A 250,304-nucleotide genomic window follows, 5' to 3' on the forward strand; every position below is an offset into this window, starting at 1 on the left:
ATAACGATCTTTAGTTCCGTGATGAGGTCTGGTTCCACTATGCCTTCCCTTCGCACGTCTTGCCGACCAATCTTTCACTTGGAACATGAATCGAATGCCGGTGTTTGGATCGGTCGGTGAGTGATACGGCTTCAACGATACTGTAAGCTTACTGCTAGGTGGACACCTGCGGCAACTATTGTCTATTTCCTTGCATCAAAATAATAGCTCAAAAAACACGAAGGTTTTGGCATTGTTGCATTCAGAAAACATTGATTTCCCCATTCGTTGTTGTTTGTTGTTTTGTTTTGCTTTTGTTGTTGATGTTGTTTTTGTTGTTGTTATTTGAGATCTATAAAGATACTTGATAGACACTTGCTGCAGGAATAAAGTTCGCCTTAAATAACAGAAACTGGACATTAAAATTTGATTTAAAAAATATAGAAATAACGGGCGACGCGCTGACCATTAACGTTTATTTATAAGCAAGGCCGAGAGGAAAGCCAAACATTAATGGGCGAGGCTTGCCTAGCCATTAATTTTGGCTTTCCTCTCGCCCGCGCCCATAAATAAACGTTAATGGTGAGCGCGGAGTCTGTTATTTCCGTTATATTATCAACGAACCCCCAAAACCGTCAAAATTTAAGAAAATTTTCCATGCGAACGAGGGGTCCAGAATTTGTCAGTGAGTAGTGCGCACGCTGTAAAAGTTTGCAAATCTGGAGATTTTTTGAAAAAGTGTCTAAACATGGCCCACAAATGCTCCATTTAAAGTGGCACTCCCACTTTGTAACATTTTTAAAAACACATTTTTTTACTGCCAACGGGCTATATTTGACGTGGCGACTGCGCGCGGATCGCGAAATATCGATAAAAACATGTCCTCAAAAAGTAAATGTTTGAATTCCGGTGGCCCACCTAAATTCGGCTTCCGAATATCGAACGTTCGGCACTGGGGTCATTGTCAACTAAGCTATGGAGTACGAGTCTACGCTAACACTGCTGTACGCCACGGTACCACCCGCGTCGGTGATCGGTCATGCCCCGTGGGAGAAAGCTGAGTCTTACTGAATAGGAGAAAAAACGGAAAACAAAGTTTGCTGATTCCACCAGAATTCGCATAGGTAACTAGCACAGATACGTGCGGTTGATACATAGCGGCCGCCGCATGTTATGCACGCATACCACGCGGCGGCCGCTTTGTATCGAACCACGCGCAACTGTGTGGCAGACGACAAAATGTAGTCATCAGAGGCTGCTAATATTTTACACGTAAAAACTGATATCTATGTGGTATTGGTTAAAAATATAATAGAACTGATTGAGAATAATGAAAACGACAAAAACTAAGGAGAAGTTTTAAAGTGAAGGCATAATGCTGTATATAGGCCTAAAGTCTTCGCAGTGGGAGGTAAAATTGCGTCGTTCGAACTTATTATGGACTCCCTAGAATATCGTCAATCAGCACAACAACAAACCTTCGGGGATTTCGGGTCATAATCAGAAACGATCGTAAAACTTCGGGATGTGAAAAATACGCTCGGGAAATGACATGTTTTTATCGATATCTCGCGATCCGCGCGCAGTCGCCACCTCAAATTTCGACCGTCGGCATTAGAAAACATGTGTTTTAAAAATGTTACCAAGTGGGAGTGCCTCTTTAAGTTTGTAATTGATTATGATCTTTGTACAAATTACAATTTTACGTTTTAGCTGTACAGTTACGATGTTTACGATATTATTCATATCCACGGGCACATAAACAGACCATTACTGTGTATTTGTGGCCAGTCACGTGGTTCAGCTCAACCAATTAAAAAACGACGGACATGGCATGGTAATATAATAAAATTTAATGTCGCTGTCTTCGTGATTTATTGTCTTCACGATTCGAAAAATCTATTTGCACCTTATTTGTGTAAATAAAGTGGAAATTATTGTATCAACTAAACAATTTTGTTCCACTATTGACTCATGAGCGTTGTTTTTGACTCACCAGAACTGATACCATCTTTGAGACATAAGGTCATCTAGGGGTCATTATATCGGTCCGGTGAGCATGAAACTTCAAATCCTTGAAAACCTGGAAGCACTATGGAAATTGAATAATAGCATAGAAGCCTTGATTATGTCGTCAAGTTATATTCGACACCAAAATTGAGAAACGTAGAAACAACATACATGAACAGATCAAACACTTATTGTTTGAGAGAACACTGCAAAAACTATAAAAACATCTTCATGATATATTTCATGACACTGAAAGAAAAACAGTACAAAGTCTCGTTCGTAACGTTTAATGCCGTAGAAATTCATTGCAATTATCATTTGAAATACCACAATTGTCAGTCTCGCCTTCGTAGCGGAAATTTGACCGATTTCCTCAATTAACAGTGTTACTATTAAGTTACAGGAGCTAATTTCAACTGAGTATACAACCTGTTTTTCATTGGACCAATTTTTCCGACCTCGTTTCATAATTAAAGCGAACACAACATGCCCAATGAAGCGAAAACAATAGCAGCTTCCAATCATTGGCACTCTGAACGAGCGAGGTACTCTTTGGGAAGGAGCTATCAAATGTCATCGAACGAAGTGTCCATATCAAGATTTACAATATATCCCTATTCACGCCCCTGCCCCCCCCCCCCCCCCCCCGGCTAGCGTTCTGTAACCCAAATACCATCTTTGCAAAAGGCATGTCCCAACACGATTCAAGAAGATGACTCATCTCGTCGGGTCCACCATGTCGTAACGCGAGTCATATTAGTTTGAAATTATAATAACTGGGAACGTCAATGTCCACAAAAGTGTGGTGTAATTGGTGCAAGTGATCATTTCGCAGTGGAGTACTGAATAGGCCAAGGTGCCATTTCAGTAATAGACATACGTTCGACGGTCTAGGAACGTCACCATTATGAAAACATTTGTTGCGCACTTTCTCGCCACTCTGTTGTGGATGAACTTGGCGACCACGGCTCAGAGTCACTTTCAGGTATTTGAAATTTCATTTTAATGTCATGCAGCCTCCTTGTTTGTTTGTTTACCATGTTTCGGGGCCGGTGGCTTCACAGTGTCGGCAGAAATGTTACCCGAAAGGCTATAAAACCGGGGTTACGCTGGACTGTACGCATACGAGTGAGTGAAAGAAATATCGTTCAACATCGAGGTCAAAGTCTATAGTTGTGTTTCATACATGTAAATATGAATATCGTACGGTTGTTTCAAGTGATTTATGTGTTCTAATGCTACAGTACTCTAGTCCTCTTAAACTTTGCACTGTACTTAAACATGCTTAAATGTGTCTGACAGCAGAAATACGACGCCATACAAGAAAATCACGTCAGGCAAACGAGATCGAGCGATACGAGAGGTGAGTTCCTTAACCTTCATGATTTACTGCCATGATTCATAACGTAGACTATACTTTCCTGTGAGTTTTTAAACAACATACTAGACGTTTGTACACACTCATTTAGCTTTTTTACACCAGAAACATGAAGATTCATTTGATAACATCAGCAAAAACATAGAAATGGGACAGTAAAGTTGTTTAACCCTTTGAGCACTGTAATTTTTCCACAAAAATTATCAGGGCAACATTTTACCAATTTCAATGATTTGTTCTGTAATTTTTTCCAAGATTTTGAACCAAATGGACATAAATTTTTATAGGCTACACTTTTAGAACAAAATTTTGCTGAAAATCAGAAAAAATTATCTAGATCTGAAAGAAATTGTTTGGTATTTTATTGTATGAGGCAACAAAAATCGACTTTGGCACTCAAAGGGTTAATAAGTACATTGTTTTTTACTTCAAGAGCATTTCAGAGACGTATTCAAAGCGGTTACTATAAATTAGCATATTCTGATGAGTCGTTTATTGCAGCGCTGCACTGCGTATATGGTATAAGTCCCTCGTACATTTAGTCACAGTCTATAACGTTTTGATAGTATTACATGATTTATGATCATCCTACAGAATAAATACATTCTCTGATTCTTCTCCTTTAAATCTGCTGAAATACGAAAAGTTAGCCGTGCCAACTTAGTGCACTGTGCACATAAATATAAATTTACCATTGTTTACTTTGGTCTAGCCGTCTGCGTATATCACAGTGCAGTGCTGATACAACAAATGAATACGAAGTCTTGCCATTGTGCTTCAGCTATTTATTTTTCCGGTGGCAGTTTGTGGGAAATTTTGACAGTTCTTTAGGGCAGATTTCTATCAGCTCTTGTTATGTAGATAGGCATTTTAAGTGGGAAAAGAAACAAATCAAGAACAACGTTTTGTAAACATCCTAGCAATGTGCAGCGTTAGCGGCTCGGAAGGTTATATCTGTTTGGCATGATGTCATCATTTACAAATTATGCAGTCTGATACTAGGGCTATTCACTACTATGCCTGATTGGCTATTTGGGAAATAATTCAATAGGACAATAATTTTCAGCCAACCAATTGGCTAAACGCTTCAGAGACTATGCACATAAGCCCTGGATAATCATAAGTGAACTAGGACCTGGAAACTTCAGACTTACAGGATAAAGGATAGAACCTTACAAGAGCTGCAATACTGTATCTCCGCTAACTATTGTGAAATACCCTCTGCAGAAAATGATGAAGAGCTTCATGAAATTGTAAACAGTGTACAAAAAACCCGAACACGGCATTCCAAATCTTGTAGGAAACAGCTTTTAGGTTCTGATTGAGATTCATATGAAGCCAATATCGGTCAGCAAAATATGTATTTGTTGAAAGTATTATAAGCAAAATGTTTTTGATAGTTTGCCAACAACGATTTTTTTCGAAAAACCCGTCTAATATCAAACGATCAATCCATTATCTCGTGTGATTTTGTTTCCAAGAAATGAAATGCTCTGACGATGAATATCTGTATAAAGGCGACAGCTTGACTCTTGTCTCCAACGGTTACCCTGACAACTACGCCAACCTTGAAGACTGCTCCACATCTATAAAAACTTCTCAGAGGTCCGCCCTCATGGTCATCTTCCGTCATTTCCAAGTTGATCGTTCCGACAACGTGACCTTTAACCCGGATTACCAGTTCACGCGATTTTGCGTGAGATCGGGGCCTGTTGTGTACAGCGGCACATACCTTCCCGGTTACTTTGTCGTGTTCAGGACCGAAACCCTCGGCATACGTTTGCAAAGTGACCAGTCTTTGGTGGCATCTGGATTTCATTTCGATATAGGTCAGTAATGTCATTCGAGGAGTACTCAAATAAAATATATTTATATTTCAATTTCCTCTGAATTAAGAAGTTGAATTAAGAAATTTATTTGGATGATTTTGCGATGCTAATTTTCTGTAGGTATTTCTGCCTGCGTACTCGCTTTCATTTGAATGTTGAATGAAGGGAAAATATCCTGTGCACTAGTTTTCACATATTATTATAAAAGAGGAGCCCTGGTCACTATACATGGAGAAAGGACTAGAGCTGTGAAATCAAGAACCTCCATGAGAGAAACTGTCTGATCAATCTGCAATGAAGTACGAGAGACTTTTTGTCAGCAAATGCATCTAGAAAAATGTTTCGGTATCAATCAAAGATCTTGTACAAGTAACAGATTCTGAACAATAACAGTTTTCATACCAATTATTTTATTATCTTGGGTGAATCTTGCAGCTATGGTCTCCATGGATGCGACTTAATGTACAAATAATTCTTCTTACAGTTTCAACAAGGGCACTTATTTGTGGCGAGATTTACAACGAGATTCTTACTGGCGGTACCTCTGTCCTGGTTGAATCACCAGGTTACCCGAAGTCGTATGGACCAAACATAACCTGTTCTACAACCATCGGGGCTCTTCCCGGTTTAGGAATTCGCATCCAGGTTATAGACTTCGATCTCGACTGTGGCTGCTGTGACTTTTTCACCGTGAACGAGGATGTCAAATACAATTGTAACAGAAGTTCTGTTCCGCGTGTGATGTACTTGAACGAAAACAGCGTCACCCTTGGATTACAAACAGACGGAGCAGCTGAAAGAAGCGGGTTTCAGATTTTAGTTTCTGCAGGTAGAGTCACATAGTGATTTGTAAAATGGTATTTTTGACTTGACTCAGCGAGGTTCATACGTAAACGCGCTCGCATTTGATAATATCACGCGCAGCAGTACATCAGCTTATGTGCTGATGTTCACGCTCGGCTGCGTATCTTGGCAGTGAAGTTTTACCCCTGGGCTTGACACGGGCATATCTCTGAAAGTGATATATTTTTTGACCACGATTGAAGGATAGAGTGAATGTCAAGTAACCATAGAATGTAGGCCTAATAATTCTGACTTCAAACTCCCCGTCAGTCTAATGATGCGAAGTTTTGCGTTTTCTTTGTTTACCAAGAGGCACACGTTTCTTAATCTATGGTAGCCGTACATTGAAAGAGATGCTGTTAATTCTAATCTTCTTTATTATCATTTTTTCTCTAGGAAATTACGGATCTCTCCCAGGTAAATCTTTTTACTTGGTATTTTGCATTTGAATGATACATACCCTGAGAAATGTTTTCTCGTCATTTTTACCAGTGTGTCTTATGCAGGCAACATAAGGCACAAACCAAATACTTGATATTTTACCATAATTTGAAGCGAGTAATTTGTTTACCAAAGCGTCCGATGACTGATTTGCAGAGGGAAAATCAATCGAATTTGTCAAAGGTTGCAGTAAATGGCCGATAACGAGATTATTATTTACGTCAAACAGTACACAGTTTTGTGGCTGCTTATTCGCTGTCAGAGAGAAATGCCAAACTTATAACAGTGAAATTCCATAATTTTAAGCATATTCTATCAAAGTTTTTGACAACCACCTCAGTTTATTACCTTTTGCAATCATCTTATAACAACTGCAGAACATTGTTGAAAGAGATTTGGTAGTTCGCAGAATCTGCCGTGTCCCGTCAATGAGGTGTAACAAAACATAATATGTAACTCCGAACAGATCGCCGAGAGGCCGCTATTTGCGAGGGCGTCTATGTGCTTGGGGTTGAAGAAGAGCTAGTAATGACGTCACCGAATTACACAGAGACAGATCGAGTGCCCAGAGACTGTTCAACAGTCATCTATTCTGCAGATGGTTTCCAGATGTATTATGAACTGCTTGACATCGAGGCGGTATGTAGCGATGGCGACATCCGGGTCAACGACGTCAACCTATCGTGTGAAGACAACTATGTTGGAAGGTCCAAAGTGGCTTCAGACACGCTCTCGATACTTTTCTCAGGTTTTAAACATTTTCAAGGAGAAGGCTTCATAATTCGTGTTTGGCAAGGTAAAGCCTTTCTCCAATCATATGGTGTACTTTCAGAGACACCTTGTACACTTTTCAAAGTGGAATGCGCTTCGGAAAGCAAATATTCGGACTCTAAAGTGCCTGTTATATTTAAGTAGACTGCTGCTTGTTTTTGCTCATTTTTAAGCTTGTTTGGTTTATGAAGTTTCGCCATCATTTTGTGAAAATCGAAAAATTATTATCTTCCGCCAGAGTTAACACAGGGAATGGCGACCATTAATATATAGATACATTCTGGGACATTTGTATCTGTGTTCTCAAACTTAGCGTGTTGAACCATGATTTTCATTATTGATTATAAACAAGAATGGTTAAAGTTTCTTGAGGAATGTTTAAGCAAAGGTTCGGAAGTTTGGTTTTTTTTTCCGGGGTGTGTATCACCATAAAGAATAAAAACGTAAAATACATCCAAACTGGAAACTCCAAATGGATGCTGCAGATATATATGGTGAATAAGCAAGATCTATTACTGATAAAGAAACTATTTTTCTTAACTTAGGATATCGGAAAATTACTGCTTTACAGTCAGGTTTCATTGTAACTTTTGATGTTAGTATTTAGTCGCATGTTACGGAAAAATTGGTATGTATAACTGTTCGTGAAGTAAACATTTTTGTTTCTTCTCCACACAGAAGTGGTGGAAACCTCATCGCTATTTTGTGAAGATAACTACTTTCGCCTGGCGCCCGGTGAAGAAATGATTGTTACTTCCCCTAATTACCCCGACAACTATGGTCCTAATCTGGAATGTTTCACAACCGTCTTCGTCGATTATGGTACCACGGTGTATTATAAATTGATCACTCTCGATAAAGAGTGCTGCTGTGACCATTTCTATATGAACGCCAAGTCAGTTTCCTGCCTGTCTGCGATGAGCACAATCGGCAAGACTCAATCTGCGAAAAATTTCTTCCAACTGGCTTTCTACTCCCACAATTATGTCTCTCATGGTGGCTACAGCGTCCTCGTTTGGGCAGGTATGAACTACAACCACGTTATTTATTTGCGGTTCCGTTTTGGTTATCACAAACAGACACGTAATTATATATGCATTAGCACCGTGCTATCATTGCCTTCTGCAATTTTTCTCGAATAGTTTGCTAAATTTTCGAATGTGCACTTTTTCATATATCAATAATAGAAGTGTTATTTTAGGATACATAAGTGATAGAAAGTAGCTTGCAGTTCGTGGAGTATATTATGAAAGATATTTGGTTGCTCCTGAACAACAAAAATACACCACAGACTTGTGGCTTGTTGAAGGAAATATTTTGTTATCATTATCATGCTTATTTTGAGTAACTAATGACGCATTCGTTATATACTGCCTCATCGCACTACGTAAGCTTCTTACGTCGTCGAATAAACGAATGGGCTCTCTCCTGACAACATTCGCATAGTAAAACCAATCCCAGAATGCATTGGGAATCCACTTATTTATGTTCAACCTGTTTGCAAACACGCACGCACTCACACTGTAATTTGCAATTCTTGCAAATGTTTTTCACACATCAAAAAAACCGCTTCTAACGGGTTTGAAGTATATAGCGTAGCATGCCATCATATCTTTGTGGAAATGTGAGTGTGTCGCTCTTACTCATTATGTAGTTCTACAATGCCTAAGATCTTCTTTAATGTAAAGTACATGTAAAAAAAATTCTTTGGAGACGCTAAGTTGCCGTCTCAATGGCCCGAGGTCAAACTTGATATAACTTGTGAAGGACCAGACGAACACCAGTATTGCCACTTCTATTGCACTTTAAACATTTCATCATTTCCCTTTTTTGATTTGTGGCGTATCATTGGTATTTCAATAAACTTTTTCACAGCATTTGTTAAGATTAAGATAAAACATTTCTTAAATATGGACATTCAAAGAATGTTAATGATTGAAACCGAGGAAAGAAAACTGCAAATTGATGACTTTAACTTCCTAACGCTTCCATGATAGACGGTGGAACCCAGACATGCGACGACGAGTTTGTCCAGATGCCGTTTCAGGCAATGGTGATCACCTCTCCAAACTACCCAAGCAACTACAACTCTGACCAAGAATGTGTTACAAGAGTCACCGCCCTCGGCAACGCCACCATAAGTGTGAAGATCCTCGACTTCAAAGTTCAGTGTTGCTGTGATATCCTCACCATCAACGGTGTTCGCCAGAGGTGCAAGGATCACTACAGCGAGAAAACAGACCTGTCTTCGGATCAGCTGGTCGTCGTTTTCTCCACAAATCACTTTGTGGAGAAGAGAGGCTATAAAATACATGTTTTTGCAGGTAGGGTGCTATTCGTTGCAGACAAATTCAAACATTTAATCGAACCAGGCATGCATCGTTCACCGTGTGTAGTACGTGTATTTCCAGTATATATGCACTGGCATGCACAAACCTCTTCTCAGGCCGTTAAGATGTTGTATTCTTTCCGCTACAGCGAAAAAGAATAAACATTATTCAGTTCAAGGTGTTAGAAAAGATGATCTCACACATGTAACGTTACAGTATCAAAATGCGTACGGTTCTCCCCCCCCCCTTTTTTTTTCATTTCTGTATAGAGGTGAACTATGAGTTTTTCTGAACACACGGACAAAACGCCACTGAGGCAATTAATTAAGACAGAAAATCAACAAACAACGAGCGTTTATTTGATATTAAGGATAATAATGGTAGTTCATTCTATCCTTAGTTGATTTTGAACTTCATTTTATGAGATATATTATTTTGTCTTCGATTTTAATGAGAAAAAACTCACTTTACTGTGTAAAGTAGAGCACAACGTGATTTCTTCAGTTGTTTTGATGTTTATGATTGAATGTATTCGTTCATTTTAAAATCACACTTTTCCAAACGCATTGTTCATAGTCACACCTGTAAAATATGGAGATACATATTCCACACCATCTCAGCATCCTTTGTTTAATGAATGAATATGTATGTCTAAAGAGTTTCCAGAAAGCTTTCTCACGCTCCAATTATCATTATATCATATGAGTATATTAAAATATATGTGCTATATGAAGCACAGTTTAGAACACCTGCGAACTCTCAGTTCGAGAAAAAAACCCTCTTAACGTTTCACGTCAGAATTTCAACATACATGTACTGTCATGATATAACAGCAATGAACCATCTCTATGGGTATACCGATTGGTTTTGACAAGCTTACTCTTACATGTGCACTCACTATTGCTCATGCATACGTGTCTTGAACTGATCAACACCCCATGGTATACCCGACGTTGGGTGTGGTTTATTGCTGAAGTATTATCGGTTGCCCGAAAAAAGCTGAGCTTAGTAGATCGACGTTAAAATTTCGAAAAAATATTGTTACTGCCGAGTGCACATTGTCTTTTATCGAAAATCAACTACATATTTTTTTTTGTTTTTAGAGGGCATCTCTAACTCTCTGATAATATATGAATTTCTAATATTCTCACATAATTATTTTTCAGAGTCTCACCAGGAACAGTACAGCGAAGAACCTTATGATTTCAACGCATGCGCCGACGATGCTGGTCCCGAAAATTAGTCATGACATGCGCGCAACTCAAAATACTCTGGCACGTAGAAGATCGCAATATCTTATTATGTGTTCATTTGATTATTGAATTGATTGATCATTTGTATTCATTTGATTATTTTATTATATCTGTAAACAATTTTTGGACAATATAACCCCTTGCACGTTTATGTTAATCAGTAAAAAGATGGACCTTTGGTAGCTGACATGTGATGTTACGAACGTGATTTTCCAGTATTGCTTAACTTTGATATTTGTTAACCAAAGGAATCAAAGTAAATGCATTCACTATTCTCAAAGTAAGAAATATAGATTGTTATATACTTTTTTACTGTCATGATACACTAGTTTTTAGATGTATTCGAATAAAGTTTGTGATTAGCGTTTTCTAGTACAGTAATTTCTTCTTCAGATCATCATTGCGCCTGTGAGCTATGTCGTTTAATCAGAAGGGTCTTCAGATCTAGTCAGGGGGCAAATAAGGCTATGTTTGAGGGGTTTCTGCCGTCACAAGAAGGAGTATGGCATATTCTTCATACAATTACCACTGTGTTAGTTATGTTATGTCGTTAGTTACTTAGCATGGAAAATAAATATTTGAATAAATTTGAGATTTATAGATGGATAGATATCATCTTGGACTGTACCCGAAAATATGAATGCCTATGTAAAATTCATATACAAATTTACTTATGCATTCATGCCAAGTGAAAATAAAATAATATAATCAACTGGCCTTTGGTGTTCATTTACCGCCCACCGACGGATATGCCACTAGACTAGTCTACGACATAATTATATGCACTCGCCCTCGCTCGTGCATACATGGAGCGACCTGTTCAAAACCGAGTAGTATGCCCGTTACTGGGGTGCTTTATTGCTATTATGTTATAGAGGCATTTGGAAATTCCGGTGGGGAAAGTTAAAAGGGGATTTGCTCTAACTGAGAGCTCGTGCATTTCAACTGTGCTATGTCATGAATATGGCAATGTCATTTTCATGTCTCAACCAATAAGATCGCGGTATTTTCACCATAAATATAGTAACCAACACTGCGCTTACGTTTATAGAAAACTATTTCGTAATGACAATCTGTTAGTTCTGATATAGAGTACTTAGAGTATTGTTACAATTTCAATGAAACGTTACAATTTCACTTTGCTGCATGTCTTCTACAGCGCGATAGTATACAGGATATAGTGTTACCGGCACAGCTTATAGTGCTATATGGTTTAATTTCGAGGCAGTGAGTGAAAAACTGAGTGGTACCTGCAAGAGGAAATTATGACATAAAACTGCGCCACCAAGACTTTTAATTTCCCAATGGAAACTCTATCATGATAGACGACACGATACATCAAGAGATAAACACGTTTTCTTGACAAACCAACCAGACTAGAGTTCTGAGTATTTCCACATGCCATGGGACTAGATTTGAAACTCATACAATAACAAATATTGAAATAAATGATATGCGGTTACTAGACTTGAATTGACAATAATTGTAATACATTTGAAAACGTCCGAAAATATTTCGAATGTAATATAGCCCTCCAATGTCTCTATATGAAATATGTGAACCATTATAGAGCTCCGTTAATTGGTTTCTTTTTTTTAATTTTGTTTTTAGTTTGTTTTTGTTTGTTTTTTAGTTTGTTTTGTTTTTGAAAAATTCACAGATTTCTCCTTTCAGATTGGTTACAGCTGATACAGGCTGGTATTCCTGTAGCGGTGGTAGATTGATGTATTTGAGTAAGTCAGATGACCACAGAATTACTAAATGTGTATGATGTTTGATTGTACTTAAAACTGTAATACTTTGTCAACAGAACCTTGCCAAAGTTTGGCATTATTTTAATACCAAAAATGCCAAAAGGTCTTTTCCGATATTAACATTGATGTGGTTTAGGAGACCTAATTTTGAAAACTTGCCGTACATGCTACAAAGTGTTTGTCATAAGCGGCAGCTGAGCACTTAAGTTAAATTTAAGAGACAATACAAAAGTTGAAAAAATATGTTGTGCTTACTTTTAGTCTTACACTAAGTTCATTAATCTCTGAGTTACATATGGGAATTCTACCACTTCGTGTTGATACAGGTAAATTTAGAGGTAACTCAGTAAATGAACGACTTTGTACATTTGTAATGGCAATGTTATTGAAGAATATCATTTGTTAGAATGTTCTTATTATTTTTAATTGCAACAAAATTATCTTGGTTCTATTCAAGAGGCTCTTTGAGCAATGTCAGACGAAATAAGCTTACTACCTTTTACTGGACCCGTTGAATTCAAGTACAACTGTGCCTATTTCCTCACGTGTTCTTTATGGAGGCTATGATGACTTGTAGATCTATGGGGAATGTCAACTCAGGGAGTTACATGTATGATAAATAATTTGCTACTGCAATGTCCTTGAGGTTTGTCTGAGACGAGAATAAGCCATGACCTATCGCCAATAATTAACGTTCGCTGGATGAAGAGAGTACAATTAGTCTTCTAAATGTTCCTAAGTCAACACATAGTTAGCCTAACTTCCTGTATTCGGTCGAGTATAAAGCAATTGATTGCAAAGTCTATATGTACCATAAAAAGCTGGCTCTGCTACTGTGGATTTCGGCCGACTTTTCTGTGTTGCTAGTGCCGATGGGACTTGTCTTCTGATATTGTTTTACAGACAGACTACAATGGTGTTCCTCCACTGAAGAGACCTCCAATGGTATTTATTTTGAAGTCTACACATGTTAACATCTCATTTTAGCTTAGTCATGCATGTATTCCCTTCATGACAAACAAATTTTGTAAAGACTATGCATTACTATTCAATTCGACAGAACAAAAAGTAGACAACGGAATAAGGATGCTGTGCGTTTCCAATACTATACGGTGGTAAGGAAGTTACAATGTATATATACTTTGTAGGAAGGCCTTCCATAATACCCTATGTAACTCGGACAGGTCTTCTGCAACACGGCTGCGAAATAGACTTGACTAGAATTATCTGTGCGATATCACATTAAATCAACCTCTTCCCGTCCATTTCTTAATTATAACATAGAAACCAATCGTTAATAATTGAGGATGGGTAATTTTCTATAATTTCTGAGTCTGTTCAATATGTCATTAAGAGTACACTCAAACCAAAATGACTTAATTACTCTTTCAGGAAATTAACCGCTGGTTTTATTTGCAGCTCTTTCAAGTGACAAGCCTTATCACAATATTGATTGCAGCCATTGCCCAACTCTTTCCGTTGACAATTATACGGCTAGGCTTAAAAACAGACACATTTCGTCGGCTAGAATAAGTGGCACTTCTGCTGACAAGTCCACCACATCTCAGACGCGATAAAGAGTTGAAAGCATGCAAACCAAACTTGCTGCATATTTTATTTTGTCAATATGGATGAGTTCAACCTGCATCGTTTCCGGTAAATTACAGGTAAGTGATTTTCCGAATATTTCAGATCACTAACATCCTTGTTTTTTAAAACTTGAAGTCTGAACAGTAGTACCGAAACTTTAAATACTCGTCCCGTTTCTCTGTATCAAAACTTATCAAAATCACCTTACAACAATGCAGTTCTTGGGTTCACATTGGTTGCCGACATCTTTCAATTGACGACCAAATGGCAGACTAAAATTGTATTTTTACAATTTGAGAGTCCGAATATCTGCCCCGGGGCGCAATCTTTCTGATGAGTAGCTTTCTTTCCATGGTGAAAGCACATCAACTCCAACCTGTACGCGGTTTAGAGTTAGTGTTTAGGTTGGCGTTAATTGGACAGGGAGCCTCCGGATGTTCCGAGGGATAGAATTCACAGTGACAAATCCTATGCTGCTGTGCGTGCAAAAAACTGTACCTAGTCTTTTCAAAAGAGTGTCACTTCTCGTTGTTTGTAAATTAATAAGAGCAAATTTGCTGTTTCAATATCTAACCTCCAGTTGGTCTTTATTACATGTTGAACGCTGCTCACCATTTATTTGATAGGACATCTACAGCAATAGAGAAGTTGATGTTCGACACAAAAGGTGGCTTTACATCGATACATATGTCTCCGGAGGTAAGTTCGGGCGAAATATTTGGTGGCTATAGCCAACGATAGGATTAGTAGTATTTGCCCAGTGATACTGCATACATACATTGTATTGCAAATCACAACTTTTTCCGCCCTCTCCTGCCGACCTCTCTCTACCAGCTACATCCATTAGAGTTTGGGGTAGTAATGAATTTTAATGAAACGCTATATCAATATTTTGAAGAAGAACATTTAGACCTTTGGTGTAAAGGAGTAAATGTCTGGTGACTGTAGCCGACAAGAAACTTTGCAATATGGCGTGCAGGGTCAACCACCTAACCTACGTCACGCCGCAAGTCATTGACTTTGTACCGTGGTGCTGCCCATTCTCCATGATGAAAGACTGTTAGATTTGAGTAAAGTAATAAGTGTGAAAATGAGTTGATATTTATGTTTTGAAGAGAAATACTAAAAGATAACTTACAAAACCTATACATAAATCCAAATATGATCTCTCACTTTCTATGTTTTCAAGCCACAGAAAACTATATTCTGTGCATTTTACATAGTTAAATTTTCATACCCCCTCCCTAAAATAGAACAGTCCATTATAAGTCCCCTATAACTTCAAAGAAATGTAATACAACATTGCGAGATACTTTTGCACAGTAGCATGCCCTATTGTTCTCGATGGAATATCATTTATGTGGAATAATTGCAGAAAAGGGCACTTCCGAAATACATAATTACTTAGATCACGAATTAAATTTGCCGAATTAAATTTAATAATTGCCCTTCGACGGGAACTTCTATACCTAATACACTAAATTGTCATCTACTAAAATGCCATGATAAAATGAGTGAAAACAGGCTTACATTTCATTAGCTTTAAAGAGTGACGTCACGCCGATCCCGTTACTTCAAAGAACAAACATCCCATTACCAAAAATGGATTAATCTTTTGTTTCGCACTGCCTAAATTTCCGACCGTTTTGAATCGTTTCCGATGTAGTGTAGTTAGCTTACTTTATGCGCATCATTATCTCAAATGTGACGTCATGCCGATATGATTATAATGCCAACTTTAGAGTAAAAACTTAATGATCATTGCTGAACTTTTACACATTCGCCACTCAGGAATTTGTCAACTTTGGAAACTTTCGGAAGTTTTGCAATTTATCTGCTTCTCCACCGCCTTTTTCATATTGCTGGAAACCTATAAAGGCGTGTTTGATGTCTTCATAAATTTTCATGTTACTTGAAAGGCATACTTGTCTTTCCATGTGTAATGATATTGGTTTATGTGTTTCCATCATTTTGTATGACTTTCTGTGACTGTGATTTGTTAAACGTCACCCTTCATCGAATTCAGATTTCCCGTAGGATCTTACTAAGCTCGCAAACAATCAATTTCTAATTATTTTTGAGCTGTCATTCAACTTTCTATGACAATCAAAATGTTCACAAATGATGAATATACGCGGTGAAATACCACATGTAATGGAATAAAGGGAGGTGATATTCAATGTATATGAGACGATATACAAATAAATGCAAGAGAATGTATTATCTGAAATTATGTCACACTCTGCTTCAATATTTTGTCCTATCAGCCCTCGAATGCCCAAGCGATGAATTTATCTACGAAGGTGGCAGTGTGTCCGTAGTTTCTCCTGGTTACCCAGGCCATTCCGTCATTGATGGAGACTGTGTGACGACTGTGAGAACGACCTACGGCTCTACGTTCCTGGTAATTTTCCAGAAATTTGAGGTTTTCTGGGGCGACTACGTGACTTTCGAGCCACTCGCAATAGTTCCCCAAGACTGGGGTCTGGGAGAAGAGGACGGTTACTATGGCTTCGGATCTGGATCGGGCTCCGGCTCCGGCTCCGGGGATGGGGATTTGGAATGGGGTTCGGGTGAGGAAGAGACGGACGAGGGCCCAGAGCCGAAGCAGTACAGTCTGCATTACCTCCCCGGTTACCTACTGGCCTTCAAGACTCCTGAACTGAAGATACGTTTTGTCGAGGGGCAGTTTGGAGAGTACAGCAGCTTCCATTTCAGCATAGGTAAGATACGAATTTCCAAATGCCTTGGTTCTGTTCAAAGACTTTATTTTATAGCAAATCAATTATTATGATCCATTTATTCTTTGTCAAGAAAAGTTATTTACAACAGATAGGTTGAAGATGAAAATGACAAATGACAGAGTAATTGTGTCGCGTCATTGAGATGACATCTGTTTACTTTCATGCAAAATGAGTTAAAACGTAGTTTTCATATTTTATGCACAAATTTAATATTTTCATGGACCATTTTTCTAGAGTCTATAAATGTTTTCGCCAAGTTTCTCCCAATAACGACGAAATTCTGCATTTGCACGATACCTGCTCTTTCAGTTTCTGTACCCACTGTCCCATGTGGCGTGAACAATTATGAAGATCTCCAGGAAGGTGACGGCGTTATTGTTGAATCATACGGCTACCCATACCCATATCCGCGACACACAGACTGTTCCACCAAAGTAAAAGCACGACCAGGCCTTACACTTCGAGTGCAGGTCCTAGATTTCGACCTTGAGTGTGGATGTTGTGACTTCCTTTCAATCGACGAGTATAGCTACATGTGTGACAAAACATCTCTTCCAAATGTGATGTATCTTACCTCTGACGAGGTTACTTTTCGACTGAGAACAGATGGAACTGGTCAGCGAAGGGGATTTCAACTTTTGGTTACTGCAGGTATTTAACAATGCTCTTTTAAGGCTAAGGCCATCGTCTGGGCTAATGTCGGTCAAAATGCTCAAAAAATCTAATTTTATTTTTTTCCTTCATTGTCACCCTCGACATGTATACTTTCAAATAAGCTATATCATTCTTCAAAAATATTAACTAAAATCGAGAAAAATCGCGTTTTTTCCAACTGACCCCTGGTCAAATTTTATTTAGTCTAATTATATATTCAAAACAGGTAAATCGCTATTTTTGGTTGCCTAAAAACTTTGTTGAGTTATGGCATCATGTATGAAGTAGTGACCATTTGCTTGCTTATTGAAGCAGCTTTTTCAGAGGTAAAAATATGGCGTTGTGGAAATTGTGAGTTTGAGACTAATTGCAGTCTAAAAAAGCCAGATCAATGAGTAATCGGGAAGAAATTTGCAACAAATGATTCTGTTTATATTTTGTGTGGATATTACTGTAAGGCATATGAAGATTTTCATTCGGTATAGCAATTAAACCAGAAAACAAACCATATTAGACGTTATGGTGTCCATATACATAACAAGTAAAGAATCTCACATGAATTTCATTATCATGCTGATTATAAAATCAATGTTTTTTTGATAATTAACAGTTCATTTTTCACTTAGAAAGCAATTACAACCAGGCTTTTAAATAGAATTCTAACTGACAATTTAAACTTGTCCAATACCCTATTTTGAGGTCGTAAACTTTGCATGAAGTATGAGTATCACCTTTATGTTGTAAACATTTCAATCCAATACTCCTAACAATTGTGTTTTGTACTGCATTCGTTTCTTGTGGCAGTAATAACTCTTGAAAGAATGGTTGGAATGCAATGAAAATCAGCCAACATATGTGAAATTAAATACTTTACAAAATAACTTCAAAAAACAAGGTCATCCAATCATGTCATAGTAGAAACTTGACGGAAAGTTGTGAAATTTATTAATTTTTCAATCTTACCGAGATGACTATGATTTAATTTATATGACATCTTAAACAGTCATAGATTTAGGTTCACATTGTAATACATATACATCTGAATGCTACAGAAAAAATTCGGTGTTGTATGACTTTTCGTTCAATAGATATCTTTGCCACAAATTTCCTCATATTTTAACCCTGAAATTGTCACCACGGCAACCGAATATCCGGTTTTCCCCCTGCACTGCATTTTACCATCTACTGCAACAAAAAGATGACAAACTCTGAAAACAAGGTACTACACGGTTAGTGTTTTAAAATAGCCCAGACAATAGCTTGCTGTTAGATACTTTCAGCTTTATTCGATGAGGATTTTTGCATGGGTATATGCATAAATACACATAATCATGTAAACTCTTCTGTATCCGAGGAGAATATGCTTGTGCGTGCACGCGTATTTTGCATTTGTCTGTTAGCACTTCGCTTTTAGTTTTCTCGCGATTCTGAAGTATTTGATGACTTGAGATTCTAAAACAATCATTCCTTGTCCAGAGAAACAAACAGGCAAGATTACCCACGCTGGACTAAGTTTACATATCTACCACTATTACTTGTACTTTATCATTTCAAATTCAGTCGTTCAAAAGTATCTTAATCCGACTTTTTACATTTTTTCTTCCTTTCATTTTTTCCTCAAGGATATTACACTCCGCCGTCAGGTAAGACATAGACACTTTAATCACATCAAGTGTACGCTATCTGTGTTCGCTGAGTGTGTCCAAGAATAGTAAATAGACCAGTTAAGTGTTTCATCGAAGCAAAAATCCCTTTGCACACTTTGCGTACAACATGTCACATGCATGCCAAATGTGAGATTTAATAAATCGATGCGGCTTCATTTGGAACTTCATTTTGTTCAACGCAGAAGGGCAGAATAGCTGTAAGCTTATACAGAGGATCGTCTTTGCGTTTTATGGCACAAGTCGACATTTGCAATTCCATTGTAAAGCAGTACTCCTCAGATGTCTTGACTTGATTTCTTTTATTTCCAATGAAATCTTCTCGAAATTAGTGCATTCTACTTGAGACAGACTAGGTAATTGTTAAGGTATTCTTAATTTAAATTTTGAAACTGAAAGACTCTTAAATACATGTTTTTCAAAAAAGGTAGCCGTCATTATTCACAGCCTGGGGTCGGAGGAATGTGAGAGGGGTCACACAAAATACATCTTCCGCTCTCACTTTTCCCAGCTGCCCGGACAAGAGACATTGGCAAGCGAAGATGCTCAAAATATTGAAAACTTCAAGGGGGTTGCTCAAAATGTGGAGAGGAAGACGGGGGATTACTCAATTTTTTTGTGCTAAATAAATTAAAACACCTCTCAGATTGCACCATTCCACACATCAATTTCTCAAAATTTTCGATGCCCCCTTAAGGTGTTCTAACAGTTTTACTAGTAAAAAACAAATTAAAACACCTCTCAGATCGCACCAGACTGCACCGTTTCACATACCAATTTCTAAAAATTTTACATGTAAGATAGGGGACAGTCCCCCTGACGCTTTCCCCCTCAGCCTCTCGCGTGTTCTCCCCCTTGCACTTTCAAATTCTGCCCAGTTAGAATACCGATCCAAATTAATCAATACGCGTGAGCTTTTGTATCTGTATTTGTTGTCACTTTGAATTTCATTTTGATGTTTTCACCTTTTTCACCTTTTTCAACCCTCATGAGATAACCGCTGAAAATCGAGCAGTGTACATTAGGATTTGAGAGTTTGTTACTATGGCCGTATTTTTATAATTTTACAAAGAAATGTATTGAAGTGGAGGAGGGGGTCAGTCGAAATTTCTGAGTTCGAGAGGGGGTACTCAAATTCATCATGGTCGACAGGAGGTACTCGAAATGAAATTCCTCCCCCCGGGCCGTAAATAATGACGGCTCCCGAAAGATAGCAAGTAGTCCTGTACGCTTCAATTTGAATTTCTCCATGCAGAGCGATCTGGTAAAACACAATTTTGTGATCACTCACTATGATGAATTGAGTGACGTAAGAATACTTATTTTTATGATATGCAGTTCCACTTCTTTAAAACATAATTTATTGACTTTCCTTAATGGGAGAAGCTACTACAAAGGTGGACATCTGTGACGGTGAATTCACGGTGGAACCTGGACGAGAACTAGCCATAGCACTACCCGAATACGCTTCACAACAGGGGCAGCCGATTACGTGTTCCGCTTCAGTCCTTACACAAGCCGGTGCTAAGCTGCACTACGAAATCGTCGACTTTGGATTAACATGTTGCTGTGGAGAAGTGGAAGTCGACGGCGCTATACTCGAATGCGGGGAGAACTATTTCGAAAGAGCTGAGGTGTCGACAGACTCGCTGTCTTTGTCTGTGACAACTGAGGGGACCGTTGAGGGCAATGGTTTTGTGATTCGTGTCTGGGCAGGTAAAAAACACTGCTCATTAATCATTTAATGTATCAGCAACATGGCTAGCTTCTATCGACTCCCTCTCTCTCTCTCTCTCTCTCTCTCTCTCTCTCTCTCGTACAAAGGATCAGTATATAATATGCGCACTCTGCACAAGCTTACGTTGAGTATTAGACCTTTGTTATTTGAATTTGTGAGCTTTGAAAATAAATTATGATTTCTTTTTGATTTCATTCACTTTCAAGGCAAAGAAACAAACATATAAAACTTCCATCATGGTGTTTGTTTCTCCGCTATGAATGCATTGTATTTAGTACCTGTCCGGCAGATCAACATTAAGAATATCACTGCATCAAAACACAATAATACAGATAAAGTCACACTAATGAGTTGACTGTATTATAGCATTGCACGGATATTGCCAGTTTTTTATTTAATAAAATATTCATAGTTTTCACCATACCAATCCGAATCAAATTCCTTGTGCACAATTGCCCTCTCAGTCATTCTATATTCTATTAAAGTACATTCATATTAGGTTCTAGATACACAAATGCACAGATTTTACCAGATTTATTTCAGAAAAAAATGGTCAGTTTGTTCCATATGCAACAATGTATAGTGACATGACGCTTTGGACGAAATTCCCAAATCGAATGTCTTGTTCACATATACACTTCTAGTCACCATATCCTGGTGGAGTAAATTTACATCAATTGTCAAACATATGTAAATCCGTAGATAAATCTATATTTGTCTGGGGACAACATTGTTCACAGTTTGCACCATAGACAACCACACACAATGAAATGACACTTGTAGGTGAAATTCAGTGATCACGTTTGTTGTGCGCAAATACCCTTCCATTCATCGTACTCTTGGAAGTAGATTTGTGTTTGAATAAAATATACATACATCGAAAAGTGTATTAGGACTGATGCATTTTCCTATGTCAACAGAAGACAATCCAATCCAGATATGCGGGGGAGAGTTCATGCTTATGCCCAATGAAGAAATTGTCATAACATCACCAAATTATCCAAGCAACTATGATGCTGGTGAAAATTGCGTTACAACAGTTACAGCTCCAGAGGGCGCTTTGATTAACGTCCAGGTCACACATTTTGATGTCGAATGCTGCTGTGACCATCTCACCCTGAACGACGTTGAACAGACATGTGATGATTACTTCAGAGAAAGAACGACCCTGTCTTCAAATCAACTGGTGGTGTCCTTTATAAGCGATTCAAGCGCCCAGTACAGCGGTTATACTATCACTGTTTCAGCTGGTAAGATGTTTATCCTGATAAAATGTTGCGGAACTGGAGCACAGATTCGCTCTGAAAACTGATTTTTTTCCTGATAATATATTATTATCATCGTTAATATTAACAAACTCTCCACTGACGTGTAAAACAATGTACAGGTCATCATTATGATTATCATACATTAGCTCTTTGACATTGAACCATTTTCATCGCAAATGAATGTTCCTACCCACAGAGATACCGGACACGACTTCATGTGCTGCGTCTTACACACTTGAGATCGGCGAAGAATTGGTCATCAGCTCTCCAAATTATCCTTCGGCTTACAACGCCGACGAAGAATGCGTCACGACGGTAGATCTCCCAGAGTTGACAGATGGTATCGTGGCATACATCCAGGTTCTTCATTTCGTCATTGAATGCTGCTGCGATCATCTGGAGATAAATGATGTTCCTCAGGACTGTGATAATTACTACAACGAAAGAACAGCTGTGACAACTGATCAGGTTGTGATTAGATTTACATCGGATGGCTCTATGCAGTTCAGCGGTTTCAGTTTGAAACTATGGACAGGTTGGGTGTTTACATATTAGTACCCTCTCTGCCTTTCAAACGAATTTCACAATGTCGTTTTTGAATGCAATATCAAACGAAAACCAATATTACAGTTACTTCGATATATTCCTATGTTTGAATTCTTTTGTTTGAGTAGTTTTGAAAAAGAAATTGTGAAAGACTAAATCGCTACCTCTCTCTTTCATCACAGAAACACCAGACACGGATTCATGTGCTGCCTCTTACACACTTGAGATCGGCGAAGAATTGGTCATCAGTTCTCCAAACTATCCTTCCGAATACAATGCCGACGAAGAATGCGTCACGACGGTAGATCTGCCAGAGTTGAGAGAGGGCAACGTGGCATACGTCCAGATTCTTCATTTCGACATTGAATGCTGTTGCGACCATCTGGAGATAAATGATGTTCTACAGACCTGTGATAATTACTACAACGAAAGATCAGCTGTGACAACTGATCAGGTTGTGATTAGATTTACATCGGATAGCTCTATGCAGTTCAGCGGTTTCAGTTTGAAACTATGGACAGGTAGGATGTTTACATATTAGTACCCTTTCTGACTTTCAAACGAATTTCACAATGTCGTTTTTGAATGCAATATCAAACGAAAACCAATATTACAGTTACTTCGATATATTCCTATGTTTAAATTCTTTCGTTTGAGTAGTTTTGAAAAAGACTAAGACTTTGTGAAAGACTAAATCGCTACCTCTCTCTTTCATCACAGAAATACCAGACGAGGATTCATGTGCTACATCACACACACTTGACATCGGCGAAGAATTGGTCGTCAGTTCTCCAAACTATCCTTCCGAATACAACGCTGGCGAAGAATGTGTCACCACTGTAAATCTCCCAGAATTGACAGAGGGCATCGAGGCGTATGTCCAGGTTCTGCACTTCGACGTCGAATGCTGCTGCGATCATCTGGAGATTAATGGTGACACCCAGTACTGTGATAACTACGACAGCGAAAGAACAGCAGTGACAACTGATCAAGTTGTGATTAGATTTATATCTGATGGCTCTGTGCAGTACAGCGGTTTCAGTTTGAAAGTATGGACAGGTAGGATGTCTAATTCTAGTCCTCTTTCTAATTTACAAATTACTTTGACAGTGTCACTTTTTTTTAATTTTCATAATCAACAACAACAAATCAACACCAAAATTACTGTTACTTCAAAGTCCTCTTTGTTTGAATTCTACAGTATGAGTAATTTAAATTTGAAAAAGAAATTGTAAAAGACAGAATCGTCACCTTTCTTTTACCACAGAAATACCAGACACGGGTTCATGCAGTGCATCACACACACTTATGATCGGCGAAGAATTGGTCATCAGTTCTCCAAACTATCCTTCCGAATACAACGCCGACGAAGAATGTGTCACGACGGTAGATCTCCCGGATTTGACAGAGGACATCAAGGCGTATGTCCAGGTTCTGTATTTGAACATCGAATGCTGCTGCGATGTATTGGAGATAAACGATGTTTTACAGAACTGTGATAATTACTACAGCGAAAAAACTGAAGTGACAACTGATCAGGTTGTGATTCGATTTACATCTGATGGCTCTGTGCAGTACAGCGGTTTCAGTTTGAAAGTATGGACAGGTAGGAAATCTACTTGACTGTGGTCTTTCTAATTTACACATTACTTTGACATTGTCACTTTTTAATTTTAATAATCAACAATAACAAATCAAGACCACTAGCAGCAGGGTGGTGAACAGACCCTATTTACCTCTCAAAAAATGTCCCAGTACCATTTTCGGGATGGCAAAATGCAAGCATACTGAAAGCCCCAGGGAAGGCCCACTATTCTTGCCGGCCCGTCGCCAAAAGTGTACCATTTATCTTATCTGAGAAACATGTTTTCATTTCAATTGTTTAGGCGGTCATTTCCTTATGATCTCCAAATGACTTTGGATATGTAGTATTGAACATTATACCCTCTCTTTTTTCAATAACTTGTCAAAAGCCACAGTGTCGATAAACTGCTGACCCTGTATGGAACAGGGTCAGGCATTTCTTTAACAATCTTTTCAGTCAGGTCATCAACAGTGGCCATGTTGTTAGTTTGGAGTAAATCAGTAGCACACATTTTTCTCTAAATGGGTATTTGGACTACAAGAGAAGTTACGGATATCTCTAAATACGAGTGTCTGGACTGCGAGAACTCTCAGTTGTGTATAGCATTTGTACGAATTTCCCAGAATGAGTATTCGGACTACGAGAAGCTAAGTCAATACCAGACTAAACTGCTTTTGACAGCTTTCTCCGAAGCTATATGCTTGTTATACGAACTTTATCTCGACCACTGGTCCGGCCTAGGTGTATTATGCTCTGAGCCAGCTTCGCAAAAGACTTACACGGCACTGGAACTGTACTTTCTTTACTAATCTTACAATAATTTTGTAGCAGCCATTCCCGCAAACCTGGACCTCCTCCATTTTCAACCACTCACACATCTTATGGCCCCGCATATTGCAACACACTTACCTTACATATACTTTACATGACAGCTAGGTCCCCCTATATGTAAAAGAGGAGCCAGGGCTAGCGAGGATGGTGGGCCTTTCCCGGGGCTCTCTCTATGCTAATAAAGAAACTGTAAACGAATGAATCGTCACCTCTCTCTTTCATCATAGAAACGCAAAACACGAGATCATGTGCTACATCACACACACTTGAGATCGGCGAAGAATTGATCATCAGCTCTCCTAACTATCCTTCCGAATACAACGCCAACGAAGAATGTGTCACGACGGTAGATCTCCCAGAGTTGACAGAGGGCTTAGAGGCGTACATCCAAGTTGTCAATTTGAACATCGAATGCTGCTGCGATGTATTGGAGATAAACGATGTTCCCCAGAACTGTGATAGTTACTACAGCGAAAGGACTGAATTGACAACAGATCAGGTTGTGATTCGATTTACATCGGATGGCTCTGTGCAGTACAGCGGTTTCAGTTTGAAAGTCTGGACAGGTAGGGTTAGACCACTCTGATAATGTCACTTTTTGATTTTAAGAACAAACAACAACAGTACTTCAATGTCCTCTTAGAGAGCCGTCATTATTTATGGCCGGGGGCCTTGAGGAATCTGAGGGGGTCATTCAGAAAATTGAAAGCTACGAAGGCGTTGCTTACAATATTCAGAGAAAGCAGGGGTGTTACTCAATTTTGGGTGCAAAATAAATAGAAACACCCGTCAGATTGCACCATTTCACACATCAATTTTTCAAAATTTTCGATGCGAGAGTGGGGACACCCCCTCTTGTGCTCTCCCCGTTTGGGTGTTCTGACAGTTTTACTTAGTGAAAAACAAATTTAAAAACTCTCAGATTGCACCAGACTGCACCATTGCACACATCAATTTCTCAAATTTTCCATGCAAGACAGGGGACACCCCTTCTGATACTTCCCCCTCACCCTCTCGTTTGCACTCTAGTTGTACTTTCGAATTCTGCCCTTTCAGATATCATAGTGAAAACCCTGTCATGATACCCATCCAAATTAAACAATACTATATTGTTGGATACTGATTATAGCATGCGCTTATATATCTAAACTTTGATGTGACTTTAAATTTCATTTTCTTGGTTTCACCTTTTTTAATCGTTATGAGGTAACCGACATAATCTGGCAGGGTAAGCTTATACCAGGATTTGAAAGATCTTTACTATCACTGTATTTTTGTTAATTTTACAAAATATTTGTTTTGGTGTTTAACTTTTCTATGTGTGTTTGGGGGGGGTCAGTCAAATTTCTGTGTTAGAGATGGGGTACTAAAATTCATCATGGTTGGCAGGGGTTACTCGAAATTTCAGTTTCCTCGGACCCCCCCCCCCGGCCGTAAATAATGACGGCTCCCTTAGTTTGAATTTAATGGTCAAGTATTTTTGAAAATAAATTGTAAAAGATTGAATCGCTATCTCATTCTTTTATCACAGAAATGCCAGACACGACTTCATGTACCACATCACACAAACTTGAGATCGGCGAAGAATTGGTCATCAGTTCTCCAAACTATCCTTCCGAATACAACGCCGATGAAAAATGTGTAACAACGGTAGATCTTCCAGACGTGACAGAGGGCTTGGAGGCGTACATCCAAGTTGTTGATTTCAACATCGAATGCTGCTGCGATGTATTAGAGATAAACGATGTTCTACAGAATTGTGATAATTACTACAGCGAAAGGACTAAAGTGACAGGTGATCAGGTTGTAATTCAATTTACATCGGATGGCTCTGTGCAGTACAGCGGTTTCAGTTTGAAAGTCTGGACAGGTAAGATATTTACATGATAGTACTCTGTTGAGTTTCAAATTAATTTCACAATGTCATTTTTTTAATTTGAACTATCAACAACAGCAAATCAACGCCGATATTACAGTTACTTCGATGTCATCTTTGTTTGAATTTTATAGTATGTTTAGTAATTTTGAAAATAAATTGTAAAATACTGAATCGTCACCTCTCTCTCTTCATGATATAAATGCCAGGCAATACTTCATGTGCCGCATCACAAACACTAGAGATAGGCGAAGAATTGGTCATCAGTTCTCCAAACTATCCTTCCGAATACAACGCCGGCGAAGAATGTGTCACGACAGTAGATCTCCCAGAGTTGACGGAGGGCTTTGTGGCGTACATCCAGGTCCTTGATTTCACCATCGAATGCTGCTGCGATCAATTGGAGATAAACGATGTTTTACTGAACTGCGATAATTACTACAACGAAAAAACTGAAGTGACAACTGATCAGGTTGTGATTCGATTTACATCGGATGGCTCTGTGCAGTTCAGCGGTTTCAGTTTGAAAGTCTGGACAGGTTGGACGTCTACTTGACAGTATTTTTTTTATTTTCCAACCACTAAATTGATAATGGCACTTTTTCATTTTCAGAGCATATAACAACAAAGAAACACTACAATACTGGATATTTCAATGTCTTCTTAGTTTAAATTTTATTGTCTAGTAGTTTTGAAAATAAATTTTAAAAGACTGAATCGCTACCTCTCTCTTTTATCACAGAAATACCAAACACGACTTCATGTGCCGCATCACACACACTTGAGATCGGCGAAGAACTGGTCATCAGTTCTCCAAACTATCCTTCCGAATACAACGCCGACGAAGAATGTGTCACGACCGTAGATCTCCCGGAATTGCCAGAGGGCATCGAGGTATACGTCCAGGTTCTGTATTTGAACATCGAATGCTGTTGTGATCATCTGGAGATAAATGATATTGCCCAAGAATGTAATAATTACTACAGCGAAAGGACTGAATTGACAACTGATCAGGTTGTGATTCGATTTACATCGGATGGCTCTGCGCAGTACAGCGGTTTCAATTTGAAAATCTGGACAGGTAGGATGTCTATTCAACAATTGTCTTTCAGATTTACCTTCAGTTAAATGGACCACAGAGTATCATAGACAGAGTGGCAACACCTATTGTTTAAGGCGTGAAGCGGTTACGTAAGCAATCCGTGTTTGCCTCGCCTCACGAAGCTCTTGGCTCTCTTTCCGAAGAGTGCCGACCATGCACCCTTCGGTAATTTTCGGATTTTCACCAATTGTTAAGCGAAAGTATGTTCGACAAAGTTTGTGTTGTTGTTGTCGTGTGGTGCTGATCGGAATTGATGTGCTGGCAAAAACGGGAGTGTTTGAGCTTCAGGAAAGTGGGTTTTACCGTTTTAAAAATTCCTCTCATATTTTTATGAATATATAATGAGTGTGTTTGAACCAAATTTGAAAGTCTTTTATCGATACTGTCTGGTTTTACTCAATGGTTTACGGTCAGTCATACCGTCTTTTACACGTGCGTCAAGAAAGGACATGTTTATGAAACTGCTGGCGTGTTATGTTTTGATTGGCGTGAGGCAGTGTTTCTGGCCTGAGAGCTCACAAAGTAACTATGGTTGCTACGCGACTGGCAGTACGATGCCATCTCGTCGTATGTTTCGCATAATCTCGTGTAATTATCAACCACAAACAAAGCCTCCAAAAAGTTTAACACCTTTGAAGCTCATTTTATATGAAAAGCCAATAGTCTACCGGACGACCATGGAACAAAAGCATGCAAGTGTTGCAACTCTGTTTATGATACTCAGTAAATGGACGAAGCTCTTGTTTCAATCTTTTTTCGTGACACTACGAAAACATGGAATACTTTCATAAGTCACTCAGTGTACATTACGGAGACGATACAAAACTGCTAAGGTGTCAGAAATTACTCCTTTGTTGAATGCATACAAAGGATTTCGTTTGTTACCTTTTGACAAAATAGATTTTCCGACGCCGACTTGCTTTCCTGTGACAAGTACACATTACCACTATGTATGGTACCGCCAATATTTAAGATTTCATTACAAAAATTTGTGTGGGGTTAAAAACTTAATGCAACAGTATAAATTAAGCCATGCATGATTGCCAGTAATTTAGCTTGTGTCAAGAAGTTAACCCCCAAAAAAGTACAAACAAAATTCACGAAAGAATCTCAAAAATGAGCGATTTCGTCCATTTCACAAAGACTTCACCAGATCAACAATAAACAAATCAAAAGTACTGGTAACTTTCTGTACTTATTTCATATCGACTTTCGTTCAAGATAGTTAGCATCTTTGGCGAACAAATTTGATCATCACCTTAAATCTTATCATGTAAATTATACGTGCGTGTCTTTGAGGCAAGCTATTGACCTCTGCCTTTGGTAATTGTCATTTGACGAACAGATGACAAGATTCTAAAATGGCAATATCCTTCTTATGAAATTTTCGTCAACCTTGCTGGATTTGTATCAAAGGTGCTTTCTCATCTTTGAGTGCACGTCGTTCTTCTTTTCAATCGATTATCAATCTTCTCTGAAATTCTCGCATGAAAGGACCTTTTCCAATCTTTCTTGATGGGTGGAACTCAGAATTTTAATCTGTGTTAACGATTTGCTGTCTGAGCAGGCTAAATATACTGATAAATTTGAATCAGTCTTTCCGGATCTGTCCAACAAGACGAAGACACAAAACTTTCTTTTTATGTTGCTGGTATCTAATCCTGTCGAGGCAACTGATCCGAGGAAGATATATCTCAAAAGCTGCATGCAAATTGATCAAACTGCTGAGAATAAAAACAATGTTTTCCAGAAATGAAGACAGAGGGCAAGCCTGGCTGTGGTGAACATGTGTCTCTTGAAGCCGGTCATGAAGTGCTTCTCACCTCTCCAAACTATCCAGAACACTACAATGAATATGCGCACTGCGAGAGAACAGTCGTGGCACCACCAGGTTCCAAGCTGTACTACCAGATCACCGATTTCGACACCGAATGCTGCTGTGACCCTCTCACTATAAACGGGGTCACGGTGGAGTGTGAGGGCGCTATGTCTGATCCCGCAGAAGAGCCCTCGAATCGCCTAGAGGTGATATTTACATCGGATGGCTCGGTTGCAGGTACTGGTTTCAGCATGAGAGTCTGGGCAGGTAAATCTTGCTGATATGTTTCAAACAGTAAATATTAGACCTCGTAGATTTTCCAAAAAGAAACTCAAGATATTGATAAAATTGATCCATTCGTTTGATAATTATCAAAAACAGAATTTTTTATTTTTTATTTTATTTTATTTTACTAGGAACAACGAGCTTGCGCCCAATTACAGTTCCAGCAACAAAATAAACAAATAGATATACAGAACGAAAATAAGCTTACAACCAGGAAGCAAGTAAATAACAAACAAGTGACAAACAACTGGAAAAAAAAGTTGCAAGATTAAGACGAATAAATCGAGTTAAATAAAAAACTGCGGAATTTACCATAGCTACAATTAAAAATATCAAAAGTCTGATTCGGTAAAATTGTATTTAAAAATTTCATTGGTCGGAGTAGGAAAGCAAACGAGTGTACATTATTCTTAGAAACCGTTGGTTTAAAAAGCTGTACAGAGCGTAATGAACGGGAAGGCACATTAAAAAAAATATTCTCTAAAATTTCAGGACAATCGTAAGAAGAAAACATACACTTATAAAAGAAAGTCATATCTAAAAAAGTCTACGCTCCTGTAAAAGCGGAAGTTTAAAAGAATATACAAAGTGACGTAGTTATTTGATGAGTATACTATTCCTACTCTGTCACACAAGTATTTTACAAATTTACACTAAACCCTTTCAAGTCGATTGATAAGGTAATGTTGGTGTGGAGACCAAACCTGGCTGGCGTACTCAAGTTGGCTCCTTACAAGCGTTATGTATAAAGTCTTAAGGGTGTTAACATTGTGAAACTTGCTAGGAGTACGTTTAATAAAGCCAAATAATTTAAAAGCTTTGAGAGTGATCGCATTTATGTGAGCGGAAAAATTGAGATTGTGAGTAATATACACACCGAGATCTTTAACTGATGTCACTCTATCTACAATCTCATCATTAAGTGTGTAGTTATAAGAAATAGGTACTTTTTTGTTGGTAAAAGAAATTATCATGCACTTTTTACAATTAAGTTTCAATTTCCATACCGCACACCACCTCTCTATGTGTTTGAGATCTTGTTGTAATGACCTACAATCCTCAGTATCAAGAACTTGCTTGTGTAATTTTGAATCATCTGCATACAGTGACATGTAGTTGGCAACAGATGAGGTAATGTCATTTAATATCTCAAGGTTATATTATATAATTTGGGATCAGAAAATATTTGATATTAAGGATATACCATATGTGTCTATCAAATCTACGTTAATTGCCTTCATCCGCTATCTATTATTTGAGATGTGTAGCATTTATTGACCATCCAAAAGGTCATCCACATGTAAGATGTCCATATTTTTTATCCTTAGATGAAGCTTTGGATGTAACAACTCTGCCGAGTCCCACTGAACCAACTGTTGATCCTGCACTTGTAGAAGCATTGGGCAGATATGGCCTCGCAAGTGAGTTTACTGTACACCCTATACACACGTCATTGACACATTACTACTTCACGTACAATCAATGATATCGCTAACAATGTAATGGATTGCATTGGCGAAGAGCTGCCTGGCCTTTCTGTCATAGACGAGAAACGCAGTTATATGAAGGGAGTATATTGATAAAAAACTGTCCCCGTCCTTTGTTAGTAATCACGTTTGTATTCAAAATATCAAGTTTTCTGCAGAATCAAAGTACTAAACGTGCAGTCAAAGGTATATTTTGCCCTAATTGCTATACGTTCTTGGTCAGCTATTGATGCGTTCGATGGGCGCATAAACTCCTTTCACACAAGATTTTGAAACAGCTCCATTACTTTATGCGAAAGAATTTGATCGTTGCATGATTCCGGCGCGGTTAAAATATAACTGTCACTTGTAATGGCAGCTTGCATTTTCCTTCCCTTTTAGTCTGCCTTGATCATGGCACAATTGGTATTCGGTGTGCAGAGTCACTGACCAATTGTATAACTGCTGAAAACCTGTGTGATGGTCACAGAGATTGTACATGGGACCACCCTCTGCTCTTTAACGATGAAGATCCGGAACTCTGTCAAGAACCGACAAGTAAGTAGCGTGTAATCTGACCAGACGAAATTTGTCGTCTTGGTCTTGAATTTAAAGTTTCTTTAGCTGTAAATTATGACATGATTTTGCCAATTAGCCAAAGTTCTTTTCCTTTCTACACCAAATACAGTATCGAAAATCCCTATAGTGTTCAACTTGTTAAGACATCCGGCATGTGTATAACGCCGACTGGATTCGTTTGTCAAAAAAACCCTTTATGATTGCTTGTGCTATATTGCAAGGCTAGTAGCCAGTATTTTAAGTTGACGTAGTTGCAGGAGAAACAAGAACTTGGAAGGAAGTGAACCTGTCTTCGAGAACAAAACTAATACAAGCAGGTTGCAGAGATAAGCACACTGTGCAAAAATGTGTCAAATTGTAATAAAATTTGAATTTGATATTACAGATGAAATTTCACTCAGACGATCAGTACTTCCCGCCAATCCGGGAGAGGAAGTCCTCGTACAAGTCTTGAAGTATTTGGATGACCATGTCATAGACAACTTTGATGAAGACGAACCTTAGTCCCAAAGTGTTGGCATAATTATTTAACTACTCTTTTCAAATTAATATCGATATTGTACTAAGTGGATGAATGGATTAATAAAGTAGAGTAATAAAGTTAGAAAATGAGTGTCAATATTTGTGTGTTCATCGGTTAAAATGTTTGGTTGAATTTGGTTCAGTTTCTGTATCCTTTTTCGTTTAGCTTAACGAATTTTAACCCTTTCACCCCCAGTTCCCTGTATACAGGTCCAACTTTACCATAGAAAACAATGGATTTGGGACAAACCATGGTGGTGAAAGGGTTAAGGAGATCTTGCATGTTCGCATGAGATTATTGCGCTACATTGACTATGCTGAATATCATGTATATACGGTCTAGGCGACTCATCGTCACCTTGTCCATACAATGCCAGGTACTCCTCTCTGAATGCTAAGTTTGCTTCGCGCGACTTGCAAACGACTGAATAAATGTTATATTTGTGCAAATGAGGATTGCTTGAGTATGCATATTAGATATCAATGACTGATTTTTGATTGACGATATCTATTTATCCTAAATCGTGTACTATTGAATGGTTTATTGAATACTTGCTCGCGAGATCTCTCTAGAATTGGAAAACAGTCTGATAATAAAATATTTTTGCGCCCATTGCAAGATCTTAAGAACGTTATATTAAATGAATCATGTCACAAAACTCAAGCTTTATATGATTGACAGGAATATTTTATCACGTTTATAACTGAAACGGAATCAGTGATGTTTTGCATTTCAAGACATGTGTAATATAAATATCCTGACTGTCATTGCGTACTGTTACACCTAAAGACTATTCGCCCTAGACAGTATTCACGATATCAACTTGTCCTTTTTATATTTCTTAAGTTAAGAGCACTGGTCTTTGCGACCAGGATGATTCAGTCGTCAAACAACTTATATGAAATTCTATAGCAAGTTATACTAAGACTAACGAGAATTTAAAATATACTGGAGTGTCCTCCAGTATATTTTTCGAAAAACAAAAAACAAAAGACTTTGCGAGAACACTAAGAGCTTCTTTAAGAAATTCATTTTTGTGAAGGGTCAATAAAGTAGCAACAACACTCTCTCTAACTATTTGGGGAACAGCTTATTTCACTTATTTATTATACAAGAGGACGAAGAATTTTGTTGATATGTATATATTACTTTTTACTGCGCTCAGACTAACTTTAAAAGTAAAAGGGGCAAGCTAGGCAGTATTTGGCTACAGTTTATTGATTTAGAAATGTTGTACATTGTAGATAAATTGAAAAGGCATTGTCTATTTACGTAGATAACATGACATCGAAGAAAGTAACGTATGTACGCCACTAGAGCTGATAAAAACAAAGGCAATAGACTTATCCAGGAATGAGGGCGGCGCTCTCTGGAGAGGCAACTGATAAGTGAATGTTGAAATTTTATCGCTCATTCAAGAAGAATTGTCAGATTTGATTAGTCTTGTCGTTACTTGATTAGGTTTCATTTTATATAAGATTATCACACGTTCGTATCCGACAAAATGCAGAATTAAACAATTTTGCACATAAAAATTTTACTGGAGTAAAGATAACCAACAAACACAAGCGCCATATTTGAAATACCCGGAAAGGCTAGTAGGACTACTACATGCTACATTGGTACTTTGTTATGTGATTTTAGCTCTTTCTTGAACCGAAATTTGATTTCAACCACCGAGACGTTCAATTAGTAATTAGTTTTTCCATGGTTGTAAGTAGTAATTTTACTAGCTTGACGTCAGTTGTATTGGCGAGAAGATTTAGAACGATCGTGCCCAGGATCTTGTCAGAACTTGCGTTGGAGAGCAACGGCAGTTTGTTTGTCTATCCAGGCTTTAACCTATCTGGAAGTATGATGTGATGTGGAAAACAGGCTACAGTTTATAATTGATAAGGACAAAGGGTAGGTGAGTGTCCTGTCATTTTGGCTATGGTCCCCAAGTCTCTGATCCACTCAGTAACGTTGCTCTCCTGTTATGTAATTTTAAAATGTATTCTCTGCTTACAAGTTCAATTCTGTTTATATAATCCGAACGGTCACACGGAATGGGTCCTACTAATTACTGCCCGTCACTGCCCGTCAGGAAATTAGCCTTCCAATTACTGTAATCAGTCGATATTTCAATACCAAAGACCACTACTCTTTGTAAAAACGAACGAAATAATATTCCAAGATCCGAAAAATGTTGATTTTCGAACGAGTAGCAACGCTAATCGTGTGATCGTACATGCATCACCATTGGCCATACATACTGCCCGTCGACGTCCGACCACTGCCCGTCACTGCCGTCGGGAAATTTACCTTTCAACGACTGTAATCAGTTGATATCTCATATCAAAATCATTACTTTCTATACAACCAAACAAAATTGTCGTCCCAGACCCCAACAACGTTGATTTGCGAACGAGTGGCAACGCTGATCGTAATCGATGTCCGAACACTGCCTATCATCACTGCCCCTCGAGTAGAGAGAACTTAGCGCTCCAATATTCACGTTAGTTCTGAGACAGGACTCGGGCATTTGGAGTAAAACAGACTCTTATTTTGTAGCTTTCTATTATATAAGTGGTCTTTGGTATTGATATATCGACAGATTACAGTAATTGGAAGGTTAATTTCCTGACGGGCAGTGACGGGCAGCGACGGGCAGTAATTAGTAGGACCGCACGGAATAAGTGCAGATGGGTAGAGGGTTAATTATGTAAACTGTTCCGGGTTATTATCTTGTAAAGCTCAGTTACCAACTGCGGCCATCGCCGTGGGTTCCCAGACACTTCGCACCAAAACCATTTCGCACCATACCATCTCGCCCCATATCGTTTCGCACCAAAACAACCTCGTAAGGTACCAAAACCTCTTCGCCCCAAAAGTCACATCGCCCAAAACCATTTCTTCCCTAAAACAACACCAATTCACCCTAAACTTATCGCCAACCGGCAAAGCTGAAAATAACCAACCACTGCCATCGAAGTTTTCATCACCTTTCTATCATCGTAGGTTTAAAATTTTGAAAGTGTACACATTCCGAGAAAATGACATCGTGCAATTCCACTCATGGCACCTGAGATGTAGCATTTAGTAGTTTGCATGTTTCTTTTTCTAGTACCAAGTTTCAATTCCAGTTCCATGTCATAGGATTGGTAAAACCGTGGACGTACATGTTGCTTCTTATACCTCCATCCATGTTAAAACTTTGAAAAAATGTTCTATCATCAGCATCACTATCTGAAGATAGGACATTCGGAAATATAATGTGCCTATTCTAGCGTTTATACTCTAGTCTCATTGTTTTTGCTAATGGTTGGAAAGATGAGTACATGATATGGGAGGAGGGGACCCAGATAACATGCCCTGGAACCATGGAGCTACCAAAAGATGCCGGGACCCAGTTCAATTTACATAGGTACCGGCCTTAACTAAAACACTAACCATGACACTTGTTATAGAGATTCAGGTTTCTGTTATCTTCTACAGGTTTTCAGAATGTCTGGCAAAAATTTGAGAGTCAAGTTGACTGGAATGTCTGATGATGTGTTGGCATTGGAGTCTCCACATGAAGTTGTACTTATCGACGCCAATGTGAACAGTTTACTCACAGTGCCTTTGAAGGGACACGTACAAACTTTGAACCTCCACTGCAATAACATTTCACGGATTGAAAATCTTCTACATCTCAGGAGTTTGAGGCATTTAGACCTTTCTTCAAATGCTATTGGCAAAATGGAAGGATTAGAGGGCCTTGTGTCGTTGAAGACACTGAACTTGTCATGCAATAGAATTAGTGTGATCGAAGGACTTACAGGACTTGTGTAAGTATGCAGTATGCTTGCTGCCATGGAAGGTGTAAGAAAGACCTGTCTTCCCATGATGTTAAGGCCAAATATTTTACAGGATGTTGTATTTCTGCTTCAGCAGCAGTTGTGAGAACTTACAGTTTTTGAAACTTCACTGTACAAAGTGTGTTAGGCTACCAATCAAAAGTTCTGTTAGTGATCAACCATCTTTCTTTCAAAAAGAGTTACAGTTCACAAGCACCAGACTAAAATTAGTTCAAAGTATGCTCAATTTCCATGAACTTGCAAATTACACCATCTTCAACACACTGTCCTTTATTTGAATATATCATCTTTCCAATGCCCACCAATCAGTATAAACCCAATATGGATATTTACTTTTGGAGTGTCAAAATCATACAAGAAACTGGTAGCTGTTTTTTATTTTGAACTTGTCATATATTTTGAAATGACATTAGGTAAAATGAAGATTGCCACAAACTTTATCTTGGTGAAAGAAAGTACCGGTAATACTCCCAGGACAGGGTTGAATTTGTTTGATCATCTGTTTAAAATTCAAAGAAATCAAAAGGAAGGAAATATGCATGACCATCCATAATGATACTGTGTTCAGAGTAATGGTTCATATTAAACAGAACATATATCATATCAAATGGAACTTCAACGCTATAAATTACAAGCCAAATTAAGTAATAGGCTTAGTTTGTTTCAACGAATTTTATTGGTTAATATGAACTGTATATTAAGCTAGAACATGCCTCGGGGACAGATGTACAGAACATTTTTGGTCTACCACTTGTTGGGGATCAAATTAAATGCTCATTGAGTAACTAAAGTGTTTGCCAGCTTGTTTTGTGAAAATCAAAAATTTAATTTTTCCCCTTAGAGTTAACACAGCGATAGCAGCCACTGTGAATTGTGGGCATCAGTAAATTGTTTCTCTGCCACCTAATTTTGCATAGTGACCTCTGATTTTTATTCTTGATTTCAAAATGGAATGGTGTCAAGTCTGCTTCTAATATCAAGGTGGTGTACTAGAGATTGACAAACATACACACCCTATCATATCTTGCAGGTCTTTAACCAAATTAAATTTGTCTTACAACAACATCGTTGACTTGAGTGGCCTCATAGAACTGCATGGACCAGACTACCAGCTGAATAAACTAGAACTCCATGGTAACCAGATCAGTTCTGTCAATCATATTGTGGAGTGTCTAATTGGCTGCATTCATCTGAGTAATGTCACACTGATGCATGATGGGAGTGAAAATCCAATATGTCAGCTACCTGGTAGGTAAACCAATGGGTTACAGGCTTAAAAAATATATCACGAGTTAGTTTCCATGTCCTATAAGATTGCAAGTACTTTAAAAGCTAATGGCTTCTAAAGTCAAGGTGTGTACTAACTTTTGATAATTTTATCACCATTTTTGTTTTCAATGTGATCCATAATTTCCTGTTCTACTCCCGAAAGTATGTTGATATACACAGTATTAAGCTTGTCGACTCGGCCTGTACATGTGTAGATTGCACTTTTATTGTTGAAAAGTGACTTCTGGTCCAGACTAGAATTCAAATGTAAATAATAACAGTGCATTTTACACGTATATTATATTATACTTTATAAACAGACATCATTCCATGGCAGGGGTGAAAAGGGTTACAACAACTCAGAAAAGAAAAAAAAAATGCAGTGTCTCAGAAATCACACTGAAAATACAAGGAACAAAGTCCTAAGGAAGACACTACATAAATATCACAAAAAAAAAAGATAAAGAATACATTCAGTGACTATAGTTATAATGTTGTTGCCGTAACTCCCTACAAGATAATTTCTATTTTGCCAAATTGATTCCCATGGTCTCCTTTTCCATGATAAATTTAAACTCATTTATCACAAACTTGAAAGTTGTGCAGAGATTTTCCACTGCCGTTAATAAATGGATCCTTTGTTCCTTGTAAGCAGGGCATGTAATAAAAAAGTGATATTCATCTTCAGTTTCATTATTTCGACACAAATCACAGGTTCATTTAAATAGAAGCTAAGTTTACCAACTAAATAGTGGGTGTTTCAACATTCTTTGGGGAGTAGAAAAAGAAGTTGCAATTGATATAAAACCGTCAAAAGTTAGCATTACAGGCCCTTTAACCGTGAAGGTACATCAACTATTTTTAGATGAAAATCTAAGAAGTCAAACAACAACATGGCACTGAACATGAAGTTTACTCTGCCGTTTTGTCTGACCCGTGGTTCATCGTATTCGTAACGGTGGTTTCCGATTTCTTGAAATATCGTTCATTCACCAACTGAAGGAAGTTTTTGAAGGGTATGTAATTCGGTCGAATTAATAGGGATTGAGAAAGTCCCAGTTTCCGTCGGTGGTCGAATTGAAAGGGGCCAAATAAAATTATGTTTTGTGAAAAAATAGGGTGGTTTGAAAGTTGCAGTTGTGGCAAAATACTCTCCTGTCAACCCACTCCAATTTTCTTTACAGGCTATCGTTCTGGTCTAGTACATTCCCTTCCACAGTTAGAAGTCCTTGATGGTATCAACAGAAGTGGTCAAGAAGTTGAGAAAGATAACGGGCTATCTGATATACCAGGTACCAGCTGTTTATATCCAGAAATATCTTGAAAAGGCACTCTTTAAATGTAACATTTATTTTTCAGCATTTAAAAATCTCTCTGTCACAAGTGATTTTAAAGAATGTTCAATGAGGATTTTTAGAATTGGTCACTCTGAACCCTTTCAACAGTATGGTTTTGCCCAAACCCATTGTAATCAAAGGTGATATATGGGCCAGTTTACAAAAATGGGGGCGCTCAGTTTAAAATTGTATTGCTTTTCTGTGTCAGCGAGACTGCAGAACACTTGGTTGTCACTAAACTGTATCTTGATTCATTGGTACCCCCAAAGGTCCAAATGGTGTTACTGATTATTTCTCATGTAAAGCATCATGAGGCAAATTGGTTACTTCTATTTTCCAGGAATGCTAATCATCTTTTCCCATTGTCGCCTTTTGTTTCACTAAAATAGTAATTTATGGACAGACACCATTCCAACCTGTTGTGATCTAATACCAACAGTGCTTGGATAGCACGAAAGATGAGACCAACATTAGGTTATCATGCCTCCAACTTGAAAACTCAAATATACTGATTCACAGCTATGGAAGAACACCAAGACAAATGTCAGGTCTAGTCAGTGTCAGTGTGGGAAACCTAGAAAATGCATTTGCCGTCACCTGTTACTGTATCTAAGTATGACAAGTGAATTTTCTTGACTCGATTTATGCATTTTTTGACCTCTGAACAGGTCTTGAAGACTACCTGGATTATCTGATGTCCTCTGCTCCTCCAAGCGGAGAGCCACCACAGGTGAATATTTCAATAAAATTGACTGTTTCTGTAAAGTTCAGTCCATTGAAAGAATTTTACCAAAACACATGGACATCACAATAATTGTAGCAGATATGAAAATAAAAATTGGTCTTTTTTGTTCAGGTCAATTAAATGCAAGCACTGGTTTCATATTTTTTGAACAATGAAAACATACAGTGATTTGTAATTGTCTAACCTTGTTTGGGTGATAAGCTTGACTTACTTTTGTGGGTATTGTAAAGAGTGAATAAGGAATAGAGAGAGAATACTCAGTGTTTTTCATCACAATTTCAGGAAAACCCAATTCACCTTGCATTTCCAAGAATTGAGCATGCATTAGAAAAATTCCGACAGCGAGGTGTTGGAACATCTACAGAACAAACGACCACAACAACGGATCAAGACAGTTCTCCGGATGTGAGGATAACCGCTGCAAGACTGCCCTCACCCAGGAGTAAGGTAATAATCATCAGCTGTGGTGGCCACAAGAGGGCTCTGTACTGTAGTAATTTGGAAAGATGACACGTGGTTGCTGGGAATTGAAATTTGTGAAATCATAACACAGATCATCTTGTTGATGAGCAATTAATCACAGCCAGGCCAGTTTTCTGTTTCTAATAGTTCTTTCTCTTGACTGAATGATTTTACCTCAAACACAACACAAATGTGGTCCAGTTGAGGGTTTACAATCTACAGCAAATTGTAGATAATATCATTACTACAGGCAATGTAGTTATCATGTAGCATTGATAAAGTGTATGTGTACAACCAGAAATCTACCAGCCTCACCTAGTTGTGTGTACAATATAGTCAACACTTATCCTACTATGCCTATTACATCTCCATCTGCCGAGTCAGCAAAAAAGGGGTATTGAGCCAAAACCCACTTTCACCGTCTTGGCATGGTATATTGTAGCAGGTTGATTAAGTAAAAATCACATTTACAGTATCTCTGTTTTTAAAATGCAACATATGAGACATGTTATGCCTCGCTGGATTTAAACAACTTGACCTGATGGTAACATGAACTTGGTAGGATGAAGGTTTAAGCAGAAATTACTGTGGCACACTACTTTGATGTCTTGTATATTGTAATGACTACTAAATTGTCCACAGCTGTCAGAGATTTTGCACCAGCTGCAATAATTTTGCGGCAAATATCTTTCCTTCCACTTATGATTCTAAGTGTGACAGTGTTTCATTTTCATTCCTCAGGGCAAATTTCCAGCCAGCAGGAAACTGCCAGCTGACCATGAGATAAGATTGGAAAAACTAGAACACCAGTTGGCAGATCTCATGCACAGAAGACAGGTATAATGACTTGATAAATTTTTACCTCAGCTTTTTCCCATTAGTAAACCTGACTGGAGTTGCTTTTACTGGATGTTTTAAAAATAAACATCCACTTTTGTCAAGTGGCCCACAGTGCTGGTAGCATATTGGCACAAAGTCAATGACTTCGTTGTTTCACAGAAGTTCCAAAAAGTAGTCATGTAAGGGAGTAGCAGAAACATTACAGTAGTTGACAACTGCCTTACCTTTGTACCCAAACCATTATGTAAGCACTGCACAGTAAGTGATGTTACCCACAATGCTCCTTGATCTGTAGACACTGAGATCACTCATTGAACTGAAGCAAATTTCTTTTGTATACAGAACAGCTTGGTCTGTATTTCGAAATTCCGACAGCATTGTTTCAATGATCATGTCTTTCTGATCTCTCATTTTGTAATCGATGAAGATCAACCCCTTTTCCACAGAGAAGATAGCAACTTTGTAATTTTGTCAACAGATACTTTTGACAGCCATACACAATGTTTCAAAGAAACTAAGGGGAAAAGTTGCATCTGTGTTGTCAAAAGAAAGGACATTGATATTTTTGAATGCTCATGACAAAGGAAATTTGCATGTCTGACAGGTGGTATGATGAGACCATCTTAGTTGCTGATAACTTTACCTTAAGGATGTACCGGTACAATTTAGCTCCTACAAAAACATTAGCTTCTTTTCAATTTATGCTTTAATTTAATCATAATCAATAATTTTGGAACATACCTTCAACAAGTAATCCTGACATTAAATTCTAAGTTTCAAATTGTTCTGAACTTAATGAAATTGAATAAGCCTTTGGCAAACAATGTCTGAGTGCACAAAGCAAGGCGCATTGTGGGCAACCTCACTTACTGTCCACTGTTAGCATTTTGATGTCATCACAATGGTTACTCTTTTCAGGGAGGAAACTATGAAGATTCAATGGAAACAGGTTCATCCACTGATGGGATAAAGAGACGAAGTTCTTCTGAAGAGAGAAAACACAAGAAATATCCAGGGAAGAGAGGTATAGCAAAAAAGTTTATCACATAAATGTTTGTGTCCTCAACTTTACCTCTTATAGCTGCAGAATGCAATGAAGAAAGTATACAGTCTTCGGACTGAGCGGGATTTCTATTATCACAATACCGCAAAGCATGCTGGGAAATTCCTGCTCCAACGACGTAGTGTCATGGTGGCCAAGAATCATTTGTACGTGTGAAAATTTTTGTTTTATTTTTCAACTTGTTTGGAGAGCCGATAACGGTTTCTGTTAATACTGTGAAGATCACTTAAATATATCAATAAAAGAAAAACAGAAACGAATTCGAAGGGTCACCCTACAAATGGAAAACATGGAATTATCTTGACCCCTCAATTTAAGCATTCTGAGGCATATAAAGACTTTGATTTTTTGAGCATTTTCATCCAAAGAACACCGCCAGAACTACATGGGAAATAGCCATATTCGGTGACACACATTTCACTGTTATTACCCTGCGTGACACATCAGATGTTTGTAGGTTTGTGAATTACGATAAACTTCACTGGAAACTTTCACTGAAATGTGACTCAAAATTAGTCGAAATGAGGTCAAAACTGAGTGAAATGATAAATCTTGTACGAAAATGTAAATATACTTGCTTGTATTTTAGAAGACATTCGCGAGTAGACATTAGAGCTGCTGCGAATGACACCCAGATTTGTCCATGTGGATTATGATGACCGAGTCATGCTTAATGATTCAGTGTTTATTCAGTGTGCTGCACTTGCACTGGAAGAATGTGAACAAGTCATGCAGAGTGCAAGATATATACATGTATATCAACATCAGATTAAGGAAAAATGTACAAAATTTCTAGATGAACACGGTGAAAAGGATCAAAGCTCTGTCTTTCTCTTCAGATATTTCAATGGTTATATGTACATCAAAGGATATGAAAGTATCACACTTAATAGAAAGCTGGGGAAGATGATATTTAATAAAACTATCATATCACCCATAGCATCAGATCACATTTATAAGCTGCAAACATCTTGCAACACCTTAGAAGATAATTTCAAGGATGCAGTTAACAATGCAACCTCATTTTCAAAAAGTTCATCAAATGATAAGACAGCAACGCAAACAATTTCCAAATGCAAAATCATTTGATTTCAGAACAACATTTGGTTCAGATTCACATTGTGATGTGGATTACCTATGTAGCGAACATCTGCATCCCCATTGATAGATTTTGTGAAAAACTGATAAATATGAAAGATAGTAGATTTTCTGCAGCGGTTGAAAGCAATAATGTCAAACAATCAAACTGTGAACTCCCTTGGCACGTAAAACGCCTTAAAATAGTTATGATGATAGCTTTACTGTGTAATGCATGGGACAGAGAGTCTCTTTGTAGTACAAACTTTTTTGGGGTTGTTTGCTTTCACAAATGGACTGCATGATCAGGGGTTCAATATATTCAATAAATTTGGTGTGCTTTGCAGTGTAAGAAATCTACGCAGACATGGGAAATTATGGACTGAGCGGAGAACAGCAGTTTCTGAATTGACTAAAAGCACATTCTGAAGAGTTTGATTTGACAACTTAAACTTTTATGAAGTATACCAAAACCCTGACTTGCAGTAGTGGCCAGTTAAACACAATGCTTAATGTTTTAGCATCTCAGGTATCACACAGAACTGCCTCTCTTGCACCTGCCACTGATCAAATTTCACAGTGCAGAGATAGGTTGATGTCTGACCTTTGTACTGATAGTTAGGGTATTGACAATACAGCCAACAAGACTTCTGATGTGAATGTTTGTGTTCCTGTTCTTTCTGATGAAACTTCACTAAATGCTTAGAATTCTGAAAGTGAAAATACAGAAATGGAAGTGCAAATTAGATATGAAGACTATGTACACCTTGATACTGATTTCCATCCTTAGTCCCTAACTTTCAAGATTTCAGATTTGGGTATCATGTACATGAAAACAAACACTTTAACACCTTGTTATCAGCAATTGATACAACAATTACATAACGAAAGTGTAAAAGTCCATGTGAACTCGGTTCCATAACACACTGGACACCCATAAAAGGAGACAACATAGTCTACACAACTGTGAAGGAAGCAAGTTCATCCAGTGTCCTATCAACACTGCATGATGGTAGATTTTATAATTAAGTGTGGGGTGGTTGAAGTCCCTTGGAGTTGTTGTAGTGTCTCCACGTTAATGTGTGTGTTTTGCTCGTCATGACTGCCAATCTATAATTGATAAATCAGCCATATAAGGGTGGGTGGGTGGCTGCTTGGTGTATCAGCCCGCCACAAGATGTCACCAGGTGTACTACTTTCTCTTTATTTATAGGCTTATATATGCATATTCATGATTCCTTTAATATTAATGTTATGTTCAACCAATCATAACACAGTGCAGATAGTTTCCTATCAACACTGCGTAATGGTAGGTTTTATGATGAAGTGTGGGGTGGTCGGAGTCCCCTGTACCCTTTCTGTTCGTCTCTTTTGCCCTCTCCCCATTCTGTTCTCCATATCTTATCAAACTAATTCCTCGCCACATTTCATACCAGTACACACCCTATGTGATGTTGCACTGGTTTATTATTATCTCAACAGGAATATTTTGTTAATATACATTTTTGTTTGTTTGTTTTCAGTCTCTCCCAGATCTTAAAATTGTCAAGCATATGTCTCATCTTCATCATGGTTAGAGGTTTCCTTGCAAATCTTGTGTGCTCCTGAAAATGAGTTAATATTCTCGTATATTTTCTGTGCTTCAGATATAGCCCTTTCCTTTAGTTTCATAGCTGGTGCTAGCGGTAACAGAACTTTTGATAACTGCAAGTAGTGTGACGCCGTAGACTCAGTTTTCCATCCAATGTGCTGCATTATCTCTGGCATTGTCGACCCAGATAGAGCCAGTGCTATGGCACACGCACTTCGGAAGCTACATGGATTGTCTCCCCGTCAAAAATCTGTAACTTAGTCAAATGTTCTTTCAATCTAGCATTTGCTGCATTAGTTGACAAAGGTGTATTGGTAACCTTTCCTTCTTTTGTGGTAGAACGAAAGAAGACACCTGGATCAAGACTGATGTTTACTAAACTTTGAATGTTACCGGCTCATAATGTCTTACCCCATACATGGTTTAGTAATAAACCTCCATTTGCAAGGCTTGTTATATTTTTCGTTTGAATATTCAACAGATCACTAGCTCTATCGCCAGTAAATGCCAAACAGAGAAATAACGCCTTGTCCCTGGCCAGGATAAACAGTTGAAGAGGGTTAATATTTGGAAATTCACCTAACTTGGTATCTATTTAATTATACTTCTGATTAGAATGGTTGACATATCGCCGACAAATTTTATTATTAGGGAGATATACACTTGGTGAAAATTCCATATTGTAGTTTTTTCCCATGAACACTCCTTTGAATGGAATCATAAAATCAAAGACTGAAACGCCGTGTTTTATCCAATTTCCAACCATTTTCTCGTTTTCCTGATCCCCAAGGAAGTTTTGCCATTGCTCTTAGTGTTTGTGAAGCCCGCCAGCAATAAAACATTTTGGATTTCTGAAATGCAAGTCTATACAGCTGATGCTTATTACCAATCCATTCACAACCATTTCTGGGTATGGCGGTACTGTAGTTTGAGTAGTATCTCCTCTCCAGTCAACCCACTCCACTTTTCGACCCAGATGATCACAATATGCCATGGTTGGGTTTAGAGATACTTTCCTTTCCCGTTCCGGTATTGTATGGATTTTCAATCTGAAAAGGACCAAGAGTGCGGTTTTAAACTCCGATTTTTTAAATCAAAAGTGTCCAAAAACAGCCCAGTTAACAGGAGTGATTGGTTATGTAGTACCCAGGCGCTTTGTTTTTTGTTTGTTTGTTTGTTTTTGCACTCCCAATTTAACATCTCTACAGTATCAGTTTAATAATAATAATAATAACAAGGAAGTATTGCTGAAGGCAATGAGTACTTGGGCCGTGATAGAGTAATTTTGAGGACAGTATATACTACTATTCAAATATGGTCTTGCATTTCCTCCTGTCAATTAGGCATTTGATTAACTGGTTATTAAACGAAGCAATGGCATGACAACGGCAAAATATGTCTAGCAACTTTTGTGGAGTGTGAGGCAGGGGTTCTTTATTTATAGTGGAAATTGCTTAAACTCCTTAAATATTCAAATTACAGCAAATTTCTTTTGTTCTCGATGGTAGATGTACTGACTTGTGGACAAATATGTATATTTGAGGTCAAAGGTCATTGAGGTCACGTAACGTTTTGTCAAACAAATTATATTGCTAAGTTATCCCTATATACCAAAAATCAGACCTCCAGCTCTATTGGCTCGCTCAAAATAAGATATGTGCATAATTAATGGGGTACAATATGTGGCGTCATAAGGTGTCCCATCATACCAAATATGAAAGGTTTAGCACTTGTGGTTACTGAGTTATGGACAATAATGTATATTTGAGGTCAAAGGTCACCAAGGTCACATGATATTTTGTCAAAATGTCTGAGATATCTGCGTGAACCGATGGACTCACTGATGGACTCACGGACGGATATGACCCAATCTATAAGCCCCCTGGACTTTATCCATGGGGACAAAAAACTGTGTCACTGCATCCTTTAGGCAATATGAATACGATGAGAAACTAAATTTTTATTTTTCTTGGCCTTATACATGGGACATTGGGAGTCTATGGAGGTGTAAACTAAAAAGTCCTCTAACACGGCCAAATTCGATCGCATTGTGAAACAAATCGACGTGCATCTGTATGGGGTTGGGTACTATTCTTGTGCAAAGTTTGAAAGACATTGACCAGGGCATGTCTGAGATATCTGCGTGAACGGACGGACGGACGGACGGCCGACGGACTGACATGACCAAACCTATAACTCCCCCAGGACTTCGTCCGTGGCACTAAAAACAACGCAACAGTTGTTACAGTTACACTGGCGGTAGGTTCATATCCAGAGCCCCGTACGGTCTGCCGCCGTCGCTTGAAAACAATCTCATAAACCTGGCCATATGGGCAACTGTGTATGTGCAGCTGGATGCTTGACTTCCTGGAGAAGGCGAGCTGTCACGTTCAAGCTCAGGATTATTTGTCGATCAAATTTCAGTAAATTTACCTTACCTGGATGAAATTTTGTCTATAGGCTGAAATTTCGCCGAAGTTTGACAAAATTGCATCGATTTTTCAGGTTCATATCCGACATTTTTGAGTTTTGAGTGCAGACAGAAATAAGTTTTGAGGCAACATGGCTGCGACCCCATGTTGACCCCTAGCCTGCGTACGATGCTATGTGCTACAGCTAACACACAGCATCGTACGCAGGGCTAGCGAGAGAGTTGCCGACATCGACGGTTATTTACGAGAAGTGAATAAAAGACTGTTGTTTTTGGAAGCGATCGAGTAGCTGAGGTAGGGTGGGATACGACTTGAGCCCAAGAACGCTGAATTTCGGCAGTAATTTGGCTTTAACGTCAAGTCCCAAAATGGATTGAAGTCACCGACCCTACGTACGGGTCTTTGCAGGGCTGTGGTGAGCGGGGCGATTAGCTGTAGCGGAACACACAGCATCGTACGCAGGGCTAGTTGACCCCAACGTGAAAATGTGTTCGCGATCAAATTTTCATATATTTTTTTCAGAATTTTCGACAAAATCATTGCTTCTTAAATCTTTTGTAAAATATAAAATACTAAAATAAAAATGCGATGTGCCATGTCTCCAGATTTCTAAAATATCGTTCGTTGACCGTTCGACGGAATACTCATTTCGCAAACTTGTGACGCAGTTGAAATTCAATACTGACCGCTAAATAATCTTAATGAGACGAGATCATTCTAGACATCCTCCAAATTATCCAACCATTCGCGTTAGAGTTCAGCTCGCTTCGAGTATCATAACATTCTTCGGCCTTCGTTTAGATCGACCCTAATCTCTCCCATTTAGGAAATAAATACACAAGCCACCTTGACAAAACTTCGTGCACCATCCAGGACCAAACGCACTACAAATCTGTCTTGACGTCATCATCTCCTTACATGGCAATCGGCATACCGTATTTTTTAGCAAAGGAGACACAGAATACGTCGGAGTATTCAGTTTCAAAACGTATTACATTGTGTGATGTTGTCAAAAAAAGGTAATGTTACTGCAGTGGTATAAATTACAAAACACAAAAGTTCAAATCAGTTTATTTTGGACTGGCTTTACCCAACATTTCATATTCTTTCTTATGCCAGATTTGACCACGTGCTTACTGGCGACCCCTTTACATGCAAATTTTGTGTCAAATGGTGTGTTCTCCTGGAAAAACAAACGTACGATTTCTATATGAAGGAGGCGAAATTTGCCCTCAAAACTCGAAACCACCCCATATATGGGGTGTACCTAGCTATTTTGAACGAGCTTCTCGAATCTGCAGCTCTATTTCGAAATGATGGTCTGGTTTTCTCAGCTCAAGGATAAGTGTTCTCCATCGCTGTGGGCATTACTATTCTTAAGTTGGGGTACAGTTTCCAGTCGTAATGTTTTTCATTGTGTCCGGGATATAAAACCTTTCTTTTTCACACTTAATACTTTGATTAAGACTAGTCCACATCTTGTCAGCGATTAAACATGTTTCAAGTTTAAATGTTAAATTCTGGTCTCGAGCCCTCCTGTTCAACCAAACTGAAATTACCCCTCCCACTTTGGCTCGTCCAGTGGGTGTAGCAAGGGTCGTGCCATCGCCTATGAAACGGAGGGTGCATTAATTGTTGCATTTCGATGCACAGTTTGATTATATTCAGAAGATTTTGTGGCAAAAACTCAGATAGAGAAGCATTAATATTCACATCTCACTTATTCAAGACTGGCTGAGAGCAGCACTTCCATTCAGTTAACATCATTACGCCATTTATTATGCCAAGAAAGATGAAGCCAAGACATTTTGCCCTCCCTGGTCTCAGCCAGAAATGGTTATACCTTACAGAGTTTTTTCCCACGGAATGAAAACAAATGTACTTGGGCTGAGGCCCAAGTACAATAATAATTTATTGTTTAAAGACCACTACACACCTTGTCTCAGTGGTCTGTACATTACAGAAAATTACTGGAAAAAATATCAATTAAAATAGTAAAATGAAAGTGTAACAATCAAATTAAACGATTCAGAAAGAAATTAATAATAAAAAAATTAAATTTAAGATCATAAGAAAAAAATGTGAACTGGCATAAAAGACTAAAACCATACACTTTAAAAATCACACAGTCTAGTATAAGCAGTAGCAGTCGCGAAAAATAAAAGTTTTCAAAGATTTCTTAAATAAAACAAATTCCTTGACGATCCGGAGCTCAATTGGCAGACTATTCCAAAGTTTAGGTGCGTAAACGCTAAAAGCCCTGTCACCATATATTTTTGAAGGTTGCTTTCCATGATCTTTGATTGAAAACGGACAGAGTCTAACACCTGCACTGTTTCTTGTATTACGAACTGGACATTCAATACTTAAAAGTTCTGCTAGGTATGATGGCGCTGATTTACAATGAATTACTTTAAAAATAAGACACAAGATTTTAAAACGTACACGGTGTTCATTGGAAGCCAGTGTAATTCCTTTAGTATGGGTGTAATATGACTGCTGAACTTCCGCCTGGTTACCAACCGAGCAGCAGAATTCTGGATGTGTTGAAGTTTGCTTAATTTGTATGCAGGTACACCATAAAATAAGCTATTACAGTAATCTAACTTTGATGAAACAAATGCATGTACCAACTTTTCAGTAGAAGACTGGTCTAAATATTTGCGAATCTTGCTTATCCTCCAAAGTGAATTAGATGCGACTTTACAAACATGACGAATATGTTCATCCATGAGTCCGAAAGAGTCTAGCATCACACCAAGATCACGCACAGTAGTTGATGGTGAAATCATGGCCTCACCTACACGTACATTCATGGAAGTGGACTGTAATCTAGCTGTACTACTAGTAGTACGAGGTCTAAACCAAACCACCTCGGTTTTTCCATCATTCAGAGCTAACTTGTTAGCCATCATCCAATTACGAATTTCATCCACACAAGCCTCTACACGTGCAACAACGACAGAGCTGGCGAGGATGTCGCACGCAATATACAACCCTGAATCGTCTGCATATATTACAGTATTTAGGCCATGACGTGTGATGATGTCTTCAATCGGAGTCATGTACAAAGCAAACAACACGGGACCAAGTACTGATCCCTGTGGTACCCCATACTTCAAAATACATTTATCCGACACTAGAGATTTTACAGACACTTGTTGCGTTCTACCTTTTATAAATGATTCAAACCAATTTAAAAACAGTCCCTTGTATACCAAACCTAGAACGCAACCTGCCTAAAAGGATGTCATGATCAATAGTGTCAAAAGCGGCTGACAAATCCAACAAAACTAAAATAACAGTGGTGTTTATCAAGAGATAGCATTACATCATTGAGCATACGTACAAGAGCGGTTTCGGTGCCATGCCCCTCTCGATAAGCAGACTGAAAACGACCGTACAAAGAGTTGTCAGATAAATATTGATTTAGACACAAAAATGCACATTTCTCCAAAAACTTGTCTAGGAAACTGCAGTTGGATACAGGACGATAATTCTTCATTACATTGCAATCAAGACCAATTCTTTTAATGAGTGGGCGAACTATAGCTGTTTTGCAGATATTAGGAAAAGCACCAGAGGAAAATGAAGAATTTACAATACGAAGTAAAACTTGGGCTAATTCATCCTTGCATGCTTAACCAGATGTGTTGGAAGTGGATCTAACTGACATGATTTAGCAGGCATTTTACTAACAATAGATATTACATCATCAATACACAAAGGATCAAAGATACAAAGTGAATTCCGAGATGTGGTCGATTCAACAGTAGAGGGAACATTAATCTGTAATCTTTCACGTAAATGTACTATTTTCTGTTCGAAAAACCTTGAAAAAGCAACAGGTAATTTACTGCTGAAATCACTGATGTGTTCAAAACGTCAAAACAAAGGCCCAGCCGCCAGCGCGTCTTACCGCAAGATATTCCCAGCTGTCACTCAACTTGTCAAGTGAAAACATCGACCCGCCAAACTCAAAAGATCGTGGCGCGAAATAGAAAAGTTCTACCCGCCAGAGCAAATCTGTTAAACCACGCCTCCAATTTTGACCTCAAATTTCACGATCAACAACTTTCTCAGACGTTGTTCAGACATCGTGGTCCTGTCGACTGGCGCGGCCGGCGGACTTCTGTCGTTCATCTTTGGAAAATTGAAAAAATTGTGAGATGATGAACAGGATTTACCCGAACAGAACATCGACACGCCGCGGGAGAAACAACTAGAAGCATGGCTCGTAATCATGGACTATAGGACTTTGTGAAATATGCAAGAACTGGAAATCAAAGAACTGGATTTTGTTTGAGTGTTGTTCAGAAACAAATTCACATATTCATCACAGTTAGCAATATTCTCATCGGTGAATTTCTCATAGGCTACTGGCGTCAGTTTTTTAAAAGTCCATTCCCAAACTGACCATCGGCTTCTCACACATCGTGCGACGGCACTGGTTGAAACATCTTCTGCACTATTGCCATATTCGTCATTTTCTTTTGCTTTGTTTTTCTTTGAGAGATATCTAACACTTGACACGATACAAGCGTTGCCATTAATTCGTAACCCACGATCGCTGAAACGGAACTTTTTGCCACCTCTCTGCATGACGAGAAAATCGCCAGTAACTTTATCCCCACCACGCAGTAAGATTTCCATTACAATCCTGCAACTTGGGCAAGATTGCCTTTCCACTCCTATATCTCCGTTTGAGCCATTAGGGTGTCATAGGACGAAGGTAAATAAAACCACAGAGAATTGGTTCAAGTCGGTGAATTTTCGAAAAATAAAATGATCTGTAAAAGTTCATCGTGTAAAATTTGGCAGCCCAGGTCAGGTTTACGTAGCGATCAAACGCGTTTTTATTTAGTCTGTGCAGCTACAGTGAGTGCCGGGTGAAACTTCCCTGTATCGCGTTCACCCACTCAATGCGTTCATAATCATATCCTACTCACACGTTTCACTTGAAAACAGAACACAAATCATTGCATTCCAAGCGATCACCCAACTCACACGATCACAAATCATGAACTTGAACCAAGTCTAGTAAACCAGTAAGCAAATTAAGAGAAAAGCTGTGCACAAACACGCTTCAAACACAGGGTAAGTGTGCGGTGGTCGGCGTTTGGAAGGTGGGCGTGGTTTTATGTTTTTGGTCTGCGCAGTCAAACTTTTCTGTTTCGCGCGTCGATGTTTTGAATGTGGCGGGTTCATGTTTTCGGTTGACATGTCTTTCTGACAGCCGGAAAAAGTTGCGGTCAGACGTGCGTGGCGGCAGTGTCTTTGTTTTTACGTTTTGAACACATTAGTGATTTCAGCAGTAGATGATTCTAAATTAGTCGGAAGAATGTCCGATGCAGATTTCTTTGAACCGGAAATGTCATCGACAACTCTGAAAAGTTCCTTGGTGTTCGCATTTTCAATTTACTACGATGAAATGCTGCTCTCTTCAGATCCAACTTTCTATTGTACTCGCCACGAGCAGTGATGAAAATCTGCCGGTTAATTTCAAGCTTAGAATTAAGCCACTTCCGTTCAAAGGACGAAGAATCCGGCGCTCGGCCAATAGACCGTCCGTAAACATTGGGCACGAGCCTTTCGCACGATAGTTCGCTGTTTAGATGGAGCTTGCAAATCAAGTTGAGTCGCCAACGTAGAATTGTAAAGTTCCGATAGTTCATTTGTACTATGGGTCGACTCAGAAAGTTGATATATACTTCTAATAGAGTGTTTAAGTTCCAATAAATTAATGTTCTTGATGTCGCGTTGTTCCCTTGTAACCTTAATAGGAAGGGGACGAGTGACTACCGACGTGAAGTGAATTGCAGAATGATCCGATGGCAATGAATTATCAGTCGTGAAGTTTCCTAGCCATGATTCAGAGGTTCGGGTTAATACAAGGTCTAAAGTGTGACCGTTTTGATGTGTACTCCCAACCACGTGTTGAGTAAGACCAAGAGATTGAACTAGATCATTAAAATGGCATGCGTCATTGTCATTGGTGTCGTCCACATGAATATTAAAGTCCCCTGCAATCAATAAACGACCAGGTGCGAGAAGCAGGCTTTCCATTAATGTGCCAAATTCCGATGTGAAAAATTTCACAGTGAATTTGTGTTTTGTTGAATGTGGAGGACGGTAAATAATGACGACGCGAAGGACAGAACTCCCTGTAGAAATGTTCACATCCATCACTGAACTTGTCGCACTTATTCTTCTTAGTTTCAAGATTAGATCTTGTGATAAGACTTATACCACCACCTTCCGATGACATCGTGGTGTATGCAATATATTGTAGCCAGTGATCGATGATGAAAAGTTGGCTTCAACCAAAGTACAATTTTTATCTGTTATCCAGGATTCACTGATTAACATGATGTCTGTATTATTGGAAATGATCGAACCACATAATGCGCTAACTTTACCATCCATCGATCTTGCATTCCATAAAGTGAAATTCAAACAGTCACGTAAATGATACGAAGAAATTCTATTGACTGGAGTAAGAAAAGTACCTGTGATACGAGTTGAAATGAACTTGGGGTGAGAATTTCTGGTAAATACACCAATAACTGTAGAAATCTTCCGCGGTGAAGGATGGTAATTCACATAGCCTCCTCTCTTTCCACGAGGTCTATTCCTTCTATTTGAAATCCAGCTTCTAGCCGCAAAAGCTATCTCATGAAAATTACCATCCAAGGTGTTAATAGCCGGGGCGTATCTTCGCATAGCGAGAAGTTCACTACGGCCATATTGAATTGTCATGACTTCGTCACTGACACGACTGCCCGATGAGAAATACAGTAGAAGCTCGAATAGTAATGCCAATATCACAACTCCGGACATCCACACTCGCTCATGCATAGTTGTCATACACGATAAAATAGTGATTAAGGCTCAGAGTCAACGAAAACTCGAAAAAACAGAATACTTTGAAGAGCAACAACATAGGCGAGGCTGCTACCGCGAGCGCCACCAACCAAACAGATTATTAATCATAATTGCCAAGGATTAGCGGACAGAAATATTCGCTCACTTAAACATTCACTTCTTATTCAAGAAAAAGTACGAGGCTTCATCATTTAATCGATGCCAATTAATTCACTCCTCAAGCACATACAATGGGCCCATTCTAGGACTTGTCCATTTCAACAGTACTCTTGGTTTCATACAAAAGACTAAGTTGTTCCAGTACGTTCTGTCATTTTTTTCTTCTGTCAGATCTATAATCTCTATCGCTGTCGCCTGTACTATAGCAATTCCATGCAATATGCCCTAGTTTTCCACACCGGAAACCACCTCTTATCTTGCCCCCGGCCTTTCGCTCATCTTTTCCTTCACTTGCTTTCTTTATCTTAGCAATCTTTTCTATAACTTCGGCATGCTCTTTTGAACCCACAAGTGCTAGCAACATAGTCGCCATTGTCGGAGACTGTCTCTCTTTTCTGAGGGCTCTCAACATCGCAATATATTTGGAGTATTCTGGATGACGTATCTCGAGGGCTGAATCGACCACCAGCTGAAGTCTGGCCAGGGCTTCTTCTGCATTAAAGATGGATTCCTCTCTCTCCGCATACAATCTCAGTTCAGCCAATGCCCTCTCGAATCTGTCTTTAGCTTCTCTCTGCTGAGCCCAATCATTCGCGTATGCCACCTGTGTTACCTGCGACAATAACCACAAGAATAACGTCGCATTATTCACTCAATCTCATTTGCATTTCCAGCCCATAATTATTCGTCACACCGGCACACCTGCTCAGGCAGATATATCTACATTTTATCCGGTTTCTTCCACAAATTACGTCAAAACCTGATTACTACAGGGACGTCTCACTTCTCATTACTCCTATACAGTTATCTTAGTAATATAGTGCCATCGCGTCACCCGTCATGCACGGGGCGCCTACTCGTCAGACCCACTGGAGTCGGGGCGACGCTTTCAGTAATTATTTCCTCGTTTTCCTTCTTGCGTCAACCAAAATGAACTGGGACGACTACCAAATTCATCTGTCTTTTCCCAATCTGTTGTACTCAAAATTGTAGTGTGTCACCCATGCTCTAGGACACCTAAACATGCGCGGTTTACTTAAACAGAGATGTTTTCGAAGGTAACAGTGCATTCCAACTTCTCAAATTGTACTTACCTTCAGTTTTTCTAGAACCCCTTACTAATAAAGGGCCATATGCCAATTACAATTCTACCCTATGTACAAGACACGAGTGACTTTTCACAAATCAAATACCATTACTTGTCAAATATTACAAAGACATGAATGGAGAAAAAAGAAGAATGCAATGTACCCTATGATGGACATATTGGAATCTAAGAAAACATGCATTTCTCTATTATTGGACACTCACTGACCAGCGCATTGGTCACTGTTGCCATGTTTGCCGTCACACTCTGACTTGCACTTGTCCTGAAACTCTGGGTAGCTGCACCAGTGCTTGTGGTTGTTCTGGTGGCCGCTGTAGCATACAGTACCGGGTTAATAACTGGGCTCTGCAAAGCAGTGGTGGCCTGGGTGGTGGCACGCCCTGTGGCAGTCATGAGATTGGCATATCATGAAAACTGCTTCAGAGGTGCTGAAAAATCTGCTTTGGATGGTGGATTAAAAGAAGTTTTAAAAGTGTGCGGTCATAAAAATCCTGATACAGTCCATCAGTGGCAGGATATCCACAATGTCTTGTGTGCATTTTTGGAAAGTTTGCTTCACCATGGTGCACAGATATCAAACAAAACATCAGTAACCTCTTGGTTATCTTCTCAAGCCAAACCAGACAATAAAGATGAAGTAAGCAGATTCTGGAGCAGTATTTGTACTTACCTAACAGCGTATGTGGGATTCTACCTGTCCATCAGGAGTGGTAATTGGTCCCTGAGGAATGGGTGCCGGAAAATCCTCTGTGAATTATTCAGTGTCTATGGGAGAAATAAATATGAAGCATTGTCATTACAATGTATCTTTGATACCTTTAGCTTTCCAGTATCAGTGATAGAGAGATTCAAACAGGGAGACTGGACTGTCAGTGTGAAGGGAAGGCCTTTTGAAAACCAGGCGATAGATGAAGCACAAGAAAGTATCATAAACAAAAAGTTAAAACAACTAACAACAAGACCCTCACACTTCAGGACAGTCGAGCTTGCTGATTTCATGGCATACATGGAAAGAGTGGTGACAACTTCACAGGAATTTTTCTGTAAATTCTCTAAAGTACCCAAAGCAATTACAAACAGAGGCAAAACATCAAACAAAAGAGTGCAAAAAATATGTGATCACATCAGTGACAAGGCTATTTTTGCACTGAACGATGAGACTAGAAAACTCATAAACATATTAACAACAAAAAACATTGAAATTGATGGTGTATGATGAAGGGATTCACTAGCTATTTCTGTTGATTGCAAAGAGAGAATGAAAAAAATATACCCAAGAAAATCTGCTCAATACAGAAAAACAAACAAAAAACCACAAAAAGATGAACATACATTCTCCACAAAAACTTCCAAAAAGCACGCCTTTGACAAACTGAAATACTACTTAAATGTGCCTATAAAGAACTGGACAAGTCAAGTTTGGATGTCCTTCAAACAGTACACCTGCCACTGGCTCTAGGTGATGAAAATGGCAATCTACGAACTAGAAACAAGAGCAGTTTCAAAGATGCCATTTTGTCAATAGATGGACTTGGCTGTGTGTTTAGTGGCCAGTGTTCGGCATGAGAGGGGTCGACAGGAAATGATGTAGAAGTTGATGTGTTAAGATTTCTTCATAAAGGCCCGCCACCTGATGAAAATATCAACAACATGGGAGCATATAGATTTTTCTACCAGAGAGTAGTTCAGAAGCTTGGCTTTAAATGTGGTGCAGCTACGGTCACTCTTGTTGTTGACAAGCCAAACTTCCTTCCTTCCCCTCGTGATGTAACTCATGAAGAAAGAGGTACATCAACATCAAGTCTGGAATCATTTGGTCCCTCCTCAATTTTTGACCCATTAGAAATCTTTACAAGACAAGAGTTTCATACTTACTGAAAGATCCTCTCAAGAAAATGGGGATAATTGGACTGTTGTGCATTGAGGTCATATAGCTGGATGAAAATGATCTAACTGATGGCAGGCAGTTGATCATGGATTCCCCAACCCTGAACCCTTTCTCAACAATAATTGTGAAGGGTGGTGATTGCACACTAATGTACTTACGTGAAAACAGCCATGGTGAAGCAGATTATACCATGTGGTTTCATGCCATTCAATCAGACCACACAAATGTCATCTGTGCAAATGACACTGATACCAGGGTGTATGGGAATGGTTTGAAAGGTGCTGGCTGATTAGCAAAGAAGAATGTGTTGATAGAGCAGCAGGAAAACAGCATTTGTAACATCAATGAGGCACAACAGAAAATGAATAGTCATTCAGCATTCAGTGGCATGTAATTTCAAACACTGTCAATTGTGGCTCTGTATATTTTGTCTGGTGCTGACTATACAAGCAGTCTTTATAAAACAACATCACGAGCAGTGCTGACCACTTTTCTGGAAGAAAGCGAAAACATGTCTGATACAGTCCCTGACTGGTGACAGTGGAAGAAACTGGTGATCAGGTCATGTTCAAGTCACTGAACACTAGTGCCTGTATTAAATTAATAACCTACACATACCCAGTACATGTATAAACACAGATCTGTCTTTCATGGTCAACATGCAAATAAAGTCCATCAATTACTCAGCGTTGAAATATGGAAGTGATATTCCATTCTGAGCAGCTGGATTTACATTCACATGACACGAGTTGGATGTTCATCATACTTTTCTGTTTGACTCCATGGTGTCCATTTCTTTCAACTTGCCTCCTATGAAATCATTTCAACCTATGGGAGAACATCTCATTGTAATAGTGCTTATGTCAATCAACTTTACCCATAATGTGATTTCAGATATAGAAACTGATGAGAGTGAAGTTGAGAAGTCCAAGGCCAGCACTGAGGGCAAGGGCAAGAAACTGAAGAGTGTGACAAAAGGTGGTCCTCAACATAAGAAATCAGTTCATGGCAAAACTGAGAAAGTGAAAACAGCGAAAACAAAAGACAGGTAATCAGCAGATAAAGTTCATTTCGTCAAGAGAGAAGACAATATTGTCTATGGTAAATCAAAAATGCCATGTTTGTTGTATAGTATTTTCAATAAATAAGCCAGTCAGTTCAAGCTATGAGTTGCAGTTGTGGCAAAATACTCATCTGTATGGTAAGCTAACAGTGAGAACTGAACACATACAGGGATGATTATCCATGCTGGACAGTTGCCTATATGTTACTTTTACTATTTGTACAGCACACACACTTTCTGTAGAAAACATAGTAGAATAAAGAGAACCCAGTCTTTTGACAACACTCCAGGTACAAAATTAAATGCAGATGTATGCAGACAGATGCCAATAAGTTTTCTATGAGACACACAGATAAACAGTGAATGGAATGAATGGATGCTGTCACTCAGACATTTGTGACAGACGGAACTTTAACTTTTATCGACAATGTTATCTGCATAGAGTGTGTTTGCTTCACAAAAAAGTAAATGTTACCTATAGGCAACTCTCCAGTTTGAATGATCGTCCCTCTATCAGAGTAGTGAGGTACGTTTGTTCTCTCAAAGGGTCATGTATGGTAGGATAGGTCTATCTCCCAATCTGAATTTCAGGGGTGTATGAATGATGTAGAAAAGATCAGTTTTGATAAGACAATTGTTATCCTTCTGCTTTGCATGCCTATTTCATCCAGTAGTGGTGCTCAAGACAAAGTTAGCCAGAGAGGGCCAAGTTCAAGTTCACCAACCAGTGGCACTGAACATCAATTCAGAGAGAGAGTTGTGCCTACCAGTGTTGAACAGGATGCTGATAAGCTGGTAATCATAATCACATTTACCTCATTTGACGTGTTTTTTTCATCACAATATTGCCGTATTGTTCACTATGGTCTGATTTATCCTATCTTATGTTTGATTTTAGAGTGGAACAGTGTATGTATGAAGTGATTACATGAAAATGTGCAGCAGGGACCATAGCTTAAATATAAAATCTGTAAATTTAGATAGCTATTATCTTGAAAATTGAACATTGTTGAGCTTCAACTTAGCCTTGATGATGATGTAACTCTGTCTCTCTCTCTGTCTCTCTCTCTCCCCATCCAAACAGGCATTGATGCAAGAGCTGGACAGTGAAAGAGAAAGAAGATGGAAAGCAGAGCAAGCAGCCAGAAAATTAGTTGATCACATAAAGAATTACAAGCTAAAGGTAGGACTTGATCTAGAAGACGCTCTGTACAGATAACAAGCCTAACAGTATTTTTGACCACGAAACAGCAAGTTGTCTGCGCGAGATTGCTGAATTTAGAGAGTGTGCACGTCTTTGAAACATTTTAATTTTTAGGATGACGTTAAAATTTGATGGATGAATGGATGAATCTGTTAATAGATTTTCGATCGGATTTGAACTCACAACATATGGCACCCAGTCACTTAGCGAAGACATCACATTAAAAACTGCTTGGCCAAAAATCCCACCTTTAAAAAAGAGTGGCTCAATAACGAGCAAAGTTCTTACAATATTTTGACTGCGACCGCTCCACACGGTGTAGAGTTTATGAAGCACTCACACTCACATACTCACTATCACACATCACCCACTAACTACTGGTATATCAAAGCAATGAACCATTGCTTCACTGGGCAAAAGACAGCCTTAGGGACAATTCTGTCCACCAGCAGAGCTTTCAACTCAGGGTAGAAAACACAGTAGATTTTCGATCAAATTCAAACTCACAACGTACGACACCCAGTCACCTATTTGAAGGTCCAGGAGTAGAAATATTTAGTGTTTTTGTTATTTGTAGCTACTGAAGAGCGTGATCTGCAGGGTGTTGCCATAGAAGCCACAACCAGACTCAAACATGCACTGATGAATGAGAAAGAAGCCAAGACAAAGTTAGAGAATAAAGTGGAAGAATTAGAGGTGAAATATCTTGAATTTCTTCGTTGCATCACAGCAGTTTTCCTTTTTAGAGCTTGATATTTTGTTAACAAGATGATTTAAAATAATAATGATCTGAAATATTTCTAATTTTATAATAGAGTTTTTATGGTAGTTTTAGTTCAAAAATTCCAACCCTTCTCATTGACTTATGTATCTAGTTAAACACCTCAATGTTAGAAAGATCATGAGATTAGTCTGCTTGGCTCTAACAGATAAGTACAGTACATGTATGTTAGTTTGCTTGTAGACCCATGAGGGTCTATAGTTTGCTGAAAAGAGTTTGCATCGAAGAGACTAATAGTCTGATGGAAAGTTGGAGACACACAAGAATGCAAATAACGTTAGAAGTCAATATAAAGCAAAAAGCTCAGTGTTTTCTTTGGGGCTGATAAGCCATGAAATGTTGCTTTGGTCACTTCATTCATGTAACCAGTGATCAACTAGATGTACCAAAGCGTCTTTATATGGAGAAGTTCGCCAACCACCCATGTTCTACAAGTAAAGTGTAACATGGAAGATATTTCCAATTTAACTGTAACCACCTATAATCATTTAATTACAGACACACCTGGTAGAATTGACAGAGAAGTATGAAGCCTGCCAGCAATCTGAGGAAGACCAGAGACGAGCTCTGAGAGCAATGGAAACCACTGCTGCCAAAGCTGAGACTGAGAGAATTCAACAACAAGCACATGAGGTATAATCATGTCTTGTTTACCGGTACATCTTTTTCACAACATAGAAGATATCTTTGAACTCCTGTATTTGGAAAGATCAGGTTCCATCCTATGTTTGGTACTTTTGGAGCAACCTTCAATTATTTACTGAAGAACAAGTTTTGATATAATAATTATTCACTTCTTTGGTTCCTCAGTGAAAGTGATTTTGGTACAGCTGTGTATTTATATCCCATATATTCATACATATATATATATATATATATATATATATATATATATATATATATATATATATATATATATATATATATATATATATATATATATATATATATATATAATATATATATATATATATATGTACCATATGGTTGCCTGGATAATACTGCTGGTGACAATCAGCCTACACATATCTATGAAGAGTTCGGGACAAATGTCACTGTGAAAATACTGTTTATTGAGATCATTTTCTGAAAACTTCCATGTCAGGTTAAGAAAAGCCAGGAATATCAAATGAGAGCAGCAGCTGCCAACAGAGAAGTGGAATTACTGAGAAATATGGTGAAAAGACACGAAGATAAAATACAACAACTGCAAGAATTACTGGCCATAAGAGAACAAGAACACAGGTAAGCATTATCATAAAATTTACTGTTATAGTCAGGTCAAAGGTCAGGAGTCATCACAGATCAAATGTTACCTTTGAAGTAAACAGTATTCACATATATTGACTATCCATTAGGGTAACAGCATACGTCTGCACCCTGAGGGACTGTGAGTCCGCCCAAAAAAACAGACTGTTGCCTGAGGCCTGAGGCCTCAGGGAAACAGTCTATTTTTGGGGGGTGCCTCAAAGGCCCGAGGGGTTACAGAAGCATTCGGTTACCCACATGGCCAGTCAATATGTGTTTTATAACACACCTCATTCGCAGTCATGCATAATATCATACCATACATTACACAGTAAGGCACATAACTCTTAGCATTAAGGGTTCGGCAAGAACAAAGTTTTTCCGGACAGCGTAGCAGTACGTCTGCTGGGATGATTTCTAGAATGGATCACAGTAGTACAGTAATATCTCACCATCATGAAGACATAAAAACTTTTCTTTCATTTTCTCTTATGACTTTCTGACACACAGAGATGTTCATGTACGATTAGTTATATAACAACATTTCATAACTGATATTCACCCATAACACACTGCATTGTACATGTTAATGGAGACAAATCCTGCACCAGTGTACCATCGTGTTCAATGTGATATTGACCTCATCTGTGCATTCTGATGTTGACAGAGAAAGTCAGCAGAACAGGTACAGCTTGGACAGCAAGGAAATCCAAGACGTCATGATCAAAGCTGTGGAGAAAGAGAAGGAAAGACATGAAGTAGATGTCAAGTTGTACCAAGAAAGGTTAGTAAATACATGTAGTCACTGATCTTCCCAGAAAGGTCCTGATTTCCAATGATGACATTGTGGTGATTTTTTTGTTATGAAGAGGTGGCACTTACTACAATCTTGAAAGAAGAAAGAATTTGATCAGAATTATAACTGTCTGTCAAGACCTTGTCAAGGATAATTAGAATTTTCACTCACTACTTTGTGTGGTCAGAATTTCTAAAATTTTGCAACTCAAGGGAGTATGCATCTCGAAAGTGATAGACTTTAACTTTTGCTCAAACTTTTCCGAATGAAACTTTCAACCATTCTCTTACCAAATCAAACAATAAAATCAGGGGTCACTGTGCAAAGTTTTGAACTAGGGAAACAAATGACCCAACATTTTGCGATATTTGCAATTCAAAATGGCCACCATTCCTGTGTTAAGTCTATGGGGAAAATTGAATTTTGCATTTTCGAAAAAAAAGATGGTAAAAGTTTGTCTTACTCCAAAATCTTTAAAATGAGCCCCCACAAGTACTAGATCAGAAAGGAATTGTAGAAATTTGAGAGTCCAAGTATCTGTCACTGAGATGCGTTCTACCTTAAGAGAGTTACAAGTATTTGTGTTCTACACATATGTTATCAACATTTTTATGGTTTGGTTAGAACACAACTGCAAGAAGTAAAGCATACCAAGGGAAGAGAAAGAATCAACAAAGTCTTGGCAACATATCATGTGACACTGTGTCATATCCTGCCACTCAGTAGGACACTGTGTGACACACCTCTTCATTTCTGTCATGATGACATCACTGTCTTTTGTTTCTGCCTCACAAAGAATCAATGTTTTAACCAAACAATACGAAGACCTAGAGGATGAGTTCAGAATGGCCTTACAGATTGAAGCCAACAGATTCAGAGAGGTAAGGCAGTACAGTGACTGCATTCACATTCACTGTCCACATCTGCAATGCATTTGCTGATTTTTACCAAATAATTACTTTTTGAATCATGACAGACAATATGGTTGCTTCACAAAATACCTGTCATACCAGAAGCTTCATACATACTTGTATATTGAGAGAGATATGATATTACAGTGGACCCTCGCTAAGTCGCTGGTGACGGGGTCCATTGCCAAAATTGTGACTTAGCTAGCGGCATTGCAAAAGGTAGGAACTACTGTCTCCCATTGTGTCTATGACAACAATAGAAACATACATTTCTCCGTTTAATTTTATTTTGTTAAATTGCAAATATAAGTGACAATTAACACACATCTCATTGAGTAGTGTCAACAAATTTTACAAGCTCAAATTAATTGAAAAATAAAGAATCTCAGTAAATTATGTTCATCGCATGTGTCCATGTTCATTCTCTCAAAATAATTGTCACAATGCTTAAAGGTCAACGGGATAGGAAAAACTTGGTGTTACTCGTCTGATGCTGTTTCTTCTTCTATTGAGGCGCAACTTAGCGAGGGTCCACTGTATATTGCCAAACCAATAAATCAATATCGCATTCCCATGAGATTCACAGTATGCTTGCTATATGATATTATTCTTAAACAGGACATGTACAATATCTGCCTACAATAAAATATTTGACAAAAGAATTTTCTAATTTGCGGTTTGTACATGGGAAAGAATGTAACTTACTGATGAGTATTACATTGTAACTAGAGGCAGTGATAGACTGAAAGATCTGTCATCAGGGGCATGGCACTGGAGCATAGAGAGCGCCCTCTAGTGACAGATCTTTCAATCTAAGCCAGTGACTGAATCTCTTCAAAACATGCCTTCATTCTAACCATTTTTACATCACAGGTACAGGAAGCGTTTGAGAGAACATCACAGGAAGCAGCGACGCACAAACAGTCACTCGTCATGGCAACAGAGAAGGAGAAAAAGGCAACAAATCTGGTGACTGAGCTCACGGCTGTAAGTCATGTGTTAAAACATCAATTTCACTGAAAGCGAAGTATTAAATTAAAAAACAACAGAACCAATTGAAAGAATGAATTCTTCAACTACTTCAAAAAACTTTTGTAAGATGCAAATCATGTTGCCATGCCAACTATAACAACATCTGAGATGAGATGAAATGTCAGTTTTAAAGTGAAAAAGCTATCTCTTAATCTTCTGATCCTAAATGACATACTAAAAACATATACCTTTGCAAAGGGTAGTCTTTTCCAAAATCATGGACAAGAATTATTTCGTCTTTTCTTCATGACAATACTGTTCCCATCTCAAATTTAATTCTGTTTTCAACTTGTGCCTGTTCACACAGTAGTGTTTCAACAATACAGTCAGATCTGTTGAAGTGACCTTTTCATTTAGTATTGAAAGGTGTTCTGTTTTTGCTTTTTTCTTTCAGATGGTCAAAGAGCAGAAAGGCAGACTAACTGAGTTGTCCAAGTCTAAACAGGAAGCATTGACAGAGGCAAAGGTTGGTGTATTCAAATTCTCTTCAGGGTTTACACATTTCTCAAATATTAGGTATTTTCACACAACATTAACTTACACTCACTTTCTGAATAAAAATATGTCTTCGTTTGTCTGTTTTGAGATGGCAAAAACCAGATTTCAAAGTAACATGACACCATGTACACTGTATGTGGTTAGTTCAAATCAAAATTCCCAATTTGAGAATCTTTATTATGTGTAATACCGGTATATGACATGTAGTTCAGTGAGACACTGTGATACAAAAATGCTCTATGAGTAATCTATAACTTGACGAAATTTTATTAGTGTTAATCTTTGTTAACCGTAGGACTAATCTGTTACTACTGTCATCTTCTAACAAAGTGCATGTGTAGTTCTGATGTCAATGTCAGTTTGTGAAGGTCTATATTAAAATTTTTCAAGTGACACAGCAAATCATATACATCGGGCAATCAATGGACAGAACCAGCCTCTATAGTTTCAGTGTTTGGTAGAAAGAAAACATATCTATCAAATGTCTTCAAGCATAGGCCGTATGTCAACTTCATCTGCCGCTGCTCAAAGCTTCCATTTATACACTTTGTTGTTCACCTCTCTTCAGGAACGTCTTCAAACCGTGGAAGCTCACTTGGACGAGGCAAGGAGGAGAATGGTTCAAATGGAGATGTTGAAACAAGACAAAAGCAAACTCCAGTCACAGATCACAGCTCAGGAATCACTCATTGAAGGTCTGAGAGCTGAGAAGAGATTATGGAGTCAGGAATTAGCAAATCAAGGTGCGAAAAAATGCTATGTTTATCTTACTTTTTAGCTTTAGTGATCATGCAATTTCTTGGTATTTTGATTCCATCTAAATAATTCAATGTAATTTGTGAAGTGATTTACTATGAGAAGTTGCTATTAATCTTTCTTGTCCATGATAAGTCTGATAGCATATGTTATCGATGTGTTTTGTGAAAGGGTAAAATTGTGAATGGTGTCCATATTTCATTACTGTAACAGCATTACAGTACTGCTGCATCTCTTAGCACAGTACTAGTCAGTGTAAAGATCCTTTGAGTTGAGCAAAGAAGCCAGGTACATGAGAATATTGTCTAAAATGTGCCAATATCAGCAACACTTGACGTACTGCACCCGTACATTAATAATCTCTAAATCTGCTCCCTTTCGCTACTCTCTGTATTCTTGCATGCGCACGTCCTCTCCATCCCTTTCCTCTTCCCAACCTGATTGCTTTCCCCCTCCCATGTTTGTCCACCTCCATAAGAAATAAAAGTTTATTTATTTTTGCCCATTGCGTATAGGTGCTAACCTGGCTCAAGACAGAGGTCGTCTTGAAGCCAGAATAGACGCCCTTACTGCGGAGGTTGCTGCTTTGAAGAAACAGGAAGAGAGAGATCAGGATGCTTTGAGAATCAAGAGCAAAATGATTGAAGATCAGACTGATACCATCAGGAACTTGAAAGAGGTAAGTGGTGTATGCTAACCACACATATCTCAGGGAAAGATAGACTTTTCGTAATACTTACCATCAGTAACAAAACTCATGTACCACTCGCTCAACAAGCTGTTTTCCTTATTTATCCTCTGCCATTGAGTATTTCACTTACAGGTCAATTTATCATCATTTAGTCAAGTTTGTGAAAAATATAGTAAAACGTACATGCCCCGTATAGTGTATTTTAATAGATGATGTGAAGAATAAATGGAAAACACACCTATGTCTCATTTTCACTAACTTGTCTGGCTAATATATAAACACAGTGACTTGTAGTGACTTAGCCTAATAGTGAAAGTGTATTTCACAGCAGTGTCACAGAGATCTTATGAATGCTCCGACTTTTTATGCTAATTTTGAATGACTTCACCTATTATAAGGTTTTAGCAGGGATAGTATGAGCAAAAGATACCAATACAGTGAAAGAAATGAAATGATATACAAGTAGTATACCCCTTCCCTGTGATGATTTCACAAGTTCATGTAGAATGTTGTTCTCTATGAAAAAAAGAGACTGTCTGCTGCAGTAGGGATGTTCTTGTAAAATATATCAAATAAGAGCATGAAATTTGAACTGCCTAGTTAGGTGTAATCTCATGTTTGATTCTGCCAGTTGTCACAAAATCAAAACAAGACATTTTCAGTCGCCTTTCTTTAATCTTTAGGGTCTTGTAGAAAGAGACAGTGAAGTCCGAGATGCCCGGGAAGAATCCCTGAAGATACAGAAGACTCTGGAAGAACAACTTGGAGATGAGAAAACAGCCAATCAGGAACTGCAGGATGGAATTGAGAGACTGACAGAGAGAAAGGAACAGTTGAAACAACAAGTATCTGAGTTACAGTCAGAACTGGATGATAGCAGACAGGCTCACAAGTGAGAAAACAAGTTCTGTAGGGGAATGTTTTGTATCAAGATTACAGGGAAACAGGGAAGCTAATTTGACATTTGAACCTAAAAATGATATAGATTCAGTGTTATCAGGAAATGAATGGTAGAAAATATTGAGCTGATAAAGGAGAGTTTAATCCTGTGAAATGAAAGCTGCTCCTTTCACAATCCCTCAGGTTTCATTTCAGTCTCAGAAATATACCTCTAACCTTGTGAACAAATCTACATGAACCATTCATAACAATGGGTTTGGGCTAAACCATTGGGTGAAAGGGTTAAAGGTATACTGTCACCTGTTCCAATTTTGCCACAGTTACCATTGAAAGAGAAAATCTAACCAATCACAGATTGTAAGCGGGTGGCCGCTTTTTAAAACCAGCGCCCTCACATAGACATTTTGAATACAAAGGAACGCCCCTTTGACCATATAGGGCATATTTAGATCACAGGTGACTGTATACCTTTAAAAGTCATGTCGGTTGCACCTTTTATTTTCGTCATTGTTTTCCAATGGTTTTTTCAGGGCATTGGACAAGAAGTGGAAAGAGAGAGCTGAGCTGATTGGAACTCTGGAAACTCAGGTGAAGAAAGTCAAGGAGAATTACGAATCAAAAGAGAGGACACTGAAAGAGGAGAGAGATAAAGCCATTGCTGATGAGAAGTGAGTTTCTCCAAATACTGGTGACATCAACAGCCCTATCACATTGCTTTATATCGATGTTAATAAATCTGAACTGATCTGCCAATACTTTGTGAAGGATTGCAGTAAATCTAAGCCAACAAGATTCGTCTAATCAATTTCTGACAACAAAAAGAATGTATCAATTGTCGCTTCATAATCTGTCAAACATGTGTAGGTTATTCAGTTAAGTATTGCAACATGATATATTCAATCTGTTGAGCAGCTGACATTTTATCCAGTGCAGTAATGTAAGGCCAAAAAAAATTGATTTGTTTCTGGTCACCGCCCGCATCACTTCAAAGTGTGCGCATCAACTCTTTTTTCCCGTTTTTCGTTTAGCCCTATGGAAAAAAGGGAAAAATGTATCAAATTCCACCAAAAATTAAAAAATTGAAAAAAATTGCGTCGCTGCATCATTTTTGCCACGTGTCAATGACCAGAAACAAACCTATTATTTTTTGGCCTAACATCCCTTTTTGAAGAAATTACCAATTCTTTCCCATTTGTTAGATGTATGCCATTTTGGCTACTTTGCAATCTAATTCATGTCGGTAATGAATTTTGATTGAAAAAAATACATTGCAGTGCATGATTGTTTTGAGACATTAAAAAAGTTTACAGAACCCGCCCCCAAAAATATTTCCACATTTATTATGTTTACAGAACGTCTGCAGAAAGGTTGCAGTCCATTGACAATGCATTCCGTAAACAATTGGAAGCAGCACAGAGAAGCCATGAAGACCAAATGGAGCAGTTACATCGGGAAAAGCAACAGGAAATTGAAGACGCAAACCAGAGGGTAAGTGTCAGAGATTTTTATAAGTTACCCATACATGAATCATGAAAAAAAATACTATTTGGTCGCCAATGTGCAGTTTTATGGTTGAAAACCACAAATTGTAAAGCAAACTATTATATATTGGTGTTCACTGTCTGCTTGCAGAGCAAGAAAACTGCCTTGCCTGTGAATGTTATAGTAAGTCTGAAGTCACTTTTCCAAACTTTAGTATTCTGCTTATCTCCAGAATTTACGTTTAGGTTTTGCATATTATTGTTTACTTTCAGCTTTGCAGCAATGAACAATATCCAAGACACTTGACACATGTGGTTTTAGCATTGTTGAACTGTTTTCAGACATTTGACAATTTCCCATACCATGACTTACAGGTACTAGAAGTTGAAGAGGAAATGAGACAGTTACTGGTGGAGACGGCAAACAGTAAGAGAGCGATGGAGGAAAAGATAAACCGTGTTACTAAGGCATTCACAGACCTTCAAGAAGATTTGAAACACTGAGCCATGACTCTCCCTGTGATAGTACTCATCCATGTTCCACATGTACCAGAACTGATGTCATTTTAAAAGATATGGACCACTTGCATGCACATATTCTGTGATCACGAAAAAGATTATTTACTTGCCTTGTCATATTTCTCTGATCGCTTGCACTTGTATGCATGTTTGGACTATTTTCTTGCCAGTGTCCTGTCGATTTGTTGTGAAACTCATTTTTATTTATGACATCATCAAGGGCAAAAGGAAAGTCACAGAACCGGTACAGACCCTGTTGTGCTCTGAAACAGGTCCAACGTTGCCAAAGAAAACAATGGGGACTGTACCAAATTTTTATGACAAAACTGTCAACGCACCACTACAGTTGACAGTGTGGCCATCAGAACACCATTTCTTGAACGTATAAAAAAATTAGTGAATTGAAGGTATGTTCGTCCATTCAATAGCATGGGTAAATGAAAGATTACTTTGATCAGCAAAGGTTGGGCTGTTATGAAGTATTGGTATAGTAGTATGTAACAGTAGTATCTCCATTACTATTCCCAATCACTCTGATGTAATCTTTGTAAATATCACATACTTTGTAAATATTGCAACATGGCTAATTATTAATTGCACTTATCAAAAACTTAGGTCAATAAAAACACAAATCACTAACTTGGCTGTTTTGTATAAGTTCTATCATTTTCTATTGTATGACTTTGTGCATTAATCTCCTTTTTATATTGTTTACACTATTTGGTACAAATTTTGTCAGAAATAATAAATTATTTATTAAATATAACTATTGTGTAAATGCATAATGTGATTAGTAGATTGTAATTACATTATTCATTGATTGAACAATAAATGTATAGTATTTGTATATTAGTCAAAATAAAATGACATTTTTATAGAGGTTGGGTTTATTTTTAATCAGTGACATGGCAGCTGTAATTGAACAAGTCTGCATGAAGTGTGTGATGCATGATGAAGTGGGACATTTTTGTTGTAGACTAAGTGAACCGTCATATGGCACACGAGCAAGACTATCCTCAATACAGCTTGTAATGTTTACTCCACAGGCTGTTTCATGTGCTAGGCAATCTTCGGATGTAAATAAATGCTGAAATGGTGGGCATGCAAATGGGTGAAAATGGGGTCAGTCGTTAATGAGGAGGAATCTGCTCCTGTGTCTGCACTTGGAGAGGAGTTCCGTACATTTCGGGTCGATCTACCGTCTGATACTTGTAAATACAATGGCAATATTTTACCAGGATTTGGTACTGGTTTATCATGCATGCTCTGTATTGATATCATGGGAAGATATTTATTGAGAGGCTGTCTTTTACACTTGGACTTGGCATGGATGTAACATTTTACATTCATTCCCTAACGATACCACACACCATCGCCGACCAGTTCTTGTCAGCAGGTGACTCACTTATTCCTAGACACATACGGAAGGAGACTTGTGCTATAATTCTATCAGCTGTCTGATTTTTGGTGAACAGGATGATTATTTGAGCAAAGTTTTCTGTAAAAATGTCACGTGACCAGATGACCTTTCACCTCGATTTTACAAATACCAGTATGCTTTTAAATCAGTAACTACGAGATCTACAGCCTTCATATTTGGTAGGATGAAGCTGCTAATAGTGTCGCATCCTGAACCTTGTTAATTATATATCAAATAAAATATTATTGATATTGGCTGTGACACGCAGGGGGAGGGTTACTGTTTTTTGCCCATGGAAATTAGGGAGGGTCACGTTTTTCTTGCGAATATTTTTGAAGGGTCACTGTTTTACGTGCAGCGTCATTTTCCAAAACACCGGCCCTCCCTTCTTGTAATTTCTATCAAATCCCTTAGTATAATAACCTAGGCTGCTGCATTTAAAATTCGTAAACACACATATCGCAGGTCACCACTTCATTCATATAGAAGGCGCTGTATAATACTTAAAGGTGATTTATCAGTGTAGTAATATGTAAAGTAAATTGGAGTGAAAAAAGCACTGATGATCTGTTTCTAGCTTAAACTGCAGAACGTGAATCGTGAAATTTGGCACGCGGCGCTTGAAATATGCTTTAAAGCACGTAGGATTTATTTTTAACATTTCAATAGTCTGTTATATAAATTGAAGTTAATCATGATTTTTATCTCTCATTCATCAAAGTTCCATGGTACAACATAATCCTATGCCACGATTTGTCTGGGTACAGACATTCCCCTTTCCTCATTTGATCAGATCTAGATCAAATGATATGCGAAAAGATTTTCGAAGTCTTAAGGGTAAGGTTGCAAAAATAGTTACTTCTGGCTCGCTGAGTATTCTTAACTTTAGTCATAAAAATAAGTCCCAACCGTTTTTGTTCGCATTCCATGAAACAATCCCTCGAACTCCATCACCTAGTGGTGGAGGGACTGTGATGGAACTAAACATGACAAAGGCACGTTATTCGTTCATGGATTCCATATGTTTTAGAGACTGGACAGTTTCTTCGGCCGGAGGGAGTGGATTCATCGGGGGTGTCACAATGTTTTTGAAATGCCAAATAGGGGGATCAGTGTGGTTTGGAATTTCGACACGGGCTCATACTTGCCTAAAATGCATCATAACAGCCACTAGTTTCATCATTCGGTTGCATTTTTCATTATTAAACATTCGTACTATTCCGTCTGGGGCTCGAAGATGTCGTCATATATTTTGCTATTTATTCTCGAAAGGTAGGTGCGATGCCCTGGTGCTTGAACTATCAGCCCATAGAGAGTTAAGTAGTATTTGCTCTGATGCCCAAACAAAATTTTGGCAAAATTCAATATTCAACAGTTCATCAGAGGTAAATGGAGTGTGCATGTCCATTGCTAAATAAAATGTGAATATAAGTAATGTTTTTTATGTACACTGCCATTCAGCACAATTATGAGCGTCTAAATCTCTGAATTAAATTTAAATACGACATGCAGGAGTAGAAATCGCTATCCGTATATCTGTCTAAGTGTAGCCGGCCTGGCCAGGTTTGAAAAAGACTCTCCCCATTCCCAGTCACACCTGTAATTGCTGACGCATCCCTTGTGAAAAGCAATGATCCTAGAGTCATGGGACTGGCTAGCTATTTGAGTGGGAGGTGATGTAAACGAAGAATAACATGTGAAGAATAAAACATTGATCATAATGCATAAAAAAGTAGAGAAGCAATCATGATATCTAATGGTGTGACTTACAGTCTAGATCAATTCTAACGACAACCTTTGGTTATTTTGTTTTTCGCAAGTCACAAGAGTGACTATTTTATTTCATTTGCTCTTTGTGTTTATATTTTTGTTAACTTTATTTTTATTTTTCCAAGGACATACTTTATATATGAGCCAATTGTGCTTGTGTGCAGTTATTTCTGACTGTAGAGGATTCAATCGACGCTCGGTCCTCACAAAAATACATTTCAAATTATTAATCTTTCGAGAACAGATGAAATAAAACGATTGGCACAATTGATAGTGTCTAGCGCATTATGAAAATGGAAAGGTGACAGTAGGTGATCTTGTTCAGAAGATTTACTTTGCTTTGGTGTCGTGATCTTTGAAAAGAAAAACGTAGTTTCACTGCACAGTACATACAGTGAAACATTTGAAAGTGTCAGTTGAAGGTGTTAATTAATTCGGTGTTAAGTATGCTGTGCGTAAGGTCTTGGCTAAATTTGGCCCTAATTGTCCATGCAGATTTATGCAAAAGTTCAATGTTGATGTCGAATGCTAAATGTCAAAGAAACTGATGATAGAGTTTAGCTGTTCACATGATGATTGAAATACAGATGAGCAAGAAAGTGTTTATTGTGCAATAGTCAGGCGTTTCCCAGGCGCGTCTGACGGTCTCGTGCTGGGGCTACCAGGCTTTAACCTGGAGATGGGGTTTGGCATTTGACTAGGAGCAGCCTTTCCCCTCCCTGCCGGCGGTAACACCCTCATGGGGTGCGAGATTTCGGTGTAATATCACATCCGATGTTGCAATTTTGTCGTTTGTCTGACAAACATTTGTTTTTTGCTTACGAAAGGCAAACTAGTGTATAATAAAACTATAAGAAGAAGATTGAATAATACTATAAGAAGAAAATTAAAGACACATATTTTCTTAACCGTCTACAGTAAAGTTGATTTGTAGGCTTTTTGCTATACATATGAATAAAATATAATATCAACATAAAATAATCTAAACTTATGATATAAACAAATTAGATGCCTATCACTTCGTATAGCATTGTCGATGCATTGACACTGAAATTAAAACACGACCAAACCTTTGATATCCTGCCACATTCTACTCAAGACCTCTTCTAAAAACTAAATTGTATTGCTGCCATCTTCTAGCCAGGCCAACAGCTCGAAAAAACTCCGGGAATAACCAGCAAGGGAAGAAGGGTTGCTGATCTTTATACTTTGAAAAATGTGGGTTGTCTTGGAACTGTATATTTGTTGCCGATAAACGTAGGACACCTAGATTAGTAGTTGTAAATCTGATATCTCCAACGGACGATACTAAATGTCGTCTGAACGACATGTCAAATACTATTTGGTAATAGACTATGGAAGTTGTGACGTGTTGTGTGTAAAGACTCAGAGGTCAAGAAAGGACTGTACGATATCGTCTACCAACAGTATATGGCAAGGTTAAGGCTGCGTTCACAATAAATTGTGAGGGGAGCTGGGGAATTCGGGGGATTCGAAATTTCTCGGGGTAGTAGAGGAAGACTTGAAAGTTTTGCTCTGCCAATGGGTAGGGGTCTGAAGATATTTTGGTTCCAAACATTTTGATGTCATCCAATTTTTCTAATGTAAGTAACAATTGAACAAAATCTAGAACCATTTTGTCGATTTTCGTAGAAACAACAAGTTGGCCTTGTAACGGGGCACAAGTTACAACTGTTGATATTCTTTACAATATTTCTATCCAATGTATCAAATACAGGTTCTTGCTGTCTCTCTGCAGCATACTGAAACACACAATCTTCAGTTTGTCAACAAAGCCTGTATAAATATTGGTGATAATTGCATTATAGACAAGATTTAAAGTCATTTGTCAATTATATAAGCGCATGGTACACCTATACAGGCTGTGTTTGCAGGCTGAATACTGGACAGCTCATTATGGTGAAGGGAATATAGTACAAGAACGCAGTTGTATAAACTAGACAAAAATATTGTCAAAATTATCAAAGTTAATACTGTAACAGCTACTCCCCTGCTACTGCCTACGGGCATTGTCACTGCATACCGGCAGTGACAGTGATAGCTCTGACTCTGATGTAGTTGAAGACACTTATGTGACAGTGAAACATACCGGTACACAAGATCAGGCCAGAGAGCAACACATGGAAGACCTGGAGACTTAACAGTTACCAGGGATTTTTGAATTCTGGCATATGAGAATAATCAAATATTGGAGAAAAAAGATGGGGTTACCATGCTTTATTTTCTTCAAATGTACGATGAAAAGTCACAGTTTTTCACGAAAATCACTTAGAATCAATATATAATACCATTCAAGTTTCAAGTGAAATTTTTCTCATCTCATCGCACAATAACACAAAAGTAAAACTTTGAACAGTAAAGACTCTAAATTCATGACAAATGTGTGACTAAATGGAATTATTTATTTTTGCTCAAATTTGCCACAATTACCAGCAAAGTTTCTGAAATTAAAACGTTTATTGGTGTAATTCTTTGACCTTTCAGTATTGTCATTTTGTAAAAATAAGTAGCATCTAAGTCTTGTACTTTTGAAGAAAAAAAAATTCGGTAGGTCTCTGTGCTCAGTTTTTCACAATTTTGGAAGGAATTCACCAGGAATTCACAATTTGCACACTCTCTCATGATTGTCACTTTGTGTGCTTTTCAGCAGGTGCCATTGACCTGCCCAGAGCTGGAAATCAGCTTAGACTGGTAAATCCGAAAAGTCCGCTGATGCATTTAAAAATGAATCATGTTAAGAATTTGCCCTAGGAATATGGCTATACAAACTGCTGATAAGAGGTAGTGTCGAACATCTGCGAGCAGAACTACGCATACATGTTTATTTTTCTATGCGTGCATTCTCAATAAATATGCGGCTATATGATAATTTGGGGGACTTGAAAATTTTTTATCATACAGACGGGGAGGCTTGAAAATTTTTAGAAGGTATGGAGGGGATCTGGAAAAAATAAGATTTCAATTGCGATTCCTCCCCCCCCCCTTCCCCCACCATTTTTTTGTGAACGCAGCCTAATATTTTAATATTTTGAAGCCTCGGGAGACAGCAATGTTTGAATATTCATTTCATCCATTTTCAGAAAATGTAGAATGCCACCGGAAATGTCCGCAAATACCGGAGTTTGCTCACGACTTTCGGGAGACGTGCAGGTACGAAAACTAACCAGTGTCTCGTTATAATAGAAACTGGCTGCTCTTTATTCAAAATGTCGTTCAGTAATATTGAAGGTCTTCTAATATTGTGAGCGACAAAGTTGGTTATTAAGATCGTATCAAGCATATTTTACTGTAATTTCTCAATTTTTTAGATTCTTTATGTCTTCATTTCGCTATTTCGTCATTTCGTCCATTATAGTTAACCCACACAGTGCTACTCCCGTACATTTGCGTAGCTGGCGCCCTCTTGCGATCGCTACAATCATACAACTGATTCCGAGCAAGGACACATAAAGCTCCAAAAACGGTCGAAAAAACGTCAATTATAAACTTTATTATCACCTAATCTCCAAAGCAAGTTAAATATTTGAATTTCGAGAGAGAAACGGGAAAATTCGTCCATTGTGGCAACTTTTGACCGCTCCGGCGGACATTTTTTGTGGGGACAACGATAACTACTTATTTTATTTTATTTTTTTTGAAAAAGATAAATTTATTTCAACATAGTCACAAATAAAACAAAGCTACATAACTGTGCATGTATTAAAATAACTATGCGTCTTGTCTAAAACAACAAATAATTAGCTGTTTAATTACAAAGATCATCATATGAATGCATTCAGGATGCATTCTTCTCCTTCAAGTCTTACAAGGCTTGAAAACTTTGCGATAAAATCCTCAGCTTTGTTCATCATCTTATAAGTGAAATATAATGTATTCATCCATGAGGAGAGACAACATTTTAATTGCATGACATAGGATTGAAGGGAAACTTTAATCCCGAATGTCGAATATTCCAAACTGTATATTTTACAAAGGAAGTAATACAGTAAATAATGTCAGATGTTACATTATTATCATTTTCAATTCCTGCGATTGCTAATCTTTTGACATTGATATTATTATCAAAGTTGTGTTTTCTGACAAAGAAAGAAATACATTTCTGCCAGATTTCTTTTACATATTTACACTCAAATAAGATGTGTTCCAGTGTTTCTTCTTGGCCACAAATATGGCATTTCCCATCACTTAAATTGAAAGTTTTGGCCAAGCTTCCTGTGACTAGGCCTCTGTGGAAAATCTTCCATTTACTGAATTGCTGACAATTCCTGTTGAATTAAGACGACTGAATAAAGTACCTTTGTAACTGTCAGTGAGACTTAGATTCTCAGCCCATTTTTGACCAATTTGACCTTTGCATGCATGCCATTTCATATCAACTAATTTCCAATAAAGTGACTTGGTTTTGACATCACTTTTTGTCAGACCATAATTCTCTAAGTCTAAAGTATCATAGTTTTCTTCATTGTGGATGTTTGAAGTGATGATTTGTTCCGGGAATCTGGAACGCATTGAGGAGTGTTTCATACTCTGTCTTAATTTCTCTTGTACATGTCTATTTGTACCTCCTCTAATTTTTGCAATTATTTCCCATTGTTGAAGCCAGTCATTTCTGTCATCATTCCAGATGTCCTTAAGCCTTAAAATTCCACTCTTAGACCACTTTTCATAAAAGAGGACACTTCCTTCATTCTTAATATTGTCATTATACCACAGAACTTCTTTAAGAAGATTCCGTTTTGATGTTGGTAAATTCACTCTTGTAAGTCTAAGTGACTTCCAGGTATTTGACGTATCCCATACACCATCGGGGTTCGTTTGTTGTTGACTTTGAAATTGAGATGGAGGTAGTGATAATCACTATTCAGTTTATTGTCATAATTCGCTATGAAATATTTTGATAGGCTGGCCCATTTAGGGGTCCCTTTATCTGGATTTTTCTCAAATAATTTCATATGCCACTTTAATTGAAGTGCATTAATTCTTTCTTCAATGTCAACAACTTTTTTGCCACAGTCATCATATCTTTGAATGAAAATGCCCCTTTTTATAACTTCTCGTTTGCCTCTCCAAATAAAATTCCATAATTTACTATTTGCTTCATTAATAATTTCCTTAGGTACGTGATCAAATGATGCCAGGTACCATAATTTTGATGCAGCCAGCATATTAGCTACTAATCAGTGCGGTTTTTAAACTCCAAGCCCATAAACCTTTGGATTTCTTTTTGTTCAGCTTTGCACCTGTTGCTTTTTCATATTTGTTGAACATTCTCAACGACTGTGTAATGCTTTTCAAATTTCTCAAGTAAAGAGTTGTATCATCTGCAAAACTTTTCCTCTTGTTTGTCTGGTATTATGAATCCCGATATGCTGTCATCTTTACGAATATTTTTGGCTAGCACTCCTGCTGCCATAATATACAGTAACGGTGATAAGGGGCACCCTTGTCTCACACCCTTATGAAGTTGAATACTGCGGGGAAGAAAGCCATTGCACTTAATTTTGCATGTAGTATTATTATAAAGAATTTTTATCCACTTGATAAAATTAGTGCCAAAGTTGAATTTGTCAAGGACTTGAAAAAGGAAATCTCTGTTTAACCTGTCCAAAGCTTTTGTTTGGTCAAGACTTATGACAATAAGAGGTTTATCAGCAAAATTAGCATATTCAATAATATCTCTAGTAAAGACAATATTATCACCTATCTCCCGCCCGGGGATGTATCCACACTGATCTGGGCTGCATATTTTGCCAATTACCTTCCGCACCCTATTAGCAATTACTTTTGCAAGAATCTTATAGTCTACATTGAGGAGACTTATTGGTCTCCAATTATTTAAGTCTGCCTTATCTCCCTTTTTATAGAGCAAAGAAACTAAACCAAGTTTAAACTACTTATTTTTTGGATGGGGTAGCCAAAAACGCCCTCACACGGTCTAGTACTCGCCTCTGCCTCCTTGAGTACGGACAGCAGTTTCTGACACTAACTCCTCAGATCATCTCACTTTACACATCCGTAGGAGCATGAAGAGGTTTTTTATCACGTGTCTTTCACATGTTAATGTAAAAGTACAGCAAATGAGAAAATTATAGAAATATGACACTTTCTTCGGGCTAGCCAAAAACGCCCTCACACGGTCGAAGTACTCCCCCTGCTTCCTTCAGAGGGATAATGATTTTCTGACCATAACCTCACTTTATACATGAAACGGTTTTAATCACGTATCTTTCACATGTCAATCTCACGTTTAAAAAGAATTTCTGCATGTTGGAAAACTCAAACTCAGGTTCAACTTTCCTTGCGAAGAATAGATTACTAAAGCACTCCGCATGACAGTTAACTAACTCATCTCTACAAAGGATCGGAAAAAGTTCAGACAGGGCACAAGAGCAAAGCAACAAAACAAAAATTTTCTGCACTTTAGATCGACATTGGGTCATTCAAAGTCATTGACCCTACAAGTAAACGGGAGTAAAATATTTTTAGGCATGCAAGGCTTTGCTCTTTTTTGGTGCAGATTAATTTGAGGATGTGAGATTGTTTTGTAGCATAATGTCTTCTAAAAGAATGTAACACTCATAGATTTTTGACTGGATTAAAGGTTACCTACCTGTACAGGCTTTTCACCCAAAAATTGACCTGCTAATTAGTTTTATGTCGGCAAAAGGTCAATTATATGCTTGAATATCAGCTTAATCTCCAAAACAAGTTTACTAATATGAATTCCAGAGGAAAAAAAACGGGCAAATTCGGCCATTTTGGCAACTTTTGACCGCTCCGGCTGACGTTTTTTCTTTAGGGTAGCCAAAAACGCCCTCGCACGGTCGAGTACTCGACTCTGCATCCTTCAGAGGGACAATGATTTTCTGACGATAACTATTCACCTCACTTTACACATCCGTAGGAGGGTTTTTATCGCGTCACGGTATGTTTCACATGTCTATCTCACATTTAACAAGAATTTCTGCAAGTCGGAAAACTCAAACTCTGGTAAAACTTTCCTTGCGGACTAGAGATAACCACAGTACTCCGCATTACAGTTAACTAACTAATCTCCATAGAGTTTCCACCGACATTAGATAACATATTGGGAGTTAAAACTTATTTCCCACAAAACTTTCAAATCGGAGGTTCAACTGAGCTAGGCATTGCTTAGGTTATATAACTCAAAATCAGCCACTACTCTTTACGGAATCTCTTCGTTTGTAACCAAAGCACGCTATATGACAGTGAACTAACTCATCTCCATAAAGGATCCGCCGATATTGGGAAAAGTTCAGACAGAAAAAGCCGAAGCAACAAAACAAACAATTTTCTGCATTTTGGATCGACATGGGGTCACTCAGGGCCATTGACCTTACAAGTACACTGGAGTAAAAGATGTTAGGCATCCAAGGCTTTGCTCATTTTGATCCCGATTGATTAGGGAAGATGGCCGATTGTTTCGTTGCTTAATGACTGGACTAAAGCGTACCTACCTGTGCAGGCTTTTCACACAAAAATTGACCTGCTAACAGGCTATATGTAAAAAAAATAGCTTGAATATCAGCTAAATCGTCAAAGCAAGTTTATTTATTTGAATTTTGGGCGGAAAAAATCCGGGAAAATTCGGCCATTCTGGCAACTTTTGACCGCTCCGACTGACCTTTTTTTCTTCGGGGTAGTCAAATAATATTTGGTTATAGACTATAGACGTTGTGACGTGTGGCTATGTCGATACTCAGAGGTCAAGAAAGGACGATACGGTATCGTCTCAATTGAAAATGTGAGACAATTTGAGACGATTCTACCGACAGTATCTGGCAAAGGCTAATATTTTAATATTTGGAAGCCTCGAGAGACAGCAATGTATGAATATTCGTTTCATCTGGTTTAGAAAATATGTAGGATGCCTTCTCCAATATCCACAAATACTGGAGTTTGTTCACGACTTTCTAGGGAGACATGCAAGTGTGAAACTATCCAGTGTCTCGTTTAAATAGTATCTGTAAAATCTCTACCAGTCAAGGTGCTCTATATTTAAGATGGCATTCAATAATTATACTAATATTGTAAGTGACGAAGTTGATTATTGACATCGCATCAAGCATATTTTACAGTAATTTCTCAATTTCTCTGATTCTTTTTTTCTTCATTTCGGTATTTCGCCATTTCGCTATTATAGGTAACCCACACGGATCTACAACCTCTGCATAGCTGGCACCCTCTTGCGATCGCTACAACTATGCAACTGATTCCAAGCAAGGACACGTACAGCTCCAAAGGAAAGCAAACGTGGAATTGACATTGATGCAGTAAAAGACAGGGGCAGCGGAACAACTGTTGATTGGCATCGGGCAAGCTATCGATGTGACTGCCGTTAATAAAAACCCAATGCAGCCATGCTGAGGGCGTTGCAAAGGAAAGCACACTTTTTACCACTTTGCTTATGGACAAAGCCTCCTCTCATAAATTAGGTCTGCTTTTTAATGCGGGTTTCGATGTGTTAGATTCTCATTGTCACACAGATATTGACGCTTGAATTTTAATCAGATATTTTAGGAACATCCTACATCTGGGAGTTGCGATGGCTTTTCATCCAAAAATTGACTTGCTAGGTGGCTGTATGTCGGCAAAAGGTCAATTATATGCTTGAATATCAGCTAAATCTCTGAATCAAATTTACTAATTCGAAAGAAAAAAGAGGAAATTAGACCATTTTTGGCAAATTTTGACCGCTCCGGCTGACGTTTTTTTTCTTTGGGGTAGCAAAATACGCCCTCACACGGTCGAGTACTTTACTCTGCTTCCTGTAGACGGACAATGATTTTCTGACAATAACTACTCAATCACTTTACACATCCGTTGGAGTATAAACCGCATTATGAAATTGGAAAGGAGACAGTACGGTGATCTTGTTCAGAAGATTTACTTTCCTTAGATGTCGTGATCTTTGAAAAGAAAAATGTATCGCATCAGTACACTGTGCATACAGTACATTTGAAAGTGTCAATTCAAGGTGTTAATTAATTCAGTGTTGGGTATGCTGTTTGTAAGGTCTTGGCTAAATTTGGCACGAATTGTCCATGCAGATTTATGCAAAATTTCAACGTTGATGTCGAATGCTAAATGTGAAAGAAACTGATGATAGAGTTTAGCTGTTCACATGGTGATTTAAATACAGAGGAGCAACAGCGTGTTTAGTGTGCAATAGTCAGGCGTTTCCCAGGCGCGTCTGACGGTCTCGTGCTGGGGCTACCAGGCTTTGACCTGGAGATAGGGTTTGGCATTTGACTAGGAGCAGCCTTTCCCCTCCCTGCCGGCGGTAACACCCTCATGGGGTGCGAGATTTCGGTGTCATATCAAATCCGATGTTGCCATTTTGTCGTTTATCTGACAAACATTTTTTTTCCTTATACGAAAGGCAAACTAGTCTATAATAATACTATAAGAAGAAAACTAAAGATACATATTTTCTTAACCGTCAACAGTACAGTTTATTTAAAGGCATTTTTTGCTATACAAATGAATAAAATATAATATCAACATAAAATAATCTAAACGTATGATATAAACAAATTAGATGCCTACCACTTCGCATAGCATTGCTGATGCATTGACACTGAAATTAAAACACGACCAAACCTTTGATATCCTGCCACATTCTACACAAGACGTCTTCTAAAAACTAAGCTGTATTGCTGCCATCTTGTAGCCAGGCCAAGAGCTCGAAGGAACTCTGGGAATAACCGGAAAGGAGAGAAGGGTTCCTGATCTTCATACTTTGAAAAATGTGGAATAGAAGTAACCTGTAGTGCAGTAGTAAAGATTACTTCTGGAAGTCATGGCGATTGCAAAAGAAGCTATGTTTACTCTGTCTGAGAAATAAGGCCAAAGTAATTAAATTCTTTGTTTTGCGTCCCCATCCGCTTAGGTTTTTAGCTTTTCATGAAAAACACACACGGTGTATTTGAATAGGAAATTTTGGGACATAACCGCTTAGCTTTTCTGAATTAAAAATTTTGTTACATTTTCAATTTGCTGCAATCAAATTACATTGTGTTAATTTTCTTGTGTGTGTTTTTCAGCCGCTTAGACGCGTACCTTTTCCCCTTTTGAGTCACGTTGGACACAAAACAAAGAATTAAAGAATTAAAGAAATAAGATGCTAGAACTGAACTATTATTGGCAAAATTCCAAGTAAACTCACCTTGGTTTTCATCACTGCACAATGCAAGTGCACTGCGATGACACAATCCAACTGCTTAGGGAGGTCAGGAAGGAATGCGATCCCCACTGACACAGACTAAATGGCGTCATTTCGTGGTCATTTTGGAGTGTTTGAAACGTTCAGTTTTCAGAAAAAGACTCGTTCAATATATTAGACACAAAATGATTCCACAGTATTTCCTAAACGATTCTGATTGCATTCCATGGACATTTCTAATTCTCGGTATTGAAACACAATCCCTCAAACTACAATCGCCAGGTGGTGGAGGGACTGTTTTAAACATGGCAGAGGAACGCTAATTTTTCATTATTTCTCTGTTTTGTGAAAAACATTTTAAGATTCAGATCCTAGTTATCCGACATCAAAGTTGTAATAATCACATGTATTTGTAACTATGTCTGAGTGGGAATTTTCACGATCCAGTTATTTCAATTTTCATTATTGAACATTCGTACCATTCCATCTGAGACTCGAAGATGTCGTCATATCACCTATCTTGAACATGTTAAACTCAAATTAGCGAGAATCTCTGTATGTCGGAAACTCAAAATCAGGTACTACTTTCCTTGCAGACTACGGACTTTGGGAAAGATGTCCGCTTTTTCGTTGCATAATGTCTTCTACAAAGAACGTAACACTCTAAGAGTTTTGACTGGATTAAAGTTTGTACCTACCTGTGCAGGCTTTTCATCCAAAATTACCTCAGGCCTGCTAGGTGGCTGTATGTCGATAAAGAGGTCAATTATATGATTGAATATCACCTAATCTCCAAAACAAGTTTAATCATTCGAATTTAGAAAGAAAATTCGTCCATTGTGGCAACTTTTGACCGCTACGGCGGACGTTTTTTTTCTTGAGTGTAGCCAAAAACGCCCCCACACGACCGAGTACTCGCCTCTGCTTCCATGAGCGGGACAATGATTTTCTGACGCTAGCTACTCACCTCACCTTACACATCCGTAGGATTATGAGATTGATTTTATCACATATCTTTTTAATGCTAATCTCACGTTAAACAAGAATTTCTGCATATCGGAAAACTCAAACACAGGTTCAACTTTCCTTGCGAACGAACTATGATTACCAAAGCACTCCGCATGACAGTGAACTAACTCATCTCCATAAAGTTTCCACAGACATTAGATAACAAATTGGGAGCTAAAACTGATTTTTCACGAACCTTTCAAATCGGAGGCTAAACTTAGCCAAGCATTGCTCAGATTAGAAAACTCAAAAGAGTCAGCTACTGCTTTCTTTACGCAATCTCTTCGTTTGTAACCAAAACACTCTGAATGGCAGTGAACTAACTCATCTCAACAAAGGATCCACCGATATTGGAAAAAAAGTTCAGACAGAAAAGGCAAAGGAAGAAAACAAACAATTTTTTGCACTTTAGATTTACATGAGGTCATTTAGAGTCATTGACCTTACAATTACACTGTAGTAAAATATATTTAGGCGTGCAAGGCTTTGCTATTTTTGGTCCAGATTTATTTGTTGGGATGCGAGATTGTTTCGTAGCATAATGTCTTCTACAAAGAATATAACACTCGTAGATTTTTGACTGGATTAAAGGTTAAATACCTTTGCAGGCTTTTCATCCAAAAATTGATCTGCTAAGTGGTTTTATGTCGGCAAAAGTCCAAAACAAGTATACTAATTTGAATTCGAGAGAAAAAACGGGAAAATTCGGCCATTTTAGCAACTTTTGACCGCTCCGGCGAACGTTTTTCTTTCTTGGGCTAGCCAAAAACGCCCTCACACAGTCGAGTACTCCCCCTGCTTCCTTCAGAGGGACAATGATTTTCTGACGATAACCACTCACCCGGTCACTTTACACATCCGTAGGAGTATGAAACGGTTTTTATCACGTACCTTTCACATGTCAATCTCACGTTTAACAAGAATTTCTGCATGTCGAAAAACTCAAACTCAGGTACAATAACCACAGTACTCCGCACTACAGTGAACTAAACTAATCTCCATAAAGTTTCCACATTGGATAACATTGGATAACATACTGGGAGCTAAAACTGATTTCTAACAAACCTTTCAAATCGGAAGCTCAACTGAGCCAAGCATTGCTCCCCGAGCATTGCTCAGGGTAGAAAACTGAAAATCAACTACTGCGCTCTTTACGGAATCTCTCCTTTTGTAACCAAAGTACGCTACATGACAGTGAACTAACTTATCTCCACAAAGGATCATCCGATATCGGAAAAAGAGAAAAAGCAAAGCAACAAAACAAACCATTTTCTGCACTTTGGATCTACATTGGGTCACTCAGGGCCATTGACCTTACGAGTGCACTGGAGTAAAATAGTTTTAGGCATTCAAGGCTTTGCTCTTTTTAGATCCTGATTACTTTGAGGAAGATGGCCGGTTTTTCGTGGCTTAACTGGATCAAAGCGTACCTACCTGTGGAGACTTTTCATCCAAAAATTGACCTGCTGAGTGGCTATATGTGGAAATAATAGCTTGAATATCAGCTAAATCGTCAAAGCAAGTTTATTATTTGAATTTCGAAAGAAAAACCGGGAAAATTCGGCCATTGGTAACTTTTGACCGCTCCGGCAGGCGTTTTTTTTTTTCGGGGGTAGCCAAGAAAACGCCCTCACACGGCCGAGTACTCGACCCTGCTTCCTACAGAGAATACAATGCAGCCATGCTTAGGGCCACGGTCCCTCCACAAAAGGAGGGACCGTGTTAGGGCGTTGCACAGGAAAGCACAGTTTTTCCCACTTTCCTTGTGGAAAAAGCCGCCTCTCATAAATTAGGTCATTTTTACAGAGATTGACGTTTGAATTTTAATGAACAGGTTGGGAACAGATTATTGGACTCTCAAATTTCTACAATTCTTTTCAGATTTACCACTTGTGGGGGCTCATTTTCAATCTCTTAGAGAAAGAAAAAGAATGCAACAAAATGAAAAATAAAATAACGAAGGCAACTATGGGTGCATTTGTTTATATCTGCTTTCAATAGTTTTGTTTTTCCTGTCATGTGTGGCTACTTTTTTTAAAGCCCACTTCTTAGAATGATTTTGCCCCAAAATCTTCAAAGCCCCCAAGATATCAAGTGGTCCACCTGACCACAGTCCCTGAAGGGGAGGGACTGTGCCCCCTGAGTCTGCACCCACGAGAAGCCATTTCTGATTGTGGGCTATTTCACAACTCGACATTCCAGAATGCTAGAAACCATTTTTTCGAGGGAACCACATCGGCCTATTGAGTTACACTTATTTACAAGTAGTTGTCCAGAGGCAAACTGAAATTCTGTTGATGGACCACACATGATGAAAAATAATAATCATAGTATGGTCTCTCATCATGTTGATGTCTCCTGGTGTTCCACTGATTAGCGTTGAAATTGTCCATAAAAAATTGCAAACTACTTCAGCCTTAATCCTGAAAAACAATGGATATATTTACTATTGTTGTCTGCTTGGGAGATACATCATTGCATATAATTTAGTCATTGTTAGTAGTCTGAGTAAGTATGGTCTCATCCTACGGTGACACAGCAAACCATAGACAGTAGAGGGTTCCTCTCTACTGTCTATGTGCAGACTGAGCATGTGTAATATATGTCTAGCTAGTTCTGAGAGCTCACCAATTAAATTGCTGACTGCAATGTACACTTTTCAGTAGGCAACTCAAATGTGTGGAACGGTTCTACTCCAGAGAAAGACACGCTGAATTGTTTTGCAGACTCCGTACACCTTAGAAATCACATGACGCCGGTTCAAACAATCCAAGTGTACAAAGGTGTATGGAAAAACACATGCATGTGTTTCTATGTGCATTTGTGCAGGGGTTTTGTTTGTACTGTGGTCCATGCGAATTCAGGGTTGGATCCATTAGCTCTACTTAGATTATACAAAGAAGCTATTCCAACATTCCACAAAATGATAGCATGTGCACCCTTGCTTTCACAAATATAAACGTATGTAATATTTCTCAATGAGAACCAACAATGATAGCACAGATTTTGAATTTCAGTATGGATAGATTTTAATTCACTTCTCTTTCCTACAAGAATTTACAAGTTTTCTCATCCCTTCAACATTTTATAAGTATTCTGTAAATGTTTTGTGATCAAAACAGCAAAACTCCTCCGCAGAGATGGCAGTGTTTCAATTTTGTTAAAATCTTCCAAGTTTCAATGATTTCTATGGGAAGAGATGTGAACAGCAAACTTGTATGTTTTTTACTCTTGATGATTTAACAGTGATAAAATTAAAGACAATTAGAATTGCAAAGTGATTCATTACTTTGAACAAACAGAACAGAAAGAAATGTATCAAGAGTTTGTTTCTGACAGAAATGACCACACACAAAGACTGTATTGTACTAAAGCTTACACTGAGACAAAAGTTCAAAAGTTACTTAAATTTGCCATATATTCCAGAAAATGCCTCTATGGGAAAGAAAAATCGACAGCTTCACCATAACATGGTTCTCAACAGGTGTATTTCAAGTATCGATGTTTTTCAACCAATCAAGTCAAATGTCAATAATCAAATAAAAGCACAGTATGACTGAGATGATGAAAAAAGAATACAATGTAATAAAATAGGATTTTTTACTGGAACCATAATCAGTCCATGGCATCTAAAGAATCGAATGTAAAAAGAATTGAAATCGGTATATCTTGGCTTTTTAACTGAAAATAAGAAAGTATTGACCAAATATCAACATCATTCACATAAAACAGAAAGCAGTCAGTCCTAGGAACTTATGAGCTAAATTTGAAAGCTGTTGTTTGAAAAAATGTTCTGTAAAAAGAAGAGAAAATTGTCCTAAAAATTTACATATGTAAATTTCATAATAACTTTCACGTGTCACCATTAATCACTCCTAGGAGCATATCAATACCTGTGAAAGCTACAACACCAACAGTTCTGGAAAGTTTTTGACATATTTACAAATCTAAATTTCATCATCATATGGACATATGTCAAAAAAGTTATAATAAAAGACCTAAAATCAAAATAGACCTATTGGACAGTCATTGCTGATATAAAATTATCAAACAAATACAAATATGAAAATTTTATGCTAGTTTGAACAAATATCAAATGCACTGTCCCTACAAACATGTATACAAATTATCAAAGTAATAACTTTATTAATGGAAATTCGTGAAAAATCATAATTATGTAATTTTTTTCTTTACTCTGCAAGAGATATCTACAAGATTCCACTCAGTTCGAGATAATCATCCAAGCTATCAACATGTACGAAAGTTGGTCAATTTGGTGCAATAATGTTTGAGCTGTAAGCTCCGTAAATTTGGTCTGCTTAAGACAGACGGATGGACTGACAGATATAAACTGACAAAGTGATGACATTCTCCTCCCAGTGTGCCTCCAGCACAAGTTGGAAGGGGGTATCAAGCATTTTCACAACAAAAGAATATGCTAAGTATATACGGTAAAGTTATGTAAATTGACCCTACTTTTACTCAAAGATGTGGAGGACAATGCATTGTGTCATTAAAAATGGAAAACTCAGTATGCATGATAAACAAACATGTTCATGTAGGCTGTTTTAAAACATTTAAAGCAAATGAAGGTTGTCAGTTGAGCATGCGCACAAGGTGACTTCAATAGAGTCATCTGTATCTGTAATAATGATAGCAAGATCTCATTTAAAGTTTACATCAGGTAAAATGTCAAAAAGACAATTTCTTGTATATAGGCAAATAATTTACTTCACACAGAATATTTATGAATTAGGAAGATTTGCAGACTGGTTATTGTCCTTGATAATCTTCAATAACAACTACGTCATCTTCATCAGGAGTTGAATTCTGCACATCATTTTGCTTTCCTCTATCATTCTGTGAGCTATCCTGTTATAGTGTTGACAAGGAACTGCCTTCCTTCCTGGTCCAGGATTTGACTATCATGATCATTCCCTGGAATGTCTAACCACATTTACAAATGCTGAAAATTTCCAGCCACAGAGAGGACATACCTGACTTGGAAGCCCATGTTTATGCTGAACATTGTTGGTGCAAATCTACTAATATTTTCTGCAAAAAACTTTTGTCCACATTTTTTCCAAGTGAAAGGATATATACCGGGCGGAATCTGGGAAGCTCCTACATTTTTGAATGGACTGATTTTACATTGGTTCTTATCAATGCTTGTACTTGGACCTTGGAAATTTGAATAGAGTGGGGGACCTGAAGAACTGGTCACAATCTTTGCAGTTCTCTGTTTTGGTTATTTCGGTGCTCTACATTGAACTTGTTCACTGAACACATTTACACCATGTGTCATTGTTGGCATGCCCCCCATCATCTTTTGAACCATTTTGTTCTCCAGAACATTGTGACTGAGCATCAATGTCACATGCACTGTGGCGATGGGCTTTTCTGTAGCTTTTGACCACACTTTGGTAACTTGAAAATTTGGTGTAACAGAGTGGGCATATGTCCTTGGACAAACCTAAGTGATGCTGTTTCTGGTGAAACTTGAACAATGAGAAAGACATGAATTGCTGTCCACGGTCCTTGCAGCTGACACTGCATGTATCTTTGCAATCTGGCCTGTTATGAAAGTCTTTATGAACTTTCCAAAACTTTATAGTGCACATGAACTCAATATTACAAGATGACAAACTTTGTGTGTTTCATTTCCTGATGCTTGCTCTTCACATTCATTTGGGTGTAGGTTCAACTTTATGAGGCACTTCCATTGTCTTTTCCTTATCTATTCCTGTAGAAACTCCTTGGGTTGGCTCCGTGTCTGCCATACATGATCTTGATGTAAAAGTAGCTGCTTGAGTGTTACTGGGGTGGTCTGCTCTGTTGTAACTAGGGTAGACACACGTAAATCCTGTAACTGGATAGCCAGTACTTGATGAAGTGTTACTGAAATGTGACGCAGTATCTGACTCTGCTTCACGTCCACTTTCATGAAGTTTCCTTGTGTTGTCATTGCCATTATTTCCTCCATGCCCAGCGGCAATCAACCCCGTTGCCATGGAGGACAGTTCTGTACTTCCTCTTCTCTCTCCCTGAAATGAATCGCCTGTTGCCATGGCATCATCGTTCAGCTCTGTTGCTATGTAGAACTGCTGGCTGTCATCATTACTTGCATCCTCTGGATCCTGGTTTGTATCAGCAGACGATTGATGTGTTGCTGATATACCACTCGCAGAGTAAAGATCTCTATCACCATTTTGATAACTACGTGAGTGCCAGTGTTCAGGTTCATCAAGAAGAGCAGGTTCTGTTTTCACTGATATAGTTTTCTGATGGAACACTGGGTCATCAAGAAGAACGGGTTCTGTTTTCACTGATATGGTTTCCTCATGAGCTGTCTTTGCACCATAAGTATCTGACCTTTCACCTTGAAAAGACTGACATTGACCTTGATTTCCAATATCACTACCACTAGTTGACTGACACTGTGTTGAGGCAGAGTTGCTCGCATTGTTGCCATGACAACCTGATTCCCAATCCATGACTTCATGGCCAATTCCCTTATTCCTGGAAATTCTGTCTCCAATCTCTGGGTATGTGCATTCCTTTTTCACTTTCACCCTCTCCACTGTCTGAGGTTGAGTACCTAAATCAGTTACTGGCATTTCGTGTACGACGAAAAACTTTTCTGCAGTCTGCTGTCCCCCAGCCTCAACATCATCACTTCCAACAGAGTCCAACACAGGCTCTTCTCTGGAGATTCCTAGAAATCTTTCACACAATTTGCTCAGTCTGGTAACTCCAAAATGTTTTGATGCTGTATGGAGCTTCTCCAACTCGCTCCTTTGGACTTCAGTTGTCCCCTTATACACAAAATTGATGATTTTTCTCATTGTATCTGCAGAGGCAATGCTTGTGTGTATTCTTTGAGTTGTGTTGTTTGTACTTGTAGAGAACATCCGACAGAATACATCACTACAGCTGGACAGCACTACCTTGTGGCAGTGAATCTCTTGATCTTCAGCACAAATTATCGCATCAGTCAAGACAGCTTGTTCACGTAACCTATTTAGGGCATTCAATACCCCGTCTGAAAATCCCATATCTGTCAACTGGATGGAGGAAGTGCTGACAAGACAGCCATCTGTGGTTGGGTCCAGCCTGTCACTCGAAGCAATGCCTGTCATGTCTGTAAAATAAATAAATATAAATATGCATATACCAAATGCGAGCTAAAAAAATAACAAACAATTACGTGTGTTATCTTGCAAAGACAGCTGCTTTGTACAAACACAGCGTCAATGACACTCTAATTGGCTCACATTTGGTTTGATGTGGCAGGCCACAGAGAGTATACTTAACTATGTTTACCCCTGGGAACATGCATACCATGTCTCAAAGCAATCAGATAAGCAATTTTAGCATATTTTGCATATTTTTCGCACTGACATGTTCATTTGAACAAATTCACATTTCCACCACTGAGTGCACCAGTACGCCAAATACTAAGACAGTAGGAGCTGCTGGGAGACAAAGCTACGAAGGAGTCAGTCAGTGAACAAATAAAATTGTCAATTCTTTTATTTGACAGGTACATGCTGAAATCAATAACAGTGTACTGATCTGAATAAAAATTAATGGCACACTTGCCAGGGTTGAGAGTTAGAGCTTCTATAAGGCTGTCCAATGTACCGGTAAAACAGAACACATGTAGTTACTGAATAACCAAGACAGCCTATCTTAAACATGTTGTTACATGAATGAGTCTTTTCAGTAAAGGCTGAAAATTTCCAGTTGAAGGTATGACACCTGTGCTGGAAATTCAAATATGGATAATTTTCCAGTTTTGAATTTCAAAAATTAGGAACCTTTCAAAAATGGAATTTCCCATTTGGAATCATTCAATTATATTCCTGGTTTCATATACATTACAATTGTAGAAGAAAAACTGGGACTAGGTTTCAAAAGTCAGTAGTATACAATTAGGCCAAAGTAATCAAATTCTTTGTTTTGCGTCCCCACCCGCGTAGGTTTTTAAGGTTTTCATGAAAAACACACATAATGTATTTGAATAGGAAATTTTAGGACATGACCGCTCAGCTTTTCTGAACTAAAATTTTGTTACAATTTTTTATTTCCTGCAATCAAATTACATTGTGTTAATTTTCTTGTGTGTGTTTTTCAGCTGCTTAGACGCGTACCTTTTCCCATTTAGAGTGGATGCAAAACAAAGAATTTAATTACTTTGGCCTTATGTATTTAAGACTTTAAAAAAGTTTCATCATTCACAAAGGAGTTTTGACCAGTATCCCAGCCATGGCCTTGCAACTTGATAAAAAGCCTGTGTAAGGCATCAGATTGTCTTACACTGGAACAACTTAATTCCCGTGGATCGTGTCTCCTACCTTTAAGGGAAGATGTACCAGTACAGTTGACACTGTGCACAAGTTCTGACTGTTGCAGATGTGTGGAAACCTGAACTTTATGGAATGTTGACTGGATGGGTTGGTTTACACGATGTAGTTGTTCACTGGGGACCGTGTTGTTACACACACTGTCATGCGCTTGTCTGTTACTGATTTTGTCTGGCAATGTCTCATCACATGTGTTGCCACCTGCATGCACATTTTTGATATTTGTCTGGCTCTGTGATGTAATCGTAGAAGACACAGTACGGGGTACTACCCGTGAGTTGGACTGATCTGAAGCACCACCAGAAGAATGGCATTCAGGTTGTTGGTCATTGCCACTGCATAAATCAACATCTGAACTGATAAAGACATCTTGAAAGACTGTACTGTCATCCTGTTGGTTTCCTCTCTGTCCCCTCCTTTCACATGCCCTTTTTTGCAGTTTTTTATAATAATGCTTCTTACGCTGACCGATGCCAAGCTTGTAAGGCATGTTAATATCCTGTATAAAAAGGCAGAAAAAGCATTGACATTCAACACGTTTTCATAGAATGATATAATGAAATCTTTAATAATCACAGTAGTATTAGGGTAAGGAAAACTGCGTAAATGAAACTTGGATTACATTTGGTTTGATATGGCACACTAGATTGAGTGTACATGTACAGTACAAACATACACCGTTAGTAGCTTCCATAGGCCTAAGCTGGTAATAATCATAATGTCAAGTGCATTTGAACACATTGTGATACATGTTCATTCAAACACCAAGGAGAAGTATTTAGGATTGGCAACTGCTGCAATGAACATACACATATGCAATGCCATGCAACCTGGTACCAAACAATCTACAGTACCACGCTAAAGATGTCTTCTTCTGATATTGTACTACATGGGTCAATGTAAACAATATTTGGTAATTCATTAAACAGTAATATTTAAGAAAACAACTCATTATCGGCTTGGAGGCCTTTTGGTTTGTGTTTCTGTAAAAATATCACAAAAGATGTAAAATTCTGACTCACAGTTACTGACATTTTCATAAATTTACATTACACTTTTGCAGCTCATTAATTTTTGTTTGGCATACTTTTTGCCAATGATAACTTCATTTAAACTAATTCCCATTCACAGTTAAGCAAGCACCCACACACCAAATACCAAGGTGTTGTGCGCAGCGGTTCTGACGTTTTCACAATTCAACCAGAGAATCAAAGAATGTGATATTTGGCATTTTTTTACAAAAAACAGCAAAAATTGTCAAAAAATACAATATGGCATATTAAACAAGCCCAACAAAGTTAACCCTTGGGAACATGCATACCAAGTTTCCAAGAAATCGGACCAGTTATTTCAGAGAAAATGATTTTTGATCAAAAACGAGAAAATTACCCAAAAAGTACAAATGTGAAAATTTCATGACAATTTGAAGACACTCAACTAAGGTTACCCCTATGTAAACCAGTTTAAAGACAATCAGAATAGTAGATTCAGATAATCAGAGAAAATAATTTTTTTGCCTAAAATGTGAAAAATTGCCTTAAAAATATAACTATGAAAATTTCTCCACAATTTTACAAATCTGACAGAGGTTAGCCCTTTAGATAAGTATATCAAGTTTCAAAGCAATCTAAAAAGAACTTTGGGAGAAAATGATTTCTTGATCAAAACTTTGAGTAGAAGATTTATATAACATCCCTGGGGACTTTTATACCAAATTACAAAGCTATCAGACAATTAGTTTTTGAGAACGAGTTTTCTTGGGCAAAAACAACAAAATTGTCTTAGAAATACAAATTTGTATATTTCAGGACGATATCTAACTATTGTCATCCCTGGGCATCTGTATACCAAATATAAAAGCTGTCTCTCCAGCGTTTTAAAAGAAAAAAGATTTTTAAGATTGTTGACCAAAAATGACAAAAATCGCCCCAAAATGGTAATTTTGCCAATTTTGTCGTAATTTCAACAAACTAGAAGGGTAATACCCTTGCAAACATCCAACCAAAATTAAGAGCAATGGGCCGGTAGTTTCAAAGAAGAATAATTTTTACTTAAATTCAGCAAAACTAAAAAATTAAAGATGTCTTAACGATATACATAAAATTGTATAGGGTCCACCTCAGGTACTTGCATACTAATTTTCAAAGCGTTCAAAATAGCGGTTCTTGAGCTAGTAATTTTTATTTATTTATTTATTTATTTATTTCAAACTCCAACAAAGATATGATACAGTTAACAAGTCATCGTTGATGACACAGTCCCCACTTGTTAATGCGTGCTTTGATTACAGGTCCTCAGAGAGGATAGAGTCCTCTTCATTAGGTCTGTGATAAAAATACTTTTGAATAAATTCGCTTGATACATGTCTGAGTTGTAGTTCAGGACATGAAAAAATTGTAATAAAATGGCCACATGGTGGCCATATTGGATCGAATCACAAAACAAATCAATGTGCATATGTATGACATAGGTCAATGTCCTTGTACCAACTTTGATTAAAATCGGTTGAAATATGCCTGAGTTATGGCTTTGTACATGAAAAAATCATAACAAAATGGCCGCACAGCAGCCATATTGGATCGTATCACAAAACAAATTAACATGCATATGTATGACATTGGTCAATCTCCTTGTACGAACTTTGAATAAACTTGCTTGATAAATGTCTGAGTTGTGGTTCTGGACATGATAAAACGTAATAAAATGGCCACACGGCGGCCATATTGGATTGTATCACATAACAAGCGACCTAGCGGCCGATATAGCTCCGCTGTGTTTATGTAGAGAATAACTATATTTGACACATGTTGATGAAGAAGGTGGAAATCTTTGATAGCTCAATGCAGTGGCCAGAGAAAAGTGGCTAAAATAAGCTGCAAAAATACACATTGAAGATTTCATCATACTTTGAATATATCACATTGGATCATCCCTAAGAACATGTCAACCAAAGCTATCTGATGAGTAGGTTTTTGAGAATAAAATGTTCTCACCAAAAATGGCAACAATTGCCCAAAAAATAAAAATTGCAGATTTCATCATCATTTCAATAAATATCATTTAGTTAATCTATAGAAACCTGTATACCAAATTTCAAAGCTATCTGATGAGTAGTTTTGGAAATACACATTTTTTGACCAAAAATGGCAAAAATTTCCCCAAAACTACAAAATTGCAGATTTCATCATAATTTTAATAAATATCATTAAAGTGATCTGTAGGAACTTGTATACCAAATTGCAAAGCTATCAAATGAGTAGTTTTGGAAATACACATTTTTTAACCAAAAATGGCAAAAATTGCCCCAAAAAATACAAAATTACAGATGTCACCATAATTTCAATATATATAACTTAGCTCATCTGTAGAAACCTGTATACCAAATTTCAAAACTATCAGACCAGCACCTTTTGAGAAATACATTTTTTGACCAAAAATGGCAAAAATTGCCTTAAAAATGCAAATTTGCATATTTCTGCACAATTTGAACAAATCTGAAATAGATCATCCCTAAGGACATATGTACCAGTAGTTTTGAAGAAGATTTTTAAAGATTTTTTTACCAAAAATGACAAAAATTGCCTTAAAAATACAAATATGCAAATTTCACCAAGATTTGAACAAATCTAAATGAGGTCACCCTAAGTAAACTGCATATCAAATTTCAAAGAAATCGGACAAGCGGTTTCAGAGAAGATCTTTTTACCAAAAACAGCAAAAAATGCCCCAAAAATACAAATATGCAAATTTCACTACGATTTGAACAAACTTAAGTGAGGTCACCCCAAGTGAACTGCATATAAAATTTCAAAGCAATTGGACTTGCGGTTTCAGAGGAGAAGGCAATTGTTGACGGACGACGACGACGGACGACGACGACGGACGACGACGGACAACGACGGAAAATCAACCTATTTGATAAGCTCCGCGTCGCTGACAGCGGAGCTAACAAGTCAATGTGCATGTGTATGACATAGGTCGATGTCCTTGTACCAAGTTTGAATAAAATTGGTTGAGATATGCCTGAGTTATGGTTCTGTACATGAAAAAATCGTAACGTGCGGCCATATTGGATCCAGTGTTCTCCCCAGGCCATTTTAGCGTAGCGGTCCCGCTACGCTTTCGACTCTCCCCGCTACGCTTTAAAATATTCCCGCCATCCTTTGGTTCACACGCTCTGCGTAGCTACCAGCTGTTGCATGCATTGTCTACTCATTAGCGCTCACTGCAACTTTCAACCTGGTGAAAGAGTGGAAGGTGTGAAGTATGGTATGCGTCCGATAAGTTGTCCGTAAGTGCTGAGAGGAACGTTAAAACAATAGAAGAATCGGCTGGGTTGTTCACAAGTTTTCATTCTACAACGACTATTACGACCAACAAAGACCTTTAGTCGGTATACATCGAGGACAAGTATTCACAGAGTTAGGCGGTGTAGCACTAGCGGGGCCTTTGATCACATTCCCATGCTTTGATCAACGAAATGGACCGCAAAAGAAACAAAAGAAGCAGTTGACTAGTGAGGTTGATTATGATTTTGCAACGATGATCTTTTTTTTTGTCCGAGTACGATCACGATCGCGATCGCGTTCACATTGCATAAATTCCAATATGGCGGCGGCCATGTTGGCCGACGTGTTTATAACGTGTTGACATTGATCCTGGCGTCGCGTGTGGTTCCACTCTGACACGTTCTCTGAAAGATTTTACACCTGATTTTCGAGTGATTCTAGTCGTACTTAGTTCATGTCTTGTGATCATCTTGGTGGTATTTTTAAAATGAAGAATCGAACGACGATGTTCAGTGGCAGTGGTAGTTATGCGGGGGCGCTGGTTGAAATTGATCCCTGTGATGACACAGGCGCTCCTTAGCTGGGTAGTCTGCTAAGTAGATCGATTTTCGGATCGATCTATTGATCCCGCAGTCGATATGCCCGCCACTGCAACCTAAATACTCACAAGGTGTGCAACACAATCACTCCAAAAACACACCACCTGATTTGTCAACTGGCCGTGCGCTCGCACAAAACATTCAGAACTACACTCCCATATACCTAGTTGGATCACAAATTTAACCATCTCCTCAAAAATCACGCCGATGAATGTGTTACTCGCGTCATCTTGAAGAAATCGGCCATGTTTTGAGACCAAGCGCAGTGAAATGTGGCCTGCAGAATGATTCTACCATATGATGTAATTTATTCCACTACTGATTGGCTAATCAACGGCCAAAACAAAGGTCATGGCAAGACGTCACTGGTTAAGTATAGTTGAACCAATCAGCAGTGGAAAAAATGACGTCATATGGTAGAATCGTTCTGCAGGCCACATTTCACTGCGCTTGGTCTCAAAACACGGCCGATTTCTTCAAGATGACGCGAGTAACACATTCATCGGCGTGATTTTTGAGGAGATGGTTAAATTTGTGATCCAACTAGGTATATGGGAGTGTAGTTCTGAATGTTTTGTGCGAGCGCACGGCCAGTTGACAAATCGGGTGGTGTGTTTTTGGAGTGATTGTGTTGCACACCTTGTGAGTATTTAGGTTGCAGTGGCGGGCATATGCATATTGACTGCGGGATCAATAGATCGATCCGAAAATCGAGCTAAGGAGCGCCTGTGCGTGATGAACATTATTCGCGGTGTTTGTTGTTCAAAAATGATATAAAACTCAATTACTTTTGAATTGTATAAAGCTTAAACTTGTGAATTTTCCTCTTTGTTGGCAATTTTTGACAATTTTATTAGCAGTATATGTATTAATGATACTCAAATCAGACGAACCACTTCTTGCTTTCAATCTGAACTTGCTGTTACTGTTTGAATCTTCTATTTTAATTGCAATTCTACTATACTGTGATGATTTATTTAAGTGTAATACAGAGTTTCCATGATGTTCAAATTGCATACTTGTGTGTTACCATTGCATTTTGTTGTGAGTGTATATAAATGCGTGGGTGCATGTGCAAGCTTATATCCATATGCAAATATAAATTAATGATATGCAAATAATTATGCAAATTAGCCACTACGCTTTTGCTTGATCCTGGGGAGAACACTGGGATCGTATCACAAAGCAAATTGATGTGCATAGCTATGACATTGGTCAATGTCCTTGTACCAACTTTGAATAAAATCTGTAGAAACATGCCTGAGTAATGGCTCTGTACATGAAAAAATCGTAATAACATCACTGTTCGCTCCCATATAGTTATCAAAACAAGTCAACAATTGTATGAAACATGGACATACATACAGACAGACTGACATACACAGACTGGCACAGAGTGATGACATTGACCCCAAGTGTGCCTTGGCCCATGGAGAGTGATAAAGATACAACAAACAGCTGAATGTAATGATAAAATAGTTAAGTATAGGCCTATACAGGCACTGAGAGTGAATACGTTACAGCAATTTGATTAGTTTCTTTTCCTTATCTACTTCTGTGATAATCTTTAAGACAATCAATCTGCAAGGCAGTTTATGTATTGACAAATATGTTATCTTTTACAAGCACACAGCAAACTGTTCTTGATTTTTCATTTACAATATTTGACATAGACTGAAATACATAACATGCAACCAATGTTTACACTTTGCCCATACATCAGATACATGGAGAAATTTCAACATACAATCATCAACTCAGAAACTCTACACGGAAAAGTAAACATTGTTTTCTTCCAGAACAGCTGGTGCATCCACATCTGGAACAACTTACAAACTTAACCAATTACACAAGGATGATGACACAATTCAAGAGATAAAGTTAAACTGTGGTGAACTTGACTATTCCGTTCAAATCCTTACCGACTTGACATCTTAAACTAAAATACACTGCATGGTTAATTGTGCACAAAAATACATTGGGGTGGACCATTTGATAAGGGGTGTCTGGAAGATCGATGAGGTATATTATCTATTTTATTAAATCCATTGTACATTCTTTTTTCCCCACTTTCCCACCTTTTCTTTTTGTCAAACCTTCTCTGGCTGAATTTTTTATTGGCATTTGTTTGGAATGTTTTCAAAATCTGCCAGGATTGTTTTACCGCATTTCAACACCAAATACAGTTTAACACATCAAATGCTTACTAAATCACCACATTATATTCTCTTAGTTCCAGTAGGTATAAAATTACCCAAAAAAATCTTAAAAATACAGAATGAAAGATATCCCAGTAAAACAGAGAGTTTCACAAAGTTGCCCCCAAATTTCAAAATTCCGGATTTTAACTTAATTTCAATATATCTTATTAACAAAAACCCTAAGAACCAGTTTACTAAATATCAAAGCAATCAGACTGGTAAATTTTGAGAAACAAATTTTTTGACCAAAAATGAGAAAAATTGCCCCCAAATTACAAAATTGCAGATTTCATCCTAATTTTAAATATATCTAATTAACATAAACCCTAGGAACCTGTACACTAGATATCAAAGCTACCAGATCAGAAGTTTTAGGAGAAAAAAATTTTGACCAAAATAGGCAAAAATTGCCCCAAAATAAAAAAAAAATTGCCAGTTTCAACATACCTTCAATAAATTATATTGAGATTAATCTTAAATACCTGTATACCAAATATCAAAGCTATCAAATCAGTAGTTTTTGGATAAAAAAAATTTTATCAAAAATTGGGAAAATTGCCCTAAAATTACAAATATGACAATATCAATACAATTTGTACAAGCATGACTGAGTTCATCCTGAGGAACATGAATATCAAGTTTCATAGCAATCAGACAAGTCATTTCAGAGAACAGGAGTTTTTGACTAAAAAACGGAAAAAATACCCCTAAAATACAAACATGCAAATTTCATCCAAATTTTTGCACACATAATTTAGAATACCTAAAGAAATCTGCATACCAAGTTTCAACCAAATCTGATCAATGCTTACTGAGTTTTAGCCATTTGCAGGATTATTCCTTTTTTCCCCTCATTTGCATATTTTTGGCACTGACATGTTCATTTGAACAAATTCACATCTCCACCCCTAGTCGCACCTGTACACCAAATACTAAGACAGTAGGTGCTACAGTTTAAGAGTTTTTGACGTGGACGGACATACATACATACATACATACATACATACATACGTACATACATACATACATACAGACGACATTTTTCCACCTTATAAGAATACCTCCCATTTGCATATATACATATGCATATATGGGAGCTAAAAATCGTAATAAAATGGCCGCCTGGCGGCCATATTGGATCGTATCACAAAACAAATTGACGTGCATATGTATGACATAGGTCAATGTCCTTGTACCAACTTTGAATAAAATCCAGTGTTCTCACCAGAAAAAAAAATTTGTGGGACATTTTGTCCCGCTGACCAAAAAAAAGCGGGACAATGGATGATTTTTGTGAGACAATATATAAATATGTTAAAAAAGTCAAACTGCAAATACGAACCTTATTCTATGCATGGAAAAAATAAAGGACTCAACAACTCATTCAACTTAACAACTTTTTTGTAAACATTCGGTGAAAATATCAACTGATATTGAATATCAGTGCCTTTTAATGAAAAGTCTATGGGACTTTCGTTCTTTCCAGTGTGAAAGTCCATTTCGGGGCCCTCTACAATAACAGTAGTTGCTAGAGTGTCCAGCCGTTCAGCTCCCAGTTGATTCCTGTCATTAGTTACTTTTTTTCGCACACTAAACCCCCTTTCACAACCAGCAGAAGGAACAGGCCAAGTCAGCATCTATTTAGATCAGGAAACATATCCCTATGATGTTTGTAAACAATCATCAACTTTTGACGTGAAATTTTGGTCGCCAGCCAAGGCTACAAATTTTGTCAATTGATTGAAGCATGGAAAAAAGACGTCCATGTTCTTACGTATAAGTTCGCCTGGAATAATATACTTATCACATGCGCAAGCCAAGAATTGATAATTTTTTGCATAATAAGAGAACTTTCCTCCAACTATTCCACATTTAAACCTCGGAACTACTTTTGGAATAATATTATCAATCGGCAGTGGGCCAGTTGTCGATCATTTCCAGTCGTAGGTACTAGGTCGCGTGGGCGAGGAACGGAGCAAATGCCTTATAACATCACACAACACGTATCTCCCGCGAAGTTTATACATGATTCCAAACATAGCAAAGACCTAAAAATTATCTCAGACAAAGTTGCGTTATTTTTCGAGAACAAAAATTCACTGAATCTCAACGGCACGAACACTATAACGTCGTTCCCTTCAAGACCCTGGTTGCCATGCGGAACTCACAGTATAATGCTACCAGCTTCGAGTTCGTTGTTTTCGAAAAATGTTCATGTAATTCCTTAGGGATATACAAGCTTTACATTCTTGTGTTTTCGTAGTTCGGATTATCATTGTCGTAGCCTATTAAAATATTTATCGTGCCCATGACGCCTCCAGCTTCCGCGAATTCCGTGGACATGTAACGGTATGCATGCAAGGCGAACACGTCCAGTGCGTCAGACTACCACAGTCTCGTGTGGTTCAATACACGACGGCCGCTGTGTGGTATACATAATGATAATGCATCCACACATCGGCCATCATGTATCGAATCACAAGTGACTGTGGCTTAAGTACGCCCTCTGACGGGTATTGCCTCCAGATTGCCTCGGTTTCAACCAGGAAGTGTAATTACTCGCGTCAATCATTTACGTCCATGGTGAGAAGTATTGGCTGTATGATACGGCTGGCCGCGCCGTACGGCTGGCACCACGAAAGTTTATAATTTCAAAGGCGCGCCACTATTGGCGCGCACGCCCAAGAAATCCGCGACAAAACAGAAAAATACGCGAGAATGTCGCGGAATCGCGGCCTGGTGAGAACGCTGAATAAAATCAGTTGAAACATGCCTGAGTTATGGCTCTGTACATGAAACAAGTCATCGTTGATGACACAGTCCCCACTTGTTAATGGGTGCTTTGATTACAGGTCCTCAGAGAGGATAGAGTCCTCTTCATTAGGTCTGTGATAAAAATACTTTTGAATAAATTCGCTTGATACATGTCTGAGTTGTAGTTCAGGACATGAAAAAATCGTAATAAAATGGCCACATGGTGGCCATATTGGATTGAATCACAAAACAAATCAATATGCATATGTATGACATAGGTCAATGTCCTTGTACCAACTTTGATTAAAATCGGTTGAAATATGCCTGAGTTACTGCTTTGTACATGAAAAAATCATAACAAAATGGCCTCACAGCAGCCATATTGGATCGTATCACAAAACAAATTAACATACATATGTATGACATTGGTCAATCTCTTTGTACCAACTTTGAATAAATTTGCTTGATACATGTCTTGAGTTAATTATGTTTCTGGACATGAAAAAACGTAATAAAATGGCCACACGGCAGCCATATTGGATCGTATCACAAAACAAGTCAATATGCATATGTATGACGTAGGTCGATGTCCTTGTACCAAGTTTGAATAAAATTGGTTGAGATATGCCTGAGTTATGGCTCATGTACATGAAAAAATCGTAACAAAATGGCCGCACGGTGGCCATATTGGATCGTATCACAAAACAAATTGATGTGCATAGCTATGACATTGGTCAATGTCCTTGTACCAACTTTGAATAAAATCTGTAGAAACATGCCTGAGTAATGGCTCTGTACATGAAAAAATCGTAATAAAATGGCCGCCTGGCGGCCATATTGGATCGTATCACAAAACAAATTGACGTGCATTTGTATGACATAGGTCAATGTCCTTGTACCAACTTTGATTAAAATCGGTTGAAATATGCCTGAGTTATGGCTTTGTACATGAAAAAATTGTAACAAAATGGCCGCACGGCGGCCATATTGGATCGTATCACAAAAAGAATTGACAAGCATATCTATGACATTGGTCAATGTCCTTGTACCAACTTTGAATAAAATCAGTTGAAACATGCCTGAATTATGGCTCTGTACATGAAAAAATCGTAATAAAATGGCTGCCTGGCAGCCATATTGGATCGTATCACAAAACAAATCGATGTGCATCTGTATGACATATGAAGTAATCCTTGTACCAAGTTTGAATGAAATCGCTTCAGGCATCTCTGAGATATCTGCGTGAACGGACGGACGGACGCACGCACGCACGCACGCACGCACGGACATGACCAAACCTATAAGTCCCCCCGGACGGTGTCCGTGGGGACTAAAAATCGTAACAAAATGGCCGCACGGCGGCCATATTGGATTGTATCACAAAAAGAATTGACGTGCATATCTATGACATTGGTCAATGTCCTTGTACCAACTTTGAATAAAATCAGTTGAAACATGCCTGAATTATGGCTCTGTATATGAAAAAATCGTAATAAAATGGCCGCCTGGCAGCCATATTGGATCGTATCACAAAACAAATCGACGTGCATCTGTATGACATATGAAGTAATCCTTGTACCAAGTTTGAATGAATTCGCTTCAGGCATCTCTGAGATATCTGCGTGAACGGACGGACGGACGGACGCACAGACGCATGCACGCACGCACGCACGCACACACGCACGGACATGACCAAACCTATAAGTCCCCCCGGACGGTGTCCGTGGGGACTAAAAACCATATACATCTGCACTTACAGGAGGATTTTAGTAAAAAAACAAATAACATGATGTTACAGGACAAGAAAGCTACTTTAGACAAATGACAAGCACAACGAGGACAAAGTAAAAAATCAAAAACAAACGCTTTTAGCTTTTCTTTTAAAACTCGATACTTACAAATTCCGAAAAAGTAGCCGGCGAAATCGTGAGAGTAACCGGTCAATTTTGCCGGCTGCCAGCTCTTAATGCAACCCCTGAGTATTAGGCAAAAAAATAAGAAATGTTTCTAATCAAGTCTTTCTTTAAAAAAATGGTGCGGCAACGCGATTTTTTTTTTCCCCTCAAGGGAGATGCTGAGCCTCGGAAGGTTACATGTAGTTTTATAGTTTTATCAATATAGTCATATATATACTGTTCATGCAGTCACTGATCACGCACCCCAAAGAATTTTCTCTTTCTCTTCAGCCGTTTTGGTTTGGTGTCATAGCAATCAGTACGTAGTTTGCCGCGGCCACCGGCCACAAAACTGGAAAAAAAAGGGTGACGCGCTGTTGTTCAGGTGACGCGCATGCTAACCGGAAACATTTTTTCTTTTTTTTTTTGCCTTAGATTTAAAGCCCCAATAGCTGCAAATGTTTAATAAACCGATCTCAAAATATCCTTAGTTTTCCAAGAGGTTTCTTTGAATAAGACCCATTAGAGACTGAAAAAGTGTATAACGCTGCAATGAGTGTCGTGAGTGGCATGTAAATTCAAAGGTTTTAACGTCATTTTAGATTTCTCGCCATTTCCAAAAACTAGACATATGACAGAGAAAATAAAGATTACGACAACAAAATGTTAGCCATCTTGTGTTGCATTTAAGTAAATGGCATCATACTTGTTTCTGTTATGATCACTATGTCTATGTGCAGGAAAATACTGGTTTTTTTTGTATTTTCCCTTGGGGCGCCATTTTATGGGTGCGGCACCCGTTTATTATTAAACCTATTAAAACGTGTAGGCATGGTTCAATCAGCGAGCAGTGATACTTCAATACACGTTCTTCAGGAAGTACATTTAAACGAACCATCTTTGGTTTGAAAATAAAATCATGAAAATAACGCATAAAATTAGCAGCCATTGAGGCTTTAAAGCCCCAATAGCTGCAAATGTGCAATAAACTGATCTCAAAATATCCCGTTTTCTTAGAGTTCTTTTTAAATAAGACCCTTAAAAGACTGAATAAGTGTTAACACTGTCATAAGTGTTGAAAGTGGCATGTAAATTCAAACGCCATTTTCAAACCAGATATGAACTGAAAATGCTCACGTGTTTCATTATATATTGAAGTTATGTGTAAATTTGAACCTTTGCCACATGTTTGCAACTTCATGATCAACATAATGAACAATAATCACCGCCGATTAATTCTAAAAGGTCATGAAGTATACAAATATGTAATTAGCTGAAATAAAAATATTAAAGTTATTTGACTGCTCTTATTGTATCACCACTTTATATAGCAAGTGTAATTACCGTTGGTCAAGTCCTTCAAGCCATATATGCTGAGCTGTGAAAGCTCATTAGATATGCAAATTATAAATTAGCTGACATGAAAATGTGAAATGACTTTTGATATTGTTTTAACCTAGTACCTGGTATAATCATCAATGTAAATAGCATGTTTTGCCAACTTTGATCAAGTATATATCCCTAATAAGTAAAGTTCATTATATAAATATGTAAATGAAGAATTGGCTTAAGTAAAAATGCTTAATGATTGTCAATAATGTTGTATCATGGTATCTGCAATATGTGTAGCAAATTTTGTCAACTTTGGTCAAGTCAATTCAGATGTATATCTCTAATTAGGAAAGATCATTAAATATGCAAATTAGGAATTGGCTGAAGAGAAAATGCTTAATGACTTTCAATAATATTGTATTATAGTGACTTTAATGTACATAGCAAGTTTCATCAATTTTGATCAAGTCAATTCAGATAAATATCCCTAATTATGAAAATTCATTTAATATTCAAATTAGGTTTTGGCTGAAGTAAAAATGTCTTTTGACTTTCAATAATGTTATATCACAGTATCTTTGATGTATATAGCAAGTTTCAACAACTACAATCAAGTTAATTCAGATATATATCCCTAATTGGGAAAGTTCATTAAATATGCAAATTCGGAATTGGCTGAAGTAAAAATGCTTAATGACTTTCAAAAATGTTGTATCATAGTGGCTTCAATACATGTAGCAAGTTTCATCAACTTTGGTCCAGTCATTTCAAATATATATCCCAAATTAACAAAGTTCATGAAATATGCAAATTAGGAATTGGCTGAAGTTAAGGTGGTTGGAAAGGCTATTTTAGCACCAATTCATTTCTCAGTGTTAATGTCAAGTTTCAAGTGTTAGAATCAAGATATTTAGTTCAAATTTTCAGGATAACTCCCTTAGTTAATATTATCTCCAAAGAATATAAAAATTGTATATTTGCACCCATGATTTTGAAATATGACACCAGTAAATATTAAAATTTAATTTTTCATATTTTTTTTACATATTTGAATTTAATAGTAATTGGATAGTATTTATATTACCAAATTAGTTATAAATATGTTGACACTATTTATTGTAAGATTTATACGGCAGGATTTGTAAATAAATTTGTTTTTATGATTTTACATGGGTTTATATATCAAAAAAATATTAAAAATTCTTTCAAATTTCAAAATGTGATTTTTCAAAAAGTACTTCAAATACAGGAAAATTGTGCCATACAAATCTTATCTGTAACCTTGTTAATAGGCTGTAAAAATTCCATGTCCATATCTCATTTCAAAGTTGGATTAAATTGGTATACAATTATGTAGGAAAACTGTTATTCTGTCAAAAATGTTGAAAACAAGCCATATTTGCACCCCTCTTTTGAAGTCATAGAGCAGTTTTTTTTGGTTAATCTCACTTTTGACACCTCTTTGACACTCAAAGAATCTAAAAATGCACTTACAATAGTAGTCACTCACTCTGAATGCCAGCACCACCTTGTCAAACTTTCCTGAAAAACAGCAAATAATGACTTTCCCTTTTTAAACATTTGATTAACGGCTAGGGGACCTCTACCATAGTTAATACACTAAGGACTCCCCAACTTCTTCTTATTTGGTCAGTTTTTCAGAAGTTTTAACAGGCTATAACTCTGCAATGCCTTTGTGCCCAAATGTCTAGTTTTTTTTATTCCACAAAGAATGTTGACTACTTTTTATAGTTTTGTTGAAATTTATAACTGACGCTCTAGCCTTTCCAACCACCTTAAAATTAATGACTTTCAATAATGTTAGATCATAGTATCTTTAATGTACATACCAAGTTTGGTTGATTTTGATCAAGTCAAATCAGACATATATCCCTAGTTAGGAAAGTTCATTAAATATGCAAATTAGCATTTATCTTTCATGTCACCCCTTAATGGTTCCCACTGCTGATATATCTTAGTGTGATCAACATTTGTAGCAAATCTCATCAAATAGTGTGTAGTCGGTTTTAATGTATATCCGTTTTTTCTAAAATCATTAATTATGCAAATTAGCAAAAAGTATGCAGGCCACACCCACCAAAAACTAATCAGTTCTTGCCATTTGCTAACTGAATATATGTACCAGATTTGATTCTGATCTGATAAGCCGTTTTTGAGATATTGGACCAACAGACAGACAGACACACAGACACACAGACGGACAGACAGACGGACAGACAGACAGACAGACAGACATCGCTGCGACATATGCTCACGTGTGTAAACACGTGAGCAAAAAACTAATCATGTGACAAAGAAAATAAAGATTACTACAACAAAATGTTGACCACTGTGTGCTGTGCATTCAAGTAAATGGCATCTGCATGCTTGTTCCTTTTATGATCACAACATGTATGTACAGGAAATACTGCTTTTTTGTACTTTTCTGTGGGGGTGCCATTTATGAGTGCGGCACCCGTTTATTATTTAATCCGTTAAAACATGTAGGCATGGTCCAAATCAGCGAGCAGTGATACTTCTATCCAAGTCCCTCAGTAAGCACATTAACACACTTTGGTTTGAAAATAAAATCAAGAAAATTATACTTAAAATTTGCACATATTGGGGCTTTAAATTTTGTGCTGCATACCTGGCCTAGAAATATGCACAGTGTCAGTGATGCTTGGCTCACTAGCTGTTTGTACGATCACCTCACTAACTCGCTCTGTCCATCTCGTGTAGCCACTGTACAGGCATTTACTTCATGATAAGGTATGGGGTCGTGCTGACGGTCCGATTGGAAGAATTTCGGATAACCACTCCTGTAAATTTGCTCGTCATACGTTAATCTGTTAACTACGCCACAGTCCCTCTATCCACAAAGCAAAACTTAAATATTCATGATGCCACTCACAAATATTGTGATATATTTATTCCATGGTAGTATTTAAAGTATACGAAGACATTATATAGGTGCTGGAGGCAATATTTTTAGTTAAATTGTTAGTATTACTTTTTCCATTCCCTGTAATACACATCTTGCAATCAACCATCAATATGATTAATTACATTGGCACTTCAGATTCTTACCTCTTGTAAAACTGTGTTAGTTTTGTCTCCAGAGAGTGCAGACTGCTTAGAACCAATGTTGCATTCCCTTCTAGATTTGGTGAGATCTTTCATTCTTTTGAAAAAACCTTTTTTACGGGTAAAGTACTTCAGTAACTTACGAGGCATGTTGATTCTTTTAGAGCTTCAAGTTCACGACTGTCGTCTGTTACTTCTAGGAAAATATATACATATGCATATATGGGAGCGTAAAAATACATCAGGTAATGAAAACAATGGAAATAAAAACAAATCTATTATATTATTTGTGTAAAGCTGAGTTTGCTGTTCCACAACTTGAAAACAAAAATAATTATTAGCCTGTGTAGTGACGCCTAGTTTAACCATTTACTTGAAACGTTCACTGACACTGTTCAACGGGCCGTTATATCAATGTCGCTACCCGACGATCCTATGACAGCCGCCATATTATTGTCTCTCATTGTAAATTGAGATCGTTCAAAAACATAACGTTTGCGGGTTGTTATTGTAAGAATATCACAAAAAATACCGCAATTATACGGTGTCGCTCAAATTTGATCAGAATTGGTACATACCAGTATGGGTACCAAAGATCAACAATAAATGTTGTTTATCTGTTCAGTGCAGGAAAATTCTACGTTGATGTTATGACAATGATTTCTGCACAGTACAACCTGAAAAACAACAAGAAATATTTAAACCAGAAAAACAAGAATAACAAAAGTAATTAAGGTCTGAAACTTTAGGTACTGAAGGTCAACTTTAGCAACATGATATGCATAGCAGCTAGCCCTCCTTAGTTTGACCATAGACGGTCTTCCTCCCCTCTACTGACGGTCTTCCTCCCCTCTATTGTCTATGGTTTGAGTAGGTCTGTTAATATGTAACAGTTCATAAACAATGACAGGAAATGACTCAAGTCAGTGGAGTAAGATTGTTTCAAGCCTGTTTCAGAATTTCGCTTTGTCTTACCTCATTTGCACATTTTTGACACAGATGTGTTCATTTGAACAAATTCACATCTGAACCCCTACATCTACCTGTACACCAAATACTAAGACAGTAGCTTTGGCGGTATGGGAGCCTTTGTGTGTGACGGACATACATCCGCACATACCCACAAATATACAGACACTTAGACTCATCATATAAGCTCTTTTTGGTATTTATATATAAAACCAAATATGAGCTAAAAAAAACAATTTCTTCCCTTGAGAAACACTCAAAACTTTACTTTTTCATTAAATGGGGAATGTTGCTCCTCGAGATAACGTTTGAAAGGGGTGACACTTGAACATCGCATTATTTTCACAATCGAAAAACAAAATGACAACGTACTGTTCGCAAGTGTCATGACTGTCGCCCAAAATCATGTAAGACACGCCAAATCAGCCGAGTATTAACTTCGAGAGGGGAGTTGTTCACTTCCAAACCTGTTATTGAGTCGACATATAGTATTTGGGGTGATATATTTCCACATTTATGCACTGTTACTGTATTTACTGTCCCTAAGCGTACGTGTCGAGAGCTCGCATTATCGATGCTGTTTGGGAAAATATGCGACTAAAATCTAGACGCATTTCTACACTCGACTTTCCTATTCTACTCAGTTAACATACATGATTCTCAAGAATATAACATGGAAAACATAATTAGATCATATTTGGGGGAGCTGACTGGTACATTGCAAGAACCAGATATGAACTGAAAATGCTCACGTGTTTCATTATATATTGCAGTTATGCGTAAATTTTAACCTTTGCCACATGTTTGCAACTTCATTGAAAGTATTATGATCAACATAATGAACAATAATCACCGCCGATTAGTTCATGAAGTATACAAACATGTAATTAGCTGAAATAAAAATATTAAAGTTCTTTTACTGCTGTCATTGTATCACCACTTTATATAGCAAGTGTAATTACCATTGGCCAAGTCCTTCAAGCCATACCACATATGCCGAGCTGTGAAAGCTCATTAGATATGCAAATTATAAATTAGCTGACATGAAAATGTGAAATGACTTTTGATATTGTTTTAACCTGGCATAATCATCAATGTACATAGCATGTTTTGCCAACTTTGATCAAGTAAATCCCAGTACATATCCCTAATAAGCAAAGTTCATTAAATATGTAAATTAAGAATTGGCTGAAGTAAAAATGCTTAATGATTTTCAATAATGTTGTATCATGGTATCTGCAATATATGTAGCAAGTTTTGTCAACTTTGGTCAAGTTGATTCAGATTTAAATACGCAAATTAGGAATTGGCTGAAGAGAAAATGCTTAATGACTTTCAATAAAATTGTATTATAGTGTGTCTTTAATGTACATAGCAAGTTTCATCAATTTTGAGCAAGTCAATTCAGATAAATATCCCTAATTATGAAAATTCATTTTATATGAAAATTAAGAATTGGCTGAAGAGAAAATGCTTAATGACTTTCTATAATGTTAAATCATAGTATCTTTAATATATATACAAAGTTTGGTCAATTTTGATAGAGTCAAATCAGACATATATCCCTAATTAGGAAAGTTCATTAAATATGCAAATAAGCAACTATCTTTCATGTCACCCCTTAATGGTTCACACTGCTGATATATGTTGGTGTGATCAACATTTGTATCAAATCTCATCAAATTGTGTGTAGTCGTTTTTAATGTATATCCGTTTTTTCTAAAATCATCAATTATGCAAATGAACAAAAAGTATTCAAGCCACACCAACCAAAAACTAATCAGTTCTTGCCATTTGCGAACTGAATCTATGTACCAGATTTGATTCTGATCTGATAAGCCGTTTTTGAGATATCGGACCAACAGACAGACAGACAGACAGACAGACAGACATCGCTGCGACATATGCTCACGTGTGTAAACACGTGAGCAAAAAAGGGACGACAGATTTTCTGATAGTGCATTCAAGCCCTTGCTCGTTTTGTAAAACACACCTAGCGATCAACCCAAGAATTTATTACGCTCACTATCATCATTTACGATGCATGGGAGAAGGATCACGAAAAACACTTACCGGTTTCAGGATATGGTAATTTCTGTCTTCGTGTCGTAGATAGACGCAGAGAACACTTTATAGAGCCACAACAGCGAAAATTCGAGAAAAGCGTACACACAATTCGTACTGCGGCATACAGGACAAGCTACGCATTATCACGTGACTGCCCCTCGTGTTGCGGTTCGGCTGTGCGGTCTAGGTGATTGACACGTTTTACAATACGCGTTTCCAGACCAGACCGGTACGGTGGATATAATTGAGGGACAGCTCACGCGTGGGACAGCTGGAAAGTTGCCCTACACGCCACCAACGGTGACCCCTTGCACTCTCCAGTCTGGTTCTCTGTGTTGGATTGTTGCGGTATTTTCCCTCGTCTATCAATAAAAATATTTAAAAAGGCGCAAAACGAATAAAACGGTCTCGTGCTGGGGCTACCAGGCTTTGACCTGGAGATGGGGTTTGGCATTTGACCAGGGGCAGCCTTTCCCCTCCCTGCCGGCGGTACACCCTCATGGGGTGCGAGATTTCGGTGTAGGCCTAATATCAAACCCGATGTTGCCATTTTTTCGTTTGCTGACAAACATTTTTTTTCTTATGAAAGGCGAACTAGTCTGTAATAATACTATAAGAAGAAAATTAAAGAAACATATATTCTTAACCGTCTACAGTACAGTTAATTTGTAGGCTTTTTTGCTATACATATGAACAAAATATAGGCCTAATATCAACATAAAATAATCTAAACATGATATATTAATTAGATGCCTATCACTTCGCATAGCATTGCCGATGCATTGACACTGAAATTAAAACACGACCAAACCTTTGATATCCTGCCACATTCTACACAAGACCTCTTCTAAAAACTAAACTGTATTGCTGCCATCTTCCAGCCAGACCAACAGCTCGAAGGAACCCTAGGAATAACCGGAAAGGGAAGAAGGGTTCCTGATCTTTGAACTTTTTTCAGTTTTCTGAAAAAGACACGTTCAATACTGTATTAGACTCAAAATACGGTATTTCCAAAACGATTTTGTTCGCATTCCATGGACATCCCTTATTCTTTGTAACAAAACACAATCCCTCGAACGACAATCACCAAGTGGTGGAGGAACTGTGATGGAACTAAACATGGCAAAGGAACGCTATTCGTTCATGGATTCCATATGTTTTATGAAAAACATTTTAAGATTCAGATCCTAGTTATCCGACATCAAAGTTGTTACAATGACGGCTGACTACATGTATTTGTAACTATGTCTGAGTGGGAATTTTCACGATCCAGTGATTTCGATTTTTAGCTCCCAAATATGCATATGTATGTATGCAAATGGGAGGTATTCGTATAAGGTGGAAAAATGTCGTCTGTATGTATGTATGTATGTATGTATGTATGTATGTATGTATGTATGTCCGTCCACATCAAAAACTCCTAAAGCGTAGCACCTACTGTCTTAGTATTTGGTGTACAGGTGCACCTAGTGGTGGAGATGTGAATTTGTTCAAATGAACATGTCAGTGCCAAAAATATGCAAATGAGGGGAAAAGAAGGAAAAATCCTGCAAATGGCTAAAACTCAGTAAGCATTGGTCAGATTTGGTTGAAACTTGGTATGCAGATTTCTTTAGGTATTTTAAATTATGTGTGCAAAAATTGGGATGAAATTTGCATGTTTGTATTTTAAGGGTATTTTTTCCGTTTTTAGTCAAAAAATCTTGTTCTCTGAAATCGCTCGTCTGATTGCTATGAAACTTAATATTCATGTTCCTCAGGATGACCTCAGTCATGCTTGTACAAATTGTGATATTGTCATATTTGTAATTTTGGGGCAATTTTCCCAATTTTTGATAAAAAAATTTTTATCCAAAAACTACTGATTTGATAGCTTTGATATTTGGTATACAAGTATCTAAGATTAATCTCAATATAATGTATTGAAGGTATGTTGAAATTTTTTTTATTTTGGGGGCAATTTTTGCCTTTTTTGGTCAAAAAATTTTTCTCCTAAAACTTCTGATCTGGTAGCTTTGATATCTAGTGTACAGGTTCCTAGGGTTTATGTTAATTAGATATATTCAAAATTAGGATGAAATCTGCAATTTTGTATTTTGGGGGCAATTTTTCTCATTTTTAGTCAAAAAATTTGTTTCTCAAAATTTACTCGTCTGATTGCTTTGATATTTAGTAAACCGGTTCTTAGGGTTTTTGTTAATAAGATATATTGAAATTAACTTGAAATCCGGAATTTTGAATTTTTTGGGCAACTTTACGAAACTGTCAGTTTTACCGGGATATCTTTCATTTTGTATTTTTAAGATTTTTTTGGTAATTTTATGCCTACTGGAACTAAGAGTATATAATGTGGTGATTTAGTAAGCATTTGATATGGTAAACTGTATTTGGTGTTGAAATGCGGTAAAAAAATCCTGGCAGATTTTTAAAAAATTCCAAACAAATGCCAATAAAAAATTCAGCCAGAGAAGGTTTGACAAAAAGAAAAGGTGGGAGAATGGGGAAAAAAGAATGTACAATGGATCAGATAAAAAAGATAATGTACCTCATCAATCTTCCAGACACCGTCCCTTATCAAATGGTCCACCCCGATGTATTTTTGTGCGCAATTAACCCACAGGGAATTGAGTAATCTTGTTGTTGTTGTTGTTGTTGTTGTTGTTGTTGTTGTTGTTGTTATTGTTGTTGTTGATGGTGATGATGATGATGATGATGATGACGATAATAAAAAATATTTAAAAAAAATGTGTCATTCCTTGCTGTTGTTTGTCGATGTTGTAGATAATTGTAAAAGAAAACCGTAATCGTGACCAAAAAACGACGTAGGTCGCCCAACGTCACTCCTGTCCTACTATACAACCAGTAGACAGGAGTGACGTTGGGCGACCTACGTCGTTTTTTGGTCACGATTACGGTTTTTTGCTCACGTGTGAACACGTGAGCATATGTCGCAGCGATGTCTGTCTGTCTGTCTGTCTGTCTGTCTGTGTGTCTGTCTGTCTGTGGGTCCATTTTCTCAAAAACGGCTGAACGTATTTCAGTCAAATTTGGTAGACATCTTCAGAATTCAAATGGCTAGAACTGAAAAGGTTTTGGTGGGCGTGGCTTGGATATTAATGAAGTTATGAAAGTTTTAATTTTTCTGTTACGCCGCGTATGACAAGTGAAAACAATCGACTGTTTGAGGGCGCTGTGAAAAGTGCTTGTCCAGGTTGGCTACAGCTGGATAGCTCTGGTTTCAACCACGGTCCCTCCGTGTTTCAACCTCGTATTGAACATTAAAAATATGATATTTTATTACTCATTCAACTCACTATTCAAGATAAAATATCGTTTAGCAAATTAGCTTTATCCTTGGTAATTGATTGTTTCCCTCGCTGCTCGATCGCCAGAAATGAGTACATACATTCTTAGCCCTGCGTACGATGCTGTGTGTTCCGCTACAGCTAATAGCCCCGCTCACCACAGTGAGCGGGGCTATTAGCTGTAGCGGAACACACAGCATCGTACGCAGGGCTAATACGTTCTCTACCTAGCCTCATGGCATGGAAGTGCTGATGAATAATAACTTTGGGTCAAAGGTATTGAAGTGTCCAATCAGGTTCGTGCACAGAGTCCAAGGCCATGACCTACTTCATGTACTTCTGCACTGTTTTGATTTTGCTTCGCCAAGAAACGTATTCGTCATTGTCCATAGAAGTATGTTTGCTCTCCTTTGAGGTTGTTTGTGAAACAAATTCCGGGATAGGCCTTGGAATGCATACGATCAGCATCGCGGCAGTGCATGTAGCTAGCCCTACGAGTATGGCGAGAGTGTCCGGCTTTGGCTACGCCGCCTCCCACCTCCGGCAGGCGGCGTAGCCCCGGCGTAGCCAAAGCCGGACACTGTCGCCATACTCGTAGGGCTATGCATGTAGCGTACCATGCTTGTGTAACTGCCGAGCTCAACGTGCATTCACGATTGATACTCGTGTACAATCATGATGTGTTCAATTCTGATGAAGATTCATAAGTCTTACTTTTGCAGTCTTTTTTCCGTACGATAATCCCGACAATACGTGTTACTGTTAGACGAGGTGGCCATTTATGATAAGTTTCAATACTGCACAGCTACATAGCGTCACTATCGTGTGATCGAGGTACTAGCGTTGTTGAACGGGATACAGAAACTCTGCAGAGGGAGAAACGATCGTGACATGAACAGTCAATGTACTTCAGCACGTAGTCCGCAGATAGCGGATCGAGAAAATAAACGTGTCCCAGTAAATAACGGAATATTTATGTACATTAACTCGATATTAATCAAATTTCCAGCTCATCGCAAAAAATGTATTGCAAAGATTAATTTGTCACTGACAAATACTGCACTGTATGGAATACAGTCTGTACAATAGTTCAACTTCAAGTGGTATTACCCGAGACAAACACTTGTGTTGTCAATTTTGATTTCATTTCATAAACTTCATACTTCATCGAGTATCGTGTATTTCAGCCTTTGTGAAGCCATTTTATTGATATTTTCAATTTTTGTCTTGGCTTTGTTGTGGAACATGTTGAATCGTCTCCGTGGACATGTAGGCAAAAGTGTGACGGGGTCGAAGTGACTTGGGTACCTGGGGCCGACCAAAACCAGTGTGAATTACTGGGGTCAAAGCGGACAGCGGCCGGGATGACGTGTTCCCCAAGCGAGCTACCTTCAGAAGTCTGTTTCATCGCAAAAAACGTCAACTTTTAAAACCCGTCAATTATTTACTGATGTTATTCTCAGCATCACAAACATATACGCCTCTGCTATGTATCACAGCAAATAGTTATATTTGAGCGCCCCGTAAATGGGATCCTCGTTTTTTTGCGAACCCGGAAGTGTGTCTTGCTCAATGCATTTCCTACCCATAGCGAGGGAAACGGCTTACACTATTTTGCGGAACGGAATGAGCGGAACGGAACGGAACGGAATGGAATAGCCACACCAAATAAAAAAATAGTTTCTCTTAATTAGAGTCCAATTTTTGCCCACAGATTTTTTGAGCGGAAAAGAATGAAATGAAGAGAGACATTTTGATTTAAATAAAATATATGATTTATTCAACTCTACAAGTAAGGCACCTTGGTTTTTGAAGTTTCCAAAATGAAAATTATGTCAAATACCACAGGAAATGAAGCTTGTAATTTCGATTTGAAGCTACATCTAAATTTAAATCTAACCCGTAGCCCTAGAATCACGCCTTATAGAGGGCAGTGCCATAGTGTGGAGGGGTGGGGGGTGGTCAACCCAAAAGAGGGCGTGTCTATGGCCAACATGTAGTTGTGCACTCTGTTTTGTACGATCGCAATAGCTCGACATACTTTTCAAACAATAATGGCATGTGTACGGCATACAACGACAATTAGGGGTGTAAACACTACCTGCCTTCAAAAACTGATCACAAAAGAATGACTAAAATTGCAAAACGGCCGTAATTTCATATTAACGCGTTGATCGACTGTGTATGTAAGTATGAGCGATGCCTTTTGTATGCAGGGATTACCCTGGCTCAAGAACGGCATGAGATAAAATCGCACATGAAAAAAAACAGTGGGAGAATTTCAAAGTCTGTGGGAACCGGACCTAACTTTCCCTGATTTTCTGCATATTGGTTAATTTGCATAACAATACACTCAGTGAGACAGTTTTCGGACGACCTCAGTTTTCAGACATTTAATGACATGCTGTTCGTTATACGCCCTTCGCTCCGTTTTGATAGCGTTTTACAAGTCATGCTACAGCATATTAAGCCGTCCCGTTTTGGATTTTTTTGGGGTAAAAGCTATTTCGGGCTACAAACTTGGTGAAGTTAGCCACACCGTACAATACTAGGTGTAGAACGCAACACACAGGAACAGCCCGTGTCCGATATCTAGAAGCGCTATACACGTTGAAATATAGTTGCGTCGTCCATGGATTAAACGTAACTAATTATCACGAAATATTTCCACATAGTTTTCTAAACACATCGGAATTGAAAATCGGAGTTCGAAGTTTCAAAATATCAATATTTAGCCCCTTATCACATTCAAAATACGACGTCCAATTACAGCGATAGCAGTCCGATTACATGCGCTCAACATGGGGCAAAAATTTGGCAACTTTGACCCCCCTAAATGCCACTTCTCTTGGTGTTAAAAGTTTGAGGATAAACACAATAAAATTTCGAAGGGTATGGTAATAAGATTTCGTTGTGCTCGTCATTTATGAAACGGCTTTGGGCGAAATTCACTACTAGTCCAGTCAAAATAGGGTTAGACCCACCACAAATTGCAACAGAATTTTTTTCTTCAGAATGCATTTTAGAGAGGTACCCAGAACAACATATTAAAAGTTTACTCGAATCCGCCTTGGGGAAATATGCCTAATTTGCATAAATCAAATATGGCGGCCAACCATCCAACAAAATAACATAATTGGTCATATATCACATGTTAAACAAGCTATTTCAGTGATTTCAAAGTCTAAAACTAGTTATTTGGCGCAGGGAATCATTTTGGAGGTATAATGTTTTATATAGGCATTTCATTAATTTGCATAATTCCAATATGGCTGCCAACATTTCTATAAAAGTCATTTTCGGTCATATACCACGTATTAAACCATCATATACCACGTATTAAACCATCATCAGTGATTTTAAATTTAAAGGTCTGTTTCTTTTGGCACGGACAAATATTTGTCGAGATGCTATGATTGCATTGGCACTTTGTTAATTTGCATAAATCCAATATGGTGGCCAACATTTTCAGTCATATACCAGGCATGGAACAAGCAATTTCAGTGATTTTAAAGATTTAATATTTTTCTTGGGTATAAAGAAACACTTTTAGTGGTTCAATTTCTACAAAGGCCCTTAGATAATTTGCATAAATTAAATATGGCTGCCATATAAATGGCCCGTTGCTTAATAGCTTCTGATATAAATACGGGTTTGGTATAGTTTTAAGGAATCTATCAAGAAGAAAGTGTTAAGTCCTTGGACATTTTCTATATATGACGACTGTTAATGATTGTTAGTCTTATGAATAATATATTCTCTTTATGAACATAACATCAGATTCATCTGTGTACGGCATTTTTGTAATTTGTTTGGGTGTTTAACACTGTACAGAGTCAAAATATGTAATCTGTAATGTTTAATGTCGAAAACAGACGTGTTCACAATCTTCAGTTTTTATTTTGGGCTGAACCGCCGTCTTATTTATGATTGCATCTTTATAAGATCCCCTAGATGATAGGCAAGAAGTCATCACACATATCAGCAAAATACAATAAATACAACAAAGCTAAAAAAAAACCAGAAAAAATGATATGACCGAAATAAAAAATGCCATAATACACAAAAATTAAAATTTTGATCTATTGCAAACAATGTCAGATTCATAAAAACTTTAAGGACACACAAACTTACAAAAAACTGAATACTGCATGCTTTAACAAAGTCTTACAATTAATCCAAACACAGAATCCAACTATTACACAATACAAACAAGTACATCATGAGTCATTTTTCCAAGTGTCATTTTTCCAGATGTACATGTTTGTATCGTGTAACAGTTGAATTCTGTTAGGCTGATGAGTTGTTTGAATTAATTTTTAGCCTTTGCTAAGCATGCAGTTTTCAAGTTTTGTGAGTTTGTGTGTTGATCAAGTTTTTAAGAGTCTGACAAAATTTATCTGTATTGTGGCATTTGTTATTTTGGTCGCATTATTTTTGTGTTCTACGTTGTTATTACCTTTGTTGTGTTTATTGTATTTTGCTGTTATATGTGATGACTTTTTGCCTATCAAATAAGGGATGTACCAAATTATAAGATGCACTCGTCTCTAAGAAGGGGATTCAGTCTAAAGCAAAAACTAAATATTTTGTACGCCACATTTTTAAAAAGGTAAACATTGATGATTACATGTTTTGACACTTTACAGTATAAAACACATATAAAGACGATTGGAACTAATTTTGGATAATTGGATGGCGAAGTAATGGCAATTTCATCTACAAATTTAATCTCATCTGCTTTTCGTTTTACGTTACACACTTGTTTTTATGAGTAATTTGCAATATTGCAACATTCAGCTGTACGGCACCTAACATTTTTGAGAAATTGAAAGATATGAAAATCCAATTATCCCAAATGAGTTCTTATCGTGTTTATAAAAAGCATAAGTAATGCCGTAAACATATGAATCCAATGTTATATTCAGAAAGAGGTTATTATAAGACAACTAACAATCATTAACGGTTGTCATATGTACAAAAATCACAAAATAATTAAAATTGCATGGCTTTCTTACATCTCATTAGTAAACGCACATAAACATATATGTATTTTAATCCGTTCGGAAGTCATATGTAAGTCCTTCATATTCACTTTAACACTTTTTTTAAAATACAATATATTTATGGAGTATTTTAACCAATTCAGGTATCACAGACACATATTAAAATAAACTTGCATTCTTAAATGGATCGTTATTGTTAGTAAATTTATAGTATATTTTCGACATTTAAAAGAAAATTAATTTTAAAAATTTCAAGGACTTAAGGTGAGGCTGCATATTGCCAATACAGTTTTTTCAAAGGAATATTTCCTATCTAAGATGACAAGGAAACCCATAGAAACTATTTTGTGAAGTGTAATATTTCAGAGTATATGAAGAAAAAAACGACAAGTTTATTTTTCATTATCTATCTTCATTCTAAAATGGCATGGGCTTAAAGAATGACAATTGAAACTGTTCTTAAAATCATGATAAGCAAAATAAAATCTTATTCAAAACGTAGGCATTTTATTGCAAAACAAAATAATTGTTTTGTTATATCGCATTTAAAGAACATAATGTGAAAATTTCAGAATATTTGACCCAGCCAGACTGCACTGGAGTTAAATTCTTTGAAAATCTTAAAATTGGAAAAAAAGGAAGCAGGAAATCGGGTGATTAGCATACATTTGCATACATTAACACTATATCATGCAACTTACGACTGCTTGCCAAGCTAAAAAGTGAACTTAACCAATTTTTAATCTTGGCTTAACAAATTAATCACAATTGGATAAATATTTGCAAAAAAAAATATTTTGGTCAAAATACGGTGTGTTGGGTGCAGTGTCATCTTAACAGTTTCTTCTTGATATTCCTAGCTCTTAAAACTCTACCAGAACCTTATTTATATTAGAAGCCATTCGGACATTATATGGCAGCCATATTTAATTTATGAAAATTATCAAAGTGTCTTTTAAAAAAACTGAACCGCCAAAGGTGTTTCTTCATGCTCAAGAAATATATTTAAACTTCACAATGGCTGAAACAGATTGTTTAATACATGATATAGGACAATAAATGTAGGTATATTGGCCGCCCTATTGGATTTATGCAAATTAACAAAGTGCCAACGCAAATCATTGCACCTCAAAATCGTATGTCCATACAAAAGTAATATACTTTTAACTTTAAAATCATTGAAATAGCTTGTTTAACCCTTCGACTGCTGTAATTTTTACACCAAAATTTTAATGCAATATTTTACCAATTTCTATGAACTTTTCTGTACTTTTTTTTTCATAATTTTGGACAAAATTGATATCATATTCCATCAGCAACAGTTTTTTATCAAAACTTTGGCAAAAAGCAGAAAAATTGACTGTGGAACATTTTACAAAGTTGATAAAAATAGACTTCGGAGCTCAAACGATTAATACATGGTATATGACAGAAAATGTCCTTTGTAGGTATATTGGCCACCAGATTGGATTTATGCAAATTAACGAAGTAACAATGCAAATCATTGCATCTCGAAAATCGTTTGTTCATGCCAAAGAAATATACTTTTAGTTTTGAAATCAGAGAAATAGCTTATTTAACCCTTTGACTGCTGTTATTTTTACACCAAAATTATAATGCAATATTTTACCAATTTCTGTCAACTTTTCTGTACTTTTTTCATAATTTTGGACAAAATGGATACATTTTTCATCAGCTACAGTTTTTTGTCATAATTTTGGCAAATAGCACAAAAATTGACTCTGCTACATTTTATAAAGTTGATATAAAAAATAGACTTTGGCGCTCAAAGGGTTAATACGTAGTATATGACAGAAAATGTCTTTTGCAGGTTTATTGGCCACCATATTTGATTTATGCAAATTAACGAAGTACCTATGCAAATCATTGCATCTCGAAAATCGTTTGTCCATGCCAAAGAAACATACTTTTGACTTAAAAATCAATTAAATAGCTGGTTTAATACGTTGTTTATGACCGAAAATGTATTTTGTCGGAATGTTGGCAGCCATATTGGAAATATGCAAATTAATGAAGTGCCTATATAAAACATTATACCTCCAAAATGATTCCCTGGGCCAAATAACTAGTTTCAGACTTTGAAATCACTGAAATAGCTTGTTCAACATGTAATATATGGCCAATTATGTTATTTTGTTGGATGGTTGGCCGCCATATTTGATTTATGCAAATTAGGCATATTTCCCCAAGGTGGATTCGAGTAAATTTTAATATATTGTTCTGGGTACCTCTCTAAAATGCATTCTGAAGAAAAAAATTCTGTTGCAATTTGTGGTGGGTTAGGTGCCAAAATCTCGTAGATTGACTGGACTATACCCTGTCCGAAAACTGTCATTCTGAGTGTAGTTGTAATCGGAGGCGGTCGAATCCATACTTTCCAGTGCGGGAGTAACGGAAGTACAGTAGTCCAGAATAGTGCATTTTCATTTTTTCTTCGCACTACCACTCGTACTGGACACGAATATTCCTTCGAAAGCGCCATTTTGAGCTACGACAACACACTGTACATCAGCAATGAACACTTGCTGTATCGACTCCAATGATTTGTCAATGAACGCAAAACTTCCTGTTGGAAACCAATCACAAACGCTGTTGAAACGGGTAACTGCAACAGCTTTTTTCTAGCGTAATTATAGCGCTCTCTACGGCGACACAATGAGTGGTTCTGTACTGAAAACCGGCCAAATGTTACCGATGAATTTAGATCGCGTAAAGGTATCACGTACGCTCCATTTGAATTATCGGCGCGACTTTTTTGCCCAATTGATTTTTCTGAATGCAATTTTTCTGATTTTTGAGCATAAATATCGCGTTATCGCGCCCCAAAGTGATCCCTGGTATGTATTACTGATGTCCTTTGACCTATCGATAGATTGATTTCAGCCCCATGTTTTTTACCGAGCATGCTAAGGGGAGAATCATTTGATTTCTGAAGGAGGGGCTGGAGGATTCGGGAGGGGGAATATTGTCATCCCCCCGGAGAATGATAAAATAATTTGCTGCAAAACCCCAAAGTGAGAAAAGAAATGTTACCACTTCCCTGAGATGAAGGCAAAAAATGTGATGCAAGGTGCTGGAATTACCAAAAATGAATGTTTAGAACCGACCTTAGTATTTTGATCTTTGAAATCTGGATATTTAAAAATTTTCTAACGTGAGAAGGGATTAGATGTGCAAAATTCTGTAATAAAGAGTACAGGTTGCATGAATGAACTTTGACATGCACAACATATGCACCTGCACTTCATTTTGAGAACAAATGAAATATATTGCATTGCCTTCAGTTGTGCAGAAAATAATTTGTTGCGCGAGCATGCTTTTGAAAAAAATGCTGTCATAATGCGTGAAAAAAAAAATTGTCTACACCTCCATTTTCACAATCCCCCCAAATCCCCAAAGTCTGCAGACCCTCGGCAACAAAAACAAAAGGGGGCACCGCACCAATGAACACACAGTCAGCAATGCAGTTGCAATGTATCAATTTTAGAAGTTACAATCCGTCACCGCCTCCTTCGTTTTTCACCTCCGCGCCACATGTAATTAGGCACCATGCCATCGAGGTGAAATAGTACACAGACCGCCACCTCACAGGCATTCTGTTGTGTGGGTAGTTTGTAAAAGTGTAGCTTATGCTACGTTTGGACGTTCTCTTCTGTAGCCTTAACGTCGGAACGTAGCAGAAACTAAGCAGTCTTGCCTAATTATATGTGTAATGTTTGATTTATTGTACTTATTCTACCACAGTTTCCGAAGTGTGTTTCTATGGAATAAAATTCTTATTAGTAGTCTTATTCACGATTTTCATCACGGCAAGACAAACTTCGAAAAACAGATGCATTACTTTAAGGGTTGAAAAATGATATTTTATTTAAATCCAAATTTCTGTTTTAGATCCGAAATTCCATGCTGTTCCGTTCCAAAATTCAATGGACGAATAAAATGGACTCTAATTAAGAGAAACTATTTTTCTTTTTGGTGTGGCTATTCCGTTCCGTTCCGTTCTGCTCATTCCGTTCCGCGAATCAGTGTAAGCCGAGGGAAACTGCCCGCGTTCCCATGCTCCCATGCACCCTTTTTCAATGCCAGTGCAACGCCATCTGTGCAAAATTTGTGGTGGTATGCTCCCGTGTTATGGAAAACCTCTCTTATTCTAACAATAACGTAGTTGACTTTGGACTTCGATTTCGTAAATGTGATGTCCATGCAGTGAGTTTGGGTTGGCGCGCTTATAATGCAATCTTCGCCCGCCTGCGGTCCGATATCCCGCATTTATTAGCGATCTTTATCTGTTTTGACTTGACCAAAGTTGGCAAAACTTGCTATGTACATTAAAGATACTATGATACAAGATTATTGAAAGTCATTTGACATTTTTTTCAGCCAATTCCCAATACGCATATTAATGAACCTTCCAAATTAGGGATATATACTGGCATTTACTTGATAAAATTTGGCGAAACATGCTGTGTACATTGATCATTATACCAGGTTATAACAGTATTGAAAGTCATTTTGCATTTTCATGTCAGCTAATTCATAATTTGCATAAATAGCTAACAAGCTTTCACGGTTTGGCATATAGAGCTTGAAGGACTTGACCAAAGGTAATTACACATGCTATATTGTGATACAATGACAGTACTCAAAGAAATTAATTATTTTTATTTCAGCTAATTACATATTTGAATACTTAATGACCTTTAGAATTGATCTGTGGTGAAATTCATTGTGTTGATCATAACACTTTAAATGTAGCAAAGCATGTAGCAAAGGTTCAAACTTGCACATAAATGCAATATATAATGAAACACGTGAGCATTTTCAGTTCATATCTGGTCTTTTACAATTATCTACAACATCGACAAACAACAGCAAGGAAGGACACATTGTTTTTTAATATTTTTTATTATCGTCATCATCATCATCATCATCATCACCATCAACAACAACAATAACAACAACAACAAGATTACTCAATTCCCTGTGATTAACCATGCAGTGTATTTTATTTTAAGATGTCAAGTTAGGTAAGGATTTGAAAGGAATAGTCAAGTTCACCACAGTTAAACTTTATCTCTTGTGTCATCATCCTTGTGTAATTGGTTAAGTTTGTAAGTTGTTCCAGATGTGGATGCACCAGCTGTTCTGGAAGAAAACAATGTTTACTTTTCCTGTAGGGTTTCTTAGTTGATGATTGTATGTTGATGATTGTATGTTGAAATTTCTCCATGTATCTGGTGTATGGGCAAAGTGTAAACATTGGTTGCATGTTATGTATTTCAGTCTATGTCAAATATTGTAAATGAAAATTCAAGAACAGTTTACTGTGTGCTTGTAAAAGATAACATATTTGTCAATACATATACTGCCTTGCAGATTGATTGTCTTAAAGATTATCACAGAAGTAGAAAAGGAAAAGAAACTAATCAAATTGCTGTAACATATTCACTCTCAGTGCCTGTATAGGCCTATACTTAACTATTTTATCATTACATTCAGCTGTTGTTATATCTTTATCACTCTCCATGGGCCAAGGCACACTTGGGGTCAATGTCATCACTCTGTGCCAGTCTGTGTATGTCAGTCTGTCTGTAGATGTATGTCCATGTTTCGATACAATTGTTGACTTGTTTTGATAACTATATGGGAGCGAACAGTGATGTTGTCACTATTTTTTTTATCAGTAAACATTCGAGTTGTACCATTCCATCTGAGGCTCCAAGATGTCGTCATATATTTGGCTATTTATTCTCGAAAGATGCGATGTGATGTGCTGCCATTATTTGACAAAACGTTTTTTATCACGTATCTTAAACTCAAGCTACAAAGATTTCTGCATGTCGGAAAACTCAAAACCAGGTACTTCTTTGTGACCTATGGACATTTTGGGAAGATGCCCGGTTGTTTCGTTGCATAATGTTCTCTGCAAAGAATAGTGTTTTGACCGGATTAAAGTTTACTTACCTGTGCAGGCCTTTCATCCAAAATTGATCTGCTAGGTGGCTGTATGTCGATAAAAGGTCAATTATAAACTTTAATATCACCCCATCTCCAAAGCAAATTTAATTATTTGAATTTCGAAAGAAAAAAAAAACACGGGAAAATTCGTCCATTGTGACAACTTTTTACCTCTCCGGCGGACGTTTTTGCTTTGGTATAGCCTAAAACGCCCTAACACGACCGAGTACTCGCCTCTCCTTCTACTGGAGGGACATCATTTTTTCTGACGCGAACCTCATTTTACACATCCGTAGGATTATGAGATTGTTTTTATCACATATTCTTCTCATGTTAATCTCACGTTAAACAAGAATTCCCGCATGTCGGAAAACTGAAACTCCGGTTCAACTTTCCTTGCGAAGTATAGATTACCAAAGCACTCCGCATTACTGTGAACTAACTAATCCCCTCATTGAAGTTTCCACCGATATTGGATCACAGGCGTACGGAACGTTTCGTAGATCGTCGTCGGATGGGAAGTGACTGACACACAGGCGATCCTTAGCTGAGTAGTTTGCTAAGTAGATCGATTTTCGGATCGATCTATTGATCCCGATCTCGTAGTCGATATGCCCGCTACTGCAACCTAAATACTCACAAGGTGTGGACAATCACTCAAAAAACACACCACCCGATTTGTCAACTGGCCGTGCGCTCGCTCAAAACCTTCAGAACTACACTCCAATATACCTAGTTGGATCACAAATTAACCATCTCCTCAAAAATCACGCCGATCAATGTGTTACTCGCGTCATCTTGAAGAAATCGGCCGTGTTTTGAGACAAAGCGCAGTGAAATGTGGCTTGCAGAACGATTCTTGGCATATGATGTAATTTATTCCACTACTGATTGGCTAATCAACGGCCAAAACAAAGGTCATGGCAAGACGTCACTGGTGTAGTATAGTTCTGTTAGGAACGCACACAGGGAATGCACAGCGTACACTGCGTACGTACGCAGGGCTAGCGAGAGAGTTGCCGACATCGACGGTTATTTACGAAAAGAGAATAAAAGACTGGCTTTTTTGGAAGCGATCGAGTAGCTGAGGTAGGCAGGGATACGACTTGGGCCCAAGAACGCTGAATTTCGGCAGTAATTTGGCTTTTTACGTCAAGTCCAAAAATGGATTTGAAGTCACCAACTCTACGTACGGGTCTTTGCAGGGCTGTGGTGAGCGGGGCTATTAGCTGTAGCGGAACACACAGCATCGTACGCAGGGCTAGGATTTAGTAGGAAAACTACAACTCGGGTACAACTTTCCTTGCGGACTGGAGATAACATTAGTAGCCTACTCCGCACTCACAGTGAACTAAGTAACTAATCTCCTCAAAGTTTCCACCGACATTGGATATTATATCATACCTATATATTGATGGCGCAAATACAGTGATCTGATTGGGCGAGACGCGAAAAGAACCGTGGTATATTGGTGATATACCACGACTGGCATACGCGCGAGCTCTCAGCTTGAGTAAAAATCCATTTTTGACGTTCCACGCCAGAATTTCAATATACTGTTATGATATAATAGCAGTTCACGACATATATGCACGAGCGATAGCGAGTGCACATATAAGGTGAACTGGTCAAAATCTCGTGGTATACCGTCGCTGGGTGTGCTTTATTGCTTAAACATATTGGGAGCTAAAACTAATTTCTCACGAAACTTTCAAATCGGAGTCAAGCATTGCTCAGGTTAGAAAACTCAAAATTAGCTTCTGCGTTCTTTACGCAATCTCTTCGTTTGTAACAAAGCACTCCGCATGACAGTGAACTAACTCATCTCCACAAAGGATCCACCGATATTGGAAAAAGTTCAGACAGAAAAAGCAAAGCAACAAAACAAACAATTTTCTGCATTTTGGATCGACATGCGGTCACTCAGGGTCATTGACCTTACAAGTGCACCGGAGTAATTTATTTTTTGGCATTCAAGGCTTTGCTCTTTGTGGCCCCGATTAATTTAGGGCAGATAGTCAATTGCTTCCTGGCTTAATGACTGGACGTGGACTTAAGCGTATCTACTTGTGCAGGCTTTTCACCAAAAATTGACCTGCTAAGAGGCTATATGTCAAAAAATAGCTTGAATATCAGCTGAATCGTCAAAGCAACTTTATTTATTTGAATTTTGGGAGAAAAAAAAACAGGAAAATTCGGCCATTTTGGCAACTTTTGATGTTCTGAAAGACAAAAATTAATCATTTAAGGTAGAACGCGCCTCGGGGACAGATAGTTGGACTCTCAAATTTCTACAATTCACTTCTGATTTACCACTTGTGGGGGTTCATTTTAAAGCTCTTAGAGATTAGAAAAAACTTTCACTGTCTTAGTTTTTTAAAAATCTAAAATTTATTTTTTCCCTCATAGAGTTTACACAGGCATGGCGGCCATTTTGAATTTGAAATATTGCAAAATGTTGGGTAAGGAAGAGAAACTTGTAGCAGCAGCACAATAAATAAGAATGGTACAAAAGCTGGCTACATGTGGAAAAAGAAAAATATGAGTTGCAATATTAATCATGAGGAAATTCAATGAAAAAAAATGTTATGAAGATAAGATACTCAAAGAATGCAACAAAATGAAAGATAAATGACAAAAGGCAACTATGGGTGAATTTGTTTACTTCATATCTGCTTTAAATAGTTTTGTTTTTCCTGTCATGTGTGGCTACTTTTTTTAAAGCCTACTTCTTGAAATGATTTCCCACCCAAATCTTCAAAGTCCCCAGGGACACCCATGAGAAGCCCTTTCTGATTGTGCGCTAATTAACAACTCGGCATTCCAGACTGTTAGAAACCATTTTGCCAAGGGAAGAACATTGGCACATCAAGTTACGCTTATTTACCATTACTTGTCGAAGTCCAGAGGTAAACTGAAATTCTTTTGAGGGACCATGCATGATGAAAAATAATAACCAAAGTATGGTCTCTTATCATGTTGATGTCTGCTGGTGTTCAGCTGATTGGTGTTAAAATTGTCCATTAAAAATTGCAAACTACTTCAGCCTTAATCCTGAAAAACAATGGATATATTTACTATTGTTGTCTGCTTGGGAGATACATCATTGCATATAATTTTAGTCATTGTTAGTAGTCTACGTAAGTATGGTCTAATCCTACAGCGCAGCAAACCATAGACAGTAGAGGGTTCCTCTCTACTGTCTATGTGCAGACTGAGCATGTGTAAATATATGTCTAGCTAGTTCTGAGAGCTCACCAATTAAATTGCTGGCTGCAATGTACACTTTCAGTTGGCAACTCAAACATGTGGAATGGTTCTACTCCAGAAAAGAGAACATGCTGCATTGTTCTGTAGACTCAGTACATCTTAGAGATCACAAGACGCCAGTACAAACAATCAAAGTGTACACAGGCCTATGGAAAAACACACGCATGTACTTTTATGTGCATTTGTGCAAGCGGTTTTGTTCGTACCGTGGTCCATGCGAATTCAGGGCTGGACCTATTAGCTCTACTTTGATTACACAAATGAAGCTATTCCAACTACTAATAGATAATTAACTGTGACAAAGCATTCAACAAATGATATCATGTGCACTCTTGCTTTCACAAGTATAAACGTGCGTAATAGTTCTCATTGAGAACCAAAAATGATAGCACAGATTTTGAATTTAAGTATGGATAGATTTTAATTCATTTCATTTTCCTACAAAAATTTACAAGTTTTCTCATCCCTTCAGAATTTTATAAGTATCCTGTAAATGTTTTGTGATCAAAACAGCAAAACTCCTCCGCAGAGATGGCAATGTTTCAATTTTGTTAAAATCTTCCAAGTTTCAATGATTTCTATGGGAAGAGGTGTGAAAAGTGAACTTACCTTTTTATTCTTGATGGTTTGAACAGTAATAAAATTAAAGACAATTAAAATTCAAAGTGATTCATTATTTCTAATGAACAGAACAGAAAGACGTGTATCAAGAGTTTGTTTCGGACAGAAATGACCACACACAAAGACTGTATTCCACTAAAGTTTACACTCTCAAAAAGTTCAAAAGTTACCCAAATTTGCCATGCCTCTATGGGAAATCCCAATTGACAGCTTCACCATAGCATGGTTCTCAACAAGTATATTTCAAGTATCAATGTTTTTCAACCAATCTAGTCAAATGTCAATAATCAAACAAAAGCAAAGGAAGACTTTCAGAGTCCTCCCCTATTATATGACCGTGATGATGAAACAAGAATACAATGTAGTAAAACAAGATTTTTTCTGGAACCGTAATGAGTCCATGGCGTCTATAAAATCAAATGTGAAAAGAATTGAAATCAGTATATCTGGGTATTTTTTTTACTAAAAATAAGAAAGGATTGACCAAAAATCAACATCATTCATACAAAACAGAAAGCAGTCAGTCCTAGGAACTTATAAATTAAATTTGTAAGCGGTTGTTACGAAAAAAATACGTTCCAAAAAAAGAAGAGAAACTTGACTGAAAATTTACATATGTAAATTTCACAATAACTTTCACACATCATCATTAATCACTCCTAGGAACATATCAATACCTGTGAAAGCTACAACACCAACAGTTCTGGAAATTATGTTTTAACATATGCTGACATAAAAAGACCTAAATCAATATTGGGACCTATTGGACAAGTAATTCTATGTGTAAAATTATAAAACAAATACAAATATTAACATTTTATGTTAGTTTGAAAAAATATCAAATGCATTGTCCCCACAAACATGTATACAAATTATCAAAGTAATAACTTTATTAATGGAAATTTGTGAAAAAAATCATAAGTATATAATTTTTTCATCCTGCAAGACACATCTACAAGATTCAACTCACTTCAAGATAATCATCCAAACATTCCACATACCAAAGTTGGTCAATTTGGTGAATGTTCAAGTTGTTAGCTCAACAAATTTGGTCTACCGGCATACAGATTGGTGGACAGACACACATAGACAGAGATGACATTTGCCTGCTATTGTGCCTCTAGCACTAGTTGGAAGGGGGTATCAAGCATTTTCACAACAACAGAATATGCTAATTAGATATAGTTATGTAAATTGACCCTACTGTTTCTCCAAGATGTGGAGAACGATGCATTGTGTCATTTAAAATGTAAAGTGCAGTATGCTTGATACACAAACCTGTACATTTAAACATTTAAAGCAAACGAAGGTTGTCAGTCAAGCATGTGCAAAAGGTGAGTTCAATAGAGCCATCTGTATCTGTAATAATGATAGCAAGATCTCATTTAAAGTACACATCAGGTAAAATGTCAAAAAAGAAAATGTTTTGTAAAAAAGGTAAATACGTTACTTCACACAGAATACTTAAAGATTGGAAAGATTCACAGACTGGTTATTTTTCTTGATAATTGTCAATAACAACTTAATCACCTTCATCAGGAGTTGAATTCTGCACATCATTTTGCTTTCCTACACCATTCTGTGAGCTATCCTATTAAAATGTTGACAAGTGACTTCCTTCCTTCCTGGTCCAGGATTTGACTATCATGACCTTTCCGTGAAATGTTTTATCACATTTATGAATGCTGAAAATTTCTGGCCACAGAGAGGACATATCTGACTTTGAAGCCTGTGCTTATGCTGCTGTTGGTGCAAGTCTACTAATATTTTTCTACAAAAAACTTTTGTCCACATTTTTTGCAAGTGAAAGGATATACGTGTATACCGGGCGGAATCTGGGAAGCTTCTACGTTTTTGAGTGGACTGATTTTATATTGGTTCATATATTGGTTGTACTTGGATTCCCTGCATGTTGTACCTCAATAAGTGCTTGTTCTGGGTTGATAGCAGTAGCATTTTCAAATTCATTTACCGGTACTTGTGAATTTTCATAGCGCTCCCAACTGCTCTCTTTGTCTTTGTGGACCTTTCTAAATGTTTGCATAGATAAGAAAATGTTGAGAAATTCACGTGGCAAAAAGGACGCTGCAAATTGGATTATTGGATAATGCTGTCTTTCATGCATTTTGTAAGAGGCTACCTTCATGAAGATGTGTCCACACTTTTGGCAACGGTATGGTATCTAGCTCTTTTTACATAACTTTCAGAGTGTACATACAGGTCTTATTTGAGAAACCTAATTCATGCAAACTAAACAATGAATACGTGTGAGTTGAACTGTTGTCCACATTGTTTGCAAGTGTATAAGGCACTAAAAGTACATTTATTATCTCTTGCAACTTTTTGACAGCCTGTATTTGTTACAATATCATCACTCTGATTCCCAGAATGCAGAGTTTCAAATTGCCGTTTCAAATTGCTGTTGTGGTTCTAATTTATCCTGGCCAGCATTTTCAGATTGTTGCTCTGAGTTATCCTCCATGTCATCTTCAGGTACTGGAGAATTATCAGAATTGTCACTTAGCCACATCATTCCTTTTTTGTGGTAATTTTGAAGTGTTTTCCTAAGTTATCAGATGCTGAGAAAGTCTGGAGGCATAAGGGACAGGTTTGACTTGACAGCCCCAACTCATGCTGCTTTGGATGAAGTTTGAATAGAGTGGGGGACCTGAAGTACTGGTCACAATCTTTGCAATGGAGAAGACTCACCAGTTCTCTGTTGTTGGCTATTTTAGTGCTCTGCCTTGAACTTGTGCACTGAACACATTTACACCGTGTGTCATTGTTGGCATGCTCCCCATCATCTTTTGAACCATTTTGTTCTCCAGAACATTGCGACTGAGCATCAATGTCACATGCACTGTGGCGATGGGCTTTTCTGTAGCGTTTGACCACACTTTGGTAACTTGAAAATTTGGTGTAACAGAGTGGGCATGTGTCCTTGGACAAACCTACGTGATGCTGTTTCTGGTGAAACTTGAACAATGAGAAAGACATGAATTGCTGTCCACGGTCCTTTCAGCTGACACTATCTTTGGAATCTGGCCTGTTATGAAAGTCTTAATGAAGTTTCCACAGCTTAGTGCATGTGAATTCAATATTACAAAGATGACAAACTTTGTGTGTTTCACTTCCTGATGCTTTCTTTTTCACATTTAATTGTGTGTAGGTTCATCTTTTGAGGGACGTGCATTGTCTTTTCCTTATCTATTCCTGTAGAAACACCTTGGGTTGGCTTTGTGACTGCCATACGTGATACTGATGTAAATGTAGCTGCCTGAGTGTGTCTGGGGTGGTCTGCTCTGTTGTAACTAGGGTAGACACATGTAGATCCTGTAACTTGATAGCCAGTACTTGATGAAGTGTTACTGAAATGTGACGCAGTATCGGACTCTTCTTCACGTCCACTTTCATGAAGTTTCCTTGTGTTGTCATTGCCATTATTTCCTCCATGCCCAGCGGCAATCAACCCCGTTGCCATGGAGGACAGTTCTGTACTTCCTCTTCTCTCTCCCTGAAATGAATCGCCTGTTGCCATGGCATCATCGTTCAGCTCTGTTGCTATGTAGAACTGCTGGCTGTCATCATTACTTGCATCCTCTGGATCCTGGTTTGTATCAGCAGACGATTGATGTGTTGCTGATACACCACTCACAGAGTAAAGATCTCTATCACCATTTTGATAACTACGTGAGTGCCAGTGTTCAAGTTCATCAAGAAGAGCAGGTTCTGTTTTCACTGATATTGTTTTCTGATGGAACACTGGGTTATCAAGAACAGGTTCTGTTTTCACTGATATAGTTTTCTGATGGAACACTGGGTCATCAAGAAGAACTGGTTCTGTTTTCACTGATATGGTTTTCTCATGAGATGTCTTTGTACCATAAGTATCTGACCTTTCGCCATGAAAAGACTGACATTGACCTTGATTTCCAATATCACTACCACTAGTTGATTGACACTGTGTTGAGGCAGAGTTGTTTGCATTGTTGCCATGACAAACTGATTCCCAATCCATGACTTCATGACCAATTCCATTGTTCCTGGAAATTTTGTCTCCAATCTCTGGGTATGTACGTTCCTTTTTCACTTTCACCCTTTCCCCTGTCTGAGGATGAGTACCTGAATCAATTACTGGCATTTCGTGTACGACGAAAAACCTTTCTGCAGTCTGCTGTCCCCCAGCCTCAACATCATCACTTCCAACAGAGTCTAACACAGGCTCTTCTCTGGAGATTCCTAGAAATCTTTCACACAATTTGCTCAGTCTGGTAACTCCAAAATGTTTTGATGCTGTGTGGAGCTTTTCCAACTCGCTCCTTTGGACTTCGATTGTCCCCTTATACACAAAATTGATGATTTTTCTCATTGTATCTGCAGAGGCAATGCTTGTGTGTATTCTTTGAGTTGTGTTGTTTGTACTTGTAGAGAACATCTGACAGAATACATGACTACAGCTGGACAGCACTACCTTGTGGCAGTGAAGCTCTTGATCTTCAGCACAAATTATTGCATCAGTCAAGACAGCTTGTTCACGTAACCTATTAAGGGCATTCAATACGCCATCTGAAAATCCCATATCTGTCAAATGGATGGAGGAAGTGCTGACAAGACAGCCATCTGTGGTTGGGTCCAGCCTTTCACTCAAAGCAATTCCTGTCATGTCTGTAAAATAAATGAATTAATATGAAAAACTTACAAACAATTACTGGTGTTATCTTGCAAAGATAGCTGCTTCATACAAACACAGGGTCAATGACTCTGGCTCACATCTTGTTCAATGTGGCTAGGGTGAGTACACTGAACTAAGTTTACCCCTGGGAACATGCATACCAAGTTTAAAAGCAATCAGATGAGCAATATCTGAGAAAATGATATTTTGACCAAAAAGTGGGAAAATTGCCCCAAAAATACAATATGAAAATTTCAAAAGACACTAAGGTTGCCTCAAGGTAAATGCATACCAAGTTTCAGAGCAATCAGAATCAGTATAGTTAATTCAGACTAAAATGATTTTTTGACCAAAAGTATAAGAAATTGCCCCAAAAATAAAAATAGGAAAATTTACTACAGATCTCACAAACCCAACAGAAGACAAACCTAGGATCAAGAGTATCAAGTTTCAAAGCAATCCAACGAGAACTTTGGGAGAAAATGATTTTTTGACCAAAAATGGGGGAAATTGCCTTAAAAATAGCCATGGTTGTTTTTCTGAGAGAGCCATACTGCAGCACAAAAATGCAATCACCTCTGCCCAGTATCTACCATTTCTTTATAGCTTTGAAAACATTTCTCTATGGGAGAGACAAATTGCTACAAAGGAGTCAGTCAGTGAACAGATGAAATTGATTATTCTTGTACTTGACAGGTATGTGCTGAAATCAATAACAGTGTACTGATCTGAATGAAAATTAATGGCGCTCTTGTGAAGCGTTAGAGTTAGAGCTTTTTGAAAGCTGTCCAATGTAAAACAGAACACATGCAGTTACTCAATAACTGAGAGAGAGTATCTTAAACACAATGTTACTGCATGCACATCTTTGATATTTGTCTGGCTTTGTGATGTAACAGTAGAAGACACAGTACTGGGTACTACCCATGAGTTAGACTGACCTGAAGCATCACCAGAAGAATGACATTCAGGTTGTCTGTCATTGCCACTGCATAAATCAACATCTGAACTGATAACGACGTCCTGAAAGACTGTACTGTCATCCTGTTGGTTTCCTTTCTGTCCCTTCCTTTCACATGCCCTTTTTTTCAGTTTTTTCTGATAATACTTCGTACGCCGACCGATGCCAAGCTTGTAAGGCATGTTTATGTCCTGTAGAAGAAGGCAGAAAAAGCATTGACATTCAACACGTTTTCATAGAATGATATACTGAAATATTAATCACAGTAACATTACGGTAAGGAACACTGCATCCATGGTACTTGGCTTACATTTAGCATACCAGATTGAGTGTACAATGCGTACATACACCATTAATAGCTTCTATAGGCCTAGGCTTGTAATAATCATAATGTCAAGTGCATTTGAACACATGTTGATGCATAGTCCATCAAATACCAAGGCGAAGTATTTAGGATTGGTAATTGTTGCAATGGACATACAATGCCATGCAACCTGGTACAATGTGCATTATATTACCATGCCCTGCCTGTCGCATTTTGATTGGTTGAGCTGAACCACGTGACTGACCACAAATACACAGTAATGGTCTGTTTACATGCCCGTGAATATGAATAATAAGATTAACAACTCAAAGTATCGTAACTTTACAGCTCAAATGTAAATCATAATCAATCACAAAATAAAATGGAGCACTTGTGGACCATTTCAGATCCTTTTTCTGAAAACATCTCCGGATTTGCCAATATTTTACAGCGCGCGTGACAGTGCATCTCGTTTGCTCAGTTCTGGGGCCCACTTGTCGTTTGTGTCGAAAATTTTTGCAAATTTTGACGGGTTTCTGCGGTTCGTTGATAATATAATGGAAATAGCAGACTCCGCTCTGACCATTAACGTTTATTTATGGGTGCGGGCTCGAAAAAAGCCAAATTAACAGACTCGGCAAGCCTCACCGTTAATTTTTTACTTTCCTCTCGCCCTTGCCAATAAATAAATGTTAATGGTCAGCACGTCGTCCGTTATTTCTATGATACCAAGCTATAGATGTCCTCTTGTGATATTGTACTACATGGGATCCATGTAAACAAAAATTAAGTAATTCATTAAACAGTAAGATTTAAGAAAATAACTTGGAGGTCTTTGGTTGTGTTTCTGTAAAAATATCACAAACATGTAAAATTACTGAAATTTTCACAAAGTTTAAATTACACTTTTGCAGCTCATTATTTTTTGTTTGGCATAATTTTTGCCGATTATAACTTCATTTCAACTAATTCCCATTCACAGTTAAGCAAGCACTTACACACCAAATACAAAGGTGTTGTGTGTAGCAGTTCTTAGGTATTTATAATTTGACCAGAGAATCAAAGAATGTGATATTTGGCATTTTTTTGAGCATACACAGCAAAAATTGTCAAAAATATAATATGCATGTTAAACATTTCCAACAAAGTTCACTTTTGGAAACATGCATACCAAGTTTCAAAGCAATCAGATCAGCAATTTCAGAGAAAATGATCTTTTGATCAAAAACGGGAAAATTACCAAAAAAGTACAAATATGAAAATTTCACTGCAATTTGAAGACACTCAACTAAGGATGCCCCTTTGTAAACCAAGTTTCAAGGCAATCAGAAAAGTTAATTCAGAGAAAATATTTTACCTAAAATGTGAAAAATTCGCCAAAAAATACAAATTTGAAAATTTCTCCACAATTTTACCAATCTGACAAGGTCAGCTCTTAGATAAGTATATCAAAGGAATCTAACAAGACCTTAGGGAGAAAATTATTTTTTGACCAACACTTTCAGTAGAAGTTTATCTAATAACATCCCTTGGGACTTTTATACAAAATTACAAGGCTATCACAATAAAGTTTTTGAGAACGGGTTTTCTTGACCAAAATGACAAAATTGTCTTAGAAATACAAATTTATATATTTCAGGACAATTTGCATATATCCAAATATTGCCGTCACTGGGCATCTGTTTACCAAATATAAAAGCTGTCTGTCCAGCCATTTAAAAGAAAAAAGATTTTTTAAGATTTTTGACCAAAAATGACAAAAGTTGCCCTAAAATGGTAATTCTGCCAATTGTGTCGTAATTTCAACAAACTAGAAAGGTAATACGCTCGCAAACATTCAATCCAAATTTAAGAGCAATTGGGGAGGAAAATGACCAAAAAAAATAATCACAATTAAAAAATTTAAAATGTCTTAACAACATACATACAACTGTATAGGGTACACTGAAGGTACTTGCATACTAATTTTCAAAGCGATCAACATAGGGGCTCTTGAGTTCGTAATTTTTGACCATTTTCATATTTTTAAAGCTCATCTGCATAATTTTGGGAATGCAAACTTCATTTGAAGAAAATCTCATCTATAGCCCAGGATGCATCCACATACAAAGTGCAGCTGTTCACAAGTTATTGATGTTGATGGACATTCTATAGGTACATACATACATACACATACATACTGACGCCACCGACTTTAGCTTATGCAGTAACCTGACATTCGTGTGCTAAATGTGAACTACAAATGAAAATTTCACTGCAAATTAGACAAATCTAACAGAGACCAACACTAGGACCAGAGATGCATCAAGTCTTCCACCATCCCAATAGTGTATATGCATTGAGTAGAGAATATTGAGTGGGGTCTCACTAAAAGGGCTTACCGGAAAGCCTGACCTGACCTGAGTCAACTTGAGATGAATTTCTGACAACCTAACCCGGCGCACTAAGTCAACATTTGTGAGTCCAATTTTGACACATGTCGCATTGCTCACAGTATTGTGATAGCAAGTCTCAGTGTTCTCCCCAGCGGACAAATAGCGCGGCGGTGCCGCCACGCTTACGGCCACACCCGCCACGCTTTAATCAAGGCCGCCACGCTTACCACTTGGCCCGCCACTCTGTGATCACGGCCCCGTTCTTTGTAAAATCTTTTCATTTTCACCGACATTCGTTGTTTGAACGTCCTGTTCATTGTCCTCTTTTTTGTTTACGTTCTATAGGCCCTTATTATCACGTTTACACTTCGTTTTGTCAAGTTCAATTTCAAAGAATCTTAATTTTGAAGGTGTTATAAACGCAATTTGATGGTGTAAACCGTTTACTGACGTAAGTAAAAGACGTTCAATAACAGACGTCACCGCGGCCAGCGGCAACGCTGATTACTTGGCCTGGGGGGTGACAAGGATGGCGGTAAGGGTACGGGTAAAGTACTTCAAAGACTTTTCGTTCGAGACGTGTTTTGAGTTTTATTCATTCGTCCTGTCATGGGACTAGTTGTCTTGAGATTTTTTTCGCGATTTTAATAAACTAAATGTCAGATCGGTTCGATAAATGTCTTTCGTCAAAACCTTGCGTCGTGTATTGTCAAAATTGATCGGTGTGTTTCGAGGGCGCTCGTGCCAATCCGAGCACTGTATGACTGGAGGAGAGTACTGGAGAGTACTAACTAACAGTTCAAAGTGAGAACGCAGAGATCGTTCGGTTCGGCGTGGTTTCTGATATCTCTCATCCTTTCAGGGGAACAAATGTAGGTCTCCTATTCTAGAAAGTTATTTTTAAGTTTCAAATGCCACCGTAACTTGTGAATGTTGATAATTGCTATGTCTCTCTAGAATCTATCGTGCAGGGCGGCGGCCATTTTGTTTCATGTCTGTTTACGTTTATGGCTGTAGCCTAGGGCTTCAATAACAATTTTCACTGGAACGAACGGCTACAGCGTTTTGTAAATCATCGTCGCATTCCTTCGTTTTACGTTTTATGGCAAATATTGCCACACTATCAACCGAAAATAACAACTACAAAATTATATTCGCGGTGTCATTTTTTTGTGACTGGTAAGATTACATTAACTTTTGTGTCACAACCAGACCCAAGGAGGCAAAAACTTGGGGGTAAAATCGAAGTGTCCGGGATACTTTTGTTATTGTACAAAGTGACCTTTTCGTCTTTTCTTTTAGGAATGCTATGCAGGGCATGTCAGAAGTTCAACATTAAGTTTTTGATGTCCTCTGTTTGAGAATGTTAATAAAAATACTGATCATGTAAAGCAAATGCGTCTTGTATTAAAAGTAAGATGTCTTCAGTGTAGTTGCAGTTGCAAGTAGAGATCCCATGATACATATGCAAAAATCATGCAAATGATATGTAAATATTATGCAAATTAGCCGCCACCCTATTTCAAAATCCTGGGGAGAACACTGAAGTCTTATGTAAGAGCACAGTAGAAGACCATTCACATCAAAATGTAGAAATTCATGTAAACAAATAAAAAATAAGACCCCGGCATGATCTACTGCTGTCACCAGAACTAGCTGAAAATTTCCAAGCCACTTCTACCGGGGTACGTGTGCCTTGTGTGAAATTCAAACCTACTGGGAGGCGACTCGGACACACACAGCTACCACCTCTTCAGACTACTGTAGTCAGCCAAGAGCTCTATGCATTAATGCAGGTTAATTAGCTGCAATAATTATAGCCAACAAGCCGTGAGCCGGCTTTTTCTCTAATGTTGGCTGTATAGTGCCAGCCTGTTGTGTTGGCTGTGTAGCATCTGCCAGTAGGGGCTACAAAACATGACACAAAATGCCGGTGTAAAACCTGTGGATTACAATTGTTGCAGCTATATGCATGTAGTTTCCTGGTAAGCTTTTTGAAGTGCACTGTCTGTTTGATACGGTGTTTTGAACACATTAGGTTGTATTGATGCAATACTAGGGAAAGAGTTCCTTTCAAGCCATTCCTTGGGTATAAAAGGCAGCTAAACTTCAGTGGTTCATTGTTTCGAAGGACTGACACATGGAAGCAGGGCGAGCAACTGCTCCAGAAAACTTCCACGAAGATAGATATAGCTCTGTGCCTCCACATTACCTTTCATGAATACTTTGGACATAGCATTGCGAGTGAAATACTGTCTATTTTACAGTTTCAAGTGAGCTATTGATGAAAAGTTCGTTTCTGTACACAGTCAGTAGTGTCGACAAGATAGCAGAACGCAACACAAACTTTTGGACAGTGAGGTGGGGAGGGTCCTGCTAATTACTGCCAGTGACTGCCCGTAGCTGCCCGAGGACTGCCCGAGTAAAATACTAAAAAGTTGACCAAATTTCGCCAATTTTAACATAAAGTCAATGGGTTTAACATATATCATGCCCGGCTAACCAAAAATATAATTTGGCGTTAGCCTGATGTTTTCTCTAGCGGTTTTAGAACCTGGAAGAAACTGAATTATCGACGAGAAAGACATCCCCAGCTTTCTTGTTAGATTATACCATTCAGTACAAGGGGTGTTAGGCTGTCAAGCTGCATGCGTGCGGCTATGATGTCGTACCTACTCTTGCACTGAATGGTATGATCTCACTATAAACTGGTGACATGTTGTCCTTCAAGTCCGGCATCTTCCGAGTTCAACACAGCCGGATAAAACATCAGGTTAATGCCAAATCAAAGATATTTTTGGTTTGGCATGATATATGTTGGACCTATTGGCTTTGTGTTAAAGTTGGCAAAATTTGGCCTACTTTTTACTTGGGCAGTGCTTGGGCGATTCTCGGGCAGTCCTTAGGCAGCTATGGGCAGTAATTATTAGGACCAGGTGGAGAATCTCTTTCACATTTTACTGCATCGGCACTGACTTACCGCGTCAACTATGCTGCTGCCGTCATCTAAACATATCGGGGGCATTTCTGTAAGTGGAATGACATCAGCTGCCCCTTCTGTACCCCCTCGCTTTTCAGATGATAATCTTAATGTTGGACTGGGTACAGCATTGCTTTTCAACTTAGGTCGACGGCGGTAGCCATACCGGATGGCTACAAGAGCGTTCTGTTTTCCGCCGTCGAATGACTCTTCGGGAAAGTGTTCGCTACAAACAACACTATGCGGCTTTGGACCATCCCAATCGACCCGAGTCTGTTTGACCGCCTGTGACCACCGAGTTCGTTGCCAAACATCCGATGGAAAACCATAAAACGAGATACCTGAACCGCATTTGTTAGGGCAGCCTCCAAAGGAACAACGTCTTACCATGGTGACGTGACCGCAGTAAGAGCCTGGATGAGAAGTTTCGTGCGCTGTGCCCTGGGTATACCTTCTGAGTAAAAGAAAGTTTGTGATTTAAGTTATTTCTAGGTATGAGGGGGCCTAAAAGAACTTTTGCCCAATATTAGCTAGTGCAAGGGACAAAGCCTGAACACTTTTTTCCACATGTGTTTTGTGAATATGTGAGACCGAGAGGGCACAAGTGCAAAGAGCGATTTTCCCATCGGCGCAAGGGGCTTCGGTCGTCTTGGGCCGGGTTTTCGGGTAAGCCTTGCTAAAAGCCCATTGTTACTGTTAGATATCATCATTAAAGGGGTGTTTGGCTATACAACTTCAAGGAGATATCATACTGTTAAATATCATTAAAGGGGTGTTTGGCTATCCAACTTCAAGGAGGTATCATACTGTTAAATATCATTAAAGGGGTGTTTGGCTATCCAACTTCAAGGAGGTATCATACTGTTAAATATCATTAAAGAGGTGTTTGGCTATCCATGGGCTATCCAACTTCAAGGAGATATCATACTGATCACTTCCCTGGGCTATCTAAACACACTGAACATGTTGAACGGACCCGTACAGCATGATGATTAGCCTCCCCGTACGAGGTATCATACTGATCACTTCCTTGGGCTATCTGAACACACTGAACATGTTGGACGGACCCATACAGCATGATGATTAGCCTCCCCGTATAACGCCTGTAACACACCGCCCTGCCATGCAGAGCTACATGATGACGAACTTATTAGAGTCGATCGAGTATTAGATTTTACATTTCGTGCTGCATACCTGGCCTGCAAGTAAATATGCGGTGCGCGGTGATGCTCGGTACACTAGCTGCTTGTAGGATCACCTCACTAACTCGCTCTGTCTGTCTCAGGTAGCCAATGTACCGGCATTTACTTCATGATAAGGTAAGGGGTCGTTCTCACGGTCCGATTGGGAGAATTTCGGATAACCACTCAGCTAAATTTGCTCGTCATACGTTAACCTGTCAACAACGCGTTCCACGCTAACACAGCTCAGCCCATACGCCACCAACGGTGACCTCTTGCATTCTCCGGCCTGCTAGTGTCATGGATTGTTTCTCCTGTTCAATGTTGGATTGTTGCTGTAATTTTCCTCGTTTATCAAAAAAATATTAAAAGCAGAACGAATGAATAGTAAAAATACTGTTAAGTTAAAGACAATTTATTTTTATAATTAATTCGTTTTATTGATTCACCTTTTTTGTAAAAGTTACGGTCCATGGCCTCTCCCATGGCCCTTATAGGCCTATATCAGTGGTTAAGAACATTTAAAATGATGATACATTTTGAAATAAAATCTGCCCGTAGACCAATAAAGTGTAGAATGACACACTCGAAATCTCACAACATGTCAGTTATGCAACGAGGTATTGTTTACAAAGCTATAGTACAAGGACAAAGGAAAGAATTGCAAAGTTTGAATGAATGGTCAGTGGATAACAAATTGACTTTACTTCTTGGTAAAACGGAGTCAATTCTTTTTGGTTCGAATCATTTCTTAAAAGAACAGTCTAAGCTGAAAATAGTCTGTAACGATACCAACGTCATCGCCAAGGATATCGTTAATTATTTGGGTGCCGATTTGGATCAAATACTGTCAGGAGAGAGTATGGCCACACAAATTATTCAGAAGGCAAACATTCGTCTTTAATAAGTTTTTGTTTCGCAAACGTCACTTTTTGGACAGGAACACACGTAAACTTCTTGCAAACAGTCTCATTAATTGTCTTTTTGATTATGCCTGTGCCTACTGGTATCAAGGTTTGCAGGTTGTCAGTAATAATAAATAAAATAATAAGGTTTGTTCTAGATATGCACCCCGAACACATTGGGCCAGCTCACTTTACATTCAGAGCACTGGGCAGAAATCGTATCTGAAACTGTATCTAATGAATAAAATAATAAGGGGTCAAGCTCCATCCTACCTGGCATCAAATTTTATTACCGGACAAAATGTACACAATCATAATACACATTCTGGCAACAACTCAGTTTTTATCCCAGGAGGAGATATTAAAATTATTTCAAACAAGTTTTCAGTACTCAGCCTCGCAGTTATGGAATTGCCTTCCACGTGGTATAAGAAATATTGATTCCAATTACAGTTTATAAAAAAAAGTTAAAACGGCATTTGCAAGATTCTTATGTCGATCGTATCAGGAGAGATTTCATTTAATCTTTGATGTGATTTTCAGAGGGTTTAAATCCGTTTTACTTATCTTTTGGAAGTGCTTGTTTTACTCTCTGTTGTCGGATTTCTCACTTTGTATTTTTTTCATTGTTTTGTTAGTCTATTGTCAATATGCATAATATGGACCACAAACGGTGGAAATAAGTCTTTAGACTTTTCTGTGTAATCCATGCAGAGTTTTGTTCATTTTATGGTGTTTTATGTATCATTTTGTGAAAAATAAATAAACAAAAAAAACAAGAACAAGAACAAATTGACTGCTGTCACCTAGCTTTTTTATGTTTATCAAACTGACTTTAATATTTATCAACTGACATCTGCAAAAATGATTGTCCCAAACTTTTCCTTACGTAGTAGACCTTCAAAGAGATAAGTACACAAGGCTGGCCTTGACAGCATTGGCTCACTCGACAAGACAGTTGATCAACTTGATGAGACTATTGCTCCACGGTAATCTAAATCTAAGAAGCAAGATAACACCCAGAGTGAAAACAGGAATCAAGAAATGCCAAGGAGAACATCTCACCGTGGATACAATGACAAAAAGATGTCATAGAAATCACCATGCACGAAATTCCTCTGTCTTTGGTGCAGATTTCAATATCAAACCAAAGGAGGTTTAACAGGTTTTTCAACCATGACGGCACTTAATGTATCTCCATGAAACTACACTCCTGTCCAGTCCTTGTTGATGTACTTGAGACATTTCCTATAACGATAAAACGCTTTTTTCAACGCAAAGTAGATCACCTTGGTGAAAGCTCTTGCGTAAAAAGACTAAAAATCTGACTATTTCTGATCATAAGCCTCAAACATCGTGGAATGACGTACAGTTAGTTTCTATTTAAATTTTCACTCTTCTTCAAAAGATATAGTTAATTTTTGTGTTTATGTTCAATTATTTTAATGCTAGGGGATGAGATGTATGAAAGATGCAGGCACATCTTTTGACTTTATACATCTTTTTCTTTATTTTCAAGCTCTGATCCTTTCAAACGATTAAAAAGAAGTGACACTAAAGCTTTCAAATGATGCATATCCTGATCTTAATCAGGTCTTTCATTTTTGGCCCTATAAAAAATGAGCAACACTGTATTTGCAACAGTCTCCTGATAAATTTTGTGCAATGTTTGATGTATCTGACACTGACAGATGATTTTCTCATCTTATGTAGCGACAAAGAACGACATGGTGACACTCAGTATGTGGTTACTCTCTATTCCAGTCTAAATTTTCTGAGATAAAAGATCCAACTGCTAACATGACAATAACAGGTAATGCTTATACGCAGGCTGCAACGACGGTGACGAGTTCACTTTACAGAATTCTAGATACATACAAATGTCCTGCCATGCATGGCAGAAAGTGTTGTTTCATGTATTTTTTTTAAAGCCTTTGTCTGGATTGCGCGATCGATACATGAGAATATTTGAGATACATCATCTTTCCACTTCCACGCATAACCATGGCTACTGTGTGAAGTGACTTTGATCAAACTCACTGTGCCTTACATCAATTCTTAATTACGACATGAAATGCCAATAAGATTACTCTACCATTTCTGAATATGCTCTAAAATTAGTGAAGTTTGTCGCTTTGTCAATCATGTCCTTAGGAATTTTAAGTCTTTTTATCATAGCTACATCATGCATCTTCACTGTGCAAGTGGAAAGCTGATCCAAAGCTTGTTGAAAGATGTAATACCCTTTGTGTACTGGATTAAACAGGTACTTAGGAGTACGAAAAACGGACAAGTGAGGAACCAAGTGTGTTACATGCAGACAGCTATATATGGGACTTTGCAAGACATCATGCAGTGTGTAAAATATGAGACTCAGCGGGAAACACCCCCGCATAGAGTAACATATTGGACTCTACGGGACAGGGCGCCCCGACGATATAAAAGGGAATAGGGCATAATCACGATGCCCGGGATGTACAGTGTTCTCCCCAGGATTTTGAAATAGGGTGGCGGCTAATTTGCATAATATTTACATATCATTTGCATGATTTTTGCATATGTATCATGGGATCTCTACTTGCAACTGCAACTACACTGAAGACATCTTACTTTTAATACAAGACGCATTTGCTTTACATGATCAGTATTTTTATTAACATTCTCAAACAGAGGACATCAAAAACTTAATGTTGAACTTCTGACATGCCCTGCATAGCATTCCTAAAAGAAAAGACGAAAAGGTCACTTTGTACAATAACAAAAGTATCCCGGACACTTCGATTTTATCCCCAAGTTTTTGCCTCCTTGGGTCTGGTTGTGACACAAAAGTTAATGTAATCTTACCAGCCACAAAAAAATGACACCGCGAATATAATTTTGTAGTTGTTATTTTCGGTTGATAGTGTGGCAATATTTGCCATAAAACGTAAAACGAAGGAATGCGACGATGATTTACAAAACGCTGTAGCCGTTCGTTCCAGTGAAAATTGTTATTGAAGCCAGGTACAGCCATAAACGTAAACAGACATGAAACAAAATGGCCGCCGCCCTGCACGATAGATTCTAGAGAGACATAGCAATTATCAACATTCACAAGTTACGGTGGCATTTGAAACTTAAAAATAACTTTCTAGAATAGGAGACCTACATTTGTTCCCCTGAAAGGATGAGAGATATCAGAAACCACGCCGAACCGAACGATCTCTGCGTTCTCACTTTGAACTGTTAGTTAGTACTCTCCAGTACTCTCCTCCAGTCATACAGTGCTCGGATTGGCACGAGCGCCCTCGAAACACACCGATCAATTTGACAATACACGACGCAAGGTTTTGACGAAAGACATTTATCGAACCGATCTGACATTTAGTTTATTAAAATCGCGAAAAAGTCTCAAGACAACTAGTCCCATGACAGGACGAATGAATAAAACTCAAAACACGTCTCGAACGAAAAGTCTTTGAAGTACTTTACCCGTACCCTTACCGCCATCCTTGTCACCCCCCAGGCCAAGTAATCAGCGTTGCCGCTGGCCGCGGTGACGTCTGTTATTGAACGTCTTTTACTTACGTCAGTAAACGGTTGACACCATCAAATTGCGTTTATAACACCTTCAAAATTAAGATTCTTTGAAATTGAACTTGACAAAACGAAGTGTAAACGTGATAATAAGGGCCTATAGAACGTAAACAAAAAAGAGGACAATGAACAGGCGTTCAAACAACGAATGTCGGTGAAAATGAAAAGATTTTACAAAGAACGGGGCCGTGATCACAGAGTGGCGGGCCAAGTGGTAAGCGTGGCGGCCTTGATTAAAGCGTGGCGTGTGTGGCCGTAAGCGTGGCGGCACCGCCCGCGCTATTTGTCCGCTGGGAGAACACTGGATGTACCCCGACAAGATGTCAGTATGTGCCGCCCAACGGGGTCACTTTTGCAAGAAAAAATCTTTAAACTTAGGTCGATCTTTCATTCTAAAAACTTTAAGCGTGGGTCGATAACAAAGCAAATGTCTCATGTGTCAGGGAAAACCTTCACATGCAACAGAATAAAGGTGAAAATTCCCAAAATTTGTCAAAGAAATCCCGAACAATGGGTCATGTTTTTGGAATATACATGGGTAGATGTTTTCGACTTTGGCGACACAACCCCGTGACGATAATATTGGGACTACCCCTCCTGATATCGATAAATCATGAAGTTTGAGTACAATTTAGCATCAGGGGATCGCGCTCAATTCCAGCACCATATGTGAAAAGACATCCGATCATCAAGAATGAACTGTGCAGAACTTATTTTTTCTTCTAATTATTTTGTTGAAAACGACGTATAGAATATTCGTAAACTTTCCCAACCGAACCCAAGACAACTGTAACTGGTTAGACCCAAACGCTGGTCAACCGGTCCCTTGTAAATTTAGCATACATCTCTAACTTAAGATGGTTTTGAACCAATAACATAAGCATTGTTTGTATTTTATTTAAAACTTCCAAAACTGTGCATTTTATATGTTCTCTCATCTCCTGTTTGTATATCTTTGTGCATTAATTTACTTTTTGTATTGTTTTCACTATTTGGTACGAATTTTGTCAGAAATGTAATGAAGTTATTCTCAAATATAAGCTTCATAATTGAGTAAGTAAATGCATGGAGTGATTAGTATATTGTAATTACATTATTCGTTGACTTAATAAATATATAGTATTTGTATATGAACTTGTAAACGAAGTGAGTCGTTAAGACCCATTGTAACAGTAGAGGGCGCTCGTTCATCCGCGTTCAACTATTGAGATACGGTCGGGGCAAGACTATGCAAATCTCTTTTATACCCCTTGACACTTGATTTCCTGTCTACACCAGATAACTAGAAGTCTCTTCAACGAACTCAGGAAACCAGTACAGTAGACATCCTTTGATGTTTCCTGTTAGCCACTGAGTAGACAAATAAATATGTGATTTTCGCTTCTGCGAATTACTCCGGACAGCTACATGACAGGTAACACACTGCAACATGTTCAATGAGTTTGACTTCAGGACTGCAGAATTGATAGCGTACATCTGTGCACTACATTAAATTGAAGAGAGCTGCAAAAGTTCGACTGTGACTGCTCTGTCGTTCAGCAACAACAAAAGCTCTGTTTTACAGACTCCTACATAACACATGTGACATCTTCGCCTCAGTGTACTTGAGCTTTTGTTTTTGAAAGACGTAAATACCGTCACGGATGTAGTCCTTTCAAGAACAATGCATTGCTCTACACATTTTAAGAAATAAACTGCAGCACGACTGAAATGCAATCATTTCACTTTCACGAACATTCAGCCCACAAATAGCGAGAACTTCGAAGTTACCTACAGCTCGTTGGGTCGTATATCCACCTCCGGTAGTAGGTATACGTTTCGAGTTTCGTGAGGAGGGGGATGCCTTGCTGCCACCGCCTTCTGCGCAGGAGATGACTATCTGCTTCGACCATTATATCCAGCCTAAAATTGTCTCATTTTCTATGATAAAGCATGGAAACAAACTATAAACTTTCGATTTTAAATGGATGACGTTGTCCAGAATCTCTACGTAGTTTTTGTATGATACCAGAAAATTTCCTTACCAAAATTACGTTGAGGTTCTGGACAATCGATGAAGGATAATACAAGATAACAACCAGATGGTGTCCAACTTTTGCTTGTTATTTTTTGTTTTATTTCTATTAAAGATAACTTTATTCGCGAAAAAAAAAACTTTCAAAAAAAAACTTTCATAAAAGATATGTCTACCATCAACATAAGTTATTAAGTCTAAAAAGCTACGCATGCAGTGACTATAGAAAGCGCCCTCAAAGGCGATATGAATCTAGGCTCGCATTCCCCGCTTCTCGGTAGTAGACAATCGTTTGTAAATTGTATTCGACTCTTTTTAACACATTTCTGCATATTTAATTCTCAAAATAACAGGCAAAACTTTTTGCAATAGCGTATGCACCTACTTAAGTTTTAGTCCAGTCAAAATATGAAAAGACCACCACAAATTGCAACAGAATTTATTTTTTCACTACTCACCTCAGAAAAACCCATTGAAAAACATATCAAAAGTCTTCCAAAATCCAAGGAGTGGAAAAGTGCCTAATTTGCATAAATCCAAAATGGCCGCCCGGTATTATAGGTTCAATGCTTTTGGCCACTTACTGCCCAATATCAGTCCGATTTTGGTAATTTTTTTTTATTTCCATGTACCTTGAACATTTTCATCATATTTTAGACATGTTTACAAAAATTCCATTGTTTTTATTTACAAAACAGGAACATAATTGTAAAACAATGGTGTTCTCACACACTATGTCTTCTAATCAATACTTGTTTCATGATTTTATAAGGTGCAAATGCCTGTAATGTTAAATAAATAAACAATAATAAGTAAATAAGTAAATAAATAAATACACAAGGAGTGGAACAATGCCTAATTTGCATAAATCCAAAATGGCCGCCCCGGTATTATGGAATCAACACTTATGACCACATATTGCGCGATATCAGTCCGATTTGGACAATATTTTTTTATTTTCTTATAAATTGTACATTCTCTTCTAATTTCCAACATTTTTAGGGCATTTCCAATTGTAGTTATTAATAAAACAGGCACACAAGTCTGAATTTCAGGGTAAAACAATGGTACACAAACACACTTCACCTTCCAATCAATACTGGTCTAATTTTGCAAGATGCTAACGTATATGGTGTGAAATATATAAATAAAATTGAAAGCAATCTCAGTATAACTAATACAGAATATGTATCCATTTTGTTTTTGGTTGTTAATTTGCCAATAACCTATTCCCTATTTCACATTAAAAGCCACCGGCTGAACTTACGCATTTTTTACGTCCTATAAAAAGTGGGCGGTTTATTCATATCAAACACAGTCAACCTGGTTTGAAGTCTAGTTATATCTAGTGTGTTGATATTGTGTTACCAGGGTACACTGGTTGTCACCATAGTTGTGAAACTCAACATGAGGTTCAATACTAGCTGGTAATTGTAAAATTACCAGTTTCCCAAATGCTGTTTATTTTACCCAAATTGTAGATAAACAGCCGCGCCTGAATTGACAGGGTGTGCCAGCGCGGGAGAGCCGAGCAAAGGGAGAGGGGTTTAAAGTCTCCTGGAAGGTGTACAGATCACATGGGAATTAAATAGTATTGGTAGTAAAGGGAAAGCAACTCCACACATCGTTCATATTTGGGTTGTTTGCGTTTTGTGAATGATATTGTGTATAATATAAGTGTATATCATGTTTGGCTGTTTTATGTAAAATGTTGCTTAGCCATGGCGAGACGTACCCGTAATCTACGTGTCTTGTGTTAATCCGCACTGGCGCGGAGAGATTGCTGTGACACTACGATCCTTTGGCGCTACGTTTCGAAAACAGAGTTTTCTTCATCAGCCACTTAAAATTTATTTTTGATTGGTGAGACCAATTGATTGATTGTTAGATTTTTTAATTTGGTAATATGTTGTTCCACTTACGTTTGTTGTTCAAGTAGGGAAGCTAGAATGTCTACAGTTTGATCTCGTTGTGTTTGTGTAGGTTCGTGTGACCCTGAGTTTGAGCTATTGTAGTTTTTGTAAAGTCTGGCGCTTATAAGTGTGTCACCTATATTTCTGTTCCTTCTAATAAATATATGTGATCATAGGTTGGTTTTGGAACAGTTTTTTTAGTGTTTCGTCTTTTTCAAGTTCACTCCAGTTTTCTGTCAGGGCTTGCTTGATTTTTGTCGTTTCTATGTACGGGCTATATGTTGGTATTGTTGGTGGCGTTATTTCTTTCTTCTTGTTGTTCAAGCAGTCTTTTTCTGCTTTTATGATCTGTCTCTCTGATAATGCTTTCTATTTCATTTTTTTGTATTGTCGGTCTTGTAATTTTTCACTAAATTGTGTGACTTTTTGTGTAAAATCGATTTCGTTGTTACATGTTCTGATGTATCGTAATGATTCACCTTTGATCAGACCTTTGAATGTTGCTGCCGGATGGCATAAGTTTTCTTTGTAAGGATTGAAATGTATCTGTTGGCTTTGTGTGTGTGTGTTGATGTCGAGAATATTCTCTTTGTTGTATCGACGACCTTTGTAGATAGGTCTAAATATATGATTTCTTGAGAGGAGCTTTCAAACGAAAAATTGAAAGTAGGATGCATTTTGTTGATGTTTGATATGAATTCATTGAGTTCGTGTTGTGTTCCGATGAAAATCAGAAAAACATCGTCCCTGAACCTCAGCCAGGTCGATATTTGTTGTTTGTGTTTCTGTATTATTCTCGTTTCTGTCTCATGAAATGTAATATCTGCTATTTCTGGAGAAGACGGGGACCCCATCGAGCATCCCCATATTTACCAGTAGAATTCATCGTTGAATTCGAATGTGTTGTTTTTTTTAAGATTACTTCTAGCAGAGCTATCATGTGTTTCGTTGGTGGTTGCTTGATTATGTAATTATTTGATGATCTTTCTGATTTAATGCTCTGCCGACTGATTCATTACCTCGTCATGTGGTGTATTCGTGTACATGGAAATTACATCCAGTGTTACTAGTGTCGCTTTGGCCAGAACTTTGATTGTCTCAATTTTCCGTATAAAGTCTGTTGTCTTTGATGTATGTTGGTTCTTTCTTGACGATTTTTTGAGAAAATGGTCAATGAATTCTGATATGTGAAATGTTGGACTGGAGCATCCACTTATGATTGGCCGTACTACGAACATAGCTCCTGGTGGCGGCACTTTGTGTATTTTCGGTAGAAGGTACCAAATTGGCGTTCTTATTTTTCTATCGAGTACTGGATTCAAATATTCATATGTGTGATGGTCAATGTGTTTCTCATTGTACATTTCTGTTATGAGATTGTGTACCGGTATGTCTTCTATTGTATTTTTTGTGTCATCTGTTGCCAATTTTGTGTAGTATTGTTGATCGTTAAGTTGACATTCTCTTATGTAATCATCAGTGTTTTAAAATTGCTGTACCCAGTCCTTTATCAAACGGTTTGATGGTTATCTTCTTGTTTTTTGATAGCGTTTTCAACACTATTTTGACACTATTTGTTCTGCACGTGTCATGTTGTTTTTTTGTGTTTCGAATAGGTGTGTTAACAATAGCCAATTTTGTTGCTTCCAAATAATTTTCTAGTTTTGTGTTCTCGGTTGTATGTGGGATCCATTTCGAGTTCATTTTGACTGGGTGTTGTACGGTCTGTGTCTCATGATATATCGGAGTCTCATTTTCGGAATGCATATTTTATGTCCCAGGTGGATTCTGTTAGGACGATTTGTTTGTGGGAATGAATTTTAAGCCTTTGCTAAGTACGTTGATTTCAATGTTGGTGAGTTTGTGTGTCGATAGGTTCTTAATGAATCTGAGTTGTTTGATGCAGTGCTCAATTTTGTTCTATTGTGACTTTTCGTTATTTTTGTCATTCTATGATTCTTGTTTATGTGTTTCCTTTTTTATCTTTGATCTTGGTCATACTAAGACACAATACAAAGCTGTCTCCGGCCATTCTGTCTCTCTCTAATCCGAACCTATCTCCAAGTGTGTACCCCAGAAAACTCTGTTTTCGAAACGTAGCGCCAAAGTATCGTAGTGTCACAGCAATCTCTCCGCTCCAGTGCGGATAAACACAAGACACGTAGATTACGGGTACGTCTCGCCATGGCTGAGCAACATTTTACACAAAACAGCCAAACATGATATACACTTATATTATACACAATATCACACACAAAACGCAAACAACCCAAATATGAAGTGGAGTTGCTTTCCCTTTACTAGCAAAGACGAACAACAACTGATGAATAATTTTGTCTTTCTTGTCTTTCTTTCTTTCTTATTTATTTATTTATTTATTTATGTATCTATCTATTTATCTATCTATTTATCTATTTATTTATTTATTTATTTATTTATTTCACATTACAGACATTTGTATCGTATAAAATAAAACAAGTATTGATTACAAGACATAGTGTGTGAGAATACTATTGTTTTACAGTAAAATTCGGACTCATGTTCCTGTTTTGTAAATAATAACGATGGAATTATTGTAAAAATGTCTAAAATATGAAGGGAATGTACAAGGTATATGGAAATAAAAAAAATTATTAAATTGGACCAATATTTGGCAGTAAGTGGCCAAAAACGTTGAAACTATAATACCAGGGCGGCCATTTTGGATTTATGCAAATTAGGCGGTTTTCCACTCCTCGGATTTTGGAAGACTTTTGATATGTTTTTATATGGGTTTTTCTGAGATGAATGGTGAAAAAATAAATTCTGTTGCAATTTGTGGTGGGTTACCCCCTTTTTTGGCCTAAAATGACTGGACTAAGTTTACAAAGAATAAAAAACATGCTTGCGACAATATGCCGGACGATAAAAGCAAAAACAGGACTTTGTGATCGAATATCCATCTATTCAATAATGCAGCGTGAATTTGTGGATTACTTACCTATACATGTTATATTATGTGACTCAAATTTAAGTGATGTGGACTCACATATACATGATATAAGGCTCTCATTACAAACACGGAGGCATGAAAATTCTCTCGATCACTGACGACCGGGGAAGGGCTATGCATTCTGTTTTTATCATAGACGTTCATGAGCAGAACATTCGATCTTTCAGTTGCTAAAATGAAAAACGCATTTATCGCTCAAATCAGTGAAAAAAACATAGATGTCTTTCTGTTACATAAAAACTACACGAAAATCGATGAATTAAAGAACTTCCAGCGCCATGCTTACGTAAGTACAGACATCTGGTGACTATTAGCTCCGAAGATTTTATCGACAAAAAGGTTTGAAGATAGGATCTCAGCTCCACAAATAGAGATACACAAAGCAATTAAGCACACTATGTGATGGCTGACAAGACAAGCTTCGGACAAAAACTGAAAGCAGCATGTCAGCAATGTATCATGTCTAATTCTTTACGACCAGAAAGTATCGTGAGGAGTAATAAATTACCGCTTAATTATCGATTGTGCGTAAATATTAGCATGTCTAATTCTTTACGATCAGAAAGTATCGCGGACACTAATAAATTACAGCTTAATTATCGATTGTGGGTAAATATTAGCAAACAATCCCCGACACCGCTGAGCACTGTTGGCCAATTCACGATTGATTTATTATTTTCCTGTAAAAACTGAAAGATTTCTTCTGAAAACAGTCCAAAGGCTATTTGCATTTCACAATCTGACATCTCCAAGAAGTCAAGAGGTCAAGTGATAAAAATCAGGTCAAATCCATCTGGATAATAAAATTAACGGAACTTCAGCAGACCGTGAGTGTGCTGGTGTCCGATTCACTGATTAAAACGAAAATATTTTCCCATGACAGTACTTTTATACCATAGCTTATCAAGAAGTGGTAATAATGTGAACTCACACAGAAGTAACACGAAGCCCACAGACCATGCATGATGGAGCATTTCAGATATCATCCACTCTGATCCACACTCCCAGACCCACTGTTACCAGTCATTCAACACTTTTCTATCGACGGTGTGAAAGTGTGAATCTTTTCCAAAAGTAAAGATCTTTCATCTCACGGGCAAATCCCTTGTCAATCACCACGAAAATGGGAGACCGGAACATTAATGGAGGAAGGTTTACAAAGGCTGGAAAAGTGTTTTATCCATCTTTCGTAACGAGTATGCCAGATTATTACGGTTGGGTGCACTTGTATGCAACGGTATGCATTATATCTATATAGATATGAATGTGTGATTGTTTGAGTTGCTCGGCTTGTTTTGTGCTTCGACGACGCAACAAAATTCAATAAATGAAAATAAAATAGCAAGGGATTATCTGATTGTCCTGAGGATTATAAACCGGAGATTTTCGGGCTTCATGTTGCCACACGAACCTAGAAATATTTTGGATATGCACAGAACGATAAAGGGTTTGTTTGAAGCATCCATAACTGCATTATACACTGCGTCAAGAGAAACATGTTTCGTCAAAATTAAAAAAATACTGGGTCAGGAACTGAAAAACAAATTCCAAATTTCATGAATACGGAGATTATTTTTCTTTATTAACCACTATCCAGTGTCATCAGAGATCCTGAGTCAACATAATGAGTTCTCTTTGACAAAACAAATAGCAATAATGGGGAGATGAGAAATCGGCAACCCCACAATTGTGCTCCTATGTTCTCTATTCTTGACAAAATTATGTCACTGGTCACGATGGAAAAGCTTTTATTTTTTTGGTTATTCCAAAGATTTCCTTTTGCACAGTTGCATACTACAAATTGACTAAATAGAAGAAGTTAGTATGTGTATATTCTTCAATGTACGCTGGTATATCCCTATAGGCCACGCGGGTTTTTTTGTTTGTTTGTTTGTTTGTTTGTTTGTTTTCGGGTAAGTATGTACATATGAGTGATTAAATATACAACTGGAACTCTAAAAAAATAAGACATTTGATGATCTATTTCAGAATAAAATTCAAGCAAGTGTACATGCTAACGAACACAAAGAAATATACAAATCGTCTCTTTTCAATTAAAAAAAACCATGACTTTATTCTATATCGGATAGCCTGTATCTAACATACAACGATGACATTGCGAGCGTCTTCCTGGGTCAATTTAACACAAATTGTAATCTCAATGTCATTACAAGCTATCATCAATAATGCACCACAGCAGAGTATTATCCAGTAGGTGTAGTTTTTGATATTTCCTGAGTGTTTTTCTGTTGTTCTTGTAATACTCAATCCACAACTATAATAGCGTGTCCGATTTTATCGTTGGCGGCTGAATTTTAGTTCGGAGTAAAATTTACGGTCAACAACATCGAGTATACACAATATTGAAGAGGCTACTAAATCACATTTCACCAAATTTTAGAGAAAACAAATTTCGAAAAGTACTCGTTCCGCAAAGCAAAAATATTAAAAGTTACTGTAATCGTCTACTTAAACCACAGACAAATACTTTTTTTATTAGAAGACTGTCTTTCTATTTGTCTGTGCTTAAACGGACAATACAGGTCCTGTAACTTTTTATATCATAGCAATTTTAGTCCTGGGAAACAAGATTTTCATCTTTATCGATATAGTGGCGATAAAGAGTTTAAGCTTTATAGCCATGTCATGATCTTCCAAATTAGCGCAAAGAAAAAACATCTTATGTATAATATGCAATTGTGTTGACAAAAGTAGTCCGGACTAAAATTTACCTGTCACCGATAATAAATGTATTGAAGATTACGCGCATACAGGTCGTATATGTTGACAAGTTGGGCACAAGACATTTTGACGTGATTTTGCGAGAGGAACAAGGAACTGCAATGGTCTATAAGGCATAATTAACCAGGACTAAAGTTTACATTGTGCCTCGTTTGTGGAGGGACTGTCGTTAGTATTTTCAGCAAATGTAATATTTCTGTCATCATAATAGTAGTATGATTCCAAAAATACATATAACTGCATTGAGTTCTGAAGATGTTCAGAACCTGAGCCAAAAACACTGTTCACAGACGACGAAGGCAACACTGTGAACGCTCATTGTCGTACACTTTGAATAATATATTACAACAGCGCGAATAGATTCTGAATATGGTTTAAGAGTCCTCCAGTTCAACTAGGTATTTTTGTAAGTATGCTGTGTGTTGACAAAAGTATTATACTTTTCCATCGGAGAAATCGATCATGACTAATTATGAGTTATGACCCTAAAGAAATTGTTCGTTAAAAGCAGAACAAAATACTTTAAAAGTTACAGAGACAGATATTTGAACTCTCAAATGTTTAGAGTGCTTTTCTGGTCTACCACTTGGAAGGGTCCATTTTGAAGCCCATTTTGTTAATAAAATTTTCAGTCTTACTTTCTTGAAAATGTAAAATTTGCTTTCTCCACATCGAGTTAAAATAACTACAGCGGCCATATTGAATTTCAAATATCGATAAATCTTCGGTATAAATGTATTTCTCTAGCGCTAAAATTTGCACGGTGACTCCGCCCTCTGGTTTTGAAAGAGAATGATTGAAATATTCCGTGAGGAAAGTTTGATCAAAAGTTTAAGTCTTTCACTTTCGATACTACCTTAATGGAGTTTTACATGACGTCAACTTTTCATCATCTTGTGTATACACGTAAATGACAGTTTCGGACTATTTAGAACTAGGGGAGGTGTAGACTTCATTCCTGTTTGTATTGCCCAACACTTTTTTGACAAAATAGTCCCGAATGCTGCAGACTGTTGACACTGTAATCGGAGACAACCAAATGTATCAATCCAGAGGAATGTGCACGCTCCGACATTGTTTTAAAGGATTATCTTACAACATCAAACAGAGCATGGAGGAGAAGGAATTGCGCATTGCATGGATCATTTCATCAGCTATTCAGTGGGCCCTCCACGCAATCGATCGACAAAACCACCAGGTTGCCACACTCCACAGTTGTTTTGTCTAGAAGCTGTTACTTCGTTCTGCCTGGTTTACCGCAATATGAAATGTGAACTCCAGTCATAATAGTCTACCGCTCTCACCTTTAATCTTGTTCATCAGCAGATTGACACATGTTACAACTCAAGAACTGCGGCTGCGTAAACCCCACGTTGACTTGCATGTACTTTCGTACGAAGGTTTAAAAGTCAGAAAAATAATTTACTTGACGAAATGGAAAATGTTGTCACCAAAGAAAAATGGTATTTGGATATTGTGAAATCCATTTGTTGATCTTTAAATGTGAATCCAGAACGCTAGTTTATATAATTCCCATCAAGGGTATCGTGAGGATAAAATCGTTTATAACCTAATATCTTTTGTCTACAACGTCCCCTCCATAGTTTTGTATGATACTCAAAGCTAAGTATCAGAGCAAAACTGCCGTGAGGTTCTACACAAAATATCTTTCCCTTGTTTCACACCAAAACTAATTGTGTGAGGTTGACAGTTTCACACATGTGATCAGCAAATTTTCATGTAACAAGAGAACCAATCCCAAGGTGTTTTAACATTGCAAGAACTACCAAGAACCATAGACCCTCGAGAAAAACCATATTGGATCATATCGTGAAACAAATCAAAGTGCATATGCATGACATAGGTCAATGTCCTTGTACCAACTTTGAATAAAATCAGTTGACACGTGCCCGAGTTATGGCTCCGTACATGAAAAAATACCGTAACAAATTTGCCACACGGCGGTCATATTGGATCGTATGACCCCCCCCCAAAAAAAATCGACGTGCATATGTATGACATATGAAGTAATCCTTGTTCAAGTTTGAATGAAAAACTCCAGGTATCCCTGAGATATCTGCGTGAACGGACGCACGGACGTACATACGCACGGACATGACCATACCTAGAAGTCCCCCGGACGGTGTCCGTGGGGACTAACAATATGCAAAAATAAAATATAAAATATTGTACTGATGCTTAAGGGACTAATGTTATAGGACAAAGGGGGGAGGGCTTTGTGTATAATGTGTAATATACAGGCACCACCACCATACTAAAGACGGCGCCTATAACTTTATCGAGATGAGCTGCTAGTCCATAAAGACTGAATATTTCACCATCTGTTACTTTTTTATCTTTGCGGAAAGCATAAATTGCATTTTCTACCTGTTTCAAGTCCCTCGGTCTGTCAATGGGCATCCTCTCATGAGAGGAAAACTGTCCTTTACTGCTCTGCATTTTCTTATAAATATTGATCGGCTCTCTCCCACTGTCAACTTCATTTTTTACATCGGCGATGACACTTTTCTTTACAGGAATGAATGGCCGGTTGTTAACCTTCCTACTTCCATGATCTATGTCTTTGAAAAGTGTTTCATCACCAATGTAATGCAGCAGATATAATTTTCTTTCATCTGTATCATCTGCTCTAAAACAGTAGACTAGACGTCGAAAGCCCATTAATGAATCTTTTCCTTTACCATCAGGGTCCTTAAGATAGTAGTATCTTTTTAGTAAGGTTGATTGTTGCTTTCTTCTCCGTCAGTGTTATCACCCTTAGATATCCATCGGTACTGATCATTGCGAAAATCCAGTGCCCGTTCCTCTCTTGCAGACTTTGCTTTGTACAAAAAGACATCTCCACCCTTAGGTTTCACAGGGGGTTCATGTGTGATCTTATCACGTTTTGCTTCACTGACTAGTATTTCCTCAACTTCTGACAAGGTAAATTCATTATGTTTGTCCGTCATGAATGGGTTGCATGAATCTGACATCTGAAAAAAATGGAAAAGAATTTTTAAAATACAGTTATATATAATAGCAAGTGTCCTTTGAGCAGAAATGAGTGTCTTATCATTCAATTTGACACAAAGTAGAGATACCTTGATTTTCAAAACGACTATTCTTTCTCGTAAACACTATTTTGAATCATATCAAATATGCAAATTTGTAACGACTTGATCTAAGAATGTTTAATAACTTTCAATAATGAAATAGCACATCATTTTCAATGAACATATTAAGTTTCATTAAATTTTATCAAATCCAGTAATGCAAATTACAAATTAGTTAATATAAATAATTTTATAGCATTGCATCTTCGATTTATACAGCACCTTTCAGGAACCTTTGGTAGAATTAATCCAGATACATATCCTATATTAAGAAAGTTCATCAAAGATGCAAATTAGCAATTAATTTTCATGTCATCCTCCATATATTTCACAGCTTATATATCCTAGTTTGATCATCGTTTGTAGAAAATCTCATCACATTTAGTGTAGACCTTCTCAATGTATATCCGTTTTTTGAAACTCACTAATTATGCAAATAAACATAAATATGCAAGCCATATGCAATAAACATAGGGCCAAAGTCCCTGAAGCTACTATAGACATGGATACAAAATTAAGTATTTCCTGACTGTATGAAATTATCTCACTGAAGTCATCCTAAGGACCCGTAAACCAAATATTAAAGCTGTCTGACCAGCGGTTTTGAAAAAACAAGCAACCCAACAGTGACAGAGCTCTGCTGTGTTATGTAGAGAATAACTTTTTGTGACACATGTATTGATGAAGAAGGTGGATATCTTTGATAGCCCATTTCAGAATGGCCTGACCAAAAATGGCAAAATTAGCTTCAAAAATACAAAATTGAAGATTTCATCATAATTTCAATATATTACATTAAGATAAAGCCTAGAAACCTGTATACCAAATATCAAAGCTATCAGATGAGTAACTTTTGAGAAACAAATATTTTGACCAAAAATGGCAAAAATTGACCCAAAAATACAAAAATTGAAGATTTCATCAAATTTCAATATATCAAACTAAGGCAACCCTTAGGAACCTGTATGCCAAATATCAAAGGCATCAGACCACCTAGTTTTTGAGAAACATTTTTTGACCAAAAATGGCAAAAATTGCACCAAAAATACAAAATTGCAGATTTCATCATATATTAAATACATCATATTAAGTTCATCTGTAGGAACCTGTATACCAAATATCAAAGCTGTCAGAAGAGCGGTTTTGATGAAATAAAGTTTTGACCAAAAATGACAAAAAAATTCCTTAAAAATACAGATTTGCATATTTCACCACAATTTGAACAAATCTTAGTCACTTCTTGGTCTGTTGGCCAGAGGTCCATATATCTTTCTTTCATGAATTTGACTTTGTTTGTATACCGTCTATTTACTGTCTGTTCTGTGCTGTTTTGTGTCTATGTTTACAACTATTGTCTTACGAATTCTGACCTAGTGTTATTGGATTATGGATTGGTATGATTGCCATTATTGGGTTATCCCTAGGGACCTGTATACCAAATAACAAAGCTGTCCGACCAGCGGTTATGAAGAAGTTTTTTTATCAAAAACGCCTTTTTTGGTGCCAATTTGCATATTTTCCACAATATCAACAAATTTAAAAAAAAAATTCTCATTATCACATTTTTTCATCTACACACCAAATATCAAATCAGTAAGTACTGCGGTTCTCAAGATATTCAAGTGGACGGACGCCTCCCAAACAGACATACATACATACATACATACATACATACATACATACATACATACATACATACATACGTATACAGACTGACGACGGACGCCGGAAGGATATCCATCCCAATAGCTTCTATAGACTATAGTCTATAATAGCTAAAAACTAACTTTTGTCATTCTCAAACAGACTCCATGTACCAGATTTCCTGAGAGTTATCAATCTGTATGTCTGGTTGTATGTCTGTCTGTCTGACGGCGGGACATTTAAAGAACAGCTGATATTAATATTACAGTAAAGCTATCAGGCCAGCCGTTAAGGAGATTTTTTTGTTCCAAAATAGCAAAATTAGCCTTCTACTTACAAATTTGCGTATTTCATCACAATGTGGACAATTTGATGAAGGTCAGCCCCGGGTATCTTTATCTTTACTTTAAATATTATAAAGGAATCAGACCTGCAATTTTAAAGAAGACACTTTGCATGTAAATAATTGACGGGTGCTGAACGACTGATGGCGGACGACAGACGACGGACACCGCCACATATCCATCTGTATAAGCTTAGCATCTCTGACAGAGAAGGTACAAATTGAATTACTACATCAAACTTTAAAAGTTAAAGTTGACACAAGGCCGTTAACAGAGTACAGCTGTGGTTTCACAGCAGAAACGCAAAGTCACGGAGGAATTATGTAACCGATGCAGTTTCAACCTACCAATCACATACTTAAGTTCTGCTTCTCCGACAGCAGATCCACAACTCATATAGTTAAATATGAATATGGTTCAATTTTACCTTTCTTGGTTTTGCTCGTTGGTAACTTGTAAATATATATCTCCTCCTGTACCTTTACCAGTACTATATATCACTTGATGGTATACAACAATTCCTTGTGCAAACTGTGTATTGTTGGATTGGTGGGGTGGTCTGCCAAATGTGCTGAAAATGATTAAGGCACGCGCTGACTCTAGAATTCGACGACTTTCATGCCACAATTACTTTGGCCACTACTACATTATCTACAAGTGCACAAATAATAAGGGCTTACCGTCGAATAGTAGCGTTAAATTGTTGTTATTCAATACTCTTATGAAGCACCAATACTTGTGTAACAGTCTTAAACTTGATAGTGACCAATGACGGAGACCAATAATGACTTCCTAATCCTATTATAATAACCTGGGGATAGACCATTAGATCTTTCGAGTGGGAGACCATCTTGTCTGCATTATAGTTCTCAAAATTCAAATTGAAAAGAACATATTCTAAACGTTCTACCAGACCTTCATCGGAATGTTTTAGTGACTTTCAAATTGCAGAATTACCACATTTTTTTGTAATTTTCATTCGGCATATTTTCCCGCTGTCATTGGCGACCCTGTTTATACCAGTGATCAAGCCCTATAGTCTCTCGACACTATCTAAGATCCGCTCACTTCCATCAAGCAAACATCCTTGAGTTAACATACAGAGTTCCATTCTAGGTATTGTCTAAGTGTCTACCTAAGTGTTCTCTCTGACACTCTACACACAGACAGAGTGGGTCATTATAGTTGCGTGATATAATATTGCAATATTTGATGAAAATACACAAAATATAATTTGTTTTTTTTTTCTTGTACCTTATGAATCCGAAATATGATTTCTTAAGCTAGGAGGTAGCCTTAACCATTATTCACTTCTCTAAATCATTTTGTGAATTAAGGTAAAGGGCGACGAATTCGGACGCGCACATGCTTTAGAACGTTTCTGCGCAGATTTAACTCCAGCCTGCCGCAAATGGGTTATTTTGTAGCGCATATATTTAACATCACCTGTCATTGTTGAAATTGCGCTTTTACCTAATTTTTTGACCCAGTGTCTTAGAAATACATGTGACCTATAACCTTGTCATATTTTGACCCCCTAGGAAGCTGGTTTTTATTCAATATGAGCGAAAATTAACATTTCTCTCCCATTTATGTGGCGCAAATTATCCATTCACCTGGAGATATTGTAAAAAGTAGCGTGGTGACACCCTTTTATTAAAAGTGTAAACTAAATGGTATTATGTCAGGAGTTTATTCGCCAAATTTGGTCAAAATGACACCATTCAAAGCGACAGGAAGAAAGTTCGAAAATTATGTAGTGATATAATTTCGATATCGTCATTTTGTAATCGATACTTATGTTAAAATTTCTTTACAAACATCATGAAACTATACATTCGATGGATATGGATCTTAAGTCTTGGTATTTATTAAAATTAACTCATTTGCTAAGCGTTTTATAATTGCTTTCTTTAGTTTAAGTGAATTATATCATTTTTATTTATTTCTAACGACGCCATTTTAACGTCCGTTTCCATAGAAACGAGCGTGGTGACCCCCATTTTTTATTTCATTTTTGCACTTGCACAACTTCCAAGAATATTTGTGCAAAGTTTCAAGAAAATGACACCACAACTTAATTTTGACGTAATTCGTAGTACTTCACCTTAAGTGTCCCCTGAAATAATAAGAATGCTCAGCCTTGTACTTGTATATCCTGCATCGTTCACAAATCCAACTCCCGAACCTTTGCCAGTAAAACATTTCTTAAAGTACGAGAGGAAATTTTAAATATTGATACCACAGTGTTCTCTGATAAAACTACGAATATTCTGTTTACCTTCAGAGCATAAGTGAAACTCAGTCACCCTGCCACTCAATTGCATCTGTATATTGCCTTGCGCGCAAATGCCCCTTCAACCAAGACACCATTGAAATAAAGCCCTGGAGTGTGAGTTCAACATCTCGATGCTGCCTATTGTTATAACGTGTCCGCCAGTAAAGCTGTGAATATCATGCCCTCCCTTCAGGACATAAGGGAAAGTTATAGGCCTGCTTCAATGTGATACTTGTATGTCCAGCATTGCATTGTTCTTTCGCCAAGATAACATAACTCCCTGAGTGTGAGAACAATATTTTGCTTATACATATATGGATCACAGTGTTCTTATAGAATAATACTGCAAGCATTGTATGCCCCGGCCGTAATTCAGTCAGTGCAAATTCTTTAGCCCCTTCTGTGTGTACTTGTAAATGCTGAACTGTACGAAAGTCGCCCCTTCTACCTACAATATCAGCCCTAGAGTGTGAGTACAATATGTCACTACTCTATATTTTCATCAAAGAGTTTTGTAACAATATTTTGAATGTCATTACCACCACCAATTTGCGATTGATGAAAAATTTTGCGCCCTTCAGTCTTTGCCTGTTTCAATGCAGTTTCAGAGAACACGATTGGAACTAATATGGGATAATTGGATATTCATATTTTTCAAATTTCTCAAAAGTGTTTGGTGCCGTATAGCTTAATGTTGCAATATTACAAATTACTCAAAAAAAAACAAGTGTGTAACTTAAAAAGAAAAGCAGATGAGGTGACATTTACAGATTATATGGATAAACTTCACCATCCAATTATCCAAAATTAGTTCCAATCGTGTTAGACTTGCAGTCCCCGAGTTCAGGCTGGTGCTGGTGCTTGCGTACTATGCTTTGTACACAAAGCCCTCCCCTTCATCCTATAACATAAGTCCCTTAAGCCTGAGTACAATATTTCATATTTGCATCTTTTTATCAAGCTGTTCTCTACTGTCACTGAGAATATCATGTCCCCTTCGTGGCGTCAGTGAAAGTTATAGGCCCGTCTTTAGTATGGTGGTCGAGCCTGTATATTATACATTATGCACAAAGCCCTTGCCCGCCTCGTTCTATAACATCAGTCCCAAAGGCCCGAGGACAATATTTCTTTTCAGCATCTTTTTATCAAAGTATTCTCCACTGAAACTGAGAATATCATGTCCCCCTTCGTGGCATCAATGAAAGTTATAGGTCCCGTCTTTAGTATGGTGGTGGTGCCTGTGTATTATACATTATACACAAAGCCCCCACGCCCTTCGTCCTATGACATCAGTCCCTGAAGCTTGAGGACAATATTTCTTTTTTGCATATGCATATTATTATCAAAGAGTTCTCTGATGACACTCAGAATAGCATGTCCCCCTTCGTGGCATCAGTGAAAGTTATAGGCCCCGTCTTTAGAATGGTGGTGGTGCCTGTATATTATACATTTTACACTCAGCCCCACCCCCTTGTCCTATAACATCAGTCCCTTAAGCCTGAGGACAATATTTATTTGTTCCATCTTTTTATCAAAGTATTCTCTGCTGACACTGGGAATATCATGTTCCCTTTGTGGCATCAGTGAAGTTATAGGCCCAATCTTTAGTATGGTGGTGGTGCCTGTATATTATACATTATAAACAAAGCCATCCCCCTTCTTCCTTTAACATCAGTCCCTGGAGCTTATTATCAAAGTCTTCTCTACTGACACTGAGAATATCATGTCCCCCTTTGTGGTAACAGTGAAAGTTATAGGCCCTGTCTGTAATATGGTGCTGGTGCCTCTACAATATATATCAGACACAAAACCTCCCCCCCCCCCCCCCCCCCCCAGTCCGTTCACACAAGTCCCTTGTGCCAGAGGACAATATTTTGTTTTCGAATCTCGTTATCCAAGTGTTCCCTACTCACACATTAAAGATCATCTCCCCTTCATGGCATCAGTGATAGTTATAGGTCCTTGATCTGTATGGTGCTAGTGCTCCGAGACAATGCATTGTACTAAACCCCCTCCCTTCATCCAAAAAGATAAGTCCCTGAAGTGTTAGAATAATACTTGATTTTGTGATTTTTTTATCAAACTGTTCTCTTCTTACACTGTGAATATCATGTCCCCCTTCATAGCATCAGTGATTGTTATAGGCCCTGCCTCAGAATGGCACGAGTGCTTGTATATATTGCATTGTACATACAGCCCCCTCCCCACCTCTCTTAATAAACATAAGTCCCTTAAGCGTAAGGACAATATTTCATTTTTGCATATCGTTATCAAAGTGTTTTCTTCTATTAATGTGAATAACATATCCCCCTTCAAGGCATCAGTGATAGTTATAGGTCCCCATAAATATGGTGCTAGTCCTTCTATATATTGGATTGTAAAGCCCCCCGCCTTGTTCGCTAACATAAGTCCCTTAAGCGTGAGGAAAATATTTCATTTTTTGATATTTTTATCGAAGTCAGGACAATATTTTGGCATAGTGTAACCCAAGTTTTATCTACTCAGAATGTGAATATCATGACCCCTTTGTATCCCCTTTCCCCTTCATTTTAGGGTCACCCGTAAATTCCCTCTATCCCATCTCAATCACCCCTTCCTCATGGACACTTTATAACGGTCATTGTTGTGCAGTGTATTGCACTACTTTAGTCTTCTCATAATCAATGGCAGAGAGGCATGCACATTGAGATACCAGATTATTGCGAGCAGACACTAAAATACTCATTCAGATTATCTGTACCTTGCTCTATATCCTTCAGACCATATAAATCGTCAATGAAACGTGCCAATGTCACTCACGACTTCTGAGATAGGTTATCACCAATCAGGCAGTCGTTACCCCCGAGCTCTCATGTTCACCAATTAAAAAGTAGATTTTATCATTGTGACCACCAAACATTTAACATTCTGAAGAAGGAATACAATTTATCACTGCATCCTCTGAAACTAAGGGAGCTTCAATTACTATGAGTGGGCAAAGGAAGATGGGGAGGGACGAGGGTTCATCATGTAAACTGTAACTCTCCCCCCTTCTAAAATGTACATAGACTTGGTTCAAGTCTGTGATTGGGGAATGTTTGAGTGGAGTGAACACAACGATTTGTGTTTTATTTTCATGTGAAACGTGTGAGCGGAGTGGATGCGATGAGTGGGTGAACGCTATACAGGGGAGTTTCAAATCTGGCAGAAACTAACTCACTACTGCGCAGACTCAAAGGTAACCTATTATATCGCTGGGAAAACCTGGTCAGGGCTCCCAAATTCGGAATAGGTTTAATTTGTACGAAATAGGAGAGAAAAGAGAAACTATTATAAATGATTTTATTTTTTAAAAATTCACCGACTTGAACCAAGTCTATTCTAAAATGTACATTGACCCTCATTTTTCAATTTTGACTCTCCCCTGCACCGAATTTGGAAGATTGACGTAAATGACATAGGGCTGCTTAAGTGTCAGACAATGAAACTGATTACTAGACAGACATCGGCTTATTCGATGCATGCTTTGTTGTTAACACTTAACGATACTTTGAGTAAAACTGAAAACAAAACTCAGATGGGTTGTAATTTCTATCCTGCAAAATAGCTATTGCAATTCTCATAGGCTTGTTATGAAAAGTTTGTTAATGCAGTAAACAACACACTGAGCATTCTTAAGTTTCTTTTTCCATCAGCATTTTTTGCATTCATCACAAAAATGGCCAATTTAAAATGTCACCCTCCCCTCGGGCTAAATTTGCAACATATAATCCTCCCACAAGGCAGGTTAGTAGAAAAATTGCGCCAATGGCACTTGATCACAACTGGCACATTGTGAAACTACTCATAATTAATGAGGTACAATATGTGGCGTCATGCGGTGTCCCATCATACCATATATGAAGGGTGTAGCACTTGTGGTTACTGAGTTATGGACAAATATGTATATTTCAGGTCAAATGTCACTGAGGTCATGTGACATTTTGTCAAAAAATTGAATTGCTAAGTCATCCCTATATACCAAAAATCAGACCTAGCTCTATTGGCTCGCTCAAAATTAGATATGCACATAATTAATGAGGTACAATATGTGGCGTCATGCGGTGTCCCATCATACCATATATGAAGGGTGTAGCACTTGTGGTTACTGAGTTATGGACAAATATGTATATTTCAGGTCAAATGTCACTGAGGTCATGTGACATTTTGTCAAAAAAATTGAATTGCTAAGTCATCCCTATATACCAAAAATCAGACTTAGCTCTATTGGCTCGCTCAAAATTAGATAGGCACATAATTAATGAGGTACAATATATGGAGTCATAAGGTGTCCCATCATACCATATATGAAGGGTGGTAGCACTTGTGGTTACTGAGTTATGGACAAATATGTATATTTGAGGTCAAAGGTCACCGAGGTCACGGGAGATTTTGTCAAAATATTTTATATATCTGCGTGAACGGAGGGACATGACCCAATCTATAAGGCCCTGGACTTCATCCATGGGGACTAAAAACTGTGTCACTGAATCCTTTTTGCAATATGAATATGATGACAAACTAAATTTTTATTTTACTTGGCCTTATACATGGGATTCTATAGACAGCTGACTTATACATGGTAGTCTATGGTGGTGTAAACTAAAAAGTCCTCTAACATGGCCAAATCGACGTGCATCTGTATGGGGTAGGGTACTATCCTTGTGCAAAGTTTGAAAGAAATTGACCTGGGCATGTCTGAGATATCTGCGTGAACAGACGGACGGATGCACACACAGACGCAGGCACGCACACACGGACATGACCAAACCTATAAGTCCCCCCGGACGGTGTCCGTGGGGACTAATTAGACAGACCACCAAGTCAATGAGCAACATACAGCTGAAAGAATATTTTTCACGTTGCGATTTTAAGCCCATTTTTATGAGAAAAGGGACATGTATATGTATATGGAGAAAACAGCAGAAGACATATTTGTAAATTGTTTGTTAAGTGACAATCATATATGCATCTCTTGAAATTTTGTGGTTATAAGGTATAACAGTAGTGTAAGAATAATGAGGTTAGAATAAGTTAGTAAAGCTAAGTTGACAGTAATTGAGATTACAAAATTATACACTAAGCTGAGGAATCTGAATGAAATAATGTTGAAAAGTAGCAAAGTCATGGTCATCTTTTGTCTAATACCTTGTGTAAGTTCATGAACTTTACATAAATCTTGCTATAGATTTGTTGCTAATGGGCAATAACTGTGTTTCAGCATTTGAGAGCAATCCATCCATGACAGGTTTATATTGTTATATACTTCTATTTAAAGGAGAGAAACTTCTCAATAATTTTTTCCCTGTAATTTCCTGTGAGAACACATGGACATGCGTAGGACTCTATGCTGGTGCTACCTTGATAACTAACCTACAACTTGTCATGGCATTGTCTAACCTGTTCACCCCAATTTCCTGTAGACAGGTCCACACTCACCATTGATAACAATGGGTTTGGGCCATACCATGGTAGTGAAAGACTGTAACATGTGAGGTCATGGATACTTAATCTCAGGAATGTCAAAGTCTGTATATTGACTCAAGGATGTTACATAACAAATGCTTAGGGTCATCTCAAAAGTGAGAATCTAAACTATGAAATTAATTGACATTAATTGACCATATCTACACTAATATTATACAGTATCCAATTCATGCCGGTACTTTAATTACAGATATTTCTGATCATTTCCAGTTTTTATTGTCATAGAAAATATGACAACAAATCTCTCAAAACAGTATAAAGTCTCATATGAAATTACAAATTCTACAATTCTACTCGCTTCTGTGAAGATCTAACTCATGCTCCGTGGGATCGAGTTTATAACTGTAAGGATGCAAATGAAGCATATAATAATTTTCAGAGTGTTTTCGATGAGTTGTGCAATAGACATGCTCCCATTAATGTACAAATTCGCAGTACAAAGAAAAACCGGAAACCATGGGTCACTAATGCAATTAAAAAATCAATTAATACAAAACACAAATTGTATAGTAAAGTGCTCAAATCAAACTTTGATGTCATTGTTGTTGATAGATATAAGAAATTTAGAAATGTGTTGTCTACTGTTCTCAGGAAAGCTAAACAATGTATTACAACAGCATTTTTATGGAAAACAAGGGTAATACCAATGTAATTTGGAAAACTATCAAGCAAGTCCTCGGAAGTCATGAGGAAAAGGCTAAAAATACCTTGCCAGACAGCCTACGAGTACTGACAAATGGAGTGCATAATACTTGTCAGCAAAACCTGACATAGTAAATGCATTCAATAATTATTTCGTCAACATTGGACCTGACCTTGCCAACAACATCGATTCTCCTCATAAAAACTTTAATAGTTACCTCACTGAACCCAAAACACATTCCTTTTTTATGTCCTCCACTACACAATCTGAAGTTCATAACATCATCTGCACCCTGAATCCAAAAAAGGCACGTGGCTATGACAAAATGCCAGCCAGACTTATAATTGATGGGGCAGCTATAATATCAAAACCCTTGGCATATATATTTAATCTTTCATTTCAGACTGGAATTTTCCCCCAATCTCTAAAAATAGCCAAAGTCACACCAATCTTTAAAAAAGGCACAAAAGATGATCCAGGAAATTATAGACCTATATCAGTATTGCCCCTGTTAAGTAAGATTCTAGAAAAAATTGTCAATGCACGCTTAATTCAGTACATAGAAAAAAACAATATTTTATATGAGCATCAATATGGATTTCGTCATAAATACAGCACAAAACTTTCATTGTAAATCTAATCAATTATCTTATCAAACAACTTGATAATGGCAAAGTAACACTCGGTATTTTCCTTGACTTCTCTAAAGCTTTTGATACAATCATCATGAAATTCTTCTTTCTAAACTTTCTCACTATGGTATTCGAGGTCTTCCTTTACTTTGGTTCAGAAATTACTTACACAATAGATCCCAACTAGTCTCTGTCAATAATAATGCCTCATCATTCCTTAATGTTACATGTGGAGTACCACAAGGATCTGTCCTTGGACCTACCCTATTCTTACTATTTATCAATGACATTGCCCGTTCCTCCACATACTTCAATTTTAGATTGTTTGCTGACGATACCAATCTATTTCATACTTTCCCTGCTAACCAAGTTAATATAAATTTAAATACTGTCGACATTCACCTCAATACTGTAGTGGACTGGTGCAGGGCTAACAAACTTACTGTAAACTACCTCAAAACAAATTACATTGTCTTCAGAAATCATAACAAACATATTTTCTTGAATGGTACTCTACACATCAATAATACAGTTATCAATGAGGTTGAAGTGACATCATTTGTAGGTATTCACATGGACAGACATCTTAAATGGTCAAAGCACATTAAAATGATTAATTCTACTATCAGAAAAAAGGTTGGCATCCTTTTCAAATTGAGACAGTTTTTACCATGCAATATCCTTATTCTTCTGTACAAAACTTTCATCCTACCACACATCACTTATGGTCTTGAAGTTTGGGGTTCAACATATTCCTCACATCTCAATAGTATCTTTCTTTCGCAAAAATGGCAGTCAGAGCTATAACTTTCAGTGACTTCACAGCAAACTCAGCTACTCTTTTCAAACAACTTAATATTCTCGATATATACAAATTACATAAATTACATATCAGTACATTCATGTATGATCTTATAAATAATAACTTGCCACACAGTCTTACAACATACTGTCAGTTGCCTTCTCATTGCTACAGTACTCGTCATAAAATTAATGGTAACCTTTATGTCCCAAGTGTCAACACTTCCTTGGGTAAATTCTCGATATCATATACAGGCTGCATCTATTGGAATACATTACCTAAACAAATTAAAACAAAAACCACTAGAAGTTCGTTCAGACACTCCCTTTCAAGTCTCCTCATACACGGTTAGTGTTTTACATGTCGAAGAGTTATATTCAACTTTACAAATATGTATATCATAAATATATAAATTTTTATTTTATTTTACATATTTTCTACTTATTCGTATGTATTTTTGTAGTTGTTCTTATTTACTTAGTTACTTAGCACTTTCAAGTCTACTTTTACACGATTGTTTTTTGGTTTGTTTTTTTTTTTTTTTTTTTTTTTTTTTTTTTTTTTTTTTTTTTTTTAGTGATGAAGAGTTATATTCAACTTTACATATATGTATATCATATTTAAATATATATATATTTTATATACGTTTTTTTTTTTTTTTTTTTTCTCTCTCTCTCTTATCGTTTTCTTTTTTACGCATTTCTACTTACTCGTAATGTATCTAGTTATATATTTACTTTTGTAGTTGTTCTTTTATTCACTTAGTTACTTTGTTACAATTAGGTTACTTTGCAATCCCACTACTTTCATGTACACTACCCTCGATATACTTCAGTTTTCTTTTTTCTTCTTCGTTTCCTTGCTTTAACATCAAATGGCTTTGGAACGGACTAGACTAGCATTTGCTATTTTCCGTTTCCATTTACCCTTTATCACAGCACAACTCAGATATACATTCATCATTGAATTGTAATATTATTATGATTAAGGTAATAAAGATCATTATTATTATTATTATTATTATTATTAAATATGTTTTTTTTTTATTGCTTTTGATACCCAAAAGAGCATAGAAATCTCTTATACTTTGAATCAGCCATCCTGCATATTTCTAACATTCATCAAAACCTCATTTCTGTTCCACAACTCATAAAACAGTCCACAATGCAGGATTGGTGTACATTCCAAAACTACATATATGAAAGACCCCTAAAATCAATTAGTTAAAAAGGGGGGTTAGAAATTTCCCAAAACTATATAACCTCCGCTCCGTTTGGCTCCATTTTTCCGAATTGGAACCTTGGAACCAGTCTATGTATCGTACCAAATATCAACGCAGTCTGTTCAGCAGTTTTTGACTTTTTGTCGTTTACGGAAATGGACGACATCAAACACCGGTTGAAACCACCTCTATATCACAACTTCCAGTTAGTAGAAAAATTACCCTTCTGCTCATTATAACAGAAATCTTCCTTATTATGCCACTTTATAATATTGTATTTAGCACTACATTAGCACAGTCAGCACAAAAGCACAATGCACTCACCCTACAATCATCATACGATTGTCATCAGTTATGTTGAATTTTATCTTTTTCCCTGTTATGAGTTGGAAAAGTGCCATAATCATTGATAAGTTACAAAAGACATGGAAAATATATATGGCTTTGAAAACTAATTAAAGGGAAAATGACCAGCCACTTTGGCAGATAGCTCACATTCCTGGATATTCATTTAAAACAACCATCCTTAAGTTTCTTTTTCCATGATTGCATGCCAGTGGATGCTTTTGATAAACAACACAGACACTCACAGGGGAAATGTTTTTGATCAAAATATACTACAATATCTTTATTTGCAGTAAATGTCAGAGTAAAGAGAACTGTTTGGCAGCTGTGTCCATGTCCACTGGTGGTCTCTCTGCTTGAACACTCTTGTTAGCTTCTTGTCTCTGTGAAATTGAACAGAACATGTAAGATATCAGACTGAAGTAAACACACATGGCATCAGGTGATGCATGTACCCATGAAACAAACACAGCCCTGCTAAGTGAGTGATACGCCCATACTGGCCTACATCAAATTTCACCATCATGGTTCATTTCAAATCCAAACTTATGGTGCTATTAAATGTCAATTTTACTTAGTCTGTAAACCTTGCTATGGTATATATGTGATTTTGTAATAATCCCAAAGAAACTGTTAAACCAAGTGGCCATCTTATGTTAATTCGATAACTTAATTTGTCAATTTGGTTTTCTTTTTTCCTAATATCCGTCTACTTTCTCTACTGCTCTTTCCTAAACTGAAAACAACTTCTGACTCCTACTAGCGCAGACATCAAAGGCCAATAGCTATAACTTTTCATCATTTTTTCACCATGTTTGTTTTGTTTGTCGATTGCAGGTTCTTGTTCTACTTCCAAATGCATGTTTCAACCACAGGCACTCTTGAGCTGGGTAATTTGCTGAAACAATCAACCACATACTCAGTGCTCTACACTCTAATTTGCATTAGAGGGCAGAGTTACGAGTATGCAATCAATCTGAAGGACAGATGAATGATTGATCAAGCAGACTACCCAACCCAAGAGCACCTGTGGTTGAAACACCTACAATTTTACTTGTCAATGAAGCATCTATATGTGTAAAATACAGTGTTATTGTTTACAATTGAATTCTAGTCCAGACAAGATTTCACTTGTCAACATTAACAATGCAGTTTTCACATGTACAGGCTGAGTTGACAAGCTGAATACCATATTGTTTATCTCAACATGCTTTGGGGAGTGCAGATAAAACAAGAACATGTAGTTGACAGTAAAAACAAAGTTAGTGAAAAAAATCATCAAGAGTTACAGCTACGTACTGGTCTGTAACATTTCACTGACCAAGTTTTCCCAGAAAAATGGGTACCATTTGACTTGTACAAACAGTTAAGATATCTCAATGTTTGAACGTGGTGTTGAAGCCAAAACTTTGAGCAGTCAAAGAAAGATTTCCAAAAAGATCAACTGAACACACATGCCTTCCTGGATCCCATATGGATCTCATACATGTCTCTGCTATACTAGTTTACATCAAAGATGATGGTCAGTGATGGGTGATAACAAAGGACAGTCTCATTGATGTCAAAGCACAAATTCAGGGCATTAACCTAGTAACACCATCCACTGAGAGTCTACCTTCATTATCACTGTCAAAGTCCAAAGTCTGGATTCAATCTCAAGGAGCAATGTGGGTTACATTTACCCAGGGTATCATGCCTTTTATTGTCTGGCAGTAATTTCGCCAAGCAAACAATAAAATCAACATCATGCCACTAAGCCTGTTCTACATTATATACAGGGTGCTAATATCATCAGTTTTGATGATGGTGCTGCTAAGCAATTTATCACATCTTGAAGCAACTCGTCTTTTTTGCTCTGTCTGTACACTGTCATAATGAAACGCAGGAATCAAAGTATAGGCCTTAAAAAAATGCGCTAAAGCAGCATGCGTCTCAAAAATGAAAGACTTTAACTTTTGCTCAAACTTTCCTCAATGACACTTCCAATTATTCTCTTACCTAATCAAGAATAAAAATCAGGGGTCACTTTACAAAGTTGGGTATTACTATTACCTATATGTAACATTTACCAATATTTGAAATTCAAGATGGCTGCTATCCCTATGCTAACTCTACGAGGGAAAGTAAAATTTTCAATTTTCAAGAGGCTGAGAGTTTTGAAATGGGCCGACACAAATGGTAGATAAAAAAAAAATGGAAAAAAATGAGTCTGAATATTGTCCCCAGAAGCGCATTTTACCTTAATTCAAGCTACACACAGATAGCAAGTTTTTGTCTGCTTACATTCAAACACTTTAAAGATCAGGGCATGTGAAGACAATAATTTAGAAAACAAATCATCGTTGATGACACAGTCCCCACTTGTTAATGGGTATTTTGATTACAGGTCCTCAGAGAGGATAGAGTCCTCTTCATTAGGTCTGTGATAAAAATACTTTTGAATGAATTCGCTTGATACATGTCTGAGTTATGGTTCAGGACATGAAAAAATTGTAACAAATGGTCGCACAGTGGCCATATTGGATCGCATCACAAAACAAATTGATGTGCATAGCTATGACATTGGTCGATGTCCTTGTACCAACTTTGAATAAAATTGGTCGAAACATGCGGATATGCCTGAGAAATGGCTCTGTACATGAAAACATCGTAATAAAATGGCCGCCTGGCGGCCATATTGGATCGTATCACAAAACAGATTGACATGCATATGTATGACATAGGTCAATGTCCTTGTACCAACTTTGAATAAAAACGGTTGAGATATGCCGGAGTTATGGCTCTGTACATGAAAAAATCGTAATAAAATGGCCGCACAGCGGCCATTTTGGATTGTATCACAAAACAGATTGCCGTGCACAGCTATGACATTTGTCAATAAGCTTGTACCAACTTTGAATAAAATCGGTTGAAACATGCCTGAGTAATGGCTCTGTACATGAAAAAATCGTAATAAAATGGCCGCCTGGCGGCCATATTGGATCGTATCACAAAACAAATTGACGTGCATATCTATGACATTGGTCAATGTCCTTGTACCAACTCTGAATAAAATCGATTGAAACATACCTGAGTAATGGCTCTGTACATGAAAAAATCGTAATAAAATGGCCGCCTGGCGGCCATATTGGATCGTATCACAAAACAAATTGACGTGCATATCTATGACATTGGTCAATGTCCTTGTACCACTTTTGAATAAAATCTGTTGGAACATGCCTGAGTTATGGCTCTGTACATGAAAAAATCGTAATAAAATGGCCGCCTGGCGGCCATATTGGATCGTATCACAAAACAGATTGACGTGCATATCTATGACATAGGTCAATGTCCTTGTACCAACTTTGAATAAAATCTGTTGGAACATGCCTTAGTTATGGCTGTGTACATGAAAAAATCGTAATAAAATGGCCGCCTGGCGGCCATATTGGATCGTATCACAAAACAAATTGACGTGCATCTGTATGACATATGAAGTAATCCTTGTACCAAGTTTGAATAAAATCGCTTCAGGCATCTCAGAGATATCTGCGTGAACGGACGGACGGACGCACGCACACACGCACGCACGCACCAGCACGCACGCACGCACGCACGGACATGACCAAACCTATAAGTCCCCCCCGGACGGTGTCCGTGGGGACTAACAAATACGCAAACTTCATGGTGACAAAGAATCTGTTCATTGTCGTGAAATGTAAGTCTATGACCTTAGAATACTAGTTGTATACATTTCTCTCTCAACAGATCAACTGCATAATCAGTCATCTTCGCTTGCCAAGGTCTCTTGTCAATCAGTTACCACATGAAATTTTTTCTAACTTTTCAAATCTTTGAACGCTCTGAAATCCAAGAATTGTGCAGTACTTTCCAGGTGCATGGTACATTGTGGGTTTGATTCAAGTTAGGAATTACATAAGTAACATGAAGTCATTTCAGCATGTTATACACATAAGTATTACTCTCTATGACATTGCTTTGACCTGGATTACCACAATACATTTGTACGCTGTTTTCACAGAGTTGTATGAAAACCAGATGGAAACTATTCCCCTTTCCAAGATTGTCAAGCTGCACAGCCTTTGTGAGGGCATAACAGCGAGTTCTGCTTCCATATAACTCAGTGCTTGAACAAATTTTCACTGACAGGAAATTTAACCACTTCTATGTGACCACTGCCCCATCAAAACTTTTTGAGGTCACCTTCCAATGAAATCACCACTGATGAAAACCCTGTGACTTCATATTTCATCAATTTAACAAGTTCGCTTGACCTAGAATGTGGATACTTCAAGCAAACAGTGAAATAAGCAACAGTTTACAAAAATAAATACAAGCCTGAAGACAAACTATTACAATCAGCTGCAACTATTGTGTAAATATCAAATTATGGGCATATGTTTTGTGGTTTGCTCTGGCAGCTATGGGAAACGATTTGGATAAATCCCTAGATTTAATGGGATAGTGGGCTTGTGTTGGAAAGTGTGACCCTATAATGTGTCTGCATAAATAAACAATGAGGTGGCAATGTTTTGGTGTCAAGTGTGAGAATGTGTTTGTCTGTGTCTGTGTTGGCTTTATCCTGTTGTAGGTTAGAGTTTGGTATGAGTCAGCATCAAGGAGAGAGAGTCTGGCTATGAAATAATAAGATTTGATGAAACTTTCTAGTGAGAAAGCAGAATGCAGGGCTGAGGTAATGTAAATAGAGATTGAGAGGAGACAGATCTCAGGCTACAAAAGTTAAAAGATGTAGAGAACTGAAAGTCACTGACAGATCTGAACTGACTTTGGAAAAGAAGTGGAAACTAAAGTGGTAGAGAAACTGTGAATATAGGCATAACTGTTAAAATTAAAAAACTTTAAAATTCTAAATTGAAAAATTGACATTGGGTCCTGATTATAACACCTGATTCAAGCAATCAACATGACACAGTACAATGTTAGACTGACCAATGACCATAAAACGTAAGACAAAAGTTTTAAAGTTGCAGGAAGTGTTACCTGTGTTTTCACTGTTTCAGTGGCTGCTCTTTTCCTATTTCCAGTTTCAAGCTGTGATTGTAGTTCTTGGAATTTAGCATCGTTCCTGCTGACTTCACTCCTCGTCTGAAAATTCAGCTGTCAAAATAATGGAAAGATTCAATGTGAATAGACCTACAAATCCTCATAAATATCACAAATTTTCCCTTTCTTAATAATAAGGTAACATAAACATATTTGCACGCAAATGATGCAACAACAGCTTTGAAAGCTCTTTGACTCAGATATTATGGTTCCAAATGCTCCAAAACTTGTATTCATTTGTTTCAAATTTTAGCTGTGAATAACAACTGATTCGTCAAGAATGAGATTATGCAATATATAATATACCCCGGTATAATGAAACAATTTTATGCAGTTGCCAAACAGTAGTGACTCAAAGAAGCAAAGTCTGACGTCTTTCCATCAGCTGTTTCACCAAAAAATGTATTCATTCATTTATGCACATCTGGTGAAAGTGAAAAGTCTTGTTCTGGGTGGGCGATGTCAACAGCAGAAAGTTACAAATTACTCCACACATGCTCAGTACAACCTAGCTGGTAGCTACAATTACTTCCAGTTTGGTGATCACACTGCACATAATGTAGAACCACAGTTATTACAGGTCAAGTCAGTTAATTGCTTGTGGCCCTATCACCATTGACCTGATCAGATCAAAGGGCAACAATTACTGCTATTAATACTCTGCTGAGAACACGATTCTTCCAGTTCTGTGACCACTTTGTTTCAAGCCTATTGTCTCAAGTCATTATAATGGACAAATGAACACAGAAATGTGGATAATGTATGGCGACCAAAGTAATCCACTATTAATAATTAAGATACATGTAGTAATGTATTAGCGACAAGAATGTACGTTGCATTGAAACGGGGAAATGATTTCATTGACTGTGAATGTTACATCTTCACGTGAAACACGTTCCTAGTGTGACTGAGCAAAAAACTAAGAAAACTGGCCATATTCAAAAACTGAAACACTGGCCATATCAAAAACATGTAAGAAACACAACGTTGTTGAGACATCTGCCGACTGGACCAATGTTTGGATAACAAAAAACTCCAAAAACATAAACTTAAAACCAAACCTAGCGACATATGGTAGCAGAATCAAAGGAGGACAAAACTACCATTCTTCAAGCAACGTGCACATGTGTCACCATCAGTATGCATTAGCTTACACTATATGGATGATATCATCACCATTAACACTGGTGGACATCACTTCACAAAGTACAATGACCTCATGCACACATACATGTAGCTGACGGTCAAGTCATGGACCCGTTCAATGTGCTATTAGTATCACATGAACATTAACACTAAGATTTCCACTCACTTACCCTGTCTAAACTCATAAATTGGATTTTTTTCTGATCTTGCTCATTTATTTGCACCACTGCTTTGTCCAGGCAGCTTGACTAGTTCATCTTCAGGGTAACTGAAAACTGACCCCAAGTTTTTCACACATTGCAACAATCACTTTGTTAATGGCTTTTACACATTTGCCAGCTTTTCCACAGGCACTCCATCATGCTATTTATACAGTTGGTTGTAATCCACACATCTTGATTACAGAGAATTGATCTAGGGCCCTTTCATATCCCGAAGCTGAACCAGAAAAATTGGACAATATTTCTGATGAGTGCATAAATGTATGAAAATTCAAGCTGGAAAGAAATCTATTTTCCTTATATTTTGCATCAAGCACTTCTACCAACCTCGAGTGTATGTGCTGGGTATATACAGTGAAACCTGTCTAAACCAAACCCTGTCTAAACTGGAAACCTGTCTAAACTGAACCCTTTTCCCAGTCCCGGTAGATCTCTATGTTAAAGGGACCTCTATAAACAAAAACATCTCTCAAAACTGAACAAATTTCTCAGTCCCTGAAGCGTTCAGTTTAGACAGGTTTTACCAGAAATGCATTTACAACATCGAAAATTTTACATTTCTTCTTGTTAAAAGGGTTGCAGAGTGATATACGGTAATAAAACTTTAACATAAAAGAGATGCATGAAATCTGCCTATCTACATGTTTCTCATATGGAAATCTTCAAGAACTTTGGCGAGAAACATTTGGGATCAATTTGTACTCTATAAAAAATCATGTTCACTTAAACCTCCATTAGCTGTGGCTTTGGATGTATTTTACAGTTTTTTTCTGTTCTGCTTGTAGTGTACTGTGTCAAGTATTCAACTTGCCCACACATCCTCTACATGTACCGGTATGTAATGTCCAATGGTACAGTATTTTTCACAACTGAACTTAAATCCTGACTGGAATTCGTTTGTCAAAATAACATGGTGTATTGTGTTAGAAAGGTTAAGATGTTGAATTTCACCATAAAAGTTGAACAAACAACACACACTTTTGAAGTTTACAGCAAAAATATGGAAAAGATTTTAAGAGTATATATTAATCTCCTTAAGGTAGAATGTGCCTTGGCAATTCTCATTCTTAACACTTTTGTATGATCTCCATGCATAATTATTTACTTGTTCTTTTGTCTACACCACATCTTATTTTTATCAACATGTAAGTAACATTCCATCTACATCTTGTCTGTCTTTCGATCTACCTTATATCCATCTACTCGCTGAACTATGACCTGATTTATGCAAAAAGTAGATGAAGTAGTAGATCTACATCTGGTATACATTTCATCTTCCTGAGATTTACATTTCAAGTATACCTTTTCATCCACATTTCGTCTACATTTGGTCAACATTTCATCTACTTTCTGAACTACATGACTCATGAGTATGCAAAAAAGTAGATGTAGTAGTAGATCTACATCTGGTATACATTTCATCTACCTGAGATCTACATTTTATCTAACTTTTCATCAACAATTTGTCTACATTTTGTCAACATTTCATCTATTCTCTGAACTATGACCTCATTCCTATGCACAAAAGTAGATAAAGCAGTAGATCTACTGTTACGTAGATCTATTGCAGATCTACTGAGGACGTAGATGTAGATCGCAGTTTTCCATAAGCGCAGATTGATGTATAACTGTTATTTTTAGTCTACCACTTGTGGAGGCTAATTTTGAAGCTTCAAGCATGTGGAGTAAATAAAGTTTTCAACTGCTTATTTTTATGAAATCGAAAATTTTACTTGTTCCCATACTATAAAGGAAGGTTTTAAATCTAACATACAGTAGGGATGCAGGTGGCCATTTTGATTTTCAAGAGTTGGTAAATATTGGGCAACTTGTTTCTCTATATCAAATTTGTTACATGGTAACAGCTGATTTGATTTCAAAAGGGAATGATTTAAAGTTGCATTGAGGAAATTTTGCTCAAAAGTTTATACTCTTTCAATTTCAAGGTGCAAACTACCTTAAATATCAAAGTACTGCAACACAACTATTCATCATGGGTAGCCTCAATATTGTTGTCTTACCTTTTTTAGATTTTTTGTCACAGCTTTTGTTTTGTTCTTTGCCTTCAAGGCTTTGACACCGGTCACTTTGAAGACACTGCTTTGATGTCCAGTGGTCGCACTTCTTTTGGAGCCGGCCTTTGACTTGCCTGCTCTACTCCACTGTTTACTGGATTTGCCCATTGTGATCCGGGGGCTGAATATAGAGAAAGTTTACAGGGTGTAAGTGCTTGTTTGAGAAAAACAAAGAAAATGAAATCACAGTCACAAGTCACTGACTCATGTAGAATAGAATTCTGTAATCCTGAAAGCTTAAAATATGAATAAAACATATCGTAGTAAGCTATTTTTGTGAAAAACTCAGAAGTTGAATATATGGTATAATGTACCATTCAAATATGTCTTGTGCACAGATCTTGGTAAAGGAGATATAAATTATATTCAAATTAACGCGATGATTTAGATGACATACTGTAAAGAGAACACGCTGAAAAATATCTGCACAATTTTGCACCCCTGCCTAATACTATTATAATCTAATCTAATATCAAACTTACATAATACGGTATGTACTAATTTAACATTATCATGCGCTCCTTTAATCTTTTTTGAAACAAATGAATTTTGGCAAGAACTGAGGTGCGTCACAGCGATACATATATCACATTTCTATCATGATAATGTATTAAGAGTAAGTATTTGTCAAAAACTTCTGGCCATAATCCATACAGGACTGACAACGGCACAACTGTGTAATAGGGTACCATCAATGTTATTATGAAAATCATTGAAATCACATGTTAATAGTTTTGGCTCCTCACAGCAGAAATAAACATTGGCAGAAAACAGACAAAAGTTTTCAACATATCTGTTTGGAGAAGCCAATGTCACACGTTGGATGCTGTATCTAGTAACACACCTGTGATCACACTCAGCACCATATCCAGGGATTAACAGAGCGTATCATGTGCTACTTCAGTGTGCTGCATAAATCCGCAACAGTTTCAAGGAAACTTTAATTCAGAAAGTCGGTGCCTTGAAATCAGAAACTACTTCTGAACACAAAGGTTCTTTCACGCTGAGTTTCCCCTCAATGCATTTAATTTCCTCTGGTGACATGGAACCTTCAAGTACAAGGGCATAGCTGCAGTTTCGAATTTCCAGCAGAAAAACACCATTATACAACTTTCTTTTGAATCCAATATTACACCACAATCAGAGTGTAATTTCAACAGCCAACTTGATCATTCTGGACACTGGCTTTTCCAACTAACTGATCATAAAAGAACACAACTGTTTGCTCTGCATAATGTTCTTTATGAGCTGTACAATGTTTCCGGATGTTTTAAGCAAATGAGTTGAGGACATAAAAAGAAGGACATAAATTTTACCAGCTGCAGAAAGGTCATTGATGATTCAGAGTTCTCTACAAGGCATCAAACACTGGGTACCTTGTTCAAAAATATTATGGTTGCTAGGACAAAGTTTTATTTTGAAGACAGAGAGCTGCCTTTGATTTTTTCCTACATACAATGGTTGGCTATTATAAATTCACAGCAGGAATCCTTCCTTTTTATTGACTATTCAAAATTATATCTGCAAACCACAGTTTGATGAAGGTTACAACTCAGGTGTCAACTATGATAATTTTGTTTACTATTTTTTGCAATGAAAACCCATTCTGGAGGATTTACAAGCACTCTTACTTTATATGATGGAATAGAAGAATGCTTTTTGAAATCTCATTTGTGACAAGCATATCACTCACAACTATATTACTCTCTTCTGCATTAGCACCTTGTGAGACATATTGAGTGCTGCAGTGATATTAAACATTGGTACAAATACAGTACGGCACAATGTAAGCAAAGTACTAAAACTTTACATGTTATATGCTGATTTACACAATTTATGGATTTATATTGTGTGTAGTCTGAATCTTTGAAGCAAATTTCTGCACATCCATGCCTTTCATGTTGCATCAATATGGGATGAGGAAGAAAAGTGAGGTATTATAATGAACAACAGGTGGGCCGAGGACCACACAGGCAGCACGGAAATCTCGTCATGGGAAGGCAGCTACATGTATGACCAGCTCAACCCGTCTCACCTCCCCCCAAAAAATTTGATACATGTATCGATATTACAGAAACAGGTTTCCTCAAACTGTCCTATGGGATGAAAACATTCAAAGCTGAATACTCACAAGGCCAACAGGGCACTCCATTTACACCGTGCAGTACTGAATATTAATGTGTATTTATTACAATAACTGCCTCTCACAAGAATTTACACAATATGTGGAAAGTCTAAATGAGTGACATCCTGTAAACAATATTATAAAAGTGTGATAATAATCAGGCACTGCAGAAATATACAGTGTAAGATGCTTATAATATTTTGTAAACAGAGAAGTTACATGTGCAAGAATGTTTATCTGTATAGACAATTGGTACATTCAGACTGACGACTTTGCGTCGGCCCAGGTCCCGACCAGGCCGGGGCCGACGTAAAAAACCAATGTGAACACGCTGAGTCGGCCCTGGGCCGACTCAGTTTGGTCCCGGTTAGAAGGGGGGGTTCAGGGCCGACTCAGGGCCGACGCAAAATTTGGTCCGACGCAAATCGCCAGTGTGGACACGTTACGCCGGCCCTGGTCCCAGTTGACCAGGCCTCCGCTATGGATCGATGTTGAACTAGTCACACTATTCGCACAAAACAAACGACGTTTGAATCTAAAGTTTACACCTATCGAAAGTTTTCAATCCAGTCTTTACATTTTAATATCATCCCGTGTACGCTAAACTTCCCACCAACCTTTGTTCCGCAAACGAGACCATGTCATTCGATTCCACAGTGCACGTAATAGACTAGAGAGGCATGTCAAAATGCCGCGCACTGGTTATTTCTCCACCGCGGTCTTATATATACCATATGCTCATCCAATAAATGGTGAAGATCTCTCCGATGATTAAAAAGGGTGAGTGGTAGTCACATTTGCCCTTCTTGTGCGTAAAGACACAGGAAAATCATGAACAGTAGAAACAGCGTGCCATCTCCAAATGTGCCATTTTGAACTTTGACAGGTCAGAGGTCACAAAGGAAGGTAAAGTTACGTCGGCCCTAATTCTGGTACCGGTAAGTGTGGACACGGACCAAATTTAATGCCAAAAGGACAATTATTTGCGTCGGCCCAAATTTCAGTTGGGTTGCCAATGAACAAGATAAATAAAAGAATTCTGTGTTAAGGATTCCCTGAGGCTTGCTTACTTGGCTGTAGAAATATGATCATGATACAGATTCTTTCTTTCATGGTTTATGTCAACACTCTGGTACTGTTTTGCAACATTAAAGAGTCTATCGGTGCCTCTGCTTTACCGTACATATAAATTCTGCTCTCTCATTTTATTTTCAAAATACCACATATTTGCATGGCACAGCATATTGTTGAAGTTGTGAAAAATTTGACATGATGTGAATGGGAAACACGGGGAATAATTACATACAAAACATAGGATCCTTGTAATTAAGCTAATTTCCAGCACTATAAATATGTATCATTTACTTGAAAGCTTCTGGGTGGTACATTATGTACCAGTTTGCCTCAATCTAGTCCATTTAGTCTGCCCCAAAGGAAGTGTCTCTGAAATTTTGGTTCAACAGGTATGAATGGATTTAGGGATGCATGTTGGTTTGGGTTTTTTATGTTTCTTTGTTATTGGATCGCTGAGATTGAAAATTAATAATGCAATATATAAATGTAAAGATTGCATTTGCTGTGTCGCTACTTAAGGCTTAAAGTACACATAACAGCAAATGAAATTTCTGGTCTTTGAATTATGAATAATGCCCATGAAAGGTATCAGCAATGACATCAAATCAAACTAGTGTACAGGTATGCGACAACATTGCCATTGGCATGAAATTTTCCACAGAGCTCAAAGCTAACAGATAATATACCTAAGCTTTAATGAAAATACTGTATTCAAAATTACTGTGGGTATACATGAGTGTAGATACACTGTACTGTACACTTAGAAACTTGCACTGGTTTAAGAAGTAATGATATCCCCAGTACATTGCTTCACCCATCACACATGAAGTTGTTTTTCTTATCAGAATGATTACTTTGTTACTGTGGGGTAAACTTAGCCAAGGAAACTGAAGTTTTTAAAATAACAAAGTTGGTATGCATATGTGCACTTGAGGAAAGTTAATGTTTTGAAAACAGTCCAGACGCATTTTAAAAAGTGCTTGATTGTGAAAACAGATACTGTTGTCATTTTCAGACAGGCTAACACTGATTTACATGCCAACAACTGACCAAATTTAAGTGCATACTTCGTTACTCGATATCATATTTTCATTCCTTTGAAAGTTCCAGTCTGTAACCTTATGTTACACACTGGCAATGGGGTGATCAAATCCAGCCAGTCAAAATCCGGGGACCACCAAGTCACATTTTCTTGGTCCAGTGAAACTGCAATTTCAAAACGGCAGTGGTATTCAACAGACCAATATGAATGCAACCAAGTGCATGCTGCATACTAGGGAATGTAATCTCATTGTAAATCAACCTGGTGGCATGGGAAGGTAATTTATCATTACCCGAATCCATGGACCACTTATAAAGCCAAATAGCTTTGCCCACCGCTCGAAAATTTCTATATGATTGGCATGCTGAAAGAATACTGACAGCATATTTCAATATTAAAGGTGCAGGTGGTGGGTATGACCCATGACCACTTCAGCTTGATCCTGGTTGAAGCTGGTCACCTTCATTAACCCTTTCTGGCCTAAATTCCTATACACAGGGGTAGCTCTGGTACATGTAAGTTACCCAGAACGGTTAAAGAGTAGATTTCATACTTTTACATATGTGAGAGTTTCATCAACGTCACATGAATTAATGTACTGATACATCCCTATCATGGCTTGATTGCAGCTAATAACAGCCACTGTCATTGAATCAGTATAAATTTATGTCAATGTGCCTGTCATTTGTTCTAAATTTAATTGTAAAATGGCAGTTTAATGACCTACATACTGGTATACATATTATTGAGATTGTTGGAAGCAGTGATATCGATCAGGTTTACTTGACCAAAAATACAGAAGCTTAAGCATTATGTATTTTGGGCAAAATGAAAATTATCACTTACAATCTTGCATAGGTTGATAAAAGTGTGTGCATCTGCCAACTTACATTGCTCACAATGTTTGATAAAAGAACTGCAGTATTTGTGTAAATTTGTAAACATACTTGATAAACAAAGGTATTAGCTACATGTTAGTTTTGATACTGACTTTGGGCAAGACAAAGAATTATTGTGAATTTAACCTTGTCTTCCAAGTGGTTGCCATATCTGAACTTAATTTTGTCAAAAGTATACTCACTTTGGTAGTTTAAACTGGCATTCAAACTTATCTTCTGTGTCTAGTTTGTGCTGCACAGCACGGTACAAGTATTAGCACTGTCTCGATCAGTGCATGACGAATTTTCTGACAGCAAAAGCCCTAAGCATTAATTTGCTCTGAATTTCCATAAACTAGGCTAGTGTAACAATGGGCGCCTGTTACCACTTTAAGAATTGATGCGTGGCATATATTCTATTATGCACAAATCATCGGGAGCAATAGGTCACTCCATTCTTCATTAGCAATCTATGAAAGTGACAGATGAGGCACTACACCCAACTTGGATTATCATCCCAGCATCATTATCATCTCAGACATTCTGCCATTGATACAAAAATACCCCTCTTGCCTAATCAATCAATCACCGCTGACCACAGCTGAGTCTCATTCCGCGTCGCTTGACTCGCTCCACTTGCTGGGTTCCATGATTTCCTTACTTCTGATGTGACAGCTGAAGCCAACAGACAACACAGCTCATATGTCACCCTGTATTACGGTATAGGCCATAACAGGAGATACATGTCATACAACTTACAAGATAATTAAACGATTAATGATCATCCTCGCATATCTGCCGAGAGATATTAGCTGTACATTTGATAATTATTCCATTTTGCTATGAAACAAATACATTAGGGGAGAACCATTTGATTTTTGGGGAGGGGTATGGAGGAAATGGGTATGGGAGCAAATTTTTTTTTCCTGTCACAGTGACAGCAATTTTTTTTCTACTGTCATACTTGCATCAATTTTTTTTTTCCAAATGGACTAGCATTGCAATTTTTTTTTATTTGTCATCAAGTTTGTAATGCGTTGTATATAAGGGAGCCGTCATTATTTATGGCCTGAAACTCAGAAATTTTGAGTGACACCCCCCACCCCCCCCCCCCCAAACCCCGTCAACCATGATAAATTTGAGTAACTCCCCTCTCTAACTCTGAAATTTTGACTGATCCCCCACTTAGAAAAGTTAAATATAAATACATGTATTTGTAAGATTTACAAAATACAGCAACAGTAAAGACCTTTGAAATCCTGATGTACTCTGCTAGACTATGGTCAGTTATCTCATGATGGTTCAAAAAAGGTGAACCCATCAAAATGAAATTGAAAGTCACAATAAAATAAAGATATAAAAAGCTCATGCAGTATCTAACCATACAGTATATTGTTTAATTTGGATGGGTATTATGACAGGGTTTTCACTAGGATATCTGACCGGGCAGAATTTGAAAGTACAGAGGGAGAACACGCCAGAGGCTTAGGGGAAAGTGTCACAGGGGGTTTCCCCTATCTTGCATGGAAATTTTTAAGATATTGATGTATGCAATGGTGCAGTCTGGTGCAATCTGAGAGGTGTTTTTAATTTTTTTACTAAGTGAAAGTGTTAGAACACCCCTAGGGGGAGAGCACGAGAGGGGGTATTGGAAATTTTGGGAAATTGATGTGTTTAATGGTGCAATCTGAGAGGAGTTTCTGGTTATTTTGCACTCGGTAAAACTGTTTGAAAATGACATTGAACACGGCAATATTTTTTACATTTTTTGCATGATCAGTGTTTGTGTCACAATATTCAACAACCAAACAATGACAATACAATTTGTGAAAAACAGTTCTGTTTGCCAGAGACTGGGAAGATAAATAAATATACAGGAATGGGAAATCTTCGACCTTCTTGTGTCATTTCTCCAGCTGCCAGCTTCTAATGAAAAGCATGAATATGGTATGTTTAACTGTCAAAATGGTCTTTGAACTGAGCTAACTTAAAACATGTTTCTGTGATAATAAAGGATGAATTCACAACAGTTCAGTTTTGTCCTAGATCCTGTGAAAATTTTGAAAAATTGATGTGCGCCACGATGCAGTGTATTTTAAATTTGTCTTTTACCAGTAAAACTGTCAGAAGACCCAAGGGGGGAGGAGAGCACGAGAGGGGTGCCCTCCTCTCGCATTGAAAATTTTGAGAAATGGATGTGTGCACTGATGCAATCTGAGATGTGTTTCAATTTATTTCGCGCAAAAAAATTGAGTAACCCCGCCCCCTTCTTCCTCTCCACATTTTGAGTAACGCCCCCCTGAAGTTTTCAATTTTTTTAGTGACCCCCTCCCTTGTATTTCATTATATTTGTTGTTCCTCAATTTTTCATTGTCAACTTGTACATCTTTCTAATATATTTATGTTGAGAGAATAATATATTGGTTTTAACACTAGTTTATTGACTCCTGTCTTGTGTTTTAAAATTTTCACAATTTACAGAAGTCAAAAAGTCCCCTTTAGATAGTGCCTATGCCATTAAGATATTGCAACAGAAATCCTGAAATGGGGGGTATGATTTCTTGGGTCAGAAAAGGGAAGGAAAACATTGAGTGTACTGAGGTGTAAAGTAGACCTATGTAGTGCATGCTTATATCATAAGTGCTGGGAAAAAACCTAAGAATTGCTTGTGGTAAAAACATTTGCGCCGCCTATGGCGGCGCGCCGGCAAAGAATACATGAGAATAGGGTTTCCAAATTTTGCTAATATCTGGTGCATTGTGACAATTTTTTTTGCACTTCTGTCTGTTAAGACAATTCTTTTTTTCTCAGGCCATGACAGGATCAATTTTTTTTTTCTTCTATTTCACCTGGCGACAATTTTTTTTTTCTCAAAATCCTCCATACCCCCCCAGAAATCAAATGGTGTTCCCCTTATCTGACTCTTCTTCCCCTAAGGTGTACTCCAGAATAAAGTATTGCAGTGTGCAATACATGTATACTATTATTGACAAATAAAATGTTTAGTTTGGATTAATATTCAGTTGTCAACAATACCATTGAACATTACAGACATACAGACTGTATTGATAATTTGAACATCAGTTTTGGAGTAGAACATTGACACTATACTCTTGCAGACTGGACAAAATAATGGAAAATCCATTCAAAGTTACAACTATTATATGGAGCTTGAAACAATTACCTCTGAATATAGATGAGATGCAGACTTTTATCAGTTACTATTCTTCACATTATTGATATGACTTAACCTCATTCGCAGAAACTAAAAGCCAGCTCAAGCAAAAAGCTTTCTCAGCACAACAATTGAGACGGACTCTGACCATTCTCCCCATTCTCTGTTGGCTGTACACTTATCTTGAATGATAAGAAATGAAACTTCCCTAAAAACAAAGTGTGGGTGGTAGAGACACCAAATATCTTACAAATTTTATAACCAGATGGCGAGGCACTGCTGGAAATTAAAGTGATACCAACGACAAAAAGCACAAACCACAATTACAGTGAGAATATCAAGTAATATCCATGAACACATGTGCTTCCTAGCACTGACAAATGTGGAGATATTTCAGCCTTCTGTTTGAAATCAAATGGAACATTAGGGGTCAAGAATCTAACTGATCAGTGGGTGTCTTGGCAGAGAGTCTGATAATGATATCAGTCACTGTTTCCTGCTTTTAGAAGTACAGAAAAAAGTGCTACTGTGGAGTTAGGTATGAATACATGGTTTGAATTTTGCTCTAAAAGTCATGATATTATGGGATGGACATGTTACTTAGATTTTGGGAGAAAATCAAAACTTAAACAAAAAAAATCTGTGGAGTGAAAATTTACGGAAACATTTTTTTTTCAAAATAGCTGCTTTTGTAGTAAAATGTTTACGTGACAGGAAAATTAATGGTATGAGTGATTCAACAGCATACAATTCAATGATCGACGTTTTGAAAAAGAGTCATGACCTTCAGTAAAAATCGACCAAGGGGACAAATTTGAAAGTAAACTTTATCATACTAGTATATACAAAGGTGAGACAAAAGTAATAAAAGATATCTTACTGGAGGGCATGAAGAGATGGATAATTCAGTGAAAACTATATTTGCTGTCTATCTCTGCTATTTCTACTGTCAATGGTTCTATACAGAAGAATTATTCTAGCAGTTCAGAGCTGTGCAATTATGAAAATTACAAATGCTATTCTTTAAAAAAGTCCAAAAAAAAGAAAATATATCCTAACACAGCTAGTTTCTAGAATGATAAGGCTGCCAATCAAGATCTTTTATTTGATGTGTTTCTTTTATGTCTATAACCAGATGGAAATAAAAGATTCAGCAAAACATTTCAAAAAATTTGTTTCACGGACTTCTAAAGTATATGTGGCAATTAAATACACTCAGAAATTCTGTTTGTACAAAGGCAAACTAGCTCTATCTTGGATTGACTATGAGAGTTTACGATTGGCAGCCTGTTTTCAAGATCGAGATACAATGTAACATTACCATGACCTGGTCCGTCAGACGTGGTCTGATCACAGGCGTACGGAATGTTTCCTAGATCGTCGTCGGATGGGAAGTGACTGACACTGTACTGTGAGGCCGAAGGCCAAACCTCGGTACTGTATAAGAATACAAGGTATGTCACGGAAAAATCGACCGGTGGCCCGAAACAAACGAAATAAAGCATCTACCTCAAAAAAATTACATCGAAAATACCTTCAAACTTTCAAATCTTTACTCTGGTTACAGAATTCTTTCAAATCTGCCAGTTATGGGCGATAATTGACTGTCCGGTGAATACTCGCACTTGCATTGCCACTCTGCCATTTTGAATAGCTGTTTTACTCCCAAAAGCCTTTGCGAGTGGACGAGTGACCCCGTGAAGAGTTTGTTTACAAATGTCAGATGGCGGGATTCACAAGCATAACTTTCCCATGGTTTGCGTTGATTGCCTTGTTGCCTGATAGCTGAAGTTGTATCACTGACAACTGTTATGAAATTTACCTAACGGTTAACGGTTGAATTTAGCGGTTGTGGGGTCACGGGGTCACTCGTCCACTCGCAAAGGCTTTTGGGAGTAAAACAGCTATTCAAAATGGCGGAGTGGCAATGCAAGTGCGAGTATTCGCCGGACAGTCAATTATCGCCCATAACTGGCAGATTTGAAAGAATGTCAAACAGTGTCAGTCACTTCCCATCCGACGACGATCTAGGAAACATTCCGTACGCCTGTGGGTCTGATGACCTGGTCCGTCTACAAGTTTTGTTTATTTCAATTTCCCCGGACAAACTGTCTGCATGGGACACATAAATTTGCCTGATGCTATAGCAGTTACCCTGAAAAAGTGTGTTGCCTTAATAAACTAATTATTGCATAGATGCTTCAATGCGTGGAAGTGGTGTCTTGTGTCTCAATTTTGAACTGAGGGTGCCGATCATTAGCTTTCATTTACAACCCTTTGCAGGGTCTGTTTTGTCTTTATACAAGCAGAATTTCTGACGGCATCAAGAAGGCTTAATCAACAGTAACACAGGTGTATTTACTGTAGGGTCAACAGGTTTCAAGCAAGATAAGTATGATTATGAAAATTTCATTTCTTGATCAAAGAAATTTGGCTGCATGCAAGTACCTGTGAACCTGAATGACAGATATACTGATCTGGTTGAATTTTTCCCTTAAAAATCACAGCAACCTTGGGTCATTTGGAAAAATTTAAAACACAGATGTGCTGACATCGAAAGGCTGTATCTCCAGACTCCATTGAATCACAGTGTTGAATGTTGTGAGTTTTTGCTGGTATAGGGGATCATGGGTACATGATTTGGGCATTTCATAGACTAAGTAAATATTATCATTTCATCAACTGCAATTTCTTAACCTTGATTTTGAAGAGTACACAATCACAAGAAAATGTCACGGAATTTTCAAGAAATTCTTCCCTTGTAAGTACTCATAACACTCACAACTTGATGGATATTTGAGAAACTTGCTGGCTTAGTGAATGTGACCGCTTTGACCTTGTATTTAAAGTGGAGTTCTATACTTGGAAATCAGAAATGTGAAAAGTTACGCTCACTGCATTCTTGCATTGAAGCAAATCAAGGGCATTTTGCTTCTAATAGTGACATCACGATATGCATGAACTTACATGCGAAGACAGCATAACATGGCCGCACACACTTAAATGGAACTTTATCCAGCTGTGGCAGCCGGAAACCACAGAATGTTTGGAACACTGATCTGCAAGCAAAATACCATGTAAAGTGACTGGTCTTCTGTGAACAGAAAACCAATATGTGTCACGTGACTGTGTGCAAGTATCAAATATCTATGGCTGTATGCTGAGAACATTACTAAGTAAAGCATCATGTACCAGACCAGATGACAATAATTATGCTCAAATGGCCATCAAATATTCAGATACCTAAAATACATTTGCAAAATAAAATTTTGGTATAAATGACTGCAGTTAGAGGTACATGTAAGAAGACGAAGGAGAATGACATTATCGACTGTTGTGTGTTATCTCTGCGACAGTATTCAAGTTCAATTGATAAAGATGAGGAGTAAATTTAATCCAGTTATATGTTTCTGCTCTGATTGGGAACATTGTTATATAATTGCAATTCTGAAATTGTTGCCTCATGTGACGCAGTGTTATGAGACGTGAAAGAGTCAGAATGACTGATAACCCTATAACGACTGACTCACATCCTTTGACAAAAACACCTGGTCTTTTATTGTGCATTTTAAATCTGCACAGCATTGCAGTATGAGCTGTTTGTAACTGCATAATGTTGCCCTAAAAATGATTCCTTTGATTGTATCTAAGGTGGACCATCAACGAGTCAGACAGCCCAAGATTGTACACTACCAAATACTTCCATACAGATTTGAGCGCCAAAGTCAATTTTTGTTGCCTTTAAAAATACCGGTATACCTCAGTCAATATTTTCCAAATTTTTGCCGAAATTTTGATAAAAAATTGTAGCCGATGTAATGTGATGTCCATTTGGTTCAAAATTATCAAATACATTACAGAAAAATTCATAAAAATTGGTAAAATGTTGCACTAAAATTTTGGTGGGAAAAATTACAACACTCAAAGGGTTAAGCACTGGTTATGCTATGTTTACCTTTTGTAGAAATAAACACCGGATATATCTTGCAAAGAAGAAAATGTGTTATATTGAGTTTGCAAAGTCAACAGGCAAGTAACAGAGTTTACAAGTAAACCCCCTTGTATAACAAAACATTGAACAAGTATGGCACATTACTGACAGGAAACCCTACTGTTTGCAATGCAGGTAAAAACACATGCCTCCTTTCTTTTCCTCATTCAAACCTTTTCAAGGATAATGATAACTAAAAAGTGTGTTTATGATTATGTTTTCATATGAATTTTTATACGGCTACTCGAAGCTTGACAGCAATTTATTCAGCGGAAGAGAAATTAAGTTATCTGAACGTCTAATACTTGAGGAATGTCCAATTGATATAGTAATAACAATAAATCAGTGTAATTCTGGGTGTAAATTACTGTCATAATCTAGGCATTAAAGAGTGATTAGATTATGCTGTTCAAATGTTTGAATGGTTGCTAACTAAGCTTGGATAGCTTATGAACTACTAGAAGTTTTCAAGGAGCCAATATGTCCAGTCCAATTCTATAAATAGGTTACTGCAGTTTATGTAACTCACTTAAATTTTCCAAACCAATAATTTCTGGAATCTGTAAGGGAGCAGAAGCATGTCAATGATAGATAAAACATCTGAGAGGCATCAACACAGGGAGTTTATCTCATTGACTGTGCAGTCATTCCAGTTCAAAAGAACCTGACAAGACACATATTCCCTCCTTCGGCCAATATTATTTTCCAGAAGACTTCATGCATAGGACATGAAAAGATCTTCTTCCTATAACTACTTTTGTTGGTATTCTTTCATGAACTTTTGAAATCTTTTTGGGCTTGGATACTGATTGGAAAAAGAAAATATGTGTTTTTCACTTACATACGAGGGAAATAGTAATAGTTACTTAACTGCACCATATATGTGCACGGTTACTCCAGCCCACTGCGATGTGTGTGAGAATAGTACAGTTTAATAGAATCAATGAAGTAACTATGTTCAGCACAACAAAATCTAATTAGGCCAAAGTAATTAAATTCTTTGTTTTGCGTCCCAACCCGCTTAGGTTTTTAAGGTTTTCATGAAAAACACACACAGTGTATTTGAATAGGAAATTTTAGGGCATGACTGCTTAGCTTTTCTGAACTAAAATTTTGTTATAATTTTTTATTTGCTGCAATCAAATTACATCGTGTTAATTTTCTTGTGTGTGTTTTTCAGCCGCTTAGACGCGTACTTTTTCCCATTTAGAGTGGACGCAAAACAAAGAATTTAATTACTTTGGCCTTATCAGTCACTTCCACAATGTTTCACTTGGGCTACCATTTTCTGAAGAAGGTAGCCCAGTGACAATGGCTACCAGGTAGCCCATGCATATTTTAGTTAAGGGATATTTTTTCAAGAACTAGACAAGAAAAAGCTATTTTTCAAAATTCTGCTCATGAAGTGAATTTTCAAGTATAAAATTTGCAATTGATATGAATACTTTCACACCCGTATAACAGGCAACAGTGATACTCAAAAGTTTAGTGACCTATTGACAACTCATTTAATTCTCAAATTGTATGCAAATTTTGATAGTTGTGATGACCACGGACACAACCTTCTCAGCACCTACATGAGAAACTGTAGCACTACCAGGGCTAAAAATTGGCTCTCTGTAGGGATTGATACATTATGATCAAAATGTTATGAAAATGCATTTTCATTGGCCATCATTTCCTTGCGCCTGTCATCCAAGTACATCAGTTGAGATATTGAAACTTTGTTGCAAACTTCCACTGCATGGTTGTCTTTGTAATTTGTCATGAGTCTAAACTTAGGGACGGACCATTAGATCTTGGGAGGGGGTGGTCAAAAACAGAAAAAAAAATTTCAGAGCAGAAAGTTAGGGGAAAAAAAATCTTCAAACTAGTTTGCAAAATAAAAAAAAATAAGAATACAAATGCGTAAAAGAAATCTGCAAAAGTCTTTAAAATCTTGAATTTTTTTTAGATTTTACCGACAGGAAGCAGCTTTCTGTATTTTTAGTACCTCCTTCCTGGCACATTTTTAATTTTACTGTATACATTTAGAATGACTGTATCCCTTATACTGGAAGTTGTGATCATCTTATCTTTTCAGGACTTTTGTATTCTGATCAATTGAAAATTATAAAATTATAGAGCCTGTTTTCTACTTGTTTCATGCGTACAAACCAAGCAGGTACACTAGGTAAAACATTGAAATTATGGTATGGTTGTCAAGACAGAAAGTTATATTTGCCTTTTAAGATCAAGATGAACAGATGCAAAATAACAGACCAGACATGGCATGCCAAATACTGACTGAATTTCAAGTCCCAGGGTTTGGTAGTCCCTATGGGCTACCATTTCATGGATTTTGATAGCCCAAGGGAAAAGTCGGTAGTATGTGGATGTGGGACTACTGCTAATTTCAAGCCCTGTCTTTTCATTATGGCCAGGCCAACTGCATCAGTGAGCCCCAGCCTCAGGCCAAAATTTTGCCGAGGTAAAAAGGTCAAAGAAAACATATGAATATAGTCCATCAAATTTTGTATTGGAGTGCCAATGATGTCGTAATTGAAATGCAAGTCATTGTGTGACACAAGAGATTTAATAAATTGGATTAACTACAGTGATTGGTAAATTAATCACACTGTAAAAAAATGACTGTCAATCACACTGCAAATAAACCAACATCATATCTATATTGAATGGATAATATGCAAATACAAGTAACAAGAGAATGACAATTGTTTTGATTCACTAGTTTTGAATTTGTATGATTTTACAAAAAAAGCAACAATAAATTTAACCAATGCTAGTACTCTAGAATTTTGTCGCCAGCATAATGCACTATGCATCAAACTCTGATATGAATAAAAAACAAGTTTACACTGTGAACTTACTTGATATCTGACTGAATTCCCAGGTGCACTGTGCTTTGAATAGAATTTTGAATAATTTCAAACTTCAATGAATTTGGTCAACCTGCAAGAAAGTATAGGCCAGAAAAAATTCATGTTTTAATCCACTTTATTAGTGTAATGCTACCACTTGCTGATGTACTATAGTGTCGAGATTGCCAACATTCATTAACCTGTACAATATTTCCCTTATTGAGTTACATTCAGCTATTATAACAATCAATTTTCATCCTTATACATATTTGTTTGTTCAGGGCACACTTCATGTAAGATGCAGACTTGCTTAAAAATGCCCTGATAGCAAAAATGACAGGAAGACTGAAATGGGTACATGTATTTGCATGTCTGAGGAACAGGTGAAGAGTAATTAAAATACATATGAAGAAGTCTACGTTTTCAAAGATGCCAGTCCTATTCATCCCTTGATTATATCAGGGTCTGGCCAAGCCCTGCGTTTGATGCTGTGTGTTCCTGGCATTATACTGCCTCCCACCACAGCCCTGCTGACTGCTTACCATGCATCACTGGCAAACTGATGGTTGTGGATGCATGAAAGCAAATTCTTTTGCAGTCTGCAAGCAGTTAAGATATTCGGGTAGGCATCTATTGATTTCGACTGAAAGTAGTTAGAAAAGTAGTTTTTCATGCACGGTCAGAATTGGGACCATGTCGTAAGTTTTGTCTATGGCAGTCAGCAGGGCTGCGTTGGGAGACCGTAAAATGCCAGAAACACACAGCATCTTACACAGGGCTAGGTTTGGCCAATAAAAAATGTTTGTAATTGATCATTTGGCAGGTGGAAGGCAAAGTTTTTTTCTCATATCAGCTGGCATGGATTGGGCAGTTGGGTAATTTTTTTTTCCTACTAGAGGGCAGGGAAATTGTTTCTATTGCCAAGAGAGCAACTTGAAAAAGACCTGTTAAGTAGACAAGCAGTATGATGCAGTTGTTCAATGATGTTTGATGATGGGGAGGAGAGGAGCTATCGGCGAAAACAAGCCTGCGAGAAGCTTTGTGGCGAGGAGAAGGTATAGTAGGGAATTTTTGATGGGAGAGAAATTGTGCTGGGAAGTTTAATTCTTGCATGAGTGGAGATCAGCAGGAAAATTGATGGTTAAGAAGGGTAAATTTCCAAACTTTAGTGGGGAACAGCCACTAATAGCTTCTAAAATTCAACTGGTTAAGCTGCTGTTTATGTTCAACAGGTAATCTTATTAGAGCTTGAGAACCATGCATTTACAGGAGGTCACTTAAAACTTTGAGTATTGCCACACACTATTGGGTTCAAATAACATGATAACCTTTGCTGTCATATCATATCCTTCAGGTTGTTTATCTACTTGTTGTGTACCTGTAATAAGGAATTTACTTGAGGTCGAGCAGATGAAATTTAAATCCATCACGATATAGGAGTTTGTTATTTCAGTATTATGAGATAAAATTGAAAGGCTCACATGGGACCTTAGTTTACCCAGTACTTGTCAGACATTGGATATTTTAATTAATGTTCTCCAAACTGATGAAAGCATTGTACACTGGGTCATAAAGATAATTTATCTGAATTATTGGTCCACTAGGAGGAAAATAAATATTAAAAAAAATTGACACTACACACTGCCTTAATTGCTTGCACACATGATTTTTTCAGGCACTGTACGTAGTTTCACCGAAACAGAGTAACTGATAGATGCACAACTTTCTTTTTGTAGATTTTGAGATGCCCTCTAAAAACAAAAGGCATGCAGTATGATGACTTAATGACATCACAGGATATATTCAAAACAATTATCATTGTTCTGTTGTTCATGCAACCTTGCTTTCCTGTTGATTGGGAAGCTGAACCACCTGGCAATGAGTCAGACATTCATTCAGTAAATTAATTAAATTTAACCAACATTTTACTTGATCTTCTAATTTATAAATACTGCTTAAGAAATAATAAAAAATTAATGGGATTTTCAAACAAAATGTAAAGTATAAATTACCATTACCATAAAAATTAAAATAAGCAGGTGGAATTGCTGTGGTTTTCATATAGTCTGACAGTAAACTGGCATTTTGATTTTGTAAACACAGCTTAATAATCACTGAATACACACAATGTTTATAATAAGCGTTCACAAATTCGATAATATGATATTCGGACATTTATTTACAGCTATATCGTCGGATCCCATACAAATAGTCTGTGACAAGTAATGGCATATTCGGTAGGCGCGTTAACGCTTATTGGCCTTCGTGTGCTCACACAACTTGACCGAGCTGTTAGTGTCACTTTGCACATCCAACAGCCAGAAACTTTAGCCATAGACCCTCGTTTTTCTCGAGGGTCTATGATTTAGCTTTCCAATTTTTTTTTTCACTTTCTTCTTGACTGTAACCTACATTAACATGTGAACTCGAACTGCATTGAATGCACATAGCATGTTTTCTCAAAAAGGTCGGGGAAAACTTCAGTACATCAATCATCATTAATTAACCTACCCACCAAATATTGACGTGCACTTGTTGGCAGACGAAATGCCGAGCCACAGAGAAGCGTGTAAGTCAACGTTTCTGAGTTCCCGATTTCAGGATTTTAGAGTTACGGAAAGATATAGAAACTCAGGTAGTCGTGCAGCCTAACGGGAAATGGCCTAGTCTGGTGCCCTTTCGCTGCTAACATATTCCGGCACGTTCGCACTGCTGACATAAAGACATACTACATAGAGAGATATTGAGATAATCCACTTTATCGCATAGTCTTCACTGTACACAGATTCTCAGTATGAGCATATGGACGTCGCTGCAGAGTCAAAGGTGTGACCTGCGGAAACTTGATAGCGGACAGTAAACGCGTGACGCTAACAACGCGTGCTTCTTTCTGCACGGGGCAGTAAAGTTGGAGCTCTCGCATATCGCAAAAAGCACTAAGAGCACTTGCCTCTTTCAAGAGAATTTCAGAAGAAAAACATAGCGGAAGCTCCTCTAAAGGATACCACAATGAATAGCTGTGCTGAACTGCCAGACACGCTCATTCGGAAGAAACTACTTTGAAAAGGGTTTCGTGGGAGAGCGAGTGATCATGACAGAGGATAATTTTTATTAGGCATTCAACTTTACCTTACGATCAGAATCCATTCACAAGTTATCGCCTCTAATATATTTTACCGATGATAATAATTTTAATTTCCAACCATATGCGATGATTTTTTGTTATCAAGTACGACCTTTCCACCCCGATAAATTTTGGCGTACGAATAATATATGTAAAACATGGGCGTAAATAATACCACGTGACTCGAGGGTACGACTTCATTCGCGGGACTTTCTGAAGGGCTTCAAAGTGTACTCCTCGATAAGCTGATAAGTGTTGAATGTATTCGCCGAAGCGATCGGCTCATCAGACGGTTCGACTAAAGTTGTTCGGAGTCACAACCAGGTTCCTGAACCTGAACAAAAGTCGCTAATCAGTACGATATCTCTCGCAAACGTTAAGGAACATGGAAAAGAGAGTTTTACCCGTCTTTTTACTGGTCGTTGCGCTGGCTTGTTATACCTGTGGACACCCCGCTGACACCAAAGGTAAGCAAGCGCAAGGCTTTTATTGACCCTGACAAATGTAATTGGTGCGTACTGTACGTCTCAAACATTTGATTGAAACGTTGTGAAAAAAAAGGGGACAGTTAGTCAGCATTTCGTTCACATCAACTTCAAGTCAAAAATCTTCGGTGATTTTATCCCTACATATTACTAACAAGCCCATTGACCGAATGTTGGTTAAGGGACAATTTGGCTGTCACGTCCGTTTTCGTCTCGAACCCAGGTGAATCATTCAACTAGTATAAACAGTGCAATTTGCACCGTCTCGTCGGAAAACATTAGTTCCCACAACTAAATTACTGTTGACACATTAAACATGTTGAAAGTAGCTTGTGAGTCTGGCCTGAGTCTTAGGAAAAGGTTAAAGAAAACATATAACCGTATCGAGAAATTACCATTGCTTTGTCCACACAACGAACCACTCAAGAAATTGTTTGACCCGTATCGCGGTACTGCAGTTGAACAGCGCAGACCTAGTTCCCGGCGCACCGACCGTTCCCTGTTGCGGAATTTCACTATGTGACTAGTACAGGGTTTGGACTAAACTCACTGTAGACACGCAACAATACCAAACAAAACCAGTATTAAAATTCTCAAGTGACGATGTGGTTTTACTGGACTATTGTGCCATGGATTTGTACCGAAACGCCAATGCTATGGGAGTGTTTTGCTTGGGTTCCCGCAAAGGGAGATGTCTTTAGGCGACTGAAAACGAAAAATAGGACACGCGCAACATGCAAAGTAAACATCCGTCAGCTGACTTAAAAGTCGAGTTTAGACTATCTTTTGCCAGTTTGTCTAACTGTGAATTATGGACTCATGGATAGGGTCAAAGATAAATGCATATATATATATATATATATATATATATATATATATATATATATATATATATATATATATATATATATATATATATTCCCGCCCAAAGTTTCAGTCGATCACAGCCACCCGATGAGTGTAGGCGGCTCTGCAGCCTATACGAAACAAATTTGTAGTGGAAATGTAATATTTTAGATTATCCTGATCAACTCAGTTGAGTATATATATATATATATATATATATATATAAAATTCATAAAGATATATCAGTCTTAATTTAATTTCAACAAGATTATTGAACTCTATTTTTTCTATTATTGAACTATTTTTAAATTGTGCTTAGTTTATGTGTAATGTGCCAATTTAACTGTTTTAAATGGAGAACATTTACATGGAAGTCATGGCATTGTGTTCGCCCAAAAATAACCATAGTTCTACAGAGTACCCCAGTCCTGTCCCCCACCTCCCAGGTGGTGGGTGACTTTGGTACTTTAAAACAAGGTGGCGTAATGCTTTCTTTTTGCCCCATGTAAAGGGAGAAAAGTTACATGTACCAAAAGACTAGACAGGGTAAGCATAGCAGCAGGTTGAGCCAAAACATTAACAGTAGGAATGTGCAATTACAAGTCAACAGTTCTCACGCGTTTTCTTGATAATTAAGATTGACAGTTGGTCATCAGTGAGCTACTACAAATCTTGAAAACAGGAGGAACATATTACCATTCTAATGAGATTAAGACAAGTACATTATTTGGAAAGCCAAGTCTGATGATAGAGTGCAATCAGTTTTCACTCAAATGACTGCAAGTTGTGGCCCATGAAATCAGTGTATGGTCACGTACTTCAGAAATTAAAGCGTATGATAAGTTATAACACTGAACAACATTAACAGTTACACCAATTCAAAAACAAACATCTAGGGGGCAATACCTCAAATAACATACACAGTAGGTTGACTGATGGTAATCTAGAATTAGTGTAGTCTGCAAACATGGGTAAACCACTTCTTGTATTTTGAAATGTTTTTAGTTAATTAATCTAAATCTTGGCAATGTTTAAGTGTCAAATATCGTAAAGAGTCATTGTCCTGATTAACTTGTTTGACAATTGTGATTGCCATCAGCTGTGATTGGCCAATACTGACCACAGGGACACTGTAATGACATCTTGGAAGTTGAACATCAAGGGAGCTTGGCATACCTGAACAATGGCTTTGGCCCCCACCATGGCACATCACAATTGATAATCCAATACTTTTTTGTTTTATTGCGGTTCCCTCATTCACAGTTCGCTAATCTGACAGATACTGTTGTATTGTAACTGTAACACTGTGTTTTCAATGAATTACATCATCTCATGAGTTATTCATGGCACAGTAGGATTCTCTCCCAGGGCATCCATACACAATACTATTACCGAGCTGTCATCATGTGATTGACATTGACAGTCATCAATGTACGTAATACTCAAGTTGGTAAATAAAGAACCAACTGCCCTGAAAAAAGCTGCCCTGAGAATATGCTACCATTGTCCCAATATTGCCATCTTTTAATTTTTTACGACCTTTTTGCATATTTATTGTGCTGACTGCAATACAACATTACATTCTCGAATCTTGCTTGTAGGCATTAACAAAAGTAGGTTATGATGTAATTTCTGACATAATATCTTGAAGTGTTATGTGGTACTTTGAACAAGGCAATGAGTATAGACATTTCAAAAGTAATGTCATCACTCATCTCATCTTCAGTGGGTCTAGTTACATTCTCACACAACACAAAACTAGATAAAACAATACATGCCAGCTTAAGGACAATTAGTTGTAAATGAGTTGTGAAATAATATTCCAGAACATGTTCATGCAAAAATTGCCTTTATTAAAATGTTTGGAACACTATACAGGTTCATCAATATCTCTTTTATGCTTGTTGACATACTTTGAAAAGACCTCTATGGGTTGTAATGGAATGCTACCGAGCAGTTGCACTGTTTCAGGTTGGATGGGAACTTGGAAGGGTTGTGCAGTAATGTCTGACCTAGGCTAGACAGCTGAAATGGCCAAATAAAACACCTGGGAGTGTACCCAGTTGTGGAAGTGTTCAGAAAGCTATTATCAGGACGTGACATATTTTGGCTGCTTGGTTATCATATTGACATGGCCTTGGTGAGGTGACCTGGCAACACACTCTGAGAGTAAAAGAGCTGCCCTGAGAATATGCTACCATTGTCCCAGTGTATGGTGCGGCTGTTTTCTGTCGGTCGTTTTATGTTTGTCTGCAGGATGTGTTTGTCAAGCGGTGCCAGCCAGGCATTTTGGGAGTAAAGGTGACACATGTGATTATGAAGTGATATAATTGATGACGGGCGAGGAGTAAGTTTTTGAAGGAAAAATATGTTTGGTTTGAATTTCTCTGTTCTGTTTCTCTGATTGCTGTGAGTGTGGCACGAAATGCAACAGGGCTTATATTTGTGACTGAAAAGTCACAAAGTCAGAAGAGAAACCCCGGCAGGCTTTCAATTCAAAAAATTCAGCTGAAACGATCCATTGAGAAACTCTTATATCAGATTATTATGTAAATTGTTTAGTGAAATAGTGACAATAACAGCATTGACTACATTTACTATCAATTTCTTGGGAATTCAAGATGCTTAGAGACAAGTTACTGACCTGAAAGTGTGTTTTCTTACGAGGGTCAAGTGAGGTGACATGGGAATTTCTTTGCTATTTCACATTTCACAATGCAGTATACAGGCATCATGTTCTGGTGTGTGTAAGCCTGCATCAGACCACCACAGTGAATACTTAAAACGACAACAGCCCAGTTCCCCCAGTACGCGTGACTTTGCTGCAACCTCCGACCCTTGTCAGCGGAGGCGGCAGTTTAGAGCAGCTAATTCCCTGAAGTGTTTTTGTAGCACAATAATGCTAAAAACACAGCTATAAAATAGAGCAGCTTTCTGAAATGTCTCAAAACATTTAGCAGTGTACTAGGTTAGTATCAGAAGTTGTGGGATGTTAAAAGCCTCACGAGAAGTGCTCCCCATTTCTCTTAATACCTATTGATGAACCATCACATGTACGAGGTTGAGTTTAACATATACACAGTGTGAAAAACCAATCTAACATACATTTAGTATGGAAATGAATGAACCTACAAATATGGAGCACCATGAGGGACTGCCTGTGCAGTCTAACCTGTTCACCCCAATTCCCTGTAAACAGCTCCTAATGTTAAATTGATATAAATGGGTTTGAGTCAAACCATGGTAGTGATTTCACTCATTAATGGTCACCTACATAATGTTAAGTGATAACCTTAAAACAATCAAAGCTTGTTCTAGCAACTGATTTAATAGTTCATTGACTGGTATATGTGTGGAGAGGCATACATGCATGCATGCACGGTCACAAAAGGTTTAGTTTGTACACTTTGAAATTCATTTGTAAATCTGGGGTAAATTTTATACATGCAGAGCACAAGCTTTTACTGTACTTTTTATACAAAGATGAAAATACCACTCATGGACACACAGACACCCCTGGCCAATAGCTCTGCTATTATGCATACCATGGCATAATACCAGCTTGAAAAACAAGATTGAGACTTTCCAGGCAGGACAGGCTTGGCTTGCAGGAAGAGAGAATTCAGTGTACGGTATGCTGTTCAGATAACAATGAGAATAGTGAATGCCAACCAAACATTGACCACTATTGAAGTATGATGAAATTACTCAATATTTACAGTCATGTATTTAATGTAATTTTTTGAGGAAAAAAATCCCTTCCATGTACATTGCTGTTTCATACTGCTATCAAATGAGAAATGATGCTAAATTTTGGTAATTTCATATGAAGCAATACGCAAAGTGAAAAATTATTAAAAGAATATTCAACCTCCTGGACAGAAAATTTTTAGGGGTAATTTTTTTCTCAGATTCTTCTCCATATCATCTGCACACACCCTGGCACATAGAATACCCTGATTTCCGCTCCATTTGAGCTGCATTAGACATTTCACAGAGTCGGCAAACAATTGACAACAAATGAGTGTATTGGTACAAACAATGGATGGAGATGAAGGATTTTGTGTCCTAATGAAAGAGCAGGAAGACTCTGGCCAAATGAGCTTAATTGTGGAATTACTGCCGGATATTATGAAAAGTTTTTGTTTTAGTTTGTAGGGTGGTTTTGCTCTGACCAGATAGGAGTGAAAATTGCTGTCAAATCTATGTATTTGTGATTAAGAACATGTTAAGTACCAAAAGCCTCATTAAAGTCATTAAAACTGTCACAATTTGAAGATCCCTATACACAGTGGGTGGAGGGACTGTGCCCTACGGAAGCAACTGCGGAAGTCCGAGAGTTAAATTGTCAAAAAGTACCCAGCTACAAATCTATATGCAGGACACACCTGGAAAAACAAGATTGGTGTGAAAATGAACTTGTCTAGACAGGTAAAGTTGTTGACAAACCGAGCAATGCAGAGAGTTATGATCAAGTGGGATAGGCCCCAGCAATGCAGAGTCCTTCCGCACTCCTACATCCAGCTTAGGTTATGCAACAAAAGCATTGTAAGGGCCATAGATGTTCAACCATTGAAAGTGTTAAAGTGAAAAGCTAGCAGACATCCCCGTGTGATTGGAATTCTGTTTACGGAAGCCAATCACGTCTTTGAAGTTGGATTACTGATCGGTACAATGGAACAGATGAGTACCGTGGAATTAAGCTTTTAACAAAACAGTGCATGGAGAGGATGAGAGGGGAACTGATAAACAAACAGGTCTGTGAGGTTTAGGGGATTGTATACTGCCTGGCTGCCATATACTAGCCTACAGAAACAGATTGTGGCATCTGCACAGGGTATTAAAGTTGTTGCTTGATCCTGAAAAAGTTCTCAAATGGTGGAACATAAACATGACTCTGTGCGAGAGCACAAGCGTATGACTGGTTTTCATCACACAGCAGACCATACAAAAGGCAGGAATGGGTGATACCAGAATTATCCTGTTATGGATTTCTGAACAGTACCTTGAGACTTGCATCTAAATTCAGGGAAAATTATTGTGGGTCTGTCTTACTTTTCAATTTTAGGACATATCTGAATCCCTGCTTTTGTACAGATTCTACAAAGTCACAACCTTTGCAAGTTCGTTTATATTTTAAATTTTTTTTTGGTGTGCTCATACAACTTTTAATATACTGACCAATTAATAATAACAATAAAATTTTAACATTAAATTATTCATATATCACTATATACATGTATCACATATATTCATATGACAGCAGTCTCATAATTATGTGTGAATATTGCTGCACAAACAAAAATAAAATCAAAATTAGATCAAAAGATTGCAATTAGCTTTGTTCCATGCCACACCAGGCATCCATATCTATACTTATCACATATGACCCTAATGTTTGCCTCCATGGCTAACATATACAATTCGATCTTTTATGTCCATTCTTTCATTTCGCACATTAACAAAGTAAATTCCTCGGCGCTATGATTTAAATCAAGCCTCAATAGCAGTAGGATTTAAATTCCACGTTGAGTGTGACAGCCAGACGACTACCATTGACTTGAGTTTGGCGACATTCTTCAGAAGAATGCACTTGATCCGACCAAACTTGCAGTGCCCGGTCTGATTGAAGTTAGCATAGGCACCAAGGCTGATCTATTCTTAAACTGATCAGTTCAACATTGTGTCAAAAGAGTATAGAGGCACAGTTGCGCGATTGTATCGTGATCGCTTGCCAATTACCAGCTGGTGTACAGACCTACATCTAAGGAGACAATTAAACCTACATAACAGTCGTTCAGTGTTGCTTTTCTTTGATAGCGCGACAACTATGCGTGCAGCAGTTCAGAACTTCTGAAGACTGAATTCCCAAAGCAGTACGTAAACTCGTACTTCGTGTTCACCAGTCAACGCTACAATTACACACCCTAATTATTACCGCTGATGTTACCTTTGTCAATTCACTTTTGTCCTGCGACATTGAAGATCATAAATTCTACCTAGAATGCCTGCCTTCTGTTTAACAGTGTTCTTCGGGTTAGAATACATCAGTGCATGGAACCCAGGTGATTAGAGGTGTGTGCAGACTTCCTCAAACATAGTGCACTAAGTCCTATCTTACAGTTGTGTTTTGAATATTGGTAAGGTACAACTTGCGCCCTTTTGTATATCTGCCCATTTCACTTTCCATGTGTTCGCATGGATACATACAAACAAGAAATCTCAGGAAAACTTGCTGAAGCTTGTTTGGAATTAAAGTAGGTCACGCAGACATGATCACGGAGAAAGGAACTTGTAGTTCACCTTTTCTTCAGTGTTAATGTTCGTTGATGTGAATTTTGACCTGCAAATAAGAAAGTAAACTACAGGTCTTTTCAATCTCCAAACCTCCATTCTGTGGTTGAAATTGCAGAATTTGCATCTGAGAAGTGTAGTTTTCACTTCGTTGGATGCGTTATTGTGTATTTCATTACTCTAGTGGCAGTTTTTTCGATGGGCGAGGCTATGCCAGGGGCAAATCACTGCTTCGTTACTTCACTGATCGGCGGACACAAAACACTCAGACATACAATGACGCAGGCACAAGAATAGCCGTAAACTCTCCCAGACAGGAGATGCCTCAAGGACTGGATAAATCTACACAAAACAATCACTGGATGGTAACAAAAGTCTAGTGTTCACTCCGGAACACCTTTTCTCAAGATGAAACTCACAAAGTTTAAATGCTCTAGGGAAGAACCACAAGCCCGGTTTTCTTTTTATTCAATACTATAGTTTCCTTTGATTTATATCGGTGGTATCTGCTAAATCAGTAGCTATCATTCAATTAATTCTCTGAGTAAGCCTTTTTTTCTTATTTCAAAGACTTTAAAGATATACTGAAACGACTTATTATCAGGATTTTCAGATGGTTGATCTCATTGTACAGCAAAGAAACATGTTATCAACAGGATTTATTTTCAGTGGTAATAAATACTGCAACAATTCCACGCCCATCTTTAGTATCCGTTGGGGTGAACAACTCCAGTGGTCTAAGCCTCCAATCTACGTACTGTAGCCGACATTGTTTGACCAGTAAGTTTCCTAGAACTATGGTCTGGAAGACCAGGCACTGCCAGTCTAAACATAGACCTTGTTTCATACTTTGAAGTTAAAAATATGTACAGCGGTAGTTTATCTTATGATTTTGAAATGAGGGTCAGATAGAATAAAGGGAACTGTTCAATGCTAATGGTATACAATAAAACTACATAGAGGACTACCAGGCTTAGATTGAGGACTACCATGCTAGGACTAGCAAATTATACTGGAGGACTACCAAAATAGGTTGCAGTACAAGTAAACTAGACTGAAGGACTAAAAACTAGACTGAAGAACTAGTAAATTAGACTGTACAACAGGCAAGCTAGACTGGAGGACTAACAAACTAGGCTGGTAGACTAGCAAACTAGGCTACTCAGGACCAGCAAACTTGGCTGGAGGACTAGCAAACTTGACTGAATGACTAACAAACCAGGCTGGTAGACTATCAAACTAGGCTGGAGGAGTAGCTAATGTACAAAATGTACATGTACCTGAACACTGGTCCATGGACCACCATATATTTTGAATGGATATGCTGTGTTCTGAGTTTGCTGTCCTCCTCATGTCTGACAAAACAGACAAAATACACAGACATACAGATACAGACAAAACATCATTTTGGATGCCTATGAAATGACATAATTGAAAGGAAAATATCAGACTTCTCTGAATATTGTTGTCTATAGTAGTGAACTGAAAATTACCAATCTTGTGAGCACTTTATTTCGATACTTAGACGAGGGTAAGAAATTCTGTGCAATAAAGATCATGAGAAAAGTTTCGAACACACTGAAGCATGTTAAAAGTACCACACCACAGCTGATATTGGTCAAGAAAATGCCTGTATGTCCACTACTGTACTTATTGGATTTTAAGCACTTGTTCAAATTTCAGGCATTTTGAAAACTCTTTGTCCTGGCTCTGAAGTGGTTACTCTGGGCAAACTTGGTGAGACAGATTTTTACCGGATTATATATTGTCATGGTTACTAAGACTATGCTTGTCCCTTTTCAAAACACTTGGGATCTTTGAATTGGCCCTTACGGAGCAGTTTCTTGCATTAGGGGAATTCCAAATGGGTGTTTTTGTGCTTTGTAAAGTCATTAGGTATCCATTAAGAATTCAATCGTGTAGGGACAGAGTTTGATCAAGGAGTTTCACAAGTTTCCCTACAAGTTAATGCTGCCACTTATGTGGCAAATTGACTTAGTGTAAGGCAGGAACAAGGCGGTTTCCTTGCTCTAACTGTTGGCCCAAATATCCAGTTTCTGTAAAAGCTCCATTGTTTTGCTCTGTTTGTCGGACTGTGGTAGAAAACATTTTTTGTACCACTTCTAAACTAATGTTGAAATACTAACTGGTCAACTTTATTACAGCTAGATCATATCTTATTTCATGGCCATGTAAGCATTCAAATTTTTAATAATTGTATACCAAGCACAACATTACAGTATGCTTTGTGCTGATGACAAGACATCACAGGGATCAACATCCATCTCCATAGCTCCATTTTTGCATGAACTCTGGGATAACACATCAGTGGAGCACCAGTCTTCACGATAAAAAATCAATAAATCACTGACTCTCACTCGCTGTCTTTCGCACTTGCCATACAGACATGTAAAGTGTACATGTACTTCAGATATCTCACTGAACTGATGTTGGCATTAGAGGGGCTTTCTAAAAATAGATTGTCTAATAAGAGGTGGCTAGTCCATGAATGTACCCAGTACGCATCTTTGACACTGTACAGGCAACACTTGTAATACTATACCGCAGAGTGTACCGTCTATTTGTTGCACACCACTGATTAGGAAGTTTTGTCAGTTCACTCAAGAAAATTTTACATTACACTTTTAGTGTTATACAGTAATATGTTAATGTACAGCTTAAACAGAAACTTTTGAAGACTTACTAAATAAACTCAAAGAGTTCAGAAAACCTGAAAGGCCATGCTGGTATAAAAATGAACATTCTCAGGAATAAAAAGTGAAAACGTGCTATTTTTTACACCCTTTCAGGTACGTCCCATAATCATCCATTCCATGTGGTGTCACTGTAGATGATACTTAACAAACTTCAGGCAATCGGCAAGTGTTCCACCACAGTGTCTTGTGTAGATTGCCGTACACTACAAATGGTTTATCAGCCTACATCGGAGAAGCAACAGGTGGCACTTTGTACATGAAAGTGACAATGTTCTGTGATAAACATGTCCTGCCTTAAAGCTGTAATTACCTGGTCCTGCCTCGAAGCCTTTGCGTTTTAACTGTCAAAATAAACTTGTAATGAGATTCAATAAAAACAACGCAGAGAATGACTTGCACACATGGATGCTCTGCAAGTACATGTTCCTCACCACAGCAATTTACATTTTTAATTTGCGCCCTTGTCTGTAGATCACAAATCTTCTTTCATGCCCTGAGGATAAAACCTGCTTTGAGGTCTTCTTCATTCAGAAAGCTAGAGTTGGAATCTGAGGTTTGTCCTGATCAACACTCTCATTATTTTTAACACAATGTGTGTCCCAGTCTTATCACTTTTCAAATCAGCTTTTCTGACTCCAGACAGTCAAAAATTATTCTAAATTCCTCAAAAAATGTGCTCTCTTGTTTTTCTATTATGTTACAAGGTTTATTTTCCGTTGCTATGCTGTAAGCTTGATCACTCTATTCAGTGCATCGGTTCTCAAAAGCTGTAGCCAGACACACATGTTGTATGCAGAGTTCTTTTTCAAGGTTTTTTACTGCTATTGTAAAGATCTTGTTGGTTTCTAAACACAGTAATCCCATTTTGTACCAAATAGAATTTTTTCAATTGAGTGTATAGAAATATTTCCATTGTGTGTTGATCATGATCTGGTCTGCACAGCAGTTATACACTTCTTCTCTGATATTTAATCCTTTCACCCCCAGTTCCCTGTGTACAGGTCCTACTTTACCATAGAAAACAATGGATTTGGGATAAATCACGGTGGTGAAAGGGTTAATCAACTTTTTTTAAATTATCAGTAGAACAATATCTTTAATAGCAGATTGGTAGTTTACGATATAATTTAACATTTAAGTTAAAGTGGATAAGGACAATTCTTTATTGTGTGCAGATGCCCAGTTGTGCTCATTTAAAAATTATGCTATATTCTCAGTAACATGAGAAAGTTTTAGCCAAGAAACAGTCTCTTTGTTGGAGTAAGCCTGTACAATGGCAAGAATGAACTTTGAATTTCAAGCCGGCAATGTTAGCAAGACTGTCTAAAGGCAACTGGTAGTTTGCAAGCCACTTATAAATAATTCACATCGTAATGAGCAATACCTTCAATACCAATTGTTTTTTTTGTCAGGGCGGTGTTGATCATTTACATGTACCGGTAGGCTCCTTTACTTTCCGTATTGCTGTTAAAAGAGGTCTGGTTTTGAAATACCGGTAGGAACTGTGTACCAAACTTTGTAGATGAAAGGTTAGGGTCAGATGACAAAAAGCAAGGTCATCATAGCTTTATCAGTATAAATGTCAGTGTCCAGAATTGACCTCGAGGGAAATGAAATGGGCTGTCCTAATGAGTGTCATCTTCCCTCTGGCATTGTAAATACTTAAGAAAAGCAGTCGATTGTCACACTTTATTTGCATATTTTATCCTGCTTGAGTTCAGGTAGTAATATTATTGTAAAAGTGCAGCTGGATTGAAAATGTAGTCACTGCTTTTGTAGGCAACTTTCACCAGCATTGTAGAACTGTGTGTGGAGGTAAAACTATGACATTGACCGAGTTTCACAGTTCGATGGCATCTTTTGTGTCGTCTTGGCCAGCGATCAATTTTACACAATTGCACCTGCCCGGACAATATCATTTTATTGTGCACCTTCTAATTTATGCTCCACCGGTCACAATGTGGTGTTACATCCATTAACTTAAGACAGTGTGAATTCGAAGCAAGTTTTAGCAGGACCCTCTTTAATTACTCGCTGTATTTGCATAATGACCTAATCATTTGCCATGACACTGCAAATTGTACTCCCCGCCACCATTGTAAAATTGATAACATAGCACTGCACATCTCTAGAGTGTATACTATCACCTGGGTAAGTTAATCACAATGGACAATTTACCTATTATAGGATTGAATTCAACCCAGTGGTAGTAAAACGCCTCCACCCTGACTCCTGTTCCCTTCTGTCAAGTGTTGGTCATTACATAATTTCAAAACACCTGGATGCATTGTCCCATTAATTGAATGATCTTTCTGTGTACTAAGATTCAATCGCGCAAGCCATGTATATCACAGATGACAATTATAACTTTCGGAAACTTGAAGTACAAACAGATGAAAAATGTATTGAATCATGTACTGTTATTAAAAACAAGGAAATGAATAAATATGTTATAATAGTCATACCATTCCTAAATCAAAATTTTCTCCGTACAACAGTCTTGTAATGACTTAGAGAGTTCAAACTCTTGTTACTGCCAGTGTCTGACACCCATTGTAGCTGCCTACATTTCTCATCAAATTATGCTGAGCAGTGGTGATACAAACAAATGAAAATCTCAATACATGAGAACACGACTGTGTAAAACAACAGAATCATGCATGACATTGTGTCAGATTATTAAAGTTTGATAAGATTCTCAAAAGGGAGCTGAAGTTCATTGACCATGTACTAGGAATAAAGGCAACAATAACAGACACAACAAATTTATAGTAAGCTTACAAGTACAGTTGTACTTGTACATGTAGTTACAAATGTTTACAGAAAACACTGAACTGCACATTCCAAACCTGAGAGAGGGAAAAATTTGATTTTCAGAGTAAAAGCGCATTAAATTTTGTTGGAAAAATCATATTTTGCAGAGTTTACAAGTAGTGTATATGTACAACTACAACTTTGATATTGAGTGCAAGTAGCTGTGTGCTGCAGATGTAAATTGTACAATAGGTGGACAAATAATCTATTTCAGTCACTGTGTTGAAGTCTGATCTACTGATGATTTAGTACAAAAGATACATGCGTTGATCAAAAATTGCCAAAGACAACATGGCTTTACAACTACTTAACATTGTTGGTGTTTTTGTAGCATGTGTGAAGTCAAACCATTGAAAAATCACACAAAATAACCCTGAGGATCAGACAAATTACACGTAACTCTTCAGAACTCTTTGTGCTGTCGAATTATCTGAACAATTTCTCTAAGAGCAGACGTTGACGCTGACATTCCAAAACTGAAATGCAACAGCACAGATGCCCCATCCATCCATAAAGCATAGCTGACTGACTGTCACTGTTCATAAAGCCAGAAGAAAGCCAGATGAGAGAAATCTCTCTTCCCTGCAAAGAGATCAAGCTTTCAATTTAAATGTGCTGTCAACTTCCATGGTTTAGTTTGAGGGGCTTTAACAAAGAGAACCATTTAAATGTCATCATAATCTTTTATTAAAACTCTAGTTTGCAGAGTGAATTGAAATCCCAAACATCAAATTGATGCAAATCAAACAATGTTTGTTTTTCTTATTAGCTATAAGTTTACACTGGACATGATTGATAGTACTACAAATTGACAAAAACACATATTTCATCAACCAATCATGTCTTACACAACTCTGTCAATTGTATCAAAGTTAGGGGTCAGAGGTCAGTCAGTATGGATCACATTAATTCTGCTCAGAAATGAAGGCTAAATGCTAAGGTTAGCCAGTAAGTGGTTGTGATTTATGATGAAGGGGACAGTACTACCCTGTTTCCCTGTTACCAAAACAGTAAATTTTGTTTGAAATGTTGCAGTAAACGCTGCCAGAAACGTGCAAGTATTCAGTAGATTTATCTCACACTTCATAAATAATATCAGTATGCACAGAGTTGGTGGAAACTGGCCAGTCTGGACAACTCTCTATTGAAAATTGCCATGACCATAAACCAAAAGAGATTTAACGTTCTTGGGTTGTGACATATTTCTTGGACTTCTATTGGCACAAACAGCGATATCAGGATGATATTCAGCTTGTGAATCCATAGTAAAATATACATGGTTTCCATGCTACTTGTAATTACAGAAATACAAGACAGTGAAGTCAAATGTAAAAATGACAGAATGACAGAAATGCATTTTTTCACCTTTGATCTTTCTATCAGCACAAATGTTTACTAGAGTTATCACAAAATCAGTTACTGTAACTATCTGTTAGCCCATTGCATATAATTTCATTTTAACTGAGTGACATCATGTATGGTGTATACATATTCAGTGAGTACCGATACAGTACCAATAGTTTCATGAAAGCAATAATGTATTTGTGTTGTTCTATGAACATGCCATTATTTCTCACATTAGTCTTATGGAAAATTCATATGTTGGAGTTTATGTATGTATATATCCATAAATTGAGAATACTGTGACTCTAATTAAAGCCTGTCCCTCATTTTATTACTATAATTGCTTTTACAGAATTATTCATGCTTTTGCACGGTAGTTCAGTGTTTAATTATGTCATCTAATTCTCAGCCACTTTAATAATTGGTGTAAATTAGCATTGGTATTGTACAGTGCAATCTTAGGACAGAATTCTAATTTTGAATGACTGTGTGTTGACACAACAATGTAATTATTGGTGAACACAATTTAGCACTTATCTTTAGATTCAATTGATGTACAAGGGCCATGATTTCAAAATGATATCACACTTAGATACATGTATGTTGTACCCAGTGTGCCCTCTAAGCCTATCATGCCATGACTCATAAATATTCTCTGTGACTCAAAATTTTTCAGTAAAATAGGAAATTATACATTATGACTCAAGAAAATTTCACAAATTTTTCATTTTTGACTCAAAAGTTTCCTGAGATCTCTTTTGTTAGAGGGCACACTGGTTGTACCAGTATGCGTTAAACAATAACACTTGTTCAGATTATAGACATCAACCTATGCATAGATTGAGTTCTTCACTTGCTGTGATTGACAGAATTTTAAAACGCGGACAGCTCGAAAATTAGATACAAAAGAATTAACGCAAGGTTTTTGTCTGGTGACTTTCATGCACACCACGCCTGTACATGCAGACATCCGTTACACTGGGTATTAACACTTTGAGCAGATCAGCCTTGCATCAGAGAGATCTTTTCTGGACCAAAGCCAGAAATCTATCAAACAGACCATGTTTTATACAGAAGTTGAATGGTGTTGGGTCATTGCCCAGCAGATGTAGTGGTCATAAGCGGTGATTTGAATCAAAATCATCAGGGGGGTTGGAGCATCATAATGCGTTGCATTCAGTTTGTTAAATGCTCGATGGCAGCTCATACATAAACCCTAAAATAAATACACAGATCTTTTTACAGGAATCTCTTTATCCCATTAGTTCATTGTAAATCAATGTTACTATTATTGGGAGGTGGAAGTTTCAAATTGAGCAAACTACAGGCACATCAGTTGAGTGACCGATTATTGAATTGTAGTGAAACAACAAAACATCACAGATCCAACGCCTTTTTTCCCTGATTTTGATGCTTAGAAATTTCAACTTTTCATCTGTAAATATTCACCAAAAGATGTCAGACGAGCATCTTGTTGTCACAAAATGTGGTTGACACACAGGGTTTTCCACTAACTATTAACTGTTCAGTTGGTGCCATGAACAGTAAGAATTGAATATTACTGGAAATATTTCAGTCATGACCTAGAACATTCCAGAAAGACCAAATTTCCCGTGGCAGTCTCTTTTAATAAATTGTCATGCATGGAATGCAATATAAAGGATGGACTTCAGTTTTGCAGAACGTTGCCATAGTTTTGATATGGTACCACAAAACTGCAGAGGGATTTAAATGTATGTTGGCAAGACTTGTGCTAACAATGTGGAAGTTTGGCATTTGCAGATCAGTGATAACATGTCATGCTGTGGAAACCTTCTGAAACAAGAAGGAATAAAAAGACTTCTTTTTTTGAATTCTTGATAAATTTCTTTGGCAGCAGCATTCTATAGATCACAATACAGTGAATGCCAAATTTGAGTCTGAAATGATTAACAGGAAAGGAGGATGGGATTTTGATAATCTCCCCTTCTTTAACCACAGTACATGTAGTCTGCAAAGCCTGGATAATCTTGGGATTTAGGTTTAGCAGGAAGTACTGTAAGTTAACCAGCTCAAATTCAGTGACAGGCAGTGAGTATTATGACTGAATTTTAAGTACTATACGTCAAATACCTTCCACTCACAGGTCACAATTGTGATACATACAGTCTTTACTGTAATATTTTAATACCAAGGGAATTATCCCGGCACAAATCATACAAGGTCACCTTTGTTATGTTTCCCTGGGGCAGATTGAGCTATCGATTTTGAACATGATGCTCTTACAAACATTCACAATATTATGGGTTTCTGTATATACTCCACATAGTCAGTAAAAAATATCCCACAGATACTGAGTTACATGCAGATTCCTTCATACATGTACATACACTATCTTCAAAACATTTCTTAAATACTTTGTATATATATTTATGGCTTTATTAAACACTGAATCTATAATTTATCCGCACTATTACACTAGTTTGCCCAGCTTCATCCCTCGGAATGCTCCTAACACTTATAAACTATGAACAGGATCATTGTTCTTGCCTAGACCCCTGTCAAGTCAGTGGGCAATTATCCAGGGCGTAGTTTAGTGTTTCTCAAATAGTTACATTCTTAGATTGGTACATGACACCTGATAGGCCATCGGTGACCCTCAGTGAGATGGGGGGCTCTCGGAAGAATTACAACAAATTTGTTTTTAAGGTGAAGTGGTAAGAGTATCGAGATGGAGTGTCTGATTGCTGGGTTCAGTTACGTGAGAAATATCAGCTGTTTTTCTCGCAGTTCCCTGGAAAACTTGTATTTGTTCAAACATAGTTACAATTACACCCTTAGCTTGGGACACACAAGACTGCACTGGGTAAGAGGTTGATAGATTTAAAGCACGTACCATTCACTGCAATATTTTATGTATTTTCATATATTTTTGTTGCATTTGTAAAATGCATTTTCTTGCACTACTACCAAAATCATTTCAAAGTTTCCAGTGCTCAACTTGTCAGCCTGTATGTTTATTGTGGCCAATATTCAAACGTTGATGACTTAATTTTAGTTTGCACTGGAATCTGTTTGTCATTACTAACATACATGTATATTGAACTCTTTGCATTTTGTTTGTACAGCTAATGATTTGTATTTCAACAAAATTTACCAACAAGCAGAAGGATGGTGTTATTACTTTTCAGAACTAATAAAATGGACAATAATACCAGCAAAAGTATGTAAACACCTGTTATCCCTTGAATGATAAAAATTTTGCATAATACTTTAAAGATGACAGATGATGGGTATTGTTTTTGTAACTGGTTGGTTGAAAATGGACACAATTCAAAATACAGTATTTCAGCAAACCAAGGGGGCCGATATTCCATATTTTGACTAAGAATATTACTCAAAATTAATGTTTGTCTTATTACTATAACTTGCGAAGAAAACAAATAAATAGTGGGCAAGCATATACTTCTTTAACGACTATATGTATAGCATCCCATAGACGCACATGTAGAGTTACTAAAAAAGTGCAGAAGCTGTCAAAGAGTTCATCACTTTGCTATGGTTACAGTCACCACTAAGTTGCCAACAAAACATAGCTCAGTATTTATTTTTTTATAAATTGTAAGATATTACAACACCTATGCCTCACAGCTTGTCTCAAAATTTTGTTTAAAAACTGACCAGTAAAAGTTAGACCTTCGCAACCAATCATCAGCCTGAGACAGTATCATACATCATTGACCTATGACCCCCACAGCAGAAATGATTACACCAGGGTTGGGAACATCTTCCCACAGCCCAGGGCAATGGTCATTAGCAATTGTTTGCAGTTGGCTGTACATACACCACGTCTGACATTTGAACAAACAGACTGTAACACGTACACACACAAATCTACATGAAGCCTGCTATGTAACAGACACACCCATGGAATGGTACATGGCTGTACACAGGGCAATGAAACACATTGACGCAGTACGAAAAAAAATCCCTGCTCTTTTTATACAGCATCCATCATGAATCATGAGCACTGACTTGCAATTACAAAATCAATTTACAAGGCACGCTAAAAAAGCTCACTCTTAATGTCTTGCTATTGTTCTGCCTTCTCATGATTAGGGTCTTCAAATTTTAGACAAGTGCATTAAATAATTTATGGGCAGTTTGCATTGTTGTGACAGTGCTTTCACATCAACAAATTAAGACTAACAGAAAAGAAGGGTACAACCATTGTTTTTATTGATTTCAAGACGATCAACCTCTGGCAAGTCAGCGATCATTCAAGAAGGGTGTGTGTACAAATTAAAGTTGTTATGGCAACAAAACTACCCCCGTTATGCTTGAAATGCAAAACACTGAAGCTGTACTGTCTCGACCATGTTTCAACAGACTTCTTTGATGCAGGGAGGAGACTTCAATCTGTAAAACATTACTAAAGCTTGAATTGTAGCGTCGTTCTGTAGATTCACCAGTAAACTTTTCTCTCAGTTAATCACTTCCTGATAGACTACAGATCTGTGATGTACCGTACATATTCCTAGGCACCTGAAAACTTGTGCTCTGCTTTACACATTACATGCAACTGCCCAGCAAATAGGGAGCACTGTCAATAACTTTTCTGAAACAAAGCTTGTGATGTATTGTAAAATTTTGTCTTGTGGACCACTGCACACCTCCAGTCTCCCCAGGCTGTTGCCAGCGACAACAGAGGTAGGAATAAGCAGGATGAAAGACTGCTGACTTCCCTTTTGTTGAAGAACATCTGACAAATTTCATAGCAAATGAAACACAAACTACCCTTCCATATTCTAATTCAACAGGATATTAACTTCAATTTGACAGTTAAATGAAGCTTTTATGCTTTGAAGGATGGTGCGCTCACTACAACATCTCTACCTGCACTAAAATGTATTCTTTTGGCATAGAAGGGACCTTCATGGCTGAGATAAATTGCCAGGGTGTAGGAAAGGAGTGAGGCTCTCACAAGCAATAAATCGCATAAAAAAAGATTTTTCCAGCAGAGGCAAAACATGACACAATGGCTGGTCAGATTTTCAAATACCAAACAATAGTTTCTGACAAGGACAAATAACTGGGTGTCACAAAGAGTTGACTTTTTTCCTCATCATTTTGTTTGAAATGTTGAATGTTTCTGTCAGAACACATTTTCCCAGCACTTGACAAACTCAATGGCCGTAGAGGATTCTTTCAATTTTCGGACCTTTATTTTGTGCCGCATGAATGTACCATTGAACTCTTTCCATTGTCTGCTATTTGTTTGTACAGTGCTAGTGTCAGACAACTTGGTTGTGTGGACTCGGCATAGTGATGCAGTACAATGCTAGCAATGTCAAATAGTTGATTGGAGTGAAGGAGAGGTTTTGAGAACTAACATCCCTGCCACGTTTCAAGACTTCCTAGCAAAGCATATTATAGTCAGTTCAACCAAATTTTGAAATAAACGGTATTATACACGTCAGTCTTTTGAGCTTGTCCAGTGTGGAATTGGCAACCCTAAAACTCTTCGGCAGTAAAATTAAAAATTTGAGCTCTGTGAAAGTTACACTATGCAGGTTCAAATCTTTGAGTACCAGTAGGAAGACAGTAGTTGTTTGTGTGAAGATAGTTTCCAAATTCAGGAGTTCACATGAGGATACAACAAGAGGACTATAGTTATCCACTTAAGTGTCTGCCTCTTGCACAATGTTTTGAGTCGATTGCATTCGTCCCATATCATGTTGGCATCTATCAGTGAGATTCCAATGGGTAGGACAAGTACTGTTTATTTTTGCCTGTTGCAATTTCGCTAACAGAGCCATTAGAGAATATTCCCCCGACAGAAAACATCTTCCGTGAAGGGTCTCTGGCAGGGGCATAGGTGCCTTGGTGTATGTTTTGATTGCCATGGTTCAATGCTTTACATGGCTTTGTGCATGCTCTGTGGCAGCAAAACTCAGCTTTGTTTGTCTTGATTCAAAGCATGAGTATTCTGTGCCAGCTTGTTCTCGTGTTCAGTTAAACAATAACGGCTAGATTCACTTTACAGTCAAACTGTGTCAGTTTACAGAGCAAGTTTTTTGCATGTAGCCCAATACCGATCCGACAAAGTTTTGTAAGACCTCACAATATAGCCAAATCACTCACCTACATTAGATGAACTTCAAACTTCAAATGAGAGAATCTGGATGAATGAAATTACATAATCTTAGCTTCATGGTAGCCAGCATGGTTATGTCATGAAAAAAATATTTTGCACAAATTTGCTGAAATGATCTTCCTTTCACATACAGTGTATACTTTCTGTATATCACTGTTTCTAAAACAAAGGTAAATCAGAAAATGTTCAATTGTCCATCAAAAAAGACATCAGATATGTTGTACACTAGTTTAATGGTGAAGATTTGCAAGTCTACTGCAACGTACCTATAGAAAGTAGACATGTCCTCTCTTATGGAAAATGTGGGCTGCATTATCATTCTAAGCCAACAGCGCCACCAGTAGACCTGATTTATCATTGCTTTTGTTTTTACTATTGTGCCTTTATTCATTTCAGGTTATGATCACTTGACTGTGAATGGTGAGCGGTATCCTGAACTTGAGAAGCTGGATGAAAAGATTGTTGACTTCCTCATCGAAAACGAATATGTTGGAGCCACTCTTGGTGTCATGAGAAATGGAAAATTATTGTACACTCAGGGTTACGGCACCACGACTGATGGTGAAAAGATGCTACCAACTACATTAATGCATTCATCAAGTATTTCAAAGTCCATAACTGCTGTTGCTATTCTCAAGTTGGCGCAAGAGGATCGTTTGGGCCTGGACGAGACCATATTTGGAGAGGATGGCATATTGTCACACTTACGGCCTCTAAAACATCATACAGTCTCCGATCCACGTGTATTTGACATCACTGTCGAGCATTTACTCCAACATAGCGGTGGATGGAACCAAGCCAGAGGACCCATCTATGACCCACTTATGAATAGCTTGTACTTGGCTCGTGGACACAATGTTACTGATATCGCCGAGGAGATGGGCAGCCTCGGCAACCCATCACACAGTGACATCATCAGATACATGATGACGCAGCGTCTGCATTTCAGCCCAGGGACAAAATACCAGTATTCAAATTTCGGCTACATGATCCTTGGGCATGTCATTGAGGTGGTGACAAGGCGCACCTATGATAGATATGTACGGGATGAGATTCTAACTCCACTTGGTATGTGGCGTACACGTCTAGGACCACATCATGCTAAAAGTCAGGTGTACGGTTGGCAAGATCTTGTTCACAGCATAAAGTTTGCGGAAGGATCCATCTCGCTGGGGAACAGTTCTGGCGATGACGGAGTCACATATGATTTCCTGGATTCTTCGCTCGGGTGGTTTTCCACTGTGTACGACTTACTAAGGTTCATTAATGGAATATCTGGCGTGGAGAAATTCTCCCAGTTGACATCCAAAACTTTGGACCTGATGCTGGAGAAACCAACATTTTCTGAGCATTCTGACACCTGGCATGGGATGGGATTCCGTGCAAATAACAACAACGAGTGGTGGCAGACAGGCGATCCTCACGACAATGAAATGGTCATCTATCACGGTACACAGTCTGCAGATAACACAAGAAAGCATCTGTCGTGGGAGGACCAAATCAGCTATGTGTTCATGCTCAGTGGAAACAACAGGAAGAATGTCCGCAGATTTGTCACAAATACCATCAGCTCTGTCAAGCAGTGGCCAAATCAGCCAGATCTGTTCATCACGGACTGTGGAGACTCCGTCAACGTACGGAAAGATGGCTCTGCTATTGTAATGAAGTACATGCTGCCGGAGCACCACATCCAAGCCCATGCCATTGCGCTAGCTCGTTTTAACTACCACCCGATCTGGATCAACGGTTTCACAATCGGAGACAAAACATTCTTCAGCATTATTTTGGAAAAAAGCGCCAAAAGGAAAGACAACCCCGTTGATGTGTTCTACGAGCTTGACAACAATGAACTGGCCGAGATGTTCCAAACATGGCCATCCAAGTCTCTCAGCATTCAGATGATCACAAGCTATTTGAGCAGGAAAAACAATGGACACATACGACACATGATTGCCGTGGGTTCAGACGACAAAGGAGTGAGAAAGGTCGGCTGGCATGAGAAACTTGGCAAGTATACCCAAAGGCTTGTGGAATGGAAGGAGAACGGACAGATGCCCCTGGTACAGAGCATCAAAAACTACAGAGGACAAAATTACGTCACCCTTATGACAACCGACAGAAAAGGGTCAAACTGGAAGTCGTACACAGACCTGACGAAGGACGAGCTGGAAGTGACACTGAAACAGAACGCTGTGAAACAGAGAACTCTGACCTTCCTCGATGCTAGGATGGAGGAAGGAGAAGCAAAATTCTCAGCCGTCTTCAGTCAACAGAAACTGGGCGGTTGGGTGGCGCATGCACAACTATCAGCGGCTCAGATGAACGAAGAAATTTCAAAACTCAAAGGACTAGAATACATTCCCAAGATAATTGTCGGGTATGAAGTCGATGGAAAACCTTATTTTGCAGCAATGTGGACTAAGTAAAAGAAGCAGTGATTTTAGTCAATTGTTACGTAACAACTAGATGAACGACATTACTACAGAAGAAATTAATGGAACCAGAACGTGAAGCAGATAACAAACTTCAATACAAGTCATGATTAATGTACTTAAAACTGACAATGATTAAATGTACAGAGACATTACAAAAAGCTTTGACATAAAAAAAAGGTGAACTCTAAGATATTTTTTTAACTCAAGTAACTAAAGTTGCTGATGATATGTATATTTTGGTTGCATGATCAGATAATATGGTCTTTTCTGTATTTATTTTTTGAAGTATTAATGAATTAATTAACGGTACCTCATGGAGAACTTTGATGATATTCAATGTCCAATTTACTGCCTATGTTTGCCATTCGTGTTGCTTTTCCTAGAAAAAGTTTTATTTTTGTTGTTTGGTGACAATAGTCATAAGTGTCACTTTTTAAAAAAATAGTGTATAATTTAATAGCAGCCTCTTGTAATATTTTCATTGCTTAATCATAAAGCACAGTTACTCTAGGAAGATTTCCTGATATTAGAAGTCACTGCAAAGCAAGATTTTTCCCGGAATCATTCAGGTACATGTTCAAATATCAGTAGGAATGTACACTGGCTTCCAGGCTATCTCAGCAATACTGAACATTGCTTGGTCCATGATGATCCATTTTGCATATCAGCATAATGCTAGGGGGTCCTTATGTTTCACAAAGTCATGAGAGAGCCCCTACGAATACATTATTGTCTTCCTAAAGACGATTTGGCAAAGTGTTCCTTAAGTGTGGCGACCTCTGTTAAAGGTAGAATGTGCCTCGGGGACAGATTTCCAGACTCACAAATTTTTACAATACTTTTCTGATCTACCACTTGTGAGGGCTCATTTTGAAGACCTTGGATTAAGTACACTTGTCAGCCTCTTACTTTTGGGAAAATTGAAATTTAATTTTTCCTATGGCGGCCATTTTGAATTTCAAAATATCAGTGACTTTATAGTAATTTGTTTTTCTGGAACTAGAAGTTGCATAACACTATTGATCCCCCAGATTTTTATTCTTGAGTTAGAAAGAGAATGGTTAGTAGTTCAGTAACGTTAAGTTTGAGCAAAAGTTTGAATTTCATTTTAGAGGCGCATACTACCTTAAAGCATCAACAGAACAAAGGGCAGAATGAATCCAGCTGGTAATGGGAGGTTTCTTAGACAAAGGATCACACACAATCAAAACTCTTGCAAACTTCATAATTTTGGTGTATTTTATAATTTTACCAATTTTAAACTGTTCAGGTCCGTCTGAACTTTTAGGAATGTAAATAATCTTGTTCATTTTTTGTACAATGATTGGAGAAAAACCTTCATGTGCTCTTGCTTGTTCTTTGAAAGGTGAATTTCTGTTTGAGATTTTTTGTAGTCATATTGATCTACAATATTCACAGAAAAAAGCATTCAAAAAAGGCAACAAGTGTGTGTGCTTTAAAATCTAGCATACACTGAGTGGAGAGACATTATTGCCACATCACACTGAAAACTATGATGTACAAAATAGCATCACTTACTGATTCTAACCTGAGTTATAAACACTTGTGATGAATGTGTGGTATACCAAAATGACAAAATTCTTCCGTAGATCAAGAAAGAAATTATGAAATGATGCATTCTAGGACAAGGCTAGAGTTGAATTGGACATTGGTGATTCATACTGCAAAAGCCAGGCTGAACTTTGTTGTAAACATCATCATCATATTTTCTGATCTGCAGAAAACGGACATACTGGAGAGATACATATCGCCTTGAGATCAAAATGTAATGTTTGTAGTTTATCATTATAGTTACAAATGGAAATGTGTAACTAGAGAACTTTTAATTTCACTTTCTGTTATGTCTGAAATAGTTTTTGTGCATTCTGGCACAACTAGATTACAATTTTTTATGGAAGTTTTACTCTTGACAATTCCTATTACACGGAGAAGTACATGTAGGAACGACGCCAGTTTATTCCATTTTACCTCATCCCTTGATCCATTTCAACATTTTAGTGTACAAGGTATTGATTTTATCACTAATATCTACAGGTTTTCTGTGTAGATTTGTGAAATAAAGCTGAATAAAAATCTGGGGTTTTTTATTGACAGTGGCAATCAAGCATTGTCATTACGAAGGGAACTGAGTCCAGCTGAATAATCTGAGGGTTTTTATTGACAGTGGCAATGAAAAGCATTGTCATAACAAAAGTAACTAAGTCCCTGTTTTTAGGATATTTTTGCTTCAGTGTAGATAATTGTGAAACAACAGCCTAAAATGGACCTTATGCTGTTCTTTGCTGTTGAGGTTCACACAGTTTCAGAATACCCATCGGCTCATTAATATGTTTGTGGTTACACAAGGTCCTCCTTACGCTCCTTGAAAGTCCTGGAAAAGTCCCTGAAAATGAATTTGAGTCTCGGAGAACTGATAATCCACCCATAATTTTCAAAAATAACAAGAATGATCAGTTGCGATATTGTAAAAATGATATGTAAACTGATGTACATGTATCAAAAGTGACATTTGGAAAATGGTATTTTGGACCTAAAAACGTCTTTGAAAATTGCTGAAAAAGTCCATGAAAGTCCTTGAATTTTAAGTGACTTTGAGTGTGTGGGCCCTGTTACAGCAGCTAATATTAGATTTTATGCCATTGCTGTCTTTTTGTTAGTCAATAGGGTCAAAGTCCCAGTACCTGTAGCTGTGGAAAAATTTTCTTTGTTCCTTTACCAACCATATTTTCTCGGTGTACTCCCTCAAATCATGTTGAAACAGCCAGTGTTTTAACTACACAGTGCAGACTTACATGTATGTGAGTTGCAGTGAGTTTGGATAGATGTTCTGTAGTCAACACTAAAGATATGCCTAAAAATATGGACTCTTTTTAACATACTGAATACTGAGTCTGTGTCTGCATGATAGGAAGTAGGCCAAGTGACTGTGGTTGTTAAAAAGCTGGAACATTAAAGACATGTTACATGTAAATCGACCAGTCATTCAGCATGTTTTAATATGCTAATTATGAGTGACATTATTATGCCAAATATGAGTGACATTATAATCATGCAAAATTGATGGAAAACTAATTTTGCAGAGAATGACTTCGTCTCTTTAGTTCTGTGTAAATGTTATGCAAAGTCAACTCAGAAATGCAATTTTTGTAATCAACTCAATAAAGACATGATGGTGATGGATTCTGAGTTTCAGTAAACTTTATCTGTGTCTGGGTGTGTGATCAACATGATCTGAGTATGGTGTATGTGATGAGAAATAAAAATGATAAAAGTTAGGAGTAAACCTGCGTCACACTGACTATTGGTGAGGCTAAGCATGGTGCACTGATGCCTGAATTGTCACAAAGGCAATTTCATCTCAATTCCATCGTTTGATTCATGTATGTGATCTTTGAGTCTCCAAAGTAAAGATATGTCTACCTTCACCGATTTTCATTGGTGCTTTCTTCTCTTTTACTGAATGTTCAGGTCATATCTCTCTACTGCAACATGTTACTGGAACATGAAATTTGGATGCAATGGTTTACACATGTACAGTATGGTAAAATCTTCTTTTACACTAATTTGGTTTTCACATGGCAGGCACCCTACTGCAGTTTGATACTGATCCAACATTAGCCAAATTTTGTTTGCCTCACTCAGCGACGATAAGATAAAAAGAACAGCTTAGAATGAGAAAAGTTGGAAACATTGACATCTCCACATCTGACTTTACTTGGATTGGAAAATACCATGCAAGTATCTTTCCTGACCCTTCATTTTGCAGTGTATATTAATTACAGCTCATCAACCACATTGACAATGATAGGGTTATACAAAATTTTAATCTCACACATCGGCCAGAATAGCTGACCAATCAGAAAGAGGTTTACAACCATCAGTTGTTATGGACCAGAACTGCAGCATTGTATCTAAAATGCAACCTGACTGGCTCCTGCAAAGCACGAGATTGAACGCGATCTATGGCAGTGGGTCGTATGTAGCAGCTAATACCCAAGAACGGCAAAGAACAAACAAAGGTTGAAGCACATCTATATCTGATTTTATTGCAAGCAAAGCCTACTTGAAATCCATTGTTGCTGGCCAAATTACAATTTGCAAAAAAGCTATTGCAAAAAATATTTGATTTCAACCAATATGGCTGGATTAAAATCATACCCAATAATAGACCCTAGTTATTCCAAAATCTGCATCCCCATTTTTGACAAAATATAGTTGAAAACCCACAAGAAAAGGACGGCATGTATACGTATTTTTGTTCAACAAAAATGTACATCAGTTAAGTGGAGGAGTATGTGTTGTATTTGTGTTTGTGTTGTATTTGGGCGACCGTTTGTGTTGGAGCCCACAATATAATACCCTTACAGAATTACTTGGGGACTGTCATTCTGAGGAAAATGTTATACAACATGTGGTAAATTTCTGTGAAGTTAGAGCGCCACATGAAACTGGAGATTACAAAATCACGACAAAATGTACTTCAAGTATAGACTTGATTCTCTGAAGTGGGACCTCTAGTGTCAGTGATCAGAGTTTGTCTCGAACAGGATGCGTCCTTGCTTTGATGAACTGAGCAAAAAACAAAACTTCTGTCGTTTTTTATCCAGAAGTAAGAAATTTGAATCCCGTGGGGACAATGGATAGAGAAAGGCCTCAGCCACGAAATCAACCTTTGGACCCCCCCCCCCCCCAGGAATACCGAATGGTCCACACCTGAAGAGTGGCAAAGAGACCACACATGTTAGGGTACAACTTACTTACTTACTAACTGCATGTGCATCAGGCCCCCGATCAGGCCACAGGCCCTAGAGTCAATGCAGGCGAACCGCTAGCCGCCTCTGATTATTGTATCAGTGGCGGCTATGGCTAGCGGTTCGCCTGCATTGACTCTAGAGCCTGTGCTTTCAAATAATGCCCATTGCTTACTGAGAATTCAACTTAGTTAACACCGGCAACGATAGATTATCGATAGAGAATTCGAACACACAATACCTGTCAAAGTGTGAAACACTCTGTGGTAATTCGGTAGGGGCCGCAGGTCAAGCAGGCGATGAGTGCATGGGTACAATATGCAGCAAGTATATCGCGTGGTTTCTCCACTTCCGGGTTCAGCACTGCGCAAGCGCAATTCTGTAACAAATCGTTTGTTTTTCTGTCGCTCGGGCTCTCTCTCACTCTCTCGTTTATAGTCAGTCGTTACTAGTAATACATGCCTAAGTTTCAAAGACCATTTTCTCTTAACGTACCCAGATTAGTGGGCGTCTGAATTGATGTTAAAAACAGTTGAGACAATATTAGTCCTCATGAACAACAAGTTAGGCAACATCGACTCGGAGTGTTTGAAAATTTTGGTGTTCAGATGGGGGTGGGGGGGTCACCCCCGGTTTGAGTATAGATATACAACGGAGAGCCAAAAGTACAAAGCAAATAAAATTTTCCTTAAAATAGGGGTAAAGAGTCTATATTTTGGCCCAATGCCCTACGTCAAAGCTACATTTAGGCCTACTTCAAAATCAGTGGTAAGTCAAAGTGATTTGGAAATAAAAATTAAAAAAGTTGGTCAAAAGTACAATTTATCAAACTATTCTTGGTTGAAAGTTTACCCGAAGCGGATATGGGGAGGTAAAACTGCGGTACATACGGTACAAATCAAATCAAATCAGAATCGACACACACAACGGCTTGACAACTCTACTGAGCTGACCCGATGGCATCGTTTCAATCTTCGTGTGTCCTTTGCTGCTCACCGCGAAGGCGACCCGACCCTGAAGTCTGGTCGTGTTGTTGTTGTTGTTGTTGTTGTTGTTGTTGTTGTTGACCATTAAAATTCAACGAACATAACTGTTATGTTGTTGGTGGTGTTGTTGTTTCAAACGTAATGTAGATGTCATAAAAACTACAAGGACGCTATCATTATTTGACCCGATGCAACTCTCCAACGGCGTACACTGTCTTCATATGGACGGAGAGAGTGTATGGAGAGAGTGGTATCGGGTCAAATGATGATAGCGTCCTTGTAGTGTTTCTTATGACATCTACATTACTTTTGAAACAACAATAATACAACTGTCATGTTCATGGAATTTTATTGGACATGTCGAAGTGTCGCCATCAACGGCCACACGATTAAGCCTATCGTTTGCCTGCACAATTTGAGTGAGCTTCCTGGAGATAAAAACAGTCGCCAAGGCGTAATAGTTTTCGGCGTCCTTGCATTGTTGTTGTTCACTGGATTACTGCACAGTCGTGCATGATAATACTGTCGCTGGTAACCTTATAATCCAAAACGGTATCTGATTGCAATAACCAACAACCACAGGCGTGATGTTTTCTGGGTAGTTTCTATAAGTGTAGTTTATTCTACGTTTCGACGTTCTCTTCCGTAGCCTAATCACCAAGGTTGGTGATTAGGCTACGGAAGAGAACGTCGAAACGTAGAATAAACTACACTTATAGAAACTACCCAGAAAACATCACGCCTGTGCCAACAACAGACGTAACAGAGGGTCAGTGGACTGTTTGTTTTTCTCCGCATACAAAATGTTCATTCAGAGATGGTTTAAGAAATAACAAGTGACCAGCAAAGTCGAGGACCAATATATCGCAAAGTCAGATAATGAGAAAATCTCAGATACCGATTCATATCAAGACTGAAGTTGGCAAGATTTCAGTGGCCACACCATTTTGATCGGAAGACAAAACTCGCCCTTGTCAGATCATCTACCTCCATGGTCAGATAATCCCTGGTTCCTGTTTGGCCGGGACCGGAAATGGGTCAGTAAACAAAACCATTATACCGCACCAAATTCTTGGAAGTTGCGGGATTTGACCTCTCTTCCTTTCTCCGAACGCTCAGAGAATCTTTTCACCTAATGAGGGAGTATTTGAGAAACACTGCGCAAATAGCTCATCCAGGTTTCAATAAACCACGGACACGTGATATCCGGTCGATCCGTATTGTTCTTTAAACACAATGCAATTAGGAATTACAAAGTGCAAGTTTGGAATTATATATCGTATATATCCTACAGAAAGAAGAACCGTTATCTAATACCGGTTACTTTTTATCTCAGAAGAGTGTTTACAAGTATTTCTTACCACACATCTTCCTAACATTCCAAAGGAACAGAAATCTTACATGCTTACCCACATGCGTAGAATGAATAAGTAAATACGTGCGTACACCTATATGAATGGGTGTGTATGTATGTATGTGCATGTATGTAATGAAATGTGAGAATTTAGAGAGAGAGTGGTGAACAAGTGCTTACTCCTCTGGGCAAAGGCGGGATATGCTTTATTTCATATATGTGGGATTGTATTAGAAACATTTAAAAGTATAAATTATTGACTATACTTGTAAACAAGCAAACAAAGAAAAACAAATAAAAGACCATTCCTTATTGGCAAACATGAATAAATATACAACTCTTTATTGGTTCTTTATTGTATACGGAAACAATCATACATAACACGCGTAAACAAACATACAAACAAGGAGCCTGAGTTCCCTATAATATGACATACAAACTTCTAGTCTTTATCATTGAACATGATGAAGCACAGAGTCAGAGGTTCGCAACCTCTTACCGTTTTTGCTCTTACAATCCGATTCTGATTCCTATTTACGGTATATTCAGGCAGCTCTGTCGGAGTTCGTTGCTCTACAACATTAAAAAGAGCTAAGCGATTATTGTGCGATTTTTTTGACAAAGCTTGTGGAGGGACCGTGCTTGGAAGTTCTGCCAACATGTAGGCACGGCCGGCAAAATATCTCATGTAAAACAGTCTCCAACCGTATCCTCTGCAAGCAATCACAACTGATCTCGAACTAGCTGTGGGTCCACAGCTGTGGTGTTTTCGGTTTAATAGTGCTGGTTTTTATGTGCTGGTTTTGACTTTTACGTTATTAACGCCGTTAACAAAAAGTCAAAACCAGCACGTAAAAGTCAGAAATCCCGTCCGAAAACACCACAGCTATGTACCCAAAGTTAATCTCTACCCAGTTTCGTGTGATTTCTGAGGGAACCTGGAGGATTTTCACATGTCGTCTATCACCTGTAATTAAGCGTAATACTATTTTATCAAAATTTCATGAGCAACCGTACGAAAGGCTATCAGTACGTTGTTATGCAATAACTGCACAACCACTTTCAAGAAAAGGGTCGCATTTCCCTGTGAATAAATGGATTTCAGATCATTTTGTTTTGCTTGCGACATAAGCTCTACACCAAACGATTCGTCAAACCGATGTCAGCAGGAAATGGACGACAAAACCACAGCCGGATGCACCGAGCAAACTTCGGGTTATTTTACACCAGGAAGTAAATAATGGTGGGAAAATACGTGTAAAACGAGTCCACACATCGCAAATACACAGATCACATGTACATAGCTAAGAAAAAAGAAACACTTGCTCTGGTCCTTGATATAAAAGCAAAAGTGATACGGTGATGCAACTTTCCCCTTTATCACTTTATTTCCCTGTTCTTAATATCTGATCGCTATGAAGGAAAGGCAGGCTTCTGAAGCAGATCTTGAAGTGATGCAGACGATTATTTTGGCCTGATCCCCTTGATTGCCAGTCTGGCATGGAAATTCACGTGATGCCACCGGGGATATCTTCCGTCCACGACTCACCCCGAGATTTCTGCAAATTATTTCTTGGGTCTACATCTGATTCATTGAAATATGGGTGCTCATGACACCTGACAATTCATTCTCATCACAAAATGGTAGGTAAAGATGGACCATCTGAAATACAGATCAGGCTAAGTTTCCAAATCTGGAAGCTTGTCTTGAAGCTGGTCTGTGGGTGTATTGTTTGTTTTTGTTTGTGTCTCTTTTTATAATAATAAAGAACAAAACAATAAATTGAAAAGGGTACAGTCAAGCCATTATTGCTAACGAAATGATGCGCACAATAACAGGCAGCGTGTTGAAAGCATGAACCAGGGGATGATCACGTTTATACTTGAATACTATATGGTGACGATATATGGTCGATAACTAGCCCAAATAAAAGGTAAGTTACGAAGCTTTTTCGATAGATTTGTTTCGTCTGACAATATTTACGAAGAAGGAAGAGGGGTTTAAGTGACCTAAAACCAATGTTTGTTCATCATAGGATGGTAATATCATCTTTGATATATGTGGCCTATTATAATAATTTAATTTTTGTCAAAGAAGTTAAACGTTCGCTGGTATGCGATGTTATTGTAAAGAGGAGTTGAAGACGCATCGTAGACTAACACTCTTAACCAAGCTTGAAAGCTTACCCCATTAATTCACTGTCCATGTTCCTACTCCTGTGGAAAAATAATTCACCCAAGTAATTACGTTATCCAGATACAACTCCCTGATCCTGCCTGATTCTGAGTGAAGTCTCACAGGTTACAGTAAGCATCTTCTGTCGTAACTTTGCATAGTTATGAAACGCTATTAAGTAGTATCCACGTCGACAAAACAACTTGGTAGGTGATAACTATCAGAGGACGTCTGCGATTGCGCGACTTTCCTATTGATAAACATTGCCTCTTCCCAGAAATTGGCGAAAAACATTGCCTCTTCCCAGAAATTGGCGAATTTGAGCAAATGTAAATAAAATTCAGCATTTGATATATCTTCGTATTAACCGGTTTTGTCGCTTTCCAGTAACTGCATGAATTTGCCAAATAATCTTTGGTTGCGTCTCTTCGTTTAGACAGAAGCTGCGTCAATCGCCGTTTCGGTACAGTGACTATCAAGACTATTATTTTGGGACATGTATAGATCTTAGGATATATTGTGCATAGCAACATACCAGTTATATATCGATCCCATTCCCATAGCCGCAGTCGGGACGACCTCTCTCTCTCTCTCTCTCTCTCTCTCTCTCTCTCTCTCTCTCTCTCTCTCTCTCTCTCTCTCTCTCTCTGCTATCACTTCAGAGCGGTCTTTCACATGGCACCAGGAAATTGTGTCTCGGCCTACTTTCTGCTCATCAGGTCAAGGAACATGTCCTCCGTCAGATACAAGCTTGACATTAATTGTTTCTGTCGGGGTAAGGTTACTTAAATGTCGACACACAAAATAAAGTCGGTTTGTCTGAAAGCACATGCTTCCAGAACAAATATACCAATATACTACAATCTATTTGTTATAATAGCACAGTACCTTTAGTATGTTGAGTTACGCTGTGGTTCTATGTACTTGTCACAAGTAATTTGATTTCCACATTGTCGGGAACCAAAGCTATATTACATTCCACGTGTCAGCGCAAATGTTGGTAAGGCATGATATCTAGCCGTTGTCTTGGACGAAGAGGCCGGCAAAGTACGACCCCATAATAACTCAGTTTTTATGACGGTCTCAAGTTTCATATACTGATCCAGGTTCCGTGTTCACATTTCCGTATCCTATTTTCCTCCTTTTCACTTTTCCAGTTTCTGTAATTTTCATGGGCCTACTAACCTCAACTATTAAAGGGATGATCCATTGGTTTCGGGAGAGGCCCGGGGACTGGAGGGTTTTTGAGAAAAACATTGCTGACAGATTATGGAAAAGGTGTATGCTTTTGAAGCACATTATACATTAGGCTGAAGTTTCCTTCCAAAGAGGCTATCAAGGTCAAAATTTGCTGTGACTTTTTCGACTTTGGCTTCATTGGGCTTTGGTAGTGTTAAGAAGCTCAATTGTGATCGTGTTTGTGTGAATTGTTTATCGGCTTGGGGGAGGGCTACTAGTAGGAGGTTGGTTTTTTACTGTAAAGAATGCTTCGCATAAACCAGACGCAAAATTGTTAAGAAGTATCATCTAGAAAACGTGTCGTCATATTAAAGGGCAAAAGTTAATTTTGGTCCCATTTTCCTCAGCCCCCTTAGCAACACGTTCATTCCTGATGCAATTTTAGCAGTAGGCCTATAACAGTTTTCGCCAAGACCGCTGGCTGGCAGTTGCGTTTGAAGACCTGCCACTGCACGTCCACATCCTTGCGGTCTGAGACTGAGTAGAAGGCGTTGTTGACTGGGTTCTAAATACAAATAAACCTGTTAGAAGAGAAGGCCAGTTCTTGTCTTGTACAAATTTGCCTGTTCTCACCAGGCAGTGACAGAGGTGAAGGCCGAGGGATGAAACCTGCGAGGCACTCTATGGCAAGTAGCAGCCTTCTTTTAAAGGGACGGGGTCGCCGGAACTGCGCTTAGGGGAAACATACAGATGCAGATCAAGAACACAGTTCCCTATACACGGCCGTACATGCCGGCTTTGTATATCGTCTTCCCATGTACGTGAAGTAATAAGAAGCCGAAGTAATATAAATGCCTACAGTCGTTAAGGGAGCGCGAAGGCAGTTTCCCCCTTCGGGAGTCATGGTGTCCTAGTTTTTGTTGACCGATAGTTACAGCCGCCACACACATCCACGACTTCAGCTACACAAATTTTCCATGTTTTCCGACAATGTTTTTTAAACAATGAACAAAAAACGAAATAAATTCATTCCGTAGCTCCTCATCCCCATTAGTTAAAAAACAATGATGACGTACCAAACACAGATGACATTGAAGTTGATGACTGGCCCTGGAACCGGGCACTGTTTCTTCGTAGCACTGAAAAAAGTTCATGATTGTACTTGCAATCTGCTTTCTAGGTAGCAATATATTAAATGGGGGATCACAAGGCAGACATTGTCTGTCTTGTGATATATTTAAGCGATACACCACCCCAGCTATGGATATGCAAAGGGATTTTGACCAGTTATAGCTCTGCGTGGCAGGACTGTGTGTTACCGGCGTTATACGGCCTCCCGCCGTATAACGCCGGTAACATACAAGCCCTGCCACGCAGAACTAGACCAGTTCATGACATCATTACGCGTGCGTATGTCGCGAACTGGTCAAAATAGATATATTTCTCGATACACCTTCGAGGAAACTATTTCTCATACAAATAGCACACACTGTCTGTACTAAAATGGCAAGATATTGTAGCCAACGCTCAAAACAAAATCGATGGTCCCATTCCTTTTTGACGACAAGGAAAAACGAGAGTATTTTTTTAAGAGATGGATAGCTGTGTTGGGGAGTCTTCAGTAATTACAGGGGTGGGCGGGGAATCAGGTTAAACCTGTTTTGTAAATGTGACTCCCTCCTCATTCCCATGTTCTAAAATTTGACCCTCCCCGCTACTGAGACACTTTGCACCATCATAATGTATATCATAATGATATACATATATACATATCAATGTTGTGTACCAGTGGGATTAATTGACTGACAGATAGCAAAGCTTGTAATAAAGCTATAGCATTTCTTTTGTATAAGATCACACTTACTGTTCGATACTGAAAACCTGATTTCAATGCTGTGCAAAAACTCTCCCTAACCCGGTGACCGTGTTAAACATATCTGTAATGCCATGGTCTATTTTAACATCACTGTCACTATTGTTAGTAATAAATGTTATTTCTACATTCTGTCTCACTCTCATTAATGCAGTCAGTGTCATTATCACCACGGTTCAGTACATTGAGAATAATATTATCATCGTCACAATAAACTTTTCAATCGTATTAATTCACAATGAAGGGTGTGTATTATCTCCTTCAGCTTGTGAATAATGTACATGTATATTGCGAAGGAATCGGTATATTTTTCTGGCATTTTCCAATCCAGGAAACATCACATAGAAAGATGATCAGCTTCGGTAAGTTTAGAAAATCAGCTTCAATCTGTAATCCTTCATCAAAAAGTAACCTTCCCCGAGGAGTTTCTTAAAATGTCACCCTCCCCCCTAATCCCCCAGCCCATGAAAGCTCCCTTAGCTGTGATCGAAAAACAAATAGTGATCCATAGGCAGCCACTGCCGCTTTTCGCAGATACGTCTGTTGACGTGGGGCGATTTTCAGTGTTTATTTTGATTATCGGACAATGCATATCTGATACAGCAGTGTGATACTAGACCTTGCGAACGCTGACCAACGCTGACCTGCTATCAATTTCCTGAAACCTAAAACTTCAACAGATTATTTCCCATTTATCCACAAACTACTTCAATGAACTATGTGACCCCATCACTCTTTAATGTGTCTCACTCACTCTGTCCGGGGTGAACTTCTTGGAAGACGAGTAACAATAGCCGGAAGTTGATTGACTGCGGGATATCTACCACACAGCGTTTTCGTCGAATAATCTCTTTTATCAGTTCAATGTACATCCGCTATCGTGGCTATATAAGCACTGGTTCGAATCATCTGTACGTTCACAGTCCACAACCAACAGTCCAGTACACACTGATTCTTGAGTTGGTCTATCACATCTCAGAGGTAAGTGTACAAGTTTTTCAGCCGTTTCTCTTCGTAATCAGGTTCAACTTTTGGGGAAATCATACTGTTGACGTTTAGGCCTACAGTCAATGAAAGATGATAAGCTTAAAACAAGGCGGTTATTATCTTTCGTCGTGTTTACACAGAATACTGCCTTTACAACAAGCGGGCAGGCAAGGGTTGTTTTATGATGATGTTACTGTGGTAACAGGGTTACATATTCACAATTTTGAAAAACATACATTTCCAAGAAAACCTGTTGCAACTCGTAAACCCGTGTTTGGGGTCCGTGTAACTGGTAAAACGCGCAAAGCTGTGAGACGTAGGGCAGGGAACAATATCGAGCTGTTTATTGAAAACATATATTATCTGCACCCACAGTTCAATTCAAACGGGATGTTTCAAGGTAGAGATTGTAATCACCTGTTCCAACATGTCAAATTGATTGAACAAATACAAAAGTCTTGTTGACGGCTAGGGAACTTTGAAAATCAAGACTCGTACGTTTGTCAGTTTTCTGCTAATATTTTCAGATTTTCAATCATATACGACGATATCATCTTCGAATATTTTGCATATTTACCGGTCGTCAGTCCCTGCTCTAAGCCTCCCACGATGAATAGTAGTCGTATAATTGCAAAACAGGAAAACAATAACTACAGTAAACATGGCGAATTACGTCATGTCGTTGAACGTCATGTCGTTGATGTTTACCCTGAGACAGTGTAGAGGAATGGTCTGTTGTTTACTAGATTGTCCAACTTCGAACAAGAGTCCTTCCACAGCTACGCTGTCAGTCCAGGAATAGAGAGCACTTCTTCATTCATTGAATTCGGCTTCACAGATTTGTTGCCGTTCCGTAGCCTGCAACTTTCCTCGGCGATTCCGTGTGGTGGGAAAAACCGCTCGTGAAAGTTGTGGGCTACAGAACTGCAGTTACACAAGAAAGAAGTGCTGTTGAACCTCTGATGGGAAGCTTCGAACGACTGGGACTCGCTGTCCGTAAAGCCGTAGCTTTGCATGGCAGGGCTGTGTGTTACCGGCGTTATACGGCCTCCCACCACCCGTATAACGCCGGTAACACACAGCCCTGCCATGCAGAGCCAGTAAAGCCGCTGCTATCCGCCACTTCTCCTGACTGGCCACTTACCGTGCACACTAAAAGTCCATCATCAACGCCCAGGCCTAAGGAGCTAGTCGTATGCACCATGAGTGTTAGCTGCCTAAGAGCTCGACAATATTCAGTGTAAAGTTTACTTTTAAAAACCATTACTATCATGACTATCGCGCAGTATTGGTTGCCAAATCAAGAAAGAAAGGCCGCCGTCATTCGATGTCAATGCGCCCTCAACAGCCTAGATAATCAATTGCTTTTATCTAACCGCATCCACAGGTTCAAGCATGAAGTTCTTCAGTATCTGCTTGTTTGTGAGCTTCGTTTGCACGCAGTGCCAAGGTGCATCTCTTGGATCGTTTTTCAGTAGTCACTTCGCTTCAGCATCAGGATCATGTGAGGTAAGACCACATACCAGTGTAGTTGAAGTCTTAGGCGGGCGTGTTGTTTGTAGCAAAGCTGTGTGAACATGCGTTGTCCAAACTTTCGGATTTACGTTCCCTCCGGCCGTCTCAGTTATGATATATGCTCAATGTTTTACAAAGGAGAACTCGGAGCTTTTTATGTAATACTAATGATACATATTGATGATTTTGGGGACATTCAAATGCTAAAGCCAATGCAATCACTTCAACACAAGTATATACGATACCAGTTCAAAACAAATCCGTTCATATCAGACAAATGAGGTCAGATGTAGAAGGAAAAAATACCGACGAAACTAGGAAATGAACCCATGCATCTGTTCAGAAAAATATCCTCTACCTATGAATGCAAGACTTAACAAGCCATATACGACTATAGTTCGGATTTTACAATCGACGCGCTAGCTTCACTTTTGACACAAGTATTATTTCAACCTCGCACAGGTGAGTGAATGGGGTCCATGGAGTTCAAGGCCGATCAGTGGTTGCAGCACAGTCACGAGGACACGTACTATCATACGTCAAGGAAGGAACTGCCCAACCGAGCTTTCGCAATCAGAGACGCGATGTAAGTAGAAACACTCATTTCTCGTCAAATATTACAAGTAGCGTGACTACAAAGTTCCGAAGTGTATTATACATGAAAAAGCAAACTCACAACTGTTATCTTTCTGTTCCAATTAAGGTGGCAGGCCCGACGCCTTTGAGACGGCAAGCTCCATCGGTACAAGTTTCCTTGGAAAGTTCTCACCCGAAGCGAGCGAAGGAACATTTGGAACCGCTTCACCGCCACCTGTTGATCTTCTGTTCGTCCTCGACCAAAGCGGCAGCATCGGACAGAACCACTTCACTACCGTTATCAACCACGTTCAGGTATTTGAAAAAGTTTTGTTGTAGTTGGTGGCAATTGTGATGACGATGATGATGATGATGATGGTGGTGGTGGTGGGGATTGTGATTACGCAACAGTTGCAGGAATATCTTTTTTCGAAACACATAAGCTTAATGTCCCTTGATGCGTTCTGCAGTTAGTATTAAGAAGTACAGGCCTCAATTCGTCACTAATTGGTGTAAATACCTTTAACCTGCTCTAGGACCCATCTCAAAAATGATTTAATGAGTTAAGCAATGTCGTGGCAGTAAAGCAGTGCATTTCTTGTTTGTGGTATGAAGACTTGTGCCGAATCAAAAATGGAAAACGTAACAGTAATATTTCCCATTAATTCATAGGAGCTGATTGAACTGTTCCCAGTGCCCATAGCAAAACAACAGACAAGAGTTTCCGCCATTTCCTTTTCGAGCGCGAATCAAATTGATATTGACTTCAATTTCAACGCTTGTAGCAGCAAGGATGACTGCAAGAACTTGGTTGGGCAAATCACTTATGAAGGTGGGTATTGCTTTAGTCACATAAAACACGACTATGCAGGCTTTGTGATGAACAACTATGAGATCCCGAGACGACATTCTGCATTTTACTCTGTCGCTCGAATTATCCTTGTGTCGTTGGGTCAAACAACAGAACGACTGGACACTCTGAAGAAAGCTCATTTGGAGTACAAAAACTACGAAAAATTCAACTGTTTTAATTATTGTATTTTGGCTTTGATTGAACACATTGGCAACCAAAAATAATTAGTAAACCCACTCTGTCATCCCTATCATTTGTATAATGATGATGGTTGTGGTAGTGGTGAAGATGGTGGTGTTGGTGGTGATGATAATGATGACGGCGATGATGATGATGATGATGATGATGGTGGTGATGATAGTGGTGGTTAGTGGTGGTTATTTATTTATTCATTGTTTTTCATTTATTTATTTATTTATCTAATTAATTTATCTAATTATTTTTATTAGGTGGCTTAACACATACCACCAAAGCTTTGGACAAAGCGCGCAACGAGGCGTTCACCACACTTCACGGATCACGTTCCCACGCCCACAAGGTGCTCTTTCTCATCACTGATGGACACTCTAACGGTGGTGGCAACATTGTCGCAGCTGCTGACGCCCTCAAAGGTTCGAGTACAAGTAAGTGCAAAATCTTGCAAGTATATTCGCGTGTAGGGAACTGAGAAAGGTTACTTGCCGTGAACACTGGCATAAGAAAACCAGTTAATGATTATATTGTTGACACAATGTCGCTATGACGTCACATATTGTCCAAGAAGCATCTCTCTCTCTCTCTCTCTCTCTCTCTCTCACACTCTCTCTCTCTCTCTCTCTCTCTCTCTCTCTCTCTCTCTCTCTCTAAATGAACATCGCTGTCACTCCATAAACACCGACCATATTAAAATGCATGCAGTTTACATGAGCTCTGTGTGTTGTGCTTTTCTTGTGGCAGTTTCCAACTCTGCACGCTAAAGTTTACTGTCATTCAGAAATGTAAACTTCATAGGCTAGAGTAAGTAAATTCTTTGTTTTGCGTCCACTTACAATTCCGAGAGGTAGACAAGCAAGTGATTGAAAAGCATACAAAATGCCATTATTTGACAGCTTCTAATGCGAGCTGCTTATCTTTGTAACTTTATGCTTTCAAAGGTTACAATTTTACTTCAACACATGGTTCGATGGTTCTAGTATTTGCAGTAGTGATGGCTTTATTTTGCAAAAAATATCGTCAACAATGGGAAATTCTGCAAGAAAAATTATTTTTCCCTAAAAAACTCCATGAACCAACACGCGCGCGTACTCAAAAAAGGAAACTGCTTACTCTGGCTTTGTTAAGTTTTTGAACGGATGTGTTGTAAATCGACAGATCTGTTGAACATGTCTTCATTTTTATGCTACTATTAGGAGCTGAAATTTATTGCCTGGGAGTGACAGAGAACATCAACGAGGATGAACTCAAAAGCATCGTTTCAGAACCAATCCCTGATCATCTATTCTATTACGACAGCTTTAGCTCCATGAGCAGTGGCTCACGCTACTTACACAACATCTTCCGCAGTGCCTCAGGCGCGGGTGACGTCGACGGTGGCGGCTTTTTCGGGATTGGATCCCTTCCACACGTGAAGGATAAACAGCCAATTTCTATCGGCGGCAGTGTGCTTGCAAGACGTTTCTAAACGGAAGACTCTCAATGTACATGCACTCATAGCGCGGACATGTGTGTGATCAACCGGCAATCTTGAAACGGACAAATTGACACGAATTGACACGTCAGTGAAAGGTACACTGTGTCTGCATGACGTCATCCATGCCAGTGATGACTGAGAAAATCGGACTTGTACTTCCCCGGCTCGTGAAATCTTTGTTGCTTAGCAACGTGACATTTTATAGGGAGATGTAAAGATGACTTTTGATAAATGACAGAGTTAATTTTTAAGCATACATTGTAATATACTATGTGTAACTAGTGCAGCTGTGTCGCTAGGAACATGGTAAACATTTAAGGGTTTTCAGACACCTAATTTTATTAATCTGTCGTTAATATTTTTTTCAAAATTAGTGGTATCTACCCTTTTTTGACTAACTTTTCTTTCGCAATGTGTACAAACATTTCAAAATATGTGATCTAACATGTTGAAATATTTCATTTGTGCGGAAGTACAGATGTATATATTTTTTAAATCTTAACGACAAAAAACTTGTGATTTTGCATATATTTACTATCCTTTGTCTTTGTTCAATGATGTACATTATACATTTCCACATGTACTGTGTTACTAAAACATAAATAAACACTTGATTTGAACATCTAATAAGTGTAAAAGATACTCGTATTTTACTCAAAGTCTCAATAATTATAGTACCTGTAATTTTTGTTCATTATTGTGTTCTGTTAATGAACAAAGGGTTCCTGATTTGCTCTGTAGAACATGTTAAATCATTCTCGCGAGCCAGAGCATAAATTCCGCTCCGCTGAGTCTTTGCGGGTACGCACCAAGCTGTTGCCGCAAACTGGCACGTGTTTACGACGATGATGTTAAATATCCTTTTTGCAAAAATTATCTGTACATTGACATTTTGCTGTATGCATCGCTGTTGCTCACAATTGAAGTTCGTTCCTGACAGGGAATTATTTGTCAACAATAGCATTGTACGTCTCATTTGTACAAGCTGTGCTGACATGCGCAGTACTTGGTATTTTAACACTTGGTAGGGAATACGAAGAACAAAGAACAAGGCTACTGAAATATTCAAAACCTCACAGTTACTTTGGCTCTGGAAGCGAGAGATTATAGCATGAAGGCAAATAAAAAATGGATGTTTGCTGACACTGTAGAATGTATTTGCTTTATCATTCGATATCAATAATCAAAAGATTAGATCTACAACTTCTCAGTTTAAAACTTAACGGGGTGAATTCATGGAGTGCTTCGATTTTACTAAACCCTGGAGGTCCGTCTTGATACTCTGCAGCGTGCTCGTCGGCACCAAATAAACAAAATATCGACAACCTATTTGAAATGTACATCTGTCTTATGTACTCTTTCAAGCTTCTGGCCCACTGCTCGTTCCAGGTCTCTAGTTTACCAAGGCTGACCGAATTTTCGTCATCTCAGTCGGCACGTGTGTGTTAAGTTGCTTTAAGTCTGTATGTATGGACCCGTCCGTCTGCGCAAAAACGTTTTCCCAGTGACATTTAGAATCTTAGAATACAATGCGTGCCACCTTCTTTAGAAATCTAACTGCGAGTCAATCGATTTGTTTGTTTTGTGAAAACACTTTCTAAAATTATTGAATGGATAAAGTTTCATACACTTGAAATTCACATTACACTAAAATTTGGGACATTACACTAGACCAAATCATGTTCGGGTACTTCGTTTGTTTTGTGAAAACACTTTCTAAAATTATTGAATGGATAAAGTTTCATACACTTGAAATTCACATTACACTAAAATTTGGGACATTACACTAGACCAAATCATGTTCGGGTACTTCGTTATTGCAAACCTTAACCAGGGTCTCGCAGCACTTGTGCATAACTGAATCCTTGAGTCTAATATGTTAATGCTTAGTCTGCTGTTATTATTTCATGTGATATATGAAGTTAAGATAGTTCGTACATCGAAAATGAATTGGCCCATTAAACTTTCACTCAAACTTTGCTCAAGCAAACTTTAAACCATTGCCCTTGGAAGTAAAGAATAAAAACCGGGGTCACCGTGCAAATTTGGTACTAGAGAAACACATTATCAAATTTTTACCGATATTTGAAATTCAAAATGGCCGCCAACCCTGTTATATGTTATCTTTATGGGGAAATAAAATTCCCGATTCTCTCAAAACTAAGCCGATGAAAACTTTAGTTACTATATAGGCTTTAAAATGAGCCTCTACAAGCTATAGGCCAAAAGAATATTGTAAAAGTTTGAGTCTGAATATCTGTCCCCGAGGCGCATTCTACCTTGTGAGATGGTTAACAGGACAAGATGCTGAAATATAAGTTGGCAGTGTTTCCATCCTGTGGGTACGAAAATTCATGTTTCACAGTTGATGAAAGTTTCTCCCGTGTAGCCAGCAGGAGTGGTGGGAGATAGCCCTGTCAGGAAAAACCGAATAACATTACATATTATCTGTCAAAATTTATTTTTAAAATATAAATAAATATAAATAAATGATTTAAGAAGGTAAATTATGCTTTAAACAAACATTTCGCTACATAAAACCAATACTTTCCGATCAAAATTGAAACTTGTATCAGTGTCACATTAGACGACTTCATTAATTGGCGTGAATTTGATCTGCATTGGTTTTCTTTTCAAACTTAATTTATGCGGTCGTCTAACATTATGTCACATTTCATGTAACATAACACTGGTATACGTTTCGAGTTTGCCGCTCTATACAACTAATATGAATATTTCTCAGCACATTATCGCTAAATGAGCGGGGCTGTCGTCTATTATGAATGAAGTAGTTATTTTAGTAACGGAATTTGGTACTACATACTGAGGAATACACTCATATTTCGTATTTGTCGATCCTTTCACACTACTGACCGGGAAAACGGTAAGCTGCTCTGAAAGAGCTGTCTGGTTGGACGATGAAGCTGCTGCAAATTTATTTATTAGGGGCCCAAGCCTACCGGCTGGGCCCCTATTGGTTTTTATAGGAGTTCAATATTCTTCTTCTTTTCGTTCTTCCGCTCTTTTTTTCCGCTCTTTTTTTGGCGACCTAGAACTCAAACACCGCTTACCGCAAACTTCTAAAACTTGCAGGGCTAATAGGTATCTATGAGATCTCGTGCACCTGGGTATACAAATTTCGATTGGTCACGTGACCTGGCGGCCATATTGGATTTCGAAAAATACCGATTTAATTTTAAAAATCTTCTTCTCCAGAACAAACATACAGATTTAGCTGAAATTTTACTCATGTCATCCTTAGAGTGATCTCTTTCAAGTTTGCGAAAGACGTTTGGATCGGTCACGTGATTTGGCCGCCATCTTGGATTTTACGAAAATCGCAATTTAATCATTAAAAATCTTCTTCTCCAGAACAAACACACCGATTTAACTGAAATTTTACTCATGTCATCCTTAGAGTGATCTCTTTCAAGTTTGCGAAAGACGTTTGGATCGGTCACGTGATTTGGCCGCCATCTTGGATTTTACGAAAATCGCAATTTAATCATTAAAAATCTTCTTCTCCAGAACAAACACACCGATTTAACTGAATTTTACTCATGTCATCCTTAGAGTGATCTCTTTCAAGTTTGCGAAAGACGTTTGGATCGGTCACGTGATTTGGCCGCCATCTTGGATTTTACGAAAATCGCAATTTAATCATTAAAAATCTTCTTCTCCAGAACAAACACACCGATTTAACTGAAATTTTACTCATGTCATCCTTAGAGTGATCTCTTTCAAGTTTGCGAAAGACGTTTGGATCGGTCACATGATTTGGCCGCCATCTTGGATTTTACGAAAATCGCAATTTAATCATTAAAAATCTTCTTCTCCAGAACAAACACACCGATTTAACTGAAATTTTACTCATGTCGTCCTTACAGTGATCTGTTTCAAGTTTGCGAAAGACATTTGGATTGGTCACATGATTTGGCCGCCATCTTGGATTTTACGAAAATCGCAATTTAATTATTAAAAATCTTCTTCTCCAGAACAAACACACCGATTTAACTGAAATTTTACTCATGTCATCCTTAGAGTGATCTCTTTTAAGTTTGCGAAAGACATTTGGATGGGTCACATGATTTGGCAGCCACATTGGATTTTCGAAAAATCGCAATTTAATCATTCAAAAACTTCTTCTCCAGAACTAACACCAAAATCTTTTCGCAAACTTTATAGGCCATACTACTAGATGCTATATAATAAATTTCAAGGAAATTAACCAGGCAGTTTTTGAGAAGAAAATTTTTAAAGTATTATTTTTCTGATTTTTCAATGACCTTTGACCTCCCCTATACCTCTGCAACTAAGCTATACAACTGGCATATTCTGGCCTATGTAAGAGTCATATCTAATTCTGGGCAATCTAATAGAGCAAGAGGTCAGATTTTTGGTATATAGGGATAACTACGAAAAACAATTTTTTTAAACAAAATGTCACATGACTTTGATGACCTTTGACCTCAAATATACATATACGTCCATAACTTAGGAACCACAAGTGCTACATCCTTCATATTTGGTAGGATGGGAGACCTTATGGTGCCATATCCGATACCTCATTAAATATGCACATATCTAATTCTGGGCAAGCCAATAGAGCTAAAGGTCTGATTTTTGGTATATAGGCATAACTTAGCAATACAATTTTTTGACAAATGTCATGTGACCTCGATGACCTTTGACCTTAAATATGAGTATATGTCCATAACTCAGTAACCACAAGTGCTACAGCTTTCATATTTGGTATGATGGGAGACCTTATGACACCACATCCTTTACCTCATTAAATATGCACATATCTAATATTGGCAAGCCAATAGAGCTAGAGGTATGATTTTTGGTATCTAGGCATAACTTAGCAATACAATTTTTTTGACAAAATATCACGTGACCTCGATGACCTTTGACCTTGAATATACGTATATGTCCATAACTCAGTAACCACAAGTGCTACACCCTTCATATTTGGTATTTTGGGAGACCTTATGACACCACATCCTGTTCCTCATTAATTATGCGCATATCTAATTCTTAGCCAGCCAATAGAGCTAGAGGTCTGATTTTTGGTATATAGGGAAAACTTAGCATTACAATTTTTTTGACAAAATGTCATGTGACCTCGATGACCTTTGACCTTAAATATGAGTATATGTCCATAACTGAGTAACCACAAGTGCTACAGCATTCATATCTGGTAAGATGGGAGACCTTATGACACCACATCCTGTACCTCATTAATTATGCGCATATCTAATTCTGAGCCAGCCAATAGAGCTGGAGGTCTGATTTTTGGTATATAGGGATACCTTAGCAATACATTTTTTTGACAAATGTCACGTGACCTTCATGACCTTTGACCTTGAATATACGTATATGTCCATAACTCAGTAACCACAAGTGCCCCACCCTTCATATTTGGTATAATGGGAGACCTTACAGTGATCTCTTCCAAGTTTGCAAAAGATATTTGGATTGGTCATGTAATTTCAAAAATTTTCTTCTCCAGAACCAACACATCGATTGAGCTAGGTATCTATGAGATCTCGTGCACCTGGGTATACAAATTTCGATTGGTCACGTGACCTGGCGGCCATATTGGATTTTCGAAAAATACCGATTTAATTTAAAAATCTTCTTCTCCAGAACCAACATACAGATTTAGCTGAAATTTTACTCATGTCATCCTTAGAGTGATCTCTTTCAAGTTTGCGAAAGACGTTTGGATCGGTCACGTGATTTGGCCGCCATCTTGGATTTTACGAAAATCGCAATTTAATCATTAAAAATCTTCTTCTCCAGAACAAACACACCGATTTAACTGAAATTTTACTCATGTCATCCTTAGAGTGATCTCTTTCAAGTTTGCGAAAGACGTTTGGATCGGTCACGTGATTTGGCCGCCATCTTGGATTTTACGAAAATCGCAATTTAATCATTAAAAATCTTCTTCTCCAGAACAAACACACCGATTTAACTGAAATTTTACTCATGTCGTCCTTACAGTGATCTGTTTCAAGTTTGCGAAAGACATTTGGATTGGTCACATGATTTGGCCGCCATCTTGGATTTTACGAAAATCGCAATTTAATTATTAAAATCTTCTTCTCCAGAACAAACACACCGATTTAACTGAAATTTTACTCATGTCATCCTTAGAGTGATCTCTTTTAAGTTTGCGAAAGACATTTGGATGGGTCACATGATTTGGCAGCCACATTGGATTTTCGAAAAATCGCAATTTAATCATTCAAAAACTTCTTCTCCAGAACTAACACCAAAATCTTTTCGCAAACTTTATAGGCCATACTACTAGATGTTATATAATAAATTTCAAGGAAATTAACCAGGCAGTTTTTGAGAAGAAAATTTTTAAAGTATTATTTTTCTGATTTTTCAATGACCTTTGACCTCCCCTATACCTCTGCAACTAAGCTATACAACTGGCATATTCTGGCCTATGTAAGAGTCATATCTAATTCTGGGCAATCTAATAGAGCAAGAGGTCAGATTTTGGTATATAGGGATAACTACGAAAAACAATTTTTTTAACAAAATGTCACATGACTTTGATGACCTTTGACCTCAAATATACATATACGTCCATAACTTAGGAACCACAAGTGCTACATCCTTCATATTTGGTAGGATGGGAGACCTTATGGTGCCATATCCGATACCTCATTAAATATGCACATATCTAATTCTGGGCAAGCCAATAGAGCTAAAGGTCTGATTTTTGGTATATAGGCATAACTTAGCAATACAATTTTTTTGACAAAATGTCATGTGACCTCGATGACCTTTGACCTTAAATATGAGTATATGTCCATAACTCAGTAACCACAAGTGCTACAGCTTTCATATTTGGTATGATGGGAGACCTTATGACACCACATCCTTTACCTCATTAAATATGCACATATCTAATTTTTGGCAAGCCAATAGAGCTAGAGGTATGATTTTTGGTATCTAGGCATAACTTAGCAATACAATTTTTTTGACAAAATATCACGTGACCTCGATGACCTTTGACCTTGAATATACGTATATGTCCATAACTCAGTAACCACAAGTGCTACACCCTTCCTATTTGGTATTTTGGGAGACCTTATGACACCACGTCCTGTTCCTCATTAATTATGCGCATATCTAATTCTTAGCCAGCCAATAGAGCTAGAGGTCTGATTTTTGGTATATAGGGAAAACTTAGCATTACAATTTTTTTGACAAAATGTCATGTGACCTCGATGACCTTTGACCTTAAATATGAGTATATGTCCATAACTGAGTAACCACAAGTGCTACAGCATTCATATCTGGTAAGATGGGAGACCTTATGACACCACATCCTGTACCTCATTAATTATGCGCATATCTAATTCTGAGCCAGCCAATAGAGCTGGAGGTCTGATTTTTGGTATATAGGGATACCTTAGCAATACAATTTTTTTGACAAAATGTCACGTGACCTTCATGACCTTTGACCTTGAATATACGTATATGTCAATAACTCAGTAACCACAAATGCCCCACCCTTCATATTTGGTATAATGGGAGACCTTACAGTGATCTCTTCCAAGTTTGCAAAAGATATTTGGATTGGTCATGTAATTTCAAAAATTTTCTTCTCCAGAACCAACACATCGATTGAGCTGTAATTGTACTCCTGTCATCCTTAGAGTGATCTCTTTAAAGTTTGCAGAAGACACTTGGATAGATCATGTGGTTTGGCCGCCATTTTGGATTTTGGGAAATACCCAATCCTGGTTTTATGCTATACAAAACCTCTCACAGCCAAAGTTTAATTTAAAATTTTTGAACGATCCTTAAATTTATATTTCTCAACTGTTCACTTATACACATTTGCAAACTGCTACCACATGCAACCTTGAAAATACTTCTCTCACCAACATGCACAAATCTGATTTTTTAGAATACTGTAAATACCACACGTTTACTTCCATAACGCAATCCATATTATAAGTCTATGATTCATATATCAAGTTCAGTGTATGAGATAATAGAACAGGGACTGTTTCGGACGATCCTTGATGAGAGTAAGTCACTGCTTGTAAAGTATGCATTAAGTACATAGCAGGAGAAACGATTGGATGTCAACTGATTGAGCCTTGACTAACGATGACATTTTCACTTCATATATTAAACTTGGCGGACAGCCATATTATTAAGACTTGCAAGAATACTAACAGCACAAACTTTATTACATAAATGAGTAAAAGTTCTTTAATACCAACAGAAGTATTAAATATACCATTTTATTAACAATTAATTCTACTTGAAGATTCATATTACCGTACTAATAAAAAGTACAAAACAGATGACATAAACTCTTCCTCACAGTAGACAATCATTGAGTAGCTAATAATAAACAAGACTGCAGAAAGTCATATTGCACTGTTCCAATGGCTGTAACAATTCTGACCATGAATGTTATCTCTTAAGTCAGTTCCTGTATAAGCAATGAACTACACCAAGCAACAGTATACAACAAAATTTTGAACAGTTCATGACATAAATGCACGAGAGATGTGAGTGCATATCTGATGTGATGTGGTCAAAACCCTTTGGTATACCGTTGCTGGATGTGATTTATTACTAATATACTATAACAGTATATTGAAACTCTGGCATGGAATGTCAAAAATGATTTCTACTTTTGTTGAAAGCCTGCAAATGTGCCAACTGTGTTATATCATGAATATACCAGTTCTTTCTATGTGTTGACTAATAAGATAGCTGCATTTGTGCCATCAATATACTTGTATGGTATAACTTGATATATAATATCGCCATGGTATTCAGCCTTTGGAAACTGTACAAAAGCACACACTTAGTATCAAGTCACACAGCCTGTTTGAACTCATCAAAACATTATGTGGCATCATCTTCCTGTAGCTTTAGCCATGCTCTAGATAGTCTTGCTTTCCAGACTTTGTTTGCTGCATTGATGCAATTAAACAATAAACAGAAAGTGCACCATTGGCAGAACCGGGGTGGCTGTCAAGTTGAAAAGCAAAGCAACTGATGGTGTGGAGACAACCAATTCATCTCACTGTGATAATGTGAACTGGGCAGGCATAGCACAATATTCAAATACTATACATCACTGTGCCCAGGTTGAATATTCATTTATAACTAAAGCCAAAGAAATGTACATGTCAGGTTGACTCCAGCAGCATAAGTCATGCGACATTGTGATTTCATATCAGTTACAGCCTACATGTACTTGTTAAGACTACCATCAAAGTTGAAGCCTTCCTTGAAGATATACATAGACCATAAAGCATGGTTATATATCATAACTTGACAAAAAACTGCGAAACATATAATAAACATCAACTCTCAACAGAAAATTGACTTTGTTTTGAACTGTCGTGATCCTTTGAAGTACATGTTCACAAAATACATGTGACTCTGCCATAGCACATTTACAAAACTTACATCATCAGTTCTGTTGCTGAAGTTTTAAAATTCCTGGAACCTTGGATGGTTTCAGACTTTCACAACAAACACTACAGAACATAAAGAGTCATTGATAATCCAATATCATGTGACAAAACTGTTACAATGCTCTACAAAAATGACGTCTTTCAAAGGCAACACACATCACATAACTGACACCAGGCTAAGATGTGCACCACTTGAAAGACGCACTATAAACCAGCTGTGTTTAAAGAAGCAATACCCAAGTGACCATAGAATGTACTTAATTGATGAACATTCTGCAAATTATTTCATGATAGGGTGTAGTATGTCACAG

The 250,304-nt window shown here is 37.8% G+C and overlaps 7 protein-coding genes across 32 annotated transcripts; 5 read left to right on the forward strand and 2 right to left on the reverse strand.

Annotated features, from left to right (window-relative positions):
* Positions 1 to 2,656: 2,656 nt before the first annotated feature.
* LOC139148239 (cubilin-like) lies at positions 2,657 to 11,546 on the forward strand. 3 transcript variants are annotated; one of them, XM_070719552.1, is made up of 9 exons: positions 2,657 to 2,974; positions 3,292 to 3,352; positions 4,849 to 5,196; positions 5,681 to 6,025; positions 6,436 to 6,456; positions 6,947 to 7,276; positions 7,930 to 8,274; positions 9,249 to 9,575; positions 10,748 to 11,546. In XM_070719552.1, the coding sequence occupies exons 1-9, from the start codon at positions 2,897 to 2,899 to the stop codon at positions 10,822 to 10,824; spliced, it is 1,932 nt and encodes a 643-aa protein (XP_070575653.1). In that variant the 5' UTR covers positions 2,657 to 2,896; the 3' UTR covers positions 10,825 to 11,546. The 3 variants fall into 3 exon arrangements, with proteins under 3 accessions (XP_070575653.1, XP_070575654.1, XP_070575655.1); XM_070719553.1 differs by having other exon boundaries at positions 2,661 to 2,974; positions 3,295 to 3,352; XM_070719554.1 differs by having other exon boundaries at positions 2,667 to 2,974; positions 7,933 to 8,274.
* A 2,518-nt stretch (positions 11,547 to 14,064) lies between these two features.
* Positions 14,065 to 32,957, forward strand: LOC139148241 (cubilin-like). Its single transcript, XM_070719555.1, has 19 exons — positions 14,065 to 14,255; positions 14,805 to 14,877; positions 16,446 to 16,901; positions 17,232 to 17,573; positions 19,199 to 19,219; positions 20,627 to 20,956; positions 21,899 to 22,228; positions 22,443 to 22,781; positions 22,975 to 23,313; positions 23,513 to 23,851; positions 24,060 to 24,398; positions 25,436 to 25,774; positions 26,740 to 27,078; positions 27,294 to 27,623; positions 27,827 to 28,165; positions 29,937 to 30,272; positions 31,619 to 31,711; positions 32,159 to 32,314; positions 32,721 to 32,957. Exons 1-19 carry the CDS (start codon positions 14,178 to 14,180, stop codon positions 32,837 to 32,839), a joined length of 5,037 nt encoding a protein of 1,678 aa, XP_070575656.1. The 5' UTR covers positions 14,065 to 14,177; the 3' UTR covers positions 32,840 to 32,957.
* Positions 32,958 to 34,430: 1,473 nt separating this feature from the next.
* Positions 34,431 to 70,212, forward strand: LOC139148584 (leucine-rich repeat and coiled-coil domain-containing protein 1-like). Its single transcript, XM_070720069.1, has 24 exons — positions 34,431 to 34,767; positions 36,336 to 36,670; positions 37,731 to 37,948; positions 39,154 to 39,261; positions 39,975 to 40,036; positions 40,334 to 40,498; positions 41,255 to 41,350; positions 42,272 to 42,377; positions 58,451 to 58,604; positions 59,291 to 59,414; positions 59,704 to 59,802; positions 60,424 to 60,519; positions 61,103 to 61,237; positions 61,710 to 61,849; positions 62,520 to 62,636; positions 63,445 to 63,529; positions 64,433 to 64,546; positions 64,986 to 65,057; positions 65,658 to 65,832; positions 66,361 to 66,524; positions 67,220 to 67,428; positions 67,967 to 68,104; positions 68,789 to 68,924; positions 69,293 to 70,212. The coding sequence occupies exons 2-24, from the start codon at positions 36,345 to 36,347 to the stop codon at positions 69,419 to 69,421; spliced, it is 3,168 nt and encodes a 1,055-aa protein (XP_070576170.1). The 5' UTR covers positions 34,431 to 34,767; positions 36,336 to 36,344; the 3' UTR covers positions 69,422 to 70,212.
* Positions 70,213 to 86,818: 16,606 nt separating this feature from the next.
* Positions 86,819 to 162,042, reverse strand: LOC139148242 (uncharacterized). Of its 18 annotated transcripts, XM_070719565.1 has the most exons (6): positions 111,407 to 111,681; positions 108,943 to 109,041; positions 108,508 to 108,560; positions 107,928 to 108,099; positions 92,199 to 92,706; positions 86,821 to 90,982 (listed from the first exon to the last, which is right to left on the reverse strand). In XM_070719565.1, the coding sequence occupies exons 5-6, from the start codon at positions 92,695 to 92,697 to the stop codon at positions 89,526 to 89,528; spliced, it is 1,956 nt and encodes a 651-aa protein (XP_070575666.1). In that variant the 5' UTR covers positions 92,698 to 92,706; positions 107,928 to 108,099; positions 108,508 to 108,560; positions 108,943 to 109,041; positions 111,407 to 111,681; the 3' UTR covers positions 86,821 to 89,525. The 18 variants fall into 18 exon arrangements, with proteins under 18 accessions (XP_070575663.1, XP_070575666.1, XP_070575667.1 ...); XM_070719566.1 differs by lacking the exon at positions 108,943 to 109,041; XM_070719561.1 differs by lacking the exon at positions 107,928 to 108,099 and having other exon boundaries at positions 108,368 to 108,557.
* A 10,938-nt stretch (positions 162,043 to 172,980) lies between these two features.
* LOC139148246 (ribosomal biogenesis factor-like) lies at positions 172,981 to 232,062 on the reverse strand. 6 transcript variants are annotated; one of them, XM_070719584.1, is made up of 5 exons: positions 231,874 to 232,062; positions 196,389 to 196,470; positions 181,180 to 181,354; positions 177,729 to 177,845; positions 172,981 to 173,110 (listed from the first exon to the last, which is right to left on the reverse strand). In XM_070719584.1, the coding sequence occupies exons 3-5, from the start codon at positions 181,339 to 181,341 to the stop codon at positions 173,027 to 173,029; spliced, it is 363 nt and encodes a 120-aa protein (XP_070575685.1). In that variant the 5' UTR covers positions 181,342 to 181,354; positions 196,389 to 196,470; positions 231,874 to 232,062; the 3' UTR covers positions 172,981 to 173,026. The 6 variants fall into 6 exon arrangements, with proteins under 6 accessions (XP_070575685.1, XP_070575679.1, XP_070575684.1 ...); XM_070719578.1 differs by lacking the exon at positions 231,874 to 232,062 and adding an exon at positions 227,588 to 227,702; XM_070719583.1 differs by lacking the exon at positions 231,874 to 232,062 and adding an exon at positions 226,016 to 226,064.
* Positions 199,698 to 225,775, forward strand: LOC139148243 (uncharacterized). Of its 2 annotated transcripts, XR_011555902.1 has the most exons (3): positions 199,698 to 199,970; positions 220,536 to 223,185; positions 223,318 to 225,775. XR_011555902.1 is itself a non-coding variant. In XM_070719576.1 (2 exons), the coding sequence occupies exons 1-2, from the start codon at positions 199,889 to 199,891 to the stop codon at positions 222,563 to 222,565; spliced, it is 2,112 nt and encodes a 703-aa protein (XP_070575677.1). In that variant the 5' UTR covers positions 199,698 to 199,888; the 3' UTR covers positions 222,566 to 225,775. The 2 variants fall into 2 exon arrangements, 1 of the variants encoding a protein (XP_070575677.1); XM_070719576.1 differs by having other exon boundaries at positions 220,536 to 225,775.
* Positions 232,063 to 235,708: 3,646 nt separating the features above from the next.
* On the forward strand, positions 235,709 to 241,144 carry LOC139148245 (matrilin-3-like). Its single transcript, XM_070719577.1, has 7 exons — positions 235,709 to 235,895; positions 237,289 to 237,410; positions 237,879 to 238,002; positions 238,120 to 238,307; positions 238,665 to 238,824; positions 239,295 to 239,468; positions 240,234 to 241,144. Exons 2-7 carry the CDS (start codon positions 237,297 to 237,299, stop codon positions 240,503 to 240,505), a joined length of 1,032 nt encoding a protein of 343 aa, XP_070575678.1. The 5' UTR covers positions 235,709 to 235,895; positions 237,289 to 237,296; the 3' UTR covers positions 240,506 to 241,144.
* The last annotated feature ends 9,160 nt before the right edge of the window (positions 241,145 to 250,304 follow it).

Source organism: Ptychodera flava, chromosome 13 (assembly GCF_041260155.1).
Source record: "Ptychodera flava strain L36383 chromosome 13, AS_Pfla_20210202, whole genome shotgun sequence".
In the NCBI taxonomy this organism is placed as follows: domain Eukaryota; kingdom Metazoa; phylum Hemichordata; class Enteropneusta; family Ptychoderidae; genus Ptychodera; species Ptychodera flava.

Coding starts and splice junctions, on each gene's coding strand:
- LOC139148239 (XM_070719552.1), top strand. CDS start 2,897: ATGAAAACATTTGTTGCGCACTTTCTCGCCACTCTGTTGTGGATGAAC. Junction 5,197..5,680: donor TGGATTTCATTTCGATATAG/GTCAGTAATGTC, acceptor TTCTTCTTACAG/TTTCAACAAGGGCACTTATT. Junction 7,277..7,929: donor CATAATTCGTGTTTGGCAAG/GTAAAGCCTTTC, acceptor TTCTCCACACAG/AAGTGGTGGAAACCTCATCG.
- LOC139148245 (XM_070719577.1), top strand. CDS start 237,297: ATGAAGTTCTTCAGTATCTGCTTGTTTGTGAGCTTCGTTTGCACGCAG. Junction 238,003..238,119: donor TTCGCAATCAGAGACGCGAT/GTAAGTAGAAAC, acceptor GTTCCAATTAAG/GTGGCAGGCCCGACGCCTTT. Junction 238,308..238,664: donor CCGTTATCAACCACGTTCAG/GTATTTGAAAAA, acceptor ATTAATTCATAG/GAGCTGATTGAACTGTTCCC.
- LOC139148243 (XM_070719576.1), top strand. CDS start 199,889: ATGGAAAAGAGAGTTTTACCCGTCTTTTTACTGGTCGTTGCGCTGGCT. Junction 199,971..220,535: donor ACACCCCGCTGACACCAAAG/GTAAGCAAGCGC, acceptor TATTCATTTCAG/GTTATGATCACTTGACTGTG.
- LOC139148242 (XM_070719558.1), bottom strand. CDS start 141,263: ATGGTAAGACGTTGTTCCTTTGGAGGCTGCCCTAACAAATGCGGTTCA. Junction 135,406..140,873: donor GCAGCAGCATAGTTGACGCG/GTAAGTCAGTGC, acceptor CTTCTTCTACAG/GACATAAACATGCCTTACAA. Junction 134,247..135,194: donor TTCTTCTGGTGATGCTTCAG/GTCAGTCTAACT, acceptor TTTATTTTACAG/ACATGACAGGAATTGCTTTG.
- LOC139148246 (XM_070719584.1), bottom strand. CDS start 181,341: ATGGGCAAATCCAGTAAACAGTGGAGTAGAGCAGGCAAGTCAAAGGCC. Junction 177,846..181,179: donor TGACAAAAAATCTAAAAAAG/GTAAGACAACAA, acceptor TTATTTTGACAG/CTGAATTTTCAGACGAGGAG. Junction 173,111..177,728: donor CTGAAACAGTGAAAACACAG/GTAACACTTCCT, acceptor TCAATTTCACAG/AGACAAGAAGCTAACAAGAG.
- LOC139148584 (XM_070720069.1), top strand. CDS start 36,345: ATGTCTGGCAAAAATTTGAGAGTCAAGTTGACTGGAATGTCTGATGAT. Junction 66,525..67,219: donor CCATCAGGAACTTGAAAGAG/GTAAGTGGTGTA, acceptor TTTAATCTTTAG/GGTCTTGTAGAAAGAGACAG. Junction 68,925..69,292: donor TTGAAGACGCAAACCAGAGG/GTAAGTGTCAGA, acceptor CATGACTTACAG/GTACTAGAAGTTGAAGAGGA.
- LOC139148241 (XM_070719555.1), top strand. CDS start 14,178: ATGCAAACCAAACTTGCTGCATATTTTATTTTGTCAATATGGATGAGT. Junction 14,256..14,804: donor TCGTTTCCGGTAAATTACAG/GTAAGTGATTTT, acceptor TTTATTTGATAG/GACATCTACAGCAATAGAGA. Junction 32,315..32,720: donor ACTCTGTCAAGAACCGACAA/GTAAGTAGCGTG, acceptor TTGATATTACAG/ATGAAATTTCACTCAGACGA.